This window comes from Lepidochelys kempii, chromosome 1 (genome assembly GCF_965140265.1).
Source record: "Lepidochelys kempii isolate rLepKem1 chromosome 1, rLepKem1.hap2, whole genome shotgun sequence".
Classification (NCBI taxonomy): Eukaryota; Metazoa; Chordata; order Testudines; family Cheloniidae; genus Lepidochelys; species Lepidochelys kempii.
The window spans coordinates 56,409,511-56,682,638 of NC_133256.1; the positions used below are offsets into that span (position 1 = coordinate 56,409,511).

At 43.6% G+C, this 273,128-nt stretch overlaps 3 protein-coding genes and 1 long non-coding RNA gene across 13 annotated transcripts; 1 reads left to right on the plus strand and 3 right to left on the minus strand.

Moving 5' to 3' along the window:
- Positions 1-13,175: 13,175 nt before the first annotated feature.
- On the minus strand, positions 13,176-109,880 carry SETDB2 (SET domain bifurcated histone lysine methyltransferase 2). Its single transcript, XM_073339182.1, has 27 exons — positions 109,726-109,880; positions 108,031-108,385; positions 107,053-107,130; positions 104,406-104,528; positions 104,309-104,316; positions 104,053-104,245; positions 87,060-87,125; positions 82,747-82,837; positions 81,499-82,062; positions 80,617-80,736; positions 79,240-79,409; positions 78,555-78,783; positions 74,199-74,295; positions 72,995-73,103; positions 71,654-71,988; positions 69,714-69,802; positions 68,439-68,551; positions 54,531-55,065; positions 45,790-45,922; positions 42,854-42,961; positions 41,945-42,078; positions 37,520-37,566; positions 27,190-27,248; positions 20,923-21,130; positions 18,481-18,603; positions 16,778-16,849; positions 13,176-14,313 (listed from the first exon to the last, which is right to left on the minus strand). Exons 2-27 carry the CDS (start codon positions 108,044-108,046, stop codon positions 14,180-14,182), a joined length of 3,954 nt encoding a protein of 1,317 aa, XP_073195283.1. The 5' UTR covers positions 108,047-108,385; positions 109,726-109,880; the 3' UTR covers positions 13,176-14,179.
- LOC140911215 (uncharacterized) lies at positions 46,120-54,484 on the minus strand. The gene is made up of 3 exons (XR_012158867.1): positions 54,370-54,484; positions 46,933-47,057; positions 46,120-46,828 (listed from the first exon to the last, which is right to left on the minus strand). It is a non-coding gene; the product is annotated as an uncharacterized lncRNA (long non-coding RNA).
- Positions 109,808-215,486, plus strand: CAB39L (calcium binding protein 39 like). Of its 8 annotated transcripts, none has more exons than XM_073343720.1 (11): positions 109,808-110,280; positions 135,506-135,722; positions 136,849-136,998; positions 144,351-144,497; positions 172,042-172,206; positions 177,368-177,486; positions 185,744-185,912; positions 198,222-198,281; positions 205,576-205,641; positions 206,369-206,512; positions 213,378-215,486. In XM_073343720.1, exons 3-11 carry the CDS (start codon positions 136,990-136,992, stop codon positions 213,555-213,557), a joined length of 1,059 nt encoding a protein of 352 aa, XP_073199821.1. In that variant the 5' UTR covers positions 109,808-110,280; positions 135,506-135,722; positions 136,849-136,989; the 3' UTR covers positions 213,558-215,486. The 8 variants fall into 8 exon arrangements, with proteins under 8 accessions (XP_073199821.1, XP_073199811.1, XP_073199851.1 ...); XM_073343710.1 differs by having other exon boundaries at positions 136,899-136,998; XM_073343750.1 differs by having other exon boundaries at positions 136,899-136,998; positions 144,354-144,497.
- A 13,612-nt stretch (positions 215,487-229,098) lies between these two features.
- CDADC1 (cytidine and dCMP deaminase domain containing 1) lies at positions 229,099-259,160 on the minus strand. Of its 3 annotated transcripts, none has more exons than XM_073343595.1 (10): positions 258,931-259,160; positions 249,719-249,776; positions 248,684-248,778; positions 245,932-246,109; positions 244,688-245,266; positions 240,545-240,594; positions 238,565-238,731; positions 237,841-238,030; positions 236,579-236,630; positions 229,099-233,082 (listed from the first exon to the last, which is right to left on the minus strand). In XM_073343595.1, exons 1-10 carry the CDS (start codon positions 258,991-258,993, stop codon positions 233,009-233,011), a joined length of 1,506 nt encoding a protein of 501 aa, XP_073199696.1. In that variant the 5' UTR covers positions 258,994-259,160; the 3' UTR covers positions 229,099-233,008. The 3 variants fall into 3 exon arrangements, with proteins under 3 accessions (XP_073199696.1, XP_073199716.1, XP_073199706.1); XM_073343615.1 differs by having other exon boundaries at positions 249,719-249,817; positions 258,931-259,018; XM_073343605.1 differs by lacking the exon at positions 249,719-249,776 and having other exon boundaries at positions 258,931-259,158.
- Between the last annotated feature and the right edge of the window lie 13,968 nt (positions 259,161-273,128).

The following is a 273,128-nucleotide window of genomic DNA, read 5'->3' on the forward strand; positions in this document are numbered from 1 at the left end:
AGTGGATGCTATTTTAAATAATTAAAAATAGTAGAAAAATATTATGCTCATTTCTCAGAACTGAGGCACAGTGACTACCTGCCCATGGTCACATAGAAGAATGTGGCAAAGCAGTGAACTCAGAGCTCTGAAATCCAAGTTTCAATGCTTTAACCACAGAACCATCCTTCCTCTCTGATTTACGACAACTCTCTCGCATAGCGTTGCAGAGATCAGTATACCTGGCTTTTATCATTATTGTGCCAAATAATCTTTGGCGTGTGATATTTTGCATTGTGGATTCTTCTTCTAAAGTAATGCATTTAACTGCCTCAAAGAATTTATTTTGCAAGCCAAAAACAAAACAAATAGTTCAGAGAAACAATGTGAATTATAGTACTAGGAAAAAGTTGGTTTGGGTGGGGCAGCGTTGGAAATGAATAGATTGTCCTCTAAAGGAAACTGCTTTCAAGTTTTAGTCAATAGTGTAGTTTTTTCTATTGCTGTAAAACAAGAAAGAGTTGTAATTGAACTTAACCCTGGTCTACATTACAAAATTACTTCAGTATAACAGCATCACTTAGGGGTATGAATAATCCACACCCCTAAGCAACATAGTTACACTGGCCTAAGCGCCAGTGTAGACAGCACTATGTTAGCAGGAAGAGCTCTCCCGCCGACATGGCTGCTGCCTCTTGTGGAGGTGGAATTACTAACCTGACAGAAGAGCTTTCTCCCATCAGCTCAGAGAGTCTTCATCAGAAGCACAACAGCACCGCAGCTGAGCCTCTGTACATTTGTAGTGCAGACCTGCCCTGAGCTTCCATTTTATTTAGATCAGTTGTGGCTTTGTCTTAATTTTATTCCATATAGGACAGATGTGCACCCCATTAACAGTTTGGGTCTTTCTTCCCACTCTAGTGGCTGTTCTGCACAGAAAGTTTTAGTGCGTTTCTGCCAAAAATGTGCAAGTTCTTTAGCTAAAGCAATAGAGGTTTATGCTTTTAGAGCTCGTGGGTCCTGGGTTCAAGCCCTACTGACAACCCACCTCTGCGTTTTGTGATCCTCCTATGGATCCATGGGGAAAACCAGTCAGTCTTTGGGGAAGAGGGGTAATTGGCTTGTCTTTCCTGCCACCTGAATAAAGGCAGCCAGTCAGAGCTGCCACATCTTTAGTTTTATTTGCTTTTGGGGGGGCAGCTAGCTTCTAGATTAACAGAATAGATTTTAGTTTTGCATCTAAGATAAAGGCAAAAAGTTCAGGAGAGTTGGTAGTTTTTTAAAGAGACATTTATTACAGGCATGAGCTTTTTTGTTTTGTATTTGTTTTCAAACTTTTTAGCACTAATTGGATGACTGACATAGTGAACATCAATGTAAATGGGGTAGGATATTAGGCTAAAATAGAGGAAATTAGTTAAGAATTACTTGGCCAAGTTAGATGTTTTCAAATCAGCAGGACCTGATGAAATAAATCCTAGAATATTTAAGGAACTGGCTGAAGAGATCTCTGAGCCATTAGTGATTATCTCTGAAAACTCATGGAGGACAGGAGAGATCCCAGAGGACTGGATAAGGACAAATATATCTATCTATTAAAAAAAGGGAATAAGGACAATGCAAGGAATTAGACCAGTCAGCTTAACTGGGGCCTATACTAGTGTAATACTATTGCACAAAAAGTGAACATCATTCTGGGCTGTGTTAGCAGGACAGTTGTAAGCAAGACATAAGTAGCAATTCTTCCACTCTATTCAGCACTGATAAGGCCTCTGGTGCAGTTTTGTGTCCAATTCTTGGCACTACACTTCGAGAAAGATGTGGACAAATTGGAGGAAAGTCCAGAGGAGAGCAACAAAAAATGATTTATGGTCTAGAAAATATAATTTATGAGAAGATTTGAAAAAAACCCTTGGGTTTGTTTAGTCTGGAGAAGAGGAAACTGAGGGGTGACCTAATAGTCTTCAAGTACATGAAAAGTGGTTATAAAGAGGAGGGTGATAAATTCTCCTACAGTCCTGGCTCTGTGTGTCCCTTAAGCAAAATTTATGCCAGTATCATCTTGCTTAAGGCATTGCCATTCATGATAATTCACGTAGGTTGCTGGGAGCTGACTCAGTTCAACACATTCCACTTGCTTGCAGTATTGTACCTTGGGATTCTCTATTCTCCTAAAGAATCTCTAATCTACTAGACCACTGAACAGAAACTGAGCATTAGGATTAGCTATAGAAATGGTAGATGATGCATCATAGACAAAGGAAATGCAAGGACTGTGCAAGATTATCACTAGCTCAAACTAATCTGATCCCATTTCATTGTTCCTTCCTAGCACTTCTGATTGCAAAAAACAATGAATACATTAACATGAAATTGAGCAAAAGGATATTAAGATTAGAATTGTAATACTCCTGTTGGAACAATTTGAGTTTGTTCTCTATAGTCTGAATTGCATCTGTTTGGCTGATAGGGACTCCCTACTCCCATATCCAGTGGATTCTCACCATGCTTTCAAACTTCACTACTTCACTTGATGTAAAGAGCCACAAAGGAGTGTCTTAAAAGTGAATGTAATAACCCCTTTCACGCCATGATCTCAGAAGTGCTTTACAACCCATGAACTACTCTATGTATTACAGCATAAGGGAAGTAAACTAAAAATTATTATTTTTCAGATAGGAAAACTGAGGCACAATGAGGTTTAGTGACTTGTCAACTGCCCAGTCAAAAAGAGAGGAGGCTAGGTTATCTGTGATGTGCTGTAATCACTTGGAAATGCCCCTGCTTAGCCTGTAAAAGAAACAGGAGAAAAGGTGGGTTTCTACACTGAAGTGATGAGACCAAAATTCTGAACTGAAAGGAAACTCTAACCATGAAAGTCAATGTTTGTATGAGGGGTGATTTCAGTTCAATTATTGTGCCCAGGTTTAGGCACCAATAGATGTTTGAGGGTGAAGCGTTGGCAAAGAAGACTTCTCAACCAAATTTTGTATATACTTTGATTAGCTGAAGCTCTCATTAACTTCCTCTTTTCCCTGTGAGGTCAGAGCCCATCTTACTGCCATTGAAGTGTTGCCATCATCTTCAATGGGAGCAGAAACTGCTGAAGCACTAGAAAACCTCTACTCAAGCCAGATGCCACATCACTTGGGATGCCTCCTCTGATCTGTACATGAACACAGAACAAATACATTCTTCTTTGAGGACGTGCTTATGTCCATTCCAATATAGGTGTGTGCTTGCCCCAAGCACGACCACCGGAAAGTTTTCCCCTCACTAGTATCCATTGGGTTGGCTCTGGTGTCCCCTTGAGTGATGCACTCATAGCACTGGTATAAAAGACCCTGCTGACCCCTCAGTTCCTTCTTATCACCCAAGACGGTCACTGGAACTATGACTCGTTCTTGCTGTTGCAAGTACTCCTCAGTCAACTTTTCTCTACTCTTAGCCCTGGTCTACACTAGGAGTTGAGGTCGAATTTAGCAGCGTTAAATCGATTTAACCCTGCACCTGTCCACATGACAAAGCTCTTTTTTTCGACTTAAAGGGCTCTTAAAATTGATTTCCTTACTCCACCCCCGACAAGGGGATTAGCGCTTAAGTTGGCCTTGCCGGGTCGAATTTGGGGTACTGTGGATGCAATTAGATAGTATTGGCCTCCGGGAGCTATCCCAGAGTGCTCTATTGTGACCACTCTGGACAGCACTCTCAACTCAGCTGCACTGGCCCCTGGTTAAAAGAGCACCCAGGACTACGTCGATGATGGCTACCAGTCATACTGCACTGTCTGCTGCCAAAAGGCAATAAACTGCTGCTGTGTAGCAATGCAGTAACAAGTCTGCCAGCACTGAGGAGACATACGGTGACAGTGAGCTGAGCAGGCTTCATGCTTGCCGTGATATGGTGTCTGCACAGGTAACTCAAGAAAAAAGGCGCAAAACGATTGTCTGCCTTTGCTTTCACGGAGGGAGGAAGGGAACGGGGGCCTGACGATATGTACCCAGAACCACCCATGACAATGTTTTAGCTCCATGAAGCACTGGGATTTCTACCCAGAATTCAAATGGGTGGCAGAGACTGCTGGAACTGTGGGATAGCCACCCACAGTGCAACACTCCAGAAGTCGACGGTTGCCTCGGTACTGTGGACGCACTCCGCCGACTACATGCACTTAGAGCATTTGTGTGGGGACACACACAATCAACTGTATAAAAACGCTTTCTACAAAACCGACTTCTATAAATTTGACCTAATTTTGTAGTGTAGACATACCCTTATTGTATGTACAGTAACTCCTCACTTAAAGTCATCCCGGTTAATGTTGTTTCATTGTTATGTTGCTGATCAATTAGGGAACATGCTTGTTTAAAGTTGCACAATGCTCCCTTATAACGTTTGGCAGCCACCTGCTCTGTCCACTGCTTGCAGGAAGAGAAGCCCGATGGAGCTAGCAGGTGGGGGCTTGGAACCAGGGTGGACCGGCAGCCCCCCTATCAGCTCGCCTAAGTTCCCTGTGCCGCAGCCACTCAGCAGGCTATCGACTGCCGGCAGTTCAGCTGTCCCTTCCCCCACTGCCATGTGCTGCTCCTGCCCTCTGCCTTGGAGCTGCTCCCCGAGCCTCCTGTTTGCTGGGGGGTGGAGGTGGGGGGGGGGAGAAAAGGGGGGCTAATGTCAGGGTGTCCCCCACCCCCCTGCTCCTGAACCCCACTCCCACCATCTCTATAGAGCAGGGGGGACATGACAGGGCTCAGGACAGAGGGAGCTTGCTGGCAGCAGCTGCTGTCTCAATTTGCTGGCCTACTTAAAAAGGCAATGTACTTAGAGTGGCGTCAGCGTACATAAAGGGGCAATGTGCAGCGCTCTCTCACGTACACAGGGTGTGTGTCTCTGTCGTGCTGTCTCCCTTCCCTCCATTTGTGCTGCCTTGTACAGTGTAGTGTGAGGCTACATTAACACAATGAGTTAACCCTTGAGGGCTCAGTGGAGTGCTAGTTCATGATTTAGCAGTAAGGCATTCCCTGGGAAATACCCCACCCTCTGACTTCACCACCTCAACCAAGCTTCACAATCCTTGTTGTGTACAGTATTAAATTGTTTGTTTAAAACTTATACTGTCTCTGTGTGTGTGTGTGTGTGTGTATATACATATATATATAATCTCTATCTTTTGTCTGGTGAAAAAAATTTCCCTGGAACCTAACCCCCTTGCCCCATTTACATTAATTCTTATGGGGAAATTGGATTCACTTAACATTGTTTTGCTTAAAGTCGCATTTTTCAGGAACATAACTACAATGTTAAGTGAGGCGTTACTGTAGTTGACTGTATTTAGTAATTAAGTTTCTGTTAAGTTAACGGGGTTCCTAAATAACTAAATGGGGTTAACCTCCAACACAAAGGCATTCCTCACTCTGTGGGTTTCGAGCTTTGGGAATCTTGTCACAAGCCTGTGCATGATCCCCATTCCAGCTGTCTCAAGTATCTGGGGGATCATGTGTAGGAGTGGTGCAAGATCTGTAGGGACCTTAAGCCCTGCACCAAGAAGGATAGAGATGCTAGACTCTGCTCTAGTCTCCTGGAGGCAGCACGCCAACCTCCATCAGAGCCAGGCCACTTCAGGATGCCTGGTGCCATTTCCCATCTCTGGCCCCAAGGTGAGATGCTCCAACCACACCTACAGAACCTCAGTACAGTCAGTCATCCCCAGTGCTAAAGAAGGATGTGCAGGTGACAGAGTTTAGGCACCATTCACCATTGCCAATGCCTAAGAAGAAGCAAAGGAAGATCTACAGAAGCTGATCCCTGTCCCGCCAACTGGTGTAGAGAAACACTGCCAGGGTGTGACCCGTGTCCGGCCACCCTGTGACACTGACAACCCATGCCGCACCATTGACCAGTCCCAGAACAGGAACTATTGAGTCCAGTGCTGATAGACTCTCCGTCATGAGGGAGGCACCAGGCCCTACAACTCTGCCAGTACTTTCAATGCCAGAGGCATTTGCAGCAGCGAGGGATTTGCGCTACTGGGGTCAATGTCTTTGGTCATACAGGAGCTGTCAGTAGCGGTACTGATGGAAAAGACTTCTGCAGGCACAAGGCCTCAGATAGTTTGGTGGTGTAGCAGCTAATGAACGGAAAAGGCAGGGCCAACAGGGACGGACACCTAAGACCAAGGATGCAAAAAAGTTAGACCTCTTTGGGAGGAAGGTCTATTTGACGGGGTCTCCAGCTCAGGATCGCCAATCAGCAGGCACTCCTGAGCAGGTACAGTTTCAACTCCTGGGACTCTATGCTGAAATTTAAGGAGTTGCTGCCTCAGGAGTCAAGATGAGAGTTTGCAGCTCTCGTAGAGGAAGTCAGGTCTGTGGCAAAGGCGTCACTGCAGGCAGCCCTGGATGCGGTGGATTCTGCAGTCTAATCCATGGCTTTGGCTGTGGCTATGCAGAGAAGCTTGGGCTTGCCACATGAGATCCAACAAACTTTGCAGGACCTGCCGTTTGAGGGGATGTCGCTCTTTTCTGATCAGACAGACGCCAAACTTCACAGTTTAAAGGGCCACAGTGAAGTCCTTGGGCCTTCATACACCAGCCCCAATGAGGAAGGCACTCTAGGCCACAATAGACAGCTTGCTTCTTCCCCCGCCTGTTCTACAGGACTATAGCAGGAGGAGGAGAAGGGGCTAGAGGAGGAAGCCTCCCCTCATAACCTTCATTTGTATGTGTGCCTGCACCCCCAGACACTTGGCAAGGTCAAAGCAGGCTTTTTGATGGGAAGTCCAGGGATGATGTACCAGGACAGTTTAAGGATCCAAATTCCCCATTTTTTATAGACCGGTTATCCCACTTCTATGGGCGTGGGCCTGTATTGCCTTGGACCAGTGGGTGCTACGCACAATAGCACTAGGATACATCCTTCAGTTTTGTTGTTCCCTCTCTTTCTCACACCTCTTCAGGGACTCTTTTCATGAGCAACTTCTAGCCCAAGAAGTGCAATTGCTCCTAAGGATGGGAGCAGTGGAAGAGGTTCTGCCATTGTTAAGGGATATTTCCTAATCCGGAAAGCCAACAGTGGTCTGAGACCGATTCTGGACCTGTGAAACCTCAACAAATTCATGAAGAAACTGAAGTTCTGCATGGTCTCCTTGGTCTCTATCATTCCATCCTTGGATCCTGGGGACTGGTACACTGCCCTTGACTTAAAGGATGTCTGTTTCCACATTGCTATCTTTCAGGGACACAAAAGGTTCCTCAGATTTGTCATGAACCATTTGTACTATCAATTTACGGTGCTCCCATTCAGTCTCTCGGCGGCCCCTCAGGTGTTCACAAAATGTAATGTGAACCATTCCAGCCTTCCTGAGGAGACAAGGGGTTCAGATATCCGTACCTCGGCGACTGGCTGATCAAAGGTTAGTCCAGACTTCAGGTAGAGGCAAATGTGAGACTAATACAGTCAACCTTCCAAAACTTCCAACCCCACATAGCAGGCAGGTGTGAGTCCTTACAGACAACACAACAGCCATGTTCTATATCAGCAGATAGGGTGCAGCACGCTCCTCTCACCTGTGCCATGAGGTACTTCGCTTATGGAAATTTTACATAGCCCACACAATTCACCTTGATGCCTCCTATCTGCCGGGTTTTCAGAACAAATTAGCAGATCATCTTAGCAAGGATTTCTCCAACCACCACAAGTGGTCCAGCTGCCCAGAGATCCTACAAGTAATTTTCCCAAATATATCTATTTGTAACAAGGCGAAACAGGAAGTGTCTCCAATTCTACCCTTTCCTGGGCCACAGTCTAGGATCACTGACAGATGCCTTCCTCTTGCTTTGGACGGGTCATCTATTCTATGCATACCCACTGATTTATCTCATACACAAGTTCTTGCCAAGGATCAGATGGGACAGAGCGCAAGTCATCCTGATAGCCCCAGCCTGACCACACAAGCACTGGTTCACAATGCTCTTGAACCTGTCAGTAGAAACATCAATCCGACTACCTCAGGTTCCAGACCTGATATCCCAGGACCATGGTTGCCTCTGTCACCTGAACCTTGAGTCCCTTCATCTCATGGCCTGGAAGCTCCTTGGCTGAACCCCTCTGAGCTAGCATGCTCCAATTCTAGTTCAAGAAGTTCTTTTAGGGAGCAGAAAGCTGTCCATTAGAGCTATATATGTGGAAAGTGGAAAAGGTTCTTGATCTGGCCAGCGCAGAAAGGTGTCTCACCCACACAGTCATCAGTGCCATTCATTCTGGACTACTTGCTACACCTGAAGCAGCAGGGAATATCGGTGTCACCTATTAGGGTCCACCTGGCTGTAGCTTCAGCTTTTCACCCATGGGTGAATGGCCAGTCCATCTTTGCAAACTCTATCTGCAGTCAGTTTCTCAAGGGACTTGACAGGCTGTACCCCCAGGTACGTCAACCAATTCCGCCCTGGGATCTCAAGCTGCCATTGTCAAGGCTCCTGGGTTCCCATTTCAATCCATTGGCAACATGTTCTCTGCTCTACATGTCCTGGAAGGTGGCCTTCCTGGTGGCCATTAATTCAGCCAGAAGGGTCTCAGAGAATTAAGGCCCTTACTTCAGAATCTCCATACATGGTATTCTTCAAGGACAAGGTCCAGCTACATCTTCACCCAGCCTTCCTCCCAAAGGTGGTTTCACGATTCCATAGTAACCAAGACATATTCCTTCCGGTCTTCTATCCAAAACTGCATGCCAACAAACGAGCAGAGGCATCACTCATTAGATGTCAGACGTGCACTGGCCTTCTACGTAGAACTAAATCATTTTGGAAAACGACTCAACTTTTTGTGGTTGTTGCAGACAGATGAAGGGTCTTCCAGTCTCAGCCCACAGAATTTCATTGTAGATCACGTCCTGTATCTGCACATGCTACAACCTGCCGAAGGTTCCTGCTCCAGCCTTGATGGCACACTCCACACCGGCACAAACATCTTCAGCAGCATTCATGGCACAGGTCCCTGTTCAGGACATCTGTAAAGCAGCAGTGTGCTCTTCAGTCCACACTTTCGCGTTTCACTACACCGTCATTCAACAGGCTAGAGACGATATTGGGTTTTGCAGAGCAGTGCTACAATCTGCTTGTCAGTGAACTCTGAACCCTCCAGCTACATCTGCTTGGGAGTTACGTACATGGGAATGGACATGAGCAAGCACTCGAAGAAGAAAAAATGGTTACTAACCTTCCATAACAGTTGTTCTTCGAGATGTGTTGCTCATGTCCATTCCAAACCCCCTCTCCCCTCATCCCTCTGTCAGAGTTAGCTGGCAAGAAGGAACTGAGGGACTGGCAGGCCCTATATACTGGTGTTATGAGAGCATGACTCCAGTGGGCACCAGAGCTGACCTGACGGATACTACTGAGGGAAAAACTTTCCGGCAGTGGTGCTCAGGTTGAGCACATACCTACACTGGAATGGAAAGGAGCAACACATCTTGAGAACAACAATTACCGAAGGTTAGTAACCATTTTTTCTGCCAGTGTTATGAGTCAGTTCCTTTGTATATTACAGCCAGAAACTGGGCTCCAGAATCTCAGCTTTCCTTTAAAGTGCGTCTGTCTGTCTGTCTTATTCTGGCCTTATGGTTGTCCAGTACTCCTACCAGAAAGGAGATTCTGAGCTTGGGTGCCTGGACAATATTGCAGGAGCCAAGGCCTGGGGAACAGGTAGGCCTACCTGGAGAGCATACACACTGAAAAACCTGTTCTTAAAAAAAATCACATATTTACACCTGACTATTCAAGTACGAGCTAGTTGTTTGTGCCAATAAGGAATATTTGATGGTGGTAGAATATTAGGAAGAGACAGGTATTAGTAACGGGTGATTCGATCATTAGAAACATAGATAGCTGAGTTTGCAATGAGCGGGAGAACTGCATGGTGACTTGCCTGCCTGGTGCAAAGGTTGTGGATCTCTCCAGGCATCTAGATAGACTTATCTGAAGTACTGGGGAGAAGCCAGTGGTTGTGGTACATGTAGGTACCAATGACATAAGGAAAAGTAGAAGAGAGGTCCTGGAGGCCAAATTTAGGCTGCTAGGTAAGAGATTGAAGTCCAGCACCTCTATGGTGGCATTCTCTGAAATGCTTCCAGTTCCACGCGCAGGGCCAGTTAGACAGGCAGAACTACAGGGTCTCAAGACGTGGATGAGACGATGCTGTAGAGAGGAGGGGTTTAGATTTATTAGGAACTGGGGAAACTTTTGGGAAAGGGGGAGCCTATACAGGAAGGATGGGCTCCACCTAAACCAAAATGACACGTAAAATTAAAAAGGTCGTAGAGCAGTTTTTAAACTAAGGACTGGAGGAAAGCTGACAAGTGCAGAGGAGCATGTGGTTCGGACAGAGACACCCCTTAGGGGAGGATCTATTAATGGAGATTCTGTATGTCCTAGTAAAGAGGAGAGGATGGAAGATGATAAAATACAGGTAGGATCTGATGAGAAACAGTCAAATGAAAAAAGTCCCATTCAATTAAATCATGTAATGGCAGACAGCTAAAAAGTGACACATTTTTAAAGTGCTTATATGTCATGTCCATGCTAGAAGTCTACATAATAAGATGGGTGTACTAGAGTGCCTCATATTAAATGAGGATATTGATATAATAGGCATAACAGAAACTTGGTGGAATAAGGATAATCAATGGGACACAGTAATACCAGGGTACAAAATATACTGGAAGGACAGAACAGGTCGTGCTCGTGGGGGAGTGGCACTATATGTGAAAGAAAGTGTAGAATCAAATGAAGTAAAAATCTTAAATGAATCAAACTGTACCATAGAATCTCTATGGGTAGTAATTCCATGCTCTAATAATAAAAATATAGCAGTGGGGATATATTACTGACCAGCATGGTAATAGTGACTGTGAAATGATCAGGGAGATTAGAGAGGCTATTAAAATGAAAAACTCTAATAATAATAATATAATCATTAATGGGGGATTTCAACTATCCCTATATTGACTGGGAGATAGGAAGGAAGGATGGCCTGGTATGGTATTGCCACCCTTCCTTCTATTCTGCTGCCTGCAGAACTGGGCCCACAGTCAACAGCTGCCACTCTCCAGCCGCCCATCTTTGAAGGCAGCAGCGCAGAAGTCAGGGTGGCAAGGCGTGGTATTGTCACCCTTACTTCTGCACTGCTGCTGGCTGGGCACTGCCTTCAGAGCTGGCCACCTGGTCAACAGCTGTCGCTCTCCAGCAGCCCAGCTCTGAAGGCAACTCCCTTTTGGGTCAGGACCCCCAATTTGAGAAATCCTGGCCTCTCCCGTGAAATCTGTGTAGTATAGGGTAAAAACACACAAAGGCCAGATTTCAAGGGGGGAGACCAGATTTCACAGTCGGTGAGATGTTTTTCACGGCTGTGAATATGGTAGGGCCCTAGGTATAAATAGCAGTGTAGATAGCGAGGCACAGCTTAGGTGAGTAGAGTGCCCTACACACCTGAACCTTAGGGTATAAACCCTACATGGCTCTCTCTGCCCAGCAGTGCTTCCCCCATCTACAGTGTTACTTTTAGCAGTATAGTGTCTTGCTACTGGAGCCATTCCCACTGCAGCAAAAGGCTCCGGCAGCGGGGTAATTAATTAAGCCTTTGAAAGGCCGCCATTAATCATTGTTCATGGGTTTTCTGCCACCCAAATGGTATTCCTGACCAAAGTTAATAAAGCCAAGCCTTGCCTTGCTGCATACGGACACATGAGGGACACTCAGGGAGAGGCTGAACATACAAGCTGACCCCGTGATAGGGACTGGAAAAGCAAGTCCTAGGGACAGCACAAGGGTGGCTGCTATCTGGACAGCAACTATCACTGACAGGCAGACAGACCAGAATGGTCAGAAATAGGGGTTGTAAAAGTCACATTCCCCCACTCTAAGCTGGGAACAATTTTATTGAGGATATTGATATTCAGCTAAGCGTAAATCTAGATGTTAAGCAAACAGTTTCTTTTGTTTTAATACTACTTTTTAAAATCTTGGCTTTGTTAAAATTTGTTTGTATGGGTAATTTCAGAGGTGTCTCCAAAGAAAATAAAACCCAGGAACCTCTAAGGAGAGGCACTGAAAAGCAGAGTTTCTGGACCATACCATACCGTCTCCTGTGGCCCTCTCTCCTCCACCTGGGTTAAGAGGCCTAGACAAGGCATCCTGTCCCTGTGGACTGAGTTGCTGTTAGGCTGTGGTGAGTGAACACAAGTGGGGAAACTGAGAAGACAAGAGTTGGCCGGGGTGAGAGTCACACTGGATAAAATTCTGTTTTCCACAGTTGCTAAGGAGCCTAAGTTTTCCTGAAGTTCAATAGCCTTATACTCTTAACCACTTGGGCAATTTTGAAAATATTGCTCAGTATCATTACCCAAGTTCTTGCTACTGTGCGTATATCTATACTGGAGCTGGATGTGTCATTTCTAGCTCATGCAAATTTATATGTGCTAGCATTGCCCTAGCTAGCTGCAGCAGCACAGGGAAACTCCTGGAAACAATCCCACCCAAGACCCGGGGTACCTAGGTGATGAGCCTGCCTGCTGCCAGTGTCGCCACGGCTACACTGCTATTTTTTAGCTAATTTGATCAAAGCTAGTGTGCATGTCTGCTCGAGCTGGCAATTACACCTCCAGTGTTGACATAACCGTCGGATATAGATTTGAAAGCCGACCACTGCAACAGGAGAGCAAGACTGCCATTTCTAAAGAAACTTAAGGGCATTAGGTGCCCAACCCACATTTGAAAATTAATGGGATTTGGGATCCCACTCATTAGGAATCTTTGAAAACCCCACCCTAAATTCAAACCTAGCACAAGTAAAATTAGAACTATGAACATGCACAGGGTGTTATGTACATTTGCCTGACATACTAATATTCTAGCGCTTCTCTGTCTAGCAGCTTTTCCACAGAAGGGAGAGATGAAAGACTTGTTGGAATGCTGGTAACTTGCTTTTGTCCTTGGAGGTAACATTTTCAAATATATCCACCTAAATACACTAAATCTATCAATCCTTCAATTCAGGACTCCTGTAGCATATTTTGGCTGTCTACAGGCAACCAGTAGAGCTATGCAATGGAACTATTAATTTACACTAATGACAGAGTGCATTATTAACTTTGTAAAGTAGTAAGTGAAGTGTAAAATGCACTAAAATATACTTAGTTTCTTAAGTGTAGTTTAATTTCATTTATTTCATAGTACAGCTACAAAGGTTCTTTAGGGTATTTAAGAATAATTAAATCTTCATATGAATCTCCTATTGTACTGTCTCTTCCGTTAGAGCTGAGCTATGAAGTATGATGAAACCAGGGGTTTTGTGAGAATCAGCAAGGCTGTGGATTAGCAGTGAGAACCTACAAGGCTGTACCGTATACAACAGTATTTTGGTGCATAAACTGATTTTGTCACTAGTTTTCTTCAATATACAACTTTCTTTACAAAAACATTTTATTGTCAAGTTTTTCATTAACTTGCAATTTTGTAACTAAATGTACTGCTTTTCTGTATTCAAACAATTTTAATATAATAAGACAAAATAACACATGGAAGCCATAAATGTTCTTACTGCAGTATTTGACTCCCTAACTATTTTACACAGAATGATTTTTCAGAGGATGATCACCAGCCAGCCTCAGGTGTTTTGCAAGCAACTAATGGGCACCACCTCTCACCATTGCAGTTAAAACAGAACTACTTAAACATTAACACACCGTAAACTGAGAAAACTTAATTTAAAAAAAAAGTCTGCTTCTTTGAACTCAGAAGGCTTCTTCAAGTGCAAGTCTTGTTAAATTCCTCTTTGGAAAGCCTTAACAATTTTTAATAATGATTTTGTCTGCTATGATAAGCAGACATTGAATCACAGACACATCACGTGATAGGGGGCTGCCGCAACTGAAGTGATTTTAAAAAGTGGCTTGTGGAGTATTTTTAAAAAAGCTTGTATGGAAGGTATTTAAATTTAAGTGTTTATCACTCCTTGAGCCACAGTAAAAATTAAAAAGGAAAAGGACAAATGAAGTTATTGCAAAAGTGAGGTATAAAATAGTAGTAAAACACCCAATTGTTTTTCTGTGCGCCCCTATCTTTGAAAGTCACTTTTATACACTGACCAGATGCAGTTTCTGTCAGTAGAAAATCTTTAATATGGAAGTTGATATCAAGAGAAGTATTAGTTATTCAGACACTGAACTAGATGCACTAGCTATATTTTCCTGGAAAGGAATTACTTTTAAATCTTGCAGGAGCTCAATCTGAGTATCCAGTCTTTTCCGGGTTTCCAGAAGCTCCTGAAGTTTTTCCTCTGTTCCTATAATAAGGAAAAAAAAATATTTTTTTTCACAGTAAAGAACATAAATATATGCACATTCAAATTAGTAAAGCCACAGGTATCACTCTATTGCTAGAGTAAGAGTTGTGACTTCACATTAAACCCCCATACCTTTCTCAACTAAAATTTTTTAGGCTAACTACTACTATGCTTGGTCTCTACTAAAAGGTGAAATTTTACTTCATTTGAGCAAAATTAGTTTAAGCACTGGAGTTCTAGAAGGGGGGGGAAGAATACTTTGTGCATATGTTCCATCAGAAATTATTCTGTCCTATCTGAAATTATAATAACATACTGAGAGACTTAAATCAAGCCAGGTTTAAAAATATTGTGTTTTTTAGGTTTTGAACATTTCAAGTTGCTAACACTGTACATGAGAATAATTGTTCTATTTTCAGGATCCATTTGTTAGGGACTCAACTGCTGAGGTCATACATGCCATCTTTAAATATGTTAAATGCTTAAAACAGCTTCCTTTAAAACTTGGATTGTTTTGTAGATCTGAGGTTTTAAAAAACTGACAGGTTTGAAGAAAGTCAGTTCAGTAACTTTGAATGTTTGAAGTTAGCAAATATATCTGTACCACACAGTACAACTGACACCTCTATTGTATAAAGGCCAATGCATCATTAAAAATACACTTTTTTCAAAGGCACATGTACAAGGTGAAAAGTACAATTGCAAATTCAACTTTTAAAATGTCTGGAATTTAACTTCATTTTTCACGTGACACTGCTGTTATGTTATCTTTTGCATTTACATTTCCTTGACTTTAAAAGGGAAGCAAATAGAGCAATTAAATCACAGTGCACTCAGATTCATATTGATCTTTATTGGTAATAAATGAGTCAAGACTGCATAGTCTTTCATGCATGTAAGGAAATTGTTAAAGAATGAGTCTCTAATGGAAGTGCCCTGCATTAATAATGAACAGAAAAGATCTTATGGAACATGCAAAGTGCCATGGTTAAGTGTTCACAACCTTGAAGTTACTGACCAGATTTTGTTCAGAACTTGAATTGGTTCCCCCCACCCCATCAATGAGATCTACAAAAAGATAAACTTGAAGTTCCTAGCTTCAACCAAGTCACTTATGTCACACACAATAATTTCAATTTTAAGAGAGAGGTAGAGTGTTTTCTTATGCTTTCATACCTCAGAAATGGGGAAGTTATTTAGCTCAATTGGGGAAAAAATGCTTACAGCAGCTGGTTTTGAATGACTGTCTGACCAATTAGTTATGGGTAAAGATACCTGGTTAATTTAAAAGTCCTAAACACTTTTTTTTTTTTAAAGGCACAACATTTGTATTTATATTCAGTGGTAGCCTAATATATATGACACTTCCAGTTTCCATTTACCTCAGTGGGATTTATAGATACTCAGCCCTTCTGCAAATCAGGCCATCAGATTATTTAAGAGCGACTTGGCTGCTGCCCTAGGTCCCAGCTATGACTGAAAAATACTCCTTTTTGTGCAGTCAGATTTAGCTTGTATATTCTCATGACTTCCATGCTGTTTCAGAATGCCATACAGTCAACACTGAAGGAAGAGCGGGGAAAGGGCCAAATTTTCAGAGCAGCCTTCATTTGGATGCACATGCTCCAGCTCTAATTTCCAAAGCATCTATCATCTTGTTATCAAAGCACACTGGTATCCATGCTCAGAAAAGTTTTCAGGTAGGCATTTGCAAAGTTGTGCATGCACAGAGACTGAGCAGAGACTTCTTTGAAAAATTTGGCCCAAAATACGCAATAGTGTATTTTCTCCCTTCTCCTTGATATGCTGTTTTCAAAACTGGTTGTTCCTGTAAACGCATTAACAAATACAGAGCAGAAGGGGAGCATAGTTCTTCCAATACACTTCAGCCACCTTCTCAACTATCTTCCTCTTAATTTCCCCCATTTTCATTCCTTTCCCTCTGCTTTTTAGATATCTTTCAAAGCATCTTATTGTTAGCACGACTTCTAAATAAGTACCATTTAAAGTGGGTGGAGCTCCCTGAATTACCTATTACTATCAGGGAAGGAGAAGGGCCTGTTTAAACTGTCAGCCTGAAAGACATGACTTCCGTCTAAAACGATTGGCTGAGTGGGGGCCTTGGAGACATATAGGAGGAGAAACAATGCATTGGGAAATCCTGTGATATCAGGCAGAGGCAGGGTCCACTGATCAAGAAGTCATATGAGGTTCTTGATACTCAAATAGTTAAAACCAGAGAAAACCCTCTTGTCCTGCTTCAAATCAGACAGACAAACCTGTGCAATATTATGTTTCTAAGGATAGTGATGCCAATGATTTCACCTGGGTGTTTATACAGCATTAAGAAAGCTTTGATTTTAAACTGATACTATACCATAATCATCATAGGAATAACCTTAATTCTAATAACTATTTCTTTGGGGGAGGGTTACTTTATATAGTAGCATATATATTTACATACCTGAATGAACATTTGTAAGTATATTTTCAAACAGGCTACAGTCAAAAAGTGATATTACTGTTTCCTCGTATTCTAGGGGTTGGAAAAAAAAAGTTGATTTACTGTTTCATGTTAACACAGAACTTAAAAATTGCACATGGTAACTACCAATCTGTAAACTTCACCAGTTGTTTTAGTTATGAGGCTTTTAAGATCAGAAAGCTAGAATGCTGGGAAAAATACTAATCTCCCTTCTGCTATTTTATACCAAGGAAGAAGTGTCAATTTCACAATTTTGCTTCCCTAATTTCCTATGGAAAATAAGATATAAATGGGATTCTCATTACATTTAACCTACAGTCTGCACCCCATTTAAATAGGAGCTGTTTGTCTGGTAACCAAGTTCATGTAAATGTATTTAATAAGTTTTAAAATCTAGTTTATTGCAATACCTCTGGGACCATGTGCCAGATGATAGAAGTGGCTGGATGCCAATTTAATTGCTATTTGCAAATCACATGACATGAAAGTGCCCAGTCGAAGAGGCTAATAAATTGTTTACATTTCTAAATGCATGACGTGACTTTGTAGCATCCTTAAATAGTGTTTATTAACATAATATATTTAAATTAAGCTTTAGTGCCAGGTTTTCCATCAGTAAAACACAGATAATGCTTACACACCTCACATGGATGTTCAGAGGATTACTTACTTCATGTTTATAAGGTGCTGTGAGATTCTAAAAATGTGAATAAGTATTTTTTTTATTACTTCTGGCAACTTTTGCTATGCAAAAACTTCTCTTATGAGGGAGATTTAGTTAATTGGGTTATTTCTCTTTCCTTAACGGTGTCGACTACATTAATATTGTTCATTCCCAAAGGATATATCAGTAGACTATTTTGAAAACTGAGAAGGCTAATCCCACAGAGGGAAATTTGAAATTCTCTTTAATGTTGCTTTGTCCATAAGTTTATTAAGGTGAGTTGACTGCTTCAAGAGCAGTGTTTTGTACAAGTACTGTAGCTATATCAGAACCTCCAATATATTTTAAATTAATGTTAATCTAAATAATCTATTACAAGACTTAATGCATTCATATGCAATTTTTTTCATATACTGTAACTATCTTTAACAGAGATTGCTCATCCCTCTGTGATGAAATAAAACACAACCCCAGTCCAGATAAAATCTTCACAACCCTTCAAACACCCTTTTCTTAAAATGCTTGGTACAGCTTGCAGTGTCCCTGGGATCTGGCAGACTAAGCTATGTGTGTATCTTGGGGGAAGGAGCTTGTTTAACAAATTCCAGACTTGAGGCGCTTTCACAGAGAACGACTTGTTGGCAGCTCCTTGCCCCCATGCCACTAACACCCTACTGAAGTAGTATAGCAGAGGAAGCTAACCAAACCGTTTAGGGCTCTAAAACGGTGAACATGATCCTGAGTTAAAGGTACCAAGAATTAAATAAAAAGAACAGGAGGACTTGTGGCACCTTCGAGACTAACAAATTTATTAGAGCATAAGCTTTCGTGGGCTACAGGCCACTTCATCACATGCATAGACTGGAACATATAGTAAGAAGAGATTTTATATATATATATACACACACAGAGAAGGTGGAAGTTCCCATACAAACTGTAAGAGGCTAATTAATTAAGAAGAATTAAATGGCTGAGCTCAGCATCTGTCCAAAGCACAGTTCCTATGTGTTCACAGTACCTGTTTCTGAAGTGTTGTCATCCATCAGTTTTTCCTTTGCAAGGTGAAGTGTGTCTAGCATTTCTTTAAATATACCATCCAGAAGTCCAGCCTGCTTGCACTTCCTAAGAAAGTCTATTCTTGCTGTTAAAATATAGAACACACACTTTTACTGAAATTGTGTCTCAGCACAGTTACTGTAGTTCATTGTATCTCAAAGCCCTCTACCCTAATTGTAGCAGCTCCTATTCGCCCTCTCCTGGATGCAACTGAACATGGCTAAACTAATGGCTATTCAAGCAGATTCTCTTGCTGTTCTAATTCTACCTCCTCAACCCTTTCAGACGAGGCACGAAAGAGTCAAAAGCCAATAGGCGCAGTGCCAGGAATAAAACCCTCTCAATTCCAGGCAGGCAAAGTGTGTCACCACAATCCTTCATTAGATTCATATTCCTCCATGCATCTCTCAGTCTGGTAAATCAGATAGCTTTCACTACACCCTCTCTCAGTGCTGCTGCATGGCTTGATCAGGAAGGGGGAGAAACAGTTCTAATAAGGAACACTTTGAACAGGATTTGGCTGAAGAGTAGCATCCATTCTTGAACATGGATCTTCCAAATGACACAGCAATTAACTTGCCTTATTGCCGGTCCACTTTATATGGCAACTTTGCGGCTGTTGGAAAACTAGGAAAATATATGTACCCGTTTTTTAACTAGTCTGTCTCAGGACTGTCATTAATTATGCTAAAATAAATGGGCTGTTTGAAAGGAGGGACATGTGTACACTTTGTATCAAAGTGTGAACGCCCTTTGTTTTGAAAAAAAGATAAATTGTCTTTATTTGAAGGGTTTGAGTAAAGATCTCAGAAGAACGTATAACAAATCCCATTATTAAAGCATGGGTCCTCAATTAAAAGAGCTGCTGAGCACACATGGGCAACTTTGGGGAACACACCAAAACCAAAAAATTACTATTTGCTCTGTGTTTGTTTCTTTCGCAGGACATTTTCATGAAAGCAGGCTGTTTTACAGGATTAGTTGCGCCTGCAGTTTTTTTTCCCCACTTCATGATCTTAAGTTTTGACATCAGTTACTTATTGTGAAGAGGATTATGAGGATGCAGGTCTAAGGATTAAGACTTCAGGTGAAGAATAAATTACAGGAGCAAGTGTCAGAGTTAAAAAACTAATTTATATATAATTTTGTTATTGGTGGGAGAGTGAGAGAATGAAAGTACAGTTCTGCTTATACCAGATATCCTATAATATACAAATAAAATGTTCCAGCATTTTCTATGAGGGTCTTTTGCTCGTTGAAGTACAGTTGTAGCTGTAACACAGAGTAGTATCATTTTTAAAAAAAATACATGGTAATGTATTTCAAGCACACTGAATTTAGCCACCATACACAGCAGGTAAATGCCACTTTTGCCTCTTTAATACAAACTCTCTCATTATTTGGAAGAGTAATCCCAATGGGTAATTACAACAATGCTTTTTGTGCAGTATAAGACATTGGAAAGGAATGCTATCTACTAAGCAGGCTGCTCGACAACTTGCTTTACTATAAAAAATGCAATTACAACAGCTAAATCTAAATAAAACACACACATTACAATGCATTTTATAATAACTGCATGGTGGCCTAAAACATTTGAGGGGCTGGTTACCAACCAGCAGTAACTGGAAACATCTTTGAATAGTTTTTGTACTGAAATGGGCTTGACATCTTCTCACCTGTACTTTTAACTGGCTACTGGCCTCGTCTCCTCATCTTGCTAGCCACAACTAAGGGGATGTTCATAAATTAGGTAACACATTTTGGTGACTTTCAAGACCCCCCTACCCCTTTGTAACACTCTAACAAATGAAGAATTAAGCATCTAACATCCCCCCCCCATGTGTTATATAACTTATGAACAGCCCCTACAATGGTTACCTCAACTTCTGGCCCCACTAACCCATGTCACACCAGCCTTCTCAATAACTCTGCCGCCTATTCCTCCTTGCCCTTTGAAGGAGGCTAATGTTAGTTTTCCAGCTAAGAGTAATTTTCCTTTTTAAATGTAATCTCATTTCACAGCTGGAGGGACGGGAGGGGGCAGAAGCTGAGGCATCCATGTTTGCTGTGGGCCTATGGCTGAGGAGTTCTGAGACCAGCAGCCATTCAGGGTCAAGGGATTATATAACCACTGGGGAATAATTGACTCTTCTTGGATATATTAATGGCCCTCAGCCAAAGCAGTGGGATTTGCTTCCTGCACAATTATTTTGCAATCACGCAGCTGTTCTGCAAATTGGAACCCCGCTCCCTTTCCAGCGTGCAGAGAATTGGCTAACTGAGGAAAAAAAGGAAACGTATAGTTGTGAGTCAGCTGCTAGGTGGTGACCTGACCTCAGACTGGCCATTTCAGTACAATTTATTATCGCATCGTCATCATAATATTAATTATTTGTCAAACCTTTGTGTTTGTTATGTTTTTTCCTTAAAAGTCGTAAACTATTTTCTGCTGCTGTCTCTTCCGTGCTCTGTTGAAAACAAAACGAAACACTGTACCAACTGCTTAGAGGAAAGAAAAAAACGATTTCTACATTTACTAAGGCTATGTCTACACTACCGGCCTTGCAGTGGCGCAGCTGCGCCGCTGTAAGGTCGTCTCTGTAGCTGCTCTACGCCGGCGGGCGAGCACGTGCCCAAAACCACCCCCAACAAGCAGCGGCAGCCATGCTGGCAGGAGCACCTCCACACCGGCACTTTTGTTGGTGAAACTTACGTTGGTCAGAGGTGGTTTTTTTTTTTTCCACACCCCTGGCCGACAAAAGGTTTGCCAACAAAAGTGCTAGTGTACACAAAGCCTGAGAGAGAAAAACGGCCAGTATTAAAATGGTTATACCCAGTTTTTCCAAAGTCATTTATTCTGTTTGTTTACAGTCAATTAAAAAGTAAACAACTAAAGAAGGACAACAAAAATAATCTGACTAAAAAAAAAAACCCTCTAAATTGAACACCACCCTTTTCTATTTTTAGTGTTCTGTTCTCTGTGAATAACCAAAATAAACCCATACCGATAGGATCTGTAAGTGAATTTATAACGTGCAGTGCTGGTATAATAGAGGTACCATTCTAACATTTAATCCACAAATCCATAGAAGTGGATAAGGTGTTAGAAAGGCATGAAGCTGTTGGAAAAAAATTTACACTTTGGACTATTCCAGATGATGGAGGTGTTTCTGGTTAGTCCTGTGACAAGTTAGTTACGCTGAATTAACTAAATGCATATGGAGCCCTTCTGCGCCTTATCTCCTGTCTGCATTCATTTCTGAAGTACTGTAACACGGGGGAACTGCGGAAGCAGCACTGCATGCATACTGGGCCAAATTCATCCTTGGAGTAATTCCACTGTTTCGTAGTCCAGAGTCCCCTTCATTTCTGAGTGGCTGGACTGCTGCCCTCCTCTGTGCAGCTCATGGCGGTGGATAAAAGTCTTGGTGCGGCGTGCATTGGCCATGCCCCCTCCATTCCTGCTTGCCGCCATATTGTCTGCCTCCACGGCAGTTTGTGGATGGTGCTTCTATTGCTCCTGCCTATTTTCTTCTTTCCAGGGTTCTGTTTGGTTATTTTTAGGGCAGTGGTGAGCACTGTTCTCCCTCTCTAGCCTTTCCCTCCTCCCTGGGCCTGTTCACAGTTGGGTGACATAACCCACCCTGAGCCTCCTCTGTGGTACCTCCCTGCTGGCTCCTTTGCTCCTCTCAGGCATGGTAAAGCAGCCTAAAAAGCACCAAATAAAATCTAAATGATGCTCCATCTGTGAGGCAGCCTTCCTGGGCTTGGCCAATGATGAGTTGTACCCAGCCTTCTGTTCCTAAGTCCATCAAGTCCCCGGGTTATGAGTCAGACAGGTATGCAGGGTACCCCATGCACCGGAGCAGCTGAAATGCCAGTGTGGGGAAAATGGAGCAGGAATCTCTGGGCAGAGCAATGAGAGGCTCTAAAGACGAGGAGGACCCCAGCCAGCCAATTCAGGGGTGAGTCCCAAGGGGCCCCTGAAAACCAGAGAGGAGATTTGTGGGGCCACAAATTCTGCCCCCCCTGCTCACAATTCTTAAAGTGGGTCCTGAGTGCCCAGGGAAAAGAAGCAGGGCTCATAAACAGCAATCCTCTTTCCTAATTCAACTCGTAGGGCTCTGGCATTGTATCCTCTCCTCCCCTCCTTAGGGGAATCGGACCCATCGTGGGAGGACTCAAAGAGAGTTCTCTTGAGAGGGCTTCAGCCCCTTAGGAAGGCTAGCCACAAAAGGATTAGCAAAAGCCTCAAAGAGCTCATATGCTCTCAAAGTGTGCAAAAAAAGTTAAGAAATCAAAGAAAGGAAAAGAGAGGAAGAAAAAGCACAAAAGATCCAGGAGTTACAAACCCTGACTCATCTTCCTCCTTCGCTGAGGATGGTGAATTGTTGGACTCTGACACCAAATGGGACCAGGGAAAGCAAAGATTCCCGCCCCACCCCCCTGCAAAATTTGAGCCCATATGCAGCAAAGTTGTCTCCATTATTCAGATTCAACCCAAACAGACTCCCACAAGTAAGCCTCAGAATACATTTCTCCCCTCAAAATCATTCCTGGAGCTGCAATTCCCCTACACTCCTCCTTTGAGGAAGTGATCAGGGAAGAATGGGATAAGCCCAATGAGGGCATTCACATTAACAAAAATGACCTTGGGTTCTGTACGATTCAGGAACCAAAGACCCTATTCAGAAATACCAAAGGTTGACCCCTCTGTAGCATCCCAAGTAAGAGATATGGTTACCCCCTCAGAAGGGGAGTCTGATCGTAAGAACCCCACAGATAGAAAGATGGAGGCCACTCTCAAAAAAAGTCTTTGAGGCCTCCTCAGCCCCCTCAAGGCTTCCCTACCAGCCACCTGCCTTGCAAGGACATCTCTTTCCTGGTTGGAAGATCTCAGGACCTTTAAGCGTAGAGATCACCCTGACTTTGGCTCTATTTTAAAGAGTTTTCCCAGCAACAGCATTCGTAGATGACGCCTCTATGGATGCAGTGAGATTCTCAGCCAGAGCCATGCTCGGTAACCAGTTGCCACCTATGGCTCTGACCCTGGAAGGTGGATACCCGCTCAAAGCCACGTTTCTATAACCAGCCAAGTTTACAGACTTCCTTCTTTTTTGGGAAAAGCTAGATGAAGTAGTGGCAGACAGCATAGCAAAATCCAAACAGTCTCTTCTGATGCCACATAATGGCTTCAGGAGAGAGTACAGACTGGCCCTCAGACAGAGGTGCTCCTTTTAGCCTTCATCCTCAAAGAAATACCAACAAAGGGAAAGCAGGTTCTCCAAAGGTAAGCCACAGAACCGAGGTTTGAGGTGAAAGTTCAGAAGGAATCCCACCCCTCCCAAAGCTGCTTTATGGTAAAAACTGCATAGGCCTCTGCCCAGAGCTGAAACTAGGGGGTAGAATTTCCCATTTCCTGGAGGAATGGGTTGTATCAATCACAGACAAGTGAGTTAGGGATACACCCTCGAGCTATGGGCTCTACCTCATCTCTTCCCCATCCAGTCCCCCAACTCCAACAACCCTAGAAAGCACAGTCTGATCCAGAATGAGATATCTCATCTTTTAGATATGGGCATGATAGAGAGCATCCCCTCAGAAGAAAGATTCTCAGGGTTCTATTATTCCATCTTCATTGTTCGACAGCGCACAGGGGCAATCCAAGCCATTCTCAACCTCCAAAGGCTCAACAAGTGGATGAAGAAAATGAAGTTTTGGATGGAGACCCTGGCCTCTACTGTGTCATCCCTGTTCCAGAGAGATCTTCTGACTTCAGTGGATCTGGTGGATGCATACCTCCATATTCCTATCAGACTGTGCCACCACAGATTTCTAAGGTTTGCTTACGGCAGGTAGCATTATCAATACTGGCCATTCCCGTTCGGCCTGTCTTCGACCCCCAGGGTCCTTACAAAGATGGTGGTGGCAATTGTAGTCAGACTCAAGTCACAGAGTGTCTACACGTATCCTCTCCTGGACCACATCTTTAGCAAAGCTCCATCCCTGGCAACAGAGCCACATCCCTGATGCTGAATCCCCTGCAAGTACACGGCTTTGTTATCAATGTCAAGAAAAGCTCCTTGACTCTGTCCACCAAAATAAGTCACCTGGGAACGTACATAGAGATTTTAATAACAAAGATCTACCCATCACTAGAAACAGTGCTTTCCACATTGTTCTGGAGCTGCAAGAGGCCCACCAGAGCACTGGGTCTTCAACTGTGAGGCCTCCTAGTGTCATGCACAGAGGTCACTACATGGGAACAATCACACAGCAGGCACCTTCATAGCTTCATCTTAAAGATGTGCGCCCATTCCCCAGAACACTGGAAGGATCAAGTAAAGATCCTGACGCTGGTGCTCAGCTCCTGAAAACTGTGGTCAGCCCAGGGCAATGTCCGCAAAGGTATGCCCATACCCCTTCCAGATCTTCTGGTCCTCACAGCTGACACCAGCCTGGAGTGCTGGGAAGCACACCTTGGAACCCAAACAGCTCAAGGCATCTGGAGCCTGGAGGAAAGAATAAACCTGGTGGATCTAAGAGTAGTAGTAGACTACACAAGAAGATCAGACTCCCTATTCATATCTTCCCATCCGAAATGGGAAGAGCTTCCAATTCAGCCATTGCTAGATGGATTATGCTATGCATTTTGGAGGCTAAAAAGGCATCAGAATTCCGGTCTTGGAAGGGATCAGGGCACACTTCATGAGATTTCTGCGTGGGCAGAAAGAGAAAATACATCCACACTGGCTATTTGCGAGGCAGCCACCTGCTCAACAGCTACTACCTTTATCAAGCCCTATCAGCTGGCCATCCTGACATCTGCAGAGGCTTTCTTTGGCAGGAAGGTTCTGCCAGCAGTGGCCCAGAAATTTAATCCTTTCCGCAAATCTGATGAACAAGGAGGGATACCTTTCTTTCCTTTCTTCTTTCTGACCTTTTCTAGAACCCTCCTGACATCTGTTCACTGCTTGCTGCTTCTCAGACATCCAGAATTGTGGGCTGAAGAGCGGAAAATGTCTTATTGATCCTTCCATTTCTGCGAGCAGTGTCTTTCACAATTCTACCCACCCTGAATGGCTTATGAGCCAAAAGATCAGATGCTGAGTGGGACAGCTTTGGAATAACTCATTTGCCAGCAAGTATGAGCAGAGGGAGTGTGACCAAAGCACATGGTTCCAAAACTTTGATCTGTCTCTGATAGCTACAGAGGAAGGGAGCAGCCCAGGCATCCAGAATTGTGGGAGACTTGCTAGCAGAAGGCAAATTATGGGTAAGGAATTTTCCAGTTTAAGTGGATTTACGGACAGAGATTAATTTGTCCCAGTAGGCTTATCTACCAATCAAAGTAGTACTTGGAAAGCTGTGGATTCTCCCTCTTTTGGTCTGCCTTTAACCTCAAGATCTTGGGGGTTATAGCAACTATTCGTCTGCTGAGGAAAGCTTGATATGGCTTCCTCTGGAAACTGTTAGTAACTCTCCTCCTGTCTGCTAGAGGGGATGTCACCATGCACAGAGCATCCTGCTCTCTAGACGGCCGCCTGCTGCTCTTCGGCTGAGAGCCAGAAGAGGGAGCTATGACTTTGTCCTGAACGCTGCTGATCTGTGTGGCAGCTGCACTGCAGCCAATGAGAGTCCTGTGCCAGCACCGGATTCTTCATGTTTAGCATGTATCAAGACATGAGTCTGCACGGCCTGTCCCTTTAAATATCTTCACAACCTTCGGCGCCACTCGGCGTGCTGGGCGCTCCCTTTAGCCTTTTTTTTTTACCCATAGTCCATCTATAGGTATATTGGTAGTGCACTCAGGTGGAATCTTGGCCCCCCTGAAGTCAATAGGAGTTCTGATGTGGACTTTAATGGAGCCAGAATATCACCTTGAGAGTCTAAATAAACTGGAGTTAGAAGTCTGCTTCACAAGAGGTACAAAAAACGCAGGCATGTTTTGGCCTATGGCCTTCATGAGAGTCCAGAAGCAGTCTTAAGTCCAAGACTGTGAGAGAACCTTCATGTTAAGACTTAAAATCTGCACATATAGTTGTAGTTTCTCAAATGAAGCAGTGCTAGTTGAAATCAATGTGACTTATTACAAATAAAGAGATGTAACTGCGCCCGATGCTGCCATGGTGGTAATGCACTATTCGGCCACGCAAGACCTCTGTGTTTAAGGAAAAATCACTTTTCCCCTATGCCTCAGAATCCTAATGCTCTGGTATGGCCAACTGTCATATCAGCTGATGGTGTGATGGCATCTCGTGTGTTCTCGTGCGTCCTGGTACTTTACAGAAGAAATACAACTCAGGAGAAAAAAAACTTTCTGTATAAGTCAAGATCACAGTCACGGGGCCAAAATCACCCTTGGTTTAAGTGGCCACGATTCCAGTGCAGTTGCACCAGATGACACTGGGAGCCTGTGAATGTGAAATGTATTGCTTCAATGGAATGATAAGACTGAAGTAAGGAATGAGAAGCCGCTGCATAGGAAATGCGGCTGCTCCTGTGCACAAAGCACAAGTCGTTGCCTGACTTCCCATTTTTGGAATATGCTAACACAATCTCTTGCAGAAGTCTAGCTAAACTTGTAACAGCACAAAGTGGACTCCTCCATGTCTTTAGATACAGTGGTGGTTTGGGTTTCAAATAAAACTACTTGGATTCAAATTACCCTTTTTTCCGTGAAGGTGGAAGATTTCATTCCATGCCTGTTCCTCTTATTGTCTGCATCTAGAAATCAAGAGACAATTCTGTAATAATGTAAAATTCTTAGACAAAAGATAGGTCATTTCACACTTAATTTTGGGATCTCTATTTCTGAGGACTATAAAGGCAGACACTTTGGATAATAGTCACAGTATATTTTAGCTTCCCTGACTTTCTGACATTTCAGCTGGATATACATTATTTCCATGAAATCTAAAATATTGCCTAATCACTAGAGCTGCCTTAAAAGACATGTAAATCATTGTACATTTCCTCTAGGATTTCCTTCCTCCTAATTTGATTATAAAGTAAACGTCAGTCTTTTAACTCTGCATTGCAGAGTGAATTACCCCTCCCAAGCTAGGGTTTACAGAAGGAAGTAAAAGGTTTATTTAAAAAAAAAAAAAGAAAAACTTCAAATAAGAGTCATTATAAATAGTTCAGAAAGCAGTGTTAATCTACAAATGAACCCATGTTTATTTTAATACAACTCATGACTAGAACTACTTTGTGCATGTAAATTTACTCTGAGATATTTAGCATATACCAGCTCATATACAGTGGTCTTTCAAACTTTAACCAAGCAACCTCCTGAAAAACTCAGGAAAAAAATCCTATACAGAAACCAATTTACTTGTGTGTCAGATTTTTGTTTTTGTTTGTTTGTAAAGTGTTTAATAACGTTTACATAAAAACAGGATCTTTGGACTAGAAAGTTCACCTGCTCCCACTTTGTATTTGCTGCCAAAATGTGTCAGACTTTCTTAGATATCATGCTCGCTCCCATGGAAGTGATTCCACCATCGAAAACAGAGAATAGTGATTTCTGGCAAGGAATAAGCAGCAAGAACAGGTGAAGTATTGAGAAACAAAGATCCTGTTTTCATGTAAATGTCCCTAGTAACTAAAAAAGGCAAAACAAACAAACCCACGAACTGGAAAGAGAAATGAAAAAGAGGCTATACAGTCCCTCTTTATTTTTAGAATCAATTGTCTCCTGTGTGGTGAAATGTGTGAAGGTATTACTGGTATACACCATTCTTTTGGGAGGAACTAATCAGTCCATTCTTGATACAGTAGGGCCAAATCTTCAAACTTGAGAGCCTAAAGTTAGGTGACCAAATTATTATTTTATATTATATATATATTATATTATTAAGTGACCAAATTTTCATTGGTGCTGAGCACCCACAGCTTCCATTGACTCAAAAGGAGTTGTGGGCACTCAGAACTGTTTTTAAAAATAATTGTATCATTTATTTAGGCACTTAACTTTAGTCACCCAAGTTTGAAAATGTTCTTTCATGCAGGTAAAGTATTGTTCACTAAGAGTGCTCCACTGTCTAAGAGTGCCTCATTGACCGGTAGCCTAACCATCCTGTGGTATGATCCCATCAGATCTCACAAATTAAGCAAGGTTAGTACTTGTTGAGTATTCATTTGGGTTTAGAACGCAATATAAAAGCACCCATGGCATCAATTAAAAACACATTTCATAAAACCAAATGTACACAAATCAGCGGAGACACCCCCAACTAAAAAACAAAAGCACTTCCCCTTTCCCAGAAACATGACTCACTGCATTCTCCAAATGAAAATAGATAGACTTTCAGCATTCTTTGCAGGTCAATTGCTCCAAACCATCTAAGACCAATGTGAAGGAAGAAATATGTTTCAAAGACTCCCTCATGGACAACACTCCACCTCCGTCCCCTTTTAAATTGAGGGCCTCCAGCTTAAGCACCTCTGCTGATATCAGTTGCAGCAGTATTGCATTGGGAAAGAGGCTGTTCTCAGGCAAACAAATGATACAATTGCACTTTTTTGACCCGAGCGGCTAGTAAAATTTTGGGGCCCTGAGGATGTTCCCATTGGAAATAGAAATTGATGGAGTTTGGTATTGTCTTTGATGCAATCTTGTTTAACTGCAAGGAATGTACAAAATCCTTCTCTAAATGCAGGAGGAACCAAGAAAAAAAAAAAGGAGCAGTTCCTTAGGGTTGGTCTACACTCTATGAAGTTAACTTGACCTGAGTCATCTTGCATCAACCTGTTTGTGCATGTGTCTACACTCAAATTTGTGTCCTACCAACATAAGTGCCCCCTTACGGGGATGCAGTAACACCATCTCCACAAACAGCACTGAGTCATGGTTGACCTACTGTGGTCAATGCAGTGCAAGTGTAGACACCACGTAACCTATGTCCACCCTTAACAGCCCTCCAGCAGCTGTCCCACAATGCCTGACACTGACCACTCTGGTCACAGTTGTGAACTCCACTCTCCAGGGCTCACGGAGACCAGAAGTCACTACCCCCTTTAAGACCCTACGTATTTTTTAAATGACTTTTCTTTATTGCCCAGCTTGGTGAGCACACCTTGCAGCTCTTCTTTGTTGTGTGCAGCTGCTCAACTGACCGCGCCGGCTACATGCTCCACATGTGCTCCTGCCTGGAGTAGACAGGAGGTATTGGCTCTCTTGGGCCCATGGGAAGACGAGGCTGTGCAGCCACAGCAATGGAGCAATTGTAAAATATAGACCTCTATGAGCAGATTGCGCGGGGGATGCTGGTGAAGGGGTACGACAGGGCTCAGCAGCAGTGCTGGGTGAAAGGGAAGGATCTGTGGCAGGCATACCAGAAGGCCAGGGAGGCCAACAGTAAATCTGGTGCTGAGCTGCCTTTTTAACGAGTTGTATGCCATATTTGGCAGAGACACCCCCACCCCAGAGCACTTTGGATACCTCCAAGGAGCCCCAGACACAGACCCCTGCTGTGTTTCCCCAGCAAGGAGGATGGGGGACATGCAACCTGGGGGTCCAGCTATGCCACAAGAGAGGATCTTTCTGAGGCTCCACTGCAGTCTAGTCAATCCCAGCAGCTGAGCCCGATGTCGGGGAAGGAACCTCAGGTAAGTATGTGAACGCGTGTCCCAATGCAATGTTCAAATGGGCAGATGCTACCGGACCCCAGCGTAGCAGGACACAGGTATTGACTTTTCAGTAATTTACTTACACTAGAAGAGGTAGCAGTACAACAAACAAGGTAGAGTTGTTATGTGCTTTTCCTTCCCCTGCAGACTTAGTGGGGGGAGGGCGGGAGCATATACAGAGCAGTTTGTGTGTGTACACAGGGATGTCCCTTGAATCCTGCTGAGAGGTCGCAATGAAACTTTCAAGGAAGAACTCTGCAATCCTCTCCCAAAGGCTTCTAGGGATAACTGCCTTATTTCTTCCTCCATAGTAGGACTCTTCCCCATGCCACTCCATAATGACTCTGGCAGGCACCATTGCAGTAAACAGGGCTAGCAGTGTATGGGCCTGGATAGCTTAGGGACACCAGCAGCAGCTGTGCTCTCGGTGTCTTTGTTGCCCTCAGGAGCGAGATATCAGCGAGAATCACCACTGCCTATGGAAAGTAGCATCAGTGCTCGGTGCCATTACCCTGCATCATACTCATAGAAATATGGTCTGAAATTTTATTGTTTCATGCAAGAGAACGATTCCTTCCTCACTGCCAGTCCTGCCCTCACTGGGCGACACAGCACCATCGCTCAGGCTGGAGGGCAGTGCTGTGCAGAGGCGCACTAAGGGTGAAGCGTCAATAAGCATGTCTTGTTCAAAACTTCAGCGGAGCAAGGGAAGAGAGTTCTGAAACTTAACTTTCACTTCCCATTGTGACTCTAAATACAATACCTCTGGGTGTTTCATCTGTAACTGCTGCTGCTGTGGCCAAGAGGGATCCCCCTCCACCCTCACAGAATACCTAACCATAATAAGAAGAAAGGAGAGGACACAGGCAGATATATTCTCATGAGATCCTGCAAGCCAGTGCTGCAGACAGTATGAAGAGAGGTCCTGGAATCGAAGATGTATCAGGATAAAATGATAAAAGATGTATCAGGATAAAATGGCTTCTCTGACAGCAAACACGAATGCTGCAGGCTCTTACTGACCTACAGGTGCAACAGTAACAGTCTCGCCTCCCTTTACAGTCAATGGAGAACTCCATTCTAGCACCTGCTCCACACCCCTTAACATTCCACATGGCATCAAGGGCTTCATCCCTACACCTACCTCTACACACTGGGGGACAATAAGGGGAACGAAAGCTTCATATACGCTCACCGGTGAGAGCTATGATTGCTGATGTGTAGCCAAAATGAATGAAAATGGCCATAAACGTTCATTTCCCCTATTCCGTTCATTTATTTCAGACATTTTTATTTTGTTTGTTTTTTAATTGCACATTGGTTTTTTTGCACCACTTTTGGTATGCAAGAAACATCTATTTTTTGGTAAATAATTCATCTTTATTACTTAACAACACATGCTGCAGAATGTCTATTGCTTCTCAAAGCACCCACTACTTGTTCTCGTACAGAGTGACAGAACTCAGAATCAGTGACAAACAGCATACTAATTATAATTGTACAGTGAGCACTGCAGAATAGGTGCATTAACAGACAGTGTTATATTCATAAATGTACACCAAGCACCACCCAATTCCTAATAGCCACCAAAACTTCAGGGCCAGGTAGAGCACAACAGACCGCCATGCCACATTCCTGTGCCTGACTGTTAAGTGCTCTTTCAAGGCTTCCCTCAGCCGCATAGCTCTGCACTGAGCTCTTCTACTAGCCCTTGTGTCTGGCTATTCCAACTCAGTAGACAGCCACTCCACCACTGCCCTCCTGGCAGCAACTTTTTCCCCTTTGCATCACAGATGTTATGCAGGACACAACAGGCAGTTGGGATATTTTTCTCACTGAGATCCACTCTATTGCATAAACACCACCAGCGTCCCTTCAATCTACCAAAAGCACATTCAACTGTCATTCTGCACCTCTTACGCTGGTAATTGACTCTTTCCTTAGCGTTGTTGAGGTGGCTAGTGTATAGCTTCATGAGCCAGGGGAAAAAGGGATAGGATGGGTCCTCTAGGATCTTTACTGGCATTTCAACATTGCCAGTGGTAATCCACTGGTTGGGAAAAAACATCCCTGCTTGTAGCTTTCTGAACAGTCCTGTGATCTTAAAGATGAGAAGGTCATGCACCTTCCCTGACCAGCCAACACTGATATCGGTGAAGCATCCCTGGTGATCCACCAATGCTTGCGTAACCATAGAAAAGTAGCCATTTCTGTTGATGTACTCTCTGGCAAGGTAGGAGGGTGCCAAAATAGGGATATGTGTGCCACCTATTGCTCCACTGCAGTTCCGGAACCCTATTGCTGCAAATTCATCTGCACATCACCAAGAGTCACAGTCCTATGCAGCATGAGACAGTTAATGGTCCTATACAGTTACATGACACAGTGGCATTTTCCATCTCCAAAATGATTTCCCACTGTATGGTAGCAATCCTGCATGATGAGCTTTCACAGAGCGAACGCCACTTGCTTTTCAACTGTCAGTGCAGCTCTCATTCTGGTGTCCCTGCACTGAAGGGCTGGTGCAAGCTCAGCCCACAGATCCAGAAGTGTGCGCTTTAGCAGCCAAAAGTTCTGCAGCCACTTCTCATCATCCCAGTCCTGCATTACGATGCAATCCCACCAGTCAGTGTTTGTTTCTCAGACCCATAAGCAGCACTGCATCTGCTCCATGAATGTCAACAACAACCTTAAACTGGTTTTCACTATGTCCCAGAGCAATCTGTCTTCCACAAAATTGTCATGTTCCCCCATTGTTGCGGTTCTTCCTGCGGCTCTGCAAATACTGAAGGATTCTTCATCCTGTGTTTGCAATGCTCATGACAATAGTGCAGAGCTGTGAGGGCTCCATGCTTCTGTCAGAGAAGGCGGAAAGTGAGAAGTGCTATGCAGCTTTGGGTTTTTTTTAAAAAAGGTACAAAAATTATGGGATGTGGATGGCATTATGGGATGGAGAAAGTTGCATGATGGGAACTTAATCCCTTGCTTCCAGTTACCTCTGAAGCATTGAGCATCACCGTTTCCCAAAAGACAGCGTGCCAGATAATGGCGAGTTGCCCATTGGAATTTCTATCCCGATGCAACAGAGAGTGCATCCATACAAGAACTCCAGGTGAGTATGCACAGTGCAAGGAGCCATGTATGCACACCTATCAATCTGAATAGGGTTTTAACTCAACCCACCAAGCTCACAACATCTCTTCCCACCTCAGCTTTGTACATCATCCTGATGAGGCCTAAAATGGTGACACTCACCAATCAGCCCAAGGAGAAATCAGTAATTTAACAAATTAAAAATGATACAAGTTAACTATTCACACATGTACAGTGTCTTTCTATCAAGATGTTTTTCACATTACCAGCCCAAAATAATTTTATTCCCACCCAAATCTCTTTGGGGCTTTTCTCTCCCTGGGTTTCTTTTCAGTCAGCCTCTGAGGGACACCTACTGTTTCTGTGGAATTTGCTGGCTGAAGCAGACCCTGCTCATTTTATTCTAATGATGAATTCACTTCTGTAACAACTTTTCAAGACTCAACTTCCACAGCTACATTCTCAGATTCAGAGGGCAGCCAAAGTGAATTCTGTCCCCCTGATATCTTCTCAAATAGTCTTTATGGATAACTTTTGGTTTAGTTCTGGGCCCGAACTGTGTTCTTGTACAGCACTTCATTGATTTGGGTCAGTACTGCATAGGGTCCTTGTCAAGGTTCATCCAATTTAGGGCTCCTACCATTCTTTCTTCTAGGACTGTAGAACCAGAGAGAGTGCCTTCTTTTAAAAATTTCCCCGTATGGCCTTACATCATACAGCCTTTCCATTTCGTCAGAGGCTACCTTCCAAAGGTATGAACTTTTTCACTTTTAGATTGTAGGGTTTCTACATAGTTTAACACCCTTTGCTACTCTTCAGGAACTCCACACAAGAGGTTTGCTGCGGTCCTTAGTTCATGTCCAAACATGAGGGCTGCAGTACATTTTGTACTCTCTTTGACTGCTGTTCTATAAGCCATGAAAAGAAATGAGATATGCTAGTCCCAGTCCTTTTGGTACTGTTCTACAAATGTAGCCAGCTGAAGCCTCAGATTCCTATTGAACCTTCCCACCATCCCATCAGATTGTGGGTGTGCTTGGGTTGATCCTTGTACCTCCATGCTTTGCCCCTTCATCTTGGTGTCCCCCCATTTCTCCTACTAGGAGAAAGGCTTTCACTAGACACTTATGCCAGTCTGTGCTGGCCCATCTTAAATTTACAACAATCCTTTTTGTGGTCAGTTTTATCACAGTACCAGCATTTAACTGAACTGTTTCCTTTAATTTTTGAATTGTTGCCAGTTTCCTTTGTTTTACAAACCAAATTTATCATTTGTTCTAATTGTTCAATACAGTAATGAACCAGATTAAAATCCCCTCTTTCATCATACATGTTAGATCCAGAGCCATACTTACAGGGTTTATGACAGTGAGTTTCCATCTTCCTCACTAGCAGCTGCTTCCTCTTCTGATGAACTGCTGCAAGAAAAGATTTAGGTTCTGTGGCAAATTCCACAGCCTCTCAGAATGTGTCTTTGGCCTCTTTTCACTGATCTTGATCTGCAAGTCCAAGTCCAGCTGAGCATGTATAAATTGGTCCATTGCTAATCTATGCATCAGTGGCACCAGGATATGCCAGGAACACAAGCCTCTTGCAGGTCCTCTTCCAGTTCAGGTGGGGTCTCTTCTTTCCCCCTCCTTCTAAGTCTTAGCGCTGGGCTATCCAAATTGATTGCTAGTGACCCCCTTTTCTGATCATCTTCCACATAACCTATGTTGTTGGATTGAGCCAAATAAGCCTTCCAGGGAGTTTTCCCCTCAAAAATATAATGGGTTTTTGCATCACTGGAGCTGGGACAGCCCAACCACTCCCTTCTGGGCCTCTGTAGATAGAAAATTGTCACCTTCTAGAGGCTCAATTTCTCATCCAGGTGGCTGTGTTCCATTGTGATCTGTGACTCCTTGATTTCCTTCTGGAGCTTAATTTTCAGATTCTTGAGTCATTGCTGGAGCTCATCTCTGTTATCAAGTTCCAAGCAGGTTAATGCTTGCCTCGTCTCCACTACTTCATGGAAAAAAACTTCTAGTTTGTGGCAGTCAGGTTACTGGTCACCTGTTTGATCTGTCTTCCCATTCCATTCGGGGAACTTTGCAACTGGGCTTCCCAACCTGATGGGCTCTTTGTAGTTGCTGGGCTCTTTGTAGAGACTTGACCTCCGCCTGCATGTCAACCCGCAGTCCTTTCTGGGAATCCTCCAGATGATGGTTTAGTTCCTTTTGTAAAGCCTCCAGCTCTTGTTTTAAATTATTTTGTGGAGCCTCCAACTCATGTTTCAGGACTTGTTTTAAATCCCGCTGGCCAGTTTTGATTTATGCGAGCTAACAACCTCTCTCCTTGGACACTGGATCTTGCTCCTGAAATCAACGTTGCCTCTTCTCAATCTGAGCGGCTAGTCACATCCTTGGGGATGTTCCAGCTGGAAGTAGAAACTGATGGAGTTTGGTATTCTTTTTGATGCATGTACAAAGTCCTTGCTCCCCAAATGCAGGAGGAACCAAGAACAAAAGGATCAATTTCTTATCTTACAACCCCAAGCCTCTTTAGCCAACCAACCCAAAAGCGCTCTCTAGTTTCTTCCAGGGTCACACTGTGTTCAGGCTATTGCTTGGCTTTCTTGTTTTTAGCCTCTGCTTCTCTCTCTGTTCTTGTCTTTTTCAGTCTTTTGTCTCTTCTGCCTTCACACAAACACACATTCTCCCTACCCAAAATAATACTTCACCAAAAGCTTCTGGGTGGGCTCACCCTCCTTTTATTTTAGGTGGGGGTTTATGCTTACAGTTACGTTAATTGAAGGGTTAGTTCACACCTACCATTCTGAATAGGGTTTTAACTCAAACCAAGGTTTAAACAGCATTTTACAGACATTAATTAAGCCTGTCCTAACTCTGAGGTTTATTAAGTCTTCCGTATGGCAGAAATTTGTGTTGCCAACTCAGGGCTTGGCTACACTTACATTTTATAGCACTCTAACTTGCTGGCTCAGGGGTGTGAAAAATCACCCCCTAGTGCGCAGCAAGTCAGAGTGCTTTAAAGCGCTACTGTAAACAGGCTCCGAGTGCTGGGAGCTGATCCCCTCACGGAGGTGGATTACCAGAAGCACTGGGAGAGCTCTCCCCCAGCGCTCGCGCACGACCACACTCGCACTTCAAAGTGCTGCCGCGGGAGCACTCCTGTCACACTGCTTTGAAGTTTCCAGTGTAGCCATGCCCTAGATGACCTGTACTCAGCTGTATGAATGGTCATTATATTATTGTCCTAGAATGATATCAGACGACACTATGGTGCTGAAGAGGCCATTTGGATGACATATTAAATTGGCCCTGCCTTCTTGTGGTCATTACAAAACCCATGGCACTTCTCCCCAGTTTTTATTACAGGTTCTTCACTTTCTATTCTGAATGGCTGTAATGTGTTAGAAAGCTGAGGTGTTTCACGCTCAAACTGGCTGCGTTTCAGTGGTAGATGAAGTGATCCTTATATGTAGTTTATATTTCAGTGTTACATTTATAAAGCTCTTTGGGATCCTGCAGAATGAAAGGCACTACTATAAAGTATTCTGAATCTGAAAAATGCTAATTTGAAAAGGTTTAATATAACTACAGATAAGAATCCCGAGTGACTAGTATTGTAACAGCTCTTTGACAAATCAAGTGTTAACTTGTGCATCTTTAGTACTTTTATCATGTTTTACAAGCCATTTTGCTCAGCCCAGCGATCTGAGAGTGCAAATTGTAAGAAGCACTTGTGAAACTGTGGAATGTATTTTAAAACAAAATATGTAAGTCAAATGTTGGTGCCAGACAACTTTCTAGAAATATGACCCTGTCAGTATAGGAGCTATAGAAAGAAGTTATAATGTTAAATACAGGGCCAGATTCTCAGCTCGTGCAAATCAATGTAGTTCTATTGAGAATCTTGTTCATATTTTTATATATATAAAAATTATTATATTATATATTTAAATATATAAAATATTATATATTTTATAGTTTTAATGTTTATCTGGAAAAGCTCAGGGCAATTCTTAAATACAAAATACTTCTTAAGTAAAATTCTTTGAATTTTCTATGCAAATACCTGGATCTCAGCCGAACCATTACTGCAAGATTAGAAACACGGTTGTAACTTTTTATGAAACATGAAACCTACGATTCTATAGGGGAGTGGAGTGACACTGACTTTGTTCATATGAATTGGTGACCCACTGCAGATAATGGAGAACGCAGATTTAAAAAATAAATGAAATCAACCAAACCATTAAAGAAACTCACCATAATGATTGGTCCTTTTGCCTGGGTCATGTTTTGGACAGAACACTCTAAAACATTGGTTCAATTTTAAAAGAGAGAGAAACAGTATTAATTAATATGTAAACAATGTTATACTAACTTTGATTTTCAAGATATTTTCCCTCTTTTCACCAGCACCTATACTAATGACACAAAAAAATCTGAACACAAAACTGAACCTGTTTAAAACTGAAATTTGAGCATTATCTTCCTCAGCTATGAAATCTGACCATGTAGAGCCTTACCGCAGGCACTTTTATAATACACACTCCTTTTATTTCATTTGTAAAGCTTGACTAGATTCAAATGCTGTTATGGTACAGTTTTGAACTAACTGCTAATCCACCATGTTCTCTTGTGACATACCCCTACCCATTGCTTAGGCAGAGTGGCCAACAGCTGCTTATTCCATTAATTCCTTTTTACCTGATTTAGAGAGTTCAGCAATAGGGGAAAAAATCCCCGCCACCCACAATTGTTGCAGATTTTAGGAGAGAAACATGGATCTATTATAAGAGACCAAGGACAGGTACAGTAAATAATAATCGTGTTTACCAGAAGGTGAAGAATATATTACAGTTGCTTTCCTGAAGAACACAAAACAACTGTCCACCATTTATAGAACACCTTTCTTCCAGAAGGATCCCAATGCACTTTTCAAACTGTATTACAATGCTGGAGTTATGGCTGAGATGGCCTATTTTCAGAAACTAGCACTGAAATGTTTTGAAGAAATTACTGTCAAACACAGAGGTGCAATAATGTACTTTGCATTTTCTAGGGTTTTTTTTAACCCAGCCCTAATTTTAAAGGTCAACATTTTGTTCTTTTATAAAAATGAGGCCTACTTTTGTATGTGCAACTACTGTGACTGTTCATTTTCTCACACAAATACCAGATGTGTGCACACTCAATAATTAAATCCAGAAAGCTAGGTATGGAATTGCACATTAAAAATAATTAGCCCTATTTATACCACAACATTTTTATTTTTTTAATAGCCCACAGCCCTATCTGGTTCTTTCCTAATTAACATGTTTTAAAATAAAATTAACACATTTTAACACATTTTTAATAACCAATTCACATATTTATAATCCCTCCACCCTTTATCATCCTGGTTACCCACTTCTGGAGCATTTCCAACACTCCCGTACTGTTTCTACAAATGAGCGCCCCAAGTTATGCTAAATTCTGCAGCTGTTTTCTTTATATAGTGCCATAATGACCGCTTTTCATTTTTGTTCTATTCCATTTGCTTTCCTAATCACACTAGTCACCATGCTGATGGTTTTAAGTTCTAAATCCCCATCAGAGTCATATCCATTTAAGACATTATCCCTTTTGACACAATACTCTTTACTTTACATTTTTTCCATGCACAGTTGCATGTGTTGCCAATCCATGCCCACAATTTTTCATGTCTCTAATTTCTCCACTCTTGGGCTGACCTTCCTAGGTTTGTGTTAGCTTCAAACTTGTGCACACTGCTGCATGTCCCTTTATGTGCATCACTGATGTATAATTAGGGCCCTGCCAAATTCACAGTCCATTTTGGTCAGTTTCACTGCCAGGGGATTTTAAATTAGTCAAGATGACGTTTTCAGACTTTTACATGGTGTTGTAACCGTGGGTGTCCTGACCCAAAAGGGGGTCTGGGTGGGAGGGTTCCAAAGCTATTGTAGGGGAGTTGTGAGATTGCCTCCCTTCTGCCCTGCTGCTGGCAGGGGCACTGCATTCAGAGCTGGGCAGCCAGAGAGGAAAGCTGCTGGCCAGGTGCCCAGCTCTAAAGCCAGTGCCATGACCAGCAGTGCGGGTCACAGGGTATGGGGTGTATGTGTGTGTTACCATAGCAGTTATGGTTTTCTCAGCAGTCTCCCCTGAGTGGGCTGCTGACAGCTGGAGCTGCAGCCTCTCTGCGCAGGGTCGTGGCAGCTGGGGCCGCAGCCTCTCCATACGGAGTGGTGACAGCTGGAGCTGCCAGCTTCTTGCAGCCGGGGGAGATCCTGGAGGTCAGTCTGACCCACCCCGGGAGTGGCCCTGAAGGGAAAGAGGAAGTCTCGTCCCTCCCCATCCCCAGCCGGGACTAGCAGCTGGAGCCCTGTGCAGGGTAGGCGCTCCAGGCTGCATGCCAGATTTCACGGTGGAGATCAGATTTCATGGTCCGTGATTCATTTTTCCCAGCCATGAATTTGATAGGGCACTATGTATAATGCAAAAAAAAAGTTTGGGTCCAATCCCCACATTTTCCCCCTCACCTTGCTCCTATCTAATCTGTATCAATGTATCATTCTTGGCCTTTCAGCCACCGATTTAGAAATTTGGTACCAATGCTATGCTCCTCAACTTAATGAGTGTTTAATGTGAGAACATACTAAAAGTCTTAAAGTCCTCATCAGTTATGTCTCACGTTTAATAGTTTTCATTGTCACACGTCCTTGCAGAAATTAATCAAATTCTAAGCACAACCACCTCTTGATAAATTTGGAGCTATCTGATTCATTTTTTAACAGCTGTTCAATGATAGGTTTTCAGGATGCAGAAATTGAATCCTGGAGTTTATTTTGGGCCAACATATTTTTTTCACACCTTCTAAAGCCATCCTACATCAGCCATGCTTTGTCTTCTGCTCTCAGAAAGTTTCTCTATTAGGTTTAGGCTACTCTTCTTCGTCAGCTATCACTCAAAGATTCTGAACTGAGGTCTCTAGAATGCTTTATAACGTACTAATGTTTAACAAGTTAAACATCACATCATCTCCATTTTACAGCTGGAGAAATTAAGTCTCACAGAGCTTGTCACTTGTTTAGCATCACATACCAAGCCAGTGGCAGAGACAGTTAAATTGCTACTGGAATCAGTGGGAAAGGACTATTTTTGTGCTTGTGAAACATGCCAGATTGACAGCCCTATCAAATAACCCAATGGTGCATGTATTTTGTCATATGAAGACCCATACTGGTTGTAGTGCCTTGCCTCTTCCTGGAAGAGGTAACAATAATAAAGTCCACACCCTCAATGACAGAGTAAGCGTTAACTGTGACCATTCTTTAGCACAGAAACAGGTGCCGTGGATTCTCAGCACTCCAAACTTTACCAAAATATATTGGCAACCTCCACAGTCAGCTGCAATCCCAACATTTGGAACGATGAGGGAGAACCTCTTTTCTTTGAGCAACCAGCACCATCTCCGGCTGTAATGTTACAAAATTCTAGTATATGCTTATAACACCATTACCGTGGGGTTGGAAGGCATTTAGAAGACTTGCTCAAAGCTAATTCAATTCTGCTGGTATTGGGAACACATATGAAATATGAGAAGTTCTTTTGTATGGGGACACAAAGTTTTCCATGAGCATTCCGGGTGCTGAACCGGAGGGGAAACTACCAAAGCTCTCTAATGTAGATGGTCTTAGAGAGCGCGGCAGTGTCCTTGTACTGAGACTATTCACTAAAGCATGTGAACCAGGAGTAAACCTTAATTTGGGTGAAACCAATATTCCACCTTGTGGGGCAGAAAACTTTGTCTTTACTGACCAGATGGCTAATGAAAACTGCATCTCAAATTTAGCTCCATGGTCTTTTGGGATTCTGTCAGACTCATGGATATTGTCACAGGGTGATTGTCCCTTTAAAGGGAGAAGACCCAGGAAAGAGAAACAGCGGGAATTTCCTCTTTCTGGGAAGGCCCTCCTGGAGGCAGGCTGGAAAGAACCCCAGGGAGCTGGATAGCTCCTGTGGGAGGTCCTGAGATAGGGCCTGAAAGGAGCAGGGAGATCCCTGAGAGAAGCTGCCAGAGTCCCTGGGGAGGGAAGGCAGTGGGGAAGCCTGCTAAGAAAGGCCTCCAGGGAATAAGCCCTGGGAAGCAGTGCTCAGCCTAAGTGCAAAGAAGGAACTCCAGGAGTAAGAGGTGCAGAGCATGGAACTTCAACATAGCGTGAAGGGGCAGAAGGATCATCTGTGTGGAGGTTTATTTGCATTCTTTAGCTGGACTTTTGTTACCCTGGATGGAGACAGAACTTAAATCTGACCTAACCAGAAGGCTGGGCTGTGAAAGATAAGTAGAAACAGAACGTCAACGGCGCCAAAGATGTTATGGTCACTGGGTGCTAGAGACAGTGACTCCTGCAGCACCACAACCTGATACCAGCATGAGCTACTACAGTGAGTGGAACCACCTATAGATTCCTGTCATTAAGTGGAGGGTTTTTTTTCCATTGCTGTGCTAGATAGGAACATTTTTTCTACTGCTCTCAAACACACCAGAGTTTCAAACATGGCTGGATTGCGAAGGACTCTTTTGGGGGACATACACGTCAATGTTTTCCGCATTTAAAAAAAAATTAACCTCTTTCCTGACAATACCACCACAACCTACAAAAAATTAGAAAATGGTTTGTTAAATACCGGTAAATTCCTTGCCCTCCATCAGTTTCTAATGCTGCATCATCACACAGTGCACAAAAGTAGTGGTAACTCCTGCGGCAGGTTTTTATCTCGCATCCCACAGTGGCTCCTTTCTTGCGACAGAAGTTGCACATCTACAGCAGAAGGAGTTCAGTCGTTAGCAGATACAGACATTTTATAATTAGTAACTAAAATCTTATACTTGAGAGTAAATGGCTTCATCTTTAACTCTCAGCCTCCCTCTTCCTGTTCGTCATGCAAACTCACTCCTCCAAACCCAAACTCAGCTCATTTTTCAACCAACTTTCTATTATTCTCTCTGCTCTTACACAATTATATTAAAATCAGTTAATATTCTTAGAAGTGACTCAATGATAGTGAGAGTATTGGGCTTCACATCTGTAAATATTTCACATTAAATTTGCTCAGTTTACAAGTATAGAGATGTTGGGAACAGTTTTCAAAAACGCCCAAGTTCCACTTTCAAAAGTGACTTCAAAAGCAAAAGGACTAGAAACTTAGCTCTCATTTTAAAAAAAAAATCCTTTCCTTTTCTAGGTTCCACAGATCAGGAGGTTACTTATGTGTAAGCTTAGCAGGACCCAAAATCTGCCCTCTGCCAAAGAATGCCTTTTCTTAGAAAGGAACCAAAACAGCCTTAACTTCTACTGCCAGACAAAAGTGGCTATACACGTTAGGTTCCACTAAGTGCAGAAGCAGACTAATGTTTCTGACCTTTAATTACTCTGATCTTTGGTAAGTCAAAATGACTGGGTTCTTGTATGCATTTTATTCAAGCTTCTATGTCACAAGGTCATATAAATGTCACAAACAGACTTCACAGTCTAATGTGCTGCTGTTATTACTAAAAATTATAAACAAGAAAATATTTGAAAGAAGCTGCCTTACCAGCCGCTTTCCTCTCCTGATTTCACTCTGAACTGAGGCCACATCAAACCTTGTATCCTGATTCTCTGGGTTATGCTCTTCGGATTCTACAAATCCTGAGGAATATAACTACAAACAAAACAAAAGACAGCAGTAATTAACAGAGTGACTCAGCCAGCGAGAGACTCTGATGTGTATCAGTAAGGAATGATAGAAAGTAGATGGGGCTTCAGTTCAGTGTCAGACATGAGACCTGGGCACTTTAAAAAAAAAAAATCTGCATTTTTCCCCACCCCACAAAACCACCTAGGGGGGCGAATTTTTATTTCTTTGTTTTTAACAAACATTGTCCCATATTGAGTGGGGGAGCACTGCTTAGCTTTTCCATCCTTCTACAAGTCAGGGCCAGTGATACTAGACTCCACCAACTGTTAAAGGAGGTTTCACATGAAGGGAACATGGCATTTTTACAGGGCTCATCAAGGAGGCCATCATCCTAGCCAGGCCCTCTTTTGCCAGTTAGCCCAGCAGGTTTGACAGAGCTCAGGATCTTTCAGAAGAGACTCAGTTGGAAGTGACAACAGAATTAACACTGGCAATGTGATACCAGGCAAAGACTGGCAATGAATTGTTGGCGAAGCAACTTAAATAGGTTGAACAATGGCTGGCAAAATACCGCAGAAATGTATGCATGAATACCTGTTGATGTACTAGACTATGACAACAAATTAGAAGGGATAATTAATTAATTAACAACTATATTTGATTATGAGAAAACAAATGATCATACTTAAACAAAACCTAGCACCAAAACTGTTACTTAAAATACATGATAAATTTATAAGAAGACACAAAGCTTGGTCAGCTAAAGAAATAAGAACATACAGTTAGAGATAAGAAGCCACTTAGCACACATTACTATGGGTTCAGAGAGACTAGTAAAGCTGTAACAATGTTGCTATACCAACAGTGGTTTGCTTTCAAGAATCTGAATGTTTGTTTGAAACATATAACACTGTAAAATGAAAAAAAAAAGTAATCAAATTAATAAAGATACAAACACAATGTAGCAAGAACAATAAGATAGCTGATCTATAAGAGGGAGAAATAAAAGAGGAGCAAAGGATTTGCGACTTATGATATCAAAAAAAGGAAAGCTTCAATTTAATGTAATAGGTATCCTACACACTAAAATATAAAGGTATAGCTGTGGAAAGTGACTGCAAAGATGGCACCTTTTAACTTAAAAGATCTGCTCTCTGTGAGTTTAAAAAAATTTAATGACATTTTTTTCATATTACTTTTCTCCCGATACTACAGCAGAACAAACAAATTTAGGAAGAGGGTTCTCATAAAAGTATACAGAATAGTTAACTAAGTTCCAATGGTGGAGCCAAATTTTTCCCTTAGTTACTCCTAGCTGAGGGGCAGAATATGATGTCCAGAATCTTTATTATTGGTGCTGATGTGAAAGAAGGAAAGATCCCAGGGTAAGATTGCAGGGCTAGCAGATAGAAGACAGATTTTATTTGCAAACTGAGTAAATTTGTTCTAGAACCACACTAAACCTAGAACCTCACAAGGACATTTTTACATAGCCAATTCTTAAATTAAAACCACACTTAATTATTCCTTATATTTAAGACACACACAAGAAGCTGCCATTTTGCCACTTTGATCATGCAAATTATAACCCTGATCCTGCAAAGACTAAGGACATGTTTACCTTTTCGCACTGTAAGGAGTTTGATTCAATTACTTCAATTGAGATTACTCATATTATATCAAATTTAGCACATGCACAAGTCTTTGCAGGATCGGCCCAGGGACTGAAGAACCTGTTTTGCCATTCAAAATCACTGGAAGTCAAAGGGTTTCAAAGTTGTTGCGAAACAAGTTCATTTTTGTTCTGAATTCTTACCTAATGTTAAGGCACTTTCTATAGTTTCTAAATTTAATAATGGCTAACCAAAATACTGAACTTGTTTTGAACTCTGAAATCCTTTGGCTGCCAGGGTTTTGTTTTTTTTAAGTGACAAAACAGATATTTTCAGTCCTGCTTTTTTGTTGTCCTTCCCTCTACTGCCTACCCAGACCCCTTGGGCCCTGTTCAGCATTGTCCTGTAACTTATGTAGCTAGTTATACCAATGAAAATTGGATGTAAAATGCTACTATTCTGATTTAGTAACATTTTACAGTCACTTTGCACTGGTGTAAAGTGACTATACAAAGAGGGAGGCAATGATGAACTGGACTCGTTTTTACTCTTTCTACACTCCATCCCAACTCCTGAATTATTATTCGTATTCCCCTCCACCTCAATGCACCAACCATTTGGACAAGTAAAAAAATATAACTGTCTGAAGTTCTAATCATTGGAACTCCAGAAGACCATGAAATTGTAGATCATTCACTGCCTTCTGAAATAGAGAGGGAAAGAGTTCTCTTTTCTTCTAGAGCAGGCTCTCAACCTTTCCAGACTACTGTACCCCTTGCAGGAGTCTGATTTGTCTTGTGTACCCCAAAGTTCCACCTCACTTAAAAACTACTTGCTTACAAAATCAGATGTAGTGTCACAGCACACTATTACTGAAAAAGTTCTTACTTTCTCATTTTTACCATATAATTATAAAGTAAATCGATCGGACCACAAATGAAATACATTTCAGTGTATAGTATATAGAGCAGTATAAACAAGTCATTGTGTGAAATTGTAGTTTGCACTGACTTCGCTAGTGCTTTTTATGCAGCCTATTGTAAAACTAGGCAAATATCTAGATGAGTTGATGTACCCCCTGAAGACCTCTGCGTATCCCCAGCGTACACATACCCCCAGTTGAGAACCACGGTTCTAGAGTAGACAATTATGTACAATGTCCATATTGTCTTTGAAATTTTTCCTTTTGGTCCTTCTTGATTCCTTTAATAGTACTCATATGTTAAGAAAAACTCTCACCAAACAATTCTGATGAACTGCAAGATTCTGCTTTTCTGCAATGTACATTATAGCACACTCTTCATCTGCTGGACAAAATGCACACTTCCTTTTTACCATCTTCTCCATTGTGTGGAAGTCACCTGGAGAGAGACTGTTGAACAAAACATAAAACTGTTAATGCAACCATCCTATACCAGCTGGGAGGAATACGGAGAGTGTAGCTGGTGAGGGCCCACAGCATTTCCAGATCTAGCTTCTATTTCACTTGCATCCCAGCAGACTTTGTGCCCAGCCATTCTAGCAGTGATTGACTGGCATGAGTAAAACTTGACTTGCTGAGATAAAAACAGAATACAGGTTAGCTGCTAGAGGCTCTAGCAATTGGGATTGGAGGAATGAGAACTAGGATTTTTTTCTTGGAAAGTCACTGGTGGAAGCAGGGACCAATATGAAAACTTCCAAACTTCCTCAACAATACATGGCTCAGTGAAGAACATTTCATGCAGATACCAACAACCTTGCATGGGCTTGTGAGTCACTTCATATAATGTGAAGTACTTTTAGTTTAGAAGATATTAGTCTGCTACCATCAGCACCTCAAGCTTGTTCTTTCACACATCTAACCGCAGCTGCATTAAAGTATCTGTCACAGTTTAAATAAGCAAAGTAGTACCGCCAGCTCCCACAAATATCCTCCCTGAGTTCACAGGAAAGAAGGAGGGAATGTTGTTTCTTTAACATAATGGGATTACAGAAAAGAGATTTGCAAGTAAAAAAGGGAAAGGAAAAGACAGGAAGGTGAAATTAGATGGTTCCTCAATAACAGATGGAAGTTAGAGGTCTAGAACCACGGCCACTGAAACATTGTCAAGGCCAGCACCACCCTGGGTAATACCTATTTTCTATACACCAGAAAAATTTTAAACCCCTTGTTACAGTGAATCTCTACTCTCCTTTCTGTCCTTATCCTTCCAGTGTTTGCCTTCTCATCCTCTTTTGCCTTCCCACATTGTCTCATTTTTCTTATCTGGCAGCTGCAATAATTTTTAAAGGCCATCTGCAAATAAAAGTCATAATTCAAACTCTTTCAGTACAATGTGTCCAGTGTCCCCAAGGACCCAGTAAGATGTTCATTCAACACACCAGTAATATAAACTTCACTTTTTCTGTTGTCATGCAAGTCCCCGACACTCAGATCCTCAGCAACTGCTAGTTCCCACTAGGTGTGATGTTTCAAGATGCTCTCTGCTGGTGATGTCACATCAGAGAGTGCTGGAGCCTATTACCTGGGAGGATAAAGAAAATCTTGTTTAATTTCTCCAGGACTGTAGAGCTTTAAATGTTTATTTTTAATACACGAGTCAGAGAGAGGCAGCATGGTCAAATACAGCACTAAGAACCAGGAACTCCTAAATTCTAATCCCAGCTGTTGACTCACATTCCATTTGTGACCTTGGGCAAGTAAATTAAGCTCAGTCTTCCCATCTGTAAAATGGAACCAGCACTGTCCACTGGATAGAGCAGTGAACTGAACCAGGAGACTGAGGGTCTATTCCTGGCTCTGCCACTGACCAGCTATGTGACCTTGGGCAAGTTACTTCACACCTCTGTGCCTCTGGTTCCCCTCCCACCCATTTCTGACTTGTCTATTTAGATTGTAAACTCTTTGGGGTTTCTCACTATTTGTCTGCACATTGGGGCCTGATCTCAGCTGGGGACTCTAGATGCTACCATAATACAAATAATTAATAAAAAGTAGGAAAGGGTTAAAAAGAGAACTAGGCATAGGTTAAAATACAAAGAGAAGTCACACAAAGGCTAACCACAGTCAAAAAGGCAAAAGGGCCTGGATAAAAACAAATGCCACACACAGAAGGGATAACAGGAAAAAGAGAGAAAAGGGTTTGTGCTGTATCCCTCCTGTTCCTCTACTTAGGGTTAGATCCTGGAAGTGGATCTGTGTGGGTACATGGGTCTACCTGTTTGGATCCAGTTGTAGGATCTAGCTCTTAGACAGTAAGGCAGTGGTAGGCAACCTGTGGCCCTTGGGCCGCAGTAAGGTCTTTGGGGAGGGTTCGTCTTCTTACAGGTCTATGGAGTACACAGAACACTGTTGGGCATTATGTAAATAAAAGCACTACCTCCATCTTGCTAAGTCTTATGAAGATGAAAATTCCTACATAAGTGCTAAATATTATTTGTTATCTACAGACTGAAAAGCACTTTGCTATAATGTAAAATGAAACTGCAGAATAATAATGAGGATGGCTTTCTTGTAATTGTTCATGGGGCACTGGGAGTCAAGAGGTCTGGGTTCTTTTCCTGACTATGACACAGACTTGTGCATGTCACTTAACCTTTCTATGCTTCAGTTCCCCCTGTGTAAGATGGTGATAATTATACTTCACAGGGTCAATTCATTAAGAGACATCATCAAACTGAAACTGGTCATTTTCAGCAAAAGGAAGTAAAGCAGCTTTGTACTATCCCCAAGTTCCTTTGCAAAAATATTTCTTCATTACTTTTTTTAACCAGTTGTTCCTATTTTTGATGTTTTTTTTCTGTTACTATCAAAAAACCCTAAACAGGAGTGTGCATGCAGGTACAGAAGTTGCTTCTTTTACATGGGAGGAACACACATGTAATGGAAACAGCTAGAGGCAAGTGATAATTCTTGGCTCTGGCTGTTTCTCCTCTACCTTGTGGAGGGGAACTCCAGCTGCTGCTCCCCTTGTCTATGGCTTTTGAAGGGTTTCCAGCCTGAACTATCCTTGCTGCTCTATATGTGGGTTAAGGATCTCCAATCCACACAGTCCCAATGAAGGGACTGAGGGTGGAAGTAACAGTCCCTGCTGTTCCTCCAAGCTCCATTCAGGAGTGGAAGACAACTTACATGGCTCAGTACAGGTAGTCTGAAGATAACCTGCTGATCATTCCTCTGCTTGCCTCCCACCTGCTATGAGACTGATATATTTTAAAAGGCAAACCATTACATTTGTATGTAAAAAATGTGTGTGTGTCCTCTGTGCCTGATCCCCAGAGGATATGAGTCTGTTACAGCTCTTAGCTTCAGAACCTGACTCTTTAGCTCAATTGCAAGATATTTAATAGATTCCAAGGCCAGAAAGGACCACTGTGATCATTCTAGTCTGACCTTCTGTAAAACACAGGCCAAAGAGCTTCCGCAAAATAATTCCTAGAGCACATCTTTTAGAAAATTACTATAAAGGCACGTTTTCTAGTCCTTTACTCATTCTCATTGCTCTTTTCTGAACGCTCTCCAATTTATCAACATCCTTCTTGAATTGTGGGCACCAGAACTGGACACAGTATTCTAGCAGTGGTCATACCAATGCCAAATACAGAGGTAAAATAATGTCTTTACTCCTACTCAAGATTCACCTGTTTATACATCCCAGGATTGCATTAGCTCTTTTGGCCACAGTGTTGCATTGAGAGTTCATGTTTAAGGCTATGTTTTAGTCTAGGGTATTTTTAGTAAAAGTAATGGACAGGACACGGGCAGTAACCAAAATTCATGGCCCGTGACCTGTCCATGATTTTTACTATATACCCCTGAGTAAAACTTGTCGGGGGGAGGCAGCTGGGGGGGAGGCAGCTGGGGGCGGCACAGATGCTGGGGGGGCAGCTTGGGGGATGCCATGGGTCCTGGGGAGGGGGGCGCAGCCCGGGGGGGCACCATGGGTACTTGGGAGGGGTAGCCGGGGGGGTGTTTGTGCCTCGAGTACTGGTGGGGAGGGGCTGGGGCACGTTCCCTAGCTGGTTCCTGGGAAGCAACAACCTCCAGCGCCTAGCTCCACATGTTGCCTCGGTTCTGCCCCAAGCCCCGGTCTGCAGCTCCCATTGACAGGGAACCGCGGCCAATGGGAGCTGCGGGGGCGGTGCCTGTGGGCGGAGGCAGCACGTGGAGCTAGGAGCTGAGGGAGGAGAGTTCCTGTTGCCCTTCCAGGGAGCCTCACCCCAGGAACGCACCACCCTGCACCACAACCCTGAGCCCCCCCCATGCCCAAACTCCTGCTGCTGGGGGGCGGGCCCAAGACTGCCCCAGCAGCGGCTGGTGTGCCTGGCTCGGTGGCTGCCCAGGCTGCTCAGGCAGCTCCTGGGCCACCCACGCGGGCTGCTGCAGAAGTCATGGAGGTCACGGAAAGCCCCAGAACCCGGGACGTCTGTGGCCTCCGTGACAAACACAGAGCCTTACTCATCTTCTGCTGATTATCCACCACAACCTCCCAATTCTTTTTCAGAGATGCTGTTTCCCTGGACAGAGTCCCCCAGTCTATAAGTAGGGCCTATGTTCTTTGTAAATGTACATATCGAGGAACATTTAGCCATATTAAACCACAGTTTACTTGCACCCAGCTTAACAAGTGATCCAGATCAGGGGTTCTCAACCTTTTCCTTGCTGAGGCCCCCCTCAACATCCTATAAAAGCTCCAGGTCCCAGCGGGGGGTAGGAGGGACTCAGGGCTCCAGGCCTGGGGGCGCCTTGGGCATAGGCATAGTTTAACTTCTATTTTTGGGTGGGTGGAGGGGGCAAGGGCTGACGGGACTTGAGCCAGCTCCACACAGTGGGGTCCAGAGAGGGAGCACCACCTCCACCCCGACTCACTCAGGAGGTCTCCCAGCCTATCTGGGCTGTGGAGGGACACAACCAAAAAACTTAACTCAAAGGGGGAATTCAGTTCAAAAAGTCTGAAAACCGCTCAGGGTGCAGGGAGCGGGTAGCTAGGGGATGTGTGAAATGAGGAGTGTAGCTCAGGGTGAAGGGAGGGGATAGCTAGGGACTGTGTGCAGGCAATGAGGTAGCTAGGAGCTGTGTAGGGGTGGGGGGCTCCCAGTGAGGCTCCCAGCTTCAGTGGGGGGCAGGGGCTCCTAGCTTCAGCCTCCAGCTGCTCCTGGCTTGCTGGCTTCATTCCCACGCCATTCCTGGCTTTGGGGGTGCCAGTGTATTGGCACAAACTGCTCTGCTACACTGGTGTCAGCCCCACACTGCTCCCAGCTTTGTGGGGGTGAGGGGAGAGGCACCGGCTTCAGCCCCACACCACTCCCGGCTTTGAGGGGGGGTGGCTTCAGCCCTGTGCTGCTTCCAGCTTCAGCGCTAGGGCTTGAGGCTCCGGGTTTCAGCCACAGGGCCCTGCAGCACCCCTGAAAAGGCTCATGGACCCCCCAGTGGGCCACAGACCCTCCGTTGAGAACTGCTGATCCAGATCACTCTGAATCAGTGACCTGTCTTATTCATTATTTAGTGATCCCCTAATTTTTGTGTCATCTGCAAATTTTATGATTTTGTATTTTCTTCCAGGTCATCAATAAAAATGTTAAACAGTATAGGCCCAAGAACTGATCCCTTCAGGACCCCACTGGAAACACACCCACCGTGGGAAGGGATAGCTCAGTGGCCTGCTAAACCCAGGGTGTGAGTTCAATCCTTGAGGGGGCCATTTAGGGATCTGGGGCAAAAAATTGGGGATTGGTCCTGCTTTGAGCAGGGGGTTGGACTAGATGACCTCCTGAGGTGATATTCTATGACTTGGGGATGATTTCCCATTAAATAATTTTGAGATCTATCAGTTACCCAGTTTTTAATCCATTTAATGTGTGCCACGTTAATTTTATATCATTATAGCTTTTTAATCAAAATGTTGTGTGGTGCCAAGTCAAAAGCCTTACAGAAGTCTAAGTGTATTATGTCAGCACTATTACCTTTATCAACCACATGTGTAATCTCATCCTAAAGAGATATCAAGTTAGTTTGACAGGATCTGTTTTCCATATACCCATGTTGATTTGAATTAATTATGTTACCCGCCTTTAATTCTTTATTAATCAAGTCCCGTATCACCCACTCCATTACCGTGCCCAAGATTGATGTCAGGCTACAGATTTATAATACCTTGTTTACCCTTTTTAAAAAATTGTCATATTAGCTTTCTTCCAGTCTTCTGGACCTTCCCCAGTGCCCTAAAACTTACTGAAAATCAACAGTAATAGTCCAGTGCGCTCCTCAGTCAGCTCTTTTAAAACTCTTGGGTGCACATTATTCGGACATGCTGATTTCAAAATATCAAATTCTATATAATATTCTACAGAGATACTAGTGGAATGGAAAGAGTGTTATCACAATATGATGAGTCTGTATCATGTTTTTTCCCCCAAATACAGAACAAAAATATTTATTGGACACTTCTTCCTTTTCTGCATTATTATTGAAAACTCTACTATTTCCATCTAATAATGGACCAATACCATTGTCAGGATTCTTTTTGTTCCTAATATATTTTAATAACTGCTTGTTGTTGTCCTTATCTTTGCTGGCCATAGATTTCTCCTTGTGCCCCTTAAGTTCCCATATTGATTTTCTACAATTCCTAACTTCTGATTTATATTCGTAAGTATCAACTTGCTCTGTCTTTTATTTGTTTATATATGTTATAGCTGCCTTCACTTCTCCTCTAAACCAAGTTGTTTTTTTAACCAGCACAACCTTCTTGCTCAGTTGTGGGATTGTGGCTTTTTGGGCATCTAGTAAGGTGTTCTTAAATGATTCCCAACTATCATTCACAGTTTTCTGATTAAATTCCTTCCTCCCGACTAATTTGGCTTCTATTTATTTTAACTTTGTGAAACTGGCCTTATAAAAGCACCAAGTATATATATTACTGGTCTGGACTTTATTCTGCTTGCACAGAATGTGATCAAGTCATGATCACTAGTACCTAAGCTACCATTAATTTTTAGTTCTGTGATCAGTTCCTCTTTAATTGTTAGGACAAGGTCTAATAAAGAATTCCCTTATGTAAGCTCCAGCACTTTTTGTGTTAGGAAATTGTCATATATAATGTTCAGAAATTCTAAGGATACCCCATGATCATGCATTTCCCCCCGTACAAATTATAGATAGGTGCGTAAAGAGGTGATTGTCCTATTCCTTATTGTGACTTAGTGGTCTTTAGCAGACATCAACTAATCCCCATCTTGTGCTTTATGTGTTAGGACATCACTTTCTTCTGAGTTAACAGTGACTCAGAAATAGATAATACCATTTTTTATATAGATTGTCATTCCCCTTCCCCTTTTTCCCACTCAATCCTTCCAAAATAGATTATAAACATTGATTTTAACATTCCAATCATGTGACTCATCCCACCAAGTTTCAGTAGTACCAACTGAATTTATGCTCACAAATGAGCAATTCCAATTCCTCATTTGTTACCCAAGCTCCTAGCATTGGGGGATATGCAATTCAGTAATTTCTTCTCTTTGTGTCCTTTGGTTCTTTGATTAATCTTATTCTCATCATCTAAATTTTTGTGCTGAGAGCTCATATCTTCCCTCTTTTTACTCTCCCCTTTTGCTATTAGTTTAACCCCCACCTGGCTACTCTAGCCAGTCTGTACCTAAGTCTGGTCTCTCTTCTAGCAAGGAGAGGACCAAAAACCTATTCTGTTAGTGCTGAAATTCCTCAGTTCAATACCATGTGTTGGCCAAGATTCTGGTTGTCACACTAACACAGCATTCTCTATTTATTTACTACTTCAAATTTCTGAAATACTGCTATGTAGACATCAAAAACCAGCAGCTCCCTGTTATTGTGGGACTATTAAATGCCATATTTCAGAGCCTGAGGCAAAAGGACGCATATGAACTCCACTCAGAGCATGAGGATAATGCCATCCCTTGCTAGTCAGAGAAAGGAAATGAAACTGATCATCAACAAAAGTGAAACTGTCTCTGCCCCACCTGCTGTTGACTGCACAAAACAAACAAATGGGGAGGGGGGTGACAAAAAAAGAGAAAGTTGTTTTTTTCTGATCTCTTCCAGTTCTGGTTAATTTCTGTCATTTGTAATCGCAGTGAGTCAGTATCTTCTAGACTTTGCTGTGGTTTTGAACTAACTGATTTGTTTTAAATAGATGTGTAAAATATCAGCCCCATCATCGCAGTAAGAGACTGGGGGAGTGCATTTGATACCTAGTCCACGGCAGGATTTCCAAGCTGCTGTGTGCCAAGCGCTTTGACACCCCAACGTGGCATGGCATCATGGCACCCAGCGAAGTGCGCGAGGGGTGTTATAGAGCACCGCAGGAGGTGCTAGGGGCGTGTTATGATGCCCAGTGAGTGGGGCGCTTTGTGATGCTCCTCGAGGGGTGGTGTGGAGCATGGCAAGGCGTGCGTTATGGTGCCCAGCGAGGGCTGCAACATGGCACATGGCAGGGGTTGGAGGTGCGAGGGGCGTGTTGTGGCGCGGGCACCACCCTGACAAGCTCCCTGCACGCTGAGTCCCACCCAGGCTGGGTGGAGGGGCCGGTGGGAGGAGGCTTGCTTGGCCCAGGGTCCCCTAGGGCAGGTGAGGGTCGGTCAGCACGTCTCCGCCCCGCCTGAGGGCCGGCACGCCCAGCCTGCCCCATGCTAAGGGTCCCTCCCCTGCCAGCCCCACCGCTCACCGGGAGACAGGGGCGGAACGGCCCATTCGCTGCAGCCGTGGGGGGGATGGGAATCAGTCATTACCGAGGGTGCACAAAGCGGGGCGCAGGAGGGCACAGCCCAGACCCCGCCCCCTATCCCAATGGTACTTACCACCGGGGGTGGGGGAGGAGAGAATCATTCGCCGCCTGAGCTGCTGCTTCTGCCTCAACACAGGGCACGATCCTAGAAACTCCCGAAGGGGGGGGGTGGGGGAGGAGGAGGAGGAGGGGCCAGAAAATGGGCGTGCCCGGCTGGGAGAGCCTCGGACCGACCCGGCTCGCTCCCTGGGACTGAGCATGTGCCAGGCATCTGCGCAAGTGCGCATGCTCACTAACCGCCGCCGAAGCCGCTGAACCTGACGGTGCCCTCGCTTCCTGCCTGACGCGATATGGGGCCGCGGAGGGGCGGGGTGAGGCGTGGCGAGGCTGCGCCAGCTTCCTACCTTCGCGGGCTGGGACGGTCCGAAGAGCGGGGTTCGAATCCCGGGTGGCGCCAGCTGCGATGGAGGCAGCCTGGCGGACGCCGCCGCCGCCCGGGCTGTAGGCTGGTGTGTGTCGCGCTGTTGCCGTGCCCCGGCCTGGGGGCTGAGGCGAGCTTGCTCGGGGCCGCTGCCGAGCGGGCGCTGCCTCTGGGGGTGCAGGGGACTCCTCGCCTTAGTGAGGACGCAGGAGGCGGATCTTGCCAATCTCTCGCCTTCACCTTGCCGGTGAAATCCCGCGCTGGGGGGGGGGGGGGTCCCGGCCCGGCTGATGCGGGAGTCACCTGAGCGCTCTGCTGGGGGCTTTGGGCCACTTTCAACAGCGCAGGCTGGTGGGAGCCGATGTAAAAGGCTCAGACTCAGACAATCATGAGGGGTTTTTTAGATATATATATATGGGTTATTTTGGGTTGCCTTCTGGGCGCTGAGCTGGCAGGCTGCCCTTGTTCACGTTTTCAAGCTCTTCTCTGTAGCCATGAATGACTGAAACATACTTTTTTTGTTTTTTTTTCTAACTGAAAGCAGAGAGTCTCATTCAGTCTCTTGCTCTCAGGACCTGGGGCTTTAAGAAACACCGTGACATGTAATACAATTGTGAGCGAGGCATCCTAGGGTGGTCCGTTGGGGCCAGTGCATAACAGCCTGGCTACAGGAATAAGGAGCATGTGGCTTTTCAGTGGCAGAAGGGCTGGCTGGTGTTTGAGTCTTTGCATTGCAGGCATCCATGGACCCTTCCTGGGGAGGGGCTGGAGCTGCAGAGGTGCAAGAGCTGGAGCTGACGCTGCTTGATGCCCAAGAAAAGCCCGCCCAGCCACCGCCAGCCAAAACTATGGCTTATATTCAGTTATAATCCCGATAAAAAATTAGCAGGAACTTCAAACCAAAATTAGACAAATTAAGGAGTCAGGCCATTAACGCAGTTCAGCCGTGCACACTGGAATGTATGAAGATGACATTGTGACGACTTGGGAACCGCTATACGATCTGTGAATTCTGTGTGAGATGAGGAACTCTCTGTGTGTGTCTGTACCAAGCAGCAAACTCATTTTGAATGTGCTGCCCCTTTGCTGCCTCTGTTGTCTGTTTGCCTCCATGGTAGACTAAGGCCTTGTCTACACGACACAGTTTTGTTAACTTTCATTGACAAAATAGTGGAGGTGTACACACTGAAATGCTCCTCCTACCGATGTAACTACTCTGCTATGCCGACATAATAAAACCTCCTCAATGAGCGGCATAGAGTTTTTTGCAACTCAGTTAAAGTGACGCAGTGTCAGTGTAGACACCTCACTTGGTTGTGTCACCTAAATTGGCCTTCTGGGGATTTTCCACAATGCCCATCATGACCGCTTTGGTCAGCAGTTTGAACTCTGCTGCCCTGAAGGTACACAGGTACGTGCCCCTCCTCTGTTTAAAGGCCAAGCTGTCTGCTGCCCCCCCCCCCAAGTGCTAGGCTGGCCCCTGTGCCAGGCTGAGTTGCTGCCCCCCCCACAGTAACGCCAGGCTGAGCCGCCAGCCCCCCTGCCCCTGATGGCCTCCCCAGCTGAGGTCTCCCCCCCCCACCCCCCAGTGCTGGGCCAAGCCGCCAATCCCCTCAAGTGCCGGGCTGGCCCCAGCGCCAGGCCGAGCCACCAGCCCCCCAGCTGAGCCACTGGCCTCCCCGAGTGCCAGCCCAGCCCCAGCACTGGGCTGAGCTGACGCCTCCCACCCCGAAAGCCCTCCAGCCAAGCCGCTTGCACCCCAAGAGCCAGGCCAAGCCACCGCGCCCCCCCCGTGCCCCTGAAGGCCCTCCCCTGGCCGAGCTCCTGGTCCCCAGTGCCAGGCTGGCCCCCCCAAGCACTGGGCCCCCTTGCCCCTGAAGGCCCCCCATCCCAGCCAAACCGTCAACCCCAGTGCCCTGTCAAGCCTCTTCACTCCCCCGCCTGCCGCTGGCTCTCCACGTCCCTCCTCATTCCCCCATACCGGAGGAGGAGGGACGCAGTGAGCAGCAGGGACCTCCGGAGGTGGGAGTGGAGTGGAGGAGACACGGTAGGCACAGGCAGCAGCAGCAGGTGTTGGGGGTTTGGGGAAGGGGCAGGGCCACTGCAGCCCAGGTGTCCGGCAGCGGGTCGGCAGCAGCGCCGGGGAAGGCTAAGGCTTCCCTGGCCTATTATACCCGCCACCCATGGGCGTTGGACTGGAACTGTTGTTTTTACTCTTGTTAAAGTCTGATCCCATTTCGTGCCAAGTGGTGTCTGGGGTTCAGCTGGAGCTGATAGAGGTGGCGATATCATCTGGATCCCTCTCTGGCCTAGTCTAGTCAGGACATCTCTCAGGAGTAGAATGACAAAGGCCCTGGGTCCCAGGAGATGGTGAGGCTTCCTTCAGTAGCCTCCGTCGTCTTATTTTCCCTCCCACCCCAAGTCTCTTTCTTTAAGGACCCAAAAAGGGAGTGGTGGGTGATATAGTCCATCCCCTCATTAATTTGTCTACAATTAGGCCTAGTTTCCAACACACCAGTTCATTAATTTCTAGACCCACATTTTGTTTACCAAGGATGATCTCAGCACAGTCCTTGGGTTATAGCAATAGGCTTCTTTGTTTGGACTAATTCGATTTTTCAGTCTAGTTTTCTTGCCCCTGTTCCCATTAACATTTTTATTATAGGTTACTGTGACATCTTATGATCTTATATTCACTTATTACCATTGAACTCACAGTTAGAGTACATTTGTAGACCCAATTAGCAGAACAGGTCAAACAAACAAATTCCTGTCATTCTTCTCCTGTCATCCCATCATTCATCTGGCTTTTGCAAGCCAGTGCCATTTTCAAACTGCTGTCACGCAGTGTGGAGGCAATACTGCTGAGCACCACTATCCTGATGGTTATAAATACACATAGCAGTTGTGCAGCAAGATGGCTTTGGATGACTTGGGAAATAGCTATGGCAGTGCCACAGTGATATGGGATGAGGAAGACAAAATCTAGTAGTTACTTTTTGCATGAACTTTTCCTGGAGGGCTTTACTCAGTGGACTTTTCCTTCTGGCCTTGGTCAGCTAGCACTGATTGTTGGAATAGGATAGTGACGTACAACCGGGATGACAAGCAGTGGCAGCAGAAGTTCAGGCTGACAAAGGCCACTTTCCTTGAAATCTATGCGGCACTCATGCTGGAGCTGCAGGGGTGGTACACCAATATGAAAGCTCCCCATCAGTATGAAGAAGCGCATGATCATTGCTGCCTGGAAGCTCACCGTTCCTGATTACTACTGGTCAGTTGCTAACCAGTTTGGTGTTGGCAGGTCAGCTATCGAGGATGTTGTCATGGAGGTGTGTTCTGCTACCCCCAGTCATAAAGCTTGGCAATGCACAGAAGGATATTGATGGATTTGCATGGCTGGGGTTCCTGAATTGTATTGAGGCCAATGATGAGATCCAAGTGCCTATTCTTTGCCCCTACGACAGGCCTTGGAGTTCATCAACAAAAAGATGTATTTTTCCATGGTGCTACAAGGTCTGGTTGCTAAAAGTTTCAGCAATATTAATGTGGAGTGGTCTGGAAAGGTCCATGTTTCTGGGATCTTTAGAAACTCAGGCTTATTTTCTGCACTGAGAAGTGGAAATTTTGTTCCCATAAGACTGCTATGAACCTAATGGTCTTGTGATTCCTACTGTCATATCTTCAGTGGACATGGAGAAAATTGGTTGCTGTTCTCTTTATAGTAGCCCTTAACATATTTGAAGACTATCTGGTCAGCCCTCAGTCTTTTCTCAAAACTAAACATGCCCAGTTTTTTAAACTTTCCTCACTGGTCAGATTTTCTAAACCTTTCATAATTTTTTGTTGCTCGCCTCTGGATTCTCTCCAATTTGTCCACACCTTTCTTAAAAGTGTGGTGGCAAAACTGGACACAGTACTCCAGTTGAGACTCACCAGTGCTGAATAGAGTAGAATAATTATGTCCCATGTCTTTCATATAACACTCCTGTTATGGTACCACCCAGAAAGATCTTAGCCTTTTTTGCAACTGCATCACATAGTTGGTTCATATATATTCAAGTTGTGATCCACTATAACCCCCAGGTCCCTCAGCACCTAGCCAGTTATTCCCATCTTGTATTTGTGCATTTGATTTTTCTTTCTTAAGTGTAGCACTTTGCACTTGTCTCTATTGAATTTCACCATGTTGATTTCAGACCAATTCTCCAATTGATCAAGGTTCTTTCGAATTCTAACCCTGTCCTCCAACATGCTTGCAACCCCTCCCAGTTGGTTTCACCTGCAAATGTTATAAGTATACATGCTTATCCAAGTCATTAATTAAAATATTGAATAGTACTGGACCCAGGACTGATCCCTATGTGACTCCTCTAGGTACATCTTCACAATTTGATAGTGAACTATTTATATATACTCCTTGGGTATGATTTTTCAACCAGTTTTGTACCCACTTTATATTAATTTATGTAAGGCTTTACATCAGTACCAGGCAAATTAGTTGAAACAATAGTAAAGAATAAAATTGTCAGACACATAGAAGAACATAAATTGTTGGGTGAAAGTAAACATGGTTTCTGTAAAGGGAAATCATGTTTTACTAATCTATTAGAGTTCTTTGAAGGGGTCAACAAACACGTGGATAGGGGGATCTGGTGGACATAGTGTACTTAGATTTCCAGAAAGCCTTTGACAAGGTCCCTCACCAAAGGCTTTTACGTAAATTAAGTGTTCATGGGATAAGAGGGAAGATCCTTTCATGGATTGAGGACTGGTTAAAAGACAGGGAACAAAGGGTGGGAATAAATGGTAAATTTTCAGAATGGAGAGGGGTAACTAGTGGTGTTCCCCAAGGGTCAGTCCTAGGACCAGTCCTATTCAACTTGTTCATAAATGATCTGGAGAAAGGGGTAAACAGTGAGGTGGCAAAGATTGCAGATGATACTAAACTGCTCAAGATAGTTAAGACCAAAGCAGACTGTGAAGAACTTCAAAAAGATCTCACAAAACTAAGTGATTGGGCAACAAAATGGCAAATGAAATTTAATGTGGATAAATGTAAAGTAATGCACATTGGAAAAAAATAATCCCAGCTATACATACAATATGATGTGGGCTAATTTAGCTACAACTAATCAGGAGAAAGATCTTGGAGTCATCATGGATAGTTCTCTGAAGACGTCCACGCCGTGTGCAGCGGCAGTCAAAAAAGTAAAGGGGATGTTAGGAATCATTAAAAAAGGGATAGAGAATAAGATGGATAATATCTTATTGCCCTTATATATACCCCTGGTACGCCCATATCTTGAATACTGTGTACAGATGTGGTCCCCTCATCTCAAAAAAAAAAAAATACACAGGCATTAGAAAAGGTTCAGAAAAGGGCAACTAAAATGATTAGGGGTTTGGAGAGATTAGAGGTTAGGACTTTTCAGCTTGGAAAAGAGGAGACTAAGGGGGGATATGATAGAGGTATATAAAATCATGAGTAGTGAGGAGAAAGTGAATAAGGAAAAGTTATTTACTTGTTCCCATAATATAAGAACTAGGGACCACCAAATGAAATTAATGGGTAGCTGGTTTAAAACAAATAAAAGGAAGTTCTTCTTCACACAACACACAGTCAACCTGTGGAACTCCTTGCCTGAGGAGGTTGTGAAGGCTAGGACTATAACAGGGTTTAAAAGAGAACTGGATAAATTCATGGAGGTTAAGTCCATTAATGGCTATTAGCCAGGATGGGTAAGGAATGGCGTCCCTAGCCTCTGTTTGTCAGAGGATGGAGATGGATGACAGGAGAGAGATCACTTGATCATTACCTGTTAAATTCACTTCCTCTCGGACACCTGGCATTGGCCACTGCCCAAAGACAGGATACTGGGCTGGATGGACCTTTGGTCTGACCCAGTATGGCCATTCTTATGTTCTTATGTATGTTCTTAATTTCATTTAGACCATATTTCACCAGTTTGTTTACAAGAATGTCATGTGGGAGTGGGTCAAAAGCTTTACTAAAATCTAGATACATCATATCTGTTTTCCCTCTATCCACTAGGCCAGTAACTCTGTCAAAAGAAGGAAATTAGATTAGTTTCGCATGATTTGTTCTTGAAAAATCCATGTTGGCTATTATTTATCAGCCTATTATCCTCTAGGTACGTACAAATTGATTATTTAATAATTTGTTCCAGGTATGGAAAGTAGGTTGTGACTGGGTCTATAATTCCCTGGGTCCTCTTTGTTCCCCTGTTTAAATATAGGTACCACGATTGCCCTTCTCCAGTACTCTGGGAAGTCACCTGTCCTCCTTGAGTGCTTTCCTCAGTTATGCTTTGTGCAATGCTTTTATGCAATTTTTCAGCCAAGTTACGAATAAATAATAAACTGAGTTGTAAATAATAAAAAAACCTTCATTGAACATACTGTACTTAAAACCAGTGGAACTGTGGCAAACATGCCTGAGTGCAACCATGTTTTTGCTGATAGGGTCACAAACGTGTAGGTGGGGGGTTGTGGCTGTTCTTAATGTCATGTAGTATGATGAAGGAAGGGCTTGTGTGTAGTAGTTGAGGAAGTGGAGGGGTGCTCCCAGTATGCAATGTTCTCAAAGGGCTGCAGGATGTGGCTAAGTAGGTTGGAATGTTGGCCACAGTGTTCTCCAGCAGAGTTGTCTGTATCATTTCCAGTAGCTATGCCTGCATGTCCTTTCCTTTGTGTATGTGCTTTAGCCTGTTCCTGGTCTGCTTCTCTCTCCTATGTATCATGGTGAAGGAGATCTTCCCTTTCACTCTTCAGTCTTTTCCCTCTGCTGGCATGCAGTTTTTGAGCACAAATTTGTCCTCCTTTGTCCCCTTTCTGCGCCCCCAGAGATTTTCCAGACATTCAGACAATGATAACGTTCCTGTTTGTGTAGTGTATTGAATGCTAGGAGAGCAGAGAAAGAGCACAAGTCGTTCTAGTTTATCTGTGCCAACAATGATAAAATGTTGCTTTTTCCTTTATTTCATGATGCCGTTCCCTTGGCCTTTTCCCAGTCTGGGTGAGCTTGGAGATGGTAAGACTTTTCCAATTTAGTTCTCCTTTGTTTGGAATCCCTGTACAGGTGCTGGATTGATGGTGGGCAAGAAGCAGCAGGAGGGGCCTCATTAGTAATTGCATGTGCATCTCTGCAGGCTGTCCTTACAGTGGAGGATGTTATCCTGAGGTATATCCGTAAAAGGCAGAGAAGGAACTTGTTCACAATGGTAAGGGGCAAACCAGGAAGTTATGCTGTGCTGTTATTTACCGGCATGGTTCCCCCACCCAGACCAGATGGTGCAGGAGTGGAAGGGCAGCCCCAAGAAAGCTGCATTGTCTGGCAGTGTGCCTTTCAATATAGAGCACTATTTCTACCTTAAGTTCTCTGTAATAACACTAGCAGATCAGCACAACGTGCATGGCAAAATAAACTTTTGGAATAACTGTTCTGAACCCAAATGGTTAACTATTGCTGAGGCTGTGATTAAAAATACCTGTGAATGCCTTATAATCTCTGCACTTTGAACTGTCTCTAGCCTAATTTGGGCAATTTACCTCCTAAAATGTAAAGGTAGGTAAAAGCACAGGGCATTGATAAACTGTCTGCTAAAGTGCTCCTTCTCTAACTGTTGCTTCAGTAAACATACCTACCATGCAGTAGGGGAAGGGCATTAAGCAGCATAGGAAGGGAGAGGTGTGGGAGGGGGCTGGCACATTTGGCCAATGATTGTGGGATTCAGTATTTCACAGAAATTAATGGATTAGAACTTGAATACTCCAGCCCAGGTACTGTTTGAGCACACTGGGGGGATGGGAACGGGATACAATAAAAGCTGAGTAGGCGGAGGGGGACTCCTAACTTTCATCTGTGTAACATTCCCCACAGCTGAAGAGCTCTGTATAGCTCAAAAGTTTCTCTCTCTCACCAACGGAAGCTGGGTCGCTAAAAGATAATACCTGTCACACACCTTATCAGCATAACATGGCGGTGACCAGATCAAAGCTGTTGTTTAAATCCCCCTATATGGTTGTATTATAGAATAGCACATATTACTTACTGGAAGAGGTTCTCTTCCAAGCACTGTCAGGCTGGGTCTTGGCTTGGGATATGGGAGCCATCTCTGGCCCTGGCCCTGGCCTGGGATTTTGTGTGCTGAAGAAATCCTGGCTGTCCAGGGCAATTTATTTTTGCTTGGGGTCCCATTCAGGGACTATGGTTGGCTGGTGAGTCTTTGTGCTGTCCAACATATGCCAGGGTTTGGTGTGTGGGGGTCTCCTTGACAAAAATGCAATCCAGTGCCTCATAGAAGGCACAGCTAGTGCGACTGTTGCTAGAGGCCTTGTTGATGTGTCTGGCATGTTTATAATCCTACCAGAGCTCTTTTGCTTTGTTGTGGCAATGGGGTGTGTCCAAGGAGTGCCATCTCTCCCTTTGCTAGCTGCTCAGATGTCTTGGCATTCCGATGACTGCTGGAAGATGGGACTGGACATGTTCCCATCCCCACAGGCCAGCAAAGTCCAGTACTTCCCTATAGGTCCTGGTGGAAGCACAGGGCCTGACTACTATAGTATCTGACTCTGAGTGTGTGAACTGATTATGAGCTGGAATCACAAAGAGCCACACCAGGCTGTGTGCCAGTATTTAAACAGGGAGGTGAGAGCTGGTCAAGATGACCCTGGAACAGTCTCTGCCACAAAGGTAAACAGACAGGCCAACCCAGGTGTGCAGTGTGGGATGGCAGTGGGATGATTGCTCAAAGCAGAATAGTTAATTCAAAATGAGGCTGCATCATTCCAATATATATTTAATCTGTTTCTAAAATAGATTAATTTAGAGATACTAGATACTTTGAAAAAAGCACTTGTGTGTGTAGACATAGAGCAGCTTATCCTGAAAATACTTTCCTGCATAGACTAGCCTAATTATTTTGGAATAAAAGTGATTTTATTCTGGAATAGAGGGTCCTCATGGGGAGCTGTTGTGGATTCGTTATTCTGGAATAACTGCTGATCAATTTCTCCATGTAGGTAAGCCCTTAGATTGTATTTGAAATTGAGAGCAAGGTGTGGGCAATCTTATTTCCAGATCCTTATATAAGCTGCTAAAAGGTCAGAACTTGATGTAATAAACTTATCTTTCCAGAAATCTAGTTGTAATTTGAGTATCAATGGGGATTTGATGCCTCAGGGCATTGCTAATGAGTTATAGCAGGGGTTCCCAAACTCCCCCCCCCCCCCCCCAAAGACCACTTGGCATTTAAGTGTCCCAGACACACTTCATTTCCAGTACTACTGGAATGCCCCCATCAGCATGAGAACAGTCCAGTCAGCATGACCTTTCATGCACAGTGCAAGAGGTCACACTGTATGGAGGATACAATTTTGAGAACTGGCTTCAATTCTGCCCAGTTTCAGGAGGGATTAAAAAGTTATTTCCATCTAATGAATGTTTGGTAGCTTCTATATGAGTTTGGTTAGTCCCAATTCTAGATCCCAAGTCAAACTGACCACTATGCTTTGCACTAGACTGTAAAACCTTTCAGAGCAGGGACCATCTCTTACTATGCATTTGTACAGCGTCTAGCACAATGGGGCCCAGATCTGGGTTGGGCTTCCAGTTGTGAGAGCTCCTTTAGCTGGGGCCAAAATCACCTTACTCACTATAAACCTGGAATATTGGCAACACTTCTCACCTGCACGTTGGTGATTGGCATGGGAAACTCAAAAATCAAAGAACATTTTAAAAGAAAATCATATTATTTTGGGGCCAATCCTCTGATTTTTTAACTTTTGGAGTTGACAATCCAGTTAGCTCTCCAGCCAGAAAAAGACATTCCTTCCCAAAACCCCCTACAGAGCCAGGCTCCATCTGCCTACCCACACCTGAAACCCATCTAGAAAGGCCTATTCCGTGGCATGGCTACACTACCATTGCCATGAGAGCTCCATATAGTAAATGCCCCCACACCCCAATCCTCATTTCTGAGGGAATATTTGGCAGAAATTCTACAAGGTGAACCACTGAAGTAGCTTTGGCTTAGTCAATATCCATCAGTATTCCTTTTTGCCCCAGCAAAAATAAATAGAAAGCTAGCATTTCTCCTACAAGAATGTTATCATTTGTATTTCCAGGGCCTTATCCTGGAGTTTCACTTGCACACACATTGGTGAACTTTTCAGTCGTGGCAAAGAGACTAATCAGTGATTTGTGTTCTCCTATCTATGTACACAAGACACATAGCTGAAAGTTGTTTGGCATGCTGGAGTTAAGTAGACCATAGTTTAGTCTAACATATGCAGCCTTATGTAAATAGAAAAGGAGGACTTGTGGCACCTTAGAGACTAACAAATTTATTTGAGCATAAGCTTTCGTGAGCTACAGCTCACTTCATCACTGCATCTGATGAAGTGAGCTGTAGCTCACAAAAGCTTATGCGCAAATAAATTTGTTAGTCTCTAAGGTACCACAAGTCCTCCTTTTTTTGTGGATACAGACTAACACAACTGCTACTCTGAAACCTTACGTAAATGAAGCCCCCTCAATGGATTGAGGGAGAGGACAACAAGCTCATCCTCCTTCCTGTATAGCTTGGTGAATATCACAAAAGCACTCACTAAAAAACTGTCCATGACACATACTGTCCAAATATACCCATTCCCAACCATTTTAATTTAAATGACTTCTCTCCACATTCATTAATCTAATATGAGTCTCATAGTCTACTCTTGTGCCAGCCTTCTGCATTCTTCACACCATAGGCAGGAAATCAAACAGCAATTTTTTTTTTATCAGAGGGTAGCTGTGTTAGTCTGTATCCACAAAAACGAGGAGTTCGGTGGCACCTTAAACACTAACAGATTTATTTGGGCATAAGCTTTCGTGGGTAAAAAGCCCCACATCTTCAGATGTATCTGAAGACGTGGGTTTTTTACTCCTCGTAGCTTTTTTTTGTATAGTGGACTGGCTAGCAGAAACAGGAGAATCTTTATTCTCCGCTTGTAACTGCCTCGTGATGTTCTAGCTACTTTATTAGTCGCAGCTGTCTTTACCTAAATACAGTCCACTTCGGGTTAGTATTAGCAACATCATGCGACTGGTGTAAAGTTGTCCCTTTCAACTTGAAAGAAGCTTTTTTACAAGTCTATAGGCAAATATCCCTCTTAGGAAGGTTATCTTTGAAGATGCCTTTTTCATTACAGGATTTTCTGTTAGACTTTTCCTCATAGGATAGCTGTAATTAGGGGATTTATTTTTTTCCTCATCTTCAGAAACTATGTAGGTCTTGATACCCCACTGAGTTTTACTTTACGTACTATAGTAAAGTGTCTCACTGCTGTAACTATAACTTTTGAAAAACATTCTATTTCAAATTTAGGGACAATGGTTTCCAACAGAACCTCTCTCCCCTTCTTGAGCACCACAGCCAATGCCCCGGTTGGTCACTGTAGGGTTATGGAATGGCACCTAGCCACACACAATAAGTTAACTTGCAATGGAGTTTCTGTTTACAGCTGCATTTTCAATTTGCTGTAAAATCCAGATGGCATAGGCAGGCTACCTTGAAAAAGTATGTGCAGTATCAGGAGCTGGGGAACAGCGTGTGTTGCAAATTTGGGGTCATTCAGTCAAGGGACTACCGAGATAGAGCAGGTCCCACAAATGACCCGTTTTTAAATCGCCAGATTCTTACGACTTTTTTTGTGCACAGTTTAAGAGCAAACTGTGGCAAGAATTCACACAACACTGAAAACCCTGAACTTCCCCTGGACCAGGAACAGCTTCCTGCAAAAAGAACAGGAGTACTTGTGGCACCTTAGAGACTAACAAATTTATTTGAGCATAAGCTTTCGTGAACTACAGCCCACTTCATCGGATGCATAGAATGGAACATATAGTAAGAAGATATATATATATATATACACATACATACAGATAAATTGGAAGTTGCCACACAAACTGTGAGAGGCTAATTAATTAAGATGAGCTATTATCAGCAGGAGAAAAAAACTTCTGTAGTCATAATCAAGATGGCCCATTTAGACAGTTGACAAGAAAGTGTGAGGATACAGAAAATAACGGAATGGCACTAGCGGTCACCTTCAGCCCCCAACTAAAACCTCTCCAGTGCATCAAAGATTTACAACCTATCCTGAAAAATGATCCCTCACTCTCACAGATCTTGGGAGACAGACCAGTCCTCGCTTACAGACAGCCCTACAACCTGAAGCAAACACTCTCCAGCAACCACACAACAAAAAACTCTAACCCAGGAACCTATCCTTGCACAAAGCCCGATGCCAACTCTGTCCACATATTTATTCAAGTGACACCATCATAGGACCTATCACATTAGCTACACCATCAGGGGCTTGTTCACCTGCACATCTACCAATGTGATATATGCCATCATGTGCCAGCAATGCCCCTCTGCCATGTACATTGGCCAAACCGGACAGTCTCAAGGCAAAAGAATAAATGGACACAAATCTGACAACAGGAATCATAACATTCAAAAACCGGTAGGAGAATGCTTCAACCTCTCTGGCCACTCAGTAACAGACTTAAAGGTGGCAATTTTGCAACACAAAGCTTCAAAACCAGACTCCAACGAGAAACTGCTGAGCTTGAATTAATATGCAAACCAGACACCATTAACTTGGGTTTGAATAGAGACTGGGAGTGGCTGGGTCATTATACATATTGAATCTATTTCCCCATGTTAAGTATCCTCACACCTTTTTGTCAACTGTCTAAATGGGCCATCTTGATTATCACTACAAAAGCTTTTTTCTCCTGCTGATAATAGCTCATCTTAACTAATTAGCCTCTCGCAGTTTGTATGGCAACTTCCAACTTATCTGTATGTGTATATCTATCTTCTAAATATATGTTCCATTCTATGCATCCGATGAAGTGGGCTGTAGCCCACGAAAACTTATGCTCTAATAAATTTGTTAGTCTCTAAGATGCCACAAGTACTCCTGTTCTTTTTGCGGATACAGACTAACACGGCTGCTACTCTAAAGCTTCCTGCAAGTCATTAGTTGAAAATTATTACATATATTGTTGTGCTCTACAGCAACAAGCAATTCTGGCTCAAAGGCATGTGGTGCTGAGAGCTGACTCAGAGCTAAAGTACTCAGACCATAAGTTATTCCCTGATGCCTAAGGGAAGGTGCATAGGCCTGGCTTGTTTCATACTTATGACTCATAATAGACTACAGCTTGTACTAAATAAGCTGTAGAAGATGCTACAAGCAGTCAAACACAGCAGGTCTTTCCATATTTTCTCCAGAAGTCAAGTTCCAATCAATTAAAAATAAAAAAACCCAAAGGACTGAGGCTGCTGTATAAACATTGCTTTACATCTTATTAGCTACAATGCCACTCACTTCCATTTTTGAATGAGAAAAAACAAGCCCAGAGCAAAGAAATAGCCTAGGTACAGTTTTATGCTTTTGCTTATGACAAACACATTTCTTCTGCTACAGACGAAAAAGCAAGCAGTGGCACATTTAAAAATAATCAGATTCACACATCTCATCAGCACCGGCCCCTTACTTGGAAGGGATTAAATTAGTCTAGCGCACAGGCTTGTATGAGTCCACTGGAGAATTGTAATTCTGCTGCACAAAGTATAGTCCTTTGCAAGTGAATTTCAAATTTACATGGACGTGGGGGTAGTTGTAAACATTTTTCTATAATATTTTTTTCCTGCACTTCTGAACCCCACACTGACAGGAGATCTCTGTCTCTGGCATGCTTCCAGCTTCATAACCATAATCCCAGGTGAGTTCGGTTCCAGCTTTCACATGCCTAGGAAACAAAAACACTGTCAGTTAATATGTTTATTAACCGAATCTACCTCTGTACTGTGTTCGCAATTTGCCACCAACTACTTGCAGGGGGTTCCTGAAATAGTGGGATGAAGGGAGGGTGGCACAGAGAGAACTGTGAAGGGTGCAGGTGGGAAATGAAGGAATGCAACCAGGAGCCCCTGCTGTGTGCAATGTGCTCTGCCTCAGAAGCAACAGAGTGTGCAACCCACTTGTGAATGTTCTATTAGAAAAACCTAGGATGTGCTCAGACTTTTATCAGGTCCTGGGATCTGGGTTGCAAAGGTCAAACACAACTCTCTCTGATGGCTACATAAATTCAGCTAAAAATCCATATAAGAGTCTGAATGGCAGTAGAAGTAGTCTAGTCTCACTAACTACAGCGTACCATCAATCAAACCCTGGAATACCATACACTGGATATGGAGAGCGTCATGTCTACATGGCAAAAAAAAAAAAAAATCCGTGGCTGGCCCATGCCAGCTGACTTGGGCTTGCAGGGCTGTTTCATTGCTGTGTAGATTTCCGGGCTTGGGTGGGAACCCGAGCTCTGGGACCCTCCCACTCCACGCCCATTAGTATACACAGCAATGAAATAGCCGCAGAGCCCCAACCCCAGTCGGCTGGCACGGGCCTTCTGTGGATTTTTCTTTGCTGTATAACCACAGCCTTCGTGGCTTGCAAGAATTCCTGGAGGATAGGTTTTAATGGAACCACATTAGCTCTCTAGAATGATTCTGTCTAAGGACTTCAAGACCTAGGGTAATGGCAAGTTCCTCATGCTCTCTCTCTGAGCCAACCCACTAGGAAAATATACTAGAAGGAACAATTATTTTTTGTGCAGTGAATAGAATGCTTATAAATGATTGCCAATGGACAGTTCTGAAGACAAGGCCCATACTTCCACAGAACAGGTATAGCACTGGAAGCCACAAGGCAAGCTTTCCCCACATAACACTAGAGAAAAATCTCTCTGGTGGTGACAACGTAGTTTAGTTCCCTTACCCATTCAGGCCTTGGTCTCTGATGAGATCAATAAGAATGTGTTTTTTGTCATTGGGACACTTGTCTACTGGAAAATAATGTGATACTTTTCTAACAGTTTTGCTTTGAATGAACATTAAAAAAAAGATAGTTCCAACCTGTTTGTGAAGAATGCCACCCAAGGGAAATTTCTGTTGTGCGTCTCTACAAAAACACTCTGTACAAAGAGATTTGGGCAGCAGCTATGCTGTGAAACAAAATAATTGATTTAAAATTAATCAGTAGGATGCTCAGTCTCTGGCTGTAGAATGTTTATATGTTTTACCCCCAAACATTTGTAACATACTTAAAAAAAAAAAAAAAAGAGAAAAGACATCCCTCTTGCCACTCTTTCACCACCCACATTTAGCATGCAGCAGTTTTTGCTATAATTAGGTCACTTGGAGGGAAGGACTATCTCCAGCATTTCTAAAATAACAATTTTTTGTCTCGAATAATAAAGTTCTTTTGTCAATCTGCACTTAAATAGTTTATGGTGAGATTTTTCTCTCTTAATTTGACACAGGAACAAAAGTCATCACCATCAATAATAAATTAAAGATGCTACGCTGTCAGATAAGAGAGCAATCTTTGGGAGCACAGGCATGAATAAAACAATTCCAAGCGTGTGGAAATTGCCAGGCAGAGGTGAGGAGTGCTTACAGTTAGGGAGGGTTGGCAGGGTTTGATTTACGTAGTTAGGTACCAGTAAATATTGATTTCACCTAACACACAGAAATGGACGAAAAAACATCCATCAATGGCAGCCTCTCTCAAGATCAGTGCCTGCAGGAATCCAGTGTCACTGGCCCCGTGGCCATGCAGGGAGCCGTTTGCAGCTCTACTGTCACGGCCTGGAGTACAGGGCCATCCTCGGGCAGGAGCCATTCAGCAGCGGGGAAGCCTCCTCGCAGCCCGGGCCAGGGGTTTTTGCTCTGCCCCAGCAGGACCACAGCCTGCACCTGCAAGTATCAAGTGTCACTGGCTCTGCAGCTGTGCTGGGAGTCCTCTGCAGCTTCGCTGTCATGGTCCCATTCACTCACTCATCCTGCTCCTCACAGCCCTGGCCTGGGGCTGGGCCAGGACCACAGCCTCCCTAGCTCCTTGTGCCTTGGCATCTCAGGCCCCTCACCTGCACAGGCAGCCCCCTGCTGCCCTGCTATCAGCGCTGCACTAACTCCAACCCCTCTTAATTTCTCACAGCTGAAAATTAAAATGGTTTAAAATGGGAAAAAATGCTTAAATAAAAATTGATATTAATCATCAAAATTACAAAAAAATAAAGTTCAAATTTTACCAAGCGCAGTTGGACACACACAGGTGTATGCATGTGGACAGTCATGTGACAGGTTATCATTATCTCTGTTCTACATTAAGGAGCATAATGTCAACGTTTGTGCAGATTTTGGCTTGACATACCTATAAATGCCCATGGGAAAAACAAGGCCAGTCTTATGCGTGTGCAGATGAGAGTTTCTAGTACGCATATCGCTGGGAGCATTTTGAAAATTCAATCAATTGAATTAAATCAATTGGCAGATTTATTGAGTATATACATGGATAATGTGGATATCTACACAGCACTGCCTAGAACAGCCAGGTCCCTTCTCAGCATGCGCTAGGTTGAGTGTGAAACCTGGGAAGGATTCTTTAGTAGACAGTTTTTACATGTGTACAGGTCAGGAGTAAGGATGGAAATTTCACCCAGCATTATGTAACATATCCTGAATTGACACAAACGACAGTTTACAATGGCCTCGGAATATGAATGGGGCTGAAAGGAGACCCGCAATCTAGTCAAGCATCCAGCCCACGCTCTGATCCAGTGTAGCACCCAGTGGCAAGGCCATTCAACATGCAGCAAGGAAACAGAGAATCCTCATAATCTAGGGCTATTTGATTTCCTGCCCCAAAATAAAAACACACACTACTCATCCTGGGAGAAGAGAAGAGTCGAATTTTGAAATACTCATTAATACCTTTTGTTTGTGCAAATAAACAAATTTAAAAAAAAATTAAAGTGATTTAACAGCACACACATTTACCAGTGATTACTTACATTAAGAAATCGGCCCACATTTCCTTCTTTTGTGGCATCCAATAAATAAATATTTTCTTTATTAGAATTCTTCAGATGGGTCTCATCACCTTCTGCCTCCTCATTACAGAGCGGATCTTGTGTGTATCTCCTATTTTTTTCCTCTTTGAAGCCGTCTCTTTGGATTACGCCCATGGACTGTTTCATAGCACGTGTATCATCTAGCCTGGCTGATTTACCACCTCTTGCATCTTCTGGAGATGGCCTTTTTTCTTTAGATTTTGCAGTATCTGTGATGCTTGGCTCAGACTGCATGGCCTCCTCTTGTTCTCCTAGCTTTTCCTGCAGTTTGAGTTCTATCAACAGAAATTTCAAGAGATCAAAAGAACACATTATTTGTTTGCACCAACTGAAAATGACTCAGCAATGATAATAAGGGTAACATTGCAAACTTAAATGTGTTTGGCTTATTTGACCCTAAATGCCCACCCACTCCTGAACTGGCTTATTTCCTCTGGTATGTATGGATCTCAAATGATTCCTTGTCACCTTCAGAAGTATAACAGAAGCTCTGCCCCTATCCATACCTCACCTCTACTGGTTCCGTAAAGCCCCACTAGCACTCTGCACTGATAATTCAGCTCAATTTCTTGCTTCCCATGTCATTATCCATAAATGCCTATGCTTCCCCCTCAGTGCCTGGAATAGCCCCCAAACCTTGTGCATGATCCAGTCTCTCCCCGTACTCCTATTTCAGATCCTTTCTCAGAACTCACTTCTTCCAGCTGGTATTTTAATGTCAATCTCCACCTGCATTCCGCACAGCATCCCAAATTTTAATAAGGTGTTAATAAGATGCATATTCAACAGCATATGTTTCCCAGGATCTTTTACAGCTGTGCCCTTCTTTCTCCCATATCTCCCTGCCCCTCTTTGCTTATTGCAAACCATTGCTGTGTCAGCCTAATAAAATAGCCCAATTCTGCCCTTCGCCTCCCCAAACTTCCACTGGAGACAGCAGAAGTACAGGATGCTTACCACCTTTCCAGGAGTGCTCAGATCTTACAGGATCAGGCCATTACACTGTAGACTACTCAGGGCAGGGAACCTTTATTTCTTTTTAAATTCTGAGTCTTTAAGCACTATCCACACCTATGGTGTAGTAAATAATAATCTGAGTGGCTGCTAAGGTTTGTTGGTAGGACACACTAAGTGCTACACAGATAATGCCACTGTAGTTAGAGATATGGCATTTGAACAGGCTTGCACACATTCAAAGACTGTTTTCTACAGTGCAACTGTATTGCTTGACTGGGCACAAGCGTGCTAACCAGTGTAATATTTATAGCTCTGCAAACCTACTTTCTTTTTCTTTTTTGGTTCCCGTGGTTAGTTTTGTTTTGGTTGACGGCTGGGGCTGAGAACTCTCATCTTCATCTGAGCTGGCATCGTGCACCAGTGTAGCGACTCCCTTAAAAGAAATAAGGTTGTGAGGTACTGTGTTCTATGTATCTCTGCATCAAGAGCCAAAGACAACTGGGCTTAAAGGCCCTGGAGTTCAAGTTTCAAATCTACTGTAATCTGTTGTTTTGACTGAGTGAGTTTTAACAGGCTAAATTCCAAGCCTAGACATCATAATTCAGAATTATCGAGACAAGCCTCCCAGAACACAGGCTCCAATGCAGCAAAATACTTAAGAATGGGTTTCACTTTAACTCCCACTCATATCAATAGGTTTTAAGCACATGCTTAAATACATGCTTAAGTGTTTTGCTGAATCAGGGCGTAAGCTAGCTCTGTATGCAGAGCTAACTGAAATGGACTGGGTCAGCAAGATTCCTCCCCTTTCATTACAAACCAGTGACTAATCATGGAACTTCCAATACTGTCTGTCTGTTTCTGGTATGAAGCTCTCATACATGTTGCGTGAATCACCTGTGAAGCTAATCACTCACTGATACTAGCATGGCCAACTCACATGCGACCAGCACCTCCTCTTGTGCATGTGTCCTGAGCGAATACTTCCTGCCGCTCCATATCAGACCATGTGGCAGATCAAATTCTCCAGTCTGCGCTGTAGCTGCAGAGCATAAGGCCCTGACCACTAGTGCAGCAAGGGATGCTGCAGCTTTGAGTTTGGCTCCCAAAAGTGTTTATCTTTTCCTCTCCTATTTCATCAGTTAGGCGGGACATGGAAGATGTTGCAGTTGCAGGGAGGAGAGATAGTTGCTTACAATTTGAGGGAGTGTTGTTTCCTGGAGACAGTCCTGGGGGCTGCATATATGTACAGGGAAGGGAAGGGAAAGGAAGGGAGGTGAGGAGGCTGTGCTAGTCTCAGAGACAGCTCAAGGAGCACATACTGTGCACATGCTGGCAGGGAGACGGGGGAAGGGATGCCAGCAGCAGGCGGGGCTGTCTCGCAGAAGTCCCATGATAGATTCAAATAAGAAAGGTTGTTTAAAAAAAAATTTTGCCGTGTGTACTGATATAAGGTCATAAATAACTGCCTTCCCACTTCACTGAATATGTAGAATTTTGAATACAATCAGTTATTTGGCATTTTTACCAGTTTTAGCCGGCGAGTCTGAAGCATAGCAGTTCTGGTTTTAGGCCTAATGGCTGGGCTTCTCAGATTCCTTGGATTATATCCATATTTCTGAACCCTGCACAGAGATGGCAAAAGGATTTTATGCAAAACTAAAGACTGATAAAAGAACTCTTGCAACACCTATTTCGCTAATATTTTCCAGTTTGTACAGAACAGACTGCAAAGCCTGCAGTTGATAGTAGAAATCTTGTGGCAGTTTTGCCTCAGCAGAGACTGCAGGATTTGGCCTCACTGATACTCTTAAAAGGCGGTCCATCATACACTGTTCATGCTTTACTGTTAAAGGAGACTGAGAGTTGCTTGTATATCCCACAGACATTTTAAAAACAAACTGAATCAGTTCTTCCTTAATGTTCCTGTCAAGAGCCAAATTCTATCTATTCATCCATCTAGGTTCTTGTACCATGCTCATCACTGAACTAAGAGTATCTACATTCAGGGTTCTGGGTTTTCCATGCTATAGCTGTTAATACCTCAAACTGGAAGGCACAATTTGCAAGGAGAGAGACTGTAAACATACCACTGAAACAAACAAAATCCTATGAAGACTAAAAGAACCTTAACTCCCTGTAATGCGGTGTTCACCCCACACTTGCCCTGAAAGGGTTACTGCAGACTAAGAAGGGGGCTAATTAACCCAACAGGCCATGACTGAGAGGAGTAAGGTGGCCAAGTAATCCCCTGACAGAGTGAGGGAGCCCAGCTGAGGAGGAAGGAGCTGGGCTGGGGCTATAAAGGCAGGCTGGAAATTGGTAGCAGAAAGGGGCTGCTGGGAAAGTCTGCAGTCACTCTCTGGGAGAAGGAGAGGTGTGTTTGGGCTGGCCAACCCACAGAGGGAGGAGGCCAGGAAGGTAGGACAGGGATCAGGGAAAGGCAGTAAGGTCTAGAAGGGAACAGACCTTGTCTCCTGACTAAAGGGTCCCTTAATTGGAACCCAGAATAGAAGGTGGGCCCAGGTTCCCCTGCCAGCCACTGAGGGAGAAGCACTACAAGGCAGTGAATGGAACGACTGCCTAGGACTGCTGGCAAGGAAAGACTTTCCAACCCAAAAGGGGAACCATTTGGTGACATGGCCGGAGGGCCAAGTCACAAAGAGGCGGCAGTAGTTTGTGGAGCGAGAGAGGGGCTGCAGACTGGCAGAGAGAGACAGAGGGATGGCTAGCAACCGTGGGAAGGGGTGCTGACCTGATCAGTTATTCCCCAGAGTGACCAGGAGGAGGCGCCATCCTAGCAGTGAGTGGAGCACCCTGGCACACCCTCTTAACAGAAGGGAAAGGTAGGATATGACCCTTAGAAATTAAACTTTTTATTCAAAGTCAGCTTTGGTTTAATATTATGAGACATTTACATTGCAGTAGCATCTACAGGCATCAGCCAGGATGGAGCTGTACTGTGCTAGTCACCTGTAGGATCATACAGTAAGTGACTGTCCCTGCTCCAGAAATCTTATCTACAAAATTAATATAACCCTACCCCTCATATAGAGGTCATGATTTTTCCTGTGCTACAGATGGAGTCAAAAAATATTATCCTTTTAGATTTCTTTAAGATTGCGGTACCTATGTTAAGTTCAGAAGCTGAAGTGAAACAACATAAGCAGTGACACGATACTGGTTTGTGGATTACAGTCTAGTTGTCCTGTACAACACAACCTGTATTCATGACCCCATGCCAATCATGTTAACATTCTCTCGTGATCTTTGGTCTGATGGTTTATTTTTTATTTTTGGAACTTTACAAAAAAAAAGTGCTCCCTGCCGGTAGGAATTTAACACAGGAGTTTGAATCTTTCTTCTTCTAAATACTGGAAATAATCAAGTAAAATCTAGCATAATGGTGTAGTAAATATAGCTTAAAAATGGTGTTTCCTGTATCTTATATTATGTATAATATTAGTAAAATTTGGCTAATCACTGATAACTATATAATTTATACAGTGATTCATTCCAAATAGGATTAGGTTTCAGTGGTGCTGAAAAGGCAAGTCTAAATACGGACAATTGGCTTCGTTTATGGAAACGAGCGTGTGTCAGCTTTGCTATCAATTTCATAGTTATAGTTTGTGTATACAAAAAATATGTATCTGAATCACTTGCGATTTGCTCCAGCCTACCTCAGAGACCTCCTCTCTCTACTCCCCTCTCTGACTCTCCACAGTCTTGACCATGTTACTGCAAAAGCCTTCTCTCCTACAGCTCCTGAAATTTGGGACCAGCTGTCCTCCTTCCTGTAGCTTTCCACCACCTTTCATCTCACGATTGAAAATATACACATGCAGTCACTGCCTTGCTCACAACTTCTGATTTACTGTCTGACCCAAGTGTTTTGAGAGACAGTGTGCAGGGAAGATTCCATCCAAAATATTTGTAGCTCTTTTAAAGAGCTGGCTATCTGAGGATCTCAAAGTGCTTTACAGAGCCTCACAATAAACCTCTAGCATGAGGTACTAAAGATTTGCACCCACTATATGGAGGGGTAAACTGAGGGAGAAAGTTTCAGAGGTCGCAGGGAATAGAATTCAGAAGATCTGACTTTTGGCTTTTTCCTGTAAAGACTACATCATGCTGCCTGCCAAACATGGGTGGAGAGTATAACAGGCCCCCTGATACAGCCACCATTGACCCGCTGCCGGACACCTAGGCTATTGTTGCCCTGCCCCTTCCCCTCCCTGTTCCACCCCTTCCTCAAGGGCCGCACCATCTGCTGCTGCCTGATAAGTCTTCCTCCACTCCACACTCCCCTCTCCAGAGGTCCCCACTGCTCGTAGTGTCTCTCCTCTCTTCCACTCCCCTCCACCTCTGTGGAGGGGCAAGGAGGGACGTGGTGAGGAGGCAAGTGGCAGTTTGTGGGGTTCTCGCAGCGGACGGGTGAGGAGGTGAGCAACAGGAGGAGTGAGGAGGTATGTGGTAGGTGGGTGACCCGGTGAGGGACTGGATGGCGGGGGAAAGGGGGGGTGAGGAGGGACAGGGTTTTTTGGGGGCGTGTGTCTTGTGATCAGACACCGTAAGCGGGGAGAGGACAGGGCCGGGGCAGAGCAGGGGTGGAGTGTGTGTGGGGCGCAGGTGGAAGAGGCGGGGCAGGGAGCTAGCCTCCCCCGCCTTTCATCTGCCACCCATGCTGCCAGAGTAACAAGTTTACTTTACAGACAAGCCATCATTTGCTTTTGGAAATTCTCATAGGCTGCTAAAGCTCCCGAGATGAGCTCCCCTCACTGAACACACTATTACATCTCCATGAAACTGATTGCAAGATTAGGGCCTTATGCTATGTCTACACTACAAAATTAAGTCAACCTAACTTACATCGTCATTCAGTCACCACAGTAGTGACATCGCTTTTACATGTCTACATGGTGTTCCTTGTGTCGGCGGTGCACATCCTCACCAGGAGCACTTGTATTGATTGTACTGTCAGCACGGGGCATTGTGGGACAGCTCCTGAAAGCCACTAACAGTTGCTGTAAGCAACACAGTGTCTACACTGTGTTATGTTGACCTAACTACACTGACCTGAACTCTACGCTGCTTGTGGGTGTGGAGTTATTGCTTTGGTGGGAGTGAAATTTAAGCACAGACATTTCCATAGTTAGGGCGACGTAAGCTGCCTTGTGCTGAACTAACCCTGTAGTGTAGACCAGACCTTAGTGTCTCTAGCTACAACAGTTCAAAATGCTGAGAAGTGAAGGGTTGGGGGGAAAAGGAGGAGGACAGGACAATTAGTGATTAATTTAAAATACTGCACGGTTGGAGAAAAATATGAAAGTCATTGCTCCCTTTTCAAATAACATAATGAACTATAACCATGAGAGCTCAAGTACAAACATGTATTCATTCAGGAGACTAATGTGATTTCTGGAAAATACCAAGGCAGTTCCAGATGGGTTGGGAATAAAGTTAATTCATAGAAACAACTGTGTCCTGCCTGAAGAAATATAAAAAAATAAGCTTAAAAAAATATGAAAAAGACTGCTTCGTTGAACACACTCAAGCTCCACTGTGGGTATTGCTATGGGATGAGAACATAAGAATGGCCATACTGGGTCAGACCAATTGTCCATCTAGCCCGGTATCTTGTCTTCTGACAGTGGCCAATGCTAGATGCCCCAGAGGAAATGAACAGAATCATCAAGTGATGCATCCCCAGGCGTCCACTCCCAGCTTCTGGCAAACAGAGGCTAAGAACACCATCCCTGCCCATCCTGGCTAATAGCCATTGATGGACCTATCCTCCATGAACTTGTCTAGTTCTTTTTTGAATAGTCTATAATAGTAGCATACAGTCTATCTTTACCTTAAATCTGCTACTACAACTTACACAACTGGTTTATATTCATCATCTGCAGGCTGAGATAAAGTTTCACACCTCCTGTTAATGCTGTCTTTACCAGTCTGGACAAGTTCAATCTCCGAATCTGAACAAGTAGTGTCCAGTTTTCTCTTTACTGAAAGTGAGCTGGGACTTTTTTCATTCACAGCATCCTTCTTTTCAGCCTCACGATCGACATCTCCTATTTCCCGAGGCTCAGCTCTGCTCATTAACCTGCCTAGAAGAAAAGCAGGTTTTTAGTTTAGTCCATGTTCACTCTGACTCACCTTGCACTTATATTTTTAGCAGGGGCAAGACCACTATTTGTGAGTGTGCAATGCAACCACCATTCATTCTGCAAGGGAGCCGTCCTTGTGGAATCTAGCACAGAACAGACAAGCTTGTGGGGTAAGTGATAGTGCCTTTGAGATAGGAGTCACAGAAATCTAGCCTTGGAATGATCCGAGTGCTTGGCTAGCGCCACTTGATTACAGTTGTTTTCTAAGTTTTTTTCTATTCTTTGGTGCACACTCAAAAGCAGATTTTATGGATGTATCTGGCCTCCCAACCCAGCATATCCTGCTCACTGCTTGGTTCTTAAAATGCTGCAGCTTGCAGACCTCTAGCAAGGGCTCCACAAAGTACAGTTTGAGAATGACAGTGCTAAAATCTTTCAGGCATTGTTTTATGTTACCTGAATAAGTACAAACAAATGTTCCTTTGTCAATATCGTCGAGACAGCGGACGCCCCAGCCCTTCCGGTCTGTGTTGAATACCTGCAACCGAACTTGGATACCATGCTGTGCTACTCTGTTCTGACACCTCATTCTGTCACACTTGCACGATAAGTTGCATTCGTAAATTCTGCCAGAAAAAAAGAAATTAAAAATGAAATATTGCTTGTTCATACCTGGCAAAAGCAAATAAAAGAGCAGCTCACGGAAAAGACAAAGACATCTGGTTAGAAAAGAATGGGCAAGTCACTGCACTTCTGGAGTTTAGCCTTCCCCATTCCTGACTGAACACTTACAAGAGTCCATCAGATTTTCAGGGATGAGTGAGTAATATATACCGTAGTTATATTACCTAAGTAAGCTATGCAACATAGATTCTGCAGTCTTGACAACTGATTGAACGAAGCACTCCCTTCTACTCTTGGAACATATTTAAAAGCATAAAAGAGCAAACAATCAACCTGGATGGACTTTGTCATGGCCGTCAAGGACTCTAGGATTTTTCTGATTTTTACAATATCCCCAGCTTGTGACATTTTGGGGTGGAGTTGATTGTCAAAATGTTGGAACAACTTCAGTGAGGGCTTTCATTCTGTAAGGAGTCATACAAGAGCCAGCTGGGATATGGCAACTCCAGGTTACCACAGTACGTGCACTATGGGTATGCCTACACTACAATTAAAAACCTACAGGTAGCCCATGCCAGCTGACTCGACCTCGTGGGACTCAGGCTAAGAGGCCATCTAACTGCAGTGTACATGCTTGGGTTGGAGCCTAGGCTCTAGGACCCTACCGTGTGGGTGGGTCCCAGAGCCCAGGCTCCAGCCTGAATGTCTACACTGCAATTAAACAGCCCCTTAGCCCGAGTCAGCTGGCACAGGCCAGCCACAGGTGTCTAACTGCAGTTGTAGACATACTCTAAGTGGGGAGTATGCCTTGTGGACAGAGCACTGGACTGGAACCTGAGAGACCTGGGCTCTATTCCTAGCACGGACACTGGTCTGCTGGTGATGTTGGACAAATCACTTCACCTGTCTGTACCTCAGCTTCTCTATCTGTAAGGAGATAGTGATCTCTTTGTAAAGTGCTTTGAGATCTACCATGCTAGCCTTGCAAGCTGAAGTATAAAAAAATAATTCCTGTAATACAAAACCCCATGCTGTGGCTTTCAAAACGAAAGTACTTTTCCCATTTCACCATGATCATTCAATACAATCACTAGAACGCCTCCCCCCATCCCTTCCCAAGATGCTGGCTAACCAAAAGCTGTTTAAGCATGGCCTGAATACTGTAACTGAATGTGGATAAAATACCAGTGTAAACTCTAGGTGTCTTACCCACTGGGGACAGGTCCATCCAGCCTTTTATACCTGTAACCACAAGATGCTTTGTTACTTGGTGAGGCAGAATTTTCATTGCAGCCTTTTGCAGTCAGCCGTAGGCACGCACATTTTGACCTAGAAAGGCAACAGTAAACTATCATGTGAAAATAAGGATGTGGTTAAAGAGACAAAGCTAACTTTAAATATAGTCAATCTGAAACCTATTTTTTTTAAGTAGTTTCAGGCCCACCTCCACCAATTTTTTTGGTCCACAGTCACATTTTCCTACTTCTTTAAGAATTTTTCTTTTGCCTGTGCCCTGTAGAAGGTCCAAACAACAAGGGGGAGTGGGGACTAACTACACCAGGGGACTCAGCAAAACTGACTACACAAAATACTGTCTAGTACACAAAATAAACAAACTGAACAAAATCTGTACTATCATGGCATCCGAGCCTGCCACTGCTTCGGCATCTCCCTCCCCCCACCAGAAAATGACTAGAGTTCACAACACAGATTGGGGAGCAACAGAAGATAACACTGACTCTGTCACTATTATCTTACACTCTTATAGCCACAAAGGGTTATTGTGAACACCACCCGGTCTGGCTCTGGCCCCACTCCCTACATAACCGGAGAGTCTCAACTCCTGTGGAAAAAGAGCCTGCAAGGGGATGGGAGGAGCATGCAGTGGATCTGCTGCTCCCCACTATTCTGCACGCATAGCGGAGCTAGAGCTTTTAATTTGGACCATCAAAGGCTTTTTTTACCCTGCGTATTATTAGACAAAGTTACTATATTGCTAAATGCACACAGTAAATTTGACAGTCTCCCTTTATGTTATTCAGGGCACCTATATGACTGGGCTTTAGTTAGAGGTCAACTTTTTCTACTTACCTGTCTGTGCAGCCATCCGTACAGTCGCATGAGTCAAGAAACATGCTAGAGAAGTTGTTCAGATAGTACCCACGTGGCCATGAGGCCTTCCTATATTTAAAATAAGGTAATCTTGTGTTGTCAACTTCGTTACAGAAGGAAATGGGTACAGACTCTGCTCCATTGCTGATATCAAAATCAAATACAAGTGCTTCTCGGTTCAGAGTGTTTCTGCCCAGCTGTACGTATGTGTTGAAAGAAAAGTGATCGACAAATAAGAAGTTGCACTCTGTTTCAAACAGGTAACTCTGCACATCTTGAAAGTTTCTCAGACTCCTCCCACAGGGGGCCTTATAATTCACATCAAGTGACTTTGAAAGCAAGTCTGCTTTTGCATGTCGTCTCTGGAAATGACACAGGATTGGCATTTTAAGAGGGTTTTCTCCCTTGTATGAGTTCAGTGGTCTGTTGGCAAGACATACATTAGAGCAGTCATGATTCTGGTAACATAGTTTTAAAGGTAACTCCCTTGTTTCACTACATATGTCTTCATTCCCTGAGTGTGATTTTTCTTTCGCCTCCATTCTGTTAAGAATCACAAAAAAAGAAAAAAAAAATTGAACCATGCCTTGCATTACCAAAAAAAATTCAGTTTTTTAATTGTTCAACATTCTTCAGTAGGAGAAAATAACTCTTGGTCCCAATCATGAAGTCCAGGGTTTCAATGGATCATTATTTGTATTAAGCTAGTGCCATGAGGTTTCAATGGCAATCAAGGCCTCTTTGTTCTGGGCACTGTATGAGCAATCTGTTACAGCATGCTTCTGCCCCAAAAAGCTTACACTTTAAATAGACAAGATAGACAAAGGAAATATCATAAAACCCCCTTTACAGAACAGCAGCTGAACGTGCCCAAGGTCCTGCACAGTCTGTGGCAGAGCTGGGAACTGAACTCAAATCTCCTGAGTCCCAGCCCAGTACCTTAATTATCCATGGCTTTAACTGCACACCTTCATACACAGCGAAATTTTATCACTCTATCCCTTCTCTAGCTACAGGCAAACACACCCCCTCATGTTGTAACTTGGAGGGCATTCAAGTCTTCCACACAGATCAGTTTATAAACTCCAAGGCTTCGGCCATAACCACGATTCAAAATTGCGTTTAAACATTTAATTTTACAGCGTTAGTGCCAAAGTCTCTTGTGCAAGACAAAGAATATTTAAAAGAATGGACTACAGTAAACTGAAATGTGACCTGTATACTCACAAAGGAGAACCTGTTGTATTTTCATTTGATATAGAAGGCTGTAACCTAGGTTTGCTTCTCTGCATCCCATCTTCAGTAGTTACATCGTTTACTTTAAAAAATAATATACAAAGACTTCACATTACATTTTTACAATTAAACTTAGAAGTCACCACATTATCAGATACCAAATACATTAAAGACACTTCACTTTTGTGAATTACACTAGCCAAAAAGAAAGAAAAAGAGCGTGTGCTAATGAAACAGTTTAATAAAAACAAACTACAATAGAGAACTTAGATAAACCTTACAGACTCTCCAGTGGAACAGAGATCAGTGCGTCACCCACAGCAGTGCTTCTCAAGCTAGCTGATGTGGGGGACCGGCAATTTTTTTTCCCCGATGTGCGCGCAGACCGGCAGCTGATGGCTCGCGGACTGGCACCTCCACTTTGAGTAGCACTGACCTACAGGACTTGGATAAATTTGCAGAGAAATGGGCTACCACCATTTATCTCCTCCTTCCCCCCAACAAGGATCAGAATATTGAACTGCATCTGCCCTAAATCTTCTAAGTTTGATCAAGCTGCAACCCTGGAATTTCATACAGCTACTATACATAAAAAATATACATACATAGTGCGACAGTAGAGATATTGGTTTATTAAAAAAAAAAAAAAAAACCTAAAATATAACCCAGAGTTTGCATTGTTTGAGCCACATTGTGAACTGACTTGCATATTATGCAACCCCAGTGTAGTGTGTAGAGCAGGGGTTGTCGGCAACCTATGGCACACGTGCCAAAGACGGCACGCAAGCCGATTTTTAATGGCACGCTGCTGCCTGCCGGGGTCCCAGCCGCCGGCCCCGCTCAGGGCCAGCTGCTGAAGCCAGGCCGGGACCCCAGCAGGCAGCAGTGTGCCATTAAAAATCCTGCCTGCCCCAGCCCACTCTTCTCCACCCCCCACCCCCGGATGGGGGCAGGGTGAAGAAGCTTGGCCCCGCCTGCCCCTCCTCCTCTTCCTCCCTGCCCCCGATCAGCTGATGGCCCTTGCGAGGGAGGGGGAGAACCAGAGCTGCTGCTCCGTGGAGGAGGCAGAGAAGAGGTGGGGACAGGGCCGTGGGGAAGAGGGGTGGAATCAGGGCATATCCCCTCCAGCCCCCTGCCGTGAGCCGCTCTGGGTAGGGGGCTGGGAGCACCCCCATGACCCCAGCCCACTCCCCCAGCCCCTGCACCCTCCTCACACACATCCCAGCCCTCTGCCCTGATCTGCACCCCTCACACACTCCAGCCTCCTGCCCTGACCCCTGCACCCCCCCACACACCCAGCCCTCTGTCCTGACTCCTGCACCCTCCTCACGCACTCCCAGCCCTCTGCCCTGACCCCTGCACCCCCCACAACCCCAGCCTTGACTCCAGTACTTCTCCACATACCCAGCCCCCCCCATGCCCTGACTTCTGCACCCTCCTCACACACCCTCAACCCCCTGCCTTGACTCCTGCACCCCCACACATTCCCAGGCCGCCCACACCCTGTGCCCTGACTCTTGCACCCCCCACATTCTCACCCCCCCCGTGAGCACCAGATGGGAGCTCCTGCACCCCCCTCCCACATTTCTACGTGCACCCCTCACACCAAATGGGAGCTGCCCCGGTAAGCACTCCACAGCCAAACCTCCTGCCCCAACCCTGAGCCCCCTCCCTCATTCTAGCTCCTGGCCAGACCCTACACCCCATCCCCCAGCCTGCGCCTTCACCCCTAGCCCTGTGCTCAGTGCACTCCCACCCTCAGCTCAGTGCAGACAGAGAGGAAGAGAATGGGCTAGAACCAGGGAGAAGGTAGGTACCCACTCTATGTGGGCAGGGCTGGGATCCCGGGCTGAGCGGGGCCAGCAGCCAGGACCCTGGCTGGTAGGAGCCCGTGGACGGAACCCCAGACCGGCAATGGGCTGAGCTGCTCAGCCCACTGCTGGTTTGGGGTCCCGGCTGTTGGCCCCACTCAGCCCGCTGCCGGTCTGGGGTTCTGGCTGCCAGCCCCTTGCCAGCCAGGGTCCAGGCCGCAGGCCCAACTCAGCCTGCTGTCGGCCTAGGTGAACAGAACCCCAGGCTGGCAGTGGGCTGAGCAGGCCGGTGGCGTAAGATCAGCATTTTAATTTAATTTTAAATGAACCTTCTTAAACATTTTGAAAACCTTGCTTACTTTACATACGGCAATAGTTTAGTTATATAATATATAGACTTATAGAGAGAGACCTTCCAAAAAACATTAAAATGTATTACTGGCATGCGAAACCTGAAATTAAAGTGAATACATGAAGACTCAGCACACCAGTTCTGAAAGGTTGCCGACCCCTGGTGTAGAGTTTTATGAGGTGCAAATCAGGACACAGTTTGGCCCTTTATTTTTATGTTGGGAGACTGATTGCCTCATCTCAGTAAATGCTTTATTGAAATACTCTACAGAGCATTCATTCACATACAAAAAGCTTCTGGATTTATTGTGTCCTCTACATCACCACATGATGCAATACTATATTTTAAACAGAATTAACTAATGACAGACTAAAAGTATAATGAAATAGATCATCAAATTGAAAGGGATCTTACAAAAGTTTCACTCAAAGGCAAAAACTAACTTCTCTTAACGTGCAGTAATTTTAAGCCCTGCACACCTGCATCGCCCACAATTAATACAATAACGTAAACTCTACAAACCTGCGTCATTGATATTGTCAGCACTGGGAATAGGACTGGTTAACTAATGCTTCCTCTTCTAAGGCAAATCACTACATTTTTCATGAGGCCTTACAGAAAAAGTAAAGTATGGGGCAGAGGGTGGGGAGAGGGAGAAGTCTGATATTTATAATTTCTGTTTGACAAATGGTGGGTTTTAACAGGTTGCAAACAGGAAGAGAGAATATGTTAGTCTCTAAGGTGCCACAAGGACTCCTCATTGTTTTTACAGTGGTTTAGATTCACCAGTTCATGGACATTCCTCCCCCAGATCATTAGACTAAAGAGAATTCACATTGTGGACCTAAACCAGGTGAAAGGCATTCTTTTAATATAGGTGCTAATACAAGACTGAGGCTATGTCTATACTAGCACTTTTGTCGGTAAAACTTTTGTTGGTCAGGAGGGTTTTTTCACACCCCTGACCAACAAAAGTTTCACTGACAAAAGCGCCGGTATGGACAGCGCTATGTTGGCATGAGACGCTCTCCCACGGACATAGTTACCACTGCTCCTTGGCAGTAGTTTAATCATGCTGATGGGAGAACGGCTACAAGGGAGACTTTACAGTGGCTGTGCTGCTGTAAGGTCTGTAGTGTAGACGTAGCCCGAGATTTGATCGTCCTTGCAGTTTAACATCATGATCCTGCAACTCTCACTTAACATCAGTGGGAAACTCGAGCAACTAAGACAACGGTTCTCAAACTGTGGGTCGGGATGCCAGAGTGGGTTGCGACCCTGTTTTAATGGGGTCGCCAGGGCTGGCGTTAGACTTGCTGGGGCCTGGGGCTGAAGCCGAAAGTCCAAGCCCTACCGCCCATAGCTGGGGCTGAAGCCAGAGAACTTCAGCCCTGGGTGCTGGGGCTCAGGTTACAGCCCCCACCCACCTGGGGCTGAAGCCCTTAAGTTTTGGCTTCAACCCCCCCCACCCAAAGGTGATGGGGGTCAGGCTTCAGCTTTGGCCCCCTGCCCAGAGCAGAGGGGCTCGATCTTCAGTCCCCCTTCCTGGGGTCGTGTAATAAATTTTGTGTCAGAAGGGGTAGTGCAATGAAGGTTGAGAAACCACGAACTAGGATCAGACCATGAATGAGCTGCTTGTCAATGCATTAATGTCTGCAGCAAGCTTTTCCTCTTCTCCCTTCCTCTTCTGCTCTTTTAGGAATTACTAAAGTGATAAGCCAAAAAAAAAATTTAGTCATTTCCATTGTGAATTCCCTGCCCCATTTCTAAAACCCTTTGTTTACTTCTAAAAGAAATAAGCTACTCACATTTATCCCCACAGGTTTTATGGCTTGACCAGGAAATACATCAAGAGCTCAGCCTTTCTTCTCTCCCTAATTGCTATACCAGAAAACATGATGCTTCTCATTTTAGGTGTCACATCTTCCCTTGAAGGGAACCGTACATACATACTACAATTGTGAAAACCAAGAAAAAGAAAACACAGTAGGGCCTGATTAGACTAACACTACAGTTGGTCTACATGCAATACTAGTAGGTTTTTCAGGCTTATTTTATTCAACTTTATGCTCCTGTTGATTAAATCAAGATGACAAAATAGTGGAGAGTGTAGAATAAATGGAGTTGAGATGCACACATACCATTTGTCAATGCTAAGAGATTGCTTCCATCAGCTCTATCCACCAGTATCAAAGCTTGGAAGCATTCTGTTTACAAAACAAAACAGATATATTGTTTCTAAATAACAATGTGTAATTAAAAGGAATGATTGACAAATAACAGGAAATTCAGAGCATAAAAGTGTCCCACAGTAACTTCTATTCCTGCTACACTAGAATCTAAGCACTGCAACACATCCCCTGACAGAGGCCTACATTTGCTACAATAATGTTACAGCTGGTCCTGATAGTGGTAACTCAGGACTGAGAATTCCCTGGATTTGGGAAAATTTGTGGAGGTTTTTTTTTCTGATGGGCATTTCAGAAGTCTCCATCCCCATAATACATTTTAGTATAGTTTAATGTCTTTACACCTTCTCTCCTAGCTAACCATCTTCTTGCTGAGAAGGGCTGGATGCTGTTTCTGCCAAAGCCAATTATCGCCATTTTCAAATTAGCTACAATGTTTATTAAAGAGCAAGGAAGCAAGAGAGAAAGTCAGTCTCAAACGCCAGTTTGCCATATAGTAACTTATTGTGCTACCCTATATAAATCCATGGTACACCCACATCTTGAATACTGTGTATGGATGTGGTTCCCTCATCTCATCTGAAAAAAGATACACTGGCATTAGAAAAGATTCAGAAAAGGGTAACTAAAATGATGAGGGGTTTGGAACGGGTCCCATATGAGGAGAGATTAAAGAGGCTAGGACTTTTCAGCTTGGAAAAGAGGAGACTAAGGGGGGATATGATAGAGGTATATAAAATCATGAGTGGTGTGGAGAAAGCGCACAGTCAACCTGTGGAATTCCTTGCCTGAGGAGGTTGTGAAGGCTAGGGCTATAATAGGATTTAAAAGAAAACTGGATAAATTCATGGAGATTAAGTCCATTAATGGCTATTAGCCAGGATGGGTAAGGAATGGTGTCCCTAGCCTCTGGGGTTGTCAGAGGGTGGAGATGGATAGCAGGAGAGAGATCACTAGATCATTACCTGTTAGGTTCACTCCCTCTGGGGAACCTGGTATTGGCCACTGTCAGTAGACAGGATACTGGGCTGGATGGACCTTTGGTCTGACCCAGTATGGCCATTCTTATGTACCACTACACCAGCAGTTAAATGGCAGTAGAAGCTTGCATTGATATTTCATGGTGATACCATAACAGGGACTTTATAGAACAGTGTGAGAGTTAAAGTCTTATCTCACATTTTTATTGCATCAGCACAGGAGTTTAAATTTACTCGTACAACACTGTGCTGCTGTAATGTTGCATAATACCAATACTGAGGGCTTGTATACACAAAAGTTATACCACTTTAGCGATACTAGTTTCATTTAAGCAGAACAGCCCTCCTAGTGTGGAATGCATTATACCAGTATAAAGGCGCTTTCTGTTAGTATAGCTATTCTCATAGAAGGGGAATAAGCTATACTAGTAGCATAACTGCCATCCACACTGGGGGTTGTACTGGTATAACTATTTTGGTAAAAAACTTACACTCCTAACCAAAATATTAAACCCATACGAACACTGTGTGTAGACCAAGCCTAAGGAATCTCTGAAGACTTGCACTGAAATTAGTTTCACCTCTTAATGCCATCAAAGCGATCTTGTAATGGACTCCCCACGTTCTTCCATTATAAAGTTTTTCCTGCTGAAAATCTAAAGTTACAACGGAGACTCCAAAGTTAACAAAGACTCGCAGGAGATCATAATTACAATGTGAACCCATTCAATTAACTGGAGAATTCAGCTTCTAGTGCAAAACATGCTCAAGAGAAATGAACACACAAGGCTCCACAGTTATTTCTCACGCATAAACATCTCCGCTCCGTATACATAAAAAGCCATACTGAGGATTAGCTGTTGGCAAAATTACATTAATAAAAGCAGAAAAATAGGTTTTCAAGTGAGCTTGTCAAAACGCATATTAATCAAACTAAGCACCCCTTTGGAGGCAGCAAGGAATTTTTTGCTGAGCATGCCTTGCTTCCCATTTACTCGTTCAGGCCTGGATTTAGGTCTGGGGCTCCCCACCTAATGGGGATGCTTTTGAACACAGGCTACATCTACACTGGCATGCAGACTTAAGTACTCGACCATGTACATGCTTATGCATGCTCCCCACAAAATGCCAAATATCTACATAATGCTGTGCTGGACATGGTGAAACGCAGTGTAAACGTATACACTCACATCCATGCTGCTGTTAGGCTAGGTTAGCGCTACCAATTCAGGGATGGCGTCCCAGGGTTCTGTGCAGACAGGGAAACACTCTAGGAACCAGTTTGCTGTGTGTTGTTGTTACCATCTCCCACACAGTTGCCAATGGCGGTTCCTGATCACGTCACCCCTCATTGTTATTCTTGCTGAGCTGGGTGGAAGACTTGAAGCAACGGAATGGTGCTCGGTTCTGCTCCTGCTCCTTATTGCGAGACAAACATTTATGCAGTGGAGTAGGTGATTGGTGAAAAGCTCAATGGAATTTGAGCAGAACTTTGACATATTGAAGGTGGCTGACCCGGAGGGTCAAGGACAATTCGTTCAGCTCACATGATACAGATATGGTAAATGCCAATACTGCCGCCGTATGCCCTTGGGTGGACTGTTGCTTCTGGTGAAGAAGGACCGGCGAAGTGTGGTGGGATCACATGGTTTTGGAAAACAAGAGATGGCCAGCAGTGGCTTCAGAATGTCCCAGTGAAGAAACAGACCTTCGAGGAGCCATGCACCAAACCTCTAGCACTAGAACACTTGGTTCAGGGAAGCCATTCTGGTGTAGAAGAGGGTGGATATTACCATGTGGAAGCTGGCAACACCAGATAGCCATAGGTCCATTGCAAATCACATTGTGGTTGGAAAGTCCACTGTCGGGGTTGTGGTTGTGCAGGTCTGTGAGGCAAGTAACACTGTGAGCTACCCAGGGGTGGTTGTCATAAGAAAAGTTCCAGAAGTAACAACAGAATTTCCAAGGATGGGGTTTCCAAACTGTGCAGGGGCCATCAATGATACCCATATCCCAATACTTTGCCCACCACAGGGGGCGAGTATGCAAACCAAAAAGGTTACTATTGACTCATTCTGCAAAGCTTCATGAACCTCAGAGACAGATTCATGAATACACACTTGGGAAACATGGGAAAGGTTCATGACACCAGGGTCCTGAGGAGATCAGGATTGTACTTGAAGGAGGAAGAGGAGATTTTATTCCCCAGAAATGATATTGTTCTGTATGGTCCATCTGTGCCAACTGTTCTTTTGGGGAATCCCGCATACCCATTCCTAACTTGGCTCATGAAACCATATTTTGACATTAATGACCCTGGAAAATGGGAGTGCGGTTACAAACTCAGTAGAGCTGCACAATGGTCATGGAGCATGTGTTTAGTAGACTCAAATCCCATGGGTGTAGCCTATGCACCCGTCTGGATGTCAATGTGGCAAATGCCATTGCATGCCACACACTGTATAGCATTTGTGAGGGTGAAGGGGAGTGCTTCCATCCCGAGTGGGCACAGGACAAGTCTGGTTTAAAAGCTCTGCACAGGCAGCTGGATCCCATGCATATTCACACTGGTCCTGGTTCCCGGCAGCCAAAGGAAATCAGGATGCCATATGTGCACACAACTTGCACAGGGGAAGATGAAGAACTGGCACAGTGTGGTGGAATCACCCAGGGAGGCAGAGGATGACCTCTATTTCTTCTAAAGGACATCCTCACACCCTATGCAGCTGTGGGACAAACACATGAGGTACATACTTTTAGGGCTACATAACTTTGTGAGGGTTTTGTTCTCCTATTTCCTGTCATTCGTTTCTCAAACACGGCACCAGGGGCTTTTCTTGCGGTCACAGACTCCTAGGTGGATGATAGGGGAGAGCAGTAACCCATCCTCTGGAGCCACCAGCAGGAGTTGGGCCCTGCCTTCCTCTGAAGCCACAAATGCCCAAGGAGCAGGCAGGCAGTGTGAGTTCCCTACATTCCTGAGGGTGGTGGGGCTCAGGCTTCTGGCTGGGGTGGCAGGCTTTGGCCACGGGGCTTTGGGCTCCAGCCCCAGCCATGCTGCAGCGGATGTCAGCCCCAGGCTCACCACCCCTCCCTCACTCCTGGCCCTTGCTGCCTTCCTACCCACCTCCCCATCCAGGGCTTAATTTGTCCCCCAGCTAGCAGGGGCTGAGTAAATTTGCTGTGAAAAGTGATATTTATATGTTTATTAATAATCACTTTTCTCTGCCTCCAAGCTAACTAGTATGTCTGTTTCTTTGAAAAGTGATATTAACACATGTACAAATATTACTTTTCACAGCAGCAGACTTACCAGCTAGCAAGTCTTAAAAAAAAAAAAGAAACCCCAAAAAACCCCAACAACCTAAAAAGCAAAAGACAAGAACATGCAAAGCACCTTATTTGTGTTTCTATTCTGTGTAGGTCCAGTAAAGAACAGAGACAACAACTGTACATTATTTTGAGTTCGCAAAAAAAAGCCTGTATAAATAAATTACAATGATTTGAACACAGATATGTACATATTTATTTGTTTTTCCTAAAGTTAATTACGTTTTTTAGGAAAAATTGTCAGAGTGACGACTGGCAAGGAGTTGGTGGCAGCACTCCGAGGCCACCAAAATATTTGTTGTGAGAACCACATTATAGCCGCTCATTCCTGTGACATTGCACACACTAAAGACAATTATAAACAGGGCACCTCCACTGAGTTCTCACCTTAGGGTTGGGTCTGTGCTGTGCTATGGCCAAGCTGTAATTTAGTCATTGTAAAATGTTTTTCTATTCGCTAGTCACACTTGTTTACAACTTTCTGTTACCCAGAGCACTCAATCTCGGGGCGGGGGGAGAGGGAGGAAGGAAGGGAGTGCGCACGCATCAGCAATTCAGAACCCGACCAGGGGTATTCTATTTGCTACCCAAGATCCATAATCCTGGATGCCCCATCATCTCAGGCATTGGCACCCTAGCAGCAGGATTGTCTGGCTATGTGGACTCTCTCTTTTCAGGCCCTACACTCCCAGCTATCTTCGAGACGCCACTGACTTCCTGAGGAAAACTACAATCCATCGGTGATCTTCCTGAAAACACCATCCTGGCCACTATGGATGTAGAAGCCCTCTACACCAACATTCCACACAAAGATGGACTACAAGCCATCAGGAACAGTATTCCTGATAATGTCACGACAAACCTGGTGGCTGACCTTTGACTTTGTCCTCACCCACAACTATTTCACATTTGGGGACAATATATACCTTCAAGTCAGTGGCACTGCTATGGGTACCTGCATGGCCCCACAGTATGCCAACATTTTTATGGCTGACTCAGAACAACACTTCCTTAGCTCTCGTCCCCCAACACCCCTACCCTACTTGCACTACACTGAGGACATCATCATCTGGACCCACGGAAAAGAAAGAAGCCCTTGAGGAATTCCACCATGATTTCAACAATTTCCATCCCACATTCAACTTCAGCCTAGACCAATCCACACAAGCGGTCCATTTCCTGGACACTGAGCTAATAAGCGATGGTCACAACCACCACCCTTTACTGGAAACTTACTGACCGCTATGCCTACCTACATGCCTCCAGCTTCCATCCAGGACACACCACACAATCCATTGTCTACAGCCAAGCTCTAAGATACAACTGCATTTCCTCCAATCCCTCAGACAGAGACAAACACCTACAAGATCTATCAACTATTCTTAAAACTACAATACCCATGTGCTGAAGTGAAAAAACAGATTGACAGAGCCAGAAGAGTACCCAGAAGTCACCTACTACAGGACAGGCCCAACAAAGAAAATAACAGAACGCCACTAGCTGTCACCTTCAGCCCACAACTAAAATCTCTCCAGCGCATCATCAAAGATCTACAACCTATCCTGAAAAATGATCCCTCACTCTCAGACCTTGGGAGACAGACTAGTCCTTGCTTACAGACAGCCCCCCAACCTGAAGCAAATACTCTCCAGCAACCACACACCACACCACAAAACCACTAACCCAGGAACCTATCCTTGCAACAAAGCCCGATGCCAACTCTGTCCACATATTTATTCGAGTGACACCATCATAGGACCTAATCACATTAGCCATGCCATCAGGGGCTTGTTTACCTGCACATCTACCAATGTGATATGTGCCAGCAATGCCCCTCTGCCATGTACATTGGCCAAACCGGACAGTCTCAAGGCAAAAGAATAAATGGACACATCTGACAACAGGAATCATAACATTCAAAAACTGGTAGAACACTTCAACCGCTCTGGCCACTCAGTAACAGACTTAAAGGTGGCAATTTTGCAACAGAAAAGCTTCAAAACCAGACTCCAACGAGAAACTGCTGAGCTTGAATGAATATGCAAACTAGATACCATTAACTTGGGTTTGAATAGAGACTGGGAGCGGCTGGGTCATTACACATATTGAATCTATTTCCCCGTGTTAGGTAACCTCACACCTTTTTGTCAACTGTCTAAATGGGCCATCTTGATTATCACTACACAAGTTTTTTTCTCCTGGTGATAATAGCTCATCTTAACTAATTGGTCTCTTACAGTTGGTATGGCTACTTTCACCTTTTCATGTTCTCTGTATGTGTATATATATCTTCTTACTATATGTTACATTCTATGCATCCGATGAAGTGGGCTGTAGCCCACGAAAGCTTACGCTCAAATAAATTTGTTAGTCTCTGAGTCCTCCTGTTCTTTTTGCGGATACAGACTAACACGGCTGCTACTCTGAAACCTTCTTTTAATTGTTTGCTGTCAGTGGTGCTAATTATTGCAACTAGTCAAGGTTTTGGGGGCAAAGAGAGGGGCCGTTTATGGACAGGGTAGTGGCAGATACTGTCACTGCTGTAATGATACTGAAGTTTTGATTTCTGCATGTGAACTAAGCCATAAAGATGTTTATCTTCTGCTTTTCTTGTTGTCGCAGAGTACTACCGTTTTCTGTAAGCACATAACACTAACTGCACTTTCCCCATCCCTCCTGAGTATCCTTGGGACATTTCTGAACCTGGGTAGGTGTGGTTTGGGACAGACAGAAAGCATTTGCAATATCATGGCAACAGAGAGTAATACATCATTCAATTTCATGTTCTATGGATTGTGGGGCCCAATCCCGAACCTGAAAACATCTTTGTTGATTACATTTAAGAGAGAGGGGCCACACACAAGTCAAGGAAATGATAACAGTTATTAAAAAGTACTATGTGGAATGTGTAATTAAAATATTTTTAAAAAGGTCAGCGAACAATTTTTAAAACATTAAAGGAATACATTTATGAGCACTGACCAAACATTGCAATCTCCGCACCCTTACCCTTGCTCTCCTCCTGACAAGAGGGGAAATGATGGAAAAATCTCTCTCGGGGAAAACAGGGAAGATCTCCTGCACGGGCTTTCGGGTGGGCACTGGGTGGGGCTCCAGGACTCCCACAGGCTCACCCTCCAGGAGGAGAATAAGAGGTTCCCCCTAAAAGGGGTTTTGAGTGAGGGTGAGGTCCCAGGAGTCCTGCAGGCTCTCTACCCAATCACTCAGGGGGGGTCCATAAAAAAGAATCCTCCAGCTGCAGCCAGAGGAAGAGGTGGTGGGTGGGGGCGATATCTGGAGGTTCACGGACAGATTCAGTGGCTCCAGCAGCAGGCAGACACTGAACTCATTTGGCCACCAGTTCAAAGAGCCTCTCCATTAGGGAATGCTTCCATTCCCTATGAAGGGCCTCCAGTTGCAAGAACTGGCTCATCAATGTTTCTTCCTGACGAAGAGCCCAATCCTCCTGTGCTCCGAGGAATTCAAACTTCTCCTGGTTCCTCCTGTCCATCTCTATGAGCAACTCTTCCCTGGTCCTTCTCTGTCTGCCTCTACGATCTCTGGGTTGTTGCTCCTACGCTCCTGGTGGAATGGCTTACCTCTTGGGAGCCAAAGGTCCTGCCAATTAGAAGAAAAGGGCAGCATTATACATTTTTTCTTTTTTTGGAAGAAGTCAAGAAATCCCACCCCATGACACAACTTTTCTGTAAAAGGCTACCATTTTGATACTTTTTAGGGTTTCAGAAATGCAACTATTAGACTATACTGGCTTGTCAAATGACTTTTGCAGCCCATGAGGAAGGAACAGAGGCTAACAATGCTAATATAAAATGTTCACACTGACTCAAGGGGCTGGAGGAGTGAGGAGGGGCAGTTCCTTCCAGGGGCTATGTTACCAGTTTGCAATTTCTTCTTTAAAGGATGGCTAACATCTGGAGAACACAGCAGTTTTCAAGGTACCAAAACTGAAAACAGAAATGGCTTTCCAGTCCTCTGGAGGAGGAGATCTTTCTGCTACTGATCCCCCCCACTACATAATAGATGGAGTTGGTCAGCTATGAAGGTGGACCAAGCAGACTTGCACTGCCATTGAATCTCAAGACCCAGCTGGAGTTGCACCAGAAATTTGCTGAAATAAGCTTACAGGACTGGGAAGCAATTCATCTGGGAACTGATGCTATTCTCAGCTATCCTACGGGGTTTCTGTGCAGAGAGGCAAAGCAAAAACATCCCCCACCTGCCTCAGCCTCCCCGGATAATCCTGTCCTGTGTCTGTCAGGAACCAGGGCCTGCAGCAGAGCCAGTCTCCAGGCAACCTAATGAACACAGCTCGCCTATAGTTAGGCTGCCTGATTGGCTACATGGCCTGATTGGTTGGAAGAGTCAGCAGACTGGCTCTTAAGCAGCAGTTTGGCAGCTGCTAAAAGCATTTGCCTAGTGCTGTGATAGTTCCTGTCCCTACTTGTTCCTAGCCCTAATCATGCCTTGGACCCAGCCTTGCCTCACTTCAGATAACCAGATCCTGACCCTCAGCTCCGATTCCTGACCTCTGACCCTTGGGTTTCTGTCTCCAGCTCTGACCCTGGGCTCAAGTTCCTGACCACCAACTCCTGCTCTAACTCCTGTCACACTAGACAGGACCACCCACATCCCAGCCATTAACAGTTTCAGCAGCCCAGCACAAACACTAAGGGAACTAGAACTGATATGGTGAGCATGGATTCTACAAAGGCCAATCTCTCTCCAACACACAGCTGGAGCCCTACAGACCTTGCAAGCCCTGGCAGTCACCATGCAGGTGCAGAATGCAGTCCTGCAAGCCCAAGCTGTACCACAGTCAGCTTCCTCCCCCCGGCAAACCCAAGCTCCTACTTCTGCTACACTCACAGTTGTACCCCACTAACCAAGCCTCAGTGGGTCTGATTGTTAGCCTGCTAACTGGGGGCCACTGCCTTGGGCATCTCTGCTGCTGGAAAAAAAATCAAGCCTGCTTCTGGGACAATTTAAGGACTTCATTCAAGCTATGGCAGTGATCTTCGCTGACGCAAATTCCAAGTGTATGGCCGAAACTGTGCTTCAAGTGCTCTAACAGGGTGCTGGCCAGTTGCTATAGATACACAGCAGAGTTCTAGCACTGAGTAGTAGACCTCAAGTGGAAGAAGGCCACCCTGTGCTACTACCTCTGGGCCTAAACGACAATATTAATGTCGTGTTATCATTTCTGGCTTGGCCTAAAGGATGAACTGGCATATGTAAACCCCCCTTCTGGCCTGGATGCCTATGCATCAAGATCAACAACTGCCTGACAGAACAGCACCAAGAAAAAAAGGTGGTCCTCTTGGCTCCCACTAGCCCTGCCCCATCCCCCGTATCACTAGTCCTCTCTCCACTGGCCTAACCCATGCAAGTCAATCAGGTCTGGCTACAGAAATGATGCCATGCCTCAAGCCTATACTGCAAACTTTGCACCAAGCTGTCCTGCCAAGTCCAGTCTACACCTTGGTTGAGAAACACCAAACCCCAGCCTTGACAGGAAGCTCCAGGCTGGATACGTGCCCTTCTCCTCTCCCAGCAGCGTACACCAACTCTCGTCCACCGGTACCCTGGTGATGGCCAATCCAACTCCCTCTCCAGCTCCAGCACCAGCACCCTGAGATGCCTGGTATCAAACAAGAAGCACTGGTGGACTTGGGTGCCTCAGGCAATTTCACAGTCCTGGAGTTCACCCGACCACACAGTATCCTCACCCAGCACAAAGATTTGAGTTAGTGGAGTTCACAGATGGGTCAGCCCTTTCATCCAAATCAATCACCCACCAGACAGCTCCCTTAGAGGTAACTACCCTTTGAGGCCACCAAGAAATTCTCTGGTTTGGACAGATGTGTACCACATTCATCAGTTGTCCTTGACGTCCCCTGTCTCATCACCCACGACCCTCGTCCACTGGCAGTCAAGCACAGTATGCTTTGATTTTCCATCTTGCCGACAAACTTATTTCATGAGAGACGCTCTGGGACCAGTAACCCTTTGTGGCACACTCGTTCCTCCAAGGAATTCAGAGATGCAAAGAAAGGATTCAAAAGCTACCCCAGCAATGCCCACAACCTCCCAAATAACTCCACGGATTCATGTTAAATATCCACACTCTGCCAACATGTCAGACAAAAAGAAATCTGACATCCTACCCCTCCCTTGGGGCCACGACTGCCCCATTCACCTCCAGCTGGGAGCAGAGGATCCCTTCAGGTGCATTTACATGCACTCCGAACCCAAACTACAGGCACTCTGGGCCTATCTTGAGGAGAACCTGCAGAAGAGGTTCATTTGTATCTCCACATCCCCGCAGCTTCTCTGTGGCAAAGAAAGATGGCTCCCTCCAGTCTTGTGTGAACTGCTGAGCTCTGAACAAGATTACAGTCTGAAACCAGTATCCCTTTACCACTTATTAATGAGCTGCTCAAAAGACTCTGCTTTAGCAAGGGGTCTTCACAAAGTTGGACCTCTGTGGAACTTAGAGCTTGGTGAGGATCCTGGAAGGAGACAAATGGAAGAGCACCTTCTGTACCAGGGATGGCTACTTTGAATATTTGGTCATACCATTTGGGTAGTGCAATGCTCCTGTGACCTTCCACCATTTCATAAATGACATCTTTACGGACCGCTGGACCAATTTATTGTCAATTACTTGAAGGACATCCCCATTTTCTCTGGAAGTCAGGACCTCCACAATGATCATGCACACACTGTCTTAGAGAGATTCTGCCAAAACCACCTCTATACAAAGCTCGAGAAATGTGAGTTTGATAACGATACAGTGGAATTCTTGGGATATATCATCTCACCCAAAGGACTCGCCATGGACCCACAAACCTACATACGGGACAGCAATATCTGACTGGGCTGTGCCCAAGGATATATGCAGGATCCAGTCATCCCTGGGGTTTGCCAATTTCAACAGGCCATCTATTAAAGGATTCTCTAGCCTGGCTGCACCTATAAGAGTGCGCCTACAAGTAGCAGCCTGGTTCACCTGGTCCACGGAGGCTCAGTAAGCCTTTGATTGACAGAAGGCGGCATTCACCTCAGTACCAATCATGATTCACCCAGATCTCACTAAACCATTTAGCACTCAGGCCAACACCATAGATGCAGTATTATCTCAACATGCAGGCCTCTGCAATCTATTTTATCCCTGTGCCTTTTACTTTCAAACTAATGCTGGTGAAAAAAAACATCTTTGGGACATGGAGCTACTGGCTATTAAGTCAGCTTTCAAGGAGCGGCACCACTTCCTAGAAGAAGCCCGATTCCCATGGACCACAAAAACCTAGAGTATCTATGGACTGCTAGATACCTTAACCAACACCAAATCCACTGGTCCCTCTTTTTCACTTCCCTCAACTTTGCTATGATCTATCGCCCAGGGAAGAGAAAAGGGAAGGCTGTTGCCCTATCCCATAAAGATGAATATCTCAAACCTGGTGAAGAGCCCTCTGCCACCATGCTCAAGGTGTCCAACTTTGTTAATAGGACAATCGACAACAGCCCAACGCCCTCCATACGCTTCCTTCTCCTTGATGACCTGTTCGTAATCCAGATCTGCCTGGCTCTGAACAACAGGGATCAGACTACAGAATAGCCTCCTTTGCAAGGGTTGTATCTGTGTTCTGGAGGAACAACCTAGTCATCAGCTATTGACACTATGCCATGATTCCCTGTGGGAGGGTGAATTTTGGCCAGTTCAAGACCTGGAATCTGGTCTTGAGGAGCTTCTGGTGGCCAAGCCTACAAGATTACATCAAGGATTATCTGCGATCTCTGTGCCCATACCAAAAACCCACAATCAACCCCCCTAGGTCTCCTCCAGCCTCTTCCCTTACCTCTACAGCCATGGTCTACTATATATCAATGGACTTCATTGTAGAACTGCCATGCTCCAAGGGATACTCAGTAATCCTGGTTGTTGTCAACCTCCTGGCGGATGTGCTTGCAGAGCCATTGGCCGTTATCTTTGAAAACTCATGGCGATTGGGGGAGGTCCCGGATGCCCGGAAAAAAGCTAACGTCGTGCCCATCTTTAAAAAAGGGAAGAAGGAGGATCCTGGGAATGACAGGCCAGTCAGCCTCACCTCAGTCCCTGGAAAAATCATGGAGCAGGTCCTCAAGGAATCAATTCTGAAGCACTTAGAGGAAAGTGATCAGGAACAGTCAGCATGGATTCACCAAGGACAAGTCATGCCTGACTAATCTAATTGCCTTCTATGATGAGATAACTGGCTCTGTGGATGAGGGGAAAGCAGTGGACGTGTTGCTCCTTGACTTTGGCAAAGCTTTTGACACTGTCTCCCACAGTATTCTTGCCAGCAAGTTAAAGAAGTATGGGCTGGATGAATGGACTTTAAGGTGAATAGAAAGTTGGCTAGATTGTCGGGCTCAACGGGTAGTGATCAATGGCTCCATGTCTAGTTGGCAGCTGGTATCAAGTGGAGTGCCCTAAGGATCGGTCCTTGGGCCGGTTTTGTTCAATATTTTCATTAATGATCTGGAGAATGGTGTGGATTGCACCCTCAGCAAGTTTGCAGATGACACTAAACTGGGAGGAGTGGTAGATACGCTGGAGGGTAGGGATAGGATACAGAGGGATGTAGACAAATTAGAGGATTGGGCCAAAAGAAAGCTGATGAGGTTCAACAAGGATAAGTGCAGAGTCCTGCACTTAGGACAGAAGAATCCCATGCACCGCTACAGACTAGGGACCGAATGGCTAGGCAGCAGTTCTGCAGAAAAGGACCTAGGGGTTACAGTGGACAAGAAGCTGGATATAAGTCAACAGTGTGCTGTTGTTGCCAAGAAGGCCAATGGCATTTTGGAATGTGTAAGTAGGGGCATTGCCAGCAGATCGAGGGACGTGATAGTTCTCCTCTATTCGACATTGATGAGACTTCATCTGGAGTACTGTGTCCAGTTTTGGGCCCCACACTACAAGAAGGATGTGGATAAATTGGAGAGAGTCCAGCGGAGGGCAACAAAAATGATTAGGGACTGGAACACATGACTTATGAGGAGAGGCTGAGGGAACTGGGATTGTTTAGTCTGTGGAAGAGAAGAATGAGAGGGGATTTGATAGCTGCTTTCAACTACCTGAAAGGGGGTTCCAAAGAGGATGGATCTAGATTGTTCTCAGTGGTAGCAGATGACAGAACAAAGAGTAATGGTCTCAAGCTGCAGTGGGGGAGGTTTAGGTTGGATATTAGGAAAAACTTTTTCACTAGGAGGGTGGTGAAACACTGGAATTCGTTACCTAGGGAGGTGGTGGAATCTCCTTCCTTAGAAGTTTTTAAGGTCAGGCTTGACAAAGCCCTGGCTGGGATGATTTAGTTGGGGATTGGGTCCTGCTTTGAGCAGGGGGTTGGACTAGATGACCTCCAGAGGTCCCTTCCAACCCTGATATTCTATGATTCTATGATATTCTAGGATTCTAACAAAGATGGGATGCTTCATCAGCTCTTCCTGGAAAACGGCTTCCGCTATCATGGGTTACTGATGGGCACTGTATTGGGCTGAAGCCTGCAGTTCATTTCCTGATTCTGGTGGGAATTTCTCAGACTTTTTGGCATCAAGCCAGTCACATCTTCCACCTATCACCCGCAGACTAGTGGGCAGAGAGTCAATCAAATCCTGAGCAGTATCTTTGCTGCTTTTGAGTTGTTACCAGGATGTTTGGCTTTCCCTGCTACGTTGTGCCAACTCTGCATATAACAATGCAGTCCACGCCGCAGTCCAAAGTAGTCCACTTTGCAAACTATGGCTTTCACCCTCACTTCCACACAGACTGACCTGTGAGCTCCCCAGTACTAGCTGCTGAAGATTTAGCTTCCCACCTACACCACGTGCATCGGGAGTGCAAGGAATACTTGCAGTCCTCCAAAGAAGTCTATAAACATCATGCACATCAAGACTACCAGGCTGCTCCCCAATTTGGCCACAGGCTCCCATGTGTGGCTCTCTGCTCAGAACCTTAAATTGAGCTGCCCATCCACCAAAATAAACTACCAATACCTGGGCCCCTTCAAGATTACAGAACAGGTAAAGCCAGTGGCTTTCAGGTTACAGGGTCCCAAGTCCTTGAAATCAATCCCATCTTTCGTATCTCACTTTTAAAACCCTGCATTGATGACCCATACCCAAACTTCTCCAACATGCCAGCACCACGCATAACAGTCTGTGGACAGGAGGAATACTTGATTCATGAAATCCTCATCTCTTGGCAAGTTAGGGAAAGGCTCCAGTACCTGGTGGCCTGAGAATGTTACTGTCTGGAGGAGCCATGCTGGGAACTGGTAGAGAACATCCACACTCCAGACCTATTGCAAGAGTTCCATCAGAAGTTTCCCAAGAAACCAGGCCCCAAGGAGGCACCCTCGGGGTGAGGGTCACGGGATACTGTCAGGAAGCAGGGCCTGCAGCAGAGCCAGTTTCTGGATAACTGAATGAGCCCAGTGGGCCTGTAGTCGGCTACCTTATTGGCTACACCACCTGACTGGTGGGAAGAGTCAGCAGACTGGCTCTTAAGCCCAGAACCAGTAGCTCAATGGCTGCTCAAAGTATTCACCCACAGTTGCAACAGCTCCTGTGCCTACCTGTTCCCAGCCTGCTCCTGCCTTGATCCAGCCCTGCTTCAGCCTTTGATGCAGCCTTAGGTCACTCCAGAAAACCTGGTCCTGACTCTCAGCTCCCATTCCTGACTTCAGCGCTGACCCTTGGCTCTGATTTCTGAATACAAACTCCTGCTCTAACCACTAGGCATGGCTGCCAATGTTGAAGTCACTGACGATGCCTGCCTAACAATGATGAAATGAACATGGAAAAAAAGAGCCACACTGCAACTTTGTTTCCCTGTGGTTTCAGGTAACCACCACAAGCTCTCCACTGCAAAGGAACACTGCACCGTGTTTATCCCAACACCAGACTTGATTCTTCTTCCCCCCCATTTCCCCTGGCTTGTGCACCACGGCTCAATGCAGGGAGAGGCCAGACACCAGGAATGGGGGTGGTAAAAATGTTGTAATCTTCCATGGGAAAAAGGACTCCTGTGAGTAACTTTTCCCCAAACAACCAAAGCATTCTATTACTGTGTTAGGTTCCCTTCCCTAGCCCGGACCTAACCCTGCTGCCCCGCAGCATCACTCCCACCATCCCCATTTTGTGCCACTCCCATTTGTAAGGGGATGGTAAGGTCAGGGGGCTGTAATCTTCCAAGCAACGAAACACAGCTGTCACTAACTTTACACAAACACCTATATGTTTTCTACAATTGTCCCATCCCCAATCAGGAGCTTTCTAACTTGCCCCTTCCTTTCCCCCACACCAGACAGCTCTGGGACCATTGCTGCCAGACTGCTGGCTGAGAAATGCACAATGATTTTTCATTAATAATCTGTTTGTAAGACCCTGCTTTAGCTAAATGCATAATAGTTGTTGATTGACTTATAGTAGTGTCTTTCTTGGGGACCATTTCGGGATGGAGCAAAGCAGGGGCTGGATGGAGGTCGGCGGAGTTGAAGGAATCTGGTAAGAGGACAGGGTGTTTGAACAGCACTGCAGTTCAAACTCAGAGACACAGCAATGCATGGCATATTATCCAGGGAGGAAAAAAAAGTCAGTGCACAAGTACTGCAAATGCCCTGAATTTTAAAATCAGGAGTACAGCACCAGAGCAAGAGGGGATATTGGCGAGGAGGGTGTGCATGGGGGTCCACTGTAACTTACCAGCCTTGAGTTCTGGTTCCTGCCACAGCTTGGGGTCCTCCTCAGTTTCATTACAGGAGAGGCCTTCCTTAACCAGCTCCTCTGGGTCGCGGTGGAGAATCACATACTCCTTGTCCTCTGGGTCTTCCAGGCATCCTCTACGGTCCCTGCTGCCTCCTCACCCTGGCCCGCATTAGCTTCCTGTCAGACATTGAGGCTGGCAGACTTGAGGAAGGGAGCGTGAGCCACTTCAAGCTTTGTACTGGGAGCCCTTGACACCACCTCCTTCTGACCATCATAGAAGGAGCATGTACGACGAGCCTTCCCAGAGCGATTGTTGGAGTCTTTTGCTTTTCTGTCCAGGACCCTCAAGTGCTTGATGTGTTCTCAGTATGAGGACAGAGTCCCCTGAACTCCATCCTCTGTGAAATTTCCCGGTACAGATATTTGTTCCTGCACTCCAGGCAAGTAGTAGAGGACATTGTACTCTGAGCACACGTTGACTGGCATGTGAATGTGGCTAGTGGGTTGGGCGGCTGCTCTTGGAGCAAGATTCACATTTACCTATATTGAGCTAAAGAGTGTACGGAAAAGTTGTTTTGATGTAGTCAGTGCAGCTTGCTACTACTGGTGAAAACTGGGGGTGGGGGTGGGGGGGAGGAAGGAAGGATGGACGGACGGACAGAGACATTTATAGATTCGGTAAGGAGGGTTAGACAGAAACAAGTTCAGTGCATTGTGGGAATGGGGATGGAGGATTAGTGAAATTCGAGACCTGATACATGCCCCTTTCTGTCCGTCAAAACTGCAAACTGGCATGGGTGTGGGGCCATACATGTATTTGCCCACATTCCTCAGGCGTGTTAGCTTACGTACCCTCTACTAACCTTCAGACATGTGCTTCTGGAGTTTAGGTGTGGACAGTAGGGGGGTTATGGACATGCACTGATGTGTATAGTCGCTAGTGCAGATGTACCAATAGAATGCAAGTTCTCTGGGGCTGGCTCTCTTTTTTTGTTCCATGTTTGTACAGCATCTAGCACAATGGGGTCCTGGTCCATAGACTGGTGTTCCTTGGTGCTATGATAATATGAATAATAAATTATAATACCACCATCCTTGGGCACAGTATTTTTTTTGTACACTTACAGCTAAGGTCTGGCAAATTATCAAACAGCTTCAGGTAAGGTGGCCCAAGATTTGATTCTAGTCATGCATAACTATTACAAGGGTTTCAAACCTTCATTTGTTGCAGTTCCATCCTTGATCTTTTGTTTCAGAGACAGCAATACGTTTTGCACCTGCTCAAATATGAAGTCCACTCTTTCATCTTCCATTTGCCTCCAAAACATCTGTGCATCACCTGAAATGCACATTTCTGTTTACAACAAGAGCATACAGTTCCTAATGCCCAGATTTTAACAAGCATTTAGGTGCCTAAACATGCAGATAGGGACATGGTGAGATTTTCAAAGGCTCCTGGGCACTTTTAAAAATCCCACCAAACCCCTCTTTACATTTTTAGCCACTTAAATCTGGCCCTAAATATAAACTGAAAATGAAAGTGTAATCAAGTGATGTGCTTGAGGGGCTTTCTGGAGACTCAGAGGCATAGGCGCTGACTTTTGGTTTTGCACACTGGCTATCCCCCGCTTCCCCAGGGCCTCACCCCTGCTCCGCTCCCTCCCCTGAACGCCTCCTGCTGACTCCTTTCTGCCCCCTCCTGCCTTAAAAGGGCAGTGGGGGGGCAGGGCAGAGAGGAGTGAGCAGCAGGGCAGCCACCGTTCAACAGCGGACGGGCGGGGCAGCCCCAGGGCCGCCAGAGCAGCAGCCCCAGCCAGTTCCACCCCTTATTTTTTCTCTGTGGGTGCTTGAGTCCCTGAGCACCCGCAGAGTCAGCACCTATGCTCAGAAGTGTCCTTTGTTAAAATTCTGGTACCATCAAACAGGAAGGAAGTTTAAAATCTTCTCTCTCTTTCTGGGTGCTGTTAAGTTATTCCTGCTAGAGATGAATTATAACTGAGGTTCATAAAAATAATTAAGAAGAACAAAATTTTTAGTTGACTGGATTGCATCACACAATAGGTATTTTTACCAAGCTTTTATACTTTCTCACATCTCCACAATTTGATAACTGTGCTATCCTAAGAATATACTCAGTATATTTATCAGAAAAAACCCGTAAATATTTTCAGGCAAGTGCAGCTTAACACATTTGTTTGCCAAGTGGTGTTAGTTTTATTAACTTATACTACACCCAGAAGCATACCTCCCTCCTTGGGAATGGTTATAAAAAGCATTTTTTTTTAAAACGGAAAAACCAATTAATAAGAGTCCCTGGCACCACACTCCTCTCTCTTGCAAGGCACATGAGTCCACAGTCTACAGTCGACATGGGGAACCCTTTTTTGGGAACGCCTAGTGCTGCCAATATTTTAACTGGAAAGGTCTCTAATAAAAAGTGTATTCTTCAATGTGTCACAAAATCAGTCAGGACAAGGAAATGTATTATTAGTATTAAGATGCTCCTTCTTTGCCTATGAAAGAATCCAGGAAGAACTACAGTACATCTGTTTTATCACTTAACTAATTTCTAAATAACTTTATCATACTTAGAGAGGAATCTTTAAGTTCTTGTCTCAGACTGCTAATTTGGATGGGTAAATATCCTCAGACATAAAATGGCTATGCATATTATCTTCTTAGAAGTCACAGGATAACATGTTTAGTACTTGCAAGGACATGAATAAATATTTCCACAGCTGGTATAGTTTCCTTAGGCAGGATGGTTTCTGTTTACCAAATATGACAACTGTTGAGTAATGTAAAGGAAGCTGGTTTCTGGAGGGGGAAGGGGAACACAAAGCTCTCTTATGAGTGCGAGATCAGCAACCATATGGATGGCAGCAATGGGCTCACCTTTAATATTAAGAGGCAAAATTTGGAGAGTGCTTTTTTCCATTAAGCTGATTGGATGGGGAGGGCACTTGCCATCTGCCAATACCTTCTCCCTAACCCTTATATTCACAGAGATAGCTAACACAAGGAAGACCAATGTCCATCCTGAAAACACACAAATTGGTCAGGTGGAATCCCACATCAGAGCTCCAACAGCCAACAAATTCTGAGAGACATCCCTGCACTACTAGAAGTGCTTTTATTCCTTGAGGGATTTTTGTTAAAAAATTGGAAAAAAGGTTATTTAAAAAAAAAAGTTATGTTAAATATTAGCAAATTCAATAGCAGATCTCAGCACAGCAAGATTACAACCCTGTACTGTTGCTTCCATGATTTACCTCTTTTCAGCTTTTTCAACAATTGTTGTGGCTGGATGCTAATGATGAACTAGATACCTCAAAGGATTGGCAATGGTACACAGAGCATTTCATCAGTTCCTCAGGGTCAGCAGTTCAAATCCAGCCCAGGGTCAACAGTGAATAAAAATTACTGTTATTACAGTTAGTGCTTTTTCTCTTCAAAGCACTTCACATATTTTACCTATTTTGCTAACATCCCAGGACAATAAGTTTGGTATAATTCTCTAGAAAGAATCATGGCTACTTGATGCCCCTATGTGAAACAAGTTCACATTCTCAATCCAATTCTCAGTGGACAGGTATCCACGTTACTAACGTCACCTCCACATTTGGCACCTTTTTTGGCAGTCCAAGCAGAGGCCAAGGGCCTGAAAGGCCACGGAGATGTAATCACTCTCTTAGCTTGAGAGCTGAGGGAACTTGCACTGCAGATGCCGGTTATATTTACCGTGTCGTGGACATTATTTCAGGCTTCAGGTTGTCATTCCCACCATAATTTCCACAAGCACTACTCATTTATCACCATGTCCCCTCTGCCACCCATAAATGAAAAAAAATAGACGACATCACCTTCACCTCTCTCGCCACTGACATTGCTAAGGGTCTCCACATCCAGGCATTCAGATGTGACAGGCACAGTATAAACAGCTAGATAAAAAGATCAGAGAGAGATTATATGCTGGCAGCCTCTTGCTTCTTACCAAGTTTCTCCAAACTGCTTTCATTCAGCTAGCTTTACCAACAGTAGACATTTGAGAGAGCACTGCCTGAGAATGTACTTACAGGGGAAAGAGAAAACCATCCCACTGTCAAGGCTACAAACGTTAGGATGTGGCCTTAGCAAGCTGCTACTAAAAGCAGCAAGTTGAAATGGAGTCTGTGAGGTTGCATTCATTTTTATACAAGAATCATCTCCTATCAGCCCAAAAGTGACCAAGTGTTGCCAGACCAGCAATACTTTCTTGTAGTATTCAGTGAGGCATGTGCATTTTCTGCTTTCTTTTAGTGTATGATTCTCTTTTTTCTGTTAAAGTTGCCAAATTTATTGCACTGAAAGTAAACTTCTCCAGAAACAGTGGCAGACCTATAGACTTCAGAAAAAACCCTGAATTTTGACCCCAGGAGATGCATGGCAAAGTAAAGATACTCAAGCAGAGTTAACAGGCTATAGGCACACATAAGATGGCACTCTTTCTCCATAGGAAGGATACAGTATTTCTGGCAAGTGCTATTGTGGACACAGAGAGTGCTGAATAATCTAAAGAATACAAGGTGTGTGCTACAAATATAGAGCCAGAAGTGCCAGAGAAAAGTAAATTGCTTCCAGTCCACTATGATATATAAATTCTTTTTAAAAAAATCAGCACAAACTCGAGGGCTTTAGTCAAACTGTGTCACGTTGGAAGCTTTAATCACTCTAATTTAGTTAGGTTGGGGTCTTGTTTTCAAATGAAGGCTGGCCAATCCTACCCAATTTAGTTATAAAAAGACTCCCTCAAAAGATCTGCCTAATGATTACAAATAATGCTTTATTTTTAATAAACTTACCTTTTTCTTCTTCCATTCTTTGAAGTAGTTGAATGCATGTATGTTATGCTTCAAAAAACAATTAAAACATTAACTGCACTAAATCATGGCTAGAATAGAACATTATGAACTTGCTGTCCTAAAACTGCATTCCCCAATTTATTACATTGCTCTTGGGGGAGTGCCAGATTCCATGCTGAATTAGGGGCACAATTAAATTTCCAATGTCAACCAATATTTAAGAAACATGAAACGAATCTTCAGATGCCAGCAACTCTTTATTGTTACAATGTGATCTCTCCAAAATCCTTAGTACTTCTTTTGGTCTCATAAAACCGCTTTTCATTCTCCTTTGCGCCAAGAAAATTCCATTCCTCTGTAAATTAAAGAAAAAAAATGTTTGAAGTAATTTACAGTGAATGTTTTCAAGATCAGGCATTACTTTCCACCACAGATAGATCAGAAATATGAAAGTAATATGAGTAAACTGCTGCTAAATTGAATAGTTTTACAGTATACTTAAAAGCAATATTATCAAAGATCCGCCTACTTCTTCCTTTTGTACAGGCCACCAAAGAAAGAGGAGGATGGAAAAGCAACAACCCTCTCTCTGCATTGCACAGTCTAGTTGCCCAGAAAAGAACCTTGATGAGGTTATGTAATAATATTAATATAATTGATGACATGTTATGTACTCAATTAAAAAATTCAAGTCAGCATTTAAAAAAGTATTAAAAATAGCTTCAGGAACTACATCTGTCCTGGAGTCCTACATATTTCCCCCTACCAGTCACATTTTTAAAAAAGAATGTTCTTCCCTTGCTTGAAAGAGTCAGACTATACAGGGAAAATAGTGAAGCTTGCTTCTTTCCTCTAAATCTTTTAGCTTTAATGATCTAGGAGTTACTTGTAATAACAGTAGATGCAACACAGAGAAATCTGATTTTTTAAACATTGATTGTGTAAGTTTTTATTTCACTGTATAAATTTTTCAAGGGTACACATTTGCAGATGCATTCTTGCCATCAAACCCCAATATCCATCAACATCTAAGGACCCAATCTTGCAACCAATAGTATACATGCTTAACTGCATACAAGTTGACTTAATTGTATGCCTGTGAGAAGTCTCACTGACAGGTGTGTACCACCGATTGGAGGTCCAGGACCTAAATAGGGACACTGACATGTTGAAGTGGTGGGTTACCATTCATCTGTAAGCTTCCAGGGAAAGGTTCTTTAATAAAAACTGCTCCAAAAGATCTGACAGAGAGAGGTTTGTGCAACCTAGGCAATGAAAAAAAAAGGGAGACGAGAACTTCAAGAATTACGGCTAAATGTGATCCCTCCCCTCAACTGCATTTGCCCGTTGGGGGGTAAGGGGGGTTGGCAACAAATTACATTAGGAAAGCCCAGCAGCTGTGAACTGGGGAGACAGGACTGGCAGGGTCCTGCCTTCCAACTCCAGCCAGACATCAGCAGCCCCTGTTTCCCCGGCCAGGCCAGCCCCCGCTGCCTTGCTAACGATACCCAGCACCCCTCCCTTTTCCGTGGGCGGGGACCTCTGAAACGCAGCAGTTGCCGAACCACACAGGCTCGGCAGGGGCCGGGGAGCTATTGCTAGCGAGGGGACCGGCACGGATGGCCACGGCCCCAGCCGCTGCCAGCGGAGCGAATGCAGCAACCCCGCCGCTGGGCACCGTACCCACTACCGTACCTTTGCGGGCGAGGCCGCGCTGACGGAAGCCGCGCGCGCGCGCGCGCGCGCCGGCACTAGCGGGCTCGAGCCGGCCCCGGCGGGAGGAACCTCCCAGGGCAGCAGGGAGACATTAACCCTTCGCTCGCCCAGCAGCTACACAGCCCCTCCTGGGGGCGTGGCCAGGCTCACCCCAGAGCTAGCGGAATTCCTCCGCCTCAGCGTTCGACCCCTTCTTTCCGCTAGGCGCACGTGGCTGCCTGATTAGCGCCACAGCCACCAACCACACCTCGCCAGGCAGGAGGCGAGCTTTGAACCCGGTGTAGTTTCGAAAGCCACGAGCGGATTGGACACAACCAGCTGGATGCGCGTGCGCACAGAAGACAGCGCGCGCGCACGCAACGGGGCGGAGCAAAGTGAGCCAATGGCTACCGGGGAGGGCAGCCGGACGGGTCCAAGCCGGTTCGTGCGCCGTCCTCGCCTTTCATTGGCTGCGACTGACCTCGCGGGTTGCCAAACGGTGGCCAATGAAATCGGGCCATCGGGACTAGAGTCGAAGGAGCGGCGGTGGCGAAGGTAGGCTCGTCCGCCATGTTGGGTGAGGTAAAGGGGTGGAGCTAACTCGGGCGGAGTTTGTTCAGGCGGGTGCTGGGGGCTTTTGTTCTGTGGGTAGATGGGCTAACGGGGGGGCAGGATTTGGGGCCGAGGCGGGTTAACCCTGAGGGGGGCTTTTTGAGGGCGAGGCAGGTTAACCCGGGGGGGATTTGGGGCCGAGGCGGGTTAACCCCGGGCACCGGGGGGGGGTATTCAAGGGGTTTATTTGTTTTCTTTCAAAAATTCGGATTATTCTGTTCTTAGTTCCCATCGGGTGGCATGGCCGCTTTCGAGGGGGAATATGGGTTTCTGCTCTTCCCGCCATGGCTCTAACATACCCCAAGAGGTGGGGACTGCCCTAAGCCTACCACCCCTGTAGTCTGTTTTTATATAGTTGCTGCCTGGGCTCCTTTTTACGCTGAACTCCCATTCACGTGACGTTGGCCTTTCTGTTGTGTTTGATGCTAATTCTGACACACAAAGATTACAGCAAGAGAAGCTTGAGAGTTGTGGTTTTTTTCCTTTTAATCTGTGTCGTGTTTTCAATTACCCTGGCTTCCAGATCTTAAAGTCCAGATTTCTGTTACTGTAGTAAATAGAGTGAAATAACGCTGGCTTTTTGTAGGCTGGAAACAATGGGAGGAGATGCATCTCCTAAAGAGGTGTAGTGGAGAGAGATGGCGTTGCAGTTGGTGGTTACTGAAAAGAACCATTTCCAGGGTTGGCTGCTGAGCCGTGCTTCAGGCTGAGGTGGAATTCAGATTTCTCCCTCACCTTCTTGTTTCATACTTTAGACCAGTTTTATTTTACAGTTGTGTTTTGGTTTATTTTAGTCTTGCAGTCTACAGGGTAAGATTGCAAGCAGTACTTAATGTGTATTATAATTGCAGATGGAATCTAAATTAACTAACCACTCAAGAAAGATCTTGGAGTCCTTGTGGATAGTTCTCTGAAAACATCCACTTGATGTGCAGTGGGAGTCAAAAAAAAAAAAGGGGGGGGGCAAACAGAATGTTCAGAGTCATTAAGAAAGGGACAGATAATAAGACAGAAAATACTATATTGCCTCTACATAAATCCATGGTATGTCCACATCTTGAATACTGCATGCCGATGTGGTCGCCCAATCTCAAAAAAGATATATCGGGATTGGAAAAGGTTCAGAAAAGGGCAACAAAAATTATTAAAGTTACGGAACGGCTTCTGTATGAGGAGAGATTAATAAGTCTGGGACTTTTCAGCTTGGAAAAAAGATAACTAGGGGGATATGATAGAGGTCTATAAAATCATGAGTGGTATAGAGAAAGTAAATAAGAAAGTGTTAGTTACTCCTCGTAACACAACAACTTGGGGTCACCAAATGAAATTAATAGGCAGCAGGTTTAAAACAAACAAAAGGAAGTATTTTTTCACACAGTCAACCTGTAGAACTCCTTGCCAGAGGATGTTGTGAAGACAAAGACTATAACAGGGTTGAAAAAAGAACAAGATAAGTTCATGGAGGATAGGTCCATCAATGGCTATTAGCCAGGATGGTCAGGGATGGTGTCCCTAACCTCTGTTTGCCAGAAGCTGGGAATGGGTGACAGGGGATGGATCACTTGATGATTACCTGTTCTATTCAGTCCATCTGGGGCACCTGGCATTGGCCACTGTCGGAAGACAGGATACTGGGCTAGATGGACCTTTGGTCTGACGCAGTATGGCAGTTCTTATGTTCAGATACGGGGAAGCTTTTCCATGTCTGTGATCACTTGGGGTCAGATACCTAGACATGCTACTTAATGCAAGTAGTCTCATTTGCAGAATTGAACCTCTGAAGGCCTAGAAAGTTTCTTAAATTTAACATAATTAAAAATAAACTAAGGTGTCATCCACTGAGAGATTTATTTGTCTGAATGCCTGTTAACTACTAAATGTAAATAAGCAGCAGGCACTTATAAATATTAGCTGTCAGACATTTACATGAACACAGGAAATGAATTACTTCAGTTCTCATCTCAGGCTGTCACCTGTGACTTCTCTTTAGTACCACTTAACAGTTAGAGATTGCAGTTGTGTGCAAATACGAATTCTTACAATAACTTACTTTATTTTTTTGAATAATCTATTGTTACTATAGATTTTATACCAGCTTTAAAATCTGACATTTAAAAAAAAATCTTTAAAAAAGCATATACGTGCAAAGTTTACAAGATATTTTTTTCAAAAAATATCTATACACTCACAAATAGATTTTTTTTTTTCAGCACCTATATCATACTTTAATGGAACATAACAGTTCATGTGTTGTTTCAGAACCATTTTATATTATAGAGAGAAATCTAACATAAATAATAGCCTGGGTCCTTCCAGTCTTGGGAATATTAAGAGAGTATTAACTTTTTTTGAGCGGGAGGGAGAGAGGGAAATAGCAATTTAATTCATACTCAAGAAAACATGACATCATTCTGTTGAACACCTATCAAAACCAGAATACTCTGGAAGAATTTGATGTCATGTATCTGCCACTTCATATTGTTTAAAATTTATTTATATATTTTGTTTGAAGTTCACTGGTTAGTTCATGAGTAGTGTGGATGGTTTTAAGTAATTGACGTGTACAGGGAGAATTGGGGCTATTAATATTGATGTTATCAGAAGCAGGACTGGGTCAAATATTGTGATGACAAATCTCTAAGTTAAAAACAGTACCTTACATTTAAAAAAAAAACCTCTTTCATCACAGTATAGATTATTTTTCTCTGAGAATATAATGATAGTGAAATGAGACAAAGTATTTCCTTTTAACATAAACCACTGTATATACAAACAAATACAAATTCTAAGGAACAGTTCCTTCCTATGAAACGCATTTGCAGTTGTGTCACTAACTCCACCAAAGTCTAATGTCAAAGGACTATGTTAATGCTAGGTTTTGGGTGTTTATTAAACATGACTTCTTTGTAAAACAGCTTTGGCTTGCATTCTAGAAAGGTCTTCCTAAATTTTATTTATTTTTATAAATTGTATGTGCACTTGGAAGCTAAGTAATCAATCATCACTACCAGGCTTGAGTGTTTTAACAAGGTATAAAACTAACCACATAACTATGTTCGTTGCTTATACTTTTTATATCATGCTGTGCCATAAAAAATCTGCATGCTGGGAATGTGGTTATTTCATGAAAATCCAAGCATTGTGTAAACATTTTCTTATTTTTGATTTTAATTACTTTTGTATTTGTTCTGTATGATGCTACCTAGAATATTTGTTTTGTTATAAGAAAAAAGATTGAGAAATAAATAAAAATTCTCATGTTCCTACGTACCAGCATGGTATTTTCATTGTCTGCTCACCTGATTAGGTTAAGAAGAGTTTGTGTCTGTATGACGGTGTAGTGGCTGTTATATATTTCATGGCTGTAAACAGCAAAATGGGCCAGAGCTTCTCTTCAACAATGCAAAGTTTTCTGAAACGTATTAGGAATCCAAATGTGATTCATCGATTCCAAGGCCAGATGAGACCATTGTTATAGTCTAATCTGACGTCCTGTATAACAGGCCATAGAACTTCCCCAATATAATTCCTAGAGCATATCTTTTAGAAAAATATCAATCTTGATTTTAAAATTGTTAGTGATGGAGAATCCATCTCCATCTTGGGTAAGTTTCAGTGGCTGATTACTCTATCAAAAATTTATGCCTTATTTCCAGTCTGAATTTGTCTGCTTTCTTCAACTTCCAGCTATTGAATTGTGCGATACTTTTCTCTAATAATGGTTTCTTCAATCCAGCAAATACTTGTTCCCCATGTAGGTACTTATAGACTGTAATCAAGTCACTCCTTAACTGTCTTTGTTAAACTAAATAGTTTGATCTCCTTGAGTCTGTCACTATAAGGCATGATTTCTGATATTCCAAATATTCTCGTGTTTCTTCTCTGAACCCTCTGCAATTTATCAACATCTTTGTTGAATTTTGGGCACCAGAATTGGACACAGTATTCCAGCAGCAGTTACACCAGTGCCAAATACAGAAATAAAGGATTGCATTAGCCCTTTTGGCCACAGCATTGTGATGGAAGCTCATCTGTAGTTGATTATCCGCCACAAACTCCAAATTTTTTTCAGAATCATTGCTTCCCAGGGTAGAATCCCTCATCATTTAAGTACGGCCTTCATTCTTAGTTCCTAGTTGTATACGTTTACATGTAGCCATATTAGAACACATTCACTTGCTTCCAGCTTATCAGGCAATCCAGATTGCTTTGTATCAGTGAGCTGCTTGTTCATTATTTACCACTCTCACAATTTTTGTCATCTGCGAACTTTTAGTGGTGATTTTATGTTTTCTTCCAGGTCATGAATAAAAATGTTAAATACTATAGGGCTAAGAACATCCCTGCAGGACCCCATTAGAAACACACGTGTTCAATGATGATTCCCCATTTACAATTATATTTTGAGACCTATCAGACAGCTTTTAATCTGTTTAATGTACAATGTTAATTTTATATATTTCAAGTTTTTAATCAAAAAGTCATATGTTACCAAGTCTAATGCCTTACAGAAGTCTATTGTATCAATATTGTTGCCTTTATCAACCACACTTGTAATCGCATTTGAAAATACAAGTTAGTTTGACACGATCTGTTTTCCGTAAACCTATGTTGATATGCATTAATTCTTTATTAAGTGAGTCCCGTATCAGTGCTCCATTATCTTGTCCAGGATCAGTGTCAGACAGACCTATAATTACCTGGGTCATCCCCATTTACCCTTTTAAAATAGTTTCACAAAATTGGCTTTCTTCTAGTCACTTGAAAATTTCCCAGTATTCTAAGACTTATTGAAAATTCCATCCAATGAGTTTCTCAACCAGCTCTCTTAAAACTCTTAGATGCAAGTTATTTAAACCTGATTTTAAAATGTCTCACTTCAGTAGCTGCTATTTAACATCCTCCTGAAATACGAGTGGAATGGAAGGAGAGTTGTTATATGCTATGACATCATTTTTTCCTAGATACAGAACAGAAATTTCTATTGAACATGTCTTCCTTTTCTGCATTATAATTAATCATTCTACCATTTCCATCTAGTAATGGCAAATATTTATTAGGATGCTTTTTGTTCCTAATATATTTTAAAAACTGCTCCTTGTTATCCTTAACTCTGCAGGCCATAGATTTCTCTCTTGTCTCTCTTTGCTTCCCTTATCAATTTTCTACAATTTCTAGTGTCTGATTTATGTTCATTGCTATCAACTTCCTCCTTCCATTTGGCATATTTTATTTTTTATAGCTGCCTTCAGTTTCTCTCTAAATCAGGTCAGATTTTTAACAAATATGGCTTTCTTCCTCAATTCTACAATTGGGCATTTTGGGCTTCCAGTTAAAAGTTCTTCAACAAGTCCCAATTAACATCCACATTTTTCTGATGATCACTTCATGTAAGGGGAGTTAATGGAGTTTTCATACAACAATGAGTACAGTGTTCCATTTGCTCATCAGTGCCTGAGCCAGCCACCCTGAGCTTGTTCCATCTGCCAAAACTGTCTGGTCTGCTTTGTCTAACACAGTAACCCTGATTTGGTTAATTTGTTGTGGAGTATAAATATACTGCATGAGTAGTCACATTGATTCAGACACGTGGGAGTTGATTACAAAAAGCAACACTAACTGGTTACCTCACTAGGTAAATCAGCATTACTGGATGTAACATCTGATAATCACAGTCAGCACGAGCCCCAAAAGAGGGAATAGGGAGGTGAATAGGCTAGTAGGAGTGGCAACAGCAACAACTTCATTAAAAAGACTTAATTATGTTAAAAGTCATCTTAAAGTTGTCACTGAGAAAACTGCCAGTTTATGGAGGACTTTGAACCAACTTCTACTCTTACAGCAGTGTAAAAGCTGGATTATGCCTATCTAATTGAGAACAGACTAGTTCTTGGTATTTTAAAAATGAGGATGGGATACAGGAATTATACACAGCTGTGACACTGCAGTATTCTGTGCCAGGTACATTGTAAGGCATAACGCCCTAGAGCTTTTGTCAGCAAGACAATGGAAGTAAATGGTTGAAGACGCATGACTGGGTTGGTAATAAGATTTGGCTCTCATTTTGAAATGGAGGGCAAAAACTTTTCTAAAAAAAGAAATGAAGATTAGAGCAGAGGAGGAGGAAATGTGGGAATATATAGGAACTTCTGTCTTACATAGTACCAAGATAAGTACGTGCTACATCAGCATTTTTACTTCAGATCATAAACAAATTTTCTTTTAAAATTTGTGATTAATGCTTATGATAGATGTTGGACAGACATCCCAGGGCAAGTCTACGCTCAAGTGTTACATCGGCGCCACTGTAGCACGTGTGGTGAAGATGCACTACGCCAATGGGAGAGTGTGTCTAGCTAACATAGCGCCGGCATAGACAGCACTTAGGTCAATGTAACTTAAGTCGCTCATGGGTGTGTCTTTTTCACATCCCTGAGCAATGTAAGTTCTATCGGTTTAAGTGGTAATGTAGACTAGCCCCCAGTAAACTGAATTCCTCTATTGACAGAACTAAGCTAGCAGCAAAGCAAGCTTCCTAGCAGTGGGACCACCAATGTCCCACCACCCTTACAGGGAGGAACCAATTCTAGAGTAGAATGAACTATCCTTGCACCTGTACATTCTTTAGCACCTCTGCTGAGAGTGCTGAGGAAAGGGCTGGTTGTGGTGATGGATTTTCTTATTCAAGCATCTGTTCACTGAAACCTAGGCTGAATTCTTCTATTCTTTTCTGTAGTAGAAATGTAAAAAAAAATCATATGTTAAGGAGTCTGCAAAGTCCATTCTTATAGTACTGACTGAGTAGACACCCCTAGGCTCTCAAGGGCAACTCTATTATTTTGTTTAGATTTTGGACGTTCATTTTGCTAGTTGTTTAATACAAGAAAGGGGGAGGGGAAGACTAATTTAGACTCCTAATACTTCTGCGAAGATACTCTTAGACTATAAAATGCTACTGTATACCGATAACCTCAGAATGTGTGTGTTCTCTGTAAATACTTGTCAAACAGCTTGCCTTTCTTTTTTGAGAAGTGGAGTCTCTGATAATTGTGGGATTTCAAGATTCTTAGAAGAACTTTAAAGCAAAAAAACCTAAACCTTTTTATCCAAAGGAAAAGAACAATTTGTGTCACTGTGTAAACAACAAACTTCTCTCATGTGGAGGACCTAGATATCTGTTAATTGCCAACTATCTTGGATGCCAAATGTGCTGGAACTCTGTTAACCCTCCAGTAGCCAAAATATCTTTCTAGCTGTGAAATTTTGCAATTGATGATACGGGGTTTTCACACACATGCTTTCCTTGCAGATTCCCTTTTTAGTCCTCTTTCTGTCATAAAGCCTAAGTAACCCTTCATCCACCATTGTTTCTAAATTGTATAATCCCAAGGTGAAAGGACGATCACATTAGGTTGTCTAGGACTGAGTCAGGAGACCCGAGGTAAGATACTGAGTGACTGGAACTGAAGAGCGCATGTCTGGAAATTATCCATTGAGAGACAGCAATTAAGCAGCAGAGTGTGTATGAGAAGAACTAAGGGCTGCAGATGTAGGTCCGTTCATATGTGAGAAGTCCGACTGGTTTTCCAGAAGGGTTCTGGTCACTTGCATTGATTTCAGGTAAAACTGACATAAAAGATCAAAGACCTTTACCTGTTTTACAAAAAAAGATACATATGTTACTTAATATGTCTAATTACAAAGTGTGCTAAAAATTTTAGCAGAATTTAAATTAGTCTAAATGTGATTGGGTAGGATTGGGTGGTGCTAATCTGAGATGACAGATTTATGGTTCTCTGGCTTAAATCAGTATTATTTGGATATCTTTTGTCTGCTGTGCAGATGGATTATCAACCTTACAATCAAGCAACTGAACTCCAGTAAGATGTTTGAGCAACAATTTGTGATATAAACTTTAATACATTTTCCATTCAGAGCTTACATTTCTGGGGGAGCACATGAGAAACAAATCTTATAAGAAACATCAAACAAGCCAGGAAAAAGTTTCTTGAACAAGAAGGCTTTAATATTGCTTTGAAGTATAGAAGAATTTCTTCTTCTAGTCATCAGCTGTCCTATGAGGTTTGAGTGAGCCTTCTTTTGTACTTAACATCTATAGATAATGAATTCATAGAAACCCTCCTATCCTGAACATAGTAGCGAGCCTAAAGCATTAAGCCTGGTGTGAGACGTGAAGCCTAACCCAAAGGCTGTAAACCAAATACAGGCCATGTATTAAAGCAAATGCCTGTGTGTTCAGTGTCCAGCACGTAAACTTGGCATGGGTACCACTAGCATTAATAAAACACAGTGAATATGTAAACACATTCCAGCAGGCTAGCACAAGTACATCCTAACCTAGCACAAAATAAAATAATTTAACAAAAATAATAAATGTCTGTACTGATGTTTTAGACCAAACAAGTGGTAAATAAAAATGTTTTATCTAAAACATCAAAAAAGGTTCAAAAACGCAATAAGCGTCATAAAACAAGTAAGGTAGTACATAAATTATTTACCCCAAATTGTTTGTCTGTCTATAAATGTTAAAATACCTCGCCGTAACCCTCTGTCTGTCCTAGAGGGCAGGAAAAAGTCCCATTGCTGACTAAGCTGCTCCATTGTAATTGGCGTTCATGTACCTGTAACCATTGAACTGGGGCACTAGCCCTGTGTTTCGTCAACAGTAAACCTGGCTGAGCTCCTTCACCACCAAGTTGAGTCTGTGGTCTTTCCAGGTGGTTCTATCAAGGTCTGCTAACCTAGCTACTGCACAGAGCTGAAACAGTACACAAAAAGAACACACACACACACCCCTTCAACTGACAACACAGCAAGATTTCTTTCAGAAGTCCCAAAGAAACCAAATAAATGATGTGGCTCTAATTGAAATGACTGACAACAAATTAAAGTAGTGATACTATAAATATGTTAGCTTTAAGGAATTTAAGTAGTAGTACAATTCTTGATACTATTTTCAGTTGTACTGTACAAAAATTAATTTCAAAAGCCCTATGTGATATTAAACAATAGACCTGGTAGATTCTGGCAAAACAGCTTCTAACACATTTGGCAAAAAGCTAAGTTTAATGTTAAATATGTTGCAAGTCATTTACTTTTGAGTTGTTCTTACTGGCTTTTCCCTAAATTAGACTCTACAAGAAAGCTTTTATTTCGTATCAATTTAATAATTTTTTTTCAACTTTCTTGAAGAGATGGTTTCAATGACTTTTAAACTCATTTTAAAAAAATTACATTTTCTGATTTGCTTCTCAACTCCCAACCTTTGCAGATCTTTTTTTTTCTTTCTGCTATCGAAGTCCCACTTCTTGTAAGAACTGTTTTCATAGCTCCTGTCTGAAAGTTGTATTTTTGTAGTTTTCTGACAGTAATTCTTGCTATAGTGCTATTCTGTAGTAATGGTAAGAATGTAGAAGTTTGCAGATGCAAGAAAATTGTTGTTATAATTAAGTATGAATCAATAGTGGTCGATGATCTGGAAGTTTTTCTGGTACTAGGAAAACAGTATGCTCTCTAGCTGTCTCAGAAGCAGAACTTAATAAATATATAGGTATACGTAGAGAAAATTCATCCAACACGTGGTTCTGGATACGCTGGTAACTGGAATAAATTTTTAGACTTTTTTCAGGGTTTTGATTGAAAAATGATATTTCAGATAAATTTGTCTCTTGGTCTTCCAGTTTCTAGAGATAACGAATTAGAATGAGGAAAAGTAGTGGATGAGTAGGAGTGTTACATTAAGGGATAAGACATTGCATTTCTCAAACTACAGCTAAGACACAATGCTTCCTAACTGGAATTTGGAGTGTCAAGGTTGGTGTGTGAAATACCCTTCTTGATAGACATCATCAAAGACAAATTTTGAAGACCCTGACACCCCCCCCCCCCCCCACGCACACAGTTGCTATTGTACTAAACTGGCATATGTGGAGAAAGAGGTTCACTCCATCATTAGGGTTGCCAGAGGTCCAGTTTTCGATTGGAACACCCGGTTGAAAAGGGACCGTGGTGGTTCTGGTTGGCGGGAGCCCGGGTCTAAGGCAGGCTCCCTACCTGCCCTGGTTCCACGCAGCTCCTGGAAGTGGCTGCCCGGTCCCTGCAGCCCCTAGGCACACGGGCAGCCAGCGAGGCTCAGTGCACGGCCCCCACTTGAGTGATGGCTCTGTAGGTCCCATTAGCCAGAAACTGCGACTAATGGGAGTTGCAGGGGCAGTGCCTGCCGCTTCTTGGGAGCCACAGTAAGCGCCGCTGGGACCCCAAACCCCATCCAACTCCCTGCCACGTCCTGGAGTCCCCTCCTGCACCCAAACTCCCTCCTGGAGCCTGCACCAGCCTGGAGTCCCCTCCCACAGCCCAAACCCATCATTCTTGGCCCCACCCCAGAGCCCGCACCTCCAGCCGGAGCTCTTACCCCCTCTCGTACTTCAAACACCTGCCCCAGCCGGGTGAAAGTGAGTGAGGGTGGGGGAGGGAGAATGGAGCGAGGAGGGGCGAGGCCTTGGTGAAGGGGTGGGGTAGGACTGTTCAGTTTTGTGCGATTAGAAAGTTGGCAACCCTATCCATCATGCAACATTTAAAAACAATTCAGTACCCTTAGTGTGGAGGCTCTAAGTCTTTTTAACAGATTAAAAAAATTTTTTTTACACTTTTAAGTTCAAGATTATTGAAGACAGAAAGATTACGGATGGAGAGTTCACTATTTTTTCAGCAGGTCCAGTATCCGTAATGACATGTAACATGCTATTTTCTAGCCCCTACTTCTGAATTGTTCTTATTATCTTTTGGCAGTAAGCATAGCTGTACTGCTTTGATCTGCTGCCACACACCTAATCATCACATACTTTCCTTTTCTATAGTTCTGGTGTCAAAGTCAAGCTTCTGTTGCCATTCTCTTCAAGTAAGAAAAAGCAAGATGGTAGCCAACAATTTCAGTCATTAACTGGGTGATTATTATTGTTTTGGGGTGCAGGGGAGGCCCTCTGGGATATCTGGTGTTTTGTAGTGGTAACTAAGCACTAAATTGTATTTAGTGCGTGATGGTTGTGGTCATGTATAAAGATTATTTTGATGTTCAAATAACGAATGGTAGATGTGCACTTCATATATTGTGTAATAGCTTTCTCTGGTCAGTGTCAACTTTCTAGCAAATGAGTTAAGTAAGATTCAGGTCTGTGAATGGAAATCTATCACACAAATGGTGTGTTTAAATTATATGATCTCTGTCCCCCTCCCTCCCAGCCATTAAAAATAGGTCATGACTCTAAAAGCAATTGCTGATGTGGCAATCTGTGACCAACTGAGAGACTTGCACTCTTCTAGGACAAATTAACTCACACAGCCCAGGGTAAAATGTGTGAGAGAAGATAATGGATTTTGGTCAAAGGGATTAGGCTACAGAATGATTTCCTAGAAGTCGGACTAACCCAGAATGAGATCACTTTTAGGGCATGCTCTTTGAAAAGCTTTCCTTCTAAAACTAGAATGATTGGTGATGGAGAGAAGAGATGATTAATAGAACCTCCTTTACCAGGGCAGGGAGAAGAGCAGAAAACTCTATGAAGTCCTTTGGGAATATCTGTGGGCAGATCTAATTTACCTGGTAAGCAGTTAAACACTATGAGGTTATATGAAGAGTCTCTTAGATGGTGATAGATTCTCTCATTTTTACTTATTCTATTGCCCCTTATTGGGGTTGGTTGTCCTCTAAGATAAATAGGGCTGGTTATGGTACCCTCCAGAGCCCATTGGAAAAGATTTAATGAGCGTGATGTGGTGTTTCCTTCTTCTGGTGGCCAAAAGCATGAAGAACTGAATAAATCCTTAACTTCTGCACAACACATTGTCATATTACCACTAGACTTTTGGTGGAACTCATCCGTGCCTGATGTTTTTTAAAGGAATAAATGACTGCATAAAACAGCATGAAGCTGAATACTACCAAAAGCTTCTTAAGGAAAACAAAATAATTCCATTCTGATTAAGAAGGGACTTGAAAGTAGCCATCAATATATGGAAATGAATATACATCAGAAGCTTTAAAAAAAAAAAAAGCATACAATTGATAAGGAAGGATAAAGGTACCAATGAAATTTTAGTTTCAGTAGGAGTAAGGCCAATAACGAATTTTAAAATCTCAAGAACAAAAGAAACCCTACCGATAGCATAGATTCATTACTAGATGAAGACACTAAAATTGTCAATGATGCACTAAAGGCAGAGTGTTTTATTAAATATTTCCATCAAAGAATTAAGGGATGGAAATATAACCTGTCATTCAACGTGATTTCATAGACTATAGGTCTCATCAGATGAATTTGATTGTCTTTGAGATCACAAGTTTGGTTAATAAAGCGAACTGTGATGTAACATACTTAGACTACTGTAAAGGTTCTGACTTAGTAGTGTAGGGCATTGTGATTAAAAAATAAAAACTAATTAAATGAATGAAAAACTTGCTGATAGTTCTGAAAATATAATTGTCAATGGAGAACCATCAATGAGTGGATTCTGCAGAGATTGGTTCTTAGCCCAATAATGTTGTCACTGGATGTGTAAACTGCAATATCTAGTAGAAGCAGGGAGGGTTACTGTCTTTGTTTAAAATGTTGGTGAGACTACTACTGGAACACGGTGTCTTGTTTTGGTGGACATGCTTGAAAAATTGAAGCGGTTTCTGATTTGAGATCTGGAAAATGCATCTGGCAATGAGAGATTTAAGGAAGTTGATATATTTAGCTTCTTGAAGAGATGACTGAGGTGACTTGATCATGATCTAGAAATATCTAGACAAGGAAGATGTCTGATATTTTAGGGCTGTCCAATTTAGCTGGCAAAGGCATAGTAAGATCCAATGTCTGGAAATTGAAGCTAGAAAAATTCAAACCGGAAGTAAGGCACAAATGTCTAATAGTGAGGGTAATAAACTATTCCAACAGTTAATCAAGGGATAATGTAGCTTCTTCATCACATGAAGTCTTTTAAGTCTGGATTGGATGTCTTTTTAAAAGAGGTGCTCTAGTTCAAGTTGTTGGGCTTGATGCATGAATTTTTGGCTGAATTGCTTGTGATCTGCATGAGTGAGACTAGAGAATTATAATTTTTTTCTGGCCTTCTATTAATTAATTATACTAATGGTAATTTTTTCTGTGTAGGAAAAACTTAATCATTGGTTTTGAACCTACCTATTTATTTTACCTCTATTTTCAGATAAGATATGGCCGAACACTGATATTTCATTCAAATTATGCATAGGTGCCCTATGGGTCAAGTTATGCCATTGTTCCTTTCAGGGTGGAATTGATTTAAATCACTAGTCAGGAAGACTTGATTTAATCATGGATTTCTACGTAAAAGTGCGTTCTTGTTGGTTGTTATAACCTTAATACATCACAATTCAGAGATAGATGTAAGTTTCAGTTTTAGATGGTACACCCTATACGTTTTTAAAGTGATTTATTTTGAAAACTTTTCAGAGTAGTTTTACAGCTATTTCAGAAAATGAATGATTGGTTATTTCATTTACCAAAGATTTATGAAATCATTGGAAGGTGAACGATCTCCAATTCAACAGGTTAATCATTAATATTTGGAGAATTTTCTTGCCATGCTGTCTTAGGAGGAGAACATCACCAGACAGACATTTAAATTTTTATTTAACTAAAACAACAACGTTGCGTATTCTGGATTTTTGTTCTTCAACAGCAAACATATACCATTTTAACAAAACAAGCATATGAATTTTTGAATTTAAACATTCAAGTTTTTTAAAATCAGGTTTGTTTTTGTTAAAATTGTTTAACAAAAAACCCTATTTTAAATATTTCATTTATGTCAGCCAGGTCAACATGAGAAACTTAAAATATTGGCTTCTGCAGCTAGCTCAGTTATCTTCACCTTCATTTTCCTGTTTGTTCATAATTTGGAAAAGGAAAAACAAGCTTTCCTGCTTTTTCAAGTCCCAAACGATTTCTCAATTTGGAATGAATTAGTCCAAAGGAAGAAAATATTCTTTCTACACCGGCAGAAGAAGGTACTGCTGCTAAAAGTGAGATTATCACTTCAACAGCCTCTGAATCCAAGTGCCTAAGTGACTTTCAAGAAATATATGTTTGCTGATGATGTTTTAAAGAATGGTTCTCCCTTAGCTCTGAAGTTTATTATGGTAGGCATTATGGAGGGATGATTGCTGGATGTCCATGTCATAGCTAACTCCTCTTCTTCAGCAGTTAAGGTTTGACCCTGGTACCAAGTATTGAGAATATCTGCAAGAAAATGAGCTGCAGATAGTGCTTGTCCCATTTTTTTTTATGCTTGTAATTTAACTGTCTTATATTTCTCAGTTCCTTCCAAGTTTCAACACCATCAGCAATAAAATAGCTATTTCCCTGCATTTTGTTCAAGGCTACAGAAATAGGCTTCAGGGTACTCAGCATGTGTTCAACATTTCTCTTAAGCCCAATGTTGAGAACTTGGCTGTGACAATTTTTTTCACAATTTTGTTGACAAACTGTCATCAGATTAGGCCAGTTCTTGATATAGTGCTCAAAACAGTCTACTACCGAGTTCCATCGCCCGTCTTGTGGGAGAGTTAGGTTGGTTCCTCCCACTTTTTCAGAGCAGCTGCTGCAAGGTGGTTGTTTTGGAAGTATTTTGCAGTTTCAACAAAGTTAGCCTTTATTTCTGGAATACTGAAGTATATGGCTAGGAGGTGCATCAAATGAGCACTGCAACCGTATGTTGTTAGCTTGGGACTCTCTTCTAAATTTCTTCTAATCTTGGATAGGTCTGCAGCATTGTCTGTGACCAAGCTGCGTGCTAGACATTTGAATTTTTCAGTTTCTTTTTTATAGCCCTTACTGCTGCTACTTGTAAGCATTCCGCTGTGTGTGGATTTCCTGATGTATCAAATGTTTCTGTAAGGAAGACATTCCCTTCTTCTGTTGTCACACAAGCACATACAACAGGATCATTGTGGATATTGCTCCACCCATCAAGACTCAGGTTAACAATTTCACCCTCTAGACCTTTTGCACGCTGCTCAATTTCTTTCATACACTTTATCCAGCAATTTGCCTGCGACATCTGCTCCGTTGGGTGGACTGTATCCTGGTCTTAATGACTGAACCGTGTTAATTAAGTATGGATTCTCAATCATATGGAAAGGAGAGTTTTTTGCATAAACAAACTGGGCAATTTTTTCATCAATTACCTCTTTTTGTAATCTGGTGGGTCTCATCACAAACTTATCTATGGTTGTTTCTGGATGACGGAGATTTTTTTCTTTTTGCTATAGGTGCTATACTGTGACTATGTGACATGCATGATGTGACTGAAACACTATAATTGGCAGATAACTCTGAAACTATAGAAGATGATGATGATCTTGAAGGTGGATAGTCTTCAGAATCCTGTATATTGAGTATCGATTCTCCTAAACAAAATAAGTCAGTGCAGTTATTTAATTATTATTACCATACTGCACATTTAGTATTACTCATTGCATTCACTGACACTCAGTACTACTTTAAAGGTGAAATTGTAAAAGGAAGATCTGCCTATTTCAGCTATTTATTTTTTATCACAACTGCATCTAAAATGATTTTTCTCAAACATGAGAATTCAAGAATAGTCCAGAAGGAAGGCAGCCAGTCCTTAAGGAAAAGGTATGAAATAAAAAAGTTTACCAACCTGAAGATCCTGCATGTCAGACATGTTCCTTTCATCATCTTTGTCAAGGTTCCTTCCCCACTCTGAACTCTAAGGTACAGATGTGGGGACCTGCATGAAAGACCCCCCCCAAGCTTATTCTTACCAGCTTAGGTTAAAAACTTCCCCAAGGTACAAACTTTGCATTGTCCTTGAACCCTATGTTGCCACCACCAAGCGCGGTAAACAAAGAACAGGGAAAGAGCCCGCTTGGAGACGTCTTCCCCCACAAAATACCCCCCCCCCCAAGCCCTACAACCCCTTTCCTGGAGAAGAGTTGATAAAAATCCTTACCAAATTTGTAAAGGTGAACACAGACCCAAACCCTTGAATCTTAAGAACAATGAAAAACCAATCAGGTTCTTAAAAGAAGAAGTTTAATTAAAGAAAAGATAAAAGAATCACCTCTGTAAAATCAGGATGGTAAGTACCTTACAAGGTAATCAGATTCAAAACATTAGAGGAAACCTTAAGTTACAAAAAGACACAAAAACAGGAATATACATTACATTCAGCGTATTTTACCAGCCATTAAACAAAAGGAAATCTAATGCATTTCTAGCTAGGCTACTTACTAATTTAACAGAGTTTCTGAGACTGCATTCCTGATCTGTTCCCAGCAAAAGCATCACACAGACAGACAGACCCTTTGTTCTCTCTTTCCCCCAGCTTTGAAAGTATCTTGTCTCCTCATTGGTCATTTTGGTCAGGTGCCAGCGAGGTTATCTTAGCTTCTTAACCCGTTACTTGTTCTCATACTGTAGAATTAGAATTTATAATTGCTATTCCATGATGAGATATCTTTGAGCTATAATGTATCTTAATTAAAACTATCTTTAGATAGGTTTTTTCCTCAAAAAGCATTTTATCAAAAAAAATCCCATTTTAAATATCTGATTTTTTTTTTTTTTTTAAATCCACCCTGGTTCCTTTCTGCATCCCTGTCTTTCTGTTTTGTTTTGGTAAGTTACAAGGAGTGGTGTCTGGCAGTAGTCTTGCTCGCATGTTGTCATCTAGCCAGATTCTGCCAGCTTCCAAACTACTGTTCTTCTGTCAGAAGTTGTGTTGCCTATGTTTGTGATATCACATCTACAAAAATGTTTTGATTATAATTACCAGGACACACACACACACAACACCAATTGACACCAGGGAGGGGACTGGATGTTTTGGAGGCTTGATGATGGAATACAAATCTTTTTGCCTTAAGGTCCCAAATTCAATCTGAATTAATTTAGTAGCGATTTCCAGTAGTTTTTAGTAGTAGAGATTTACTAGTTGTTTCCATCTGATGGCTGTTCAGTGGCCTATGTGAAATGGATTGATGATCTTAGTCTAGCTCCTAATGCCAAATGTCCACATCAATAAAAACACTGTGTAAGTGGTGGGACTGTAAGCAGAGAGGTGAATCTTCTGAAATGATCCTCTCATAACAAGACCGAGGCACACAGGTAAGCTTGTATTGCCACTACCTGTACTGTAAATAAGTCACTGTACTCTGTGACTAAATCAAGAATTATGTAGTCTCTTATGAAAGTAAATCCAAATATACAAAAGTGGGGGTTAATGTTTATTAGCAGAGCTCTTGCACTGTGCTCCACACAACAGATTATGCACCATGCTCACTTCCAGCAGAAATGGAGGTGTAAGATTACAATGTAATGGCTTGCCATTCCTTCTGGCATTTCTAATTAATTGTCTATAAGAACCACGATCCATGCTGGGAAGTTGCTGGTAAAATGATTCGACATCACCGTTGAAAAGCACTGGTAGGTACCATGCTGCTTTCTCATCAGTCCATTCATTCGTAGAGAGCAATAGCTTAAAGTCTGTCAAGTTCTTACAGAATTCCAGTCTCATCTGCATGACCAGTAAATTCCTTCTCAGGCAAAAGTGCTTTTACTACCTTTAAGCTGCTGCCACCCATTGTAATACTCTTGTAGAATCATGGGATTTGTTGGGACACTGCAAGTACCAACTCCAGCACACACAGTCAGGACTGAACTTCCTGCTAACCCCCCTTCCCCAAGTCAGATCCAACAATGTAACATATCAGATGAGAACAACTTAGCACTGAAATAAACTTACAATATCATCTGTTGGTCAAGGTCCTATCTTCACTAATCATTACAATAAGATCATGTTCCTGGGGAAATTGACACTACTTGCAAGTTTTGAGGTTCTTTGAACACTATACAGATTACAGAGCTTAATTTAGTCCTTTGTGATCACAAGACTCTAGTGAGTAAAGAACAGGGCTCAGAATCAGCAGATATAGGTTCTGTTTTGTCACAGGTTTTCTGTTTGACTTTCAGCAAGTAAGTTTAAAACAATGCTTTAAAAAATGGCCACTGTTTTTAGGTGGGCAACTTGAGATACTAGGGCTTCATTTTTACGGATACTGAAGTACCTGTATTTCCTGTTGTCATCTGACAATCAGGCCTTTGTGGGAGGGAGGGTGTGTGTGTGTGTTGCTCTCTCTGGCTCAGTTTCCTTGTAAAATGGGTGTAATAATATTTATCACACAGGAGTTTTGGGAGACTTAATTTTGTTCTGTTTGTAAAATATCTTGATGATGTGATGGAAGGCACAATAGAAACACAAAGTATTATTCTCTGTGAAAGTCTGATTCTTTTTTTTTTTTAAAGCATTGTGTAAAGACTCTTAAAATGGAAACTACTCAGAGAGAATATTGCATTTGGGGCTCAAAACAGTCATAACTGGGTGAAAACAAATATTCATATACTTCTGGTGATATAATTTTTGGCTTCAAGAATTCTCAGGAGTATGTGGGTCCTATTCAATTATGCTTTGTTGCAGTTCCGTCTTCTATATGGTTTTTCAAGAATAATAAAATATTATACTTTTCAAATATTAGATGAAAGGAGAAATAGTCACCTGTAGTAGCCCAAAGCACTTTACTGTTGTGTCTGATATTAATAAAAGAATCATCAATGTTTTGCTGAAACTAGGGACAAACAGGTTTCAGAGTAACAGCCGTGTTAGTCTGTATTCTCAAAAAGAAAAGGAGTACTTGTGGCACCTTAGAGACTAACCAATTTATTTGAGCATAAGCTTTCGTGAGCTACATCGAGCTTCATCGATGAAGTGAGCTGTAGCTCACGAAAGCTTATGCTCAAATAAATTGGTTAGTCTCTAAGGTGCCACAAGTACTCCTTTTCTTTTTAGGGACAAACAACTAATCTTGAAGAAACCAGACACCGTTTACATTCTTTGCTTGTTTCCAAATATGGGATATTGGAGAACAATGGCACTATGCACTGTATAGTCGTCATTGTTAATACTGTTACCTAGGATTATCTTTCAGCACACTGGGCAATGCGTTTCTCTTTATATTTTTTTTTTCATTGTTGAAATACAGTCAGATGGCATCTGTCAAGATAGCTTACATTTTAGATCTTCAACAGAGCCCCTTTTAAACTGCTCTTTTCACTTTTTGGCCTCCCTCTTCACATATTCTTCTAAATTTCTTTTTGGATGTTCTGAGTAGTATGGTAAGATATTTTTAGGAAACTAGTGTGAAACTAGGTTTGAAGAATGGATTTGGGTCAGGTGCAGTTTGAACAGGTTGGGATGCTGAAATGTAAAAATATACCTATTCATCTCTTTGGCATGTTGCTGATTTTACCATTATTCTTTTTAAATAAGTCTCCAGATAAAAGTTCACATTGTAGAATTGTGTTTGTGTATCCCTCAATCTAATCTCTTTCTCTCCACTCATAAAATGGGAAGCAGAGTTATGATTATAATGGTATTGAGAAGCCAAGTAGAAGTCATTACACTGGGACACAGAGAGAGAATGTATCTTGTAAGTGAATTTTTTCAGAACAGACATGATTAAGTTAAGTTTTTAATCCTGTATTTCTATTTCACGTGCTGAACTTAGTTCTGAAGTACAAGATATTATTATTAAAATATTTTTATTAGAGAAAAAGTTCTGCTTGCTTTACCTCTGATTTTTACTGTGGGGGTGGCAGAGGTGTGGAAGGAGTTGTTTAGTTGAATTTTTTTAGAAGTTTTTCTCATTTTGTATACAGTATGATAGTACTACACTTATGTGGTGAAAAGGCCCAGGGCAGATGAGTGAGTGTTGGGAGTGAAGTCAGTATGGATGATGTGCTCCAAGAAGACTACTGGTGGTTGGGGACAGGACTCCATATCATCTCTGGCCCCTTCCCCAACACTGATTAAAGCCGTGAGACAAGGCTGTTGATCATGTCTCCAGCTACTGCTGCCTAGGCCAGACTCTGTTGTATTCTATATGGCTTCTTACACCATATTAATCTCTGTAGTATCTGAGCGCCTTCTGGTAATGCATTAAGCAACACGACTAACATCTGTCGTGTGTGTTCTCTCCAGGGGGAGAGATGTGCGCAACGAATGTCTTGTTTTGGTACAATGTTCCTGATTGTGGGGTTTTTTTAGTTTTCTGTGAGCCAATGGTGCTCTCATTGCTCTTGTAAGTATGGGTCTGCTGCAGAAATGAAGAGGAACCTAACTGGTGGAGTGGGCTCTGGATTCATACCAGGAATTGGAATTCTCTAGAAAGATCGTCGTTGCCTTTCTTGTCCTCTGCAGTTATATTTAATGCAAACTGAATAGAACAGGAAAGAATGTAGTCCATGCTTGGGAACGCTAGAGGGAGCTGAGGGGAGGAAGAAGGAATAACATGATCATCATGATCTGTTTACATTTTTTGAAATAGTTTATATGAAGAATCTATTTCAATCCTGCTCTCAGTTTTAGCCAAAATACAATAGCAGCAACTCAGCTACAGCAATCAGAGAGGCAACATCACTGACTTCAGTTCTGGGAGCCAGTAAAGATGGATACCAGTTTTCTGTTCTTCAGAGGGATGGGAAGCTCTGCTCCTTCCTCTTTTCATTCCAGTTGGGTGCAGGCGAGGATGGAGCCCCTCTCTGTACAAAAACAGCGAGGAGACTAACTGATACAGACTAACACAGCTACCACTCTGAAATCTCTCTCTACAGAAACCCACAGTGCCTAGTCTGAGAGGCTTGGTTAATTGACTCGGGCTTGCAAGACTTGTGCTGTCGGGCTAAAAATAGCAGTCTTGATGTTCCCTCTCAGGCTGGAGCTTGGGCTCTGAGACCCCTAGATTTCAGAACCCGGGCTCCAACCCAAGTGTGAATGTCTACACTGCTATTTTTAGCCTCGCAGCATGAGGCCAAGGCAGTTGACCTGGGCTCTGAATCTTAGTGCGGTGGGTTATTCTTTGCTGCATAGATCTATCCGTAGGGTCCCTCTTCACACTGTTGTTCTGTACCTTCGTGAGCAGCAGACCACTAGATTGGCTTTCAATCTAGGTTGTGTTTTCACAGGATTTGTGTGTGTTTACATAATGTACATATCCACACTCCCCCTTGGGGGTTATATATAAAAATAGAAATTATAGGGTCAGAAAGAATATGTGATGAGGGGGTAGAAAAGTTTTATTGACATGAATTTGGGTTGGCCATATTGAGTGAGTGAGTTATTTATTGAAGGCCATCCCTAATAATGCTGATTAAAACCTTATATCTAGAGTTGAAAGGATTAGATTTTTATTGGTAAATGTTGGTAAACATCAGTTTCACCGTAAACACACGAATGGATGAAAAAATATTTCTATAAATGATTATCAAAATTTACGGATAGACAAAGTAAGAAATACTGTTTGAGATCTTAATTTAGTTTAAGTATACTTTAAGGATACTTTTAGGTTACTTTGTATATTTTGACATGGTATAGACAGTTGTGTTTTAATGGTTATAAAGCTTTAACTCTTTGAAGCTCAGCATCTGCTGTCATTCTATAACTGTCTGACTGCAGCCATAATTTTTCACATTCTGAAAATCTAAATCAATAAAAATAAAAATTCTTAACAATAAGCATTGATATTATCCATCAAAATTATAAAAAATAATCAGATTCTGCCAAGTCTACTTATACCACATCATGCTGTGTTCTGTCTACCCCACACATTTTAACAAAGAAATAATTTTAGAAATAGTTTCAAGATATATTTTATTGGAACTACTTTGTATGCGGATGATTAGATGTTGAACATGAATGTAATTTAGATTTATAAATTGCAGAGTCAGGAAATAAATTTATCAGTACCACATGTGGTTCAAAGCTTTTTACCTTTCCTTTTATCATTGTAGAAAATAAAGAGCAAATGTAGTAATGCCTGTTTTATTTCTTTGCTCTAATAGATGGAGGGATTTTTAAGTTAAGAAAATAAGGTCATTTCTTTCAAAAAAGAACTTTACCCATACCTTCAGCCTGAGATCTGCATTCATAAAGAAGGAAAAAATACAATGGGACTCAAATATATAGAAGTCCGAGTTCTCTAGCATGTGCAAACAAGTTGTTCAGTATATTTTGAAAGGACTTTAAAAATTGTTGGCTATTCATTATTAACTAATTTAGGAGTTGAGATGAGCACAAATTATATACTGAAACAAAACTAAATTATCGAAGGAAGCCCTTGTCAAAGGAAATAGTTAACTACTTAGCAGCTGGATAAATATGCCATGTTGGGGTACGTTAACTCGGGGCCTTAGTTGTTATCTGAAGATCAACTACTGTAAAGGCCTCAACTCTCTACACAAGCCATTCCAGACAAAATTCCACATTAGAAAGGTGGCACATAAAGTGTGAAAAGAAAAAGAAAAAAAAATCTGCAATATTTCTCGTCACCGAGTGTACTAATCAAGGATGAGGATTGAGCAACTTCATGCAGCCCTTCAGAATAAAGACTCATTTCTGCATGACGTATATGCACAGAATTCCTGTTAAAGGGAATTTCTCTAGGCAGAAGACTTGCAGTAGGGTGTCCTACTTGAGTGCACGCAAAATCACAGCCTGTAGTGCCTATAATTACAAGTCCCCAAAATATATCTAAATTCTGAATGAAAATAACCAGACCATATAGTTAAACAGAGCTCAATATATCACTCAGACCCTAAATATATCTTTTTAACTACAAGGGTAGTTAAGATCTCTAATAGGCTTTCAATGGAGGTTGTGGAATCCCTATCATAGATGATTTTTAAGAACAGGTTGGACGAATCCCTGTCAGAAGTGGTCTAGGTTTACTTGGTCCTGTCTCAGCACAGGGGACTGGACTAGATGATTCTATGATAATCTTATGTTTATATAGCATTTCTTATTCTGTCTATACCACAAATGCTTCTACAAATGTAATGATATACAAACCATCCAGTGGGCTTACTTAACCTCCGCTGAAATGCGGCTTTTTCTCTGTGGTGAAACTCAGCAAGCATTCCATGGTGCACGCCACTGTTGTATTTCAGTTTAGGAAAGGAATGAAGGAGTACCTTTTTCCATCTGAAACATCAATAGAAGTGATGTGGGGAGGATGTAATTATGCCAAGTGGAGTTTGACTGGGAAATAACAGTTAATGCCTCTACCCTTACAAAAAAGTGCAAATGCATCTTTTATTACATGTTAGATTTGTTTTAGGTCTCATTCAAAAGATGGCACCTCCAGCAGCACAGCTAAACATGTGCTGGGGGACTGCGTCAGAACTGACTTGGAGCTAAGAATGCCACCTTCTGAATGACCAGTGCCTCTTCCCGCAGCTCTTTTTGGGTGCGGGTGAACCAGTACTAAATGCATTTCACTTCAGAAGCAGCTTTAACCATGGTTTCAGCGCCATCTCAACATATGGTTGTAAAACCCTAGGTGCCTCAGTGATGCTTTATTATTTTGAGCATAAATGTGTGTGCTGCTTTACACGCAAGTAAAAGAAGATCTTTCTGAGGACAAGGTAGTGTCTCCTGTGTGGATGCATAAGGATGGGAGAGAGTGCCAGGAGCAGGGTCATATATATATATATATATATTTTAGTCCTTTGAGTACAAAGATTAAAGATTGCTGATTCTAGGCTCTTTCAAAGTGAGTCTCTCTCTCCCAACGCTGCCTCTGCCCTGGCCAGCTGAGCTTGGTGACCGCAAACAGAAGCGGCACCCTTTGAAAGGGTGGTGTTGCACCTGCATTGCTCAGATCTCTAGGCTTGGTGCCTCCGAGAGTTCCCGGTGGGGTGGTACACCTCTGCACTGCCTCCACTATAAGGTTAACTACCACAACTGAGTTCTAAATTGAGACATGACAGGACAAGGGAAGGTAGCACTAACATATGGTGGACACAGAGAGAGGTTTCTAAAATAAATCCGCTAATGCGCGCGCACACACTTTTTAAATAATGTGAGGTGATAATGAACTTGACAAAACGCTGAGATACAGAATTCAGCCCCAAGCTTCGCCCTGAACTGTTGATTTCAGCACAGGTATATATTCATCACTCATCATGCAAAGGCTCATTATAATGCTAAAACAGAGCAGAAATAAGATGAGGAAGGAATTTAAAACACTGCATTGGTAGCAATAGTTAGTAAAACAATTTTCTTTCCATGGTCTTTAATGTATATTAGACATTAGCTGTAGGGGAAAAAGCATATGTAATTCCCTCTGGACATATGCAAAACAGCCTGAAGAATCACTGCTGTTAAAGAAAAATGAAGCTTTAAAAGAACACACAGGCACACGCATACACATTCTCTTCCTATTTCCCCTACCTATCCAAGAGGATCCTTTAAGTTAAATGCAGTTTGCTATATTTTCCCATGATCGATAATAGTTGGTAATATATGTTGTTTCAGTAGATTTGAATTTCTCCTTCCTGTCTTATGCTGACATTGTCATAAAATTTAAAATACACTTAGATTGAGAAACACCTTTTATGTCATTGGATTTAATTTTTCTCAGAATAAACTGTGAGTTTTGCACTGAAATAATAATATTGAGTAAAGTAAATATTTTTTTTCAAGCAGGAAACGGCAGCCTATGGGTAGATCCTCTCTGCCCAAAGAGCTCCTGTGTAGCATGTTGACTTTATTATCTTGTAACCATAAACCATTCACTGTTAGAAGCCCTTATTTACATTCTAAACAGAAGGGTAAGGTGAATAATGTAATTATAGCAACCTCTACCACACTGTGGGTGTGAAAGAGGCATCTGTGGTGGGCTTCTATACTAAAAGACTGAAGAGGGAAAACTTATGTGAGTGATGTAGGTTTGTTGTATTTGTGATTTTAACCCTAGAAAATTCTGTTGGCAGAGACATTACTTTGTCTTTTGCTTTACACACATTCCTCTGACGTGGAGCTCAGTTTACAGAGGGAGGGTGTATGTGAGAGAGAAAGCTGGGAGGGGAGGGAAGACTCACATACACAGAGCTAGTCTGACTAGAAACAGAACTGCCCCTGGCAGATTAGAGAGACAAATGAGGTTTGGAATCTGAATCCAGGAAAAGGAGAGTGGAAATTTACAGCTGCTCTAAGAGAGTGTGCGTGTTTTAGTCATCAACCTTGTTAACATTTTTCCCAAAAGGTAACAGTTACTCTTCAGCAAGCAAGTTGAGACTGAATTCTGGAATTTGTTTTCTCTGCCACGTGTCAATAATAAGGAAGAACTTATATTAAATTGAAGATAAGTAAAGGGTCCTCCAACTGGACTGCTGATTTGGGTCTGGCAGAGAGCTGTCTTCAGCACCTCATCATGTATCTGCTTTTTGTTGTTTAGACAAGCCTGGACATTTCTGTACACAGTGAGTATCAGCTAAGATTATCCAGTCTGAATTAAATAAAATTAGGTAATGAATTTAAAACTTCCTTTTTTGCTTTATCAATATCTTTTTTGGTAATGAAATTCTCACTTACTACTTGTTACCTTTTTGTAGCATTGTAAACTAATGTGGTATATTTGTTTTTTATGTTAAAAGCAGTCCTAAACGGTACTACTTCTGTTACGTAAGCATTGGCTCTGTTAACAAATATTCTGTATCCATAGCATATCTTTGGAAATGGGTTTTATTTACAATGGGGATTCAAAAAATAAAATAGCTGCAATATATCACTTCTCTTGCTTCTCTCTAGTGAGGTACTTGCAGATGCAGCTTTGCTCTTGAGATACAGAGAAATGAGAACATAGTCACTTGCGTAAGAAATTCAGAAACTATTGTTAAGTATATGAAATTTGAGTATATATTCAAATTGTCACATGTAACTGCATACATAATTATAAATAAAGAGATTGAGGATGATCTAATAGGTCTCTTACATGTCTAGCTTCTAGGATTCTGTGAGGTAATGGGCCAGTCTGAAAGTCCTTAATCAGGCAAAATGTTCATTTAAGTCTCTGGGGAGTTTTGCCTGAGTAAGGACTTTAGAACTTGGCCCATTTGTAGTAGAAGCAAACCCATTGCAGTGCCAAATTATTTAATGTGTCATGGAGTTACAGGAAGTGATATAACTCTTTCTTTTCAAAGATACGACCAAGTGAATGAAGGTGGTATGGGTCACTTTCCATTAATGGCTAATATAAAGCAAAGAAGAATAAATACTGGTATTAATGTTTGAACTGCTGGATCAAGAGTGTTATTTTTCCCTCTTGGCTGCTGTTTCAAGATTTTTGTTTTGTTTTGTTTTAATTATTTGGGTTCTATTACCAGTTTCTCTTGCTTCCATAATTATTACTACTACTCTAAATGGAAATTAGGCTAAAATTCCCCTTCCATATAAGTAAATAATAATAGCCCCTAAATAATGGCTTTAATCTCACACACTTTAATTAGTTAAGGGACCTGATCCTGCATGATTAGAGACTTTGAATTTTCAATGGGCAGGATTGGGCTCTGCTTATGTTTCACAAATATCCCTGTTGCCATGCTATAGGTAGAGATTCCAAAGACTCCTGAGTATTACCCTTCTTCTGCTGTTCGCAGATATCTGCAAAACCTACTTCCAAGTTGTGTGTCTCATCACCTTCTAGCACTACTAGTCTATGTGGTGGACCTAAAGTTTCCAGTCCTGCTGATGATCTATGTAAGTTGGGATAGTTCCATGTGATAGAATTTTTCTCAGTTTTCTTTTTTTAAAAGCCTAGGAAATTGCAACAAAAAAACTACATTAAAAGAGCATTGTTAAGGTTGCAAATTCAAGCACTCAAAAGTTAAGAAATACCAGAATTAAGTTGCCTGTGCAAGCTTAATTCACTCCCCCTTCCGATTTGCGTGTTTGCATTATGAGATAGTACATAGTTACATAATTAAAGTCTATTTTTTCTGCAGGACCCCCTGCCTCATTAAGTGAATGGGAATTATTCTCTGTTTCTATTTTATTCTCCTCATTGCTCACAGGCCTTATTTAATGCACACAATCCATAGCCTACATTGAATACAAAATTATTAATTTCTTCCTTTGTGTCTCTATAGTGTTCTCGCCATAGTATCTGGGTGCTTCACAAACATTAATGCATTTATCTTCAGAACATTCCTGTGAGATTAAGCAATATTATTATCTTCATTTTCCAGGTGGGGAATTGAGACACAGAGAGATCAAGGTCAAAAGTGCCCATTAATTCTGTGTGCCCTATTTGAGATGCCTGGAGCCTGATTGATTGATTTATTAATTAAAAGAGCGCTTAGCATTTTTTATAGCACTTTATATGTTTAAAGAACAGTTCCAGTCAACCTCAGTTGCCATCGTGAGTGCTCCAGCACACCTGCATAACTGATGCCAAGTATCTCACATTGAGTACCCATAAAATTAGAACACACAATTAGTAAACAAATGTGAAAATTTTGGTTTATGTGGTTTGTCCAACATAATATAGACAGAGGCAGGATAGAATCCAGTTCTCCAGAACTGCTTTAACTATAGGACTGCTTTAACTGCTTTAACTATAGGACAATCCTTTGTTTTCCTGTAATCCCCTTCCTCATTCACTACATAACTTCCCAATTCTGCAACAAATGAGGCAGGGATCCAGATAACAGCCTCATTTGGTGCACAACCCCAATTCATCTCTAGAACACTGTCCATTCCGTGCATTTTCCTCTGTAAAAATAGTATGTAATCATGTACGTAAAGAGTATAAATGTAACGCATATACACAAAAAGGCTGAATTTAACATTGCACGGGCAGCCTGAATTCTGGCATTTCCTAATCTGAGTGATTAAGTTTATAACCTTAATGTCCTTTTAACACTTTTTTTTTTTTTGGGAGGGGGGTGCAATAATACATAATTAGACTGCAAAATGATAGTGACAATTTACGAATCCCAGCACACAATCTACACCCCATCAGTGCTTTTTAGCACATTGATGGGGTGGGGAGAAATGAAGATATTTTATTTACCTATTAAAAAATAACTCCTCCCAGGGTGAATATGTTAATAGAGTGTTGTGATTCTGGTACACAGGCAGATACTGTACACCTAAAAGGACAAGAAAACATATAAAGTTTTCTTGCCTGAATTTGTGTAAAATTTTATACAATCATTTCACTTTCAGTACCAAACTGCTTGTCTCAAGTGACATGTAAGAAGAATGGATTGAATGAATCACATGCTGTCATTCTTGTGTTTGTGGGAAGGAGGAGGAAGTATTTGTTCCTGAACTGCTTAACTGAGTTACTGTATAATGATGGGATCTGCTGCTGACTGAAGTAATATTGCTGTCTGCATGCCTCCTGCTTTGTTTGCAGTGTTCTTGTAGCCATGTTGGTCCCAAGATATTAGAGAGACTAGGTGTGTGAGGTAATATCTTTTATTGGACCAACTTGTATTGATAGTCAAGCTTTCAAGATAAATGGAGCTCTTCTTCAAGCTTGTCACTTTCACCAGTAGAAGTTGGTCCACTAAAAGATATTACCTCACTCACGTTGCTTCTCCCTTCTTTACTGTCTTTATAAACTCTGATATACTGGGGTCTTTTAAGGAAGACTGTGATCAAGAAATAAAGGAGGGCTCAGGGAAGGAGCCTATAATGTGTATGAAAAGAAATCTGATTAAGTTTATATTTGTATTAAAGAGTTCTGATCACACTAAACATATCCGTATGTCATGCTGGTGAACATGTAGGCTGGCTGAACCGGTTTCTGTACTTGCCAGTCTATTCACAGGAAACTCAGCTGGGCTGAGTGAGTTTGTTTGGCCCATTATAGTAGTATCTTCAAGAGCTAAAAAGGGGTGGTGGCCTATTAACGTTCTTTCTTTACCTCATTTTAGCATTCCCACCTGACAAGCTGACTCCAAACTTCCCATTGAAGCTGTTGGGCTTTGTTGTTTGGTGGATGTGGCTTGGTTGTTTTTTATTAAATGATATATTGGATTAATTGGATTAGCAATGACGTATCCTCTATTCTGAGCTGTAGGAACATAAACTCAGATCTCTGTAAATAGTCAGATCTTCTCCACTCCCCGCCCTTTCAGATTCACATGAAAATCAGTCTGTTAAACTTTATCCCACTGATTTGCTGAGACGAAAAACAGATTTTACCTTCTGCAAACACCATCTTGCATATTCCCAAAATTAACAGAGGTCTAGTTGCCTGGGTGTCAGAATTCTGGATGGGGCGGAGGGGAGAGGGGAAGAGGAACCTTTAGTTTAGGCTTTTGTTCCTATTGGATGGCATTCTACATCACCCCCAAGTCTTAGTTGATAAATGTTTGCTGATAGGCCTGTGGTAGTCTACAAAACTAATAGATTTGGTTTGGTGATTAATAAAGCACTGAATCTGAACCCAAGAAATCTTGGTTTTATTCCTGACTTTCCCATTAGATTCTTATGTGACCTTTGACAAATCATTTAATCTTTCTGTGCCTCGGTTCCCACATTGTAAAAGTGGAGATAGTTGTACTTACTTGCCTCAGTGGTATGATGTCAGGCTTCATTAATGTTTGTAAAAGTTTTTGAGATCTCAGGGAAGGCATGCACTGTGAGTGCAAAGTGATGATATGCAATCTCATCCATTCCTTTGACTATTCCTAGTACCTGCACATTGCTGATCTTATTAGTCTCTGGACTTCATGAATGCTTGAGCTTGCGTATTAAGTTTTTGCTTTTTGTGCATGTATGATCATGAGGATGTTGAGGGAATGACAAAATAACCTGGTAAAATATAAGAGAGAAGAAGAATTTCTCACAGAGAATGAAACACACATGCCCACGCCTACTGCCCATCATAAAAAAGCTCTTCTTTCAAATTTTAACAGGCCTAGCCAAACATCTGGGAAAGGTTGCTTTAAAAACTGCTTTTCACTATTTTTGTCACTTTTTTTTCCCTAAAATAAAACAAAAGAAAACATGTTCTTTAAACAAACCCTAGCTGAACACTGCCAGAACTGACACTTGTCACTGAAATATTTTTGTGAATTTAGAGTGCATGAAAGGTGTTGGACTTTCTAGCTGTGGAGGCTGAGATGTTCTGTTTGTCTACAGGTTTCAACCTCAGGCAGTGGAAGTGCATTATTTCCCACAACCCTGCAATGTGTCTCATTCCTATACTGGGGAAACCACCTCCAAAGCTGAAAGTTATTTGGTTTAAAGATCTGTTTTTCCCCCTCATCTCATAGACTGCTAGTAAGTCTGAGACTTACTGACAAATTAGTGTCAGCTGTCGTGGTGCTGTTTATGAAGTTAACCCCTCCTCATAAGGAACTTGCGGGAGACCACCAAACCATGGTCACCAAAGAGCCCTCCGATAGTGGTAGTTTTCAGTCGCTACCAGCCTTTTCTACATTGAAAGTTTGCCACAATTTGCTTCCTTTATCTTGTGTGACTGAGAGTAGTTCATGTCCAAAGAAAATCACTGAATAGTGGAGGCAAAGGAGACCATAGGTCTGACAGGAACATGTCTGCCAAAAAGACTGGTGTTGGGAACAAACGGTACCAAGAAAGAGAGTCCAACAGAGATTTTTAAAATGCATAAATTGCACTCTACCCATGGCTAGCTTTTTGTGTGGAGGATATAGTACAGGTGTGGGTAAACTACGGCCCAGGGGCCACATCCAGCCTTTCAGATGTTTTAATCCAGCCCTTGAGCTCCAGCCGGGGAGCGGGGTCGGGGGCTTGCCCCGCTCTGCACATGCCATGGCTCCACGTGGCTGCCGGAAGCAGCAGCATGTCCTTCCTATGCATAGGGTCAGCCAGGGGGCTCCGCATGCTGCCCTTGCCCCAAGAGCCATCCCCACAGTTCCCTTTGGCCTGGAACCACAGCTAATAGGAGCTGCTGGGGCGGCATCTGCGGACAGGGCAGCACACAGAGCTGCCTGGCTGCCCCTCTGTGTAGTAGCTGGACAGGGGGACATACCGCTGCTTCCAGGAGCCACTTGACGTAAGCACCACCCGGAGCCTGCACCCCTGGCCTCCTCCTGCACCCCAACCCCCTGCCCCAGCCCTGATCCCCCTCCCACCCTCGGTCCCAGCCCAGAGCACCGTTCTGCATCCCCAACCCCAGAGCCCCCTCCCACACTCTGAACACCTAATTTTTGGCCCTACCTCAGAGCCCACACCCCCAGCCAGAGCCCTCACCCCCTCCCACACCCCAACCCCCTATTTTGTGAGTATATAGCGAGCCATGAATGATTTCCATACTCTGATGTGGCCCTCAGGCCAAAAAGTTTGTCCACCCTGATATAGTAGGTGAAGGCAGGAGCAGAGAAGAGAATGAATTTGTTGCCCTGCTACAGTCAACAGTAGGGAGTGAAGTGAAGAGTAATGGCTCTCCCCTTGTCACTGGGAAGTTCCTTTGTGCCATTAAGGTGCTGTAGTGGTAAGCTTGTGTGTAATAGCTCTACAAAGAAATTCCCTAAGGTTCCTCATCTACTCTGGAAGTACTAGTATTTCACTTCCTTCAGTTTTTACAAGTAGCCCTAAATTAAAGACAGACCCTCATCAAAGGTGTAGTTGATACAGAAAAAAGTTGGCTCCAGATTTTCAAAAGTTCCAGTAATTTGGGGTACCTCAGATTGGGCATTTGGAAATCAAGGTAACCAAAATACCGCCCACTGTTGTAAATATTGGCCTTTTAGAATTCACTGGACTCCATCTAGGATGTGGGGGGGGAGAAAACTTACCTGTCTAGTGATACAAAATCCTGTTTGGAATTGTAGTGAAAATAGCGACTATTTAGTAAAGAGACTATGTTCAGAAGATGTATATAGGTTAATTCCTTTTGGGAAACAGTAGATAATAAGCCTTGTGATCCTTGAAGCTAACATATAAAAAAAAATTACTTCCTTTTCCCCTTCACCCCCCCCCCCAAAAGAGGAAATCTAATAGTCAAAAGTGGTAAATTTATTTAAAAATCAGAATTATCAAAGTTACCTTGACACAGCTGAATGTGATGTTTGTTTTTTTAAAATGTCCTGGTTTTTGTTGTTTTGCTTTTTAATAGTATTCAAAGGCTGACAACCCAACTCCCACCCCGCATGTCTTGTCTTCAGGGGTTAATAAGCTTGCAGATCCTCACCCTTTTCTATTTCCAGTGTTTTAATTTTTAAAAATGTTCTTTTCCCTGTAATATCAAGTCGTTAACCATGTGGTTGTGAAGTCCCGAGTGCTTATTAGCAGCATGCATGCAGACATGTTATTGCATTACTCTTTAAATTCAGCAAAATTGTGGGGATGATGCAAGTCAGACAGTGAGAGGCCCCTTCTTTCCCAGTATGTGAATATTGCTGAACATTCCTAGATGAGTTACAGTATACCCCCATCTTCAGTGTAGTGTATTGGCAAATTGACAGGTGTGACTCTGCTCTGTGCTAGTCAGAGGGTCTTGCCAAAAACTGTGTCCTGAGTTCTATGTGAGCAGCGCTGAGCACCGTTTTTGGCTTCCTAGTCGAGAACTGAGCCAAGTATTCAGGTTTACACAGCCAAAACCGCAGAAATAAAAATGTAGTTTGAACAGTGCCCTAAGGAGCTTGAATATTGAAGAGAGACAGTGTCTTGGAATTTCCAGAATTTGAATGTGAAAATATTTCTGTAGAACCAGCCTAGCAACAAATGGTTAATGAAAAACTATATACAGATTTAATCTTTTTGATATTCTTTCCTGCTCTAGGAACTTTTAACTGAAATATGACATTCTTCAAATAATCTTTCCTTTATGTCACCAATAAATTACACAACCTCTCTCTCTAAGTGCTTTAAGAGTTTCAGCTTTGTAGCATAGGATCTGTCTTATTTTATAAAACACCACATAAATTTCAAATAATTCTCTCAAATGTCTATAAGGGTGTATGAGTAAAAACTGTAGCTATTATTTTTATTAATCATATAAGATATGTAATGACTAGTATCATATGTGTACATGGAGAAAAGTGTGTTCTTGGATTTTGAAGTAAGGGTGAGTGTTATGCAAAGTATTTTACATATGTATATTTTAATCTGTTTTCATTCTTCCTCTCTCAATCTCTGTTATAACATTTCTTATTTGTATGAGACCATAGTGAATATGAAAATTGGAGTGATTTTCTTCCACCCCCCAGATCTAATTTACTTCTTACTGGTGTGTTTTTACTGTTTGCATGTTCTTCAGCTTGGGGACCTAGTGCTGCAAAGTGCTGTGCACCCTCTTTAAAGTGACATGGGCTAGATCCAAAGTCCAAAAAGTCAATGAGAGTCTTTCCATTGACTTCATCAGGCTTTGTATTGGGTCCTAAGAGTCTTCAACTCCCATTAAAGCCAATGGGAGTTGAGGACACGCAGCACCTTCCAGGCTCAGGTCCTGCTGACACCTTAAAACTAAACTGTTCGCTTTCTCTTTCTGGTTCTCATGCACTAGTACACTGATGGGTATTTGGGTTTCCAACAGAATAGGGAGGAATGTATAAGTTAAAGTATTTTTTGTTTAAATGTTTTAATTTAATGTAAGCATTTGTATTTATATTAGGCCTCATTTTATATTTCTTGCTCGTCTAAACTCCCCCAGACTTAAACAAGTCAGAAGTGAGTTGTGAGTCACAAGGAATGCAGGCCTCTCAAGGTTTGGCAAGCTCCCTTTTTGGGGAGGTTTAAACTATTCAATATTGACATCCTCTTAACTAAAAAGTTAGATAAAGAGAAACAAAATAAAATGTAAGCAATGACTGAAAAGTTGAGGCCCAATCCTGCAATGATCCAAGCAACAGATATGTTTGTCTGTCTGTTCTTGGAGCTACTGGTTTTCCAGTCAAAACTTAAAAGGCCTCTAGAAACCAACCTAGACTAGTTGAAGGATCTAGTGGAGTCAACTGGAATTTTCAGTGGATGTGAGCAACTGGAGCTCAGAGTGCTCTTACAGTCTGAGCTTGCAGTATACTTTATACATAGAGCATACTGTATTGGACTCGTAGCTGCAAACAAAACCTTAAAAGCTAATTTTTGCTCTTTTTGTCCTTTTTGATTTAAAGCAGTCCTCAGCTATATCAGAAGAAGAAATTCAGGTGAAGAAAATCATGCCTTTGTTCAGTAAATCGCACAAAAATCCTGCTGAGATTGTAAAAACTCTGAAAGAAAACATGGCCATATTGGAAAAGCAAGATAAAAAAACAGACAAGGTATGAGATCATGTTTTTAAAAGACGAGTGATAAGGCATTTATTTGTACTCAGGGGAACAACAATTTGAAGAGATTGAAATTACTGTGTTCACCGAGGCTGTGATCTTGCAAGCACTTATGCATGCGAGTTACTTTTATGTACAATGAGTAGTCAATGAGACAGGCTAATCCAAAAAATAACTGATTTGTATTATTTTTTTTTAATTACCCAAGCATGTAACAAAATAAGACGAGACCATTTTAAAGGTACTCTAGGGTTTACTATTTTTGTAGGCTGACAAACTACAAGTGTGTGTGTGTGTGTTTACACATGCAACAACATTATATAAAAATACAGCAATGTTCATATGTACTATATACACCCTATATATAATTTTTATATGTATTTGTATCTATTACCGTATTAGAGTGAGTGTCTGTGTGTGCACCAGAGACTTTCAAATTCTCTAAAAGAATTGTCATGGGTACAGTTCAATAATAGAAATGTGGATGAGACTAAAAATAAAATTAAAACAAATAATTGTTAGGTAATATTAAAACACTTCTTATGCAATTCTGTCATTTGACTACAAATGTACTTTTCCTGGGTACGATTACATATTAGAAGTGAACCAAAAATAAAAAGGTAAGCATATTTTCCTTCTCTGTGGAATCCTCTTGGTACTTTGGGTTCACAGACAGTACCTCAGAATGTGTTATTTCTGTAACGTGGAACTCAGTGAGACTTCTGGTATTTGATGTCTCACTTTGGGATACCTTCTGTTAATTGTGAAGGATCAAGATAATTTCAGGAAGGGGAAAGAGAATATATAAAAGACTAATTTTGTGCTAAATGTGCCCCATAGCCTAATTAATGGGGATATTCAATGCAGAAAATTTTGTTTTTGCTTTGCAGTTCAACTTTAAATTCTCCACTAGTTGAGCTGTGCTTTTGGGGTGGGGTGGGGTGTACCCCAGAGATGGAGAATTAAGAGGAATTTTGATGTTTTATGAGAACTTTGAATTGACAGTTTTTCTACTTTTTAGAAAGTCTGAACTGTTGGTATACTTTTTTCTCACAAGATAAAAGGGTGTTAAACTGGATGAAGTCTTCTACTTCTATCAGTACGGAAATTTACAGATTTGAAAATGACATTTTAACTGAATATTAAATCATTTAGCTATCTGATATTTAATATCTATGATCCCAACCCTGCAGACTGTTACTCACATGTCTAGTTCCGATTAAGCCACTGTACAAGAGAACGTGGTTTGTTCCTAGTTCTGTTCTTTCAGGCACAATTCAAGAAGGCATTGCTATTCAGGACAGTACTTAAGCACATGACTAAGTGCTTTGTTGAACAGGGGCCTAACTCTATGATCTGGATTGCCGAGCAGGCAGAGTCCTCATCCCCTTGGGGTCAGAGGAAAATGTCCCCTTCAGACAAGAGTTGCACTGAACTGCTCTGAAGACAGTCCCTCCCAGTAAGGAAAATGTCCTGAATAGTCGATGTTAGGGGAGTAAATCCTAATAGGAAGATTCTTAGGGCTAAGACACAGCTATATAGGAAATCTGGAGGGAAAGTTTCTCTCAAAAAATAATAATTAAAAAAAAATACCCTGATGTCGTCTTCTGCACATTCAAAACTTTGGGATCCTCGTCGATCTGCATTTGTTTGGTATCTTTGCCATTCATGTGTTTTTGAGCATTCATTGGGGGGGGAAAAGGAGATCTGTGTGCCACTTTCAGCTGTTCTGCTGGGCTGAGAGAGTTTTCAAAAACTAATTATTACTCTAGTGAGAGATTCAGTGCAAAAACACCACATCTTTCACTTTCATGCAGCTAGTTAAAACATTGTCTTGTCATAACTTTCACTTTCAATACCCATTTTTCATGTGGCTAAAAGCCCTTTCTTTTCATGGCTAAACATACAGTATTGCTTGCTAGCAAAATAGATTCCAGCTAGAACTAACTTCAAAGTCAAAAGCCCTAAAGGTTTATCCTGCAGTTATTTAGACACCTACAACTGTAGTGTGAATATGTAGATGGAAATGCAAGTTTGGGACAATTGAAAGTGGCTGATATAGCCCCAGTGCCTAGAGCAGGGGTGGGGAGCCTTCTTTCTAATGGGGGCCACTGACCCACAGAAAGTCAGTCACAGGCCCCACACAGCCCCGCGGGGAGGGTGCAGGGGCTCGGGGCTTCCCCTAGGCTCCGGGGTGGGGCCAGAAATGAGGGTTTCAGGGAGCAGGGCTGGGGCAGGGGGTTGGGGTGGAGGTGTGGGGTCTGGGAGGGGATTCTGACCATGGGCAGAGGGTTCAGGGTGGGGGTAGGAGCTCTGGGAGGGTGGTCTGGGCTGGGGCAGGGGGTTCAGTTGCGGGAGGGGGTGAGAGGTGCGGGATCCTCAGGTGGCTCCTGGTTAGCGGCGGGGCTAAGGCAAGCTCGCCCTGGCCCTGGCCCTGGCCCTGCACCGCTCCCGGAAGCGGCCACAGCTCCTATTGGTTGTGGTTCCTGGCCAATGGGAGCTGTGGGGGCAGTGCCTGAGGTTGGGGGTAGGCACACATGGACTCAGAGCTTTCTTGATCACCACTGTGCCTAGGGTCAGCTGACCGACCTGCCTGGCACTGTAGCTTCCCCCCCCCGGCAGTGGGGCGAGCCAATGCTTGCGGCTCCAGCCCGCGGGGGGGGGGCACCGAGGCTCATGGCTTTTGTTCCGCAGCGTGGAGACTTGCTGCGGGCAGGATGAAATTAAGCAGGGGGCTGGATCTGGCACACGGGCCAGAGGTTCCACACCCCAGGCCTAGAGACTACCATCCCAGAGAGGGAATTTCTTTTCCAGCTCTGTAGCAGTTCTGAAAGATACAAAACTACAAGAAAGTGGTGTTAAGCAGCCCTGAAATTATAAGAGATCAGATGGAAAAGAATTTGAAAAACAGGAAATTTTATTAGCACACGTGAAGTGCATGATCTGTATTGCATGCGTGCTATTGTTAAATGCAACAATTATTAGTACTACAGAGCTATCGTACCCCTATAGCATTTCTAGATTCCAAGGCCAGAAAGGAACACTGTGATCATCTCGTCCGAACTCCTGTATAACAGAGGCCATGGAATTTCCCCAAAATAATCCCTAGAGCAGATCTTTTAGGAAAATATCCATTCTTGATTTAAAAGTTGCCGGTCATGGAGAATGCATCTCAACCCTTGGTAAACTGTTCCAATGGTTAACTCTTCCTACTGTTAAAAATGTACACCTTATGTCCAGGCTGAATTTGTCTAGCTTCAACTTCCAGCTATTGGATCATGTTATAGTTATACCTTTCTTGGCTAGATTGATGAGCCCATTATTAAAGATTTGTTCCCCATGTAGATACTTAGACTATAATCAAGACATCCTTTTAACCTTTTCTTTGTTAAGGTAAATGGATTGAACTCCTTGAGTCTTTCTAATATTTTCTAATCCTTTAATAGTTCTTGTGGCTCTTCTCTGAACCCTTTCCAATTTATAAACATCCTTTTTGAATTATGGACGCCAGAGCTAGACACAGTATTCCAGCAGCAGTTGTGTCAATGCCAAATACAGTGGTTTTTTTTTAAAAAAAATCTCTACTATTACTTGAGATTCCCCTGTTTATGCATTCAAAGATTACTTTAGCTCTTTTGGCCACAGTGTCACTCTGGGAGCTCATTTTCAACTGATTATCCACCATGACCCCCAAATCTTTTTCAAAGTCACTGCTTACCAGAATAAAGCCCTCCTCACTCCCATCCTGTAAGGATGGCCTACATCACTTAGACCATTTTTTGTGAAAATGATAATAGAAATTAGAAATGCTGATTGTAAATTTAAAAAGCAGTTGCAAGTCTTTTCAAGAAGAGTGTGTCTGTGGAATACACACACAAATATGTATACATCCTCTCTCACTTAGTGTTAATGATCATTGTTATTCATATAATGTGTTACATTGACACTCTTGTTAGTGAGCACAGGTGCATTGACTTTAATGTTGTTGCATTCACTTACATAAAATTTGGTCCAATTAATCCATATACCTTAACCAGTTCCTACTGTTCTAAAGTCCTCTTTCCTTTTCTTATTTTTCACATCTGATTAATTCAAAGAAGATTCTGTAATAATGGGAAGATTAGCATAACATTAAGAGGATTAAGAAGAGTAATTCTCCAGATCTGGAAAAGTTGAATAAAGCCTCTCTTATACCTCATCCATTTCTTACGCAACGTTTGAATTGAACAGGGGCTCCTTAGAAAGTGTGCATTTGTCCTGATGGGTTCCTGTTCATGGATCTTTATATTGTGAGGAGCCAGTGCATACCTGCATGTGTAATATAATCCCAGTTATATGGGACCAAATTCATCCCTGATTTAACTCCAGCATTGGCACTCCCCATTAAACTGGAGTGATAAGCAGGCAATCAAACAAATCATTAAGAATTGTACTTGATGTAATTATACATCAGGTAAAATTGGACTAGCTTATTTTTTCAAGATGCCTGTGGATGGATACATCAGATAGTTTGGAATTCTGTAGACTTGGCACTTACCTTGTGGTTTTGGGGTTTGGGTTTGTTTTTTGTGTGGTTTCAGACCACTTGAGTTTTGCTTTGAATTTTACTCTCAACCCAAAAACTCAATGCAAAATTAAGCCAAAACTACCAGTTTTTGCCTGGGTTAGGGGTAAAACCCAACCAGTCTAGAGCCTCCTGCAAAACCATTTGCCTGGACCAGCTCACTGGAAGACCCCAAATCACTGCATGTTCTCATATTCCCACCCCCACCCACCACAAGTTCCTGTGCCAGGTAGGGTGAGTTCAGTTCCATAGTGGTGATACCGTATGTCTTTGGAAGAAGTTAGAGGAATAGCAGGTGGGAGGTTTGTTAAACAAAATGAACAGGAACTTCTCAATCCAGCCCACAATAAAAAGGGTGACCTCCTGACTCCCTAAAGGTCTCAAGATCACAACCACAAAGCACTATCCAGAGGATATATTGCATGTCATACAGCACTGAAGCATGAACAGTAAACATCCCACTGGTATTTTTCACCTATCCTTGGTGGGGTTGGGCTCTGATGACTCAGGCTCCCTGCAGCTACAGGTTTGGCAACATTTCTGAACCAGCCCTGCAAGCAAATCCATCAAGTTTTATGAGGTTTTCATCCAAAATTATAAACTGATCCATAATAATTTGAAAGTTGGCCCAAGTTCCCTCTGCATTTGGCTTGGGTGTGTAAAGTTGACCAAAATTTTAGATTTGTAATGGAATCTGAAATCAGGCAAGTTGTAAATAAGTGGTTTTATTATGAATAGTTATGGTTCTGCCAGCCAGCAAGACAAACTTGAGATTACAGTAAACTCACCCTTTTTGTTTTCCCCTCAGGGATCCATTCACTGTTCAAAAACACCCTATCAGCTAGGTAAAAATTCATTTTGAAACTTTTTTTCTCTCTCCTTCCCCTTTACGTTTAAACATACTTAATTAGGCAAATTCATTTAGGTAAGTCAGTGTGGCATGTCTTCGCATTCGACTTCCATGTGCTGTCCTAGAGGTTCACAACTGTTCATAAGAATCTGGAGTGCTAGATTTTTAGCAGCATTTCGATTGTAGTCTTAGGGATTTTTCCTGATCAGGCATTTATATTTAAAAAAACAAAACCCAATTCTGCTGTGATGGGGTTTACGAATCCTACACTAAGGCTGAGGCAGGGGAAGCAGTACTGGGTTCCATCCCTTAGCCATTGCTAAGCATGATGCTGGGGCAAAGATCAATATAAAGGGAGCTCAGTTCAGCAACTCTAAGCAAAGGGTGAAAGAGAGGACATTTTATGAAGGAGCACTACTCAGCGGCAGCAGCAGGAGAAGAAGCGTCTACTCAGGGGATCCAGCTGTGAGTCCCTACCCCGTCCCTGACACCCCAAAAGAGAGGGAGAACCACAAGCTAGGGGCACAAGAGGGCTGCAGGCATCGGCCCTTGGCTGAAGTAAAAACGTTGTCAAATATGGCCATATCTGAAACTGTCTAGCCAGTCTAGCTGAGACCACATCCAGAGACCTACGGTGCCCTGAGACCACATCCAGAGAGCTACGGGTGACAGAAAGATTGGATTCAGAGGCCCAGGCCACTAAGCCTAATGACTGACCAAACCACCCAGCTACACCTGCTCTTTTATGCAGTGCTAAAGAAACTGTGCCTAAATCCTGTTCATCTCACTCTCACATCTGGTCCTAATAAAGTCAGAGGGACTCCCTATGTAAGTAAGATGAGCAATGTGTGAAGAATGAAACATACACTTGCATATTGGAATCGTTATGAGATTATCATTGACTCTAATAGGACTGTCTGTGGCCACGATCCTGCAACAATTGAGGTCAGTTGCAAAATTCCCTTTGACTTCAGTGGTGTATAATCTGGTCCTGTGTACGTAAGGTAAGGACCTGGCCTCTTGTCATGTCTGCTGCTGCACAAAGCTCTCGGGTGTACTGGATTTTGTGGGAAGTTTCATATTTCAGTCTCTTCTGCTTTAGTGCCAAGTGAGGCAGTTGCTCTGGAGGTGAGTGAGACTTCAAGTATCCTTTAGTGTAGGGGGTTGTAACTGAGTTGGAAGCCAGGAGACCAGGAGTTCTAGTCTCCCCTCTTCTGACTGCTTTTTTATATTTCTGTGTGCTTCACAATTCTTATTATTGATCAAGGCATCACACGCCTAGGAGACAGTTAAGTATAATTCCCTTCATTTTACAAGTAAGTTCCCTAGCAGGTTGCACAAGAACACTTGGGGTAGAAATGGGAATCAAATTCAGGTCTTTGTATGGTAGACCCAAGTCTCTTCCACTTAGTCACACTGCCTTTTAGAATGGGTGTTCGAAATCTGTGTGCTTGGCTATCCTGTTGCCAACTATTGCTCTAAGAACTAGGCCACATTCTTCTCCCAAAGCCAGGAACAGAACTCATGAATCCTGATCTTAAACATTCTACTGCTGTCTAGCAAAGAGTTGTGTAACCTACTGGCAGAGTATGTATCACTTCCCTCCCACCAGGGATTGATTCACATACTCCTTCACGAGTACAGGGCTGTGCTAGTCTTCTGAAAATCCTGCGTTCAAACCTTGCTGGTGGCTTGTGGAGGTCCTTGTGGCTGCACATGATGGAATATGTTTTTCCAGTTTTCTTCTTGGAAAAAAAATTGGTTGATTTAACTCCCGCAGTTAAAGAGAATGCCCTTAAAAATAGGTTCTATAGTTAAAATAATTATACTCCATCAGTTCTTCCATGATGTGCAGCAAACTCTAGTGTTCCATATTTTGGTCACTGGCCACATTTCAATGGTTTGTGTCAAGCAATGGGTAGGTTTCAAGGTTGAGAAGCAGTAACTTAAAAAACCCCATATTTATATAGACCATACTGGAAATATTCCCGAGGTTCAGATTGAAACTGGCTATCAAATCCTCTTCTCCAGATTTTTGTGCACAGTTGAGAATGTCTAGTTTGCTGGATAGATCATGATTTCACAGACTGCATGGAAATCATAACATTAGCCCAGTACCGTGAAGCTGCGGTTGCTTGTGGGAGGTTAGCGAGCTGGTCCCATCCCAGAGAGGAGTGGGGAGGTGGCAGGCCAGTTCTATCCTGGGGAGGGAGTGTGACCACATGGTGCCGGCCATAGTGCTGGCTTGCTCCAGCCCATGCACTGCTGTTGCTTCCTGTCCAGCTGGTGAGGATTGGGGGTGGAGCTAACAATGCAATGATTTAGAGCCCGGGCCTGCTCCATGGTGGCTCCTGGCAGGCCTGGGGGGAGATAGAGATTAGGATTGGTATCTGTCCCCCACTCTAGTCAGTACAGTAGCCTGTGTCACTGCTGCTGATTAGAACACAAGCTGGTGCATGAGGGAGCCCTGTCCCAGGGGAGTATCGGGGTGTGAAGGGGCCCTGCCCCAGTGGAGGGATTGGGTGGGGGAATGGATCCTGGTCTCAGTTCCTTACCAGCTGGCACTGTGGTATCTCCTGCGGCCTGTTGGGGGGTAATGAGAGCCGATCCTCCCAACCTTTAGTATAATTATGTCTTCCTGCTAGTGATGCTGTCGGCTGGGACAGAGGTAAGCTGGAGTCAACTCGTTGAAGAGCTAGGAAAGTTGAAGTTTAGGCCTAGGAGTTCTCATGGGCAATGTTCCCTCTAATTTTTAACAGGCTGTGTGCGCAAAAAATTTCTTCTGTGCTGCTGCTGAAGCCAGAGTGCGCGTGGGGTTTAAGATCTGTGTGTGCATGCACACACGCACAGTTTAGAGGGAACAGTGCTCATGGGTGTTTCTCAAGGTCTGATATTTTGTCCTAATGATTTTGTATGTTTATAGAAAACATCAAAAAGGAAAATCCAGATGCACCTGAAGTAGTGGAGATCCATTTGCTTGTACTGTATCTACTATCAGCAGTATGAGGGTGATGATGGGTCCTTGTCGTCACTATCTGAGATTGCACATAAGGATCATTGTGAAATTAGCACAAGGCTGCTGAAGCCAGGAACTCCATTTACACCTTTTCACTGATTGTAATAAACACATCACTGATATTCCATGGCACGCTGCAAAAGCCGTCTGTACTTGGTTATGCTTCTGAATCAGAAAGGCTGCTTTGGTTGTGGGTGGGTTTTTTCCCCTACCACAGACAAGCAGGTGATGTTGCAGAGGAGGCGGCTTGGCTTCTGTGGGTGTGCAAAAGTGTATCTAGTGTATTTATGGAAAAAAATCAGTCTAATATGTTGTTCACTTGGACAGGTGTGTCGTTTTAACCTTTTACGTGTTGGTTCCTGAAATGTCTCCATATGAAATGAGAATACATTTACAAGAACAGAAAACTTCCCTTTAATTTAGTTCATAGGATCATGGTAGTTAATGATCAGAAGACCTGTTGGATCAGTGAGTTCATTTCCCTACAAGTGCAAGATACATTCTATATCAAGGGACTGTATCTAATATTAAGTATCAGAGGGGTAGCCATGTTAGTCTCTATCTACAAAAACAACGAGGAGTCCAGTGGCACCTTAAAGACTAACAGATTTATTTGGGCATAAGCTTTCATGGGTAAAAAAACCCACTTCACGATAATACTTCTAACATTAAACTGATCTTGGCCAAAAGGCCAAGATGATGTAAAAATAACCTGATTTTGGCCATGTCTATAGTGTGTTTTTTTTTTTTTTTTTTAAGCCAACATGCCCTGACAAAGTTATAAGCGTGGTCTACACTAGGAATTTACATCAGTATAGCTACATCTCTCAAGGGTGTGAAAAATCCACATACCTGAGAGACTATTCTACCAACCTAACCCCCGGTGTACACAGTGCTAGGTCAATGGAATAATTGTTCTCTTAACCTAGCTAGCACCTCTTAGGGAGGTGGATTATCTGCCCCACTAGGAGAAGCCCTCCCATTGGCATAGGTAGTGTATACACTGAAGTGGTGCAGCTGCGCTGTTGTAGCATTTTAAGCGGAGGCAATGTGTGTGTGGGGGGCATGTGGGACTAAGTGCCCCCCACAGATTTCTGTGAATGCCGAGCTGCCCTTGAAGGGCTTGCTCTGCTTGACCTGCCGGCATGAGAAGGAGGCTTTGTCTTTCTGCTTTGCCTCTCCCACGGCACTTCCTGCTCTCTCGGTCCCTATCCCCATCAGCCAGGCCTGGGTGGAGAGCAGAGGGGTCGGGCTGCTGCGGCCTCCCCAGCTGGGCTCAAAGAGCTGCTGAACTGCCCAGAGGCAGGGATGCGCAGAAGCCACCCTCAGGCAATGTGAGAAGTGGCTCTCTCCTGCTCCCTGCCAGGAACAGAGGCCAAGCCAGCTGGAAATTCTGGCGGGCACAATGTGGTGCCCCTGGGTGCAGGGTGTGTGTAGGGCGTCGCTGGGGAAGGCTCTGGGAGCAGGGAAGTAGGGGCACTGCCCACACCTCTCCCCCGTGCTGAGGTGTCCGTGAGGGCGCAGGGGAGATATTGGTGCTGTGTGTCTCCCCAGCCTGGCCGAGAGGCACGTGCTCCTCACTAGGAGCCAACGGGATTGGCTGCCTTGGCCCAGGGAGGTGGGGCCGGAAGGTTCCTCCCAGAGGCGATGCATGGGGCAGACATGTGGCCCCCCTTTACATTGTGTCATCCCCCTTCCTCCCTGTCAGCAGGCACGAGTCATCTCTGCTTTTAAGTGTAGACACGTCGGTAGTGCTCACCCATTGCCTGATTAGTGCCCCAACAATGTTAAAGCACACCTTTTTGTTGTCTGTACAGACAGGACCAAGCCATATTATCATGCCCTAGTGTGAGCAGAACACTCTGGTCTTGAGCATCATTTGTTAGAATTGATGTACCAGTTTGTCTCATGCCACAGGCATGACCAAACAATGTTTTATAACACAGTAGGGGCACCAATACATTTATGAAGCATGCTTAAACACAGTCAAATCTATAATATGGACAGGGCCTTTGTTTTTCAGCAACCAGGTCTGCAATTATAAATATGTTCCTGTGTGGGTCGGGGGCAAGGCTAGGACTGGATCCTGAGGCATTTCAGCAAAGAGCTTCTTCAAATAGCTGGTTGTCAGAAGCGAAGGAGACTATTTTTAAAACTCTGCCCCACCTCTCTTAGCAATACAAGGTCATAAGCATTCCAAGCCACTTCTAAGCAGAATAAAGGGATACTAGGAGGAGAACAGAAACATAGTGCATATTTCCCAACCATAGAGTTAATTCCCCCATCCCAAGACTGATAAATTCTTATTTATTATTTGTTAAATATAAACAGTGTGCTGCTTGTCCATGAACAAAACTCGGAAGAAGTCTCTTCTTCGTATTGCTTTGTGTCTAAATGGCCTTTTAATATTATTTGTATTGCAGTAGCACTTAAAGGCCTCAATCAAAGATTGTGGCCCAATTGTACTGCACTCTGCAAACACACAATAATAATAATAATTAATAATTTAATAAAAAATCCTTGTCTCAAAGAGTTTACAGTCTAGCTAAGATCAAGTATGATATCAATTTTGTGTCTAATGCATCCTCTGATGACTATATTTTGCATTTGCAGAGACATTATAATCTAAAAGGTCTTTCCTGTTTCTGTTATGATCCTATCAAGTAAATTACAATAATTTGATTTTTACTTGTGAGAGCGCCAAATCTGGGTATTTTTTTTTATAAGTTACACAAAGTATTAGTCTCAACTTGCACTGTTTAATTTGTCAAAATATGAAGACATGTTACTACCCAGAAAACAACTTTTTCCTAAGCAGAGGCGTCACAGTGTATGCATAATTTTCCTTAAATCAGAGGACTTATGCCACTTTATTCACAGGGGACATAATAGACCTGTGTACATGCTACAACCACAAAGGGATATCTTGCACTAGTCAGGTGATCTAGTCAGTTTGGTAGCTTGCTTCAAAAATTGCTGTAATTCTGCATTTGCAGCAAGGAATTTAGTACTCTATAATCAGCAGAAGTGAAGCTGCTATACATGCTGCTCATGAATTAGGAATTACACTTTGTGGACCAACAGGTGTTGTTTGTCATGTCAGAACAATGCAGAAAATAAACCCCTGAAGTTATGATAAAAATACCTTATTTAGTTTTCATTTGAGACTATACTATAGTAATTTAGTAATGTAATGTAGTTTATGTAATGTAATGTAGGCTAATGTAGTGCCAATCTTTAAAAAAGGGAAGAAGGAGGATCCTGGGAACTACTGGCCAGTCAGTCTCACCTCAGTCCCTGGAAAAATCATGGAGCAGGTCCTCAAGGAATCAATCCTGAAGCACTTACACGAGAGGAAAGTGATCAGGAACAGTCAGCATAGATTCACCAAGGGAAGGTCATGCCTGACTAATCTAATCGCCTTTTATGATGAGATTACTGGTTCTGTGGATGAAGGGAAAGCAGTGGATGTATTGTTTCTTGACTTTAGCAAAGCTTTTGACACTGTCTCCCACAGTATTCTTGTCAGCAAGTTAAAGAAGTATGGGCTGGATGAATGCACTATAAAGTGGGTAGAAAGTTGGCTAGATTGTCGGGCTCAATGGGTAGTGATCAATGGCTCCATGTCTAGTTGGCAGCCGGTATCAAGTGGAGTGCCCCAAGGGTCGGTCCTAGGGCTGGTTTTGTTCAATATCTTCATAAATGATCTGGAGGATGGTGTGGATTGCACTCTCAGCAAATTTGCGGATGATACTAAACTAGGAGGAGTGGTAGATACGCTGGAGGGCAGGGATAGGATACAGAGGGACCTAGACAAATTGGAGGATTGGGCCAAAAGAAATCTGATGAGGTTCAACAAGGATAAGTGCAGAGTCCTGCACTTAGGACGGAAGAACCCAATGCACCAGTACAGACTAGGGACCGAATGGCTAGGCAGCAGTTCTGCGGAAAAGGACCTAGGGGTTACAGTGGACGAGAAGCTGGATATGAGTCAACAGTGTGCCGTTGTTGCCAAGAAGGCCAATGGCATTTTGGGATGTATAAGTAGGGGCATAGCAAGCAGATCGAGGGACGTGATCGTTCCCTTCTATTCGACATTGATGAGGCCTCATCTGGAGTACTGTGTCCAGTTTTGGGCCCCACGCTACAAGAAGGATGTGGATAAATTGGAGAGAGTCCAGCGAAGGGCAACAAAAATGATTAGGGGTCTGGAACACGAGACTTATGAGGAGGGGCTGAGGGAACTGGGATTGTTTAGTCTGCAGAAGAGAAGAATGAGGGGGATTTGATAGCTGCTTTCAACTACCTGAGAGCTGGTTCCAAAGAAGATGGTTCTAGACTATTCTCAGTGGTAGAAAAGGACAGGACAAGGAGTAATGGTCTCAAGTTGCATTGGGGGAGGTTTAGGTTGGATATTAGGAAAAACTTTTTCACTAGGAGGGTGGTGAAACACTGGAATGCGTTACCTAGGGAGGTGGTGGAATCTCCTTCCTTAGAAGTTTTTAAGGTCAGGCTTGACAAAGTCCTGGCTGGGATGATTTAATTGGGGACTGGTCCTGCTTTGAGCAGGGGGTTGGACTAGATGACCTCCTGAGGTCCCTTCCAACCCTGATATTCTATGAATTTCTGGTGACTAAATTGTGTGCAGTAAAATTGCAGAGGAGGTAAAGAAGCTGATGTAAAGACTGTAAAAGGGAGGAGTTAAAATTAGGGTTGTTGATTAATTGCAGTTAACTCTTGATTGACTTAAAAAAAAATTAACTGATTAATCACACTGTTAATAGAATACCAGTTGAAATGTATTAAATATTTTTGGATGTTTTTCTACATTTTCAAATATATTGATTTCTATTACAACACAGAATACAAAGTGTACAGTACTCACTTTATATTATTAGTTTTATTACCAATATTTGCACTGTAAAAATGATTTAAAAATTTTATTTTTCAATTCACCTCATGCAAGTACTGTAGTGCAATCTCTTTATCGTGAAAATGTAACTTACAAATGTAGATTTTTTTGTTACATAACTGCACTCAAAAACAAAACAATGTAAAACTTTAGAGCCTACAAGTCCACTCAGTTCTACTACTTGTTCAGACAAACAAGTTTGTTTACATTTACGGGAGATACTGCTGACTGCTTCTTATTTGCAGTGTCACCTGAAAGTGAAAACAGGCGTTCGCATGTCATTTTTGTAGCCAGTGTTGCAAGGTATTTACATGCCAGATATGCTAAACATTCATATACCCCCTTCATGCTTCGGCCACCATTCCAGAGGACATGCTTTCATTCTGATGATGCTCGTTAAAAAAAAATGTTAATTAAATTTGTGAATGAACTCCTTGGGGGAGAATTGTATGTCTCCTGCTCTGTTTTACCTGGATTCTGCTATATATTTCATGTTATAGCAGTCTCAGATGATGACCCAGCACATGTTCGTTTTAAGAACACTTGATTTGACAAAATGCAAAGAAAGTACCAATGTGAGATTTCTAAGGATAGATATAGCACTCAACCCAGGGTTTAAGAATCTGAAGTGCCTTCCAAAATCTGAGAGGGACAAGCTGTGGAGAATGCTTTCAGATGTCTTAAAAGAGCAACACTCTGATGCAGAAACTACAGAACCCGAACCACCAAAAAAGAAAATCAGCCTTCTGATGGTGGCATCTGACTCAGATGATGAAAATGAATATGCATCGGTCCGCTCTGCTTTGGATCGTTATCGAGCAGATCCCATCATCAGCATGAATGCATGTCTTCTGGAATGGTGGTTGAAGCATGAAGAGACATATGACTCTTTAGTGCATCAGGAACATAAATATCTTGTGATGCCAGCTACAATAGTGCCATGTGAACACCTGTTCTCACTTTCAGGTGACATTGTAAACAAGACGTGGGCAGCATTATCTCCTGCAAATTGTAACCAAACTTGTTTGTCTGAGCGGTTGGCTGAAGTAGGACTGAGTGGACTTGTAGGTTCTAAAGTTTTACATTGTTTTATTTTTGAATGCAGTTATTTTTTGTACATAATTCTATATTTGTAAGTTAAACTTTCATTATAAAAAGATTGCACTACAGTACTTGTATTGGGTGAATTTCTTTTGTTTTTTACAGTGCAAATATGTATTTTATTACAAAAAGTGAGCACTGTACACTTTGTATTCTGTGTTGTAATTTAAATCAATATATTCAAAAATGTAAAAAACATTCAAATATATTTAAATATGTGGTATTCTATTATTAACAGTGCGATTAATCACGCCATTAATTTTTTTAATTGCTTGACAGCTCTAGTTAAAATCAACATAACTCAGCTCTGAATATACCCATGCATCAATATTGAGTTATACCTGATCTTCAATGGCAAAGGCTGCATCCTCTCAAGTTCATACTTGTGTTCAGCAATTTGAGATGAGTGTTTAGAGCATATGTGGGGGAAATGAACACAGCATTGAGAGGTGCTTTATCATGTCAAGAGTCTGAAATGTGACTAATAGTAGCGAATACATGCATTAAATTGATGGCTATCCTGGCTATCCTTTTTCGTATATTGTTAATGCCATCACTTGTAAATAATTTAGGCTGATTTTCTTAGGATTCTGTACCATTCACTTATTGCATCCTCTTGTAAATATAGTGGGACACATTCATTGATGGTGTAATTTCATTATCCCCAATGGAGTTAAACCAGAAATGAGTTTGGCCGAATAATACTGAAAATGGAAGAATTGTGTTTGAGGAAACTGTGTAGGTGACGGGGACAGTTTAGGTATGTGGACTTGTGATATGATCTTTTGTTTTGAGCTATTATTTTTTTACTGTAGTGGTGGTGATAAAGTTCTCACTTTCAGTTTTATTACTCCTTGGGGAATTCTGCGCCACTGCGTATGCGCAGAATTTAAGCCCTCCACAGATTTCTTTGCTTCCCCGCAGAAAAATGACTTTCTTAATGGGAAGCAAAGGGAAGCCACAAGAGCAATCATACAACCCTCCCCAGCAGTATGTTTTGGGTGCCCAGGGCAGCCAGCAGAGAGGCAAATCAGTGTGGGACGGGGGCGGGACTGGAGAAGACCCGGCTGGTGGCTCCTACCTTGCACTGGGCTCAGCTGCTAGTCCCGGCTGGGCTGGGAAGGATGGGAATTCCTCTTCCCCGGCACGGCATCTGGGGCTCTATCAGACCCACCCCCAGATTTCTCCCCCAGCTGCAGGAAGGTCTGCAGACTCCTCCGACCTGCGCTTCCTGCACATATCACTCCTCAGCTGCAGTGGGAGGGGTCACCTGTACAGGGAGCTGCTCCTCCATTTGTCCAACCCCTATGCATCCAGACTCCCCATACCCAGACCCTCCCGACGAGCCCCACTGCCCCTGCATCTGGACCACCCCAACAAGCCACCCGGATCCCCACCCTACTGAGCCCAACCAGCTGCACATGGATCCCCACCCCACTGAACTCCACTCTCCCAGCATCTGGACCCCCCCCACACACACACACACTGAGCCCCAACCACTTTCACCTGGACCCCCCTGCAGAGTCCCATTACCATTGCACCCAACACCCCGAAGAAGCCCCTGTGCATCTAGATCTTCCCCCCCGCACCCAGATTCCCGCCCCCCCAGCTGCCCGCACCCAGATTGTCCCACACAGAGCCGTCTTAACTCACACCTGGATTTCCCCCCACCCTCACTAAGCCCCTCCACACTTGGATCCTGCTTTGCTGAGCCTGTCCACACCTGGTGCACCTGGCATGGAGGGGCAGGGCCCTGAGGTGTTTCTGGGGCAGGCCCGGTCCTTGCGCTGTGTCAGGGTTGGGTGCAGCCTCACCGCTGAGTCCGTGTCGTGGGGGAGAGCTGCACAGCTCTGTACAGTCAGTGGCCTGTGCTCCCCATTGCCATGCTGGCATCGCCACATTTATTTGACAAATAAAATTTGCAGAATTTTAAAATATTGTGCGCAGAACTTTTAATTTTTTGGTGCAGAATTTGTAGTTTTAAGCACAGAATGCCCTCAGGAGTAAAGTTTTATACTACCATCTAGCACCATATATCTGGGCACATTGCACATAAAATCAACAGCAATAGCAAAATCCCTAGTGGACTTCCTGGGGTCTCTGGTTTTGCTTTGAAAATTAGGACCACAACCTTATATTGGCTTTGGAAGTTGACTAGGAGCCAGTGATCTGATTTGAACACAGGCCTGATGGGCAGCCTCAGGCATGGTGAAGTTGGGCAGCCACATTCTGTACCAACTAGAGCCTGTGCATAATCTTCAGATACAATGAGTAACAGTAATCCAGCCTGGGTGCTGACAAACTCAGGGATTACTGTGTCCAGGTTGTTGTCCAGGAGGAAAGGACAAAGTTTCCGAATAAGCTGGAAGTGAAAGAAAGCATTGTTGGAAACTGATTCTGTCTTGTTATCCAAGCTTAGTAAGGGGTCAAACAGGACCCAGAGGCTTTTCACAACTTTGACAAAGGGTGGCTGTGTGCCTTTAATGGAAGGTGGTGGAGACATCATCTTGGCCATCTTTTCAAAGCGTTTCCCCTTTCTGATCAGCACCACTTCAGTCTGATTTGGATTTAGTTTGAGCCCGCTGCTCTTTAACCAGGGCTAATTTCCTGTAAACATTCTGATGTGATGGTGCTGGTTGCATCTGTAGAGAATGAGATATATGTTTGAGTGTTAAAGGTGTTCTGTTGGCCGCACACCTTATGGCGTCTCACTGTCTCTCCTGGGTGTCTCATCTAGATATTTAAGAGAAGTAGGTATAGTGTGGATTCCTGTGGGACCTCACATGTGAGGCCTTTGAAGAGGAGGAGCAGTTACCCATCACCACTCACTGAGTTCTGCTGGAGAGAAACAAGTGAAACCACTGTAGTTCTGGGCCATGTACTCCTGTTATGTCCTGTAGGTGGAGTAGAGCTGGGCAAATAATTGTGGGGGGGGGCGAGGGGGGGTTGGTTTGGTAGCCAAAGCAAAAAAATAGTTAAAAAAATTAGTTTTGAACCAAAACTGATTGGTTTTATTTTTATTTTATTTTTATTTTTTGGTTTGGTTTGGGTTTTTTTCCCTTGCTGAAATGAAAAACCCAAACTTGTTTTCCCCGAGTTGAACAAAATGTTTTGAACATCTTTTTGAAATGACATTTAAACAAAATGGTTCATTTTGACTTTTTTTGAAAAATTTCCCCTTCATATTTTATTCAGCCAAAATTTACCAAATTTCGTAAATTAATTCTGGTCATTCTGAAATCGTATTTTTTAGCAAATTTGCTATTTGACTGAAAAATTTTGCCCAGCTTTAGTGAGCAAGGCCCAGGGCTGCCAAGGGCTGCTCTTGCCCCCACCCCAGCAGGTGGAGGGTCTGTGGCTCCCAGTCTCCTCTGGCTCTGGGGGCGGGGTCTTGGTCAGAAGGGGCGGGGCCTTGTTTTCCACTGTGGTAAAGGCTGCAGAGAAGTTTCCATGCTCACACTGCTGGATCTTACCTGTGTCTCTGGCCATAAAATGTTGGCACATTTAGTGCCATTAGAGCTGTTTTTGTGCTGTGCTGTAGTCTGAATCCTGATTGTGAAGCATCCCCAGTGTTGGCTGATGTCATTTTGAAGCTTGATGGCTATTTCTTTCTCAGTTATTTCCTCCAGGAACCGGAAGTTGAGATCTTCAGGGTCAAGTGTTGACTTTTTGAGGATTTGGCAACACAATTGCATTTTTCAAGGAGTTTGGTAGGTGTGCTTCTCTAAAGAACAAGGTGTTGATTATTTCCATTATTAGTGGCTATAGTTTTTTCTTTTGTTGGCTTTTACCAGCCAGGTGGGGCCTGGGTCCGTTTTACAGATTGTGACTCTAATTTTTTCATGGCTTCGGCATGTGTGTTGGGGCCAAATACATATATAATCTGGTCAGGAATGGAATTTTCTTTCCCATTTAGCTCCATACATATTCGGTTGATCTAATCAGTGAAATTTGCTGACATCTCTTCTCAAGGGCTGATTCTTGGGTCTGGTGTCTGGGTTATGCAGCCTGGGTTGATTGTCCAGTTCACGATGCGTAGGGCCCTTCCAAATTCATGACCATGAAGAATGTGTCATGGACTGTGAAATCTGATCTCCCCCATGAAATCTGGTCTTTGTGAAATCTGTATGGTATAAGGTAAAAATACACAAATGTCCCTGCCCCGTGGGCCCCCGCCCAGGGCAGGAGGGTTTGTGGCTCCCCACAGGTATCCGCGCAGCTCTTTCCCCGACCTGGCTCTGGCCAGGGGATGGGGCCTTGGAGCCGTAGCCCAGCCATGGTAAGAGCCGTACGGCCAGGCAGCTGAGGGAGCTATGGATCCTTCACCTGCCCAGGGGGCTGGGACACAAGCCAAGGGCTGCTCTTGCCACCCCCCCCCCCAGCAGGTGGAGGGTCTGTGGCTCCCAGCTGGCTCTGGGGGCAGGGCCTTGGTCAGAAGGGGCAGGGCCTCAGGCGGAAGGGGTGGGGAGGGGGAGGGACCCTGGCCCCCCTACTTTTGAGAGGGCTCTGCTGCCCCTGCATTCCATGCCACCCTTACTTCTGTGCTGCTGTCTTCAGAGCTGGACTCCTGGCTAGCAACCTCTGCTCTCCGGCCACCCAGTTCTGAGGGCAGAGCCGCAGCCAGCAGCAGAGCAGAAGTAAGGACAGCAATACCACAACCACCCTACAATAACCTTGCGACCCCTCCCTCCATCCTGTTTTTGGATCAGGACCCCTACAGTTACAACACTGAAATTTCAGTTTTAAATATCTGAAATCGTGAAATCTATTATTTTAAAAATCCTATGACCGTGAAATTGACCAAAATGGACTGTGAATTTGGTAGGGGCCCTAACAACGCGAAAGAGCTCTGCTGGCTGCGGGTCTGTGCATTGATTGTGCAGGAATAGATGTCTCCTTTCCTGCAGTGGTGCAGTTCTGACTGTTGTATGTGCTGCTGACAGATACATTCAGTGCATCACTGGCACTATACCTACCTACCTGTGCGCTTTATCTGCTATAGCTCATCTATGAATCATGGTGATCTTTTTGGTCACTGGTGGCAGTGGGTAGCTTAAGAATAAGGCATCAATGGTGGGCGTCTGTTTGGAAAACAAAACCACTTACAGATTCAATTCCCAATACCATCATCATATCCCAGCCAAAACTTAATAAGAGGAATATTTAACAGCATTTCTGTAACACACAATTCCAAGTACTTGTAACCAACCTACTAACTACATTTACTAACAACTTTCAGTTAATCTCTGAGGTGCCTTACTCTGTTGCTTTGATTTAGGGTCTCCCTTGAAATACCAGTACTGCGGTTATCAGGAGGCAATAACTTTATTTGTTCTCACAGTGTTATGTCCTGGGCCTCAGTTATCTTGACCTGTTGCAGTTGTTGCCTGTCTGAGACCTTCTCAGGCAAAATGGCAAACTCAGTGTCCTTCATCTCCCTCCCTTCTGGAAGTTGGAGAAGGTGTCATCAATTCATCCTTGGCATATGTCTGTCTGGGACGGCAATTTCATAATACCACAGGGCAACCTCATATGCCACCTCCGCTGCTTGCAACTATTTATTCCCAACATAGATGCATCTTGCATAAGTTTCATGAAGTGATGGCAGCTCTCAGGGCCACAAATCTTATTGCTTTTTTTTGTTTAGCTTTATCTGTCTTTTACTTCTGCAAATCTCCAGTGAATCTGACATCAGCTTCTCCCATTTTTGTTCTCAGTTTTCTGTTAAACAAAAGGCCTGCAGGGGACAAACCATGTTTCACTGGTGCTATTATGTAATTTAGCGGTGCTAAATACAGATCAGACTCTGACTCCGCAAACTTTTTCCTTGGGTCCTTTTATTTTAACACCATTTTCCATCAACCCATTGGACTGGAGATAATGGAGACAAGTGGTTAGAAGTCTAAACCCAAACTTCACTACAAACTGCTTAAATTTATACACACTAAACTGTGGCTCATTGTCTGGCATTACTATGTCAGATATACCATGTCTAGCAAAAGATTTGATATTCTGTGATGAAATGGGAATTCTGTCTGTACCATTTCTTAATTGTGGGTGACTTTATGAAATTGTATACATCATATATGAAATTACTATGTCATGGAAAGCTTATATGTATGTGGATCCCCCTGTGAGTTAGCCGGATTGTGTGATATCTCTGCTAGGCCAGAGACAATGGTCAATGATCAACGATTAAAAATAAAACACCTTTGGACAATGGGTTTGCTCTACTGGGAGAAGACACTTCCTCCTCTTGTCTGAAGGGGAGTGGGGAGAGTTTGGGAGTAATGGAAAATTACCACAAGGCAGAACAAAAGAAGCAGGTAACCCCACCAGAAGTCTATAGAGGGACTTATGGGGGAGGGAACTGTGTGCTGGGGGAGAGGGGAAGGAGCTATTTGGCACCAGATTAAGCTGAGGGAGGCTGGTGCAGTGGCAGAGTAGTCAAGGGGGCGGAGGACCCTGCCTGACAGAACACAGATGGTATCCCCAGGGAAGGGTGAGCTAGTGAGGGGCATTGTGTTTAAGATACTTTATTGCTTTGTGTGATCTGTTGATAGATTGAACAAAGTGTGTGCATATGGGTTGACTGCTTCGCAGCTACTCCATGTTTCTGAGAGAGTTAAACTGTAAACCAGAAACTTCACTCCTTTGGCGTGAAACTCTGGGACAGGTGTATGTTTGAGTACTAGAGAGCTTGGAGGGTCAGTGCTGCACCCAAAAGGGCTAGACTGTTGGACAGTGGGTTCCAGCATTTGGAGGTGCAGGGGTTGTGTCCCAGAAAGAAGGTCTGTGCCTTGAGAGTGTGCGCAGGGATGCTGAGATTGGAGCGGTGGCTGGATTCTGTTCAGGCTTCAGGAGCTTGGAACACCCCTAGGAATCCAGAGCATCGAGGCTTGGATTCCCCTCAGAGCGGTCCTAGTGGGTGGCGAGGAAGGGGCGCATGCTAGGATCTGTGATACATGCACAATCTCTTGTTTAATGGTAGTATCTACTAGTAAAGCTATCTTGGGGTAGTGACAATAATAGTGTATAACGAGCCCAGACTTTTTTCAATATAAATATAAACAAATGTATGCTTACTTTGCTCCAGGGGGATAATTTGCCTGTACCAACAAGGTAGGCTCTTTTGCTTGATGTGACCTGTATTTTTGGCATATGTGACAAGTCCTGCCGGCTTCCTCAATGTTGCCACTTATTTGAGGCTAGTATAAAACATTTCTAGCCCTTCTCTTAGGTTTTTCAAACCCTACATTAACTTCATGTATCCTTTTTAACATATTTTTGTGTAACACCTTAGGGATCACCATCCTCCTTTCTTTAAACAAAATCTCATCTAAGACTGAGGTGAACCAGTTCCCGAGGTACCCACAATGACAGGAAAATGATTTGAGATATACCCAGATAATCCGGGTCAGTAACTTGCACCAACACACTGCAGAGGAAGGTGAAAAACCTCCAATCTCACCTGGGGGGGAAAAATCCCTTTCCAACCCTATATTTTGAGTATGTGAGCAAGAAGCAGCCATCAAAACATGAGAGAGAATGCTCGGTGCCATCTCAGAGCCTTGGTGCACATGGTCCGGTGTCCCATCTCCAACCATGGCCATCCCTGATGCTTCAGAGAAAGGAAGTTTAAAAAGCAAAGCGAAAACACTGGGGGAGGAGGGACTCATCCCTTCCTGACCTCTGCAGGTGTCCGGTTGAAATCCTGAAGCGTGAGATTTTAGGAACATAAGCCCGAAGGGAGCCCAGGGCTGTTGAACCTTGCCCTCTACCATCACCAACAATAAGATGATATCACAGAAGTCACAAATTCCATGACCTTTTCCACTTCAGCCCAGGGACGATGGTGCCAGAGCTCCTAGTCACCATGGATGCCATGGGGGCTACAGAGCTCTCAGCCGCCACAGGGCTCCAGCTTTCTTCCTCCCCACCCTCTGGCTTCAGTCGTTCCCCCATCAATCCACCCCCTTAATTTTAGTAAAAGTCAGACAGGTCAGATGGCTTCCATGAATTTTTGTTTGTTGCTCGCGACCTGTCTGACTTTTTTTACTAAAAATAACCCTGACAAAATCTTAACCTTAACCATCACAAGCAACCCTTTCATAAAATTGCCCTCCTAAATTTGTTCAGTTGCAAAATTGGTTCTTCAGCTTTAGATCAGTCACAAATTCTTCTATAGTTTTTCTTTTCTTCCCTCAAGTTAAAAACATAACTCTCAGATGTACGTAGAATGTAGAACTCAAATTTTTGTAATACAGTTTCATTGTTAGCCACCTGTCCGAGTTAACTGAAAACTGTAAAACATCAAACGAATCAGAACCTGCTGTTGTCAGAAATAAGGTTGTCTTCTGACTGTCTTCCTTTTCACTGGCACCCATTGATTGTAATTAATTAAGGGCTGTTTACATTTCTTCCAAGATGTCTTCCATATTTCTGTAAAGCTTCAGGTCTGATGGAGCTTTTATCTGCTCATTCTTCCACTCAGATTATTTTCTTTCATTTCTATTTACTTCTGATACAACACAGAATCATAAAAACGTACGGCTGGAAGGGACTTAGAGAAGTCATTGAGTCCAGCCCCCTGTGCTGTGGCAGGACCAAATAAACCTAGACCATCCCTGACAGGCGATTGTCCAACTTGTTTTTAAAAGCTTCCAATAATGGGGACTCCATAGTCTCCTTTGGAAGCCTATTCCAGAGCTTAACTACCCTTACAGTTAGAAAATTTTTCCTAATATCTAACTTAAATCTCCCTTGCTGCATATTAAGCCTGTTAGTGGCTTAAGTGGACATGGAGAACAACTGATCGCCGTCCTCTTTATAACAGCCCTTCACATATTGGAAAACTATTGTCAGGTGTCCCCTTCCCCACAAGTCGTCTTCTCTCAAGACTAAACATGCCCAGTTTTTTTTAACCTTTCCTCATAGATCAGGTTTTCTAAAAACCTTTTATCATTTTTGTTGCTCTCCTCTCAACTCTTTCCACTTGTCCACATCTTTCCTAAATTGTGGTCCCCAGAACTGGACACAGTACTCCAGCTGGGGCCTCACCAGCGCTGTGTCCAATGGCACAATTGCCTTCTGTGTCTTTCTTACAACCCTCCTGTTAATACACCCCAGAATCATATCAGCTTTCTGTGCAGCTGCATTACATTGACGACTCATATTCAGTTTGTGGTCAACTATAGCCACCAGATCCTTTTCAGCACTACTACCACATTTTGTAGTTATACATTTGATTTATCCTTCCTAAGTGAAGTACTTTTCACTTGTCTTTATTGAATTTCATCTTGATATTTAATAATCAATTTAGGCCCAAGATGCTTGAAAGAGAACCTCTTTGTTCAGTGATACAGTTCCCCAACTGTCTCTGCATCACAGAACATGGGTATCTGCTGCACCCCTACCCCGGACTTCCAGTTTGGGAAGCTAAGCAATTTAAAGTCACAGTTCCAAAATCCACAGTCTGTAGCTACTAGGTGGTGTAGGTTTCTCTTGTCCTTTGCTTCTTGGATCATATGGATGTACTCAGATACTTTTGTTCCTGGAACAGAATGTCTTCTGCATATAAGGCTGGAGTGGCATTCCCTCCAAGGAACAAAGTGCTTGTGTACTTCAGCAATGGGAGCTATTATAAAGAACTGTGAAGCTTAAATACAAGTGGCAAAATAGAGGCTAGAAATGATCTTTAAATTAAGGACCTGCATTTGAGGCTTCGGGGTCTCCCTGCACATAGATTATGAGGCTTCAGTCTGGAGAAGAGGCCCTTAAACTTGGCTAGGAATAGGCTATTGTAGGGTGACCAGATGTCCCTATTTTATAGGGACAGTCGCAATATTTGGAACTTTTTCTTATATAGGCGCCTATTACACACTCCCTGTCCTGATTTTTCACACTTTCTGTCTGGTCACCCTAGGCCATGATAAGAGCACTTATCCTTTTGCTGGAGGATAGTATGTGAAAGCCAAATTGCAGTGTATCCAAGAGGGAATAAAAGATGTTGAATTCATCAGTGTAGATCTCATGTGCAAGGAGTTTAGAGGTGAAGGAGAGGAGGGATATGAGACAGATGAAGAAAGAATTGGAGTCAAGATGCTGTGTAACTCCCAGGTTTTTTTAATTTGTTTGTTTTTCCTTTAAATTTATTTACTTTCCTATCTATAGCTCTACAATTAAAGTCTGAATCTTGCAGAGATTTTCTGTCTGGCAGAAAGGACTATTTATGTTTAGAGAGAAAAGCGAGGTGGTGATTCATTTTTTTTGTTTTGTTTTGTGTTTTACTGCAAAATGCCAGAAATTTTCACACCCAGCTAAGCAGAACTGGTGAAAAGCCAAAAATGTACAGGTTTTGCTTCGGATATGAAAATATTTGCACAGCTTTCATAAAGACTTAGATTTTCAATTCACAAAATGACATCCCTGTTTCTAAGCCCTTTTGTACTCTGTGTGATAGCTCTAGTGATGTACCATTAACCTTTGATGGTTAGAAATAGGCATGTTTTTAGAGTGAGCTCTCTTAATCAAAGATGGTGACCTTGAGAAATGTTTAGAAAAGAAAGCCTTCTATTGTGGCTAAATAAAACTTTAATTGGGAAGGGAATGTAGATTAATCTCATCACACATTGACCTGCAACCAGGGCAACTGCAAACCTGGTACAGTTAGGACGTAAATAGTATTTGTTGTTTTATATAGTGCGAGTGCATGCTGGAAGCTTTCCAGTTCGGTATGAAATCCGGGGGGGGGAGGGGCGGCTGATTCCAGTCTCTCTCTCCTGTAAACTTGGATTAATTCCATTGGAGTTAATAGAGTTGTATAAGTGTAATGGTGGTGTGACGTCAGCCCCAACTCAAAGTCTCTACCTTGAAGTGCTTACAATCTATATATCGTGTGGTTTTCTACAGCGTGTGGTGGGGATTATTTATGTAGCTTTATCATCTTGTTCTTTCAAACATTGAAAGACTTTTCATTCAGTAGAAACTATACTCCTGGGGGAAATCTGTTCTACTGCGCATGTGCAGAATTTATGTCCCCCGCAGACATCTTTGCTTCCACACAGAACAACAACTTTCTGATAGGGAAGCAAAGGGAAGCCACAAGAGCAGTCATGTGACCCTCCCCAGCAGTATGTTTTGGGTGCCCAGGGCAGTCAGCAGAGAGGTAAATCACTATGGAGCAGAGGGCAGGACTGGGGACCCCCCCCCCCCAGGCTCCCATGCTTCCTGCACCCATCACTCCTCAGCTGCAGAGGGATCCTTGTACAGGGAGCTGCTCCCCCATCTGCCCAACACCTGTGTATCCAGACCCCCTCCAATGAGCCCCACTCCCCCTGCACCTGAATCACCCCAATGAGCCACCCACACCTGAATCCACACACTACCAAGCCCCAACCAGCTGCACATGGATCCCCACCTCACTGAGCTCCCCACACCCAGATCCCCCTGCTGAGCTGTATCACCCCCACATCCAGACCTCTCCTTGCTGAGCCACAGCTACCTTCGCCTGGACTCCTTGCAGAGTCCCATTAATGTTTCACCCAGAACTCCACAACAAGTCCCTATGCATTCAGATTCCCCCAGCCCACACACGGATTTCCCCACTGAGCTGCCCACACCCAGATTGCCCGACACAGAACCCTCTCAACCCACACCTATGTCCCCTCTCACGAAGCCCCTCCACATTTGAATTCTGTCTTGCTGAGCCTGCCTGCCCACACCTGGTGCATCTGGCATGGAGGAGCAGGGCCCTGCGGTGTTGCGTTGGGGTGTTTCATTGCAGAGCAGCCAGTGGTCTCTGCTCCCCAATGCCATGCTCGAGCCTCCACATTTATTTGACAAATAAATAAAATTTGCAGAATTTTAAAATATCGTGCGCAGAATTTTAATTTTTTTGGCACAGAATGCCCTCAGGAATAAAACTAGAGATGGGCTCAGACCAGAAGTCTGGCTCTGAATATTTGAAGACTGGATGTTCTTCTAAAAGATGTGCTCTAGGAATTATTTTGGGGAAGTTCTATGGCCTGTGTTATACAGGAGGTCAGACTAGATGATCACAGTGGTCCCTTCTGGCCTTGGATTCTGCGAATAGCCACCAAAATTTGGAATGTTCAAAATCTTAACCTGTTTTTTAATCAGACTTTACAGATGGCTCCTGTCTCTCTTCTTGGCCAAACCAAAGCCCTGGATTCAAATACCTTCTAGTTTAGGAGTGGATCTGAAGCAACATCCAGATTTTGTATCTTGCACTTATGGTTGATGCACCTGAAAAGTTGTTCTCATCAAAAGTGTTTTAAAGTAAACTGTGAAGGAGTGGAGGAGGAAGGATATTTGGCTTTGGTTTTGCTTAGTGACAATTGTTTTGTTTTAGTGGAAGCAGGTTAGGTTGTTTACCTGCAATCTAGATATCTGTACACTCCATCGATAAGTTCCTAGTTAAAGGTAATGGGCCAGGCTTGCTGGTTGGTTTAGGGTCTAAGTGGCTAAAACAATGTCATGGGAAGAATAGGTTGCAGTGATGCAAACCTGACACTGTCTGTAAGGAGTTACTTGGCCAACTGTAGTGGGGCCAGTGCAGCCCCAAAAGTAGGGGGCTTTGGACGGAAAAGGAATATATCCAAGGCAGCTGGGAAGTGTGCTGATTCAGTGTGTCCTCCACACCTTCCACTTGCGAAGTTCTTGTGGAGTCCTTTGCTGGAAACTGGACGGAGGGTGGCAGCTGAAACATCCCCTGCCTTCATTTGGAGTGGATGCCTCCTGAAATGTAAAGGGGCCTTGCTACCACAGAGAAGTGTATCTTACACCTTTACCCCATTTTATACGTATTACACATATGAATATATGGTATGTTGCATTTAAGTTCACCAGCAGCTGAATTAGTCCATGGTTTTGCCTGAATAAGGGCTGCAGGATCCAGCGTGAATGTCCAGCCCCAGTTTATGCAAAAAATCTAGTAAACCATTTAATAACATTAACCATTTTTTTTGTACTGGAATCTGTTTGAAGCTTTGTTTGAACAGTTTTTCTTTACCAATTTTATTTACACTGTGGTTTGTTCATTCTTTAACTGTTAATGTCCTGTTTGATTACCAGGCATCAGAAGAAGTGTCAAAATCACTGCAAGCAATGAAGGAAATTCTGTGTGGTACTAGTGACAAGGAGCCACCTACGGAAACAGTGGCTCAGCTGGCACAAGAATTATACAACAGTGGCCTGCTAGTGACACTTATAGCCAACTTGCAGCTGATAGATTTTGAGGTAGGTCAATATTAGTTCTCTGAAAGGAAGAATTCCATCTTTTGATCCTGATAGTGTCATTTAGCTTAGTTGTAGTTTCCTAAAGTTTAACTGATTTGTGTAGCTAGGTCTTCCCAACACTCACTTTCACTATAAACTTTTAGACTTGCTGAAAGATGGGGGCTTTTTTCAACAGAATATTCCTTTGTTGTTGTGTAGTGATCAATATGCTGATACACAGGTGCCCTCTCTGTCTTAATTACACATGATGCATTAGATTCTTTCCCGGCAGAAGTCTATAGAGTGTCAGAATAACCAAGGGATGGACTGTTCAGATGCATAAGGCAATGGGATGCAAAATACTATTGAAAATATTATAATGCTGTTATCTACTTCAGTGGTGTACCCTCACCCTGAGCGGGTTAAATTCTTGGTCACACTATCTCTGAAAAGATACAGAATGAAAATAACCAGAGCCATAGAAACATTTCTTTATGAAAAGAGACTGAAGGGATTGAGACAGCTTAGTTGATAAAGGTATACAAAATAATGAATGGCTTGATAGATTGGATCAATCCTGTTTTCATTTCTCAGAGTAAAAGAATAAGGGGACATTAAATAAAATGGCAAGGCAGCAAACTGAATATTGGTAAAATAAGAGAATACGCAACTCGTAATTAGCCTTGGAAATTCATTGCCACGGTAGTATAACATTAAGGCAAAGAACTGCGAATAATTTAGAAAAGGATTAGACATTCATATGGACAATGAGAATATCTCCATTTACATTAGAAATTTATTAAAAATAATTTAGGATGGATATAAACCCTCGTAATCAATCTCTGACTAATGCAGGTTGGGAAGAAGCTTCCCTGTAGGGAGGTTATTCTAGAACTTCACTATAGCATTTCTTGCACTACCTATGAAGATGCTGTCAAAGACAAGATCCTGGACTAGAAAGGCTACTGTTCAGATCCCATATGGAAATTCCTGTGTTCCCACTTGCTCTGATGAATCATCACAAATAATTCAGCATGTTGGTGCAGGGTTAGAACTCAGGAATTCCGTACTTCCAGTCCTACAGGATGCTGACACAATGCTTCCCATTAGGCACAGTTTGAAGTAGGGGCACTAACTGAATTTGTTGTATGGGGAGCCTCAGAAATTAAAACCAGTTTCCAGGGAGCATCATCCTTTTATCTTGTTTCCCGGGGTGACTCTGTGCAATCCTATGGGAGTCGCCTTTTGTGTGAGTTCCTGTGCCCCATTTAATGGAAAGAACCATTTGTTGTGCTGTTACTTTCCGCCTCCTTTGAAAATGAATCAAGAGGAGGAACATTTTCCTCTGTGTGAAACTTGAAGTCCTTTAGAGCTGTAACGATGGCTTTCGCTGAATGCTGTAAGAAAAAAGTACTTGTGGTATTTCACTGGAAAATATGAAAAATATGCTCCCTCTCATGGCATTTCAGTGAGACTTAATGTTCATTTTGCAGTATTAAATGGCATGGCCTTGGGAGATTTATGTTCTAGGGATAGATTATTTTCATTTACTTTTTAACATAAAAATTCCATTGTCAACACAAGTTCCTTCCTCTCCCTCTATTTTTGAACTGATAGAGGTTTTTTTGATCATAGAATTTCTTAAGTTATTTCTCTTGCAGTTGCTAAATGTGTCAGTTGCTAAATGTTTTCTTTAAAATCAGAAAAATAATTCAGTAGTTTACAAACTGTAAAAAAAAATAAGACACCATCAGCATACAACTTCTCAAATCATGGGATAACTACTACTTCAAAAGCGTGGCATTCTGTATAGTTTATATCAAATGGGAAATATTCCTTGGCTTATTTCTCCAGAGTACAGTCTTCCAAGCCAGGACTGTCTGATGTGTCTACTATGCACCAGCAACTATGTGGTATTTATTATTACTTGTGAACAGAACTCTAAATACTTCACTTGTGAAATTAGCCTCATCCATGACAAAGTTATATAATCACACAGCAAAACTCTCTGCTTTGCCACAGGCGTTATTGTTACATTTCATCTGCTTGATTTGTCTATAACGCATCAGTAAAATGTAATTGAAAAGGAGTTTAGTAACCGTATATGCCCACTGTGTCTTCAGGTTTCCATAATTTTTTGAGTTTCTAAACTTTCCTAACCACATTTGAGCCTTATTTTGCTGTCTTCCAATTGTTACCCACGTATAACTGATTGAGTGTCTGTGCAATTCATTACTTGTTAGCATGCAAATGTGTTTTTTGTGTTTAATCCCCATTTGTACCGTTATAAATCATGTTAAAATCTGGGGTTGTTTTTTTTTTGAGGATTGATGCTCTTATAAAACAGGTTTCAGAGTAGCAGCCGTGTTAGTCTGTATTCGCAAAAAGAAAAGGAGTACTTGTGGCACCTTAGAAATTAACAAATTTATTTGAGCATAAGCTTTCGTGAGCTACAACTCACTTCATCGGATGCATCATGAAAGCTTATGCTCAAATAAATTTGTTAATTTCTAAGGTGCCACAAGTACTCCTTTTCTTATAAAACAGTGGAGATGGCCCTGAGCAGGAATCATGAACCCAAACACTACTGATCTTTGGGGAGTTCTCATTCGAATTCAGATCTGAACTTTATAACTTGGGCCAATAGCTACAAAAAGCTCTATTAGTTGGCTAATAAAGGGGGTGAGAAATAGCCAGTAGCAGAGGACAAGTGATAACATAAAACTGTTGCATTACAGAGATCCTACATTCATTTTCTTGTCTGCGATTCCTTTAAAATATCATATTGGCTTGAGTTGTTTTATGGCATAGGAATCTGGTAAATTATTATCCACATGATGAGTTTATTGTCCCTTGCTCATATCTAGTCGCTGTGCTTTGGCTTCAGTTTTGTCCCTCCTCTACTCTGCCTCTATTGTACCTTTCATTTTTCATTGTAAAGAGAATTTACATTGCAAATTCCACATAAAGGAAGCATTGCAAAATCACCTAATTCTTGCATACATTTTTGATGGGTGCCTGCCTTTAGCCTCTAGGAGATGTGCCATTTTAAAACACATCATTGTAGTACACTTAGTGTTTAAAACTTAATATAATGTTTTTGGCACTCCTCCTACTTTCGTGGCCAGAGATGGTGGTGATTCCAAAATTTAAAATGAGAGTATGGTGAGCTATGTGGCTGATATTTGTAAAGCCCTTAATGATTTAGACCTGAGGAACCTGATTGATTAATCCTCTGCTGTGAGCCCGTAAAGCAGTTGTGATTGCTGACTTTCCTGAAGTTCAGACTGGATAGTGCAAGGTCTTTGTCTGTTCAGGGCCCCCTATTCTATGAAAATTCTTCGCTAAATGAGTCTTCCAGAGTCCCTCTGAGGCTGACTTCAGGACTTTGTATAAGGCCTTTTTGTTTGGGCACTTACCTACCTACAATGGGAAATTTAAAAGTATGAGGTTTTTCTTTCAGAAGACCTCCCCCACTACCATCAACGTACCTGGGTTTCTGTCTAACATTTGAACATAATACATCAAGAAAATAATATCCTCCACTTAGCAGGAATCTGGATGTGGTGGGGCTCAGGATCTGTCCTCTTTGGGACAAGCCTCATCTCTTTTCTTTAGTCTATTCAGTGTTCCTTTCATGTCTGTACCCGCTGGCATGATGTTGCTGGAAGTCCAGACACTCAAGAGGCAGTCCCAAAGGTCTGAGAAATCTCTCCTCAAATCCTGTGCTTATGCAGCTAGGATCATTTAAATTTCTGGCCAGTGTTGTCTCCCCTTTTCAACAGCTCTTCTTTTCTGGATTATTTTCATTGTGTACTAACTTTTGGAACTCCTGGGAACACGTCTCATGACTTACTGATTTAAATTGTGCAGTACTCCAGATTTATGTGGAGAGTGTTACAGTTTAAAAGGGAACATTTTAAAAAAGAAGCTGGCTTAATTACAGGAATGTCCAAGTGTCGTCAATATCTCAAACAGCAGCAGATGGGCCATCCTATTGATTTGATTCCCTTTCTTAGTCTCTTAGTCTCCAGGCCAGCTGGGCTGGAACAACTAGGAAGGCAGAATATTCAGCCCTTCTCAAGAGTGGTTTTATTTGCAAGGATGAAGCTAGGAAAATTCTCCTCTATGTGAAACTATCTGCCCTTTGCCTTGAGACCTTCATTAATTTCCCAGCCAAGGAATGTGTTTGTCTTCTTGTAATGCATCTATGAATATTATACAGATTATAAATAACACTTTCCTATGGTTTGCATTGTCCATTATGACCCAATATTTATCCGCTACAAGACCTTTAATGTGGCTCTCTCCACTTTTGCAACAGCAACCTCTCTGGGTGATTATAGAATGGCTCACACGGGCCTTCTCAGAAGTCTTTAACTGGAGCGATGATGACTAATGCAGTACAAGATTCAGAAGACGTGTGTATATGGGGAGTAATAGCAGGAGAAAATGGGAGGGTTCCTCGGGGCTTCAGCGAAGTTATGGACCAATCTCATCCAGTTTTGAGGGAATAAAGTAGAGTCAACAACAACAAAAAACCATAGCAGATAGACAAATGTTATTGTCGTTTACTTAAGGTAAACATAAAGAGTATCGGAGAAATGCTAGTCCTGTCCTTCAGTACACCAGGCACGTTGCTGTATCCTAGGGGTTGGAATTAAGCTCTAAAAATAGGTTTTTTTAAGAGTAAGAGTTAGCTAAGTTTGAGCTATCCTTTTGATAGTAAAAAAAGGAAAAAGGTCTAGTCTGACCAAGTGGGTCAAACCATGTGTTGCACTGCCCCATTGGGAGCTCAGTTTGAGTGCTGCTGTGAGGACTCAAAATCTGGGGGCTAAAGGAGCAGTTGTGCATCACTGGGGAGACATGTTTGCTAATTAATAGAATAAAGGATTTGTTTTTTGTCTGCACTTTTGGCAAAAGAAAAATGCAAATGGTGGAATTGATATTGTCCAGAACAAATAGATGGGGGAACTAAAGGATCCTGTTGCGCCATTGAAGATGCACCCATCTTCTGAGGAATAAGATATTTGGGGGGGGTCAACAGCAAAAGACAGCTAGAGCAAACTAGTGTTGGCTTGTTCTGTTTTGGTCTCTTTTCCTATTGTAAATAAAGACTCTAATGAATAATCAAATTCTTGCATGTTTTCACACTTGCAACTATGTTTTATTTCTTTAACAGGGCAAAAAGGATGTGTCCCAGATATTTAACAACATCTTGAGAAGACAAATTGGCACCCGAAGCCCTACTGTGGAATACATTAGTGCCCATCCACATATCCTATTTATGCTTCTAAAAGGGTGGGTGTTCATTTTAATTGGAGTTTGATTTCCATTAAGCAGGATTGTCTGGAGCATGCTTGTATTGTGTTTGATCTACCTTATACCATGGTGTGTGGAGGGGGGGGAAAAAAAGGTGGATGAAATTTCAGCCTTAATTTCCGATTTCTTGGCTTCTGTTGACTTGCTACTACTTAAGTGGACACTTGTACACATTTCAGTACCTGCATTATTTATTTGGCCATGATTTCTTGGCCAAACTCCATATTGGCGTAATTACATTCTGACTGCTTTCCACCTCTGTTTTCCATATGATACTCTCTTCCATTCCTGCCCTAAACTGTTGTGTAGGATCGATGGATGCAGCTACACAACTGCTGAGTTCCCTTCACAGCTTGCTGCATTTTGGTAGTGAGCAAAATGATTTCTATGATGATTGGCCAAATTCTGGACTATTGCGTGTTGTGTAGAGAAACAAAAGACTACATGAAAGGTAGCGGTGTCTGAAAGGCATACTCTACAACCCTTCGTGACCACCTGGAAGTTCCTCCTTGTGAACTTTGCATGGTTGGGGCTCTGTGAGTTTTGGACTTGCATCAGAGAGGGGGATGGAATCAGGGAACATGTTCCCCTCAACAACCAGCAGATTTCCAAGTGCAGATCAATGTAGAAGTTAATGCTGCTCTTTTCAGCATTAATTCTCGCTCTGCTTTCTGTCTCACAGAAGGATTTAGTGCTCAGCTCACTGGCCTCCAAGGTGAGCTATGCTGCCATGAAAGGGGACTAGGCAGCAGCGCAGAGGGGATGTTAACTGCATTGATGCATGTGAATGTGTGAGAGTGGGACCAAACTTCTCTGAGGCTTCTTTTCTCTCTCCTTGGCCACAAATCTCCCCGCCCTTATGTTGCGAATCTTACCTTTTCCATGGTTTGAAAGCTGCTATTTTCTGATTTACCCTTTCATTTTTTTTCCTGGGGGAGGGTGAATATAGGCCATTGTTTATAAAGAGCTTTAGGATTGTTTTGGATGAAAGTTACTTTGTGTAAAAATAAAATGTTATATTGGTCAGTTAATAAATATAACCAGTATAATCTCTTGGTTAACCATGTAATAGCAGTACTGTTAAACCCAGGCATTTAAAAATCACGAGATGGGCTCCCAAAATTGAGATTTAAAGACCCCCAAATGTATTTTTTTAATTACCTTTTTTGAGCCTTTAGGGTTTTAATTTTCAAGCTTTTCTCTGCAACCATGGATAGCCACTTGCTGTTTACAAAAATGCACTTGGGATTTTGATATAACATCGCTCCATGAGCTGGAACTTTAAGAAAAATCCCAAATATTCTAAGACTCACAGTGAAATCGCAAGAGCTGGCAACATGCTCACAGCTCTGGTAATGATTTAAAAAAAAAAAAAAAAAAAAAGAATTGGACTTTGACTGTATTACTAGTGGGGATTTTTTTTTTCCAGATTAGGAGTCTGCTCCCGTTGAAATTGGTGGCAAAATTCTGGTTGACTACAACGGGAGCAGGATTGGGCCCACTATTTTGATAAAATGATGGGGTGATAAATACAGAAACTGGGCCACTCATTGGTCTTAACATATAACTGGATTTAATAGTTTAACTTTCACTTTAACCTTGAAACTCAGATTTATTTTATATCTGTTAATCTGAGTCACTGAGGCAGCAGATTTCTCAAAAGGATGACAGCCAGCCAGCTATGTGGATTTTTGTTGTTGCTGAATTTTAATTAATTAATTAATGTCAAGCTACAGATTATGTATTGGGTGAATACTATATTTCAGAAAACTAGTCTTTATGATTATGCCAATTTGTTTCTCTCTAAAATATTGGCATTTTGTTAAATTTAATAGTATTAAAATATATATAGCAAATTTTCATAAAGCAAGGCATGAGGTCCATTCACTTGTATCAATAATGCATTTGTCTGCACAAATTTGGCATTTGCATGTGACTTTCATGTCCTGTTGTAATGACTGCATATACAAAAGAAGGTGTGCAAAAATCATACAGATTTTGGGCATCAACTACGAAGTGAGTTGGTTGATCATAAGTAAAACAAAATTCCCACAGGAAATACTTTACAGCTCACTTATATAGTTCCTTCATTTTGATACATTCAAAGTACTGCCTATTGTTTATGTGGTCAGATCCTGAAGTACCCTGCCTGTGAACACATTGCTCAAATGAAAAGCCACATTTTTGTTGCATTGAGACTAGTCTGCAGAGATTTGTGTAAGGGATTTCTGCTGTTCTCTGCTGGCTGTAGATATGACTTTTCTGGCAGGTCTCCACAGGAGAATATAGGCAGTGAGAAAGTGAGTATCTCCTACAAATGTTGTTTGTGCTCAGCGTGCATCTGCATGGGTCAAATCCTACAGAAAGGGGCATTTGAAGACCCTCTCTGCTGCTCCCCAATCCCAAATACTTCAGGCTGGTCTACACTGAAAAGGTACGTTGGCATAGGTACGTCTCAAGAGACATAGCTATGCTGACCTAACCACTGGTGTAAACAGCACTAAGTTAATGGGAGTATTCTTCCATCAACTTAGCTACCTCCTCTCAGGGAGATGTATTAATTACCGCAATAAGTGAACCCCGCCTGTAGCTGTAGTGAATGTCTACACTGAAGTGCTATAGCAACACAGCTGCAGCAGTGTTTTTAAGTGTAGATATAGCATCAGTAACAGTTGTCTGCAAACAGCTTCTGGAACTAAGGATTTCTTCAATCTACCGTTTTGCAGCCCAACTTCAAATGGCTATGAAGATATGTACGCTGTTCCTTTAAATTTCTATCAGGAATCCAGGTAGGAGAGGCTAGGCAAGGTTCCATGCAGAAACTTGACAGTGAAGTAGAGAAGGGCAGAATAGCTGAAGAAATAATGTTTTTCTCATGCTGATTAAGTTTCTTGTTCAGAGTTAGAGGAAAGCAACTCTCTGTGACCCTTTTGCCTTTGTCACATGACAGTGATAATAGTTCCTTTAATCATTGCTTAGGTAAAAATTTCATAAAATTTTCTGTTAAGTGAAAAATAAATATTTGTCTAATATTTAAGTCAGTTTTTTTAACCATTTTTTTCACCCCTTTTTGCTAGCTTTCTTCTTTGGATTCTTCTCTCCTTTCCCCTCCCATTTTCTTTGGCACATTTCCTGGTTTTATACGATGTGGCGCAATTCTGTAAAATATTTTTGGATTGTGTCCCAAGTAGTCTTTGGACTCTATGGAAATAAATTGGGGGAAAAAAAAAGATAATATGGAAGCTTATAATGTATATTGTAGCATCAATGGGAATAGCACTATTAACTGTGCCAAAATATTAATGTATGCCGGTCCTGGAGAACCTTATAAGAAAGAACTAAAAAATTCTACTGGAGTGGTTCAAAACTCTCACTTTTACAAAATTACAGCAATATTTGGGGATTGCTGCTGAATGCTGTAACTTTTATATACTCATCATCATTGTGGCAAATCCCAAAGGTACATGGCATCCTTGTAAATCAAGCACCACCTGAATTGATCTCTGTCAAAGTGCTTAATGTTGTCTAGCTGCACATTCAGCTTATGGCCCTCACTAGCAGTCATCTTGCACCACTGAAGTTTGTGGCACCTATGTGATCACTGGCCATGTTGTGACATTCCTTAGTATACATGCTTTGGAATTCATTGGTCTTCAATTCTTATAACATATCCATACCAAGAATGCAGCTGAAACGGAACCATTGCTGTTGGAGGTGGCTGCTGGGTTTATTAGCTTTGAAGATCCTCATTTGTGATCTTGTCCTGCCACTTGATATGGAACAACTGACAAAGATGATGACCGTTGAAAACATCAATCTTATGTTCTTCAGCCTTCCTCAGCACCACGTCCATACGATGGAGTTGATATAACCATGGATCCATAGATCCACAGCTTCATAGCAAGCTTGATGTCACAACGTCCCCTCAGAGGCTGCTGAAAGGCATGAAATGTGGCAGCAGCTGCTGCCATACAAGCATCCACAGGTGCTGGCTTCTAATCTTCCCCCGGGGTGCTCAACCCCCCACTCAGCCCCAGGCCCCAACCCCAGTCTACCCCGCCTCTTCCTGCCCCCACTCCACACCTGGTCATGCCCCCATTCCACCTCTTCCCCCAAGGCCTCACCCCGCCTGCCTCTTCCCCCCTCTTTCCGCCCCCTCCCCTGACCGTGCAAGCCACGGCGTGCAAGAGGTGCTGGGAGGGGGGGGAGTTGATCGGCGGGGACCACGGGCGGGAGTGGAGTAGGGGGAACTTGGCTGCCACTGGGTGCTAAGCACCTGCTAATTTTTCTCCATGGATGCTCCAGCACCTGTCCAAGCATCTACATCTTTTGAGCATTCTCCAGTGCTGTCTGACACTGCCCAAGTATTTGACAGTTGCTACCTGGATAGATTTTTACTGAGCTGGTTGTAATCTGGATCTGGGGGCTGCTTGATGGCAATGGCCAGGGGCTTAGTTTTATCCAGATTAATTACCAGATCAACATGCACTGCTTTTTTTCCCGACCAGATTGGCCGTCAGTTGCTGCAATTCACCCCACTGAGCCAACAAGACAATGTTATTGGTGTATTCAAAAACTTGAAGCAGAATGGTGTTCAGTTCAGTGCCACCGATGGCTGCCTCCTGAAGATTATCTATCAACCAGTCAATAGCAGTATTGAACAAAGATGGTGACAGAATGCAGCCTTGCTGAACTCCCATGGAGATAGGAAACCATGCCATGTATCTGCCTTTGACCTGAACACAGCTTTTTGTTTCTTTATAGATCTTTTTGTGCTCTCTTGGTTGATAGAACTTTTTTATACAAGGGATCTTAATAAGGTGCCTTGAGCCTGTAATACATTTGAGCGAACACAGGGGCACCTATCGGCATGGATCCAACTTCGGGGTTGAGTTCCAGATTCCACAATGTATAGTAAGTACCTAACGTAGGGGTAGGGCCCCAAGCCTGCAATTTGTTGCACATGAACAGTCTTCTGTGCTCATGTGCCATGAATTGCAAGATTGGGTCTATGTGCTTAACTTAGCCCTGTCATTTCTTTATTGATTATGTATTTTCTTATGAATATAATATAATATTTCATTACAAAATTAATTTTAAAAAGGAAGGAAAACTGAAAGAAACCCAAAGTAATTCCACAAGTATTCTCTCCCTATTATCTCCCTGAATTTGGCCATCTCTGTTATAAAATTATAGCATGCTCTCTCTGACATACATCCTCACTGATTTATTTATTAAATAAAATGTATCTTTTACACACAATCGTAGGAAAAAACAGCACAGAACTATCAGGAAGGCAAGTCATTGTTTGCATAGTATTGAATGAAAAATTTCCATTGCCACCTGACCGTCAGTTCCCAGCAGCAGCAACAACAAAAGGTCACTTTTTTTCACTGCATAATGTGAGCTCTGTTGTTAAGTGGGAAGATTCCTGAATAAAGATTTTCTTCCCAGTATTTCCTGTGTAATACTGCAGTGGCACTGCCATATTGTCAGCGTCACAAAAAGATTCTGCAAACGGTTGGTCGGTGTGTGTGTGTGTGTGTGTGTGTGTGTGTAATATAAAAATAATAGGACAATTGACTTACTTGCTGCCAAGGGGACTAACTTTAATGATCTTGTATTTTCCCTTTATGGAGGCTCAGTATGATTTGCGGAGTGCAAATAGGACTTCAAAGGAATGTAGCTTTTGGTTTATAAATGAGCAAATGTCCTTGGGCCAAATTAATCCCTGATGTCCATCGGGATCCATTGCATTCAGTGGTGTTAGACCAAGGATGAATTCAGTCCCCTGTGATGTAAAATAATGTATAACTTTGTACCAGAGAAAATTACAGCAGATTTCAGTTCAGCCGCTAGGATGGCATTCTGTACATGAAAGAAATCAGAGTTCAAAATCTCTATGGGCTGCCTTGCCAGGTTGTGTTTCTGTGCTGTACTCCATTGCTGCTTCCTTTCTGAATAGGGATAATATCTGTACTATTACAGCATCACTAAAGGCTTGATCCTGTGCTCATTAAAGTCGATAGCAAAACTCTCATTGACTTCAGTGGTGTAGGATCAGGCCTAAGAAGCTGAGGGGCATGTGGCAATTTGTCAAGAAGTCTCTCTTTGTGCCCTCCAGTCTTGATGCCCTATTTGTCTCCTCCTTCCACCCTTATCTCTGTGCTTTCTTCTATCCTGCCCCCACTGTGCTGAGTGACTTCTGTTCTCATTCAAGTCTCTCTTTGACTTGCTGATTTCACGGTGTCCACAAAAATGAGTTGTAAATATTTAAAAAGTGATTTCTTCTTCTGGGTTTCCCAGTGCATCCTGTGTTCAGAGTGTCTAATTTTTAGGTTTTAAATTCTTCAGAGCAGGTAGGATCTTCATTTTGTGTTTTTACACTATTGAGCACATTGTCAGCTAATAACTAATAATCATCACTAACAATGCTGTATTAGCGTCTGGTAATGAATTACTTTCCCTCCTGGTTCTCTGTTAAATTCCACAGGGGCTCTGAATGGAACTGCTGGTGCAGACAAAGTGCTAATTGTGGCCAGATATCTGGTAATCTTCTTTCAGGTATATTCCAGGAGCCAAGTACAACTTGCCTTACTTACGTAGCCCCAGTGACATACCAAATTCTGGATAATGAAGTGTTTGACTTAAGGGTTTTACTGCATTTACTTACAATGATACTTGTGTTTTTGGAAGTGTCTTGTGTTGGCAAAAATATAATTTATTTATATTCCTCTTAAAATGTTCCCAGCCCAGCCGTTAAACATTTCCTGGCCACACTCCTAGAAGTGACTCTGCCCCTTCTGTTTGAAAATGTGTGTTTGTACTAATGTGACCTGATGCAGTAGAGAAGAGGAAACTCTTAACAGAAAACATCTGTGGACATTTACTATATAAAGAGTCATATGTTTAGGGTGCAAATGGCTCCCAAAATGATAGAGATATGCTTGATTGTCATCAGCTGCTTGGGATTTATTTTAGTTTGAGGCAAGAGGGGTTTCATTTGACTTTTGAATCAGTGTTTCATTTTTCACTAGGCCAGCTATTGTAGTCATCACATGAAAATATGCAGTCTTAGTATGCTCTGGAAACACTACTATTCTTTTTAACGTGGAAGCTGGTGGTGAATTTGAAAGGCCCACTCACTCACAGCACAGATGGCAGTCTGTCTTATTTTTTAAGCCTGACAGTAGAAAGTAATTGTGCAGAGAAACAATAAGGTAGATAAGCTTTGGCTAACAGGCAGTTTTGATATGCTGTAGTCAACCTATTGAAGCAGAGTTTCCTCCCTGTTCATTTGAGTCCTGTCACTTTCAGCTAAATGAACATTGTTAAAGCATGTTCATTGTGTAGTAATTTAAATTTTGTTGTAGGGGGAGGAGTTTTGGGGGTTTTTTGGTTGGCTAAATCACATCCATTTTTTTTCTTGAAACCTTGCATGCTTTATTTCAATATGCACTTTGACTTAAAGGAGATGCAATGTGTTACACAGGAATTAGAGAGAGATGACTTATAAAACCTGGTGGGGGTGGGGGAAAGTGTGCTTGCTGCTGTACAATACAGTGTCTTTGCCATACGGTGGTTACAACCAGAGGGCCAAATGCTGGTCTTCTGAACAAAGCTCCACAGAGACTGAGGTGAACAAAATTCTCCCCAAACTCCCAGGCTACAGAATAGGTCATCAGAACTGCAGAGAGACAGACACTGAAGAGGCTCTATGGATAAACTCTTCTTCTCTTGCTTGTTAGAGATTAGTGCTCCAGTCGAGTCTTATTGCAGAGTGGAGAGGAGAAAAACATGGTCTACGAGGCAGCAGATAGTTTACTTATAAAAGTTAAGGGTCTTAGAATTATTTAAAAAGGGGGTTGGAATATACTGTATTTGGTTTACTCTCTCAATTCCAAAATGGTGAAGGAATTCTGTTCAAAATTTTCAAACACACCCCAAAATCACCTTTCAGCAGAGGCCAAGCATAAAAATTTCAATAGAAATGTAAGTATTTCAAAAAATTGAGTTTTCATTCCAACCCCCTGTTTTTTTTTGTGCTATTAGCAACCTTAATTATATAGCTGATGTTTCTTAAGTATGGGTCTAAGCCATGAAGGTTGGATTTAGTGTTCTGTATTAGGGTCTTCTAGTATGTGTTTCTGTTGGTAGATGCTTCTTATATATGGTAGGCAATTGTCCATTTATGCTTAAAATAACCCTCTTTGTCTGGTGCTTTTTCATACTCTAGATACGAAGCACCACATATTGCCTTACGCTGTGGAATTATGCTGAGAGAATGTATCCGGCATGAGCCACTTGCCAAAATCATCCTTTTCTCAGATCAGTTCAGAGACTTTTTCAAATATGTGGAAATGTCAACGTTTGACATCGCTTCTGATGCCTTTGCTACATTTAAGGTAAATTATTTGATGTCTATGGGAACTTTACAATGCTGGGTTTAAAACAGCACTCCTCCCTCACTTGCTTTAGACTGTTGGATGTGGTATAGTACACAGAGATGGAGTTTTTCTTGCTAGTAGACTGCTTTCTTTACTGTAAGATAGAGAGGACTAAATTCATCCCTGGTCTGATTGTGACTGGATTTACACCAGGGATAGAGTCAGTCCAGAGTCTTTAATTTAATCCAGATTTCTATTTCTTTGATGTCCTTCATCCTGACATCCCAAGGCATTTTGTATAACTGTTTAAAATTAGCCATGTGTCACATATAATCCCTTAAAAATATATATATGGGATGAATCATTTTAAAGTCATTCACAATGTTTCTTACTTCATATTACTGCTCTGAGTTTGGTCCTTACACACCACGCTGCTTAGCCATAGTTAGTAGATAGAACAAGCTTTTTTCATAGATTCATTTTAAAATATTGGCAATTATACAATCCAGTCATACATGGTACTCATTGCCTTATCCATGGGGATCTGTGGGCTTGGAGCACCAAGCAGCTTCAGATTTTAAGGCCTTGATCACTGCAATTTCTTGCATGCAGACAGGCTACTACACCCACACAGAACCCTAAGGCCTGGTGTACACTTTGAGGTTAGATCAAATTTAGCCACATTAGGTCAATTTTAAAATTAATGCACATTAATAAACACAACCAACTCCATTCCGTCGACTTCAAGGGCTCTTAAAATCGACTTCTGTACACCTCCCTGACGAGGGGAGTAGTGCTAAAATCGACCTTGCTGGGTTGAATTTGGGGTAGTGTGGACGCAAATTGACGGTATTGGCCTCTGGGAGCTATCGCAGCGTGCTCCATTGTGACCGCTCTGGACAACACTTTGAACGCCAATGCGCTAGCCAGGTACACAGGAAAAGCCCTGGGAACTTTTGAATTTCATTTCCTGTTTGGTCAGCGAACTCAGCAGCACAGGTGACCATGCAGTCCCCCCAGAATCACAAACAAGCTCCAGCATGGACTGAAAGGGAGACACTGGATCTGATTGCTGTATGAGGAGAAGCATCTGTGCAGGCAGAACTCCAATCAAAAAGAAGAAATGCAAATATATTTGCCAAAATCTCACAGGGCATGTTGGAGAGAGGCTATAACAGGGACACACAGCAGTGCCGTGTGAAAGTTAAGGAGCTGAGGCAAGCCTACGAAAAGACAAAGGAGGCAAATGGTCGCTCCGGGTCAGAGTCCCATACATGCTGCTTCTATGATCAGCTGCATGCCATTCTAGGAGGGGACCTACCACTGTCCGTGGACACCTGCAAGGGGGGAGTCTCATGCAACAGGGAAGAGGATTTTGTGGATGAGAAGGAGGAGAATGCACAGCAGGCAACCGGTGAATCCATTCTCCCCGGCAGCCAAGACATTTTCATCACCCTGGAGCCAATACCCTCCGAAGGTGGGATCCCCGACCCTGAAGCTGGAGAAGGCAGTTCTGGTGAGTGCACATTTGTAACTACAGTACAGGGTTTAAAAGCAATAGTGTTTAATGTTTGATTTTCCCTGAAGAATTGGGATGCATTTGCGGCCAGTACAACTACTGGAAAAGTCTGTTCACGTGTCTGGGGATGGAGCGGGAATCCTCCAGGGACATCTCCATGAAACTCTCCTGGAGGTACTCTGAAAGTATTCTGGAATCACTGCAGCACAAAGCATGGCAGCGAATGGTCCTGGGTTTTGGTCACATTCAAGCAACATTCGGTCTGTATCTTTCTGTGTAGCCTCAGGAGAGTGATATCATTCATGGTCACCCGGTTGAAATAGGGGAATTTTTGTAAGGGAACAGTAAAAGGACACCATTCATGCTGGGCTGTTTGTGCTTGGCTAAAAGGGATCATCCCGGAGAATAGCCACGTGGTGGGGTTGGGGGAGGTGTGTGCTGCACATCCACCTGTAAAAGGAGGGGCTGCAGTTTTCATGTGAAACCCAACCCATTGCTTGCTATGGGAAAGGATGGTGCTGCTCTTTGAAACCATTCCCACATGTCATGCATAAGAAGCCAACCCCGCGTACCCTTTGCCTTACCATGGCTGCATGGAAACCGAATTCTGTTGCCCAGCTGTGTGTGATGTGTCACCATACCGGCAGGCGCTCAATATAAAAGGCAGAATGCAATCTTGTACCTAAAGCACATGTGCTGTCTGCTGTGAATTGCTTGATTCACTGTGAAAGAGTCTCCCTTTTGTTTTCAGAAACGTGTCATCTTAAATTTTACTCTCCCTTTTTATCTCCCATTCCCCCCCCCCCACAGGTGCAAATGTTTCTAGGCTCCCCCTATATCATCTCCATCCCTGAGGTTATCACAGATTAGAAGGTGAAAAAACTCACTCGCGATGACACGTTTTCCGAGCTCATGCAGTCCTCCCACACTGATAGGGCATAGCTGAATGCATGGAGGCATTCACTGTTAGAGGTTAGGAAAGCATTAAGTGAGTATGAAGACCAGAGGCAGGAGCACGAAGAGCAGAGGCAGGAGGCAATGCTAAGGCTAATGGGGGCGCAAACAGACATGATGAAGCATCTGATGCAACTGCAGGAAAGTCAACAAGAGCACAGACCCCCGCTACATCCATTGTACAACCGCTTGACCTCCTCCCCAAGTTCCATATCCTCCTCACCCAGATGCCCAAGAACGTGGAGGGGAGGCTGCAGGCATCTAGCCACTCCACTCCAGAGGATGACCTAAGCAACAGAAGGCTGTCATTCAAACAGTTTGATTTGTAGTGTGGCTACAATGAGCAGTGTGGCCTTGTCCTTCCCCCCCACCCCACCCAGGCTACCTTGTCAGTTATCTCCCTTTTTTTTTTAATTAATAAAGAAAGAATGCATGGTTTCAAAACCATTACTTTTTCGAAGGAGGGAGGGTGGTTGGCTTACAGGGAATTTAAAATCAACAAAGGGAGCGGGTTTGCATCAAGGAGAAATAAACGCAACTGTCGCACCGAAGCCTGGCCAGTCATGAAACTGTTTTTCAAAGCCTCTCTGATGCGCAGCGCGCCTTGCTGTGCTCTTCTAATTGCCCTGGTGTCTGGCTGCTCAAAATCAGATGTCAGGCAATTTGCCTCAATCTCCCACCCTGCCATAAATGTCTCCCCTTACTCTCACAGATACTATGGCGCACACAGCAAGTAGCAATAATAATGGGAATGTTGGTTGTCCTGAGGTCTGACCTAGTCAGCAAACAGCGCCTGCGAGCTTTTAAACATCCAAAGGCACATTCTACCACCATTCTGCACTTGCTCAGCCTACAGTTGAACTGCTCCTTACTACTGTCCAGGCTGCCTGTGTTACAGCTTCATGAGCCATGGGAGCAAGGGGTAGGCTGGGTCCCCAAGTATAACTATTGGCATTTCGACATCCCGAACAGTAATTTTCTGGTCTGGGAAGTAAGTCCCTTCTTGCAGCTGCTCGAACAACCAGGAGTTCCTAAAGATGCAAGCGTCCTGCACCTTTCCCAGCCATCCCTCGCTGATGTCGGTGAAACATCCCTTGGGATCCACCATTGCTTGCAGCACCATTGAGAGGTACCCCTTGCAGTTTACATACCTGTCAGCAAGGTGGTGTGGTGCCAAGATAGGGATATGTGTTCCGTCTATCGCCCCACCACAGTTAGGGAAACCCATTGCAGCAAAGGCATCCAGTATGACCTGCACATTTCCCAGAGTCACTACCCTTGATAACAGAACGTCAATGATTGTACTGGCTACTTGGATCACATCTACTGAGGGGGCTGCTTTGCGCACTCCAAATTGATTCCCGACTGACCGGTAGCAGTCAGGCGTAGCAAGCTTCCACAGGGCTATCGCCACTCTCTTCTCAACTGTCAGGACAGCTCACATCTTGGTATTCCTGCGCTTCAGGGTGGGGGAAAGCAACTCTCAGAGTTCCAGGAAAGTGGCCTTACACATGTGAAAGTTTCTCAGCCACTGTGAATCATCCCATACCTGCAACACTATGTGGTCCCACCAGTCTGTGCTTGTTTGCCGGGCCCAGAATCAGCATTCCACTGTATCAACCAGCCCCACTGCTGCCATGAAGTCCCAATTGCCACAGCGCGTGCTTTCAGGAACATCTGTGTCCGTAGCCTCATAAAAATCCTCCTCATGCTGGCGTCTCTTAGCCTGGTTCTGCTTATACTCCAGGATAAAGTGCGAGATGTTTACAATGTTCACAACAGCAGCGGTGAGCTGAGCGGGCTCCATGCTTGCTGTGGTATGGAGTCTGCAGGAGAGCAGAGTTGCAGCGGAAGTGGTGGATGATGACAGATGCCACGAGAATAAATATTATACAGAACAACGAGAGGACCTGCGAGGTGGATTCATGGCACCAGGAGAGCAGAGTTGCAGCAGAAGCGGTGGGTGACAACAACAGGGAGAAATTTGCTATTGAGACTGAGCTCATTTACAAGAGCAGGAGAGCAGAGTTGCAGCGGAAGAGGTGGATGATGATGGTTAGCAGTCCTACTGCACCGTCTGCTGACAGCAGCACCCAGGACACAACAGCAGCGGTGACGCTGAGCGGGCTCCATGCTTGCCGTGGTATGGCGTCTGCACGGAAAAAAGGTGCGAAACGATTGTCTGCCGTTGCTTTCGTGGAGGGAGGGGCAACTGACCACATGTACCCAAAACCACCCGCAACAATGGTTTTGCCCCGTCAGGCATTGGGAGCTTAACCCAGAATTCCAATGGGCGGCAGAGACTGCGGGAACTGTGGGATAGCTACCCACAGTGCAGCACTCCGTAAGTCAATGCTACCCACAGTAATGAGGACACACTCCACTGACTTAATGCGCTTAGTGTGGACATACATAATCGACTGTATAAAATCTATTTCTAAAAATCTACTTTTATAAAATCGACCTAATTTCGTAGTGTAAACATACCCTAATGAAGTCACTGGGACTTTGCATGGGTGCAGCAGTCTGCAACATACAATGAATTTCAGGATTATGGCCTGAGAGAGTAATCGCTATGCAGACTCGGGTGACTTGTTCTTAGATAATTTAAAACAGAGAGAATGATTTCTTTAAAGTTCGGGAACCTGAGGCTGCAGCAGCCTTTAGCTTTTTATTCTTCAGAAGCACAGTTAGGCAAATATTTAAAATAAATTCCATGAATATTTGCGTGAATAGTTAAATGAACTACCTTTTGCAGTATTCACAATCCTTTATTTTGTTTATGTATCCAGATTTAAGTACAACTTAAAAAAAATCCTGTCTGGGCTCTAGGTGTCCTTATTGCTAAATTTAAAATAAGTACAAAGTCAAAACATCAGCATGTTTTTTGGAGTACATTTGCAAATTGGTTGTTACATTGATCCGATCACAACGCAGATGTAAATCATATGACTGATGTGACCAATTACAATGCAACAACACAATTCAAATAGCAGGCTACGGAGTCAACAAAATTAATGAAAGTTTTGTTGAATAATTTTGATGAATGAATAAAATATGTGACTGACTTAGTCTGTGCACAGACATTCTACAAACTGAGAAGGGGCAAGGACCTTCCCTACCTTGGGAGGCCCATGTAAGGGCCAGGTGTAACTGCTGTATCTGCCCTGCTTCCATGTCCTGCATTCTTGAAGCAGGGAGGTGGAATCAAGACTCTGTTCCCCTCCTCTGCACCATTCCACGGAGTAGGCCTGGCACACCAAGAAGAGAAAGCTGGCAAGACACATCACCGAAAGGAGTGTAGTAGTGGTTTTGAGTCCCTTATGTATGGCATCGTTCAAGGAGGAATTCTGCCTCCGTGACACAGCATATCTCCCAATGGTCTCCATGGGGAGGTGTGGCCTGTAGCGAAGTAGAGAATCACTGCCACGGCATCTCCTGCTTTTTGTCTGGGAATTAGCTCTTTTCCAGCTCCGGAGCGCCCTCTGCTGGCTGGTGGCTCGCGTGCCTCAGGCCCCGTGTCCCTCCCGGACCCTGGTGCTCTTTACCTCAGGGTTCTGCCCCTTCAGTACCTCCACATCTGAGTCTCCCCTTCCAGGAGAACACCCAACACTCTATCCCCACCATGCCTCAGTAGCTACTGCCAGTCATCATCTTGCCCCCTTTCACTGGGGCAAACTGCAGTCTGTAATGGCCACTCATTATTGGCAAGGGGGGTTTGGACCAGCTGTCTCTGCCTAACCCCGGACTGCACCTCTGAAGCCCCAATACCTTCTTTAGGCCTTGCACAAGGCCTGCAGCCTGGGGAGTTGCCAGGCTGGAGCTCCCCAGTTCCTTTTGCCTTTCCCCAGCACTACTCTACCTCTGGTACACTTCTCTCCCAGGCAGCTAGGTCTTTCTCTCTCCACCACTAGAGAGATGCTCCCTCAGCTCCTAGCCCCCAGCCCTCTTATAAGGGCCAGCTGGGCCCTGACTGAGCTGGCCTCAGCTGTGGCTGCTTCCCCAATCAGCCTAGCATGGCTGCTTTTAACCGCTGTTATCCAGGAGTGTGGCAGCTGCCCCACTACAGGCCACACACCCCTTTTTACCATAGGCTGTGTTTAAATGGTACAATTTAGTTCATTATTGTTTTAGGGAACTAAATGCTGACATTGTATGTGGAAGTTTATCCTCACTAAGCCCTTGTGGGCTCATGCTTCTGCTCAGATGAATAATGTAAATCTTAACCAATAGAAAAGACATCACGACATATTTGAAACAGCAGTAAAAACAGACTGAAAGAATGACTGCCAGACACCTTCAAACCCGGCTCTGTGACTGCAACAGGATAATAGACGCTTGTGCAGAAAAATAATACCAATCCCATAATAAAGCAGATTTTGCCAGTTTCAACCCAAACAAAATGCACTCGTTCCTGGCCTGAAGTGAGTGACATGCTAAACACATAATTAAAAAAAAAGAAAGCACTCTTATTTTGCTTAACCATCCTGGACAAAAGGCTGACATGATTATTTATACCACTTCCAAAGACATGCTAGGAGATTGGTAGCATGGGTAATTGAACAAGGTCCATGTCCTAAGGACTTTAAAATGTCGATTTTAGACACTTCACAACTGAGAATAAGAACAAACGAGAGGGAGGACTTGAAACATCTCCCCTCTGATTGACATCTCTGCCACTTGTCTTAATATCAGCTTTTCATCAGATCAGTATGGTACCATGTACTAATAATTTCCAATCAGTCAGCTGTTTCGTCCAACCAACTTTGCCTAAGTCTTTCTTCTAAGCAATTCTGGGGTCTTGCCTCCCACAGCTTGTCTTGGTTTTGCAGTGTCAGTTGTGAACTCTGATAGCAGCATTAGGAAGACTCACTGGAAAGCAATGCCTTCTCCACTAGGTATTTTTTGGGACCTTCCTAAACAAGGCTGACAGGCCTGGCATCTGGGACCTCCATGTCTATGGAATGGTTGTGAAGTAGAAAATGCTGTGTTATTTTGCCTGTTACTCAGTTTAGAGAGACAAAACATGTGAGGTAATGTCTTTTTATTGGACCAACTTCTGTTGGTGAGCGGGACAAACTTTCAAGCTACACAGAGCTCTTCTTCCAGACTGGCTTTGTACTGTCCACTAATAGATAATGTAAGAATTTTGGCTGACAGGTAATTCAGAGATTAATCCTTATGTATGTTGCCCTCTCAAAAGGATAGCGAACTTGCATAAATTGCTATAATTTGCACTATGGACAAGAGAGTACTCGGGTCAGTGTAGTCCTTTTTAAACAAAAATCAAATAAAAAAAAAACAGGTAGATCCAGCAATACCATGTAGGAGTCTGACAACTTATAGCTAATGCCCATTTAGTATATTGTTAGAAGAAATATAAGAATCCCTGAAGAGGGCACCAGCTTCTTCAATCACATGTCTCCCACCCCGTAATAGAGGGTTCCATATGCTCATTTCCTCCACTGCTTTGTCCACAAAAGGTTCCCTTTGTTCCTACCTCTTCAATAGTAGTCCAATCATTTAAAAAGAAGAAGAAAAGAAGAATGACTAATTGCATGACTGCTGTTCCCAGCCCAAGCACTGTGGTCATGGAAGTTGGTGCCAGGCTATGCAACAAAGCACCTTTTGAGCTGTATTAGGGACTGCAGCCTGCTTTGCCTCCAGTGTGTAACCAGCAGATCCACGTAACTTGAAAACATTTCCAATCCATCCTGACTGGATCAGAGGTGCCACGTGCACCTGTACTGGTCACACGGTCCTAGGACCGCAGTACAGCGATGCGGCAAATTTTAATTGATGGCTCTGTAAACTTGTAGTTCATGAGACTGGTTTAGAATAGAGAAATAAGCTGGTGAAAATAATTAATTACCCTGAACAGTTTGGTTATTCTCTGTAAAAACCACTTAAGAAAGCTGTGGCAAAATCTTTGCAATGAGAGATTCTTCTAAATTTAGATATGGCTCTTTTTTTCCTTCTTCTATCAGTAGGTTTTTGCTGTCATAGAAACAAGTTATTTCTTTCCTCGAAAAGCTAATTAGAAACATGATGAGAGAAACCTTGGATATAATTAAAAGAAAGTCTCTAATAGAGAATTCAACTCACCAATGCAAGGCACATCCCGAAACCCAGTCTTAATTTTTACTGTCATCATTGAAGTATTGAGTGGAGTAAAGATTTGCTCAATGGGAGTAACCTCTTGTTCCTAAGTGGTCAGTGAGGCCCGATTTCTAGAACAAATCAGCTCTGTTAAGCAATAAAGAAGACTTGAAGTTGCTATACATCTTTGTTATCTCCAGCTAAACGTCCTGATACTTGAACTAGTACATAAATATAGAGAATTCCAAGTTAAAATATGGAGAGCAGCATTATTTTACAAAGATGTACACATGACTCAAGTTTTTGATGGTCCATGACCCTTTCTGTGTTGTGTTGTCTTTTGGTCAGGCCTGGGGATGGGAGTAAGATTTCCTGGATTCTATTTCCAGCTCTGCCATTAATTTACTGTGGAAGAAATTCATATCCTTTGCACAAGATCAGAGTAATCAGGCTTTAAGCAAGAGAAAAATATGGGTGGGGTGGGTAACAGAATCTCCTTTTCCCCCAGCCACAAAGCAGGGCATGTGATAAAGCACTTTTGAGCTGTATTAAGGACTGCAGACTGCTGGACCCTGCCTTTTATAACCAATAGACCTATATAGTCATGGATCCACCAGCTGAGAGCATGGCAGGATTTAAAAATAGAATTCTATGTCTGTATGAATAGTAATGTCCATAGATACATTAAATAGATGAAAAAATTATAAAGAACATAAATCCTCATGGCTCAAGGCATAAGTCAGCTACTAGCTGCCTGAAGTTAGGAGAAACTCTTCCTCTGTGAGCAGGTTACTCCATAATGATCCATTATGGGTTGTTGGGGTGTTTGTGGTGGTTTTTTTTTTTTTTTTTTTTTTTTTTTTGGCCCCTTCTTCTGAAGCATCTGGTATTGGGTAGTGTCAGAGACATGGCACTGATCTAGATAAACATTGGTTGATCCTGGTATCACTGTTATGTTGGAATAGCAATAAGTGATGTGAAAGCAACAGGAATTGTAAAACATATAGCTATATCTTGATTACTAAGACTGCAAAAACAAGCATTACAGTTTTTCATTTGGTGGATTACTGCACCTGTTGATCAGGGTTTTGCAACCCCCTTGCTGGGTTGTATAATGCAATCACATGGGTGTTCGGTGCAGAGAAGAAAGACTCGTCTGTTGCAGGGGCCAGAGAAGGACTTAATTAAATTTGCATTAATATCTAAGGATATTTATAGGAGGGAAATATTGGAATTTCTGATGATATTAAGATATACTTTTTAATTAAATTCAGCCAGATGCATGGCAGAGGGTGATTGAGCTGCCGAGCAATGCCAGGGGAACAGGGAAAATGGACTTGTATTTAGAGATATAATCTACTATGGAAGTAACAGGGGGAGGTGGGAAGAATGCTGGTCAAATGTTGCTGCACCAGTCTGTCTTGTGATTTTCTATGAATAAAAACAAAACTAATTTTTGGACTATGTGAAATTCGTTGGACACAATGAAAAATGCTGTGCTTCGTTGCTAAGTGCCCTGCATATGAAGCAGGCTGAAGTCCACTCAGCTAATTTAACCTGAATTCATCACATCCCTGCTGAATAAAAGAATATACTAACTATATAGTATACTAGTTTTTATAGCAACCATGTTTATGAGGCCCTCTTCTTCCCCCTTCTCAATAGCTGATAAATACAAATCCTTTCACTATAATTCATTGTAAATCAAATTAAAAAGGGAAGAATCATCAGATTAAATATATATTTTTGGAGCTATTGAGGACACCACTGTGTAAAGACAATTGCATTGCGTCAACTTCTGACAGTGAGTAATAAAGCTGTTAAAAGAAAAGACAGATCTTTTAAAGAAAAAGATACAGGCCCTGATTCAAAGCCCTTTCTGTTCAAGTCAACAGAAAGACTCTCATTGTCTTGAATGGGCTTTAGATCTAGGCTTTTATTGCATTTCAGTGCAATTTATTGAAGAGAGCAGTAGGCCAAAAATTTTCAAATTTGGATGCCTCAAATTAGCCACATAAATCCATATTTAGACTCCTAAATAAGTGGCCTGATTTTCAGAGGTGCCAAGTACCTGCAGCTCCCATAGACTTCAATAGGGAAGGTGGTTGCTCAGGCCATTTTAATTTTTTTCTTTAGGTATCTAAATATGGATTTAGGTGGCTAACTTTTAGGCACCCAAATATGAAAAAATTGGCTTAGGTCAACTTACTAGATGAGGAGCTTGATTCTCTTCTCACTCCTATTCTACTCCTTTGGAAAGTAACTCTTTTGAAGGTAATGGAGTTACACTATTTAAAATGGCCTGAGAGGAGAGTCCGGTCCAAGGGGGCCCAAACTCTGTGATGCCAACGGCCACACTGGCATTTGGCAAGAGCCAGAGGGCTACTCTTGAGCCAAAGAGATGTTTAGCAACATACACTCTCAGTGAAATCTATGGTGCTGGTCTTTTCTTAACTCCGAATAGGAATTGTGGTGCTTAAAACCTCTCAGGTTCAAACTCCGTCTTCGTATAGAAATTTATTTTTAAATAAATAAATGTAGACAACCCCAATATTTATTAGAACATAACATAAGAACAGTCATACTGGGTCAGACTAAAGGTCCATCTATCCCAGTCCCAGGTGCCCCTGAGGTAATGAACAGAACAGGTAATCATCAAGTGATCCACTCCCTGTCACTCATATCCATCCCCTGTCGCCCAGCTTCTGGCAAACAGAGGCTAGGGACACCATTCCTGTCCATCCTGGCTAATAGCCATTGAGGGAGCTATCCTCCATGAATTTATCTAGGTCTTTTTTGAACTCTGTTAGGGTCTTGGCCTTCACAGCATCCTCTAGCAAGGAGTTCCACAGCTTGACTGTGTGTTGTGTGAAAAAATAGTTCCTTTTGTTTGTTTTAAACCTGCTGCCTATTAATTTCATTTGGTGACCCCTAGTTCTTGTGTTATGAGAAGTAGTAAACAACACTTCCCTATCGACTTTCTCTACACCAGTCATGATTTTATAGACCTCAATCATATCTCCCCTTAGCCATCTCTTTTCCAAGCTGAAAAGTCCTAGTCTTATTAATCTCTCCTCATACAGAAGCCATTCCATACGCCTAATCATTTTTGTTGCCCTTTTCTGAACCTTTTCCAATTCCAATATATCTTTTTGAAACTGGGTGATTGGTAATTGTTTTTGCTGTGATCAATTAATTTAAATTGCCTATTTGCATCCATAATCCATAAAAATCTGGAATTGATTAGCTTTGTCATCACTTTGCAGCTACAGAAGGAGAGTGACAGTGAGCATATGGTGAATGTTTTAGGTTTCATGGGTCACATTTGGACTTCAGGTCACAGTCTGGCTGTCCCTGAGCTATACACTGTATTCTGAAAGGTAGTTTCTATAAAGGTAAAATAGCTCCAATTTACAGTTGACATTTTAAAAATTAATATATGCACATGTGCCCACAGACCATATAAGAAGTGCAAAAATCTATAAATATACATATCGGAGTATTTTCTAAATATAGTATTTGTTTTGTTTTTATTCACTGAACTAGTAAATGTGAATCAGCAATTGATATTAAATGGTGCACTGTCTCTCTTTTACCTATTCTTTCATTAAGATAATGCTGGAAATTATTGTAAAGGAGAAGAGCTGCTTTAAAATGTTCCCCTAGCCATTACAACTGAAGATTAAAATGATGATCAAAGTAGTGGGGAAAAAAAGCTGGTAGTGATTTTTTTCCCCTGGTTCTTTCTTTTCCAGGACCTGCTAACGAGACACAAATTATTGGTAGCAGATTTCCTAGAACAAAATTATGATACAGTAAGTACAAATAATTTCCAGCCTTAATGGTTTCATATATGTTTCTGCAAATGTTACTGTGAGGAGTCCACCCTCACTTGGATCTGAACTGGAAACCTTTTGTAGGGGCATTTCTGCTCCACTCAGGAAAAAAAATAAGTGGATCTTCTTGATTCTTTGTGTCGACCAAAGCTGTTTGTTCAACAGCACAGTTCCTCCATTTCCCAGGCGAGGGATCCAATCGGGACAGCACCAGCTGGTCTTCAGGGTAGATGCCTGTACTTTAGCAGCTATTTGAATCATACTTTCTCATCTGCTTATAAACAGAGCATATGCAGCTGAGGGCTACATGCCCCACCTAAAATTTTTACTTAGAACCAAACATCGCACCCTGTAAGCCAAAATAATTAGTTTTACCAAGGGAGAATCCTCCTTAGCCATCTGTAGAAATAATACTTATATCCTGTTTCCAGGCTTCCTGATTTCTAGTACAACTCCATGTCAAAAGCAAATCTTGTTTAGGATGTGGAACAGTAGAGGGGAGGAGTCTATTCTCGCCTTATTGCACACAATATAACTACATTAACACTAATGGGAGCTACACGTGTGTACAGATATTAGACCAATTTTAGTTTAAATATTTACCTTTTGCTACAGTTTGGCGCCACCAGGTCAGTGCTAGGGAATAGCTAGTGGTTATTCATGTCCCAGTAATACTTCAGGATAGAGGATACTAGAACTTATTTTAGTGTTACTAGACATTATGTCTGTGTAAATCCTAAGGGATTTTGAGATGTGAATATACCTGTTATCCTAAGTAAATTAGTCTGTTGTTATATTGCCATTTCTTTTTGCTTTAAAAAAATATCTCTGAAAATCCAGTGTAGGTCAGAAAAATTCTGTTGGAATCAACTGAAATTGGGCTGACATGGGTGGTGGAATTCGACAGAAGATTAAGTTGTCGTGTTACCTTCAAGCTTGCATGCTGCTGAGTCACAAATGCAGTGTGACTCAGGCAATTTGAATATCTTCACTTATTCTCTTTATCGCTGTACTAAAGTACTGTGATAAAATGAGTGTCTGTCTTGAGTTTGTGTAGCATTGATGCTCAAAGTACACATAGTGAAGAATAATGTTCTTCAAAGGACTCCCAGTCAACAAACAGAAATCTGTTTTATCAGCTAGACAGAGTAATACATGTTCAAAACTATCACTAGTACCTCTTTGAATCATAGAAGATTAAGGTTGGAAGAGAACCTCAGGAGGTCATCTAGTCCAACCCCCTGCTCAAAGCAGGACCAACCCCAACTAAATCATCCTAGCCAGGGCTTTGTCAAGCCAGGCCTTAAAAACCTCTAGGGATGGAGATTCCACCACCTCCCAGGTAACCCATTCCAGTGCTTCACCACCCTTCTAGACCTCCCCTAATATCCAACCTAGACCTCCCCTACTGCAACTTGAGACCATTGCTTCTTGTTCTGTCATGTGCCACCACTGAGAACAGCCTAGCTCCATCCTCTTCGGAAACCCCCTTCAGGTAGTTGAAGGCTGCTATCAGATCCCTCTCACTCTTCTCTGCTGCAGACTAAATAAGCCCAGTTCCCTCAGCCTCTCCTCATAAGTCATGTGCCCCAGCCCCCTAATAATTTTCATTGCCCTCCACTGGACTCTCTCCAATTTGCCCATGTCCTTTCTGTAGTGGGGGGACCCAAAACTGGACTCCACCATATTCCAGATGTGGCCTCACCAGTGCCGAATAGAGGGGAATAATCATTTCCCTTGATCTGCTGGCAGTGCTCCTACTAATGCAGCCCAGTATGCCGTTTGCCTTCTTGGCAACAAGAGAACACTGTTGACTCATATCCAGCTTCTCGTTGACTGTAATCCCCAGATCCTTTTCTGCAGAACTGCCGCTTAGCCATTTGGTCCCCAGCCTGTAGCGGTGCATGGGATTCTTCTGTCCTAAGTGCAGAACTCTGCACTTGTCCTTGTTGAGCCTTATCAGATTTCTTTTGGCCCAATCTTCCAATTTGTCTAGGTCACTCTGGACCCTATCTCTACCCTCAAGCATAACTACTTCTCCCCTCAGCTAGTGTCATCCATGAACTTGCTGAGGGTGCAATCCATCCCATCGTCCAGGTGATTGATGATGATGATGAACAAAACTGGCCCCAGGGCTGACCCCTGGGCCACTCCGCTTGATACCAGCTGCCAGCTAGACATTGAGCCGTTGATCACTAGCCGTTGAGCCCGATGATCTAGCCAGCTTTCTATCCATCTTAGAGTCCATTCATCCAATCCATACTTTTTAAACTTGCTGGCAAGAATACTGTGAGAGATGGTATCAAAAACTTTGCTGAAGTCAAGATATATCATGTCCACTGCTTTCCCCATATCCACAGAGCCAGTTATCTCATCATAGAAGGCAATCAGGTTAGTCAGGCATGACTTGCCCTTGGTGAATCCATGTTGACTATTCCTGATCACCTTCCTCTCCTCCAAGTGCTTCAAAATGGATTCCTTGAGGACCTACTTCATGATTTTTCCAGGGACTGAGTTGAAGCTAACTGGTCTCTACTTCCCCAGATTCTCCTCCTTCCCTTTTTTTTAAAGATGGGCACTATATTTGCCTTTTTCCAATCATCCAGGACCTCCCCCAATCACCATGAGTTTTCAAAGATAATGGCTTATGGCTTTGCAATTACATCAGCCAACTCCCTCAGATGCATTAGATCCGGACCCATGGACTTGTACATGTCCTGCTTTACTAAAGAGTCCTTAACCTGTTCTTTCACCTCTGAGGGCTGCTCATCTCCTCCCCATACTGTGCTGACCAGTGCAGTATCTGGGAACAGACCTTGTCTGTGAAGACGAGGCAAAAAAAGCATTGAATGCTTCAGCTTTTTCCACATCATCGGTCACTAGGTTGCCTCTCCCATTCAGTAAGACTCCCACACTTTCCCTGACCTTCTTGTTGCTAACATACCTGTAAAAACCCTTCTTGTTCCCCTTCACATCCCTTGCTAGCTGCAACTCCAGTTATGCTTTGGCCTTTCTGATTACACCCCTGCATGCGTGAGCACTATTTTACACTCCTCCCTAGTCATCTGTCCAAGTTTCCACTTCTTGTAAGCTTCCTTGTTGTGTTTAAGCTCTCCGAAGATTTCTCTGTTAAGCCAAGCTGGTCACCTGCCATATTTGCTGCTATTTCTGCATATCAGGATGGTTTGTTCCAGCGCCCTCAATAAGGCTTCTTTAAAATACAGCCAAATCTCCTGGACAAATTTCCCCCTTATATTAGCCTCCAAGGGTATCGCGCCCATCAGTTCCCTGCAGGAGTCAAAGTCTGCTTTTCTGCAGTGCAGGGTCTGTATCCTGCTGCTCTCCTTTCTTCCTTTTGTCAGGATCCTGAACTCGATCATCTCATGGTCACTGCTGTCCAGGTTGCCATCGCTTCTACTTCCCCTACCAATTTTTCCCTGTTTGTGAGCAGCAGGTTAAGAGGAGCACGGCCCCTAGTTGGTTCCTCCAGCACTTCCCCAGCAAGTTGTCCCCAACACTCTCTCCAAAAACTTCCTGGATTGTCTGTGCACTGCTGTATTGCTCTCCTAGCAGATGGCAGGGTGATTGAAGTCCCCCATGAAAATAAGATACCTGGAGACTCAAAGCATAATCTGTTCCTGTTGGGCCTGAGCCTGTGAGATGTGTTGAAGCTAGTGAGCTGAGGGCAGGCAGCACCTTGCAGGAGGCAACTACACCACCTCGCAAGATTGTGCTCACTCTTTGCAACAAATGGAGACATTGGGTAAGCCTACATCACAAGGTGAAAAAAACCCTCGCAGCAGTGAGTCTCAGAGCCTGGGTCAACTGACTCAGGCTTGCTGTGGCTAAAAATAGCAGTGTAGATGTTCTGGCTTGTACTGGAGCCTTGGCTCTGTTACCCTTCCCGGGTTTCAGAGCCCAGGATCCAGCCCAAGCCGGAACATCTATATTTACTCCTGGGGGAATTCTGAGCAACTGCACATGTGCAGAATTTATTTCCCCCGCAGATTTCTTTGCTTCCCTGCAGAAAAATGACTCTGACAGGGAAGCTGCAAGAGCAGTCAGACACCACTCCCTAGCTGCGCAGGTACATCATTTCAGGCACCCGGAACAGCTGGCGGAGAGGTAAATCACCTCAGGGCTGGAAACACCCCAGCCAGGGGCTCCTACCCTGAGCTGGGATCAGCTGCTAGTCCTGGCTGGGCTGGAGGCAGGAGAGAACGGGATTTCCTCTTCCCCTACAAGGAGTGGCTGGGGCTGTGTCAGACCCACCCCCAGAAACCTCTGCCAGCTGCAGGAAGCTCAGCATCCTCCCCTGCTTCCTGTCCCCATCACTTCTCAGCTGCAGGGGAGGGGTCACTGTACAGGGAGCTGCTCCCCCATCCGTCCAACCCCCGTACATCTGGACTTCCCATACCCAGAAACCCCCACCCTCACCCCCTGCCTCTGGACTCCCCACCTCTGCACCCAGACCACCCTCCACTGAGCTCCTTGCACTCTGGACCTCCGCCCCACCCCCCTGAGTCCCCACATCCAGACCCCCATGCCACTGGCCCCCATCTAGCTGCATCCAGACTCCCACCCCACCAGGCCCCATTCTCCCAGCACCCAGACCCCCCAGCTGAGACCCCTTCTCTGAGCCCCAACCACTTTTACCTGGAAGCCCCTGCAGAGTCCCATTACCCTTACACCTGGAACCCCCACAATGCGCCTCTGTGCATCCAGATCCCCCCCACATCTAGGACGCCTCCACTGAGCTGCCTGCACCCAGATTGTCCCACGCAGAATCCTCTCACCCCATACCTGGATCTCCCCACACTGAGCCCCTCCACACTTGGCTCCTGCCTAGTTGAGCCTGCCTGCCCCACACCTGGCGCCCTTGGCGTAAAGGGGCAAGGCCCTAGGGTATTTCTGGGGCAGGGCCAGGCCTTGTGCTGGGTCAGGGTCAGCTCACCACTGAGTCCACGTCCCAGGGTTGGGGAGTGGGGAGGCTGCAGGGTGATCTCTCACCTTTGTGCAGCCAGTGGCCCACTGCCATGCTGGAGCCTCTGCATTTATTTATTGACAAACAAAACGTGCAGAATTTGCAATTTTTTGGCACAGAATACCTCAGGAGTGTATACTGCCATTTTTAGCCCTATAACACAAGCCCAAGTCAGTTGACCTGGATTCTGAGACTCACTGCCGCAGGGTTTTCTTTGCAGTATAGACGTTCCCATTATATCCTAAACAATAAAGGACAAATTGCGCCCTGAGATACAAATGAACAACTCCCACTGAAATCAGGGTGTGTTGAACACATACATCTGACTGCAGATTTGGCTCTGAATGAAGTTTGTGGCAATGCTGACAAATGCCCACCGTTGGCATGTAGTGAGATGGGAGGTAAGTATCATTCCATGTTCACTCTTTGAGTGATGAGACAGCCAGGGACTGGGTTCTTTGACACAGCACCCTTTCATTTTAACAAACATCTTTTTGCTTATTTTTTTTTTTAATTGCAACAGCATGAAGAAGCTAAAGTTAGCTTCAGATAAGACATATATGAAATTTGTTTGCATATATAACCTCATTGTTCACATACACAGCCATACCAACCAGGCAAAAACAGTGAATGATATTTCAACATGAGAAAGATCAATCAGGCCAAGAGGAAATTGTGACCATCCAACTGTCACCATCACCATTTAAGTCTGGTTAACAATAATAAACATTTTGTTAACCAAATTTTCCAAGGTGCTGTTCATTTTATCTGCACATTACAGTTTGGCCATTAAGGCATTTGAGTGCCACGTTGAACTTGCATCACATGCTGTGATCTAGTGGTTAAAGCTGCAGGTCATCTCTCTTGTATATTATTTTCTTAACTGCTGTTAATGCTGGATGAACTTGGACAAGTCACTTAAAACCTCTGCATTGAGAATCATGTGATTCAATGCATGTGAGCCGATCCCTGCATGGAGCCCTGACTCCCCTAGGGCTCTGTGCAAACACAAGGCTCCACCCATCTGGTACTCACTGCAGGATTGGAGTCTTAGGGTACATCTGCATTGCAGCTGAGCGGCTGCTTCTCACCACAGGCAGGCTTACACATGCTAGCTCTATGTGAGCTAGTTTGCTAAAAATAGCAGCGGGGCAGTCTAGCCACCTGAGTGAGTGGCTCTTGCTTCCCACAGTCATTAATTAAAACCCTTGGCCTGAGGTTTCGTGGCCCTGAGTCTTGCCCCATTTTTAGTAGATCTTTGGGTCATATTCATCAGTGTACCTCCATTGGCATAAACAGAGCTACGTTGATTTTAGTGTTCGTTAAGATTTGGCTTATTACATTTTTTATAAAATAAAATGAAACTATGCAAGCACTACACAAAGTAGTAGTCTCATTACCTCTCCCTCCCACTCCAACCACTTAGTATAACACATTGAGTCTCTCTCCAAATTCATAATTTTTTTTCAGTGCTGATTATCTGTTTGTAAATCACCATGCCCATCTATGGCTCTGTCTACATTTAATGAACAAGAACTGCAAAATGTCTTAGCACAAGAGATCTGATTGTGGATGGTGCTGAACAACCCTCAACTCTCACTAACTCAATGGGACTTTGAAAGTCCTCAGAACCTCGTGAGGCCCAGAAACTGTAACATTAAGAGGAGGCATTATAAATGTTGCATGACTCCATTACATTTCTGTGTCTCAGTTACGCTGCCCCATGCTGTGTTTGCAGTGCCTTCATTTTGATCTTTAAGCCTCCAAGGTATAGGGAATAGTAATGACAATGAGGACAACTGAAGTGAAGCAAAAAGGAAAATTGGCAAGTTAGATGTGTGCATAGAAACCCACTAAAAATAGCAATGTCACTCTAACAAGCCAGACTTCCACCATCCTTCTCTGTCTGTCTTTCTAGGGACATAGATGGCACTTTACTTATATAACCCTGTGTTGGTATAGCAGTTACCTCAGATGGTCTCTGGTTACTAATGTTATATTTGCGTGTTCTATTTTGGCAGCAAATTCATAATCTTTTATAAGATCATGGCATAAGGTGTGAATCACAAGCGCACTAAGTTCTTGATTCTTTGGTGGATTCACATGTGCAAGCAAACACTGATTGGACGTTGCTAATCAGTGGCCATTATGGGTTGGGCTCTGGCATCATAAAGAAGTGCCAGAGCTGTGCTGCTCCCATCGCAAAGCTTAGTGCAGGAAGGACCAGTATAGGGGAATGGGGGGCAGGAAGAATATGGCTATCCTGGTTTTTTTTTCTTGTTCCCTTAGATCTTTGAGGACTATGAAAAACTGCTTCATTCTGAGAATTATGTCACAAAGAGACAATCTTTAAAGGTAATGTAAAATTCCTGAACGCTTTTTTTTTTAATAGCCATAACATGCTCAGACTATTTCACAGAGTGGCCCTATATACTGTTTTTTTGTTACAAAAGAAATTCTTTTAAATTAATCTAGTGCTTGTGAAAATCAGGAGATATTTTTGTCACTGCATTGGGGTTAGCATTGAAAAGTCCTAGTTCCTGAACTCATATGGCAAAGCCTGGAGTCCTTTCTCTGAAATGAGAGTGTCATCCTCTTTTCTCACTGTCACCTGAGTTCACAGCGTGGTTCAGAACACAGGTGGGAGTGAGTTTGGTAGGTTCGTTGTAGTCCCCATTTGTCCATGCACCAAGCAATTTGGTAAAATCTGCAGTCTCCTCATGACTAGAACAGGAAAGTGTGGGGCATGTAAGTATTGAGGTGAATTAGCAAAACAATGTGGGATGGTTGTACTTGCTTTTATTTTATCTGGCTTAATCCAGTTGTTTCTCTATGCATTAATATGGTATCTATCTCTCCAATATTTGGTTGATCAGTGCTATTGGACAGTTATATCACTTTTATGAACAGCAAATTCACCTCAATTTTTTAAAAGGCCCTCCATTTTTGAAGCCACTATGGCCTAAGATAAAACTCTGTTGAAACCCCTGGGGGTGAAGATAAAAATGTCATGCTTTCATCTGAATCATAATCAGTTTTGTGCGGAGTCACAAAGCCTTTGTTTTTGTAAATGTTCCCATAGCTGCTGGGTGAACTGATTCTGGACCGACACAACTTTGCCATTATGACAAAATACATCAGCAAACCAGAGAACCTGAAGCTAATGATGAACCTGCTGCGAGATAAAAGCCCAAACATTCAGTTTGAGGCATTCCATGTGTTCAAGGTAACTCAGCGTGGCCTTCCGAGAGGAAGGAACATCTCTTTCACTGTGGGAGGGAGGAGAAGCCAGAAAAATGTGGGGTTTTACAAACCATTTCAAACATTTGAAAATGTTTTAATAGGAAATTTCTCCCTGACAGGCAGTTCTCTCTCGCTTGCTTGCCCTCTCTAGGTGATGTCTAAGGCAGGGTCATTTGGATCTGGGCCTAGTGATCTGAGGGGTCCCTTGTTACAGCAATGCATTATTAGCAAGAGGTGACAAATTGCCTGGCTGATTGCTGCAAGCTAACCACTTGCTGGAGTCGATGGTGGTCTCCTCAACCTTCTTAGGTCATGTCACAGTGACTCTGGGTAAGAATTGGGGGAATCATGTGATTCCAAAATATTTGATATATTTGGCACCCAGCAATCAGATATTAAATGCTGTCTAAGAACCTAGACAGACAGTGTTGGCTCTCTGGGTGAGGCAGAAGCAAGTGGAAATTTTTTTAATATTTCAAGAGATTTGCCTTTGATAAGTTTGAGCCCAACATATGCTTAATCCTCCTCGTTCTCACTCTGTTTTGCACTGATCACTAATGCAGCCTTACAAAATTGCAATAAAAATATTATTAGCCCAGGCACATACACTACTTTCTTTTATCATCATCATTTGGTTAATTTTTTTTAATTTTATTTACCCATCAAAAAAGTTTTTTGTGCTGAGCAAGAAGATGAGTAGAATTATTATGATGCAGAGCTACTATCATGCAAAATTAACTCATAAATATGTCTGGATGTATTTTCATAGTTTGAACAGATTAATTTTCAGAGAAGAGGGATAAACCCATAGGAGTGGGGAGAATGTCCTTCTTGGGAGATGTTTATAAAATAGACCACATTGCACCAAATGGCAAGTATTTTCAAAAATTACATCACCCTCAGAATGTTCAGAAAGGCTTTTGGAGGTCTTTGATTTTGTCATTTCTGTTGTGCAAAAGATCTTTCAGAAGGCATTCACGTCTCCAGCATGTGGCTTGAAGGATGGTATGGCTGCTCCGTATAATCTTTCATCTATGTAAAGTAATCACAGGGATTCCCAACATATTTCAATATTTTGCTTCCTGCATAATAAGCCTCAGTGATGCACGTAATTACTTGTGTAAGCCTTTGACTTGTTCTTGACAACCAAAGTACTGTGAGTAGCTTCTGCTCTTACCCCTTATCAGGACGTATGCAGCTCAAAGATAAGTTGGGGAGAGCAAATCCCAAATACTTGCAGTCTTTAAGTGCTCAAATGCCGGGGGGGGGGGGGGGGGGAGAGAGAGAGAGAGAACTGGTTTCTGTTAGCTACTTTTTCGTATTTACTAATGGTCACATTCTTATGCATGCAACTTCTATGCATGAAGTGCAGTCCCTGAATTAATCCATTAGGCCACTACCATCTATTGTTTCAGATTGCCCTTAAGCACCCAGTTCTGCTGAGCTGTTTCAATAAATCAGACAGTGATGAATAGGGGCGTGGCAGTTGAGAATAGTTGATTTTATTTTGTTTAAAATAGAAATTTGAGGATTTGGAGTGATCTGTAATCATAGCTATCTATGTAATGGTATGATATCATTACTGTCACCCTCATCCTCCCTCCCAGTGTCCACCGTCCTTTTGTTTCTCATGCTCAGAGCATCCAGTTTGTAGGCTCTTCAGTGTAGGGACTGTGCCTACCCATGTATTTTGTGCAGTGCCTAACACAATGAGGCCCTAATCCTGACTGGGCCTTTTGGCACTATGTGAAACAAATAGTAAATGATGATGCAACCCTCATTGATGTCAGTGGGTCAAAGTCTTCCCTCAGCTCCATGAATCCAACTTCCATGAGACTCTATTATTTTTACAATAATATCTGATGGCAGCAGTTAGAGATGAATGTAATACGCACAGTATTCATCTTACAGATCCATCATCCAGTGGAAGTTGCACATTTCTACCTGAATGTAACCCATTCAGCAAAATCCCCCTCTCCAGTCTGCAGCATAGCTCTCTTGTATATTCAACTTTTGTTCCACATGTGCAGAACAGGTATAGAATACACACGAGAGAAGGACACTGAGTGTTTTGTCCTTAGTTTTCCTTTATTAATAAATTCTATGCTGATGATGGGAACCAATCCAGGAAATCCTTAAATATGAAAGAGAACATACACTTCATGGAAAAACTACTGCCTTGTCCCGATGCCCTTTCTGGCAGGTGAAAGGCAGCGATGTTCCTTGTTGCTCTGGGGTGCAGAGTCCTTGGGCCTGATTCTCTCCCTGGTTACTCTAGCTGTATGCTGGTGTAACTGAGGGTGTGGGAGGAAGTCGGGCTCTGTGTCTTTATTTTCACATATTTCAGGCATAGTTTTAATTTATCTGGTTAGTCCTGTTTCAAATGACCACAGACTGCCAATACTGAGATGAAATCAAAAATTTGCCAAGCGGCTGATGCTTGCTACTTACTGCGAGGTGCCAAAAGATTTGGGTTTAAATTACCTGACTTGGATGTTTTTGCAGCTAGGCACATTTGAAATGAAAAAAGTGCTTGTTTTGTAAGTATCCGAATTCCAGCTCTCCCATGCCCCAGTTGACCCTGAAAAAGGCATATGACTCTCAGCTCCTTGAGGCAGTATCTGATTATTGAGGATTTGAAGCTGCAATATTTTAACTAGAGCCATGAGCATCTAGCATTCTAAATATTTTACCGTTAAGTTTGATGGCAATTAAAAATGCAATTAACTCTTCAAGCACTGAGGACAGTTGTATTCATCCAGGAGCGCTCTGCCCAGAGGTACAGAAGATAAGTAATGAGGTCTCATTTTCAGTACTTCCTCCCATCTAACTGTTCCTTCACCAGCAAGACCTCTACCTCCTTCATCATTCCTGCTCCCTCCCTTACCCTTGCTCAAACAAAATGAGACCTCTTCAACCCTTAGCCTCCACCCCACACAACCAGTCACCAACTCATGGCCACCTAAAATCCTTGGGAATATAGGTAGACCCCAAGTAACAAAACCAAGGGGATTAGTGAGTATTTTAAGTGTTAATAAAACCTTCCCCACGAACACACACCTTTTCTCCTTCTTTATTCCACCAGGGGAATCAATATCTGGTTTGAAGGTTGAACAATAAAAGGGTCTTTCTGAATACTCATGTGTTTTCTTTTGACAAATATATTTGTTACCATTATTGGTCAATCTGAGTATGTGATTTTTGCTTCTTTGTTCTCTTGCAGACAATCAAAAATAAAGCACACTGCAATATATTGCACACAATGCACATACAAATCTAGTATCAGCCTCTCTTGGCAGTCGTGTTAAACAATTCAATTATTTTGTGAACTCACCCCACAGTGGTGGTTCAGGATAATATAACATTTTTCTTAAGCAGAGATGTAGCAAGAGAGGTTTTAGTGTTTAAATCTAAAAATAGATTGTTTGACCTTAGCTTCATTTTTCCATTCTCTTTCATGCACATCACAAAGCTACCTCCTGTTGCTCACTCTGCAAACGGTTCTGCATAACTTGACAATACTGACCATTTCCACTCAGCATGGGGCGGAAGCTGAGTTTGTGTTGTTTCTGAGCTATAGACTTGATAATACTTTGGTCTGTGGGGGAAGTTGTCGGTTCAGCTACGTGAGCTTTCATGTACTTCCAGCGAGGTGGTAATCCCCCTGCGACGCATATGAGAAAATCATGGCACAGTTTCAGCCCTGGTGGGTCGATTGGCCTGTCGGTGTACAGAGTGATACATGCTGGTTTTGGACCATAATTGCTAACCATTTGAAAGTAGATCAGAGGTTGCAGTGAACTATTCTCATCAAGATCCTGTGACATTCAGTAGCCTTGGCCTCTGTGTTTAAAAAAACAAAGATTATCAGTGACCACACAGTGACTCATCGAGCATCAGACCATTTTAGTATCTTTATCCCTGTTGTGTTCCCTTGAGGAGATGATGATGACGACGCATTGTCATTAATTGTGAGAACCAAGGTCAGACTCCAGAACTCTCTGATCAAATACTTTATGGAGTGGATGTGGAGTGTACAGTTTATCAATTTTGATGGACAATACTGATTTAAGGCCAGCTAGAGGACAACAGTTCTATTTCATGGCAACTTTTGAGTTTTGACATTTGTTTTCATTCCGTGTTAGAATGAAAAGAAAAACCTTTCAAACATTTTCACAAAGTGAAGTTGTGTCGAAACTCCTCTGAAGTGACCAGAGAACTCTCAATCACAAAACCCTTCCCGACAGATATGTTGTTGAAACCAATACATCCCCACAAAATTATTTTTTCAAAAATATTCCAACTAGCTGTAATCCTGATGTTGTTTCCAGGATATCTCTTATCTTTTTTTATTGTCTTCAAGTGAGGCATTAGCAGGAGACTTTAAAAAATAAAACCTCATACTGGATCTAGCCTCAAAGTATAAAGATTCTTTGTTGTAGATGTGTGTAAAATTTCTTTGTTTCAATACTGTGACATTGTGGTACTATAGTTGCTTGAGGGAGCCAGTCATTCAGTTTTATAATCCTTTTATGATCCCAGGGTTTGAAAACAGTATTTGAGAGTTGAAATTGAGTCCTGCAGTAGGTCTAGTAGTCAAAAGATGATTTACATTTGAGTTTTCTATCTTTTATGCCAGTTTTTCAGGGGGAGGATTATAACCTATAAGCAATCAGACAAGAAACTAAAGAATTCAGCCTAATAGGAGACATCAGCTCACGTTTAATCATTTGCCATGCTAATACATATTTTAGGCTAGAACCAGTTTTAAAATTAAATCCTTTCAAGAATGTTTGCAGGCTGTTCCTTTCACACTGTGTAGATACAGTGTGGTCTAAATGTTCAAATTGACTAATCATTTTCTGTGCTTTAATTTTTGGGTGGCCTACTTGAGACCTCTTAAAGGGGCCTGATTTTCTGTGGGTGGGTGCTCAGCACTTTTTGCATGTCAGGCATCCGATGAAGTGAGCCGTAGCTCACGAAAGCTTATGCTCAAATAAATTTGTTAGTCTCGAAGGTGCCACAAGTATTCCTTTTCTTTTAGGCTCCTTTAAGGTGTCTCAGATTGGGCACCCAAATCACTAGATATTTCTGAAAATGCAAGGCATTGCAAATATATTTGCATTGTGCTCTCGCAAACCATTCTTTTATTTATCTGAACTGAGGGAAACAACATGCAATTTCTATAATAGGGTTATTTCTAATGGAAGGAATGTTTTTAAATGGCCAAAGCAGAGGCTGAACAAACCGCTATCTGTACCTCTCAGTACACCCAAGGGGGCCATGAGCTGGCTACCTTGAGATCAAGGAACATGCCTCTAATAACAGACAATACTTTTTGAGAACTTGAAGCATCTGGCAAGGAGGTTGCTCTAAAGGGGTTGTGGTGAAGTCTTGCACTGTTGAGTCGGTTGTCATTGCTTGTGAGCATCTAGAGGTCACCAGGAATTTAAAAGTCCATGACTTTAAAAGTTCAGAACAAAGGGTTGGATTGTTGAAAAGAGGCCTCTTCTGGGTGCGGATTTGCACTTTGTGGTATGGTGGGGGAGCTGCTTCAGTGGCCTTGTCCTTCCTGGGATGTGGGAATCTGCACAGGGGCTGGGATCTAGGCTGGGGAGACATATGCTCAGGCATCAGTACAGACTACAGCTTCTTGCTGTGGAACCTCCCTTTGAAGGAGGCTGCAGATGTAAGCAGGAGAAGCCCTCGGAGCCAGTCTAACAAGGAGCCAGAAGAGAGTTACAAAGCGGACAAGAGGCAAGTGCCTCTGAAGTGAGGGATTGCTACAAAAGGGAAGATCCCAGCCTCTCATCTGAGTGACCCACAAATAGCAATTCCAAGACACTGGGCTGCCAGTGAGCTGCGTATGGAAGCGTGTTACATTGTCCTTCTGCTCTGCCTCACTGCTGTGTCCTTGTGAGCTTAGCAAACAGATTGAAATGTACGTGGATCCTGCTCTTGTAAATTTCCATTCACAGACTGCTGGCTAGAATGGACTAGGGAGGGCAAAGTGAAGGATGTGACCTAAGTTCACAAACCGAAACAAAGCTGCTTGGTCTAATTTTAGGCCATTTCAATTTAATATGGAAATTCTATCACCAACACAAGACTCGCCTGTTCTCCCAGTAATTATGGTTCTAAGACATTTCATGTTGGAGGGCCGTAAATGTGGAAGTGATCAGGGATTTATAGCCAACTTTCAACAGCTGGCTTTACAATCAAACCATTTGTCAATAAAGGGAACAGAATAAGGGAGAGTGATAGCAAGGTCAAGTGTAACTTCACTTCCAGCTGCTAATGAGCAAGATCATGGGAAACTTTAACGTGTGTTTAAAATACAAGGATAGATTTTCTTTCCTATTTTGGCTGATTTGGGGTCAAGAAATCTGTTGGATCTCCCCAGCTAATATGTGGCTAGCACAGTCTGTTCCTGTGCCCTCCCTGCAGCTCCAGAGGCATAGGTGCTTGTTAGAAATGGAAGGGTCATGGTCAGAGTGCAACTGCATTAATCCCCAGCTGGCAAACAACCTCTTGAGAGCCATAGCCAGCTGTCATACTTAAGACTAAAAGATCTTAGGGGCTACTATAAAGTATGCTGGGCCTGAGGTCAGTGTAGAACTGGTCACAGGGAACAGATAGCTGCAACCAACAAATATGCAGTCCCTTCCCTTTCCCCTCTCACTGGGTACTGCACTCAGTGGATACAGGGTAGGCACCAGAGAATCTGGCCTCCAGCATTCAGTTGACTCAACAGAGAATGATGTAGGGCAGTGTCATGATTCTGATTGTTCATCCCTCTCTTTCTGTCTCTGTCTGTGTGTGTGTGTGTGGTTTTGTTTGCATGTTAGGTATTTGTGGCCAGTCCAAACAAAACGCAGCCTATCGTGGAGATTCTATTGAAAAACCAACCCAAGCTAATTGAGTTTCTGAGCAATTTCCAGAAAGAGAGGACGGATGATGAACAGTTCACCGATGAGAAGAACTACTTGATTAAACAGATCCGAGACTTGAAAAAGCCAACGCCATGAAGAGCTCCCCTAATTTCCCATCGTAGGCATTAAATCATATTTGTTCAGTTCCTCCCATGTGTCATTTAACAACACAATAGCGCTTGAGAAGTGCCTGTTTTAGTTTGATTCTTTGTTCACATAGATGTCAAGAGTATAAAGGTCTTACATGAAAACTAAAAAAAAAAAAAAAAAGTCTGGAATAATATATTCTAATCAAGTCTGTGATTATTTATGTCAGTTTAGACACCCTCTGTATTAGAAGCTGGTAAGGCAGATTTTCATCTGTGCGCTCCAGAAGAATGAACCTCTTTGCTCTTGCTTTTATCAGAAAACTTGAGCTCTCCGTAAATGCACAAGGTAGGAGGTCTGAAGATTGTAACTATCTTTTTCTTTGCACTTGTAGTTGTGAATTTATTTTAGTTCTGCATGCACATGAGGACTGTGAAAGAGGGTGTTGGGCGATTGACTTATCTGCACTGATGTAGTGGATTTGTTAGCTAAAGCAGTGGGAGATAGATTTGAAAAAGTAAGGTTCACATTTTCACTTTATTTTTATGTTCACTCATTCCTTCAGTCTTTTTGATTTCACTCAAGCTCAGAGCTTTCCCACCAGTTTGGCCAACTGAACCTAGGAACTAGGCTAATACTTCGGGTGGGGCAGCCAGTGCCCACTGCCTCCCATCCCTCCGTATCTGATCTAACCCTACAATGCAGTCTAGGCTGCCCCCAAACCCCAGTCTTGTAATAAGACTGATCAGGAGAAGTCCTAGCTCCACTGGGAATTAGAACATGCACTTTAAATGGGAGCCAGGTAATACATCAAGGCTAAGGGCAGAGGTGCATCGCTAAGGACCTGCTCCTGCTCCCATTGAAATAAGTGAAAATTTGATCATTGACTTAATGGAAACAGAATTGGGCCGTATTCAGCACTTCCTATTCTGGGCACAGTCCTGAAGCATGCATCTCCCATTGGCTTCAGCGTCAGTGGGGCACTCAGCACTTCGCAGGAGTGAACCCTAAGCTGAGACCTAAGGGAAGCCCAGGCACAGTATCAGTGATACAAGCCTGAAGTACTAATACCTGTGCCATGATTGGGAACCCTCCGATGTGGACTCTGTAGTGGTTCAGGTTCTGCTCCTTCATACGTACCTGTGCTGGGAACATCATGCCCAAAACATTCAAACCTGGGGACCTAAATCAGACTCTGAATTTCTTATTTAGGCATCTAAATAAAAACGGCCTAACTCTGAGCAGCCGAGCAACCCCGGTTCCCATGGAGTCAATGGAAGCTGCAGAGGCTCAGCCCCTCTGAAAATCAAGCCACTTCTTTAGAAGCTTGAACATGGTTCTAGGAGTGTCACTTTGGGCTCACAGGGTTGCCCTATGTGGTTAGCATGTTCCCTTTGATTTGTTCAGACGTGAATTCAGTTTCTTTGCTAGAGGCTGAACATTGTGGAAGGGGAAATCATTGCACTGTGATGTTTAAGATAAATAAAGCCTTGGGTCCAAAAAAAGTTGCCTAGATATTCTTGCCATTTTTTCTTCTTCTTCTTCTTCAAGGAATTAAGCACTGTGATCCTGGGTATTTTGTTTGGTGGAGGAGTTTGAGAGTGGGGAGGGAATATCTTGAAGTATTTCTTCTATTAGCTTAAATCTGGGTTTTTCTGTTTGTTGAATGAAACATTACGTTCTCCAGCTATAATTGCATAGCAAACACTTCAGTGAAAGGATAGAAATCAGGTGAGATTTTTGTCCATAAAACTGTTGTATATTAAGGTGATTGATAATTTAATTTGTATGCTTTAGAAAAGGGGGGGAACCAAACAAATAGGTCATCAACACATGGTTTACTTTTAAGATGTCAGGCATAAACAAAAATGTATATCTTAGTTGCTTGAAATTTTAAAATTATATTTACAAGTTATTAAAGGCATGGTTACTAATCTACGCTTTTTAATCACTGTTTATTTCCTTCCCTCACTCCCCCCCCCGCCACCTTCTCAAAAAATGCTTTCGCTTAGAATCTTTTCATTGCTAAATTCTCTCTCTCTCCTCCACCAGCCACAACTTCCACAGATGGAGGAGGACAGATGATCACTTTCTTCAGAGCCAATGTGCTTTGCAGAAATCACATTTGCAGCCTTCACTGTCATGGGGCCTGACGGTCCCAGGCTGCAAAATCCAGTTTGGCCTTCCTGCAACCTTCAGTGCCATGCCACATGGCACTGACGCACTCTGTGCTGCACTCACTGCATCTCTAGAGTAGGGAGGGGGCTTTTGGTGTGGAAAAGCTGCAGAGCTATTCGCTAAATGGTCTGATCCTCTGAGATGTGGAGAGTCTCCTGTAAGGTGCTGAAACCAATGGGAGTTGGGGTATTCAGTGTCTCAGGACCTCCTAGGAGGGGCCCATTTCAGGGACTGCATGAACACATTGGACCTCAGCCCCTAGAGTTACGTGATAACATCAGAATCTCAGCTTTCATCTACAAAAAATGTTCTAGCTTTCATGTTTGTGAAGCGAGCCAGGTGTATCCGATTCAGTGATGCCTGCCTCAGGCTGCAGGCAGCCTGAATCAGTAGCTCTGAAATGTGTGAACGGCCTCATCCATATTAGTGGGTTGTTAACTCTGAAACTCACTGCTTTGAGAGGCCCCAGCAGAGGACTCTATGTGGGCAGATGGTCTAGCTATTCTCCCCTATTGTGGCTCCATTAGGGGAAGAGGGGCCCCTACAGAGAGTCCCATGCCTACAGCGGGGTAAGTGGAGCTGAGTCATCAGTCCTCCTGAACAAACCCCAGCCTGCCCACAATGATCCAAAGAGTGGAGAGGCCCCAGTCTGCCCCAGAAAGTGATGTTGGGCACTCCAGAAGCCAGCGCTGGGCCACTACCACCACAAGTAGAAGTGGGACCACAGCGTCCCATGGGATAGGGGCTAAGGGGGCCCATGAACTGGTGTGCCAAGAATTCCAGATTCTTTACATGGCCCTGTACAGAGCCATACCTATCCACTTCCTTCCAGTTTATTGCACATAGGGCTGGCTCAGTGTTTTCAGTCTAGTATGAAGTTATTTCCAGCATACTGAGGGCAATTCAAAATCATTCCCAAACTCAACTTGTTTAACATTTGTAAAAGGGGAAAGCACTAGAAATGATGGTGATTACATTAAGCTTGAGGAGCCCATTAGGCTCCATAATAATATTTCACAGCAGGCTGGGACACACATTTCTAATTAGTTGAAAGATGAGGTCTTCTCTGATTCATCTTGGAGTAAAGATAGACTTTTCAATTTCCTTTTGTGTTTCAATCAGGGCTCCTGTTTTGTCTCGGAACCAGCTCCTGACAGGAATATCACAGTTTCTCCCAGGGACTAAAATTAATATGAGTGGGAACTGTGTGATTCCAAGACCATGATTTATCAATGAGAAAGGTGAAAAAGAACACTTGTAGGCAGGAGGAAAAAATAAACCAGAGAGAGGCTTGAGCTGCGGAATCCAGATTCCAAACCCCACCCAAAGGTCAAGGGATGTTTGGATCTGGAGATTTGGTTTGTGGCAACTTGCAGAATTCTGTTAGATCTGTACATAGAAACCTACTCTGATACAGAAGAGTGTCCAGAATATACAAACCAACCCATTTAACTGAGTTTTTAGACAGTTAATTAAAATAGGAGGAATTTGACTAAAACAGTCATCACAGTCCTTCCTCTGTAATGAAAAATGATAAGTTATCCATCCTCAATCCATTTCAACAGATGAGGAAAGAGTTGTCTGATGGGGAACTTGGGCCTTCACTCATTATGGAATTTGCACTCTGTTTCCATCTGAGTGTTACAGTAAATAGTTCATTTTAGTTGTTTTTGCCCTACACCCATCTAGTATATTTGGAAAGCACTCATCTCTATAGCATCTAGATGCCTCATACAGTAATTAAAACTAACTATATGAGAGAGAGAGACTGGCACCATGATTCCACATGCTTTAAGTAATTTCAACAGTAAGCCACAAGTCTTCACTACCCCTCAGAATAACATTCGTCTAGGGTGACATCCTGGCTCCATTGAAGTAAATGGCAAAACTCACATAGAATTAGTGGGGCCAGGATTTCACCTCTAATCTATTGTTGATGGCACTTACATGATAGATGAATATTTATTACTGAACATTTATATTACAGTAGCACCTACTGACACCAGTTGAGCTCCAGGCCACATACTCTGTACAAACACATGATGACAGCCCTTCCCCCATAGACTCACAAGATGGACAAAGCAGGAGAGGACACTGATAGAGAAAGGTGAAGTGACTTGTTCACAGTCACACAGCAGACCAGTAGAACCTAGGATCTAGAACCCAGAGCCCCTGATTTGCAGTCAAGGGCCCTGTCTGTACTGCCTCCAAAATATTCAGGCTGGCAATTGAACCCAAGCCAAACTGTTTGGAAGGCTGCTGTGTGCACCACTGACTTAGCCACTCTGCCTTGGAGTCAGTGATGAGTCGCTAGTAGGGGTGTATTTTCAAAGAGCTGATGACTTAGCCCTGGTCTACACTGGGGGCGAGGGGGATTGATCTAAGTTACGCAACTGAAGTCGACATAGTTAGATCGACTTACCATGGTGTCTTCACCGCGGTGAGTCGACTGCTGCCGCTCCCCCGTCGACTCCGCCTGCGCTTCTCGCGGCGCTGGAGTACAGGAGTCGACGGGAGAGCGCTTGGGAGTCTATTTATCGCATCTAGACTAGACACAATAAATTGATCCCCACTGGATCGATCACTGCCCGCCGATCCGGCGAGTAGTGAAGACAGACAAGCTTGTGTATCTGTTTTTTATATACAAGGGAATGTTACTGGCCCATTACTTGTCATACACATCTGAATACGCTTCAGTGAGTCAGGATTTCAAATCTCTGCCTTCCTTTTGGAGTTGAAAGGGGGTGTGGGTGAGTCACCCCAGACTAACCCTTCCCACTTCTCAAATCATGTAGGGAGGAATGGTTCAGCATGGACTTAAAGGATAGCGTGCTGGCTCCTGAATCTCCGGTATCCTGAACTCTGCTTTGTCAAGAACAAGGCAGTCTCCATCAGCACAGCGGCTCTGAAGCTGTTTCTATTAGAGTCAGTGAGGGGTTTGCAACTGAGGTCACTGGGAGCATGACCAGACCTCTAGTGCCCAGATGTGGTTACAGTAGACCCTCAGATTCCAGACACCAGAGTTATGAACTGACCAGCCAACCATATGCCTCATTTGGAACCAGAAGTATATGAATAGGCAGCAGCAGAGACAAAATAAAGCAAATACAGCACAGTCCTGTGTTTAATGTAAACTACTAAAAAATAAAGGGAGAGCAGCATTTTTCTTCTGCATAGTGAAGTTTCAAAGCTGTATTAAGTCTGTTCCGTTGTAAACTTTTGAAAGAACAACCATAGCGTTTCGTTACTATCATTTCAGAGTTACGAACAACCTGCGTTCCTGAGGTGTTCTTGACTCTCAGGTTCTACTGTAGTTCTGAAGCGCTGTCCCAGGGACAGCATGCCTCTGTGATGCCATATATATAGGTAAGGGATGAAAATTTCTGAGTAGCAAATGTGAGATCAACTTAAGAAAGGGAGACACGTCAAATATTTTCATGTGAACAGGCTACAGTGCACAAAATGACAAGACACATCCTGCGTATTCTAAGGATTTCTCCTTTAGATTCATCCATGATCGGGAAAGCTGGGCACTTTCCTGTCTCCCTTTCTCACATTACCACAGCTCCCCTTGAAAGCAATGAATGGCATGTGCCTGCACCTTCAGGAAGAATGCGGTCTACACTTTCTCTGTGGAAATGTCTACAAAGCATGGGGGAATGAGTCTCTTAGCCCAGGTCCCCAGACTCACGCTAGCAGGGATCATAGTGCGCTCTAAACAGTTGTGTAGACAGTGCTTTTATGGTATGCCTTGGAGCTTGGGCTGTCAGTCCTAGGGAGCAGGGTTGGTGTGTGACCCTGTGGCCCCAGGCTGGGAGCCTTGCTCCCAGATGCTGTGTAGACATACACTATATTACCCAAAAGACAATGTGTTACTAAATGTTCAAGAGTCATTGGCAGGAGTCTGTCATGCTCATCGTTATGCTACACAGCTCCCAGGGAAATGACTTGCCCAAGATCACACAGATTTCCTGACCAGCAGTCCTGTGCCTTAACTACATCCCCCTCCTTCCTGCTGGGCTTCTTCCAGGGATGCGAATGGGAAGAATTTCCTGTGGTCATGAGTCAGGGTTGATTTAAACAAAGCAGAACCAAACAACCAAGAGTAGAACCGGAGCAGTCTCAGCAGCCAAGAGAGTAGAGAGCAAAGACGTACCAGCCCATCTCCTCCAGGGGACCATGCTGCCGCTTATTTTAATCACACCGAGATGACACTTCAGTGGACGCTTGCACATTTAATACATAAATAACTGGCCAGGGCCAAGCCCTTGAATCCTAAGGTGGTGGGCACTATAGAAACCCTTCAGCTAGATATTCTCCCGTGTGTAGCATTGTCTGTTCAGTGCCACAGTCATGGACTTTATGCAATCTCTGCTTTGTGTAATTAAAAAAACTCATTCCGGTGAGGAAAGAGGCTACTCAATTAATGAATATGCTCTTCCTTCTAGGAAAGAAGACAGATCGGCACAGTTGCATGCTGGAGACTGTGCCATTTACACGGAACTGACCTTTACACCATTTATGACGAAGGCCTGTTCTTTCTAAACTAGGCGGGACCTTATCTATGTTCATATAGTTCTGACAACTATAACAGTGTCCTTGAACTCACTTTGAGAACAGCTGCCTTGAGAAGGCTTTGAACTTGCTTAAAAAAATACTTATCAGACCCTAGCACTTTGAAGTTATTCAAAGCTTTGGGCAAACAGGAACTAATTGGTGCCAGTCTTTTACCATGAGACACGCTTAGCTGCATTGCTGCATGCACCTGGTTGCCATATGCAAATATCCAGTGGACCAACACACACCAGCCATTTGCTGGTGCACATGGCAGAAGGGCGAACTGGCCACATATACACATAAGCATATGCCAGCCAGCGTGCATGGCAAAGGCAAAATGCTGTGTGTATGTTCTCGCACTTCCTTCACAAAGATAGGTAAAGTCGTGGAATCAACTGTCTTCCCATTTTAAAGTTGAGCACAGGGAAACTTACAGAGAGAAGATGGGTGATTTGCCTAAGGCCACTGTCAGAGCTAGAATTAGAATAGGACTGTGTGTAGCAGAGCCTTGGGGTGACCCCTCTGATGCGCACTGAATGCATCCGATGAAGTGAGCTGTAGCTCACGAAAGCTTATGCTCAAATAAATTCGTTAGGCTCTAAGGTGCCACAAGTCCTCCTGTTCTTTGTCTCACACAGTTGAAATAATAAGAGGTTTGTGGGTCGAGCACAGTAATGCAACATTGCACAGGGAGAGCCAAGAACAAGAAAAATCCCTGCTGAGAAAGGGACCAGTACAAATCCTGGCACATTCATTAAAGGCAAAAATGAAAGCAACAGAGCTTTTTCTAGGCATAATATAAATAGTTAATCAGGTAAGCAGCCTAGGAGTAGCTCAGAAGCTACTGGAGTGACCCGACCAGCCTGTCTGAGACTCAGGACTCCACATTATAATGCCGCTTCTCTCTCATCCTGCTGTACGTTCCCAGGGGCTCACACATTGCCAGAAGGGTCTACGTTGCCCATTTCGGTATGGGCTGTGGTGCCAAGTACAGGCTCCACAAACACGCATGGGCAAGGGTGTCTGCCTATCGCTCTTGACAGCATGTTGAAAATCAATGCAGCATTGAAGCTGGCGACTTAGCCGTGGTGCCTGATGAGCTTCTTTAAAGCCTCAGGCCTGGCCTACAGTTCAGCTCAGTTCAGGGAGGAGGAAGTGGCCGAGTCCTGAGTCACCAACTGGGGGATTTTTTCTCTGAGACTTTGCTGGGGTTGTGCTGGCTGGAAAAGGAACTGCTGCAGCACTGTGATTACACTCATCAGTGAGCCAAAGGGAGGGTTTGTCTAGCCCCCGGCAGCTGCGCTCCAACCACTCGGGCCCAGAGCAGGGTCACTAGGTCTGGCCAAACGCCACACACAGAGCCACAGGGATGCCAAGTTTTAACTCCAAGCCCTTAGTGTCTCCCCTTCTTTTTCAGTGCCTCTCCCTCCCCCACCCGAGGAACTGGCTGCTTCTCTGACAAGATCCAGCGCCACATCAGTCTACTCTGCCAAAGCTATAGGCAGTGCTCCCTTCTGTAGGCCAGCCTGCCCCATCCCAAAGCACCTAGTGACCCAACTGGCCACGCCCTGTCCCAAGAGGCAGGAGCGAGCTAAGCCACTGAGGTGGAAGGAGGTGTAGTCAGCCAGCATAAAGTTTTCGTTTGTTACAAGCTGTTTAACGTCGCTGCCTGACAGTCTGCAGCCAGCCTGGCTTCACCAGCCCCTGCCCCTTCAGTGACGATGGAAGAGTTTTCAATACTCAGCCCAAAGTAGCGGGCCACACCCTGCCAGCAAAACTAGACGTTAGGCTTCTGACTGAGCTGGCTGGAAAAAAGTGGCACATGGTTCACAAACACACTGTAGACAAATGAGCCCCCGCCCCCCTCTCCCCGCGCTTTTAAAATTAAAATGGCAAATGTACAGTCCTGCTATCTGAGGCCAAAAAGAAAGGCAGTGAGTCCTCTTTCTGTTGTTCTTATTAGGGAAGGTTTGGGGGGGGGGGCTATCACATGTCTCAGGGCACCTTTAAACTTCAGCAAGAAAAGCGGGGCATAATTCCTTCCACCCTTTAAAAAAATTCCTTTCAAGTTAGTCACCCAGCTCCGCTGACAATTCACCAAATTCAGTTCAGAAATTGTTAGTTAAGCATCATAATTAAGGCTACGGTTTAGTCAAAGTCATGGACAGGTCACAGGCAATAAACAAAAATTCACGGCCCTGTGACCTGTCCATGACTTGTACTATATACTCCTGACTAAATGATGGGGGTTCTGCTGGGTTCTGGGCGGCGCAGCTGCTGCTCTTGCTGGGGGGGGGGGGGGCAGGGACTCCAGGGCACCTGCTGGTGGGTGGGGGAGGGCTCCTGGGTGCCCACTGGTGCTCAGGATGTGGAGGGGTGGCCCAGGGCTGCCGCTGCTGGAAAGGGGCAGCCTGGGCCCCTGCCCCTGCTGCTGGGACTGGGGTGGGACCACCGCTGCTGCTGCTGGGGGAGGAGGGGCCTGGGACTGCTGCTGGCGGGTGTGGGTCTGCTGCCTGCCACTGCTGCTGGGGGGGGGGGGGGGGCGGGGGTGCAGCCCCAGGACCGCTGTTGTTGCTGCTGGGGGGGAAGGGAGGGCTGCCCGGGACTGCTGCTGCCGCTGCTGGGGGGCTGCAGGGGGTGACCCAGGACCACCACTCCTGCAGCTGGCAGATGGGGGTGGTGCGGCTGGCCCCGGGCCACCCTAGCTGCTCCGGTGGCCCTGGAGTCTGTCACACCTGCTGGCTGCAGAAGTCATGGAGGCCCTGGCAAGTCATGACAGCCGTGACCTCTGTGACAGCCTCACTGGGTTAATCATAATCCATGGTTTTTAGACGATTCTGCCGGCTTCAGGGGTAACTGCTGGAAAATGCGGCCTTTTCAGTAGCAAGGGCTTTGTAGTAGTACCACACGCCAGCAAAGGTGAGCCCGACAATGCATCAGCTGTAAAAGGGGCCAGGGCAGGAAGGCCAGGGTTTGCCCAAGTTAAATGGATTTTAAGAGGGGCAGAGTAAAGCAAACACAATTTTATACTAAAAAGTAACTCGCACTCAGAAGCCTGCCACTCAGCACCCAGACACAATGCTGGCTGTGCTTTGGGATTCAAGCAGTGCCTGGCCCCTACGTTACATTCAGGCTAGGGTCATCCATTACCCTCCACGTTTATTAGGTTTGTGCTGGCTCAACTGTTCTGCCATTTATCAGCCAACGCCCCGGCCTTCGCAGTCTGCCGCGGGGGAATTGTCTGACTCGCTGCCATATTACGAGAGTCCTGCTGCTGCAACACAGACCTTGGCCGGGTGTGCACAGAAACCACACAGGGAACCCCACAGCCACAGGGGTTGGGGAAAATGCTTCACCAGACTGGCTTGCTGTGTGGCCATCGAGTGAGTGAAGTTTAGCAACCAGCCACTTCATGAGCTGGGAACACTGCCCTCTAGTGGCTTTGCGAAATATCAGCCTGCAGCTTTGCATTGCACCTTTTGGTGAGTCGGCTCAGTGCGTCCTTTTGTGCCTGCTATGACACGAAGGCGTCAGTTCACAGTAAAGATCCCTAAAGTTGATTAACCAGCCATGTAGCTAGTACAGCAATAAGCATCTCTCTCTCTCTGCCCCCTTGTACAGCATCAAATCTGTGCATTTACATACCTAATAATCCTGCGCCCCCCCCCCCCCCCCGCGGATGATACACTGACTGCCTGCAAGCTAAACCCAGCCACGACTGGGCAAGCTAGGGTCAGACTTTTGCACTTCAGTCACGTGGCTACTTGCTTGTGGGCCTCTCAGTCAGGCCTGACTCAGGCATAGCACTGCCTATGTTATTACTGTTGCCTACATCTGTATTAAAGCAGCAGGGATCTAGTTCCCCATCACATGGCAGCGAGCCAGACAAGATTACTGGAAGCTTTTAGGCTTTTGCCAACTTGAGGCTAGTCCTGTACAAAAAAAAGAAAAAAAGAAAATCACACTTGCAACCCCATTATCAAACTGCAGCATTTTACTTTTCAGGATTGTCTTCCTTAGTACACCTAGGTTTTGTGCTCCCAACTACTAACACCCCCCCCAACACCCCCCCCCCCCCCCCACACCCGTTAAACCAGAAGACAGTTAAACAATTTTCAGTGAACAGAATTTGTTGACACACTGGCTGTTACGGCCACCATCTGGAATGCATAATACATGCACATCTGGAATTAAGCAGGTTTGGGGAAACAGAGGAATCCCAAGAAGCTCAGTTAAGTCTGTCAGCCAACAGAGCAAAGTATGTGCAGCCAAGTAAGTTATGTGGTTATGTGACTACACAGACATCACGAAAGGAGTATAGCAGTATTTTCAATAGGCCAAAAAACATCATCCAGGTTATTAACCTCTTATAATTTCAGGGAGTCGCTCTCTCTCTTTTTGGAACTCAACATCCATTCCAGTGTTATAAGAACCAGAATCTCCCTTACATGGGTTAAAAACAATCTGTTTCGGGGACAAGATGGAGTGTCTTAAGGCAGTCTTCTGTTTATGTGTTCTGTCAGTGAGGTGTGTCCTCAGTTATATGCATCATAGGACTGGAAGGAACCGCGGAAGGTCTTCTAGGCCAGTCCCCCTCACTCAAGGCAGGACTAAGCATTATCTAGACGATCCCTGACAGGTGTTTGATCTTAAAAATCCCCAGTGATGGAGATTCCACAACCTCCCTAGGCAATTTATTCTAGTGCGTAACCACCCTGACAGGAAGTTTTTTTCCAAATGTCCAACCTAAACAGCTCTTGCTGCAATTTAAGCCCATTGTTTCTTGTCCTATCATCAGAAGCTAAAGAGAATGCTTTTTTCCCTCCTCCTTGTAATAACCTGTTATGTACTTGAACACTATTGTCATGTGCCCTCTCAGTCTTCTCTTCTCCAGACTAAACAAACCTAATCTTTTCAATCTTCCCTCATAGGTCAGGTTTTCTAGACCGTTAATCATTTTTGTTGCTCTTCTCTGGACTTTCTCCAATTTGTCCACATCTTTCCTGAAATGTGGCACCTAGAACTGGATACAAAACTCCAGCTGAAGCCTAATCAGTGCGGAGTAGAGTGGAAAAATTACTTCATGCATCTTGCCTACAACACTCCTGCTAATACATCCCAGAATGATGTTTGCTTTTTTCGCAACAATGTTACATTCTTGACTCATATTTAGCTTGTGATCCACTATGACCCCCAGATCCCTTTTCACAGTACTCCTTCCTAGGCAGTCATTTCCCATTTTCTATGTGTGCAACTGATTGGGAAACCATTCCCAGAGAGTAGTTATCAGTGGTTCACAGTCAATCAGTTATGCACCCATCTTATCATAGCTCCATCTAGGTTGCATTTCCCTGCTTTGTTTATGAGAAGGTCACGCAACACAGTATCAAAAGCCTTACTCAAGTCAAGCTATACCACATCTACAGCTTTCCCCCCCATCCACAAAGCTTGTTACCTTGTCAAAGAAAGCTATCAGGTTGGTTTGACATAATTTGTTCTTGACAAATCCATGCTGATGGTTAATTATTTCCTTATTATCTTCTACATGTTTGAAAATTGATTGCTTAATTATTTGCTAAATTTTCTTTGCAGGTACTGAAATTAAGCTGACTCATCTGTAATTCCCTGGGTTGTCCTTATTTCCCTTTTTATAGAAGGGCAATATATTTGCCCTTCTCCAGTCTTCTGGAAGCTCACTCATCATTCATGACTTTTCAAGGATAATCACTAAAGGCTCAGATATCTCCTCAGTCAGTATTCTAGGATGTATTACATCAGGTCCTGGTCACTTGAAGACATCTAACTTGTCTAAGTAATTTTTAACTTGTTCTTTTCCCATTTTAGCCTCTGATCCTACCTCATTTTCACTGGCATTCATTAAGATAGCTGTTCAATTGCTACTAAACTTTTTGGTGAAAACTGAAGCAAAAACATCATTTAGCACTTCTGCCATTTCCACATTTTCGGTTATTGTAACCCCCCCCCCATTGAGTAACAGGTCTAACCTGTCCTTGATCTTCCTCTTGCTTCTAATATATTTGTAGAATGCTTTCTTGTTACCCTTTAATGTCGACAGCTGGTTTAATCCTGGCCTCGTGCCTTGGCCTTTCTACATACTCGTTTTATTTGTTTATATTCATCCTTCATAATTTGACCAAGTTTCCACTTTTTGTAGAACTCTTTTTTGAGTTTCAGATCATTGAAGATCTCCTGGTTAAGCCCTAATGGTCTCTTGCCATAATTCCTATCTTTCCTACACAGGGGGATAGTTTTCTCTTGTGCCATTAATAGTGACTCTGAAAAACTGTCAACTCGCTTGAACTATTTTCCCCCTTAGACTTGCTTCCCAAGAGCTCTTACCTACCGACTCCCTGAGAGTTTGCTAAAGTCTGCCTTCTTAAAATCAATTTTCTTTGTTGTGCTGTTTTACCTCCTACCATTCCTTAGAATCATGAACTCTTCCATTTCATGATCACTTTCACCCAAGCTGCCTTCCACTTTCAAATCTCAACCAGTTTCCCCTAGTTGTCAAAATCAAATCTAGAACAACCTCTCCCCCGTGGCTTTTTCCACCTTCTGAAATAAAAAATTGTCTCCAATATATTCCCAGAATTTTTTGGACAATGTGTGCTGCTGTATTATTTTCCCAACAGATGTCTGGGTAGTTGCAGTGCCCCATCACCACTGAGTCTTGTGCTTCGGATGATTTTGTTAGTTGTTTATAAAAGCCTCATCCACTTCTTCATCTTCCTGGTTAGGTTCTTGCATAGAGAAGAGTTCATATCCCATAAGACATTTCAATACCCACAGAAGCCAGTACTGCCAAGTCCCCACTGTTCTGAAAGAATCTAGACTGCCATTGGCTGCCTCCTGCGTGGTGCACAATTAGGGTTGCCAACTTTCTAATTGCACAAAATCAAACATCCTGGCCCTGCTCCTGCCCACCAGTGACTCCATCACCCCTCCCTCCATCGCTCACCCTCCCCCACCCTCATTCACTTTCACTGGGCTGGGGCTTGGGAGGGAATGAGGGCACTGGCTGAGGGAGAGAGCTCTGGGGTGGGGCAAGAAATGTGGCATTTAGGCTGCAGGATGGGGATCTGGGCTGTGTGCAGGACGGGGTGCGGACTCTGCAAGGGAGTTAGGGTGTGGGAGGGGATTCCGACCTGGGGCAGGGGGTTCGGGCACAGGAGGGGGTTTGGGCTCTAGGTGGCGCTTACATCATGCAGCTCCCAGAAGCAGCCAACATGGCTGGCTCCTAGCTCAGCACACTACCCTCCCTGGCAGGCACCCCCCCCCCCACAGCTCCCACTGGCCACAGTTCCCAGCCAATGGGAGCTGCGGAGCTGGCACTTGGGGCAGGGGCAGCATGAGGAGCCCCCTGGCCCCTATGCCTAGGAGCCAGAGAGGGGACATGCTACCACAGTTCCCAGCCAACGGGAGCCTGCCTTAGCCCTGCTGCACCCGACTGGACTTTTAGCAGCCCGGTCAGCGGTGCTGTCCGGAACCGCCAGGGTCCCTTTTTCAACCAGGCATTCTGGTAAAAAAAATGGATGCCTGGCAACCCTATGCACAACAGCAGCTGAAGAGATGCAGCAGAACTCTTGCTTGAAGGAAAAGAGGGCAGCTGCTTCCTAGGTGCACCACCTTTACCCCTTCCTTCCAAACCACACGGAAGGGATTTCTGTGGAATTCTGAGGGACAGGGATGGAACAGATTGCAGAGCCTGTGCTCCCCCCACATTTGTATCCCCCTGTGAGATCTCACACATTTGGTTTTCTCAGCTTATATGTGAAAAGGGCAGAATATAGACTTCCTTGGTGACCAGATTCTTTTTGCGCATCTGTGCGTCTCCACTGATTTCACTGCTTTTAGACTCTTGAGTTACACCCAGGTAAGTAAGAGCAGCATCAGAACCTGTATTTTAAAAAAAGTTAGTGTAAACGAGACTCCGACTCTAAGTCCCCTTTACACCACTCTGGTATTTACATGCACCTCGAGGCCTCTTTATGTTGCCAAAATGGTGCAAATGAACCTTAGTGTGAGAATCAATCAAGTGAGCTGTAGCTCACAAAAGCTTATGCTCGAATAAATTTGTTAGTGTCTAAGGTGCCACAAGTACTCCTTTTCTTTTTGCGGATACAGACTAACACGGCTGTTACTCTGAAACCTTTTACTAACAGTCTCCCTGACTATATCAATATGTTCATTTAAAAATAAAATTCTCAAACTCTGAAAGAAGATTTAACTTTGAAAGATATAAGTCTAGGGTATTTGTCTCTTGGTTTGTCCTTTCTGCCTTTTGTTATACAAGTGTATTTTTTAAAATTAAAATTTCATTAGACTGGGATTAAATCACACTTTTGCAATCAAGCCAGTGCTGCTTCTATTATTTTACTCTTCCTCATCACAGCTGTGGACTTCACATGCTGAACGAGGGAGGTCACCCAACTTGGTCAGGAAGGAGGGAACAGATGCAGAACAGAGGAAAGAATTTTGACTCTCTGGTGTGATGTCTAGAATGAAATGGAGAATTTTAACATCTCGGGAGGTGGAAGCATCAGTGTATAAAATATGCCCGCACACGCACACAGACACACGTGCGCAGAGCCGAACCACTAAGTTGTGCCAGCATCCGATGTCATTATGATGCCATAAATGCCTCACTCAAACCCAAAATGGCCATAGAACCAGGTTTTGTGGATGAATATTTCACCAAATGTAGCTTTATATTTAGCAAATAAAGAAGTGCATGTATTTCAAAGCATTAATACTGTTCTTAATAAGCCAAAGCCACCTGAAAACACTTCAATCCTTATCTTTAGAGTAATTTATTAGCAAAAAAAACCATGTATTGCTATAAGACAGACACCAAGAATGATAATTTCTGTAATTCTCATCACATCGTAGAGACAAGTTACTGATATTTAACATTTTCAATATATTTGTTCTCACATGAACTGAAAGGACCAAACAAACCCCACATATGTAGAAGTTTCACACTTTAATATAAAATGTAAAACAACACTTTTTAATTTAAAGAGCGGATGTGCTAAAGTTATATCTTTACATAGGACAACAGAGAAAATTATTTGCATACATGCTCAAGTAAATGCTGTAGGAAACATCACAGTGTTCCTTGCATCTTTCAACAGATAAAGCACACAGCAGCATCTAAATGGGCCATGATTTGAGAGGCAAAGTGAGTTGGGGACACACTGTAGCTAAAAGCCAAGGTAAGGGTCCAGTCCTATGTGCAGAACTTTAATGGAGTTACATGTGCAAGACCAGACTCTTCAAAATATTGAGAGCTTCAGGTGAGTCTGGGCGGTAGCAATAATCGGATAGAACACTGTAGAAATTCAGGCCCCCCCCCCACACTGTGTTGAAAGCAATTATAAAATGTCACCATCAACCTTTTCGCAACAAAATCTGTACAAATAATCCAGAATAATTCCCCTTTTTAAAAGCAATTTTTACAAAAATAAAGGTTTAAAATTTAAAAGAACTGATGAAGTATAAACCTCCACCATGATTCAGACAAGTCTTCGTTTGAAGTTTTATTTTAAAAGAACTGTCAAAGAATGCATCTTTTGATGCGTTTTCTCTTTGCCTATATTGTGATAACCATCAGACCCTTGTTCCTTACAGTTTATAACAGCCGCTTCAATGGTAGACACAAAATCTATTTACTTACAAAAATATATGAGTCATCCCATGAACATACTAGTTTATTATTGTAGGGTTACTAACAAATCCTCAGCTACTTGTGAAGTCTGTATAAAACCTGAAGGAACATCAGACCATTAGCTACAGAAAAAAATGCATGTAAAGAATTACATGAAGTTTGCAAATAGATTAGGGAAAAGGGAAGTTCAAATTTCTTTGTTTACTGTACTAACCTGGAGAGTGTCCCTTTAATACAAAGGAATACTTCAGATTAATTTAAACATGTCAAAAGGGTAAAGAATGTCCCAAGACTAATTTAAAATGGACTACCCATGGTTTAAAAGAGAATCTGTTTTCACTGGAATACTGGCTACTGTTTTCAGAAGATTTTAGTACAACATCGTATGCTGAAAAGATGGGTTAAGAGTTTGGGTCAAATTTTGCTCACCTAATTTAGCTCCAGTGCTGCAACTGGATCTGTGCAGGCCCCCTGAAGCCACAGGGGCTAGATGCAGGCACAGAGATTCATCTGTGCAGATCCAGGCACAAGAGCAAGGCCTCTGGTTTATCCTAGTGCATGGAAGTGCACACAGTGAGTGGCACAATGACAGGCAAGTCATTTCAGGTCATGGACTTCCTTCTGCGTAACTGTCGCACTCGCTCGTTAGCATGGTTTCAAAGTTCTCATTAAGACCTAGATTCTGCTACCATTATTTACAATGAAGTTGGCTTCAATGGGATCACTCGCCAAGAGTCTGGCAACGAAGCTGTAAACATCTTAAACCTGAAATGCACTAACGCTTGCAGCAGCACACGGACGTTACTCAACACACAGACGTTAGGGGCAGAATGTTCTCCACCCAAAACACACTGACGTCATCTAGCATCAGACAGCTTCCAGAGTATTTTTTTTAAAAGAAATTTAAACAGGCTGAAGGGAAACAGCAGCTCCTGCTATTCCACTGAGGGCTAGACTGTGACTCAAACTACATATCCATGTAAAGGATCCCTAAAGGCTCTGCACCAGCTCCCCAGACCATAGGTCCCAGGCATTTAGCAGTAAGCAGGCACCGCAAGCCCATAAGGAATCACAGCAACACGTTGCACCTCGGGATTCACAGGCAGCAACTCTGCGCATCTAGAATCAGATCCTAGAGACTTTAACCATCAGCCATGAAGATTAAGACTTGGGACCCTCTGCCAAACCGTGTAACAATGACACAAAAGCCTCTCAATAAAAGATGCGTTACATGACAGACGTCTGCTAAACCACCTACTGTCTGGTCAGCCCTGTCTACCAGCACGCTAACTTTTTAGAAAGACCAAGAATTTATGAGACTCTATATACGGCTGCCACTGTAGGCAAAATGATAGCTGAAGGGTCCTGGGTATTTTACACTTCACCAGGGAAGCTGGAAAGCAGTAACAGAGAAGAGCAGATGCAGACAGTATTGAAATCACTGGCGTGCATGGCTTTGCTTTGCCGTTTCACTGCTATTTGAGAGCGTACCAAGGTTTTTATCCGGCGTCATGTGCGTAGTTATAGTGGAGATCATAGTGCTACTGCTGGACAAGAAAGTAGTCTCTGAACAAAGACATAGGTTTCCAGTACTGCACTTGTTCTAAAAGCCTTGGCTGCCCCCAGAGTCTAGTCACGATCAGCAGAGAGACACTTGAGTTTGCATTTCCAGCCTGGGAACCTGCCCTCCTGCTGGGTTTGCACGGAAATGAGGAGCCACTACTTAGTGAACTGCGGTTACATTTTGGTGGAAGCCACTTGTGTACCCTGCTAGCAATAGGAGGGAGAGGTTTTAGGAGTTTACACTTGGGAGCCTGTCAGGAGGGAGTGAAGGGAGAGGGATTCCTGGGACATCTGGACCAACTGTCAGTCAAGTCATGTTCAAAACCAGCAAATGTAGCTTGGATGGGGGGTGGGGTTAACCTCTGACCAAAAAATTGAGGATGCCCTTGTATTCTGACAGAGTGCAAACACCTATCCCTTGGTAACTGTACACAGTGCCACCTCAGAGCCATTAGTGAGATGAGCTTGTAAATTCAGTCTGGTTTCTAATACACTTTCCATTCTCCAGTTTTAATCATCAATATAGTATTGGTCTCTACGAGAAATCATTCCTGTCTAACAAGGGACAGAAGGAAATCTGGTAATTTAGCCAGTGAGTTTCCTATAGGACAATGACTGTTCTAAGATATTGTTAATGACATCTTAAAAAATTCTTCCTGTGTGGCCTAAGAGCCAAGCATCCCTATGTATTGTACACAAGGTACAGAGTGTCACATATGAGATCAACTAGCTCCAGTTTTTAAACGGTGACAAACTGATCTCCGTACAGGAGTATTCAACTGAAGTCCATTTTTAAAAGCATCCATAACAAAAAAAGTCAATGCAAGAGAACGCTGCCACAGAATAGCAACTCCTGCTGCTATTGTAGAGAGAAGTTTATCAAAAACACTTTAAGGTTTATCTGGGAGTCATTTATCTAATGAGGACATTCAATGACTTTATAGCCCTTATACCAGAGGATAGAAAATCAAAATGAAACCTACTTTAGTGCAACAGAATTACAGTTACTGTCTACAAATCCTGTCTGCTGTGGTATTTCCACAAGCAGAACATGTGGACAATCAGTTTCTGAAAAGCTGTGTTCTGATTGCCTGAAGAACGGCAATCCATTCCTGCAAGCCAAGTGGATTTCATTTTGGTATTTTTCCCCAAAATTCTTCTGTCCTATGAGCAATGAGCTAGTTTCCAGTCCACTGATCTGAATTTTTATTAACAATGACCAGCCAGCAAAGCAATCTTAGTGGTGGCCAACAAATTCGTTTGTATATGATAATAAGCAGCATTTTTCTAGGAATTCTTTTCATAAACATCTAAATTAAAACTTCTATAAAACATTTAAGACATCATAAATAAACTTATTCTAAAAATCTCTTTTTAAGCAATTAATAAATAAACCCCATCCTTATTTGTTAGTACAAACATAAAAGTGCTATGGAGAATCTGCAGAGATCTCGCTTGTTTTGTGCTTAGTTACTCAATGGTTTCCAAGGCAGAGCTTCTTGCTCTGGTGCTGCTGTTCATTTAGTGATTTTGTTTTCTGTACGCCATCTAAAACACAAGATGTTATAAGAGAATGTTAAATATACATTAAACACTCAAATGTATCATGTGACCATATCAGTGCTGTTGTAGCCATGCTGGTCCCAGTATATCAGAGAGACAAGATGGTGAAGTGGGTCCAACAACAGATATTAGTTCACCCCCTTGTCTCTGGGGATAGTTAAGCAGACTCAAACCCTAAGAGATACCTATATAAAGTATCAGGCAACTGAGAATTACACAGCTATTAGTCCACTGAAAGAATGCTGGTGACATGCCAGCACATGCTGTTTGTACAGTAACTCCTCACGTAAAGTCATCCTGGTTAACGTCGTTTCATTGTTATGTTGTGATCAATTAGGGAACATGCTCATTTAAAGTTGCGCAATGCTCCCTTTATAACGTCGTTTGGCAGCCGCCTGCTTTGTCCACTGCTTGCAGGAAGAGCAGCCCTGTGGAGCTAGCTGGTGGGGGCTTGGAACCGGGGTGGACCGGCAGCCCCCCATCAGCTCCCCGCTCCCCTAAGTTCCCTGTGCAGCAGCCGCCCAGCAGGCTATTGACTGCCAGCAGTTCAGCTGTCCCTTCCCCCACTGCCATGTGTTGCTCCTACCCTCTGCCTTGGAGCTACTCCCCGAGCCTCCTGCTTGCTGTGGCGGAGGGGGGGGGGGAGAAGATGGGGGCTAATGTCAGGGTGTCCCTCTCTCCCCTGCTCCTGCATCCTGCTTACCCCATCTCCATAGAGCAGGGGAGACATACGACAGGGCTCAGAATGGAGGGAGCTTCCCGGCAGTAGCAGCGGTCTCAGCTTGCTGATTGACTTAACAAGGCAGTGTACTTAAGAATGGGGTCAGCGTACCTAAAGTGGAAACTCACACACACACGGTGTATGTCTCTGTCTGCCATAGTGTTTCCCGTCCCTCCATTCATGCTGCCTTATAGCGTGTGAGGCTACATTAACGAGTTAACCCTTGAGGGCTCAGCTAACTGCTAGTTTATCGTTTAGCAGTAAGGCATTCCCTGGGAAATATTCCACCCTCTGACTCCTCCACCTCAACCAAGCTTCACAATCATCATGGCTGTGTACAGTATTAAATTGTCTGTTTAAAACTTATAGTGTGTGTGGGGGGTCGGGTCTTTTGTCTGGCCAAAAAAAAAAAAATTTCCCTGGAACCTAACCCCTCCTATTTACATTAATTCTTATGGGGAAATTGGATTCACTTAACATTGTTTCGCTTAAAGTTGCATTTTTCAGGATAGGCATTAGCACCCAGTGATGGGAGTTGAGAGCTCTAAATCAAAGTCTATCCTTTTTTATTTGCTGTAACACATGGGTCTGAGTCTGGATCCAGGGCCTACCCAGGTCTTCCTCTTTTATATGTACTCCAACTTCCCAGGGAAGGCACAGGTCAACCCCCTTGCCACATTCCCAGCTGCGAATACTTGTTCGGAGATTACAGGGAGTTTAAAACTACAATCAATTAATTAAAATATTTATTCTACTTTAGGACAGACAGCGTTGTGTGTGCACACAGCAGGTTAGGATTCTCGTACCTTGGGCTGAAAACAGAGGCAGTGCATTCAGTTTCAGCAAGGATAAGGGAGCACCTTTCCCAGATGGAGGAGCATACTCCACTTAAGCACAGCCATTGTGAGGTAAGTATACTGAGTGGCCCAGAATGGAGACGGTTAAAAACTCAAGGGCACCACATTAAAGGAATAAACATTTGGAAAATGACCTGTTGACAACAGCCATCAAGCACTGGGACCTTATGCACCTCTCCTCAGCTAGGGTTGAAAATAGTTTAGTTATTAGTATTCTGCAGTGATTAGTGAACACCCATGTAATATCTGATGAAATACCCTCAGAATTCCTGACCAAACAACCAAAGGAGAGAGTGCCCTGACAATTGATCCCAAATTTCACACGGACCTCACTGCATGCTGAAGTTTAGCCAGTGCTCTGTGGCCTCTCACAGACCAGAAACAATCAGTGAAACTCCTTGCTGTGTATTTCGTATGCAGACTCAGTACTTTGGGTCAAGGTGTTCCCAGTTACCCACTGGAACAATTACTACAAATACAGCAGGCAAACTGACTGTTGGACTGATTGTTATAAAATATATAGTGTTGTACTGAATTCAGTCTCAAATTGTGCTAAATGCTCATCCTCAGTATGGCACATTTTGGTCCATGATGGGGGGTTTTAGGCCAAGATAGATCCCAGTTTGTTAGAGAAATGTGTAAATTATTGTTGCTTTTTTAAAATGCCAAGTGTACTTCCTCCTACAAAGGGCGGTGTGAGGAGATGTTTATAGAAAGTAGTCTGGAGTACGACGGGTAATGTGAGGCCCTCCACGACGAGGTGCAGGGTCAAATTGAAGGAAGGAATATTTTAAAGTGTCATCTAGTTCCATGATAGCAGCGTGGTTCCCACAATGATAACAGTAATTGGGTGGAATAAGGTATCTAGCATGCCTTCTGCATTGGGTGTTACAAATATTTTGGCTCTGTTTACACCATTTCCAAATCTGATTCAGAGGCATTCCAAGGCCTAACAGCTGATGCTAGTTTGTTGCAGTGGATCATTTCCCCTAGTGCAGAAAGGGCTTAGCATGACACTGTGACTTAATTCCTGTCTTCGGAAAGTGGCTGCTCGCTTGGCAGATACACTTGCTTGGGGTTGAAGCAGTGGGAAACAGCTCATATTCAGTGATCTGGGGACCAAATGCCATTAAATGAAATGAAAATGAGAGGTTTCAGAGTTAACAGCCGTGTTAGTCTGTATTCGCAAAAAGAAAAGGAGTACTTGTGGCACCTTAGAAACTAACCAATTTATTTGAGCATAAGCTTTCGTGAGCTACAGGCTTATGCTCTAATAAATTGGTTAGTCTCTAAGGTGCCACAAGTACTCCTTTTCTTTGTGGGGTGGGAGGAGGTATTGTTTCATATTCTCTGTGTATATATAAAGTCTGCTGCAGTTTCCACAATATGCATCTGATGAAGTGAGCTGTAGCTCACGAAAGCTTATGCTCTAATAAACTGGTTAGTCTCTAAGGTGCCACAAGTACTCCTTTTCTTTTTGCGAATACAGACTAACACGGCTGTTACTCTGAAACCTGAAAGCATTAAGTGACTTCAGAGCCCACACCTCATTGAAAGTCACTGGCACTTGTGCTCCAAGTCACTTGAAGGCTTTTCAAAAACCCTTCCAATAGGATGGATTCTTCAGCGCTACAACTAGGATACTATGGATAACTTACGTACCTGTATAAAGCACTACTGGATATTTATGTGGTGTGGAGGGTGCCAGCTTTGGTAATTTTTTTAGTGAATACTGAAGTTTTATACTCACCACTAGTATCTGGTTGAAAGTTTAAATAAGCATGTTGTCTCTGTCAGAATTTAAAAAGTGAGCTATAACCTTGCAAGAATTCAGGGTTTGTTTTCGAAGTCTGTTGTATTTATTGCATGTAATTACCTACAACCTGTAACTGCAAATACTTACTTTCTCTGGCTGTGGGCTCATGAACACCAGTGTGGGATGGGCTTAATTGCCACTGTGAAAAAGAAAAAAAGTTTCATTTATTCTAGAGGACAAAAACAAACAATGGGGAGGAAGAGGATGTTTGGGACATCACTTCATTTTAAGGGTGTGAGCTCCTCTGACACTATAAAACTACTAACAAGGTTTGCTTTCTTTTCACACGTCACCTTTTGAAGGAAAAAACTATTGCTCTGTTAAAGCTGTGTGGCCACAACTTCCACTTGTGAGGCGGAATTGCCTGCATGGAAGAGTTGCACCAACATCCATGATCTTGAACACCTACAAGGCTCAGTGCCTCAGAACAGGCCCTTAGATCCATCTTCCACCCTATGCACAGTGACTTCTCCAAGAGCTATGTTCTTGAATGGGCCCTTCCAGTGGATACCTCCAACCCCACCCCAGTATATGAAGGGGAGGGTTTGGAGGAGGTCACTTCATACAAAAATACCAACGGAGTTAGCAAATCTTATTTCAGGGAAAACTTTGTCGGGAGATACCCCCAGCTCTGTGTTTGGCCTGCCCCTTTCACTTTGCAGAGTATATACCATATATCGTCCCTTTAGACAGGCTTTCAAAGGATCAGGGGAGCATGCCACAGAGCCCTTCTCTTTCTTCTGTACATCTACTCCATGTGCACATGCCCTGGCCTCCCCACATGGTAGCAGAGGGGACAACTGCACTCGTAACGAAATACTGAAGATTAGAATCTTGAGCAGAGTGTGTCATATAGGATATTTTCCTCAGCTCCCAGCCTGTTACAGAAAACCCAGATTTTGTGGGGAGGGTTGAAGAAGGGACCTTATATACTTAAGAATGTCCCATTTTAATCTCCCAGACACACCTAAAAGCATTTACATTGCAAACTGATCTTCCAAGCTACCGAAGGCAGGAGAGGATTCTGTCGGAGCTTGTGGAATCTGGTCAAGTGGCAAGAGGGTTTTTAAAAATGGGCTATTAACTGCAAAATGCTCCAATTGCAAAAACTGTAGCGGAAGCTTTGTCTACACTAGCACTTTTCCAATCATGGTTCTCACACTAGCACAGCAATGTAGACCAGTGTAGACAGAGTGCAGGAATTTTTCCTACCATCTCTTTGAACCTTGCTCCAAGCAGGATTAGGCAACATGATGGTAGAACTTCTACATCCCACCTCCACAGCTCTCCTACCATTGCAGTACACGTAAACGATTTTTTAAAAAAATTCTGTAAGTTCTATCACTTACTGTAAATTTGCTTATGCCTTCAAGTTCACGAAACTTCATGTATGATATGTCTGCTTTCTTCTTTCCAACATCTCCATCTCCTGCATAGATTTGTTTGATGCCAGCACCTTTGATTAAAGGCACACATTCATCACAAGGACATTTTGTCACAAAAATCATGCTTCTTTCTTCTGGTTTTATTTCTTGACACCTACAAGTTGTCAGAAAAAGATTCTGAAATTAAAAACCTCGACAATTCTGAATGGTGGTAATTTAGGCTCATGTGAGTGAGCAAAGAAATTATGTTAATCATATTATAATCTGCTCTTTGGAGCAGGATTGTTATTCCTACTAAAGCACATGGGAACAAGAGGACACATTTGGTTAGGATTTGCTATCTGAATGACACACACCCCATTGTTAAAGACTCAGTATTTGCCATTCTGCAGTGTTTCATTTCAGGACAATAATGTGGTTATTACAGGTACCAGAGATGGTGACTGTTGAGTTTTATTGCTACCCATCACACACACAAGAATGAATAATGTAAGTCAAGTCATTCACAGTTTTCAAGAATTCGCAGTACCTACTTTACCTGTGAATGTTCAAATTTTACATCACGTTTAAATGAGTAGTTTGATTGTACATAGCACCTTTCATAATCATGTCATGCTCTGCATTTATCAGTTGTTCATTTCTGAACTGCCTTTTTCCTTTCTGATATTAAAATAATAGATTCATATACCTGAATGTCAAGGCGTTCTGCTCAGCATGTATGATGTATCTGAACTTTCTGATTTCTCTGTCTTTTTGTTTATCATCCATGTGTGGAAAATCAGCATATTCGGATCCAACAGGAAAGGCATTATAACCACAGCCTACAAAATACATGGCTCCTGTTCCATCACAGCTCTGCAAAAGTGAACCATCAAGTTTGATTTAATATTCAGTCTATTTAAACATCTGCAGGGCGCTGCCCAATATACCTATATTTAATTCAGTGTTCAAGTTCTGAGTTGTAGAAACTATGAATTAAAGGTTTCAGAGTAACAGCCGTGTTAGTCTGTATTCGCAAAAAGAAAAGGAGTACTTGTGGCACCTTAGAGACTAACCAATTTATTTGAGCATGAGCTTTCATGAGCTACAGCTCACTTCGCTCACGAAAGCTCATGCTCAAATAAATTGGTTAGTCTCTAAGGTGCCACAAGTACTCCTTTTCTTTTTATGAATTAAAGCTGGGCTTTCACTAGCGGTATATTGTGTGTGTGTGACGGTGGGGGTTCTATATATATTTATTTTGTTCGTGTTATAATGTGACCATCCAGTGCCATCCCTCTTCCTCCATCCATGGCACTGGACGGTCACATTATAACACGAACGAAATAAATAATGTAAGTTGTTCTCATTGGCTACTTCTCCTTGTAAGCAGTACTGATGGGGCAACAAAAAGTATGAATGACTAAGTCATTAAGCCACATTGCAATGTGTGAGAGCAGGAAAGAGCAGCTACAGGGTGAGCTCGAGATGCAAAAGCCTGTATTTTGCCATTGCATGGAGATCTATCAGATGGCAGACATGTTGATATATTAAAGAAGTTAGTGGCTGAAGCTAGAAAAGTTTGTGGTACAACTGTAAGTATCTGATGACCAGAATGAAATAATCCAAACCGAGTGCTAGACAATACATCATAGAATAATCTTGTACTTGCAGGAGGACTCACTACCTCTCTTAATAGAGTAAGAATAATCAAAAATGGAAAAGACCTACGAAATGAACTCTAGCATAAAGAAGTTTATGCCTGGGCATGAAAAGAAAAGGAGAGTAATAACACTTTACATTTATCTTTCTAGTGCCATGTGAGGAACCAAGGCATAAAATCTGAGGCTAAAGTTCTGTGGCTCAAATTCAGGTTCCAGTCCTTATTTTGCTCAGCAGATTAATTAATTAATTAGTCACTAAAATAGATGTGGTTCTCAAAAAGTACTGCTCCCCTAAAGAGCAGCTAGAACCAAGAAAGCAAGTTGAAGCAGGAGAAATAGCAGAGAGACAGGTCTACAATTAGTTAAGATCCTTGTCCTTTTCCACAGAAGTAAAATAACCTGTCATTCTGCTACATCCAGCACTGCATCCAGTTGTTACATCACAACAGTATAGTTCAGTATATGAATGCATTTTGTTTAGGTTTACCATTTATAAGTCAATGCTGCACATTAGGATATGCCTTGTTTTAGCATTTTTCTATTCCCTCAAAGCCCACTCTGAGCCAAAGAAGGTATGGTCAAACAACATTTGCTGCAAAATGTTCAATCAACTACAGTTACAACAAACAAGGATTTGTCAGGTAAACTGTTGCCCTTTGACTTCTCTAGGGGCAAAGAACTGAATAGTGACACTGTTGAACAGCACATGTTGCTGGATTAGTAGTACTGGCAAAGTTTTGTAGCTAGGACACCTGGAATGACCGTAATTCTGTTACTATGGAGTCTAAAAGATGAGAAGCTAGGCACAAACATTGTGGTATTTACCAACTCAATCATACTAATCCATCTTGACAGCCTAATTATCAACCAAAAGTTAATTTAGGGTTACCGAGAATAAAAAATGCAATTTTTAATAACATAATGCACAAACACCTTTCTTTTACAAAGTAATATAGCCAATGTTGAGCAAAATTAAAGTGTACAAACTGCAGGGCGAGACAAAGTGACAATTTTTCCATACTCACAGATTTTCCTTCTGCCCAAATAACAGCTCCAACACCCGTTTTGTGATCCTCTAAAATATAGAATGTATAAGTAGTAATAAGTAATAGAAAACTTTGTAGAAAACTTCCATTTGGAAATCTGAAAGCATTACCTAACAATTAAGGAATGACACCTCATGGCACATGTGAGAGGTATTAGCTCCACTTTGCTGATAGGGAAAATGAGGCACAGAAAGATTAAGAAACTTACCAAAGGTTTGCAAGTCTATGACAAAGACTGGAACAGAATGCAGTCCTCCTGATTCAGGCCTGTGTCTTTTCCCCGACACCTTAGCTGACTAAATAATTTAATTACTTTACAATGTGGAGAAATATAAGCATTGGGTCTCTTTTGACAGCTATTAGATACTACTAAGGCAATGTGTTCTAAGAAGATAGCTATCTAGAAATACTAGTGGCTTTGTGATTGGCTTTGGCCACCCTACGCAAAGCAAAGGACTTTGTGTTGGGAATCTAGCCCATAGCACCAAGGAGTTTAATGGATGGCAGAAGATCACTTGGAAACTTAAAAAAGAAAAAAAACCTAAATAAATTAATCAAAAATTTATTTAAAGACAAACTTTTTAATAGCCACATACAGAATCAAGCTCTAGTACAATAGAATTTGGTGGGCTCTCTCTTGCACACTATGCAGGAGTATGAACAGAACGTTCATTTAAGTTATTTTAACTGGTTAAAAATGGGGTGTTCTACGGTGGTAAAGAATATTATGGCTTTCAGTACAGAACACTTCAACCAGTGCTGTTCCAATTAACCATCTCCCAGCATTCTTTGTGCCATGCAGAATTCAGAAATCATTTACAGGGGGACTTTCCTGCCAAGGAAATGTTTTTACCAGGTCTTACAAATTATTTACATGTTTTTCTTAGTTATTTCTATATATTAGCCAGCATGAATTGTTCTCCTTCCTTGTATCCCTTCTTTACCACATGGTATAACTCATGCTTCAGCTTTATTTCAATATCAGTTAACATAGGATTAGGATGTCACTGCAGGCCTAAACAGGACAAGCTGGACTGGACATAATAAACACTTATCCAGACAAATATCTTCAGTTAATAAAGGTAAAACAGAAGAACAATTTGTGGCTGTAAACCTTCTTCCTCAAGTTTTATCCCCCCCTTACCTGAACCAATCAGTGCTCTTTGTTTAGATAACTTGGATGATTCTCTCTGTTTTAGGTGGTGGTCATCATACTGTGGTCTAAAACGGAGTCTAAAGGGTTAGGCAGCCCAGGCTTGAGTCATCACCAGGTTAACAGGGAGTTGCCTCAACTTATCCTGGCATGCGCTACTTTGATCCTTTTCTCTCTCTATTCTGTGCCAACCCTGCCTCCTAACTTTCCAAAATGAGCATTCCTTCAAAGGGCACGATAAGCAAAAAGCATAAAGCCAGACTTCAAAACCTTTGTTAAGACATCTAAAGAAATGGTCCGGTTTTCAAAGTGCTTAGCACCCAGCAAATCCCCTTGACTTAAAGTTGCAACTGTAACTGAGGGCAGAATTGGAACTTTAAGGAAATACAATTTTTCAGAGGGAGGCAAGAGAGCTAGAGTGGGAGCTTTAAAAATATGTAATTTAAAGAAAATTCTTCATTACGGCTCCAGAGCAGGTTGAAAGGATATAAGACGCATGGATGCCACGTTTGCTGTGGGCATAGGGATGAAGAGTTCCTGTTAGCTAGTTCCTATCATGCTCAGAGATTTCCCAATTTTATGGTTATTGAGAAACATGCAGACAGATGGCCAGACCCCGAACAGCATCCCAAGCCCACACCGCTATATGCACATCACTCATCAATTCAAAAATTGGTGCTGGAAGTGTAGGAAGAGTTGATCACCAGCTGACAATTTTTGTTTATCGATCTGAGTTGAATGAAATTCCTTTGCTTTTGCAGAAGTGCCACCAGTCACTTGTAAGAAAGGACAGATTTCTGGAAGGAATTCCTCCTGCTGTTCTGGAGGCACAAAAGCCTCTTTGAGGATAATCAGGAACTAGACAAAAGAGGAACTTTCTAAACCTTTCTGGGCCCAATTACATGCAAATACCAGAAATCTGCCTCAGATTCCCTAGAAGAAAGGCTGGAATAATTAACTAAATTTTGCCCAGCTGTACATGGTTGGAGTGCCCATTAACTTAGACAGAAGTTACACTTGCTTATGTCAGTGCTGCATTTGGTCTTGGGGAGCAGTGGTTTACCTGCAGAAGGAAGTATGGGAAATACCGTTTGTATAAAAATTATATAGTGCCAGCCAGGGCATCTATGTCCTCCTCCACTGATCTTCCTGTGGTTTGCATGTCATTTATTTAATATAACACTTTAATTATGACCACATTATCAAGACCTCTGACAGTTGCCCAATTTTCCAGGACTTTCACAAATACGTTAATGCATACACTGTATGTTTTGTGGCTCTCAACTGTGCAGGTGACAGATTGTAGAGGATTTAGGGGCTTATGGTGTATGATGCCAGGAAGAATGAATAGCTTGTGCTTCTTGAAGCCAATCCTATGTACAAAACCCAAGACTTATGCTGAGGTCTCTTGCATGCTAAGGAAACCTAGAAATAGCAAGGAACAGGAGGCTGGATGAAAGATCCACAGGTTAAAGGTGGTATGACTTAAGATTTCCTCCACCCTTTGTCCTCAGTCCTAGGAGCCATTTAGGCTGTCTAGTACCAATGCATACACACTGTGAAATAACCCTAAAGCGTGCAGGTCTCTTGGTACTTGGCTCTCTCTATAAGCTACTGCCATCTGTTATTTTTTCCCCTTGTCCTATAGGACAAAAGCTGGAAAAACACAAAACAAAAAACATACTTTGCTCCAGAAAACCAAACATCTGAGTCAGTACCCATTTTCACCTTAATCACATCAGTGACTCATGGGGACTAATGATGTGATAGATGTCACAGGGGGAAAGAGAAAGGATTCTAAATGTGATGAGCTCTCTTAACAAAATACAGGATGTAAAAGTTTCTTATTGCTAGGTATGTCCTAGGGAATGTGATGCATACAATACTTCAAAACTTTAAATGTGCAGGCCAAGGAAAAGGATATATTAATATAAGGGATATACTTACATCCCTTTTCAATAGAACAAACAATCTGTTATATTTGACCTATTTTAAAGTATTTGAAAAAAAATCTAACCAATTTTGGATGGATTTTTCAAACAAATGCTTCACTATTTATTAATGGAAAAATAAAAACAACACTGGCAAACATAGTAACTAACCAACATGAAGGAAGCAAAAAAAATGAGTAAGGAAAGTATTGTCAATTTTAAGCTTCCTAAGGGGTATCATGTAGAGTATATATCTTTTCTCAGAGTCCTGCATAATAGCTCAAAGAATTTTAGTTTCTAATAGGGGAATTTGCACAAGTCTGCCATTATTTAATTAACTAGAGAATAAGTGGATTAGAAATCATTGGTATCAAAAGTAGGCCGAAGTCAATTCATAGCCTGTCCTCTACCAAAAAAAAAAAAGTATTCTGTTCTTCAAAACACCAGAATCTTTGCAAGTAGGAAACGGTCAGGTGTCAAGCATGTAATGACTATCACTACTAAACAATGGGAACAGGAAAATGCTGTGACAAAACTAACTAGTATTCTGCTGCTGGGTAATGAACAGATATGGAAGAGCATCTCTATTTCTGTTTACTATTATTTTCTATTTAAGTGTATATACCATGCTTACCAAAATGCCAACCGATCACCTTTTTGTCAACAGGTGACACCTAGTGTTTGTATATAAAAGATCTTGCAGGGGCTCCAATAAATTAAATAATGTCATAATCTTTGAGATAGGGGTGCACGAGCTGGCTGAGGCTTTGCCAGTGTTGGATAATAATTGCACTGTGAGAGCTCCTTCCATCTGAAGAGCTCAAAGCTCCTTACAAACATTAATGAAGGCCCCTTGTGAGGCACTCTAAGTGGTATCTCCACTTTACAGATGTAGGAACTGAGGCACAGAGCAGGTAAGTACCTTGCCCAAGGTCAGATGGGAAGTGTTTGGCACAGCCAGGAATTTAACCAGGGATCCTGACTTCTAGTCCCATGATCACCACAACTGGTTTTTCTCCCATTCAAATAGAAACTCACCAGTTCGGTACGCCAGTAACCTGGCTTGTACCATACAGTGCCTTGCAATTTCTTGGGGAAAGCTTTGATGGTGCATTTCATTTGTCTGCTGTGATCCATTACAATAAAATCCAAAGTGGCCAAAAGTAGGGACACTGGCAGCTACTGTGGCCAAAAGCAGGATAAGATCTTTCATATTTTGCCTAAGATTGCTAAAATACGGATTTTCACAGAGGTTCTCCAGACCCATAGTCATCAATATTTGCTTGTGCATTTCTTCATTTGAAATTAGGAATAAACTTTCATACTCCTTTATTCTTTCTTGTCTACACTCAGTATAAAAGTCAGTGTTACACCCAGAGAGAGTTTTTGCAATTTTTTGAATGAAATCACACTTGTAGGAGGTTTCCTCTACAAACTGCACCATATCACACACTAAAGGCTGAAGCAAGAGACACACACGAGCTCGACTATTTGACTTCAATCTTTCTACTGCTTTGGCATCTAGCTTTGCATCTTCAGTACTGGCAGGGTTGGAGGCTTCATTCTGCAAACTTATTTCAGGATCTGCAGGCCAATAAGAAATTCTGTTCACTCCAGCTGGAACAGAAGATACACATGGTTAACAGGAAGTGTGCAAACACTGGTGTTAAAAATATTTTTCATAACCTTAACTCTAAAATATTACCATAGAATGCTGCGTTTTGACCCCTTTAACAACAAGGAGTGGGCATTCTTCAAACTGTATTTGAGCATCATATGTGCTGGCAAACATCAGCATCAAGGGGTTAATTGTGTCTGAGATTAGCTAATTTTGCTTCTATTATGCTTTTACAGTTCTGGCAGCCAAAAGGCCAAGATGCACCATCTCCAATAGATTGAAGCTGATTGTTTTCTAGACTGTAAGCTCCTCAGGGCAGGGCAGGGCAGCTCCTCAGGCAGCTCTCTACTTCTATGTCTTGTACCACCTGACGAAGTAATGAACACCACAGTGCCACTTAACAGTACCTGAGACACTGAGTGGCTACTGGCTCAGTGGAAAGAGTCCCACTTCCTGAATCACCAACTGCAGAATAGACACATTTAATACTGGTTTTCCCTAATGAAAATATCAAGGCTTACTATGCAAACCAATGAGGTAAACATTTACATACAGTGCTGGGGCAATCCCCAGGGAGTATGAGCTTTCCGTATACAATCAGTCTAAGTAGCAAAACATCTAAATTAACATGTTTACCTTTTCCATACTACAGTCTGTAACTTACCATTTACAATCATTTTTAAACAAGTTGAACATGGTTTTCTGGAAAAATAAAGATCACAGTTTTTAAGCCTTGATCCATGCTTAATCAGAGCAATTTGACCAGCATGTAAGTCTGCACTGGAGCAATGCAGACCAACCATTTTTATATTTTTCACTACGACCAGGCCAGTCTTCTTTACCTATATAAAAAAAGTACATTATTAATTTGTTACAAATTAAAAATTCATAATGATGCCATAGCTCACTCTTTGTTCCACAAAGCAAGGACTTATCTACATGCAGCATTGGACTTCTTTGCATTTTGGGCTATGGTAATGAAGTGATGGTCATAACATGTTTCATGATCCCAGGATATTAGAGAGAGAAGGTGGATTTATCGGACCAAAATTCCACTGGTGAAAGAGACAAGCTTTCGAGCTGCACAGAGCTCTTCTTCAGGTCTAGGAAAGGTATGCAGAGTGTCACAGCTAAATACAAGGAGGATTACTTATGCTAAACAATCTGTTCCACCTTGTATTTAGCTGCGACGCTGTGTAGCTTGAAAGCTTGTCTCTTTCACCAACAGAAGTTGGTCCAATAAAAGGTATTACCTCACCCACCTTATCTCTCTGAGATTAATAGGCAGATACATCTCTTGGTTACATTTCCTATAGGCAGTGCCATTCATGATAGGTCTTGGAAGTAAATGTTAATTTTTTTTAGTCATTCTACTCATTTAACAGATCAAACTTCCAGTCAAAACATGTTGAATTTTACTGTCTTTTTTTCTGGGGCAGACTATCCCCTGAAAATCCACATGGAGGATGAGACATCCTACAAATTTCCAGCCAGTATCTTTTGAATGATTCCATCTGAGTGAGAGTCATCTCCCTCCCTTCTAGCCACAGAAGCTGAAACCACGGCTCAAGGGACCTGTGTGGAAAGGCCAGGGTACAGCCTCCAATCCTAGTCACTCCCTACATTCTTGAATCCTCTCTGTTGCACAGTGAACCCTCCATGTAAGAATGCTGATGAGTTCAGCACTCTTATGCATTCTCCCAGGACTGAGGATGAAGTTATGCTGGAGAACATCTGAGCTTCCAACACTAGTTCTGCCTCTCCTCATCTGCAGAGGCTAATCTCCATAGAGGTTGCATGGGGAATCAGGAAGACAAATCTGCCCTTTGTACATTGCAGGCAACATTTGCTACATCTGGATCATCTGTGTTTGTGGAAAAATAGGAGACAGCCTAGATTTTTCTAATAATGGCCATCATGGTGTTACAGCTACTAAGAGTGAGAACTGAAAGACTACATTTGCTTAAGATTTATGAAGAAATTCCATTGTTAGTGATAGTTATGTATCTGGGATTTTTGTACAGCCCCATGTAGCTGTCTACCACCTGCCCTCTTCTAGTAACTTTGTCTAAGTTTGAATTTGGGTTCAAACTTCATAAGAAGCCCATATCTCTATCAAAAGCAGAATCAGAGAGTAGGTTTGAATACCCTAGAACAGCAAGTTAGTTAAACTGGGAGGCTTGGGTCAGATTTCTAATTATTACCAATTTTTATTTTACCCTCCTTTTCCTGTTCTAGTTTATACATGAGCTGTATTTTACTGTATTCTTTTCTATTTTCAGATTGTGCAAAATGCCGTTTCCCCTTCAAGCAGTTTTACATAAGTGTAAATGTTGTTTCTTCATTTAAAGTATTGGCACTAGACTAGAGGAGTACATTAAGATTTATCTTAGATTCCATCAGTTGGCATATAGGTATGCATCGTATAAAAAGTTAATTATTTTTAAAGAAGAGCAACAAAATCCTTGATCCCAAAGGGATTGCTTAGAGAGAACCCTGTAACAAGGTGCTTACAAAAGACACCTCGAATTGGAAGCATCACTGTCTTTTAGTTATCCAGGAGACCAGTTGATCCTTTTCACTAACACCCAGATATTCTAGCCTTAAAAACGGACATTTCAAATGGCTCCATTCAATCAAGAGTTTGGTTTTAAAATGACAGTTTCCTATAACTATACAAGAAGGTGTGTGTTTTAAAAAGAGAGTCTGCTCTGTCCATGGGATCCATGTTTTTAAGGCCAGCTTGGAGGACTACAGGAAAATCCATGGATGTAGACTCCAAACAACATCATAATGTTTTTCTAATGTTTGCCATAACACTACATCAGCATACACCCCATACCATCTTACCATCTGAGTAAGGTATAGACAGTTCAAGAAATCATCACATGGCAACACATCGTAACATTCGCTGAAAAATACAGGGGGCCACCAGTCTCAAGAGGTTCTTTAGCGTTTCGGCCCCATTTTTTATTCTGGACATCATATGACCAAAGTTAATATTGCTGATTGGATTTACTCATCTATTGTAGAACATAAGACATTTCAACTGTTTTCTGCTATAGCATCATTAGTACCTTAGACAGAAGAGCCTTTACAATAATCCTATTGTTTGAACAAAGTTCGGATAGAAACAAAACAAAAATATATAATTACATTTAAGTTTAGATGGTGAATAGATAGCAGTTTTAAATTTTTGCTTTCAGGTTCTGCTTTTATTCCTCCTGCCATTTACTACAGAAGAAAAACTGGTCAGAAATATGATCAATTAAATTTTTGTACTTTTTAAAAGTACCTGGAAAGTATTTATTATGTGTGTAAATGATAACACACAACAGTCTGGTTAAGTGTATTCACAGCCTAAATGTTAGCATCTGTTCAGGAAGAACAACAAAACTACAAGCAATATTTTTTACCTGTGATTTCTTTTGCTGCTCAATTGGGGGAAATAGTTCCATCCAGAGACTGAACAAAGTAAAAAGGTTGACTTTGGAAAGCCTTGGTGTTTGACCTGTCATCAGAAAAAAGATGAAAGATAAATATTAACGGATAAAAATCTTTTATTGTTTTAATGACTAAGACTCATAACTGGTGTTCTATAGCGTAGGTAGAAAAGTTGGAATACTTTGCTTAATACACACAGGAGGGTAGTTTAGCTTGAATGTCATCTTCAACTTAAATTTGGCCCCCAAATTAAATTTTGTAAAAACAAGCATTTATAAAGCCAATGACTAATATTGATGTTTCCTCTATAGAAAATGTAGTAAGCTGTTTTACACTGGCATGTACTTAATATATGTTTCTAAATTTACACACATGTAAATTGAAATACCATAGTGAGTATTTCTATAAAGTGTAATAAATACTAAGAAATGGTTCCATTAATATACAAGCAAAAACAGTAAAATATGCAGAATTTAAAATTCAAAACATTGCAACAGTATGATCTTGAAAGTGAAAAACAACAAAGTGAGCAATTTCACCTAATATTAAAAACTGAAAAGCAAAAAACAAGCAAAAACTGACTTAAAAAAAAAAAAAAGAATTCCTTCAGACTTTTAATGACCTAAACATTACCATAAAAACTTTCCCTAGTCCTATAGGCCAAGCAATGGAAGAGCTGGTGAGGCATTATAACCACACGGTGGCCACTAGCAATACTAGTGCCTAAATTCACCTCTCCCCAACACCAGCCCCACAGACCACTATACTTTTCTGATATTTCCATCAAATGAAGCAAAAAGGAAATTAAACAAATTTTGGCAGAAAAGACGATTAGATGCAAATAAACTAAAAAGATTTCCTAGAAATTCTACACCAGCCAGTGTAGAGCCTAGTGGATCTTTTCCTTCTACTATTGCTGTGGCTAAATTCCACTACACAGAACTTTTCTGGAACATAAATTGCTTTGTCTACCCAGCTCTGTATAACGTGAGGAACTGGTAACATACTTTTCACAGAAGTCATCCCACTTGTGGGTGGAGAGCAGCAACCATACACTGAGTCCCACTGAATTCGGCACATTCATGGAGAAAGGCACATTAAACACGCTGAAAGAAATAACTTCCTGAGAGTCAGACACATGCCTTTAACAAGTGGTGAAAGATTGCAGAGTTGCTAGGTGCTCCTGGGTAACAGACCGTTACCACCACTGAAACTAGTCAAATGTACCGGGCAGTTTGGTCAATTCTCAAGAAACCATTTTTGGATCCAGCAGATCTTACAAACTATAGCCTGGTGTGAAATATTCAATTTCTGATCAAGATAACCATGAAATTAGGAAAGAGCCACCTCCAAACACACCTATCCACCACCAATACCTGGGACTCCTTCTATTCAATATCCAGGCCTGGTCTTGGAACATACAGTATTGGTAGTGCTGATGGATGACCTCCCCCTATACGTAGATAGGAGGATGTCTTGGGACTGTCTGTAGCATTTACACAGTTGGCACAGCACACTACTATTTTGCCTCAGACAACAGCTCTGATATGCCTCCATTCCCGCCTTTAGGGATGCTTGGAGAGCTGTGATGAGTAAATGCTCATCTACACTTCAGAGCAGTCACCTGTGACGTCCCACAAGGCTCAATCCTTTCCCCCATCGTTTTTAACACCTACAGCAAGGAAGGTGAAAAAAGTGAAAGCAAGAAGGGACAGAAGAGAGAATTTTTATTTATTTATTTTTAAAACAGCCCTAACTATCTCAGGGAAAGTAGGAAGAACAATTAGACCAGTGGCCTATTTTCATGTTGATTATCTCCGGGGGGGGAGGGGGGAAGGAGGAGTTATTTGCATACTGTAGCAATAGGTGCTGTTATGTGAACCAAGATAGAGAGACAATTAGTAAATTAGGTAAAGAAATGCATTTGCATACAACACAATAAAATGACCTTTTAAAGCAACAGTTTGTTTTTAGAGTTCTCTCCACAGAAGAATCATAAATAGCATCAGAGCTAATTAGAGTCAATGCAAATACAAGTAATATGTGCACATTACAGCAACAATCATAGACTCATAGGACTAGAAGGGATCTCGAGAGGTCATCTAATCCAGTCCCCTGCACTCATGGCAGGACTAAGTATTATCTAGACCATCCCTGACAGGTGTTTGTCTAACAGCATCTTAAAAATCTCCTAATGATCGAGATTCCACAACCTCCCTAGGCAATTTATTCCAGTGCTTAACCACCCTGACAGTTAGGAAGTTTTTCCTAATGTCCAACCTAAACCTCCTGTGCTGCAATTTAAGCCCATTGCTTCTTGTTCTATCCTCAGAGGTTAAGAAGAACAATTTTTCCTCCTCCTTGTAATAACCTTTTATGTACTTGTTATGTCCCCTCTCAGTCTTCTCTTTTCCAGACTAAACAAACCCCATTTTTTCAATCTCATAAGTCATGTTTTGTAGACCTTTAACCATTTTTGTTGCTCTTCTCTGGACTCTCTCCAATTTGTCCACATCTTTCCTGAAATGTGGCACCCAGAGCTGGACACAATACTTCAGTTGAGGCCTAATCAGCACAGAGTAGAGCGGAAGAATTACTTCTCGCGTCTTGCTTACGACACTCCTGCTACTACATCCCAGAATGATGTTTGCTTTTTTTGCAACAGCGTTACACTATTGACTCATATTTAGCCTGTGCTCCACTATAAACCCCCGATCCCTTTCCACAGTACTCCATCCTAGGTAGTCATTTCCCATTTTGTATGTGTGCAACTGATTGTTCCTTCCTAAGTGGAGTACTTTGCATTTGTCCTTATTGAATTTTATCCTATGTACTTCAGACCATTTCTGCAGATCATTTTGAATTTTAATCCTATCCTCCAAAGTACTTGCAACCCCTCACAGCTTGGTATCGTCCGCAAACTTTATAAGTGTACTCTCTATACCATTATCTAAATCATGGATGAAGATACTGAACAGAATCCGACCTAGAACTGATCCCTGCGGGCCCCCACTAGTTATGCAATATATAACAAGTGTGAGGAAATTCCTGTTCTCACATTCTCTAAAGAAAAACAGTAAAATAGGTCTACTCTTCATGTAATTTTGGCTTGTACAGTTTATCCCATTAATCTATATTTCTATTGCATTTATGAATTTCAGAGCCCTCCTGTAGCCAGTACATATTCCTTATAGATGGTAAACAAAAACATGTATCACAATGGATAGCTTGTATTATATGTTTGAAAGGCAACCCCAAATATCTGTTAAGGTGGACCTTAAACAAACATATTGTGACCTGATTTTCAGAGGTGCTGAACACGTGCAACCCACTGAAGTTAATGTCAGTTGCAAGAGTTCAGAACCTTTGAAAAATCAAGCCACTTTTCTTTTTTAACTGCTGCCAATGTATATTTATTAAAAGAGAACTTTGCAGGTGTATCAAAGCACCATCGTCCTCCCAAATAATCCTGGGGATGTTGATCTCATCCCCACTACAAGACTCGGCAAAAGCAGTGTCAAAGGGCAGTTCTTGGCTAGAGTATTAGTCTCGGGAATGGATAGGAGCCAAGCTTTGAGTCATCATAAAATGTCATCCAGGAAGTAACACTATCCTCCATTTCAGTATTACTCAACAGCAAGGAAAACAGAAGCTTGTTATTAAACTCCCAGAGTTTACACCAGCAGAAAGAACCAAGGCTGGATAGAGGGTTTTCTTCCCATCTGTACCCACCATAAGGACTGGGTTTCTGGGAGGAATTCAAGCAGAAGGGAGAATGGTTCTCTTCTCAAGCAGAGCTTTAGCAGCACCATCTTTATTTCCCATGGTGCTCAGGCAACATAAGTGTGGTATTCATGGGCAGTCTGCACATATACCTTATTCCCCCTGCTACATTTGGGTCACAAACACTGTGAGGGAAAATTTGAAGCTAATCAAAGTTAGTTTCAGTTAGAATTTCATACCACTCTTGCAAGATTATTTTGCAAAACCTCTATTTGGGCCCTGAGACAGTCGGTCTGGGTGCCGGGGGGAGACAGAGAAGGGGCCCCCACCTGAGACGCTGTCGGTCTGGGTGCCGGAGGGGGGGGGAAAAGGGACGCCCACCTGAGACGCTGTCGGTCTGGGTGCAGTTGGGGGGGGAAGGGGAGAAGGGGCGCCCACCTGAGACGCTGTCGGTCTGGGTGCCGGGGAGGGGGGGGAGAAGGGGCGCCCACCAGAGACGCTGTCGGTCTGGGTGCCGGGGAGGGGGGGGAGAAGGGGCGCCCACCAGAGACGCTGTCGGTCTGGGTGCCGGGGGGGGGGGGAGGAGGAGAAGGGGCGCCCACCAGAGACGCTGTCGGTCTGGGTGCCGGGGGGGGGGGGGGAGGAGGAGAAGGGGCGCCCACCAGAGACGCTGTCGGTCTGGGAGCCAGGGGGGGGGGGGGGGGAGGAGGAGAAGGGACCTCCACCTGAGACGCTGTCGGTCTGGGTGCCGGGGAGGGGGGGGGGAAGAAGGGGCGCCCACCTCAGTCGCTGTCGGTCTGGGTGCCGGGGAGGGGGGGGGAAGAAGGGGCGCCCACCTGAGTCGCTGTCGGTCTGGGTGCCGGGGGGGGGAGGGGGGAGAAGGGGCCCCCACCTGAGACGCTGTCGGTCTGGGTGCCGGGGGGGAAGGAGGGGCGCCCACCTGAGACGCTGTCGGTCTGGGTGCCGGGGGGGGGGGAAGGGGCGCCCACCAGAGACGCTGTCGGTCTGGGTGCCGGGGGGGGGGGGGAAGGAGCGCCCACCAGAGACGCTGTCGGTCTGGGTGCCGGGGGGGGGGGGGAAGGAGCGCCCACCAGAGACGCTGTCGGTCTGGGTGCCGGGGGAAAAGAAGGGGCGCCCACCAGAGACGCTGTCGGTCTGGGTGCCGGGGGAGAAGAAGGGGCGCCCACCTGAGACGCTGTCGGTCTGGGTGCCGGGGGAGAAGAAGGGGCGCCCACCTGAGACGCTGTCGGTCTGGGTGCCGGGGGAGAAGAAGGGGCGCCCACCAGAGACGCTGTCGGTCTGGGTGCCGGGGAGGGGGGGGGAAGAAGGGGCGCCCACCTGAGTCGCTGTCGGTCTGGGTGCCGGGGGGGGGGAGGGGGGAGAAGGGGCCCCCACCTGAGACGCTGTCGGTCTGGGTGCCGGGGGGGAAGGAGGGGCGCCCACCTGAGACGCTGTCGGTCTGGGTGCCGGGGGGGGGGGAAGGGGCGCCCACCAGAGACGCTGTCGGTCTGGGTGCCGGGGGGGGGGGGGAAGGGGCGCCCACCAGAGACGCTGTCGGTCTGGGTGCCGGGGGGGGGGGGGAAGGGGCGCCCACCAGAGACGCTGTCGGTCTGGGTGCCGGGGGAAAAGAAGGGGCGCCCACCAGAGACGCTGTCGGTCTGGGTGCCGGGGGAGAAGAAGGGGCGCCCACCAGAGACGCTGTCGGTCTGGGTGCCGGGGGAGAAGAAGGGGCCCCCACCAGAGACGCTGTCGGTCTGGGTGCCGGGGGAGAAGAAGGGGCCCCCACCAGAGACGCTGTCGGTCTGGGTGCCGGGGGAGAAGAAGGGGCCCCCACCAGAGACGCTGTCGGTCTGGGTGCCGGGGGAGAAGAAGGGGCGCCCACCTGAGACGCTGTCGGTCTGGGTGCCGGGGGAGAAGAAGGGGCGCCCACCTGAGACGCTGTCGGTCTGGGTGCCGGGGGAGAAGAAGGGGCGCCCACCTGAGACGCTGTCGGTCTGGGTGCCGGGGGAGAAGAAGGGGCCCCGACCTGAGACGCTGTCGGTCTGGGTGCCGGGGGAGAAGAAGGGGCCCCGACCTGAGACGCTGTCGGTCTGGGTGCCGGGGGAGAAGAAGGGGCCCCGACCTGAGACGCTGTCGGTCTGGGTGCCGGGGGAGAAGAAGGGGCCCCGACCTGAGACGCTGTCGGTCTGGGTGCCGGGGGAGAAGAAGGGGCCCCGACCTGAGACGCTGTCGGTCTGGGTGCCGGGGGAGAAGAAGGGGCCCCGACCTGAGACGCTGTCGGTCTGGGTGCCGGGGGAGAAGAAGGGGCCCCGACCTGAGACGCTGTCGGTCTGGGTGCCGGGAGAGAAGAAGGGGCCCCGACCTGAGACGCTGTCGGTCTGGGTGCCGGGGGAGAAGAAGGGGCCCCGACCTGAGACGCTGTCGGTCTGGGTGCCGGGGGAGAAGAAGGGGCGCCCACCTGAGACGCTGTCGGTCTGGGTGCCGGGGGAGAAGAAGGGGCGCCCACCTGAGACGCTGTCGGTCTGGGTGCCGGGGGAGAAGAAGGGGCGCCCACCTGAGACGCTGTCGGTCTGGGTGCCGGGGGAGAAGAAGGGGCGCCCACCTGAGACGCTGTCGGTCTGGGTGCCGGGGGAGAAGAAGGGGCGCCCACCTGAGACGCTGTCGGTCTGGGTGCCGGGGGAGAAGAAGGGGCGCCCACCTGAGACGCTGTCGGTCTGGGTGCCGGGGGAGAAGAAGGGGCGCCCACCTGAGACGCTGTCGGTCTGGGTGCCGGGGGAGAAGAAGGGGCCCCGACCTGAGACGCTGTCGGTCTGGGTGCCGGGGGAGAAGAAGGGGCCCCGACCTGAGACGCTGTCGGTCTGGGTGCCGGGGGAGAAGAAGGGGCCCCGACCTGAGACGCTGTCGGTCTGGGTGCCGGGGGAGAAGAAGGGGCCCCGACCTGAGACGCTGTCGGTCTGGGTGCCGGGGGGGGGGGGGGGGGAAGGGGCCCCGACCTGAGACGCTGTCGGTCTGGGTCCCGGGGGGGGGGGGGGAAGGGGCCCCGACCTGAGACGCTGTCGGTCTGGGTGCCGGGGGGGGGGGGGGGGGAAGGGGCCCCGACCTGAGACGCTGTCGGTCTGGGTGCCGGGGGGGGGGGGAAGGGGCGCCCACCAGAGACGCTGTCGGTCTGGGTGCCGGGGGGGGGGGGGGAAGGGGCGCCCACCAGAGACGCTGTCGGTCTGGGTGCCGGGGGGGGGAAGGGGCGCCCACCAGAGACGCTGTCGGTCTGGGTGCCGGGGGGGGGGGGGGGAAGGGGCGCCCACCACAGACGCTGTCGGTCTGGGTGCCGGGGGGGGGGGGGAAGCGGCGCCCACCAGAGACGCTGTCGGTCTGGGTGCCGGGGGGGGGGGGGGGAAGCGGCGCCCACCAGAGACGCTGTCGGTCTGGGTGCCGGGGGGGGGGGGGGGGGAAGCGGCGCCCACCAGAGACGCTGTCGGTCTGGGTGCCGGGGGGGGGGGGGGGGGAAGGGGCGCCCACCAGAGACGCTGTCGGTCTGGGTGCCGGGGGAGAAGAAGGGGCCCCGACCTGAGACGCTGTCGGTCTGGGTGCCGGGGGAGAAGAAGGGGCCCCGACCTGAGACGCTGTCGGTCTGGGTGCCGGGGGGGGGGGGAAGGGGCCCCGACCTGAGACGCTGTCGGTCTGGGTGCCGGGGGAGAAGAAGGGGCCCCGACCTGAGACGCTGTCGGTCTGGGTGCCGGGGGGGGGGGGAAGGGGCGCCCACCAGAGACGCTGTCGGTCTGGGTGCCGGGGGGGGGGGGGGAAGGGGCGCCCACCAGAGACGCTGTCGGTCTGGGTGCCGGGGGGGGGAAGGGGCGCCCACCAGAGACGCTGTCGGTCTGGGTGCCGGGGGGGGGGGGGGGGGGAAGGGGCGCCCACCACAGACGCTGTCGGTCTGGGTGCCGGGGGGGGGGGGGGGGGAAGCGGCGCCCACCAGAGACGCTGTCGGTCTGGGTGCCGGGGGAGAAGAAGGGGCCCCCACCTGAGACGCTGTCGGTCTGGGTGCCGGGGGAGAAGAAGGGGCGCCCACCAGAGACGCTGTCGGTCTGGGTGCCGGGGGGGGGGGGAAGGAGCGCCCACCAGAGACGCTGTCGGTCTGGGTGCCGGGGGGGGGGGGGGGAAGGGGCCCCCACCAGAGACGCTGTCGGTCTGGGTGCCGGGGGGGGGGGGGGGAAGGGGCCCCCACCAGAGACGCTGTCGGTCTGGGTGCCGGGGGGGGGGGGGGAAGGGGCCCCCACCAGAGACGCTGTCGGTCTGGGTGCCGGGGGGGGGGGGGGGGAAGGGGCCCCCACCTGAGACGCTGTCGGTCTGGGTGCCGGGGGAGAAGAAGGGGCCCCCACCTGAGACGCTGTCGGTCTGGGTGCCGGGGGAGAAGAAGGGGCCCCCACCTGAGACGCTGTCGGTCTGGGTGCCGGGGGAGAAGAAGGGGCCCCCACCTGAGACGCTGTCGGTCTGGGTGCCGGGGGAGAAGAAGGGGCCCCCACCTGAGACGCTGTCGGTCTGGGTGCCGGGGGAGAAGAAGGGGCCCCCACCTGAGACGCTGTCGGTCTGGGTGCCGGGGGAGAAGAAGGGGCCCCCACCTGAGACGCTGTCGGTCTGGGTGCCGGGGGAGAAGAAGGGGCCCCCACCTGAGACGCTGTCGGTCTGGGTGCCGGGGGAGAAGAAGGGGCCCCCACCTGAGACGCTGTCGGTCTGGGTGCCGGGGGAGAAGAAGGGGCCCCCACCTGAGACGCTGTCGGTCTGGGTGCCGGGGGAGAAGAAGGGGCCCCCACCTGAGACGCTGTCGGTCTGGGTGCCGGGGGAGAAGAAGGGGCCCCCACCTGAGACGCTGTCGGTCTGGGTGCCGGGGGAGAAGAAGGGGCCCCCACCTGAGACGCTGTCGGTCTGGGTGCCGGGGGGGGGAGGGGGGAGAAGGGGCGCCCACCTGAGACGCTGTCGGTCTGGGTGCCGGATGGGGGGGGAGGGGGGAGAAGGGGCGCCCACCTGAGACGCTGTCGGTCTGGGTGCTGGATGGGGGGGGAGAAGGGGCGCCCACCTGAGACGCTGTCGGTCTGGGTGCCGGGAGAGGGGGGCGAGGGGGAGAAGAAGGGGCGCCCACCTGAGACGCTGTCGGTCTGGGTGCCGGGGGGGGGGTAGGGGGGAGAAGGGGCCCCCACCTGAGACGCTGTCGGTCTGGGTGCCGGGAGAGGGGGGCGAGGGGGAGAATAAGGGGCGCCCACCTGAGACGCTGTCGGTCTGGGTGCCGGGGGGGGGAGGGGGGAGAAGGGGCGCCCACCTGAGACGCTGTCGGTCTGGGTGCCGGATGGGGGGGGAGGGGGGAGAAGGGGCGCCCACCTGAGACGCTGTCGGTCTGGGTGCCGGATGGGGGGGGAGGGGGGAGAAGGGGCGCCCACCTGAGACGCTGTCCGTCTGGGTGCCGGGGGGGGGGAGGGGGGAGAAGGGGCCCCCACCTGAGACGCTGTCGGTCTGGGTGCCGGGAGAGGGGGGCGAGGGGGAGAAGAAGGGGCGCCCACCTGAGACGCTGTCGGTCTGGGTGCCGGGGGGGGGGTAGGGGGGAGAAGGGGCCCCCACCTGAGACGCTGTCGGTCTGGGTGCCGGGGGGGGGAGGGGGGAGAAGGGGCGCCCACCTGAGACGCTGTCGGTCTGGGTGCCGGGGGGGGAGGGGGGAGAAGGGGCGCCCACCTGAGACGCTGTCAGTCTGGGTGCCGGGGGGGGGGGGGAAGGGGCGCCCACCTGAGACGCTGTCGGTCTGGGTGCCGGGGGGGGGGGGGAGGGGGGAGAAGGGGCCCCCACCTGAGACGCTGTCAGTCTGGGTGCCGGGGGGGGGGGGAAGGGGCGCCCACCTGAGACGCTGTCGGTCTGGGTGCCGGGGGGGGGAGGGGGGAGAAGGGGCGCCCACCTGAGACGCTGTCGGTCTGGGTGCCGGGGGGGGGGGGAGGGGGGAGAAGGGGCCCCCACCTGAGACGCTGTCGGTCTGGGTGCCGGGGGGGGAGGAGGGGGGAGGAGGGGCCCCCACCTGAGACGCTGTCGGTCTGGGTGCCGGGGGGGGGGGGGGGAAGGGGCCCCCACCTGAGACGCTGTCGGTCTGGGTGCCGGGGGGGGGGGGGGGGGGAAGGGGCCCCCACCTGAGACGCTGTCGGTCTGGGTGCCGGGGGGGGGGGGGAGGGGGGAGAAGGGGCCCCCACCTGAGACGCTGTCAGTCTGGGTGCCGGGGGGGGGGGGGGGGAGAAGGGGCCCCCACCTGAGACGCTGTCGGTCTGGGTGCCGGGGGAGAAGAAGGGGCCCCCACCTGAGACGCTGTCGGTCTGGGTGCCGGGGGGGAGGAGGGGGGAGAAGGGGCGCCCACCTGAGACGCTGTCGGTCTGGGTGCCGGGGGGGGAGGAGGGGGGAAGGGGCCCCCACCAGAGACGCTGTCGGTCTGGGTGCCGGGGGGGGAGGAGGGGGGAGAAGGGGCCCCCACCTGAGACGCTGTCGGTCTGGGTGCCCGCGGTGCGCGATCTCCGCCCGGCCGCCACTTGTCCATCGCCGGGACCCCCCGCACTTTGCATCGGTCCCGCTGGCGTCACCCACCCACTAGCGGCTCGCCGGGCTCCGGCGACTCGGCTCCGCCCCACATCGCTGCTGTGGCCGCAAACCCCCGCCAACGAGCTAGCGCGGCGCGAGCTCTTGCGTCAGCAGCTCCAGCGGGCGCCCCGCGTGACGCCATGACGCAGCCAGGGCCTTCTCCGCGAAGGGGCGGGGCCGGCTGGGTCGCGGGGGCGGGGGGGTGATGTCACTCCACTGAGCCTCCTTTGCTGGGCTTGGCTGGGCGGGGGCGGGGCCTGGCGGAGCAGGGCGGGCTGGGGGCGCTGTGGGAATCGGGTGGTTGATGGTTTCTGGCGGCTCCCCTCAGCCGCGCGTGGCCCCAGGCTGGCGAGCTGCGGGCAATACTAGCCCTGCAAACGGCGCAGCTCTGTGCCCGCCCTTCCGTGCAGCCGCTGTCACCAAACTCTCCCCTGTGCTGCCCCCCGACACCGCCCACAGGCTCTTCCCCACCGCCTGGCTCTCGGCTGTACCCCGGGCACTCCAGTGCTGCCCTGTCACAGTTCAGCCATTGCACACAACACCCACCCTTCTGGGGTATGGCACGGCTTCCGCATGAGGAGAGATTAATAAGACTGGACCTTTTCAGCCTGGAAAAGAGATGACTAAGGAGGGGATATGATAGCGGTCTATAAAATCATGATTGGGGTGGAGAAAGTAAATAGGGACGTGTTATTTACTCCTTCCATAACACAGGAACTAGGGGCCACCGAATGAAATTAATAGGCAGCAGGTTTAAAACAAAAGGAAGAAATTTTTCACACAACTCACAGTCAACCTGTGGAACTCTTTGCCAGAGGATGTTGTGGAAGCCAAGACTATAACAGGGTTCAAAAAAGAACTAGATAATTTCATGGAGGATAGGTCCATCAATGGCTGTTAACCAGGATGAGCAGGGATGGTGGCCCAAGTCTTTCTTTGCCAGAAGCTGGGAATGGGTGGCAGGGGATGGATCACTTGATGATTACCTGTTCTGTTCATTTCCTCTGGGGCACCTGGCATTGGCCACTGTTAGAAGACAAGATACTGGGATAGATGGAGCTTTGGTCTGACCCAGTATGACTGTTCTTATGGTCTACAGCCCCTCTCTCACTCCAGGAACCACAGTGTCCTCTTCGTGACTCATGAAGCCTGTTATGTGTTTCCCCCTTCTGGGGTTCAGTCCCTCAAATCCTCTGTCACTCCCATGGTGACTTAGACAGTCTCTTTTGTTCACTGCCCTGCTGGTGCCACTTCCCCAGTGGTGGGTAGGGGAACCTGGGCCTGCTCTCTACTCTGGGTTCCAGTCCAGGGTGTCAACCCAACAGCCAAAGGCTGCTCAGTCCCCAACCTTGCTACTTACTCTATGAGCTGCTTCCTATCCCATCACTCACTCACTCTCTGGGGTTTGCCAGCCTCTCTGCTCCCTCATCCCAGGGAGTAACCATGGGCCAAATCTCTTTATAGGCCCCAAACACACTTCCCTTCTTCCAAAAAGTGAGTGCCCCTTCCCAGCAGCAACCCCCATTTGTTACCAGCTTCCTGGCTTAATAGGAGCCTCATCTATTCCTGCACAGCTGAACCTGCTGGTAATGAATCCTTGTTCCCTGGCTTTCCCTCCAGGTGCAGTCTGTGGAGTTAATAGGCATGCCTGCCCACATTAACCCCTTCCAGTCCTCTGTGGGGTGGACACCCCATCACATAATCCAAAGAATACATTAGCCCTTTTGGCCACAACATCTCACTGCGAGCGGTCATGGTCAGCTGATTCCCACCATGACACCAAAATCTTTTTCAGAGTCTCTTCTTCCTAGACAGGAGTCCTCCCTTGTGTAAGGTTGGCCTATGTTCCTTTTTCCTATGTGTATGTTTAGCCATATTAAAATACATACTGTTTTCTTGAGCTCAGTTCACCAAGCAATCCCGATTGCTCTGAATCAGTGACCTGTCCTCTTCCTTATTTAGCACTCCCCTAATTTTTGTCAGGTGCATACAATGATTTTATGTTTTCTCCCAGGTCACTGATAAAAATGTGAAATAGCGTAGAGCCAAGAACTCACCCTACAGGTTCCCACTAGAAACACACCCATTCAATGAGAATTCCCCCCATTTACAGTTATATTTTGAGACCTATCTGTTAACCAGCTTTTAATCCATTTAATGTGTGCCCTGTTAATTTTATATCTTTCTAGTTTACTTAAAATGTTATGTGGTACCCAGGCAAATGCCTTAGAGAAATCTATGCATATTACATCAACACTATTACCTTTATCAACCAAACTTGTAATTGAATCAAAAAGAGATATTAAGTTAGTTTGACAGGGTCTATTTTCCATCTTCATTGGCATTATTTATATTACCCTCCTTTTAATTCTTTATTAATCAAATACTGTATCAGCAGCTCCATTATCTCGCCCAGCCAGAATCAGCATCAGACTGACAGGCCTATAATTACCTGGGTTATCGAACTTCCCCATTGTTCAAAGACTTATTGAAAATGAGAGTTAATGGTCCAGTAAGCTCATCGGCCAGCTCTTTAAAAACCGTTGGATGTCAATTATCTGGACCTGCTGATTTAAAATGTTTAACTTTAGTAGCTGCTATTAAATATCCTCCTGAGGTACGAGTGGAATGGAAAGTGTGTTCTCATATGGTATGACTGCATCATCTGTTTTTTCCCCAAATACAAAACAAAAATATCTATTGAACACTTTTGCTTTTTGTGCGTCAGTACTGGTAATTCTACCATCTCCCTCTAGTAATCAACTAATACCATTGTTAGGGGTCTTTTTGTTGCTAATATACTTAAAAAAACTCCTCCTTACCTCTACTGGCCAAAGTTTTCACCTTGTGTCCCTTTGTTTTCCTTAGCATATTTATGCAAGTCCTAGCTTCTGATTTATATTCAGTGCTATCAACTTCCCCTTTCTTTCATTTGTTATATTTTTAAAAATTTGTTATAGTTACCTTCACTTCCACCTGAAACCAGATTTTTTTTAACGAGTATGGCCTATAGAACATTAAATGGACAGTCTAAAAAAAGAAATATTTTTACTATATGTGCCTAGTAATCCACTTTAATTTTGGGGAACAACAGTACATGCTGAGTTTTCTTATTTCTTTGCTTATGGTTCTCACATTTCTGCAGCTTACTTCATGCTGGCACAAAAAACCTCCTCCCAGTCCCTTTTAAAGTGTTTTCTGTAGTGATGGGAAGGACCACCAGGAAGAACTATAAGTTAAGTACTAAATTATAAGAAACAATTGGCTATTGTTTTGAGAGTTAATAATGAATAAAGGGCCGATCATGCAGTCCTCTCCCTCCCATACTGCACTCTGATTGACTTCAGTAGTATGGATGATTTAGGACTCTCCAGGTGAGGACTAGCTATGCCAAATGGCCAAGCCTGCTGGTTTAGGGCAGGAGAGTCCAGGTCGGGGGTTTTGTTTATAGATGTTGTCTCTCCGGGCAGATAATTTTAAATTCAGTCTTCTCTGTACAAACCTATCAGCTGCCATTATGTGACCTACTTAATAAAAGTACAACAACAGTACTTAGTTGAGAATATGGTCTTAAAATAAACCAAACTTTCACACTTCACAGTAAACTACTGAAGTAATATCATGAGTAACAGACAGAGCCCAAATCAGAGAAATAAATGTAAGTTAATTTCCTAAGACAAATGTGACAGCACTTGGGAAATGTGCAGCAAAAAATGATGGTTAGTGCTAACAAACCATCTGACCTTATTGCTGCATCTGTTCTTTATCAATAATTGATCCAATTCAAAGTGAGACAAGATCTGCGCCTGCTCCTATTGAAGTCCAGGGGAGCAGTCAGTGAAACTATTATTTCACTCTCTACCTTGAAAAAGAAAATTCAATTTAATCCCCAGAGTATTACTGAAAATCTGCACCCCTATATTAATAATAGAAACTGTTTTGATCCCTCCAGGCAACTCAGAGCTAGTAAGCAGTTGAGTGTAGAAAGTGAAGTATAACGTGTCAAATTAAACTATCCACTATTTATCACACCAATTAAATAGATCTTAAACTTTTTAATTGTCTCTTCTTAAAAGAGGCGCTTGCCACCTGATGATGAATGCTACAGACGTGGTTCTAAACTCTTATGTATTATATGTGGCTTATTGGAATGTTACACTGTTAGGTTCTTTCAGAGCACTTTAAATGTGCTATGTTCCATAAGTGAGCACTGACATCTCCCCACAGCTAATAAACTGCTTAGAATCCTAGCTCAAGGTGACATGCTGGAGGCCCAGAAACAGGATTCTCAGATTAGGCAGGGGAATACTTATTTTACCAGTGATGCCTGATTCCATAGATGTGCTCTGAGTACAACCAATACCTGTTACCTGCCAGCACCCACAGGCCACCGTGCAGTAGGTGGCAGCAGAGGGCTTGTGCAAGAGACAGCCTCGCACAGGGAGATGCAGGGAAAGCATGAGAGGTATCACGCTGGAATAGGAGACAGAAAGAAAGAGACATTTTTGATTGCTAGGACGTGCGCTACCTAAGCGGCTGATCTCTGTTAGGGGCCTGACTCCAGGAGAGGATTCACAACTGAGGTTCCTGAATGGTGGGATGCTAATAAGAGAGGTGCACCAAGTCAGTCACTTAGGGTCCTAAACCCCTCTCCTCTTCCCATTCCCCTCTTCCCCTGCATTGTATGGGGAGCCTGGACACCTACCCTGGGGTTGAAAACTCTAGTGCTTAGGAGTCCACCTCCTAGGGGCTAGGCATTGTAACACTGAGTGGAGCAAGGATCTGGGACTCTTGGATTAAATTTCCTACTTCCACCTGCCAGAGGTTGTCAAGCCCTTTCGGTGTCTAAATACAAAGACCACTGTCATATATGGAAAGAACTGGATCATTTGGCTCTATGGCTTTAAAGTTGTATATTTAAGGTATCACATCTGAACCCCTTGAAAGACTAGAATTTGCTGCAGAATAAGCAAAGATCTCTCTGGTGATATGATCAAAGTAGTTATTTCTGCAAAACCTTTTAGGAATTTCAGATAAAAATCTATTTCAGTGTAGGAACTTGCTGCGTTCCTGCAGTTCTGCATTGCACTTATATTTCTTCTCTTTAGAGCTCTAATCCTTCTTCACTAACAGTATTACCGAAAACCTCTTTCTCTACCATGCAAAGCAGCACTTACTATCAAATCTTTTAAGATTAACTCCTCTGCATACGTAAAAATTACATTCTAAACATTTCTGAAAGCTCTGGCTACTCTTTATGGATGCAAATAAAATCATTCAGGTTAACAAATACAGCTTCAGCATCCCCCTGAGTTGTTTACTCTCTGAAAGGTGTAGTGTTAAGACCAAATGGGAGATACTATATATTAAAAACAGGCATAGGGTAAACCAAATATGCCTTGTCCATCTTCTGGTGATATCTTGTAACCACATCAACACTCATGAAAAATGTTGCTCTATTAAGTTCATCCAGTGTTTCAGCTATGCTGAGGAACGGATACCTATTACTAGTTGTTTGTTGATCCAAATCAAAATATTCCAACCTGGGTCCTCACAGTTATGGTCCTAAATTCATCATTAGGCACAGGATTGGATTGTCAAAAGTGCGTACGTGACTTGAACCAAGATGACTCACTAGCTGCTTCTCCATTGTGCCCCACAGCAAAAACTGATTTAAAAGGTGCATTCCAGCTGCTGGTTCCCTGGCTGAACCTTTTAGAGGCATGAATAGGTATTCTTGGAAGAGAGCGGTGGAATTCTCGAACACTAGGGATCAGGATACGCCTGAATATTGTCATCTCTAATATATAAAGCTAAACACTCATTTGCACAAGGCCTGTCCCTGTAATGGAGCTGCAGAATGGTATGGCAACATCTTTCTGGAAGATGGCTATCAAAAATAAGCTTGCAGAAAACAACCAAGTCAAGGGAGCGGAGGAGGGCATTGTTCTTTTGGCAGAATGTATCTGAGTCTTATGTAAATTCTACTTTGATTGGCACTGTGGAAATACATAGATTCATACCTTAGCTATTATTCCTTTTACTTACAGCACACTGCTTCTACATTTGACCAACAAAGCTTCTAGTTGTCAAACAGCTGAAACAGCAGCTTAAAGGCAAGCTAAGTCCATTCCCAGATCTTGACCCCAGATGTGCTTCAGTGCAGGAGTCCTAGAGAAAGCTTACTACTCTCTTCAGGGCTGCAGTTTGTCCCTGGGTGACCACTCTAACAGATGGATCACCAAACCCTACATTCTCCACTGGAACCTGTTTTACTTAGCAGAACCCCTACAGTGAATTCTGTTTCAGAGAGTCTTGGAAAGCTGGAACTTCTCTTGCTTGTGAAGTAGTCCAGATTCCACTCCATCTCTTTTGCAGCAGCTGTGAGTGCCGAGCAGAACAGATAACCAAAGATCCCAGATGTCAGTCCCATATCTTGCACTTTTCCCCCTTTTAAAAACAACCACTGGTACACTCAACCCAGCTGAAGCAAGGTGATGGTCTCCAGTTTTTGATCTGATGGATTACAGAAAGTGTGTTTCTAAAACTTCCTGTGTTGAAATGTACTAGGAAAACCCATTTTGAATTCAGCCTAATTCATCAGGTGAGCTGCATTTCTCTTAGATCTCTCCATTGATGTTTTTGGTTGCAAAGTAGCCATCTATGACTTAGTTTCTTCCAAAACCGTGCAGTTTACCTGGCTCTCAAATCTCTCTGATACAAAATGCAGGAGTACGTTATAGGTTGACAACATATTAACCTTTTGATACAGTAATTATTTACTTAGGTTATTCTGCTGGACCATTTTGATGGTAGCTGGCTATATGAATCAGCACCATCTAGTTTTCCTGACAGTCTATTTTTTGCAGTTCCCCTTTCTACTGTATTTCCTGAAGATATCCATGGACTGATCGTTACTGAGGGCTCAAAATGGCAGATCAAACTCAATGTTCATAAATTCAAAGTAATGCACATTGGAAAACAAAATCCCAACTATACGTAAAAAATGATGAGGTCTAAATTAGCTGTTACCATTCAAGAAAGAGATTTGGAGTCATGGTGGATAGTTCTCTGAAAACATCCACTCAATGTGCAGTGGCAGTCAAAAAAGCTAACAGAATGTTGAGAATCATGAAGAAAGGGATAGATAAGACAGAAAATATCATATTGCCTCTATATAAATCCATAGTACGCCCACATCTTGAATACTGCATGCAGATGTGGTTGCCCCATCTCAAAAAATATATGTTGGAATTGGAAAAGGTACAGAAAAGGGTAACAAGATTATTAGGAGTCTGGAACAGCTTCCATATGAGGAGAGATTCATATGGCTGGGACTTTTCAGCTTGGAAAAGAGAAGACTAAGGTGGGATATGATAGAGGTCTATAAACTCATGACTGGCGTGGAGAAAGTAAATAAGGAAGTGTTATTTATTCCTTCTTATAATACAAGAACTAGGGGGTCACCAAATGAAATGAATAGGCAACAAGTTTAAAACAAACAAAAGGAAGTATTTCTTCACACAACTGTGGAACTCCTTGCCAGAGGATGTTGTGAAGGCTAAGACGATAACAGAGTTCAAAAAAGAACTAGATAAATTCATGGAGAATAGGTCCATCAATGGCTATTAGCCAGGATGGACAGGAATGGTGTCCCGAGCCTCTGTTTGCCAGGGACTGGGAATGAGCGACAGGGGATGGATCACTTGATTACCTTTCTGTTCACAGTGGCGTAGCCAGGTGGAGAAAACAGGGGGAGCGGAGATAAAAAAAAGGCACCACCCGCTAGTACTTACCCGGCAGCGCTCCAGGTCTTGGGTGGCGGGTCAGGCGGTGCTCCGGGTCTTCAGCAGCGCTTCGGTGTCGGGTCCTTCACTCGCTCCGGTCTTCGGTGGCACTGAAGGACCGACCTCCCCCCCACCCCCACCCCCGCCACCGCAATGCCGCTGAAGATCGGAGTGACTGAAAGACCCGATGCCAAAGTGCTGCTGAAGACCCGGCGTGCCACCTGACCTGCCGCCCAAGACCCGGAGCACCGCCGGGTGACTAAAAATTTAAAAGTCGCCTAAGAATTAAAAAGGCGCCACTTCTGCTCGGTGCGGGAGCGGCCGCTGCCCTGCTCCCCCCTAGCTATGCTACTGTCTGTTCATTCCCTCTGAAGCACCGGGCATTGGCCACTGTTGGAAGACAGAATATTGGGCTAGATGGACCTTTGGTCTGACACAGTGTGGCCATTCTTACGTTATGTTCTCACACTTAGTCACCACCCTGAGCCCTCTTTTCAGGCTGGTTTGCTTAGAACACCTGTACCTGTGTAATCTTTAGGTGGGCTAGAGTTCAATTGCCCTTCTTCAATGCCTAAAACCCCCATCTTTCATCACTTTCTTTAGCAGGTAGGTCATATGTGTAACAAAACGTCTGTGTTGTAAATCTCTTACATATTTCCTATGAGTCACTTCTGGTCATCCTCTAGCTTTAATCCCCAAAACACAAATCAATAGGTAATATAGGTTGCCTCCCAAACATCAAAAAGTATCATTTCTGGTACAGTTTAGGCATGAACTAATGGCTTAACATAACCAACTGGAGGAAGTTTCTTGTGCTCTTCCAGAGTGCCTAATATATTCAGTAGAGTACGATTAAACCTCTCCACTGGATTTCCTCTGGGAGGATAAGGAGTTGTGCATGATTTTACTCCAGCAATCTTACTTAAAACTCAATAATCAATTCTGATTCAAAGTTGGCACCTTGATCACTATGGATCCATCGGGGAAAACCATAGTGAAGGATAAAATTTTCCCGTAGCACACTTGCTACAGTTCCGGCTGTCTCATCCTTAGTTGGATAAGCCTGAGCATACTTAGTGAAATGATCAGTCACCACAAGAATATTCTTAGTCCTGGAAGCATCTGGCTCTACGGTTATAAAAAAAAAAAAAAAAAATCTATGCAAACCAGTTCCATGGTGTTAGAGAGCTTATTCCTTCACTCTCCCACTTCCCTGGTCCTTCTCACATGAACAGAGAGCAACAATACCCGAAGTCCGAAGGTGCAAACAATTCGATGTTTATTGGGGTAAACTTCCAGCAAGCTTAAATACAAGTTCCTTTTCCTTATTTCCGAATCCCAACTTACTTCCTGTTTGCCCCTAATTTATATAGTAATATTCTTAGCTATACCTTAACCAATCATTCTACTAAAATTTAACTAACCAATCCTAACATATTGTAACATGATTATGTAACCAATTATATCCCACCACCTTAATTAGTTTACACCCAGCAAAATTAATTATACAGCAGACAGGAACAATCACAGAACCAGACAGAGATTATACAGACAAAAAATAGCAAAGTGGGAACTATAATGGCAAGACAATACAGAAGTGAGGATTTCACATCCCAGTATTGATAAGTGAGTTCTTGCCAGACAGGGAAGTGCCTAGAAAATGTAAAAGGAAACTTAGTTTGATAGCATCCTTTCTCTGGAGCTGATAGGCATACAATCCTGTCCTGATAGTGCCTAACAGCCCAATAGCACCTTATTTCAATATGACTAGTTTGGAATGTGAGGATGTGACCGTTCGCTTCCCAGCTTATGCCTCTGCTGCTTATGCCAAAGGCCTTAGCCTAAGAACAGGGCCCCAGACTGTCACAGTAAGAGAAGGACCTTACATTGGCAGACAGTGATTTTGATTCTCTCTTTTATACCTCTAACTAGCCAAGTGATAAGAATACACCTAAATTCTTAAAGTACAGGCCTTTACAGGCAGGCCTGAATATCTATATCCTAACACATGGGAGCATATACTTTAATGTTCACAAGCTCAGCAGATTTTTCCACTTGAGCTTTTCTTTCACTACAGCGCTCACAGTTTTGGCATTTTCTTTTTATTGGCCTAGAATGACTAAAGCAGTAGAATCAGTCTCTAGCTAATTCCAAAGTTCTCTCAGTCCTAAGATGACCCATTTCATCATGGATGCCTTCTAGTGCTCTATCCCGATGTGTATACGGGATTACCAGTTGGCCTATATCCTCTCCATTGTGCTTTTTGTTACAAGACCCCATTTGAAAGGAAAAGCTTGGGCCACTCCCGTAAATATAGCCGAGTCTCATATTCTTCCTTCTTTTCCTCTTCCGGCTTTGGTCTATAACCGGCTTCCAGGAAGTGAATCACATGGGCTATATATTTGTCACATCATTGTAAGACTTTCCAGTCAATAGGAACTGAGACTGGAGCACTGGGTCTTCCTGGCCAAGGATTTGGATCCTGAAACTCTCGTGGTTTGCTTTCTTCATTACTAGGCAAGGTCTCTACAAAACCTGTAGTGACAAGTATTAATCTTTCTTCTTCAGTATCCAAATCTTCCTTTTGAGATTTACAGAGTATTCTGTGAACTTTCATAACTGCTTTGCAGACTTCCTTATCCCACTCATCTGAACTGGAATGAATTTGAGAAAACATTTTAACAATTGTTTCCGTCCACTCCATGTCATCTTAATCTATCCCTGGAATCCCATGCGGTCACTGAGGAAGAGATTCAGAATTGGCTTTGCCAGACTTATAAAGGATATCAAAGTTATATAATGACAAGGCTGCCACCCATCTGTGGCCAGCCACATCCAACTTTGCAGTCTTCCGGATGCAAGTAAGAGGGCTGTTATCAGTCATTACCTTAAATTGGGCTCCATACAAGAAATCATGGAACTTATCACAAACTGCCCACTTCAAGGCTAGAAATTCTAACTCGTGAACCGGATAATTATGTTCACTATTGCTCAATCTTCTACCAGCATAGGCAATAACTTATGACTTCCCATCCTGTATTTGATACAAAGCTGCACCTAATGCAGTAGTACTGGCATCAGTATGAAGAATATATGGTAGCCTCCAATTAGCAAACCCAAGAACTGGTGCAATAGCCAGCTTTTGTTTCAAGGTTTCAAAGGCCTCTTGGCAAGCCGCATCCCATCTACTCTCAAGTGGCTGTTTTCTGTTCCATCTACTTCCTTTAGGAGCACAAGCAAGAAGAGAATTTAAAGGTTTTGCAATAATAGAGTACCTCTACAAATCTTCGGTAATAATCAGCAAATCCTAAGAATCTATGAAGTTCTCAGAAGTAGTTGGAACTGGCCAAGTGATGATAGCATGAGTTCTGTTTATCTGGACAGATCCATCTTGTGAAATGATATGCCCAAGATATTTCACTGAAGTTTGAAATAATTTACACTTTGATGGTGCAAGTTTTAAACCATATTCCTGAAGTCTTTTCAAAACTTTTAGGAGATGTTCATTTTCTTCCAAAGTGGCTGAAAATATGATTAAATCATCCAAGAATGCTACAACTTCTGTGAGATTCATACCAGACATAATACATTCCATCATTCATTGGAAGGTAGCTGGAGCATTAGTCAGACCTCGAGGCACCATTTTGAATTGCCAATTACCAACTGGTGTAGTGAGGCCATCTTTGAACAGTCAGTCAGTCAACTCTCCTGGAACTTGATAGTATCCACTCTTTAGATCCAATACAGAAAACCATTTAGATTCTGCCAGTAAGGCAAAAGTTTCTTATATCCTCGGTAATGGATAGGCATCCTTTCTGGTAATGCCGTTCAGTTTTCTATAATCCACCACCATCCTAAGAGCATCTGTCTTCTTATGCACTAGCACCACAGGTGATACATATGGACTACATGTTTCCTCTATCACTCCAAAGGCCATTAACTCACATTGATGCTGATGTAGATCTTCAAAAATCTGAGGGTGAAACCCTTCTAGTTCTTTCTTTAAAAGGCACATTGTAACGCCGACAAACCCTGGTCGCCAGCGGGCGGGATTGATCTTGGGGCCTCTGGAGCTTAGTGTATGAGCCTCTACAGCATGAGTTAAAAGCCAACTGGCAGTTATCTAAGGCTGTAGAGCAGACTCATTTTATCTCTTTTTAAGTGGTTTTGGTGCCACTAGATGGGACACCAGAGGGTGTGTGGGTTACACATTTGTGAATTCAGTGTGATGTGTCACTACTGAAACTCTTCTGAAGTCTAGATCATGAACAGCAAAAACCTTAACAAGCTTCCTTACTGATAGTCTCAGCAATCCTTTTCCTCTCAACAGCATTGAGAGGGGATCCTTCAAAGTCAAGTGACAGTATGATGCCATCTCTCTCTTTAGCTAAAGCTGCTGAAACCTGGGCTGGCACTGGTTTTATACACTCAACTGCTTGCCCTTTTGCAATGACAGTGTGAGGTTTCAATAGGACATCCTTACTTGTTAAGTTTTTGACATGTACTTCTATTCTCATACTGGAGCCAGTGACTTTAACAAAATTGAGGCAGAACCGCTAGCCCACCAGGTCCAATTGTGACACCTGGATCTTCCAGCATTACAGCAGTCTCCAATTCATTCACAGCAAATTTCAGAATTCCTGGCACTGTTTTGGATGTGCCAGGTGGAATTGTCACTGATTTTCTTCCTCTCCCTCCCTCGTCAGCTTCTTGCTGTAACCTCTGACTGAGTAAAAATGGTCTATAAATTTCAGTTCACTCATGTGGTAATGAAATTCTACTTAAGAATTCAGGACCCCATTTCTTCTTACAGTCTTCTACAAGATGTTTCAGCACACTGGTGCCTATGAGCGTTGACACTTGTTGATTCATACGTTGGTCTGGATAAACCAATACTAGTACCTCATGTTGTTTGCTAGTCCCACAGAAGAAATTTGGGAATCGTATCTTTAAGGTTATGTATCCCAGGTATGGATACATTTGCCCTCCAGCCTCTTCTATCTGAAGCACATTGCCAACTCACTGTAACTTTCGATAAAATAAATGCTCATAATAGAAAGTTTCGCATATGCAGGTCACTTGAGAACCAGTATCTATTAGGCAGGTACACTGTACCTCATCTAGGTCAACATAGCCATGAGAAACAGGTCCCACTATCTGTCAGATGGCCTCACTGACACCCACTTGGGTATCATCTGTCTCCTGAATCCATTGACTAGCCTCCTTGCTCTGAGAGTTAGTTTTTTTTCTTCCTGACTCAAACTTGTTCTGATTTGATGTACTAGGTTGGGGTTAGGAGAATTCTCACATTCATTTTGAAAATGTCCTATTTGCCCACAGTTAAAACATAAAGGATTTCTTCTGTTAAAACTTGGTATTGCTTGTTTATTAAATTCTTTGCGTCTTTGAGGAGTGAACTGTTTATCTGAAATGGACATTTCGGAACTTGGCTGGGTCAACCACAGTCCTACCAACTGCTGCTCAGCCTGCAGATATTTCTCCTTCCAATCTATTTCAGTGACTTCTTCATGGGTGCTGGAAGTACTTTCAGATGCCTTTATCAACTCCAAACAACTCCTACTCACTGGCCTTCCTTTTTCTTCTAGTTCTTGTCAAAGTTCTCTTTTGTTTATCAGAGTGCTCCCTTTCAATGTATCTCACCTCAAAAAAGGAGTGTGGCGTAAGAGATGCTCTTTTTTCTACCACTACAATTAATCTCTTTTATTAAGAGTGTATTTAATAAGGATTCATGCCAACAACCATGGAAAATTTGATCTTTTTATATAAAGAGTCCAATTCAGTATCTTTTACCCCACCAGCCTCCAAAATTTCTTGGGCTAATGCATGTAGTCTAGTCAGGTACACAGAAGGTGGTTCTCTAGTGTGTTGGTGTGTATCAGAAAATTGAGCCTTAACCTCAGATGCATTTATGACACTTCCATATGCCATCTGTAAAATATCAAAGTATTCTCCAGTGGATGCCTTGTTACCAGCTCCTAAGGCCACCTTCAATGCTGGGGTAATAAACTTTCAATAATCTTTCTTCTTTTGACTTTGTCAGAAATCTCACTGTCTTCCATCATCTCTTTGGCTTGCGCTCACCAAGAAGGATAATCTACTTCTCCATTGGGCCTGGGTGAATTACCCGAAAAACATTTCAGTTTAAATTTCACATCAGTCACAGTTTCACTGGCAGATTTCAGCACTGTCTCTAACAAAAGATGTTGCATGTCAGGAGGGAGACTCACAGCAGGAGTAGATGCTTCTATTGGACCTCGGTGTATAACAGGTGTAGCATGTGTTAACC

Excerpts from the sequence above, each read along its gene's own strand:
- CAB39L (XM_073343720.1), top strand. Across the intron at positions 205,642-206,368 it reads CAAAGAGACAATCTTTAAAG|CTGCTGGGTGAACTGATTCT; the intron begins GTAATGTAAAAT and ends ATGTTCCCATAG. Across the intron at positions 206,513-213,377 it reads AGGCATTCCATGTGTTCAAG|GTATTTGTGGCCAGTCCAAA; the intron begins GTAACTCAGCGT and ends TTTGCATGTTAG.
- SETDB2 (XM_073339182.1), bottom strand. Across the intron at positions 79,410-80,616 it reads GATGGACCTGTCCCCAGTGG|AATTTACGAATGCAACTTAT; the intron begins GTAAGACACCTA and ends TTTTTCTGGCAG. Across the intron at positions 42,962-45,789 it reads CAGTTCATCAGAATTGTTTG|TTATATTCCTCAGGATTTGT; the intron begins GTGAGAGTTTTT and ends TTTTGTTTGTAG.
- CDADC1 (XM_073343595.1), bottom strand. The coding sequence starts at position 258,993 with ATGGACAAGTGGCGGCCGGGCGGAGATCGCGCACCGCGGGCACCCAGA. Across the intron at positions 245,267-245,931 it reads TTTAAAAATGATTGTAAATG|CTGGAGTGAACAGAATTTCT; the intron begins GTAAGTTACAGA and ends CTTCTGTTCCAG. Across the intron at positions 238,732-240,544 it reads TTTGGGCAGAAGGAAAATCT|AGCTGTGATGGAACAGGAGC; the intron begins GTGAGTATGGAA and ends TCACTTTTGCAG.